Raw genomic sequence first — 288,358 nt, forward strand, 5'->3', positions numbered from 1 at the left:
GTACCTCGGTTTTCTAGGGACGCGTGTGGCGCTGTGGGTTAAACCACAGAGCCTAGCACTTGCCGAACAGAAGATCGGTGATTCGAATCTCGGCAACGGGGTGAGCTCCCGTTGCCGGCCCCTGCTCCTGCCAACCTAGCAGTTCGAAAGCACGTCAAAGTGCAAATAGATAAATAGATACCGCTCCAGCAGGAAGGTAAATGGTGTTTCTGTGTGCTGCTCTGGTTCACCAGAAGCGGCTTAGTCATGCTGGCCACATGACCCAGAAGCTGTATGCCGGCTCCCTCGGCCAATAAAGCGAGATGAGCGCTGCAACCCCAGAGTCGGCCACTACTGGACCTAATGGTCAGGGGTCCCTTTACCTTTACCTCAGTTTTCGAGCATCTAAGAAGCTAGACATTTCGGGTTTTGAACCCCAAAAACCCAGAAGTAATTGCTTCCATTTTAGACTGCTTTTCAGAAGTCGAGCAGCTTCCAGGGAGGTTTTTTCAATTTCATCCATTGACTTTGCACCTCAGTTGTCAAATATTTCAGAAGTCGAATGGTCTTCCGGAACAGATTACGTTCGACAACCGAGGTACCACTGTATTTGATACACATTAACCAGATACGTAGACAGGTAGATGATGATAGAATAGATAGATGATAGATGATAGATAGATAGATGATAGATAGATAGATATAGATAGATAGATAGATGATTAGATAGATAGATGATAGATAGATAGATAGATAGATAGATAGATAGATAGATAGATAGATAGATATAGATGATAGATAGATAGATGATAGATAGATAGATAGATAGATAGATAGATAGATAGATAGATAGATGATAGATGATAGATAGATAGATAGATAGATAGATAGATAGATAGATATAGATGAACCTCCTTGATCACCTTGGCTTTCTGTCAGAAGAAACAGCAAGGCAGTAAAAATGTTCAGTAAACCCCTTTTATTGTTTTAATGGAAACTTTAACAATGAATGAGGAAAGGTCTGGTCTCTATTCAAAAAGCTGATAAGACAAGTGTGAGCACCTCATATCCTCAGAGTAGTGAAGTAATCAAAGTTTCCTAGTACCATGGCAAATATATATAACTTTGTAATAAATATTGCACTTTCTCCACAATGCAGCAGGAATAGAAGGGAAATATGGTATATATTTCCTTCTTCCTCACTGTAGCACAGCTGCAGACTGCAGTAGCTTGTATTGCTTTGTTTGCAAAAGAAAGAAAAAAGGGAAATTTTTGGACTGCAAATAATATATACGAGTAGCATAAATGAAATTATAGCAAAAAGGAAACATGCATCAAAATGTAGATTTGTGTAAGCAGAAATGAATGCACACAAAAATGCATCTCCATATAGAAACTGCACATATTATTGGCAGGCAGTGGCGTCGCAAGAGGGGGTGGAGGGCTGTGCACTCTGGGGGCCATGTCTGGGGGGGGTGACAAGAAGGCACCCCATGGGGTGCTTGCCCCGCCGCCCCCGGGCGAGGCGGTGTGAGCAGCCATTGCACTGCTGCAGCCGCATGTGGAGGATCCTCCATTCACGGCTGCAGCCACGAGCAGTGGATCCCGCCACCATCCATATGCCATTTGAGCGGCACAGGTGGCAAACCACTACGTACAATGCATGCGCGGTGTTGCACGCATGCGCTCTACGTAGCGACGCCACACACACGCTGTACATAGCGGTTTGCCGCCAGCACCGCTCGAGCACTGTATGGATGGAGGTAGGATCCCTCTGCCGCCACTACAGCCGCAAGCAGAGGATCCCACCACCATCCGTACGGCGCTCAGGCAGTGCCAGAGGCAAACCGCTACATACAACACATGTGCAGTGTCACACGCATATGCTGTGCATAGTGACGCCACACATACACCCTATGTAACGGTGCCATGCATGTGTCGTACATAGTGGTGCAACGCGTGTGCAGCTGGCGGTTTGCCCCACCCCAGGTGTTGGTTAGCATCCGTTCGCCCCTGTTGGCAGGGTCCTTATTGCTTTAGCATGTGCCTAGTTGAAAGGTTGAAAGACCTCGGAAGAACCCTGGAAAGCCAATGTCCACCAGAATGGGCAATACTGGCCTACATGGACCAACAAAATGAGTTAATGAGATGCAGCATTTCTTCTGGGTTGGGGAGGCAGAAGGCATGGCAGCCAAATTGCTAAAGCTTGCAAATCCACGGAAGAGCCCTGTTGCATAAGGCCTATTAGCCAATCTAGCCCAGCATTCTGTCCTCATTGCAGCCAACCAGATGCCTGCCAGGAGCGATAGATGGACCTCTCAGTTTTGGTTTCCTCATTTTCCCTATTTTCAATTCAATTCCGCAACAATTTATGATTGAAAAAAATAATAATCCTCAACTATATTCAGCAGCATTTTAGTGTGAATTTCTGGCAATCGGTGCTTTTTGAGGAGGGTACTCAAGGGAACTTTTTTCCAAATGTTAAAAGTTTGGCATTTACTGTAACAGCTATGTACATGGTGAGTACTGGCACCTTTTTTCCTTTCCTTTTTTTTTAAAGCACTGCTCATAACATGGTATGCAGTTTTGACTCATGAACACATTTCTGTGAGCAATTTTTCTTAATATGCATTTTGCCTATTATTTTCATAAATTTACAGTTGTACCTCAGGTTACAGACACTTCAGGTTACAGACGCTTCAGGTTACAGACGCTTCAGGTTACAGACTCCACTAACCCAGAAATAGTACCTCGGATTAAGAACTTTGCTTCAGGATGAGAACAGAAATCGCATGGCAGTGGCGCAGAAGGAGTGGGAGGCCCCATTAGCTAAAGTGGTACGTCAGGTTAAGAACAGTTTCAAGTTAAGAACAGACCTCCAGAATTAAGTTCTTAACCTGAGGTACCACTGTATTAATTTTTATGCACCCTTTCCCTTAATTATGTGCATTTTTGTTATATATGCTTGGTTGGAGAACTGCACTGCAAAATTCAGATAAATGTGAATTTCAAAGGCTGTGTTCTGATTCTCATATTGTTTTGGAAAATGTGAATTGGGTAGGTTTGCCTTTAAATACAACTGGTATTCAAAGACATACTGCCTCCAGTAGCAGAGAGAGTGAACAACCATTATGGCTAGTAGTCTATTTCTCCCCTGGATTTGTCTAATCCTCTTTTAAAGCTATCCAAGGGGTTGTTGTTTTTTGCCATCATTACAGCTTGTGGGAGCAAAATAAGAACATGAAAAATGAGAGTGGACCTCTCTCTCTCTGCTCTCAGAGAGCGAGGCCCCCCAAAATCCTGTGGCCCTTGGGGCACCTTCCCAGTGACCACAGTATTGTGTTCAACGGCAGTTATGTATGACCATGCAGAAAAGCAATGCATCCTTAAATCATGTCCCAAATCCATAAGACCATAAGAGACCCACCGGGTCAGACTAAGAGTCAGGTGCTTCCGAGGAGCCTGCAAGCAGGACATGAGTGCAACAATACTCCAGGCTGAACATCTAATACTTACCGTATATTTCCGTGTATAAGACGCCCCCTATTTTGGGGGACTCAAAATTAAGAAAATGCACTATACGCTATCCATGTATAAGACAACGCCTTATTTTAAACTTCAAAAATTTAGGGGAAAAATATAGTCTTATACACAGAAAAATACGGTATATGGAACTTAAACACCTGCAGCCTCCCCAATTTAGCTTAATGTATTAGTGGAGCAGCATTCCTTGCTGAAGTTTATGTAAAGTTCCTATGGCAGTAGGAGCAATACACACACAGAGGTTCCATAGTCAGAAGGAACCACTAGACTAGGACACGCCAAGGCATGCAATTCGTCAAACACTGTGGCATCAGCATTGCCTGATTGATTTGCACGGTAATTTTGCAACAAAAATCAAAGCAAAAACTTGAAATAGCTATTGTAATGTTTAAATGGTTAATTTTTGTTCTCTTTTAATATATATATCTATATATAAGGCCAGAGCCTTTTAAGCATGACGCACATAATAAAGTTGAAATTTTAACATCACTTAATAAAAAATGTGCTTCTCATAATAAAGCCCACAGTACCCTTGAAAAAGAGTGATCAAAAGCACTAAGTGGTATAATTAATCCAGTGTTAATTGGTAATTGGAATCTTTGCATTATTTATGCAAATGTACTAAAGCAAGTATATTTAAAAAAATAAGAATAATCTGCCCCCAAAGGAGGAAAAGTCTAAAGCTATTTTGAAACCATTTGTATCACAGTTAGAAATGTTGGCCATGGATCTTCTGTAAAAAGTTCCTTGTAAACAAAGTCGTATTTGTTTTAGCCAGAATCATCTTGCAGATGTCCCTGCTGCTGGATGCTTCTTAAAGTGTGTGCAATACTTTCTGTATACAATGGTATAGGTGACTTCTCAATTAAAAATACAAAGGTGGCAATCCAGGGCTCTTTGTGATGCATAGGAAGGTATGTGCTGAAGTTAACGGCACAATTCTTGAAGGCAGAGGAAATCCTACAGGTACTGGAGTGCCCACATGTTTAAGTCTTTATGCGGCACAAGTGATTATTATCATGCTGACACAAAAACCAAAGGTATTCGTTCCAAAGAAAATTGGATGTCAGATCAAATCCTTTATAACTTCCAAAGTCCCTTTTATGGAGTTCAAGAGTTCTTCCATTTTTAATTTACTAAGTGTCTTCGTTATCACGTCTCCAACATTGCATTATTCCAGTTCAATTTCTCCTGCGTACACCGTGATCAGCAGAATCGCAGCAAAGCCTGTGAGCAACCCAGCGTTTTGGATCAGGAAGAAGACTAGATCTGTTTTTCTTCCGGTCACTTTTTCTCTCAGCATGTCATTCATCTCTGGGAACTAGAGGAGGCAGAAGGAAGGAAGTTTTTAGGTAAGTGTTGCCATCTGGTGGAACAACATGCTACATTAGAATTTCGTGGTGTGTTTTTTTAATGCATGCATTGATTTATGTTACATTACTGTATAAGATTGGGTTGGGTTCTTAAGCTGCTGGAGCGGCAACGATCTGGGTGTTGTGTCCAAGTGATTACTTCACCAAGAAAAGAACACTGGAAATTGCTTCCTCCTCAGCTGAGCCTCTCTCTGTAAGTTTCAGGGACGGGCTCACATCCATCTTGTGCAATGCCCATTCACTTAAATGGAGCTTGTGCAGGGAAGCTTCTCAGTAATTTGCAGTTTAAGTCTATGCAATGTACAGGCACCCTTTCATATAGGTGGGCTAAGCAACAGAGAGGTGCAAACCTGATAGCAGCTGTAGTTTCTAAGTAGGAAGCACTGCTGCAGGACAATCAAGCAGCAGATGCAAACAAATGTTTGCTAATTGGCTAGTAGCACTGTCATGGGCTGTTGCTGTGGCTGGAGAAGGCAACTTGCCTGCCCAGTGCTGACCCAGGCATCTCCTGTTTCCCTGACCATTTTCTGCCTGCAACTGCTAGGATACCAGATTATTCCTCTTCAGGGTAGCTGTGTGTTCTACTTTAGAGGGCAGCCTTTTGTTCTGAAGGGGTGTAAGGCCTCCATCTATTTGAAAGGCTGTCTAAAAGTTTGGTTTAAAGCTATGGAAATATTGAAAGTAATGGAGAGGTTGAGGAACCTTGAAGTTCCCAATCAACTGTCAGCACCATCAGATCAGTGGACTGAGCAGACACACAGGTCACCTGGGGTATTCCCCACTACAGTGAAAAATTCATCCCCCTATTGAAGCATAGCAAATACAGCCATACCTTGGATCCCAAACGCCTTGCGAGTCAAACGTTTTGGCTCCCGAACGCCACAAACCCAGAATTGAGTGTTTTGGTATGCGGACGTTCTTTGGAACCCAAAGGTCCAACGTGACTTCTGCAGCTTCCAGTTGGCTGTAGGAGCTTCCTGCAGCCAATTGGAAGCCACGCTTTGGTTTCCGAACATTTTGGTGGTCGAACCAACTTCCGGAATGGATTCTGTTTGACTTCCAAGGTACCACTGTACTAGCTTTCCAATCTCTAGACTGCCCTGTGTGGTGAAGATAGCATGGAATAAATATATATCATAAACTATCACAGTCTCTTGGAAAAGGGGATGAACAACATTTAAATAAAAATAAAAATGTTGTGTTGTCGATGGCTGTGATGTGCCCTGTTTCTAAGGGTGAAGAGTGGATAAAGTCAGTGTGTTGTAAAGGTTAGAGCATTGGGACCCTGGGAGACAAGGGTACAAATCTCCACTCAGCCATGAAAATTGCAGGGCAACCTTGGGCGTGTCACTGTCTCTCAGCCTAAGCTACCTCACAGGTTTGTTGTGAGCATAAAATGGGGGAAAGGAGAAGCATGTACACCGCCTTGAGCCCTTTGGAAGAAAAAGTGGCATATAAATGTAGTGAAGAAATAATAATAAAATCAAATATTATAATAAAGTTCAGTGCTATCCTACTTTTTCTACAAAATCAGGGGAACTGGTTTCTTTCAGAAGAAAAACAGAACTGTGAATTCTAGAACTTTAATGAAACTAAGACATTTTGCACTAGATTCTGTGATCAAGATAAATACAGTTTACCAAGACACATCATCCAGAGATTCAAACAGAAGAAAAAAGAATGCAATGAAAAAGCCCACAGAAGCCACTTCTAACCTGACAGGTAAATGCATCTCTACCACTAACTTGCCAGTTTATCATTGCAGCACACTCTCCTTGGAAATTAATTCAAAGACACTGGAGGTGGGGGGGACCTTCTGCTTCTGCAAAGTGCTGACAAACACAGATCAACAAAATTGCTGTGCTGGCTGCTTATCAAAGATGAGGTAGGATCAAGTTCAAAGTTTTCAAAGCCCTCTGAAACTTAAGTAATACAAAAACTAACTCTCTGAAAACACCTTTCCAGTCCCAACACAATTTAATTTTTTAGGGATGGAACCTCAGAGGGGAGAAGGCAGCCATTAGTGCCATCATTTCCCACTGCAGCTAAAATTTCCTCCACAAAGCTAATAATTAGGATGAACTAAGCCATCTTCATTGTTCAATAACAATATTTTTTAAATCCCTGTTTAGGAGCATGAGAAGAGGCTTGCTGGATCAAAGAAAAGGCCCACTTTGTCCAGCATCCTGTACTCACAGTGGCCAATCATATACAGCCATGTGAAGCTCCCAAGCAGGCCAAGCACTCTTCTCTACTTTTGATTTTGGTACTCAGAGGCATACTGGCTCTACCTTCACAACACAGGGAGTAAAATACAACAACACGGTCCTCCTTGTCAGTAACAGGTCAAAGTAATGGGCAGCTATACCCAGATCTAGCTTGAAGAGACCTTGCAAACCAGGGAAGAGTGGGTGGATTGCTCATCTATTGCCAGAACTATCATGGTCCATCCAGAATATGGAGCTAGGAGACACGAAGTCCCATTTCAGACAGATTCACAGCCATGAATTTATTCAGCAACCTTGGAGCCAAGCTAGATTTTCCCATGAGACAGCTACATATCTTGTTTTTCCTAAAATAATTACAGGCACAAGGACTCCAGTTCTTAATAGGAAGGCAGTGAACAAGAGGGTGGACTTAGTCCTTCTCTTGCATGCCACAGCTGGGAAACGGGGGCAGTCTTCACTGGCAGGCCAAAGGATTAAAAGACCATTAAAAATCAATATGACAGACCATGGACCACCTGAATGAAGCTCACAGACCACCGATGGTCCATGGTCTGCAGTTTGGGAACCCCTACTTTATATGTTTTTAATGTGACATTTGTTTTTCTTACTGGTGACCTTAAATCAGCTGACCATCGTTTTCCCTAAAGACTTGTGGCTAATCTAGACCTTGGTGAAAACAAGGCCTGTTGGTACATGAGTAGCACCTGTCTGCATCACCCACAGTCTCTTCGGGTCTATTCTCAACCCCAAACAGCTTCTTGGAGGGCTTCTGAATACTGTAGCTATGACTCACCCACTTCAGTTGGCTTTAAGGCTCAAAAGCACTCTCAGCTCTGAATGCTGACCCTTCCTAAGAGGGGTCAACAGTTAACGTTCTCTTGGAGATCAATCAAGCACCTCCTTCAGCATCCTTAAGATTCCAAGTCTTTTCTCTCCCACCCCTTTGAGATGCAAAGTCTTGAACAGGCATAGCCACTTTAATCAATCAACACACAATAATCATTGTCCAATGAAGAGATAACTGTAAACAAAGTTCTGTTCTCAGTATGCTACTGCAAATAACCATTTCAGGATTTCCCCATGTTCTGTTAACAGTACAATCCTATGCATGTTTACTCAGAAGCAAGCTCCACTGTATTCAGTGGGGTCAATTCCAGTGTAAGTGTGCATAGGGTTGCAATCTTAAATTGTGTGTTGGTTGGCTTCCTTAGGGAATCTGAGGAAATATGCCCAGTGGACATCCCTTGATGCTTTCACTATACATGACAGAATCATTGTTTTTACTCAGGTTGCAGCTTTTCAGGGCATTTTTCCCTCTGAAGGAAAAGCCAAGATGGTTGGTAACCCCTAGCAGAAGTCAACTGGACCCACAGTGAGTCTTAGGCCCCATCTGCACTACATATTTAAAGCAGTATTTATACCACTTTAAACTGCCGTTGCTTCCCCGATGAATCATGGAAACTGTAGATTGTTAAGGGTGCTGAAAATTGTTAGGAGACCCTGTATTCCCCACACAGAGCCAGAATTCCCAGAGCTCACTGCAAAGGGGAATTGATTTTATGTGACTCTGGGAATTGTAGCTCTGTGAAGGGAATAGGGATCTCCTAACAACTCACAGCACCCTTAACAAACAGGATTGCAGGGAAGGGGAGCCATGGCTGTTTAAAGGGGTGTAATATTGCTTGAATTAGAGAGATATTTAAACATCCCCAGAAACGATAGACATTGCAGATGTTTGTTGAATGTGCTGGACACAGTAGAATATATTATTTTCTACTGTCTATTGTACAACCAGCTACACAAAGGCATGCTATTCCCCCTTTTTGGATAGTCTAACATCACAACACAATGAAAATATCAGATTCTATCTGTCTGACATTAACTGCAAGGGTGGCTGCGTTTCTATCAATAGTATCTTTCAGAGTGGTGAATGGCACTATTTAGCAGGACGAAACTACAATGAAAATCCTCGTTATTACATATTTTTACATGGCTGTTTATTTGTATAAATTTTATTTTTTTACTTATGGGTGTTTTATGTTGGCCTATATTTGTAGCGCCTAATAAAGGTTTGGCAAAGTAAGTAAGAAATATAGAGTGCAGACTGGGCCTTACTTCAATAATGGTGGTGGGAAAGCATGTTGCATTGCTCCTGAAAGTGACATGCTAGCTCAGAGGGCATAGGCCAGGCCATCACCTTACAGGAACAAAATGGCCAGTAGGTTCAAGAGGATTTGAGGGGTGGGATCCTGCCACTCCCCTCCAGCACCTGCTGCCTGAGGCAGTTGACTCCCTCTGCCTAGTGGTAGGGCAAGCCCTGGGTGCCTTCAGGGATGATGGCTGAAGCACTTTGCATTCAGCCCCCGGATGAGTCTTTCTTCAAAGAACCTGCCTACTAGTGTAGGGAAGGAGAGCACCCTTCGCTTGAACACCAATTCCCACTACACGTCGTCAGCTGCAATTGCATGATGGCAGCCACCATGTGAAACAATTCAAACTTAACTTATTTAAGCTGAGTTTAATGCTGTCTTTTTAAATGCCCTGGGACCTCGTGGTGGATAAGAAATCGAATTAATAAGAACAACACGCTTCCACTTGGTACTCTTGACATATCATCTCTGATGTCTAGTCCAGGGTTCTTCAACATTGGGTTCCTAGTTCCCATCATCCCTGATCATAGGCTAATCTGGTTAGGGATTATGGGAGTTGTAGTTGAGCAACAGTGCAACTCAAGGTTGCAGAACACTGACTAGTCCATCCACGCATGATGTAGCTATTAAGGCTGTTGAACTGAGGTGATAAAATGCTAGACTGTACCATTCCAGAATGCAGGTGGGAGGTAATATTATTCAATATAAAAAGCTTCCTACCTACAGAAACACAGGAGAACTCTGCTAAAGTTTTCTCAGAGATGCACTTAACTTACTCTATGTAGAAAGCTTATTTTCCATGGGGGACTATTCAGAAATATGAGTCCTCCTGCTTGCATTCTGAATCCTACCACTTAAAGTACAAACCAGCTTGTAATGAGCAAGTGAGAGATGGAAGAGAGAAACAAGAGTTCTAACAAATCCTACCTGTTTCTAGACAGAGAGGAACAAGGTAGAATTCAGCAGAAAAACAGGAGTCTGTACTGAGCATTCACACACATCATTTACATTTTGTTCAGACACAACATTAACGGTTCCGGTCTAGACACCTACAGGCAGAGAGATTAGAAAGGTAGACAGAGAAACCTATCACCTATTGGCTTTAAAACAGGGGTGTAAACATGGTAATACTGAAAAGAGTCAGAGAGATAGACAGCAATGGTAGTTTCCTAGCTGGCCCTTTGCCCTTAGCAGAGAGAAGAGGTTCCAATCACAGAATCACAGAACTGTAGAGTTGCAAGGGACCCCAATGGTCATCTAGCCCAACCCCTTGCAATGCAGAAATAGAAACCAACAGAGCTATATTCCTCTTTTATGCAGAAAGATGCCTATCCAAAGGAAGGAAGAGCAAACACTGGACTCACTGAATGCACAGTGACCTTTGTACTGCGTTTGTTCATCTGTCTCTATAATTTGGAGGCAAAAACAACTCTCAAAAAATAAGTCCTCTCCATCCTAGTCACTGCTTTCTCCACTCATCCTTTCCCATTACTGATCTTCTGTTTTGTTCTGGCGATGTTGCACATGTGACTCTTGTTGCAACAATAAAGGTCAGGTCTTCTGACTGCCGTTTAGCTATCTGGCTTCTTAGCCGAATATAAGAATTGTGGTTCCATGAGGATAAATGGTCTGATTCATACATGCACGTAGTATTCATACAATATAGTAGGAGCTCACCATATCTGCCAGGGAAATGTATAGGAACATGCCTCCAGCGATTGCAAAGATAATGTTTGGAGCAAAGTTGTTGCCCACTACTATGCCGAAAGCTAGTCCAACATAGCAGGAGCATGCTGATATGAAATTGAAAAACAAGGCCTGCCGAGTGCTCATTCCTGCATTAAGAAGGATGACAAAATCCCCTGGAAAAAGAAAAGCAGGGAAATGGTCAACAAGCAATATTATCATTATTGTTATACATTCCACACAAACACACACCACTCCCAACAAGAGAATTAAAAAGACATGGGTAGTGCGTATGAAAATTATAGTGACACCATCATTTCATTTTTCCATTTCAATGCGGAAGAACACTTGTTGGTTGTCTCTTATTTGATGAGAACTCTCTTAATGCATTCATCTAACAGCTAGCTGAGTTAATGGAAAACATCTTACCCAGTTCGTGAGGAAACTCTTCACATAAGATTGCTATAGATGTGCTAATTCCTTGAAGTAGGGAAAGGGTGAAGGAAGCACCGATGGCTAGTCCATCAATGAAGTTATGCAAAGCATCGCTCAGCGTGATCATCCAGGCAATTGTGCCAATCTCTGACAGTGCAGGTCCCCTGAAACATTTACATGAGTTGCTTTCGGTTTCTTCCTTCTGTAGATGACAAAATTACAGAAAAATAAAACAAGGCCCCAAAGTCCTTTTTCTCCACAGAGAGCAAATATTACATAGGAAGCTGTAGCCCTGTTGAATTACAGTTTTGCCTAAAAGGCCTAAGATTGCAATCCCAACTTCACTTAAAGGTAAAGGTAAAGGGACCCCTGACCATTAGGTCCAGTCGTGACCGACTCTGGGGTTGTGGCGCTCATCTTGCTTTATTGGCCAAGGGAGCCAGCGTACAGGTACCGGGTCATGTGGCCAGCATGACTAAGTCACTTCTTGCGAACCAGAGCAGCGCACGCAAATGCTGTTTACCTTCCCACCTATTTATCTACTTGTACTTTGACGTGCTTTCAAACTGCTAGGTTGTCAGGAGCAGGGACCGAGCAACAGGAGCTCACCCCATCATGGGGATTCGAACTGTCAACTTTTTGATCAGCAAGTCCTAGACTCTGTGGTTTAACCCACAGTGCCACCTGTGTCCCTCAACTTCACTTACCTGGGGTGAAACCCAATTAGAATCAATGGGACTTACTTTCAAGTGGACATGGTTAAGATTGCAACCCAAGTCACTATAAGTCAGATTACGGCTACTTTTTTGTTTTTTGCATTCTCCATACAGTGGCATTCAAATGGAAGTGGTTTGTCCAAAGGAGGTCAACATATGATGGACTCTGATGCTGCCCTCATGTTTCCAAGGATGCAAAAAAATTATTTGCATGATGTGGCTGCTGTAAGAATCCACAACATCTTAGATCCCTTCAGGTGACCTAGTTTCTCATGAATTCTATGGCATGTCTAATTTATTTGCTTATTTTTAAAAATATTTTACCCACCCTCCATTCCAAGTAGCACAAGGGTGGGGTACAAAAACACAGCTTTAAAACCAACAGTAACACCCATTGCCACAATAATACTATAAAATGGGAGCAAATAAAAATCAATAAGTGGCAGCCGGTACAGAGATGTACTATTTCAAGACTAGGTCTGAAAACTCAAACTGAAAACCAATGCCTAAGTGCAAATCCAAACCCCACTTTGAGTAAAAAATGGAGGATGCTTGAATGGGTCTAAAAGAAGATTAAACAAATTCATGGAGGATTAGCTTCAGTCGGAACAGCATGAGTCTCTTAATCTCAAGGTTGTGGGTTCAAGCCCCATGTTGGGCAAAAGATTCCTGCATTGCAGGGGGTTGGACTAGATGACCCGAGTAGTCCCTTCGAAGTCTACAATTCTATTACAGTGGTACCTCTGGTTAAGTACTTAATTTGTTCCAGAGGTCTGATCTTAACCTGAAACTGTTCTTAACCTGAAGCAGCACTTTAGCTAATGGGACCTCCTGCTGCCTCCGTGCCGCCAGAGCGCAATTTCTGTTCTCATCCTGAAGCAAAGTTCTTAACCCGAGGTACTATTTCTGGGTTAGCGGAGTCTGCAACCTGAAGAGTATGTAACCTGAAGCGTATGTAACCTGAGGTACCACTGTATTCTATAAGGCTATCAACAGGAATAACCCTCATGGCTGTGGTCTACCTCCACTGTTGGAGGCAGTATGCTTCTGAATACCACAGGAGCTTAGAGTCCTGTTACATTCAGGTCCTGCTTTGTGGGCTTCTCATCGGCATCTGGTTACCAACTGTGAGAACAGGATGCCAGACAAAAAGATCCACTGCCCAGATCCATTTGGGCTATTATGTTCTTAAAGTCCAGAATAAAATGGGGAAAAGTTAAATCCACCCTGTTAAAGAATGTGGTTTGAGCAGACACATTCTTTTTTTTTCTTCCACACAAATGTAATATTTTCTTCTGATTACAAAGAATACCATCATATTAGACAGGGAAGCAAATCATCATTGGAACATTGCAATGCAATGCAAAGGAACATTGCAGTGGGGAAAATGTCACCAAGTTTACAGCCTCTGTAAATGAGAAAGCAAAATGAATGATAACTTAGCATAGGGAAGTCTCCCAGTTGCCCCATTCTTATCTCCGACATTACAAGTTTGATTACGCAGGGTCTCTCTTCAAAAGCTGAAGTCACAGAATCGTCAGCTAAGTCATCATGGCTCCAGTAAAAAGTGCCTTGGTTGAGCGGTGATACAATGATCATAAAGCACTGTTTGCAGCCGCGGCAGGAATGCCGCGAAAGTGAGAGTGATGCTGATATGAAGCAGTAATAAAAACTGATCGATGCACCACATCAGCTTCCTACACAAACATCACATCCAAATGCGTCAGAGGTAAAGACAGAAACATGCATTTTGCTCGTATTTGAATGATTCCAGAAGCGTTTCTGCAGACTGAATTGTTCTGTTGCACCCTTGAATTAGGAGACAATCCTAAAGGAGAGAGCATAATGCCAACGCCATTGGGGAAAGAATTGCCTTCTATGATCATGTGGAATAAAATGTCATTAAGGCCTGCTTTACTGGTATGAAAGAGAGTAAAGCGTGTTCTCCTTCAGGGAGAGCACGTGTTGCGGTGGGTCTACTGAGCCACCCCTCTGTTACCAGGCAGGGTCTCTAAAGATGGCCTGGGGCAGTGATTGGTTCACTGGGTTGCTGGGGTAAAAGTTATGTTGCAATTTTGGTGGGAGGGGTAAAAGGTTTAAATACTCTGCACGCAGCCTTGTACTTTCTCTTTTGCTGCGTGCAACGGATCACCCGCCCACCCGCCCACCCGCCCTAGAGTAAGGGGTTGTTGCGTTGACCTTGCTATGCCTGTCATGGGGGTAGTCTGCCTTTGAGCAGGGGCCTGGTAGGAATTTTTCCACCTGGCAAATTGGCTGGCTGGGTGGTTTTTGCCTACTGCGTAGCAAATCGTCACAACTTGTAAGGTTGTGGTTAGGCATTGGTTATAAATTGGTGGAGGAGGGGTTAGGATAGGCTGTGCCTGCCCCTCCATGGTTGCTGCGGAAAGGGAATTCCGTTAAAGGAATCCTGGGGCTTGCCATCTTTTCGTCCAATCCCTGGAATGGGACTAGGGCCGGCAAGCCTTCGGGGAGCAGGCAGGTGAGAGTTGAGGGTCTGTGTCTCAGCTCCAATTCCTCCCTGACTTGCTTTCCCCCGCACTGTCTTTCGGTGGTGCCCGGAAGTCAGTTCTGTCCCCAGGCGGGGGGACAGATAGTCTTAACCAATGCCTAAACAACCAGTCACGGTTTGTATTTGAATAAAGTTGTGGCCAAAATCATGCCAAAAATCTTAAACAAAAATTACGTGTCTGTTGTGAGTTATTTGGGGGGTGGATTGGGGACCTCGACACGCAAATAACCTTGCTTTGAAAGCAAGCTTCATGTAGGATAGGGGCGGGGAACCTGTGACCCTCCAGACATTGGACCACAGCCCCTATCATTCCTGAATATTGGCCATGCTGGCCTTGGCTCATGGGAGTTGTAGTCCACAACATCTGGAGAGCCACAAGTCTGCCCCCCAGATCAGGAGGCTGGAGCTTCTGCGCTTTTAGTAACTGTTCCTTTCCTCACTCCCAAGTTACTTTCCAAAGGGATTGCAAAACCACCTGCTTTGCAAAGGCAAGCTGTTTGAATGGCAGTGACATTTCCAGAGAAGCAGGACATCTGACAGCATGAGAGCTCAGTGGGAGGGTAAGGGAGAGCGGCCAATTTTCTCTTCAAAGTGACTTTATAAAACGTCACACACTTGGCGTCCCATTCGTGAGTTACAAAATTCAGTTCCTATCCAGGGCCCTTTTCAACCTCTCTGAACTCTCAAGTAACCACAGCACAGGATTTGATTCCTGTCAGAATGAGCTACAACACAAAGCCTCTTTTCCGGACTAGTAACAGAAAGCTCCTTAACAGTAAAGATTTGAGGGGAGGTGGGTACATCATTGTCCTTTCTTTAACCTCGACCTCTGACTAAATAAGTAAGAACTTCGTGTAAACATTACAGGAGGTTTCAAAGGGTGATGTTAAAACATTGGAGTGAATGTGAGTCTAGTTAAGGCATTAAAAAGGTAAAGGGACCCCTGACCATTAGGTCCAGTCGTGACCGACTCTGTGGTGCGGCGCTCATCTCGCTTTATTGGCCGAGGGAGCCGGCGTACAGCTTCCGGGTCATGTGGCCAGCATGACTAAGCCACTTCTGGCAAACCAGAGCAGCGCACAGAAACGCTGCTTACCTTCCCACCAGAGTGGTACCTATTTATCTACTTGCACTTTGACATGCTTTTGAACTGCAAGGTTGGCAGGAGCTGAGACCGAGCAATGGGAGCTCACCCCGTCGTGAGGATTTGAACCGCCAACCTTTTGATCGGCAAGTCCAAGGCTCTGTAGTTTAACCCACAGCAGCACCCACGTCTGAATTAAGGCATTGCTGGCAATCAAATCAATTAAGATATTGACGGGGATCTGAACAAATAAGGGAGGGAGAAGAGGCACCCACGTTCCCTAAAGATAATAACAAATGTTGAAGTATCAAGATCAGCAAGGAAATCTCAAACTAGGAGCTCTAAAGCCAATGCATTGGTGTCCTTGTAGTAAGCTATTGGAACATAGGAATCCACCTTATACCAATTCAGATTATTGGTCTATCTAGCTCAGTAATGTCTACACTGACTGGCAGCAGCTCTTTGGGTTTCAGACAAGGAGTCTTTCTTAACCCTAACTGGAGATGCAGGGATTGAACCTGGGACCTTCTGCATGCAGAGCAGATGTTTCACCACTGAGCTGTGGGCTTTCCTCAAGAATGATACTGTTCCTCCATGTCCCTGCACAAATGAAGCCACTATGTACTGCATTAACTCCTCCTGTTGTAATCTAGGTCTGGCCTTGCCTATGCATCCCCTTCTCTGTATACATCAGACTATTTTCTTCCTTGCTTGCTTGCCAGCCTCCTTATCCACCTTGGACAGGCCTACACATGCAATAGCGCAAGAGGGGTACACTGGACTGTACCACTTCAGATTGCAAGTGCCAGGTGCTACCGTATTGGCCCGAATATAAGCCACACCCACAAATAAGCCGCACCTTTAAAATTCAGAGGGGGGGGAGACAATACCCGAATATAAGCCACTCCCTTAAAATTGGGTTACAGGCTGAAAATTGCTGCGGTTGGTAGAATTGTAACTCCAAGCCAATTTAAGCCTTTGATCTTGCAAGCCCGCAAAAGTTACCGTACATACAATTGCTAGAATCGCAAATTGCTCTTCAATTGCTACAATTCCGCAGGCACTCAAGCTCGCAAATTGGCAATAAAACATGTTTTTCTCTTCCGTTTTACCGTATGTCTGTTTCAGCAGAAATATCGTAAAAGCCAGCTTTTGTAAGGTGAAGAATATAAGCCACACTTCAACTTTTCATAGTCAGAATTTGGAAAAAATGTGCGGCTTATATTTGGGCCAACATGGTATTTTTTAAAAATGCTCCTTCATATTTTAAAACATCCACACAAGTAAAACACAAACATCAGGAAGAAAGACTCTGTGCTAGTCCACACCTCCAAGTATTCCTATTTTCCAGGGACATCCCTGATTTAGAGAAGCCATCCCAGTTTCTGATTTGATGCCAGAATGTCCCACTTTTACTTAGGATTTCCCTATTTTCATTGGAGAAATGTTGGAGGGTATGTAGTCATCTGACCCCTGAGCCATCTGAAGGCAGTCCTGTATAGGGAAGTTTTTTTAAAAAATGTTCAATGTTTTATTATGTTTTTTTATGTTGGAAGCTGTCCAGAGTGTCTGGGGCAACCCCTATTTCCATCAGAGAAATATTGGAGGATATCCACCTTACTGTGTGACTCTTCCACTTCCAGGGAGTTTTCTTTTTTTATGCAGGGAGTATTCATAAAATGAAAGCACCCACTTGCAGCCTGAAGTTCTCCAGTCCCATTCTGCTGCATGTGTTAGACCAAGCCTTTGTTTCAGCTCCCTTAAGTACTTTGCCTCAGGTCCTCCACATACAAACTGATTTCTTGCAAAACCTCATACCTCTTGGCTGACTCACCGTCTGAGACAGTCCCAGGTTGAACTTACCGTATTTTTCGCCCTATAGGGCACACTTTTCCCCCTCCAAAAATGAAGGGGAAATGTGTGTGCGTCCTATGGGGCAAATGCAGGCTTTCGCTGAAGCCTGGAGAGCGAGAGGGGTCAGTGCGCACTGACCCCTCTCACTCTCCAGGCTTCAGGAAGCTCTGTAAAACCCTCGGGAGACCGGCGCCACTTCGCGCCAGCCTCCCGATGGCTGCGCAGAGCTGCCTGCAGTCCCGGGGGGTGCGCAGCTCTGCGCAGCCATTGAGAGGGGGGCGCGAAGTCACGCCCACCTCGCGATGCCTGCACAGAGCTGCCTGCAGTCCCGGGGCGAGCGCAGCTCTGCGCAGCCATCCGGAACAGGGCGCGAAGTCGCGCCCGCCTCCCGATGGCTGCGCAGAGCTGCCTGCCTTCCAAAGCCTGGGGAGACCAGCACGACTTACCGCTGGCCTCCCTAGGCTTGCGGATAGCAGGCTGTTCTCGTGGCTGGGATTGGGGGAAGCTGGGGCTTCCCCCGCGCCAGCCCCACACCTGGGGGGGGGGAATAATTTTTTTTCTTTATTTCCCCCCCCCAAAAAAAAACAACTAGGTGCGTCCTATGGGGCGAAAAATACGGTAATTGATCAGCAGCATCTAAGTTTCGTGTTACCCTCACCAAAGCCCATTGGCTCAATGCATGCAGCTTTGAGTCCAATTGTAACTTGCCCTGGGACCAGCAATATTTCAGGAAGAGCAGGCAAGAAAGCAAAATAGTAAATAATAATAAAGAAATATAAATAAACAGCTTTCAAGCATGACATTTTTTTTTTCTGCGCAGAGACTCAAATATAGGGAATGCTTCACATGTGACACTTTCTGTATATAGGGGGGGAACTGGGGGGGGCAGTATGTTAAAATGAAGAAAGTGTGTATTTTGCCACAATCACACATGCTGGAAAGTGGCTGTGCACCCACACTCAGGCCCTGCTCCCTTGAAAGCATCTCATTGGCCACATGAGTCCATGCAGCAAACCCGGACGTATTTTACCAGGTTTCGCCCTGCGCGAAGAAGAAGAGTTTGGATTTGATATCCCACTTTATCACTACCCGAAGGAGTCTCAAAGCAGCTAATAGTCTCCTTTCCCTTCCTCCCCCACAACAAACACTCTGTGAAGTGAGTGGGGCTGAGAGACTTCAAAGAAGTGTGACTGGCCCAAGGTTATCCAGCAGCTGCATGTGGAGGAGCAGAGATGAGAACCCGGTTCACCAGATTACGAATCTACCGCTCTTAACCACTACACCACACAGTCCTCAGGTTGTGGAAACCTCAGGATCCGACCAGACCTCTGGAACGGATTCTGTCCACAACCAGAGGTACCACTGTGTGTCGAAAACACACACAAGGATGTTGATACTTAGCCCTTTCATACCTAGCATTGTGTTTAACAGTCCAAAAGGACATAATTTTAGAAATGATGAATCACGGAATTGTAGAGTTGAAAAGGGTTCCAGAAGTCATTTAGTCCAACCCCCTGCAATTGCAGAAGTCACAGCTCAAGAATTCCTGACAGACAGCTATCCAATATCTGCTTAAAAACCTCCAGTGAAGTCTTCCAAGGTTAATAAGACAGCAAATACCAGAGTCTGACAAGGGGTAAATTAAACTTATATGGAAGAGTTTATTTATAAGAATGCGGTTCTGGCTGTTAAGAAATAAGCGACATTCTTATCATGCTAGAGCCCATTCTTACATATGCTGAAGTTGTTTTTAAAATTGGTATCAAAACATAAACGGATCAAGGGTTGAATTCTCACCCCTTCCTTGATATGTTGCCATAAGCTGGCAAGTTGTGTTCATTCATACCTGTCCAGAGATCACAATGTCCTTATCAAAACTCAGAGTTCCATTAGCCTCAGCTATGGCTGGATTTGCGTAGCACATTGCTCCATTAACAGGTTTGAACGATTCAGTAGGAGGAGGAGGGAGACTTCGGGGAGGTTTCAGTTCTTCAGGTTCAAAGTGGCTGTGACTGCTCTAAAAAGAACCAAATAAAACAGGAAAGGTTCAAATGGAGTTCAGAAGCAGAAAAGTTGCTCAAATGCATTATGGCACAACAGGGCAGAAATTTGTCAGCATCTGTGACTGAGATATAAATTTGCAGAGGAGACCAATTTGTCTGCTCTGGCCCTTAGTCTAAACCCAAACTCAGCTTTTTGAACTTCTTATTCTGCCCAATTAAATAGGCATGCTGATCTTTAACACTGAAAAGTGTTTATTTTGTGTCCTGCTACCCACCTGGCTATAAGCCTTCAGTATCATTTTAAGAACTCTTTCCACAAAAAAGAGGATGTAGAATCCGCCAAACACAGCTACCGCTTTTTCAACGTAGTTATCAATTTTGGGGTCGAATCCAAATGCCTAGGAAGAAGATTGAACAGTGAGACCGGGTTAACCCAAAATGCAATGTGCTTCATTTGGAATATATATATATACACACATATTGTAAGAGAATACTCACTACTCACCCTTTAACCAGAAGCAGTGGGCCACTGTTGGCAACCAGCAAGAAGTCAACAACATGGGAGGGCAGCATGGTGCAAACACATCAGGAAGAGCAGCAGATTGGCTCAATCTGTCCATTGCACTGCACCAAACTTCCTGCTGCCTCCCTTCTTCCCCTGTCCTTCTTGGTAAGCAACAGTGCCCCCTCTGCCAGGAAGCTAGCACTGCAGCTCCACCACACCTAGCAAGACTTGTCAACCTGTTCAACTGAGTTCAGTGCCCAAATTTGCCCTGCACTGTCCCCCATCTGAGCACAACCATATGTAAATGGTTAGAAGACTGATTTACTTACAACTAGTGTGCCAATTTATGGACTTAGGGTCTTTGGCTTGTTCATCCTTTAACGACCTGTTAGCTGGGAGAGTAGCAGGTTTCTTAGATGGGAGAATAGCCGGTCAAGGCTGTCTCATTCTCCTGAATGAGGTTCATGGCAGGAGAAAGAACGTACAGCAGCTCAATCTGTTCAAGTATATTTCAGACCTGGTGAGGGGAACACATGCAACAGTATCATGTTCCCAGTTCTACTGCCATCTTCACCCGTTTCATCCTTACCTCTGGAATAAGCTGGAAAATTGCATTGGAAAAGAGGGTTCCAATGGCCAAACCTACAAAGTAGGTTAAAATCTTGGGGAAATAGTCTTTCTTTAAAAGAGGAGTTAAGGCCAATCCAAGGAGTGCAGCAAAGTTGATAATAGTCACAGCAAGGAAACCGAAGCCCCAGACTGTACAAGAGAGAGAAAGAGAGAAAATGCAGTCAAAATATTAGCCATATTAAAAATCATTTGATATCAGATGGATCTGGCAGGGGACAGTTTACTTATCTCATTGCAGAACAGCTGAATTAAGGGCATAATGTTTGGTTAATATTTAAGTCAGGAACCAGGATAAGAGAGGAATGTTTCTGCCAATTATTTTAAAATGTGCTGGTTGTAAAAGAAATAGCCCCTTAGTATAGCTTTCTCACTGCATAATAAACAGAATTGTTAGGGCAGTTCCGCTGAAAATAACGTATTATAAACCAGGGGTAGGGCCACATTTCCTTCTGTGCAACTTTCTGAGGGCCACCTTCCAGTGATGCATGGAGCCAGAGGCAAAGGTGGGCAGAGCAATGAATATACATTTCACCTCTGCTTAGCAGGCTAGTTGCTACACCTACACCTCTCTATCCTTTATCCAGACAAGCAAGAGGCATCATTAGAATTCTAGGTCACATTTCAGCCAGGCAACAACATTTGAGGAGGGGGTGAAGAAGGCCAGTGAGAGGTGTGGCCTGGGGAAGAAGGTGTGGCCTGTGGAGTCTTCCAATGATCATCAGCTAGCGAGACCTGGAGAGTTGCATTCACAGACCTCCAAGTGTCCCTATTTTCTGGGGACGTCTCTGATTTAGAGGAGCTGTCCCAGTTTCTGATTTGATCCTGGAATGTCCCGCTTTTCCTTAGGATGTTCCTATTTTCATTGGAGAAATGTTGGAGAGTATGGAGTTATCCATGGGACATGGGTGGCGCTGTGGGTTAAACCAGAGAGCCTAGGACTTGCTGATCAGAAGGTCGGCAGTTCGAATCCCCGTGACGGGGTGAGCTCCCGGTGCTCGGTCCCTGCTCCTGCCAACCTAGCAGTTCCAAAGCACGTCAAAGTGCAAGTAGATAGATAGGTACCGCTCCAGCGGGAAGGTAAACAGCGTTTCCGTGCGCTGCTCTGGTTCGCCAGAAGCGGCTTAATTATGCTGGCCACATGACCCGGAAGCTGTACGCCAGCTCCCTCGGCCAATAAAGTGAGATGAGCGCCCCAACCCCAGAGTCGGTCATGACTGGACCTAATGGTCAGGGGTCCCTTTACCTTTACCTATGGATTTATCCAACCCCCGAGCCATCTGAAGGCAGTCCTGTATAGGGAAGGGTTTTTTTAATGTTTAATGTCTTATTATGTTTTCATTGTATATTGGAAGCTGCCCAGAGTGGCTGGGGCAACCCAGTCACTGGGGGTATACCCAGTGTGGGGTATAAATAGTAAAAGTATCATTAGGGAATGGGACGTCCTTATTTTCAGCGGAGAAATGTTGGAGGGTATGCATTCAGCCCCAGGCCTGAGGTTCCCCACCCCTGTTGTAAACCACAAGGAAAATATCAGTATAGTTGTTGTCCAGCAAACAAGTTACAAACTACCAAAGGGATGTTATTGAAGTTCTGTGTCATTTGCACATTTGTTGTACATCACCCTGAGCTCCCTTGAAGGAAGAACGATTTATAAATATTCAAAATAAATAAAATATGCATTTGTGACTGAGTATGTGTTTACCCTGAAGCCATAGCACAGCAGGTTCCACCCTGAATTAAAATATAAAACACCATATTTCCATTGCAATCTTGAATTATCACACACTTCCCAACAGTTAACTTTTCTAGAGGCAATCAGAGGCAATATAACTTGAGCAAAACTGGGTGCAAACCAGCAATGGGCAGCAGGGTGGCGCTCTAGTCAGGGTAGATTCCCTCCCCAACCCTTTTGAGGAGGTAGAGCATATGTTCTGCATGCAGAAAATCCCAAATTCAATCCCTGTCATCTCTCAATAAAAGGGATCTGGTTGTGGGTGATGGGAAAGATGTGGAGATGCCCTGGAGCTGCTGCCCACAGAGTAGACAATACTGAGCTAAATGGACAGTCTGACCAGGAATAAGGCAGCTTCCACCCAACAGCAAAAGCCAGTGCAGACCGCCAGCCATATGTCCCGTTAACATGTAGCAACATTGCTCCACAGATTTCTGTAAAATGAATAAATAACAGGGCTAAATTAATCTCACGGTTATACCAGTCACCAGTGACAGGTACCTTCTGTCGGAGATGGCTTGGAATTGCCTTTGGACACGGATTTTTCACAAGGGTGAAAAATCAGCTGCTGTACAACAGCAGGACATATTGTGGAGAAGCTGGACTCGGTGATCTTGCTGCTGTTTGACATTCCGTGCAGAGAAAAGATGTCTTCAGCAGACATGCACTGAAACAAAATGAGAAACTTGGGTTAGCTTGAGAAAGGGAATAGCAGAGATGTTGGGAAAGGAGAGCGACCTGGCTCTGGTGCTTCACAGTTTTAAGGCAAAACTAGGGTGTCGTTGACTGAATAAAGTGAGATTGTCTTCTGGGGCTGAGCTGATCTATGTGGATAGTCCTCCTTCACTTGGGGCAAAAAAAATTAAATAATCGTAGGGGGATTAAACTGACCTGCATAGATGCCACCCCTAGAACAACCTTGCCTCTGAAAGTTAACCTTAAGAACCTTAAGCCTGAGAAATGCTTTGGTCATCATTTTGATTTCAGTGCATCTCTGCTTTGAAAGACACACTTCACCTGATGAAGACCAACACTTTTCCATTTTTAGACATGATTATACACACACACACATACACACACATACATTGTTATTAATTTTTTTAACATATCAGTTCCAACAGTCATACAACATATCTTCACATCTTTACAATATTTTTTACTTCCGTCAACACCTCTGATGATTTTCCGTTCTTTATCACTTATTCTGCATTTCCTAATTTCCTATTACATTTAATTATCCTTAACTAATAATTCTTTTCGTAGTCTTTCTTGCAACATTTCAAATAATCCACCTTACAAAACTTCTTGCAGTCCTACTAGCGTAATCTGTTCATCACAATTACTTTTCAAATAGTTCATATATTTACTCCAGTCTTCTAAGAATCTCTGATCCCGCAGGTTTTGAATCCTTCCTGTTAATTTATCTAATTCTGCATTTTTAGACATGATCTCATTTCCCCATCCCTGCACAGCAGACTTTGGAAAATCCACACCTAGATATGTTGCTGTTATTTACCAGAAATGAGGGCAAAAAGCTGCCGTTGGAATCTGAGCTCTTTATGTCAATAAGCCCTTCGAACATTTCTTATCCTGGTGTCACAGTTTCACTGAAACAATTATGAAGCAATGCATCAGTGCTATTTGCAGGAAGTAAAACAGAATTGTTAATGCTCTTGACAGCTTTTGTTCTGAAGTTTTGCATGAACAGACCAAGACTCTCCCTGTAAAACCAGAATCTTAACAAATTAATTACAACGAAATCCCTAAGCATATTAAGTATATTTTCAAAGCTTCCAAGCTGCAATTATTTAATCTTCAAAACAGGTTTAATGGCTTGGAAAAGTCTAGGGAGGTCATTTCAAGTGCTTCAGTTTCCATGGTTCTAATGTTAAAGGGAACATGAAAGTGCAGTTTCTTATTTTCCAGCAGTGCAATCATATACATGTCTACTCTGTTAGTAAGTCCCACTGAGCTCAGCGTGGCTTGCTCCCATATAAGTATGCATAAGGTTGCAGCCTAATGGAAGATAGTCCTATCAGCAATTTTTAGGGATGTCAAACATCATTCACTCATGCACAAGAAGGCGGTATCAGTAGACTCAAGATAATTCCAGGGTTTGCAAATGGTTAAAAAGGGGGGAGGGCTCAGCCTAGTATACCTGAAGGAGCGTCTCCACCCCCATCGTTCAGCCAGGACACTGAGGTCCAGCTCCATGGGCCTTCTGGAGGTTCCCTCCCTGCGAGAAGTGAGGTTACAGGGCCTTCTCGATAGTGGCGCCCGCCCTGTGGAACACCCTCCAATCAGATGTCAAGGAAATAAACAACTATCTGACTTTTAGAAGACATCTGAAGGCAGCCCTGTTTAGGGAAGTTTTTAATGTTTGATATTTTATTGCTTTACTACTACTAATATTATTATTATTAATATTTTGTTGGGAGCCACCCAGAGTGGCTGGGGAAACCCAGCCAGATGGGCAGGGTATAAATAAAAAAAAATTATTATTATTATTATTGTTATTATTATTATTATTTAGGGGGAAAGTTGTTGGGGCTCTGCAAAAATAACCCTGTAAGAGTGCAATGGCACAGAGTGCTGACAATTAATAGATTGTGGAAGGAGGGGTGGAGTTGCCTGAAAAGGAAGAAGGGAAGAGATGCAGAAATATAAAATGGCGTTGACTTGCCACTCATCTCAAAACTCCTTCCTTCTCTCTCTGTCCTCATTTTCACTGTTCACACGCTCCTCCTCATTCTCTGTCATTTCCCCCTTTCCTTTTTTCCTTTCTGTTGGAAAAAAGTTCCCAAACCGTGGTATTTATGGACTGGGGTGCATCATGGGGTGTGCCTGCTTGTGTAGATAAGAGGGGGGGAATTGAATACAGTGGTACCTCGGGTTACAGATACTTCGGGTTACAGACGCTTCAGGTTACAGACTCCGCTAACCCAGAAAGAATACCTCAGGTTAAGAACTTTGCTTCAGGATAAGAACAGAAATCGTGCAGTGGTGGCGCAGCGGCAGCAGGAGGCCCCATTAGCTAAAGTGATACCTCAGGTTAAGGACAGCTTCAGGTTATGAACGGACCTCCAGAACGAATTAAGTTATTAACCCAAGGTACCACTGTATTGCAGGATAGTGGCATCAAAACTCTGGAATGGCCTCTCTGAGAAAACCCATTTTGCACCCTCTTTTCTATTTTTAGATGAAGAAGAAGAGGAGGAAGAGTTTGGATTTGATATCCCGCCTTTCACTCCCTTTTAAGGAGTCTCAAAGTGGCTAACATTCTCCTTTCCCTTCCTCCCCCACAACAAACACTCTGTGAGGTGAGTGGGGCTGAGAGACTTCAGAGAAGTGTGACTAGCCCAAGGTCACCCAGCAGCTGCATGTGGAGGAGCGGAGACGCGAACCCGGTTCCCCAGAATACGAGACTACCGCTCTTAACCACTACACCACACTGGCTCTCAATGAGATGTTTCATTTCAGAAAGCTTTTAACGTATAATGGTCCACTGATTTAAAACAATAAGCTGTATTCGTTGCTGCTATTTAAGTGTCCTGTTCTATTGTCTTAGCTTTTTATGGCTTTGACCTATAAAGCCAATACGTCAATGGCTGCCTCTCCTCACAAGAACCAACGCAGTCCCTGTGTGCCCCCTCCAAAAGTGGGCCTTTTCAGTAGGGGCTCCCCATTTATGGAAAGCTCTCCCTGGGGAGGCATACCTGACACCATTGCTATCTGTTTTTAGGTTCCAGCAACAACATTCTTATTCACACAGACCTCTGGAATTTAATTCTGAACACATTATTTAGTAGGGTGGGGTTGAGCCGGTTTCTCTCTTTTTCGCATATTATTGTATTTTAGATTGTTTTTCATTCTTGCTTTTATATCTGCTTTTAATCTTTGGGTGTTGTTTTTTTAAAAGTTGCTCTGAGCTCATTTTTTGAAATAAGCAATATATTTAAAACAATATATAAAACAAGAAACTAAAAAGCAACTGAACAATACCGATTCTCTGGTTTCAAATTATTTATTACATGGTTTTAAATTATGTCGCCATAAGCTACCCCGAGCATTGTGCAGAAAGGTGGGGAAGAATATTAAAGAATGAGATAGAAATAAAGAAAATGATTGTAGTGATATATGGTTTTTCTTCTATTAACTACTTTTGGTATGTTTATACAGAAAAGTGGGATAAAAATGAATAGCAATAATAATGTCACCTTGTTGAAAGGGTGGGATGCAAATAAGATTTTTTAATAAAATATGATTAAAAATAACTTTAATTGCATCTATGAAGTATTCCTTTGTTTAGCAAAACTGGGATATTTATATACTTTATGTAGGTTGGCATGAAAGTATCTCTCTCTCTCTCTCTCTCTCTCTCTCTCTCACACACACACACACACACACACACTAGATAGATAGATAGATATATGATAGATATGAGAGAGAGAACTATTATCATGTCCCTGGACTGTGTCAAAGTCTTTGTTCAATGTTTCAGCCCAATTAAAAGTTAAAGGTAAAGGGACCCCTGACCATTAGGTCCAGTCGTGGCCAACTCTGGGGTTGCGGCGCTCATCTCGCTTTATTGGCCGAGGGAGCCGGCGTACAGCTTCCGGGTCATGTGGCCAGCATGACTAAGCTGCTTCTGGCGAACTAGAGCAGCACACGGAAACGCCATTTACCTTCCCGCCGGAGGGGTACCTTTTTATCTACTTGCACTTTGATGTGCTTTCAAACTGCTAGGTGGGCAGGAGCTGGGACCGAGCAATGGGAGCTCACCCCATCGCGGGTATTCAAACCGCTGACCTTCTGATCGGCAAGCCCTAGGCTCTGTGGTTTAGACCACAGTGCCACCCACGTCCCTCTTCAGCCCAATTACACTGCCCTATTACCAATGAGCCAATATCAGATTTGCATACTTTCATTGAGCGTTTATGACATGCATCACAGCGATAAAATTGAGATTTCCACATGTTCCGCTGTCAGCTTTATCTCCCCTTTCAATCTTTCATTTCCCCCCTTTTTTGTATTTTCTTTTTATTGTGATGATTATTATTATTTATTTTCATTTTGGGGACGCGGGTGGCACTGTGGGCAACTTGCCAATTGAAAGGTCGGCAGTTCGAATCCCCGCGGCAGGGTGAGCTCCCGTCGCTCGGTCCCAGCGCCTGCCAACCTAGCAGTTCGAAAGCACCTTCGGGTGCAAGTAGATAAATAGGGACCGCTTACTAGCGGGAAGGTAAACGGCGTTCCGTGTGCTGCGCTGGCTCGCCAGATGCAGCTTGTCACGCTGGCCACGTGACCCGGAAGTGTCTGTGGACAGCGCTGGCTCCCGGCCTATAGAGTGAGATGAGCACACAACCCTAGAGTCTGGCAAGACTGGCCCGAACGGGCAGGGGTACCTTTACCTTTTATTTCCATTTTATTGCGATGAGTAGTGTTATCCTGATAATAATTCTTTCGAAGGATGGCACAGAAGTCAATAAAAAAGTCAGCAAAAAAAAAGCTATCATAAGAGCTGAGGATTCTTTCCCCAGGAGATAGGGTGGCCCATGTCTGCTCCTTAGCAGAAGGCAGCCCTCTATTCAGGTGAAGGAGGCCTCCGTTTGAAAGGCTGTCTGTCCCAAATCTAGTTTAATGCTAGAGAACCAAAAGCAAGGTAAGGCGACTGGTGGCATTCCATGCATAATTTTATTTACTCCTGTCATGTCACCACACTGAGGTCCAGCGCCGAGGGCCTTCTGGAGGTTCCCTCACTGTGTGAAGCCAAGTACAGGGAACCAGGCAGAGGGCCTTCTTGGCAGTGGCGCCCGCCCTGTGGAACGCCCTCCCACCAGATGTCAAAGAACTAAACAACTATCTGACGATTAGAAAACATCTGAAGGCAGCCCTGTTTAGGGAAGTTTTTAATGACTGATGTTTTAATGTAATTTATATCTTTTGTTGGAAGCCGCCCAGAGTGATGGACAGGGTATAAATAATAAATAATAATAATAATAATTATTATTATTATTATTATTATTATTATTATTATTATTATATCTTACTCACATCCCCTCTAAACTAAAAAATCCCAAACGTTGCCACCTTTCCTCACAGGGAAGTCCTCCCACCCCTTTGAACTTTTCTTTTTCTCTTTTCTGTACCTTTTCCAAGCTTGGTCAATACATGCAAGGGAATAAGATGGTAGAATGACTGGACAACATGAGGCTGCAAATAGTGGATTCTACACATTACAAATCATTTCCTACAAATAGGAAACCAGCACAATAAGGAGACAACCTATCTACAGTCTCTCTCTCTCTCTCTCTCTCTCTCTGACAGTTTCACTTGCAAGGAGTTTGCTGTGTGGGCAAGCACTGAAAACTGACAACTCCCCGCTTGCAACCTGCCATTCTAGCACACCCTTCTGCTGCACCAAGCCTATGAAAGTCACTAGTTCACAAAAGGTTGATTGTCCTGCCTGCTCCCAGACATTTGCCTCCTGAAGATCTGGCCTTTTTCCACCTGTTGGCAATTCCTGCTCAACCAGTGACCAGATGGGTGGATGCTTATATGAAGGAACTGGTAACTGGTTCTCAAAGGAATTTTTGCTTACGGATTGCAACACAGCAACATTTCCCAATATGTCTGCTCAGACGTCATCCACCCTTCCCACCTTCTTTCTTTGCTATGCCTGTGTGTGTGTGTGTAACAAGTCTTGTATTTGAAGTGCTATGATCAATCAGCATTCCATAGGGTGCCACAACGTACCATGTCAAGTGTTTTTACATGTGCTGTATAGTCTGATAGAAAAGAAATGGTTTACAATTTAGATTAACAGACTTCCCTGTGAAGAGGACTGTTAATTCCTTTGGGAATTGTAGCTCTGTGAGGGGAATGGGGTTCTCCTCATCAAACTACAGCTCCCAGAATTCTTTGGGTGGTATCGTGCTGCTTTAAATGTGTGCAGAGACTGGCTTTAGTCTGAACCATTTTTCTCTTCCTTCCCTTGCCACCACATCCACAACCAGTTGTAGAATAGCTGTCGCTTCATACTTCAGAATTATAAATCCCCACTTGCATAGTTAGGAAATAATAGCAACATTTATTTGAATATAATACAGTGGTACCTCGGGTTAAGTACTTAATTCGTTCTGGAGGTCCGTTCTTAACCTGAAACTGTGCTTAACCTGAATCACCACTTTAGCTAATGGGGCCTCCTGCTGCCGCCACGCTGCCAGAGCACGATTTCTGTTCTCATCCAACCCGAGGTACTATTTCTGGGTTAGCGGAGTCTGTAACCTGAAGCATATGTAACCTGAAGCATATGTAACCCGAGGTACCACTGTATTTGGATGGGATATTCTCCTTGTCAGGCTGCAAATGTTTCCCACACAGTGGTACGTCGGGTTAAGAACTTAATTCGTCCCGGAGTTCTGTTCTTAACCTGAAACTGTTCTTAACCTGAGGTACCACTTTAGCTAATGGGGCCTCCCACCGCGCGATTTCTGTTCTCATCCTGAAGCAAAGTTCTTAACCTGAGGCACTATTTCTGGCTTAGCAGAGTCTGTAACCTGAAGCGTCTGTAACTTGAGGTACCACTGTATTAACATAGCCATGAACTTGAATTCAGCAGGCTGGTAAAAAGCCTTAAGGCTTACAGACCCAGCATGGCTGTGAGAGTTGTACACATATTCTACCTTGTCAAATGTTTTGAGCAATGGAGTAGGAGAATGCCCAGTCAGCCAAGTATCCATAGTGATATTATTCTTATATATTTATTTATCCTCTTGTCTTTCTGGCTGATGGGACTCAACTCAAGGCAGCTTACAGATAAAAACACAGAAAAATCAATCATTAAATGCACAAGTAGACACGGATAGATTTAAAATTGTATGCATACTGCATCTAAAATCTGTTTTAAAGCAAAAGTAATAATTACAATAAAAACAGCATGGAACTAGCTCTTTCCTTAAAAGCAGCAAATTCCCTGTTGGAACAAGAAAGTCTTCACTCTGCATAAGCCCCTTTCACTTGTCTTTCTTTCTTTCTTTCTTTCTTTCTTTCTTTCTTTCTTTCATTCTGTAATTTGGTTTGAATTAGCAGTTGTAGCACTCAAAATGCAATAAGAATTATCCCAAACTAAACAAGATCTTCAGACTAGGTATGCATTTGGAGGTCCAGTCCATGCTACGCCCTAAGCCATGGGTAGGCAAACTAGGGGCCGGATCCGGCCCAATTACCTTCTAAATCCGGCCCACAGACGGTCCAGGAATCAGTGTGATTTCACATGAGTAGAATGTGTCCTTTTATTTAAAATGCATCTCTGGGTTATTTGTGGGGCATAGGAATTCATTTTTTTTCCTCTCCAAAATATAGTCCAGCCCCCCACAAGGTCTGAGGGGCAGTGGACCGGCCCCCTGCTGAAAAAGTTTGCTGACCCCTGCCCTAAGCACTGGCAACAATCCTTGCTGTGGAAGCATCTGTTGTAGCAACAGTTAAAACCCTTACCGTCTTACACAAAGTTGGACCACTGAGCACAGTATTGTCTACACCAGGGGTGTCAAACTCAAATTCATCGGGGGCTGCAGCGCCACTAGAGGGCAGACGTTCTCTGGCTTGTAGGCTGCCGCGCATGCGCTGAAGAGGCGGCTTTCTTGTGTCAAAAAAAAAAAGCGAGAATAAAAGGTGAAGGCTGGTGGCCAGCGGCGCCTACACGGGCCACATGACGAGGTCTGGCGGGCCGGATTCGGCCTGCGGGCCTTGTGTTTGACACCCGTGGTCTACACCATAGGCAGGCAAACTAAGGCCCGGGGGCTGGATCCGGCCCAACTGCCTTCTAAATCTGGCCCACGGACGGTCCAGGAATCAGCGTGTTTTTACATGAGTAGAATGTGTCTTTTTATTTAAAATGTATCTCTGGGTTATTTGTGGAGCCTGCCTGGTGTTTTTACATGAGTAGAATGTGTGCTTTTATTTAAAATGCATCTTTGGGTTATTTGTGGGGCATAGGAATTCATTCATTTTTTTTCCCCAAAAATATAGTCCGGTCCCCCACAAGGTCTGAGAGGCAATGGACAAGCCCCCTGCTGAAAAAGTTTGCTGACCCCTGGTCTACACTGACTGGCAATGGCTCTCCCATTCACAGCCAGACCTGATGATGTCAGGGGCTGAACATGGGCCCTTCCGCATGCAAGACATGTTCTCCACCACTGAGCTTCAGTGCCTCCTGTCACTCCACATCCCAACCAACAAGTTTAACATTACCCACTAAAAGTCAGCCCCAAGAAGGGACTGTACCGTAACATTCTGTTCCAAGCACAGCACCCAAATGAGATGCACAGAAACTGGCAGTCTTTGTTATTCAAATAAAACTGTGCCCACAAAGAAACAGAACACAGGTCTGAAAGCAAACATCTTTTAGAGTTGAATAAATGCATATTGGGCAGGTCTGCAAGTCACAGTAAGAAAAACTATGGCTTTGCAAAAGCAGGTGGGCTCTCAAGAAGAAGATCATACCCAGTTTGCTCCTCCAAAGCCCTTTTAACTCAGTGCAGCAACTAAGCCAAGGTTTGGCTTGTCCCAACCTGGAATTGTGGTGAAGCTCTCCCCTCATTAATCACAAGCTGCAGCCAAGAACAAACCTTGGCTTTGCTGCTGTGCTGCCCTGAGATAAAGGACCTGGGGAGGAGCAGCTCCAATCTCCTCCTTGAGAGCCCACATGTTTGCATGTGGATGATAAAACCATGGTTTTGCTTAGTACAGGTGTGGGGAACCTTTGACCCTCCAAATATGGTGGAACTACAACTCCCAGCAGCCCTGGCAAGCATGGCCAGAGACAATGAGAGTTGTAGTTTTAGTAACATTTGCAAAGCCAAAGTTTCCCCACCGCATTGTGCAGTACATGTTTGTTTTTAGGATATGTTCCTTCAATGCTCAATTTCACTTTGCAAAGCCATCCAAGTTGGCAGCCATTACTGCCTCTTCTGGGAGTGAATTCTGTAGTTCGGCTACACGATGTGTGAATAAGTACTTTCTTTCCAGCATTCAGCTTCACTGGATGTCGCTGAGTTCCAGGGTTATGAGAGACGGAGAAAATCATTTCTCTGTCCACTTTGTCCATGCCTAATGGTACACACGTCGACCATTTTGCCACTTACTTGCCTTTTCTCTAAACTAAAAAAGTTCCCAATGCTGTCATCTTTCCTCATAGTGGAGTTTCTCCATCCCAGCGATAATTCTGGTTGACCTTTTCTGATTTTTTCCCCCAACTCCACAATATCTTTTTTTTGAGATGAGGTAACCAGAACGTAGGGGTGGCGCTGTGGGTTAAACCACAGAGCCTAGGACTTGCCGATCAGAAGGTCGGTGGTTCGAATCCCCGCGATGGGGTGGGCTCCCGTTGTTCGGTCCCTGCTCCTGCCAACCTAGCAGTTCAAAAGCACATCAAAGTGCAAGTAGATAAATAGGTACCGCTCCAGCGGGAAGGTAAACAACGTTTCCGTGTGCTGCTCTGGTTCGCCAGAAGCGGCTTCGACATGCTGGTCACATGACCCGGAAGCTGTACGCCGGCTCCCTTAGCCAATAAAGTGAGATGAGCGCCGCAACCCCAGAGTCGGTCACGACTGGACCTAATGGTCAGGGGCCCCTTTACCCTTTAACCAGAACGTATTGCAAAAGCGCACGGCTCCCATAACTGTATAACAGCATCATTATATCAGCAGTTTTATCTCCAATTCTTTCCCCAATTATCCCTATCATGGAATTCGCCTTTCTCACACCTGCCACACACTGGGTCCACATCTTTATTGAGCTACCTACTGGCATAGCTTCCCACTATGTTTCCCAGGAACTAGTATTCACAGATAGACTGCCCATGATCCTGGAGGAACTACATCCTTGTCAAGAGTCCTAGCCTTATCCTGAATAAATTTGCCTAATTTCCTTGAAAACTGTTGGAGTTGGACTATAGCACCTTGTCGTACCTTAAAGACATAAAAATCTCTTATGGCTTTTGTAGACTAGAGTCAGACGGCTTGGGTATAAATAATAAAATTATTACTATTCTTTCTTCAGATGCATGAATGTGTGGTGATTTGACAGGTAAATGGTTGTACCTGGGTGAGAGAGCAGAGAGGGCAGAGCGAACCCAAATGAAAACATTATTGGTCATGGCAATTATGCTGTGTGCATCAGAAGTTGCCTTTCACCTACTCAGACTATTACGCCATTAACTCAATACCATCCACACTGACTAAGGGTTTCAGGCAGAGATTTTCCCAACCCTACCTGGCGATGCAGTGAACTGAACTTGGCACTTTCTGCATAGAAACATAAAGTTGGAAGGGACCCCAAGGATCATGTAGTCCAGCCCCCAGCTCTCCCATATAAGGCTCCAACCTGCAGTGGCATAGCGTGTGGGGCGCAGGGGGGGCCAGCCGCACCGGGCGCAACATCTGGGGGTTAGGGTTAGGGGGCGCAAATCCACGGGTTAGGGAGCGCAAATTACTTGCCTTGCCCCGGGTGCTGACAACCCATGCTACGCCACTGCCAACCTGCAACCTTGACGCTATCAGCACCACGCTCAAACCATCGACGGACGAATTTTCAAAAACGCACACAATCAACGAGTTAAAAGGCGATGATCAGAATTATGTGAAAACAACCGCAAGTTGCAGCCCTCCCCCCGCGCCCCGTCCCCGGGCGAGGAGGCTTCAAGTCTCTGCAGAAAGATCCGACCCGGTCCTCCTGTCTCCGCCTCAGTTTCCCCTCTTTAACAACTTGTGGGGAGAATCCAGGAAACGGGGCGGCGAAGGACTTTGCCCGGACAGCACGACCGGGACTGGACTGTACCTGGTTGTAGCGCAGGACGTGCAGGTCCAGCTGTCCGGCCAGCGACTCCTCCAGCCGGTGCGCGGCTCCCATCTTCTGCAGCATTTGCTCGAGCTGCCCGGCCGAGAGGCTCCGGTTGCCCCCGAACAGCGCCAGGACATCCCGGGTGAAGGGCGGCCCCGCCGGCGAGGCTGCTGGCGTCGATCCTTGCGCCCTGGCCGGAGCCAAGCCGGCCAGTGCCAAAGCGAGCGCGGCGGCCAGGAGCGTCCGAGACACGAGAGACATCGCCGACTACGACGCAGCAGCTGCTCTTGGCTCAGTTGCGGCACGGAGGGAGCGCGAAGGGTTAAGGTTTCGCCGACGGCGCGCACGCGCCTTGCCTTGCCTTCCCTTTGCCTGTGGGAGCCAACGAGGAGGTCCAGTCCGCAGCCTCAGCCTCCCTCGGGCGCACTGCGTCCTGCGTGGCTGCTGGTGGCGGGTCTTCCTTCGTCTCTCCCCTCCCCTCCTGGGCAAGGGCAGGGTTTGGGGCGCTCCCTCGGACCTTTCCTAATCCTGGAGAGCCCGCAGGATCGATGGAAGGGGGGCGGGAGGGCAGGAGCCAAGCCAAAAGAGACGGAGAGGGAAGTTTCTTCCCCAGCAGAAGCGGACGGGACAACAGGACGGCAGAGATGCATTCAGCTCCTCCTGCGTGATAGAGGACAGAACATAGGGGCAGGGAAGGTTGAGAAGGCAGCTGAAATCATACAGGACTGGAGTTTCCCAGTTTTTGCTAGGAGTTTTTATATAGACACACAGGCACATACGCGCGCACGTACACACACATGCATTGATCCATTAAGAAATTGCTTCTTTAATCCTTCAGCATTGCATTTTATTATATTAAAATTGAATTCCATGGATTTCAGATTGTAATAGAATGAAATACAATAAAAGAGGCAACAGCAACACATTTAAAAAAATCAATAGGAATAGTTAGTGCAATAGTTGTACCATCTTACTATCTTCAACCACAACCCCTCCCCTCCCCTCTTCTCTCCTTCAGGCTAAACATGCCCATCTCTCTCAACTGTTCCTCATAGGGCTGGGTTTCTTCCAGACCTCCCTCACCATCATGATCTCCCACCTTTGGACCCACTCCCATTTGTCAGTCTTAGTTTTAAAATGTGGGGTCCAGATGTGGCCAGGCCAGTGAAGAATAAAGCAGCACTATTATTTCCTGTGAGTGCTTTCTTTTTTGTCTGTCTTGAATTGTCATGCCAGTCAATTCTGTTTGCCCTTGTTCACAGAGAAGGTGCTCCGGTCCCCCGATCAGTTACTGTTTTATGTTTTGTAAACCACTTTGAAATGCTATTTATTGCAATCAAGCAGTGTATAAATTTAAATAAGTAAAGCATGGGATAGGGCCTGTCATGGATGTGACCAGGGAACAAAGAGTCACATTTGAACCCCAAGTCTGAAGTTCCCCACTTCTGCTTTAAACCATCCCTTTATCTCTTCTCTTTCTCACACAAGCAATTCTAAATTACTGTACTTTCAAGGGGGAGAATTCCAGGCCCGCCACTACCCTTGCTTGCTGAAGCACTAACTGGATGCATAAAAACTTTCCTTTTCAGAAATGTGAAACACACCGAAGAGTTAACAAGGGAGAGGGGGCACAGCATGCGCTTTGCAATTTCAGATGGTAAACAATAGTTTGCTAGGGCTTGGCTGTGGCTCAGAAATGTCAACATCTGAGCATGCAGATATGAGAGATTTGCCCGGGAAAACAGCAGGGTCATTGCTGATCTCGCTGCGGCCGGGTTTATCAACTTTCTAAATAATGTCATTAGGGCATGGATGTGTGGATGTTTTGTTTTGCTTTATTCCAGGTGTGCTGATCCCTACAAATTTCACAGTGGCTGTATGCAGCCTATGTCCCAGTTGTCAACATGAGAGATGCCCCCAATCCGTTATTGTTGCACAGTACACACAGCCCCATCTTGGGTAAAGAGGCTGTGGCAGCATTCAGAAACTCACCCATGTCGTTTCATGTGCCCACCTTTACAAGCATTGTTCTCTGTCATTTTGTTTTAGGGCTAAAGCGAGACACGGTGAGTAAATACGCATAGGATTATGCTGCAGTCATGCTCTCAAACTTATATCATAGAATCAGAAAGTTGGAAGAGACAACAAGGAACATCTGGTTGAAGCCCCCTGCAATGCAAGAATCTTTTGTCCAACATGGGGCTCGAACCCACAACCTTGAGATTAAGAGTCTCGTGCTCTACCAACTAAGCTTCTCGAGACCACCATGGATCACACCCCTTTCCCTGGCAAGGTCTCTGCCTGCCTTTTTAGCAGCTACACAACGGTCAGAAATTCAACAAGGACAGGAGCATTGCCAGCAAAAGTGATGGTGCATCGTCTAGTATTTATTTTTCCTTATCGAGCTGTTCTTCCTACCAATCAGTTGGGGAAATCCCACATGCTCCTATATCTCAGGTTACTCAATAGCTTCTCACCTGGAAGGGTCAAACAGAAGCTTGCCACATGCAAGGTATTTACCAAAGGGAAATCCTGAGAATAGCCTCACACATTTGCACATCCTATTGCTCCATTCCGGTAGCCACTACTCTTTCACAAACTATTTGCCCATGCTTGTCTTGTTTCACACCGCCTTTCACAATACATTCTCCCACTATCTTGTTTTCATATGCTGGGGGTGGGTTGGGGGGGGGGAGCATGCCCTGCTTCTCTGCTTACCTCTTGCTGTCGCTGATTATTTCTGCGGTCCTTCAGAATAGCCAATGCTTCTTGCACAGATAAAGCTTTGAGGAGGTTGCGGTTCAGTCACTGTGCACTGCCAGATAGCCTCGGCCATGTGCAACTGCTCGGGTCAAAAGCCAACCACGGCTGGCCCCTCCCAGCGGTGGTTTTAGCCTTCCTTTCCTCCAAAAGACAGAGCCAAAACGAATTGGGTAGAGAAACAAATTCCTGCCGCCAATTCAGCTGCTCCAGTTCCTCATACTGCAAAGTAAGCAGTACACGTGGATCAGCCTTTCAGCCTCTGTTGGGAAATAGCTAATATTCCTTCTGACTAAGCAGGGATATGGAAAGCATTTCAACACAACACCGGGGACATGCTGTCCTTTATTCCTTGCTTCCCTGAACCTGTCCCTCTATACATAGATAGGTTCCTGTTTTGAGCTGTTCCTGGAGAATGAAGGTGGGGATCAAGGGGTGGAATGGCAGAGCGAGAGGCTTGCCAAAGAACTGCACTACAGAAGTGCTCATTCTTTGAGAGACCAGCTGAGCTGCCAGCAGCTCTGCAAATGCCCTTCTCCCTTGTTTCAATGAGCTGCCCTTAGATCATTCTTGAACCAGTCATTTAAAAGAGAGAATCTGCATGGAGGAAACTGCAGCCACTGTAGTTTTTGTGAAAAATATGTGGGTTTAAGACGTTGGCCAAGAATCAATGGTGCTCCTGCTTCTGGCCTTCCCAGATCCATCTGGCTGATCACTGGTTGGAACCCAGATCCAGCAGGCTCTCCTCATGTCCTTAATCTTTCCCCCCACCTGCCACCCATTGCAAGCCCACTTACTGGTTCCAGACACGGAGCTTCCTTATATGTCTTTTTGTGCAATGTATAATTCCCCATTCAGCTGTTTCCAGGGCCTAGTGAGTTTGCTGCTGGAGGGCAGAGGGACAGCCTGTGGGGAAAACTATGAAAACAGGCAGATCTCTTGCACTGTAGGACTCATAGGAGTCAACTCCTAGGGGCTGAGCTCCCTTCAGTTCCCCTAATAAAATATTTGAGGGCACTGGGCTCCCACAAAGTTGATGAGCATTGCCATTCAAATGGTGTTTGTGTCTTGTGATCAGTGTGGGGACTTACTGTAATGGTTCTAGGGGTTGCTCGTGCGTAAGTTGCCTGGCTAGGATGCATGGTTGAACCCTTTCTGTCAGGACAGCCTCAAGATCCGTGGCTGCCTCAGTCGCTGGCAGAATCCGTCAGTGGGTGTTTCTTAAACCGCTTCCAACGTAGAAGCTGTTTGACGCCCAGTCTCCTCCCCCGTTGCCTGTGCGAAAGTTTCCTGCGCAAGGTGGGTGTGGGCAATGGAGCACTCGTACCCTCTCCGTTGGTCTCCTGTGAAGAGTCCTGGAGCCACCTCTCTGATTCCTCTATCTCCTCCCCTTTCCCACTGGTGTTACGCTGATTGCCTTCCCCAGCGGATGGGCTATCCCTCCTTCTACTAGGGCCCTCTCCACCATCGTCCGGGAGCCTCCTCTCCGCCTCCCACTCCGATGGCAGTTCCCTGACACTTACCTTGCTTCCCCGCAATAGTTTATTCAATTTGGCACCCCTGGTAGGACTGATTTTTCTGGACATTATCTTCACAATTCTTGGAAATGATCTGATATGCTATCAGGGCAGAGCCTACCATTGCATGGCGATTTTCAGCCTCATCTCAATCAAGGAAGGAGCACTTTGTATGACTCCAGCTATTGCAGCTGCAAATGGATTGAGCAAGGTTATGGGTTGAATAGAGCTAGAGAAGTGGTGAAGCAACCTAAGAGACAAATTGGCATGTGCTAAATGCTATACACACCCATTCAGCACAAGGGGTGGATCTGTGACATGCTAGAGACCACACTTTTTGTATTCCTTCCCACTGCCACTCCTGTTGGGGATCATTTCCAGGTGTGCCAAGTAACATGGCATAGGGTCGGCATACACCAGGGATGAGGAACCTGTGGCCTTTCAGATGGAATCCAACTCCCATCAGCCATATCCATCACAGGCAACGATCAGGGATGATGGGAGTTGTGGTCCAACAAAATCCAGAGGCATTGGATTCTTCATTCCTTCCAATGCATGGTACCGAAACGATCCCCTTGCATTGGGGTTGATACTGTTTGTCGCACTTATTCCTGTGCCCTTTAGCAGTAACCAAGCATGCAAAAATATAGCTGACGTTACATGCAAGGAGATAAAAAGACAGGAAAAGCTTCACCTCTTGCATTGCTGCACAAGGTTATCAGGATCAGGTTTCATGGTCGCATTGTGCTCACGTCATGCTGCATTAATGAATCGTTGTTGTAAATGGTTTTTAAAAAACCCTCCTTCTTTGGTTGACTAGGTAAACTGAACTGCAACACTGCTGCATAGTGGGATACTGTTGACACCGCAGGAACACACTGATTCAGTTATAAATATTTTGACATTGTGGGTCCACTTGTCAACGTGTTGGGAGACTGGACTTCGCCACGGTAAGGGAACATGTGAACCCCTCTTATTTTCTGCATATGATTGGGTCATTCAGTAGTCCTTAATAAAAAAACACACACGCTATTATTTCCCTAACAGATAACTTTCACTATCCCACATTTGGTCAGCAACTGACTCTGAAAGCTGTTTTTGAGTTTCATTAAATAAACAAGGCTATTTGCTGTTTTTAGATGTGCGGCCTGTATTTGCATAATGCTGAAACGTTCAATTCTTCGGCAATTCCAGGGGGAATTATTTTCTCTTTCCAATCCGCTGCAGAATGAAAATCCTTCTCCATTTTGGGGGCTAGCCAAAGTTTAACCTCAAGGATGGATGCTCTCTCTCCTCTCTCCCTAATGGTTAAGTTTGTTTTTTATTAAGCTGTAAGTTATTTGAAAAGGAGAGAATGGCAAATAAGATCTAGGGGGGTCATGTAGGTTTAGCCGCCTGTTGCACAAGCAGTTTATATGATCATTCCACTAACCAAAGAGCATTTTAATGATGGCCATGCCCAGCATAAATCATCAGGGGAGTTCCCCTCTTCCCGGTGAAGTCTACAGTGAATGTAAACAATGTTTCTTGGGACAAGTGAGACTGGCATTCCACAAGGCGGATTCACTGCTTTCTTGACCAATGTGAGTTTGCCACCAGCAATGTGAGTTTGGGGATCACCATCAGCATCTGGATACTATGGAATGAGCCACTTTGAGTTCACAAATGCAAGATCTATGCACCATCGAAACTAGGGTCTTCTATGGGGAAACCAGTATTTAACATGTGAAGCCACTCTGTTAGTTGGGGCTACCTAAAAAGGTTAATTATAACTCAGGCTTCAATGCTTTGTGGGCCATCGAGGCAAATATTTCTGAGTCTACTGAGATTTAAACCTGTATCGTTCCATTACAATATACAGGCCTAATGTCAGAGCCAGTATTAGGCTTGCCAGAATATTGTCTGCCAGGACTAGAAACAGGAAAGTCGAGATTTCTATGCAGCAGTCCCATGTGACGAGCATTAAGTATTGCACATTTTAACGTCTTCCCAGCAGTAAATATGCCCATAGCACTCTCAGGCTCTGCAATGGTCCCATCTAATTAAGCTAGCCAATAAACCCACCTCTTGCTTGCTGAAATAGTGTGTGTGTGTGTGTGTGTGTGTGTGTGTGTGTGTGTGTTTGTGTGTAGGACCCTGGTTCTTCTGTGGCTGGAATGTGAGTTTGTACAAAGGTAAAGAGTCACACCCATTACCCTTCCCACTTTTGCCTCTGGCTGCACCTACCAGAAGTATGCAGACCCCAGAAGGTTGCACCTAAGGGACTATGACCCTCAAGATGAAAAAAGGTTCCTTATAACTTCCTGAATTATGTGTCTGCATTTAGGCATAGTTGCAATGAGTAGAGAATATCAGATTGTGGGAGGCCTCTTTGGGGTGGGGGGCTGATGAATAGATAGCCACATTATCAGAGCAGAGCTCCTAGCTCAGGCCCCTTGATTTATTATTTTGACAGTGCTTGTTGTTTTGTAACTGCCAACTCCAGCATGTGTTCATTGCTCCTTCTCCTTTCCTGGCACTGAAAGGCATTTTTGTTTTGCTGGAGTGAGCACTTATTAACCAGAAGCATTTGTGCTAATAGAGGGCTGGATTAGTCTGAAGAATGCTTTGCCACAAGATATTACGGAAAGAAAGGCTTTGAACAGAGGAAAAATACCTGCCAGCTATGTTGCTTCTTGGACTGACACTTGCTCCAACTGAATTGTTCAGAATTTTTTGAGATTTAGAGATGAGTGAGTAAAAATGTTTCAGTGGCCCTGACTTATTTGCTGGCTCTTTTAAAAACAAAAAAAAAAGCAAAAAGCAAATCTCGTGCGAGATGATATGTGGATACTGCCATTATATAGCTTAGTCAATAGATGGCAGTGGACTTACTTACATCTGAGCAGAGTCTGGAGTCCATTCTGGTTTTAAGAGAGACAATAGCATCCTTGTCTATGTTCCTGATTTGGTATGTCCTCTTAGTCTTTCACAAATGGCAGCACTGTTAGCAAAATTTATCCAGTTGCATTAGACAGAACTATGAATTAAACATCCAGTCCAATATTTCTTTTTCAGCTTGATGAAAAGTTTAAGAAACCCTACTGTAGAACTACAAAGCTTTCTGTGTAATGGGATTTTTATTATTTTTTTAATAATACAATAAAATAGTGGCTACAGAAAATACAAATAAGTAGAAAATGGAGTCCTCTCTTAAAAGTAATTCTTAGTCCTCGACAGCCACAGAAGATAGCACCCAGCTCTCACCTGGCACCTTTCCTTTCCCCTTCCAGCCTCTCACCCTGGGAGACCAACATTTCCCTGTCTTTCAACGACGGTCTTCTATCTATCATATACCACCCCCATGAGTATACAATCTCTGGACATTAACAAACGTCCCAGACATAGGACTCCAAAGGAAAAAGAAACAGAGAACTACAAAACTCTCCGGCAGATTTGGGTGTCAGAAGGCTCTGTCCCCAGGGTCTCTTCAACAGCAAGGGTCTACTTGGGAGCAGGGGTGGGAAAGTAGATCCAACCAATAGGCTGGATCCAAAACTCCGCAGCACCAAGTGGTCCCCCACATGTCAATCATCTGGCATCAGATATTCTTGCAAAAGGATGTCTTCCTGATCTGGGGAATGTAATCAGTCTGAGGGGTTCAGGTGCCTACTTGATATCATAGGATAGGTGATTTCACAGGTAGAGCACCACAACCTAAATGATTCTCCCATTGTTCACTGCACAGTGGACATGAACCCCCAAAGTATGTAGTTATTTCAAGAATTCATTCTGATCTGTATCATAAAACTAGCTCTCCAAGCCTTCTGATAGAGAGTCATGTTCCTGGACATGACAATTGCACATTGACTTGGTGTGATAAATTTCAAAGGGACTTAAGGTGGATTGAAAATGAGCAGGTTTGAGCTTTGCCTTCCCCATCACTACCAACACCATCAAAACACATGCTACCACATTCTAATCCCTTCCGTCTCCCTATCAATCATTTACAATAGAAAATGCTTAAAAGGTGCATTCAAAAACACATGAAGTCACGTTTCTGGAGCAGGGTTCATGGAAACTGGTCCAAAATATCTCCAGTAATAAATGAGAATTAATTAATGAGCACGTTCCATCCTCAAGGACATTAGAATAAATTTGTTGGACTCAAACATTGTCATATCAAACATTTATGGAACACTCTGCTCCAACAGGGACATTTGGCTTCCCTTTTGTTCTCTTTTAGGTGGGGCCTGAAGACTTTTCATCATTGGTATTATTTTGGTCTGCTTTTAATTAATTGTTCCTTTACTGTGTGTTGTTTTACATTTTTTAATCAAATTTCTGGCTTAAGAGCAAATGGTTGACCTTCTCTTTATATCCTAGCGTTGTGAATTTTGATAGTTGTTTTAAAATTCTCTAGGTTTATATACGACTAAACAACAACAAGGTTTATATATGTGTACCTCTCTGGAGAAATACTTGTATTTTGAAAAGTGAATAAGAACTTAGAAGTGTCTCCCAATAGATAAAATAAATTTGGGAACCTAATTTATTTCTAACTTCAGTCTCTTTGTCCAGATCCATGGGGATGTGCACTACTAAGGATAGATGATCGCCCAAGCAAGGGAAGGCAAGTAGTTTGCACCAGACAGAGAGGGAGGAAGCTCAAGGTAAGATCAGCACCTTGGAGAGGTACCAAGGTGTGATTTTCAGGACCATAGTTAGTCATCCTGCAGCTGAGGCAAGGCATGAAAGTTGTTTCAGCAGTGTCCTGGAGAATGCAGCAGATCTTTATAGCTGAGGGTGGATATTCATTGACTAGACTGAGGCCCCGCGCACTGAATGCTTGTATCAAAAACCTGGTAAACCTGTGCCTGAATTGTATCACTTTGGAGTGCTCACTTTTGTCTCACCCAACTGAATGCAGAGTCCACCACATCTTTAAAAATATCAATTCATATAGAAAACTAGATTTCAGAGAGAAGATGCTAGCCTAGCTTCCTCCATAATATGTGAGTTTCTATGTTGCCAGAATCTCTATTTCTCCCCGTAGTGAAGCATTCCATCATGTGTAGCCCTACCTTCTGTCTAAAATGGTACAGCCCACACATTGGTATCTCGACTAGACCTTAGGCCAACATCTGAAAGCCAATGCTGGTTTCTAGTGCAATAGGCAGTCAGTTTATAAATCTAGTTGTTGTGCTGAGTTTTCAACTGTGCTCACTATTCCATCCTATTTCTTGAGCAATAACAATGGGGAAAGGGGAGGGGGCGGATATTTCACTTTCCCAAAAGGATATGCTTCAGAAGAACTTGGTTTTGCAATGTCTGTTTATCATCTACAGTTGCCAGTTAGTTAGGACTAAGTCACATGCCCACACTGACTGCATCTTGTTTGTGCCATTGGATTCTGCATTCATTTGTGATCTGCAACAAGCCAAGATGCCCTGCTACAGCTATCTCTTGCAGTGTTTGACCTCTGGACCTTCCTATGTGAAATGGCCTTTTTTCTTTTTCTCTCTCTCTTTCTGTACTCAGGGACCACTTCATGCATCATGAACTCTGACCTATGACAGTTTATCCACAGTAAATGGATTAGTCATCAAGGTGTCACAGGGTTCTGAATTGTTTTTGCTAAAATAGGCAAACACAGCTATCTTTTTGCAATTTTAGAAAAGATGCATGGAGAATGTTCTGCATGTGCATTTTTAAGCAACACTCCTTGTGTCTATCCAATATTCAAAGACTGCTACATTCACACACCCCTGTTCAGAAGAAGAAGAAGAAGAAGAAGAAGAAGAAGAAGAAGAAGAAGAAGAGTTTGAATTTGATATCCCGCTTTATCACTACCCTAAGGAATCTCAAAGTGGCTAACAATCTCCTTCCCTTCCTCCCCCACAACAAACACTCTGTGAGGTGAGTGAGGCTGAGACACTTCAGAGAAGTATGACTAGCCCAAGGTCACCCAGCAGCTGCATGTGGAGGAGCAGGGAATCGAACCCGGTTCACCAGATTACGAGTCCACTGCTCTTAACCACTACTGTCTGTCTGTCTGTCTGTCTGTCTCTCTCTCTCTCTCTCTCTATATATATATATATATATATATCCCACACACATAACTGGCCAGCTATTATTTTTAACTTTACACACACACACACACTTTCACAGCATAAAACAGTGCACTGAAGTCAAAACAGCATTTATGTGAAAATAAAAAGACAGTATCTTTGGGAGAGCTTTACATGTGCAGCATAAATGGAAATCCCATTACACACCTCCCAAAGATTTGTGTATGTCAGCATATTATTGTCTTCATTCTTTATCTGTAGTACACTTTTCTCCCAAAAAGCAAGATCAGCGTAGCTGACATGAGATAAAAACAAGTATGATAACAACAGGCAAGCAATATGAAACCTTATCTGACAACAAAAATGCCGCATTAAATCTACAGATTAACAAACTTTCAATTTTGTATTTAAGGAAATACCAGCTTGGTTAAACATTCCACAATTCTTAAATAGTATTGTGTGCATATTGTAAAGTTTGATCCTTTGGGGTCATCTTGATAGCAGAAATAAAATATATACTCTGAACTGTTTTTGTTTTTTAATTTGGAATGTCTTCTACTAATAAAATAGCATTTTAAAATGGCTGTATTGTAAGCATTGCCTGCCACTGCAAGCATTTAATGGTTTGGTAATAATGATGATGATGATGATGATGATGTACCTGTTCCAGATGAGAGGAAACCTGCACCTGTTGAAATCAAGGCAGAAGATGTGCATTTCTCTAGTCCTGCAGTGTGAGCATTTTGTTGTAATTGTCACACTTATTTTTCAGGAGTAGCATCAAAAGCTCCTGGCCTCTTGATCTGCCTGCCCTGGTATGTATGGCAGAAGGAATGGTTGACAGCAAAGATATTACACCATATGACGCTTGCATGCATGGTTAATGGGCTGGCCAAACCAGAACTACAAGGCATTCATTAATAGCAGCGATTTACTTCTCTGATAAAAAAAGCTAGTTGAACACTAGCACAGGTTGTTGCAGGGTTCTTGCTTTCTCAAACAGAAGAACAGCATGTGCTCCCCTAAAAACCAAGAATGGAGCATCCCTTAAGGATTATGATGTGCTACATACCAAATTCACATAAGCAGACATTTCTGTGTCTCACATAATGATCACACATAGCTTGTGGTTTTACTCGCCAAGTTTCCCACCTCTGATTTCACTAAATGAAGAAACTGCAAGCAAATGCCACTCATTTAACAACAAGGCAAACAGGTTTATTCTCCAACTGCTGGTATGTAGAAGCTACAAAAGCCATGATGACTAATGACGGAGAAGAGTCGCTATGCTGCAGCAGTGAAGAGTGTTGAGTTGGGGCCTGGGAGATCAGGATTCAACTCCACACAGAGCCAAGAAGTTGTAGGTGACCTAGTTGCTGCTTCCCAGCTGAACTTCCCTCACAGAGTTGTTGCAGGGTTAAAATGAAGATAAGGGAGAACCACTTCTGCCCCCTTGAGCAACTTGGAGTTCGAAAGATCTCAGAAGCCTGTTCCACAGTAATTCAGAGCAGGGCTTTGGGTGCAGCTGCCCTGTTCTATGAAATAGCAGTCCTGCTGAGATACCGCAAGTGTCCGCTTATCTGCACTTTCCAGAAAGAGTTGAGGACATTTTTGTTCTGATAAGCTTTCCAAACCAAATAAATGGGTCTTTCACAACTGAATAAAAGGGTTCCCCCCCAACTTGTTAGGATTTTGTTTTAAATGTATTTGCTGCTTTTGTGTTTTTAACTGTTTTTTAATAGATCTCCTCTTTGAATGTCTCAAATCCCAGATAAAGCCATCTGAGCTAATGGTCATCACCAGCTACACAAACAAGAGCAGAGGACTCCCCTACATGAGTGCCTGAGGGCCCTGCTCCTGCCATTCACCACCTGGCCCAGGGCGGGGCCTGACAGGCCTCAAAAGAATCCTGCCTGAAACCCACCAATCAGAGTAGACAATACTGAGCTAGATGGACCAATGGCGCCTTTCCATGTTCCTCTTTTGCTTCCGGCCACCTAGTAGTAAAGCAAATTCCATGTCTTCATTACATGCAGAAAAACTACTTTGCCAGGTTGATTCAAACAGCCAATCGGTTTTGGAGTAAAAGAGTTCCCCATCAGATGCATCTTCATCCAGGTTTGGGGGAAATTAAGAATGATGTCCCTTTGACTGAATCTACAGATGATTCTGCAGTTGCTGCATGAAAGTATCCCCATATGGTGAACTGAAGTTTGGTACTGGTTGGAAGGTAGGGTAGCATAGACTTCCTGTACCTGTCTACTCAGAAATAAGTCCTGTTAAGTATGGCCTGCTCTCCAATAAGTGGGCATGGGGTAGCAGCCAAAACCTACAATTACAGTGGCGGGGAGTCTGGGTGGATGCCAATGGACCATCCCTGACAATTGGGTCGTGCTAACTGGGGCTGATGGCTGGGTCCAGCAAGAGGTTCCTCACACTTGTACTTCAGACTGACCTGGGAGTAAGTCTTATTAAATATAGTACTTCTGGGTAGGCATGCATAGTATTGAACTGTGACTGTGATAAGAGAGGAGCACAATCCTAAGAAACCCTGTGATTCCTTACGGTCACTAAACAATATGTGACAATTTCAGGTAGATTGCTGATCCTTTCCTCATACTGGAGTCCCCCTATGTTTTTGCTTTGTATAGCACGGCCATTTATTTTAAAAAATCGTAACATATTCTTCTGCATTTTAGACTTTTAAATGTGTTTATTATTGTTCCTGCTGAATAACACTTTAGGGTATAACAAGCACTTCACATATGCCTCTCAGAAAGCTTTACAACTACCCTGTACGTTAAGCAGATATTATTATCCCTGTTTTGCAGAAGAAGGGGTGGAGACAGGGAGAGAGACTGAGACTGAGAAATAGTGGCTTGCCTAAGGCCGCCTGGCGAACAGATGATGAAGATTATAGCATTTGAACAAAAGAGTTTGGTCATAGTGACTGCATTATGCAGTGTTCGCCACCCATGTTTAGCCCTTGAATCTCGGGTATGCCATTTAATAAAGTAAACGACCTTGATTATATGTGTCAACGATGATACGAACAAACGGTTTAAAGGGCTGAGTCACGTCCCTCAACATCCCGCATGGGGGAGATGCATTGTGGGAAATAATGTCATAGTAATCAGCCAGCAAGCAGACAATTTTATCCTCTACTTTTGCAGGGTGCTTAGACTGTTAGTGATCCAATGCTGACTTGGCTTAACCTTTGTTAAAATATAATTAGATTTACTAGAAGCTGGGAGTGCCATAGTCATGCTAGGCCATCTCATAGTTCAGTTCGTTTACCTTTCAGTGAAATGATGTTACATCTGGTGAGGGAAAATCCCAAATTCTTCCATCCATATAGAAGAGGGGTTTTTTAAGGGAGGGAACGGGGGAAAGAGAGAGAGAGAGATTGAGAGATCTGGAGCATAGTTTGCTTTTATCCTGCATTAAAGAGTCTTAGGCCATGTATACACCATACATTTGAGAAACATTCCTTCCCTGGTAACTGTAGTCTACACCTCACATAATTACAGTTCCTAGCACCCTTAGTAAATCATAGTAGCCAGGATTCTTGAGGGAGGGGGTATATTTAATATGACTGATATATGCCTAATACGGCTTCATACATTTAAAGCACATTTGTTTCCTCAAAGAATCCTGGGAATTGTAGTTTGTTGAAAGTGCTGGGAATTGTAGCTCTAGGAGGGATAAACTCCTGTTCTTGGAATTCTTTAGGGAAATAATGTGCCTTAAATGTATGCTGTCTATGCAGCCTTCTTACTATGTATATTAGTGGTGTATACTTAGGGGTATTAATATGGAGTCCTCTAGTTGTTGTCGATCTCCAACTATGGGCTTTATTTTTCTGTTCCTACAAAGTAGGGTTTTTTAAATATTGCATCTGAGTGTTTTTATGGCTTGGATTCTTCCATTTTAATCCTTTTATTGTACTTTTGATATTGCATTTTATTCTTTGTTCTGTAAGCTGCCTTGAGGACATGCTGTTGACTGTCGTCTATGCAAGTATGGTAAATAAATGAACTGGGAACAAGAAACTGGGAGCTAGTAACCAGCTTCATCAATACAACAACCCTTTGGGGTAGGTTAGGCTGGGAGAATGTGACTGTCCCAAAGACACAAGTCTTAGTTCAGCACAATAACCCCTTTCCCACAATAGCCCCACGACAACAGAGACATGAGAATATAGTGTTATGAGTTTGTGTGTGTGTGTTAAGCTGGATGCCCAATACCTCTAATCCCTGGATCCAGCAAGTGTTCCAATATAAGACAGGCTAGTTTCCTGATGAGGTGATCACCTGAGCGATGAGCCATTAAGGGGGATTAAGGGGCTCTGTGGGAGATGGCAAATGGGTGGGCAACTCGCAGGTAGTTACAAGGACAAAGCTTGAGTCTAGAATCAAGTTATGTGAGCCAGGAGCTGGAAGAAAAGCTGCAGGGTGAAAAGGCAGAGAAAGAGTGTGAATCCAAGACTGCAGCTATGGGAGAAACAAGACCTTTTCGGGGTGTTAATGCTGTGAGCCCCTTCATCGTAGGCTCAGGTTGTAGATATCTGCAAATAAGCCATATATCATTGTCAGATGGCAAAGGTGGTTGCTCACGAGTAACCAGGCAGGACTCTGACCTGTCTTTTACAGGTTTTATTTAGGTGCAAAACTATTTACAGTGCAGAACCCCAAAGTTCATGTCTGCCTCAATCGCTAGCAGAATCCGGGAGTGCTTGTTTCCTGAACCTCCCCCAGCATAAAAGTCTCATTTCGCCCAGCCTTTTCCTTATCTCTTTGTGCTTTAGACTTCTGCGCAGGGTGGGTGACGGAAGAGGCGTGCTTCCCTCCTGGCCAGCTTTGCCAGAAGTGGTGTTGAGGCTCCTACCAGCATCCTCTGGTCCTTTCACCTCTTCCCCACTGGTGTGATGGCCTGGGATTCGGACTCAGATGCTGAACCTGAGGAATCCCAGCCTGCACAGGATTCCCCGCCTCCAGAACCAGCTGAGCCGGGGCTGGGGCATGAGCCTGAAGGGTCCTCACCTGTGCTGGATCCTCAGGTGCAGGCTCCAGCTGAGTCTGCTCTGGCTCCTGAGATGATGGAGGACCCATGGCCTGCAGGTGCTCCACTCTCAGCCCCGTCGGAGGAAGCTGAGGTTGCCTCTGGGTCCAGTAACCCTCCAGCCTCTCCTGAGCTACGGAGGCTCAGGGCAGAGAGGAGGAGGGAACTAAGTTCCCGCAGGAGGAGTGCTCGCCTCCAGGCCAGGAGAAGTGAGTCACCTTTGGATTGGGGCTGCCCTATGCCTTGGGGCAGATAAAAGCCAGCCAGCCCCAGACCCAAGTAGCAGGAGCAACTTTGTAGGTTGCCGGGTCCTGCCTGAACCCTGTCCTGCTCTCCTGCCAGTGCTCCTGACCTCACCGGACTCCCTGCCCTGCACCCAGCTTCACCTTTTATGGACTGCCTCTATATTGCTCCTTCGACCTTGGACTGGACTTGGACCTCGCCTCTCGGTTGACCCACAACTGGAGGTGGGGTTTCCTCATCACCAGAAGAAGAACTGCTTCGCAAGATTTTCGGAGACTCCCTGTAACACAACTGCCCCTCTGTTTCCCGCCCCTGTTCTGATGGCAGTTCCCTGACAATCATAAAGACACCACTTGCTCTGTTGTGCCTCGTTTCCAAAAGCAAACATAAATCCTGGGTAAGCACCCAGAACCTCTGGAATCTCACACAGCTCAGAGATTGGGGTGGTGGGCAACAATATGTCTTTTCTCCTTCAGCTTTTGTAAATGGAAGCCACAGGGAAGGGGTACAATCAGGAATGGCACTGTTTTCCCAATGAAGATTGCTCCCCTAAGCTGTTGCCCCATTAGGAGAAACATGACGTGAGCATGCATGCTTTTCCTAACAAGTCAAATAGCATATTGGGGGATTTAGAGTGAGAAAACAATGCAAAAGCAAAGGTTACAAACCCTCATCCCACTATGCTATGGTCTTAATTCATATCTCCCCTTCCCTGCAGAAGTGTAAGGAGAATAGAGATGCAGTAAATTGGCTCTATTATGTCTGGTTTGGCCTTTCGTGAGACTCATTACAAATTGTCGGGTCAACAACTTCTCCTGTTCCCAATCTTTGCATGTTCTTAGTTATTGCAAAACAAATGAAAGCATCCCATGTTACAAGCTGGCACAGAGTGCAACAGGTTTTCGGGTAAAGTTTCTTTTAGGTACACAAAACAGTGTAAAGGAATGCCTTTCCAAACACAAGGAGTTTCCTGAATGAAGAAATAACTCTCAATATGCAGCAATTTCTTGCTCAAGAGAGCCAGCTCACACCCAGGTATTTACCTTCGTGGACGATCTCCAATGATTTCCGAGCAGCAGTGATATCACACAGCTCCACAGCGACTGAATTCATCAAAAAAAAAACTTTCCCAAAATGCTTAACTTGCAGTGTTTCATTGGGTCACAGGAGTATTGCCCAGAAGGGCCTTCTATAGCAGAGGTGCTCCCATAGATGCTTTGGTTGAGATTCCTGTATTGCAGGGGATTGGACTAGATGACCACTGGGATCCCTTCCAACTTTACCATTCTATGATTCCTTTTTTTATATATATACACATTTTAATTATTTTTTAACATATTAATTCCAACATTCATACAACATAATTTCTCATCTTATACAATATTTTCAGACTTCTGTCAACACCTCTGATGATTTTCCATTCTTTATCACTTATTATGCATTTCTTAATTTCGTATTACCTTTAATTATCCTTAACTAATAATTCTCCTCATTGACTTTTTTGCAATATTTCAAATAATTCACCTTACAAAACTTCTTGCAAACCTACTAGCATGATCTGTTCATCACAATTGCTTTTCAAATAGTCCGTAAATTTACTCCAGTCTTCTGAGAATCTCTGGTCCCACAGGTTTCGAATCCTCCCTGTTAGTTTATCTAATTCTGCATAGTCCATCAATTTCATCCTCCATTCTTCTTTCATCGGTAGTTCTTCTTGCTTCCATTTTTGTGCCAATAATATTCTTGCTGTCGTCATTGCATATAAAAACAACTTACAATCCTTTCTGTTTATATCATCTCCTACAATGCCAAGTAAAAATGCTTCTGGTTTCTTAATAAATGTATATTTCAACATCTTTTTCATCTCATTATATATCATTTCCCTACAATTTTATGATTCCATGATCTAAGAAGGAAGGGGAGACTGAATCACCACCCATCTCTCAGAAGCCTTGGCACCAGAAGGTCCAGGTCAGTAGTTGTTCCATGAAGGAATGTGCATCTGAGAGCCAGTGGCACTGTGCAAAAAGCAAAGGGCTCTTCGGGAGTAACTCAATAGTAAAGAGTAATTCAATAGTAACTCAATTGAGTTGAGTAACTCAATTGAGTAACTCAATAGTAAAGAGTTCCTAGATAGCAGGCTTAAATAGATTTTGGACAGGGTCTTGGGGGCTGGGCTATATCCCAGCCCCTACGCTTGCCACCTGGCTTTCCTTCTGGCTGATCTTCCTAGTTGCCAACGTCTGCCCAATGACTCTGCTTTTGGTTTCTGTTTGACTCAGGACTGCTCTCTTGTCCTTGACCTCAGATTTACCTGGAAGAGAGGGTGGGAATCTTCTGCAGGCTGCATCCAGGCCATGGTCTGGCAATTCAGCATACCTCCCATGATCCTCGGGGGGGGGAATGTGCATGGTCCCGTTCATATTGTTTCCAAAACATCTGTTCAGGGAGGAACCTGTGGTGGGATTGTAAAAAGGTAAAACCCTACTGGGAAATGATATATAATGAATTGAAGAAAATGTTGAAAATAACTTTTGTAAAAAAAAACCAGAAGCCTTTTTGTTAGGTATTTAGGTCAAGACATAACAAAGGAAATGAGGACTTTATTTATGTATGCCACTACAGCAGCAAGAATGTTGATTGCACAAAATTGGAAGACTGGAGAAATACCAACTAAAGAACAATGGCAAGAGAAGTTGATGAACTATGTGGAACTGGCAAAAATGACAGATAGACTAAGAGAAAAAGATAACAGAGACTTCGAAAAAGATTGGGAACCATTCATATTATATTTACAGAAACAAAGAAAGTCAATAGACTTGATGGCAGGATTTAAATAAACATTCACATTATTAGCATTAGAAAATGTTTAGAAGATAGTGAAATATGAGAGTGTATTTGCTGTTACTTTTATGTTTTTAGGCTTGATGTTATGTTATTAATAACTTTTTCTGTTAAGAGCTAGCAAAGGGGGTGAAAATAGAAACAACAGAAAATAGAAACAAACCAGAAATGGAAGTTGGGGGAAGCCTTGGAGGGGAGGGAGGAATATATAGTAAATGTTAAGAATTTGAGGTGTATGTAATGAATGAAAAGAAAAACAAATTAAAAAAAAATAAGGAAGGAACCTTGCTTTCTTCCTCTCACTCCAAAACAATAATCATGGCAGGTGAGGTATATCAGTGCAGTGGCGTAGCGTGGGTTGTCAGCACCCGGGGCAAGGCAAGTAATTTGCGCCCCCCCCCCCCCAGCTGCACTGTCCCTCCCCCAGGTAGTCCCTCGCTCTCTCTCCACACCGCACCGCACGCCTGGCACCCTCCCCTCCACAGTGGGCGGCGACCCGACGGCTCAGATCGGATTCGCACAGCCCCCACTGCAGTGAGAGAGAGTGAGTGAGCCAAGTAGGGGCAGAGAGTGCGAGCGCGAGCGCGCACCCCCCCCCCCCCCGATGTTGCGCCCGGTGTGGCCGGGCCCCCCTGCACCCCCCACGCTACGCCACTGTATCAGTGGATACTAGCTCTGATGGCTATGTGCTACCTCCATTGTCAAAAGCAATATGCTTCTGAATACCAGTTGCTGGAAATAGTAAGTAGAGAGAGCAATATTGCACTCAGGTTCTGCTTGCAGGCTTCCCATGGGCAGCTGTTTGCCCACTGTGAAATGCTGTACCAGATGGGTTCTTATGTTCCTAATGGTACTGTACATACTGTATAGGGATGTGGGTGGCGTTGTGGTCTGAACCACTGAGCCTCTGGACTTGCCGATCAGAAGGTTGGCAGTTCGAATCCCTGTGACGGGGTGAGCTCCTGTTGCTCTGCCCCAACTCCTGCCAACCTAGCAGTTCAAAAGCACACCAGTGCAAGTAGATAAATAGGTACCACTGTGGCGGGGAAGGTAAATGGCATTTCTGTGTGCTCCGGTTTCTGTCACAGTGTCCTGTTGCACCAGAAGTGGTTTAGTTATGCTGGCCGCATGACCCAGAAAGCTGTCTGTGGACAAACACCATCTCCCTCGGCCTGAAAGCGAGATGAGTGCCACATCCCCTTTGACTGTCCAGGGGTCTTTTACCTTTACCTTACATACTGTATGCAGTTTCTGGATCAGACCCTTTAACCTGGAGAAATGTGTTTTTATTATCTACATCCTTAGTCAGGTATTTCCTCCTATTGGATTGAGTGGGCATGTGTAACTTACCATCCCAACGATGACCAAAATCTATGCATGGTGAGAATCAGGATTACACCATGCCATCCATGTCATTCATGCCCCCTCCTGCCATCATGTGTATGAGTTCATATTTCCATAGGAGCCTACAAGTGTAGAGTCCAACTTCCGTAGACCCTTTTTGTGCTCCCTTTTGGTCCCTATGAAAACATGAACCCCGATGCGCAAATGACAAGCTGAACCAGGTGGGTGTGTCCAAGAAGATGGGGCAACACAAACCCAATTCTCCCATGTTCAAAGCTAAACTAGCAGCACAGATGTAGATGCAAAAAGCAATGGACATCATATATCTTATGGCTTCCTGTATTTACTAAAGCACAACAGGGTTTTATGAGCTTTACAGGGGTGACGAGGCAAAATGCTAAACTGTGATTAAAGATAATCCTCTGGTGATGTTCATCATGATCTTAAATGCCCAGCAATGATGAGACAACACTTTCTTTGCTCCTCAACAAAAAATGTGTAATGGAAACAATGCATAAGGATGACGAGAACAGCGATTTCCTGGCTTACTTACCACATCACTAAAAGTAAAGGTGTAAGAAAGCAGCAGCTTGGAAGCTAGCGGTGCAGAAAAACATGTTTTAAGATAACATGAAAAAGTGCTGAGTGATACCTTACAGACATACTGAGGCTGTTATGAGGATAAGAGACAGGCAGATGGTTGTTAAACCATATAATTTTCTTGCCCCTTTGTCATCGTGCTTGAGAATCCAGAAGTACTTTTTCTTCCCCATTCCATTTGTTGCATGTTATCTCCGTTCTTGGGTCAATATCTTTGCTAGCTAAGCATTTTCCACTTGTCAGTTGGTGTTGACAATACAGTGGTACCTTGGTTCTCAAACTTAATCCATTCCAGGAGTCCGTTTGACTCCCGAAACTGTTCGAAAACCAAGGAGCGGCTTCCAATTGGCTGCAGGAGAATCCTGTACTCAAGCGGAAGCCATGTCGGACATTTGGCTTCCGGAAAAAAAAATCACAAACCAGAACACTTACTTCCAGGTTTGCGGCGTTCAGGAGCCGATTTGTTTGGCAACTAAGCCGTGTGGAAACCAATGTATTACTGTACTGGTCTAGATGGGCCAACGGTCTGGCTCAGTACAAGTCAGCTTGCTCTCCCTGCTTTCTTCATCTTTAAACTAGAGTTGGACCAGACAGCCTTTCAACTAGAGGGCACTTTCAGACAGAGGACTTTATTCTGTAAAGTAGGGCACCTGGCCATCAAACACACAGGGCTTGGAGCTAGTAGATTTGCTGGGAGCCATGTGAAATGGTATATTTCCATCCCACCATTCCACATCCCAAGTCTTCATTGGCCTAGAGTTCTGTGTGGTTGGATAGATCCAAGCAATGTCCCAACACTGGGGTCAATGTAGTTTTAACTGGGTGGGGCTGGGGTGGGGCAGGGCAACAGCAAGGTCGGGGCTGTGCATGTGCACCAACAGCCCCAGCTTCACTGCTGCCTGTCAGGAGGGCAGCTCTGAATTGGCTGAATTGGGGGAAGTGTATTATTTGAAGCGAGATCTCCTCAGTGTTCAGTCCACAAAGAACCACTGGAGTTTCTTGAATGTGCACAGTAATAATTTGGAATCTGGGAGCCCACGTCTCCCAGTTACGATAATCCGCAAGGATTCTGGTATCAGATACCTGGCCTTACCAATTTCCTCCCCATATCATTCAGTCTGTTGCTTCAGAGTGACTGACTGGGATAGTGGAATCCTGTCCTTTACTTGTCCTGAACATCAAAGCAAGCCAATTAGCTAATATGAAACCAAGTGAATATAAACATATAGGAGCTCATTGCTACAACTACCAGTTAATTCTGGGGTTATCTTGACTACCAAGATGGTGTTTGCAGGGCTTCCAGAATGGTTCACCTTTTGTTCACACAGTCCAGAAATGCAGGCATCTTTGATGTTTGTTTGTTTTACAATCTAGCGGTGTATAAATTTTAATAAATAATAACTAAAAAACAAACCCAGCAGTCCTGTTTCCGTTCCGCTGCAGCTAAAACCTACATTATTTGTCTTGCTAGCTGCTGTGGCCAAAACTAACATAATTAATTGTGCAATTAATTATGTAATTAACTTCAGTGCATTTAAATGGAAGGGGAGAATTTAAATGCAGGAAAAAAACTATAATCGCATATGCAAATATTTGCAAACGAAAAACAACAATAGCTTGTATTTGCTTAAGTGGATTTCATTCCTGATCATGGACAAACTTGAAAGTTGTGACAATTTCTGCTCCTGCTTTCATCTCCAACCTCCCTAGCTGCTGATGGCATCACCATATCTCTTCCCCACATCAGTATAAGATGATATAAGAGCATGCTAGCAGTGAATGTGCCATTGCCAGCACACAGTGTGCAACTAACTCATGAAAAACTGGTGCTGTTTCCTTTCCAGAAAAGCCAAAACATGATCCGAACCACCAGAAGCTATTTCATCACATCCTTGTTCACAACATGGCGCCTTCTAATGAGACAATTGTGCAACTGACCGCTAGATGGCAGCTGTATCCCAGAAAAGAGAGAAAGCTGTATTCTCCTTGCATGTATTCACTGGTTAATGTGACCTAGATAGAAATCTCTCAATAGGAGAACATAAAAAGGAGGAAGTGGGTGCTCTTCGTTATAATACCAAAGGTGCTGACAAAGCAGCAAGATGGGAAATAAAGGCATGGCACCGTTTGATCTTGGAATAATTCCCATGGTTCAACAGCCTGAACTGGATTTTCACATGGGAAGAAGAGTATAATGCAGAAAAACAAAGATATGCCAAATATCTAGGTGCAGTTAGGCTGTAGGTCCCTAAATATTGCTGGCAGACTTGTCATATTTAGGCTTATTGCAAAAACAATACTGGATACTTGCTAGCTATCTTTTGACAAGATGCTGGTTTCCTATCAAAAATGTTTTTAATCAGCTCTTCCCCCAAAACAACAACAACAACAACAACCAGGCACATTTTGAAAGAATCTTTAAAGTTGGAGAGAAAATATTTTCTGCAGTTTTAATTTTCAGACAGAAACTCACTTACGCATACAAATATCCACTCTAAACAAAATTCTATTCAGTACCACTCTTTCCTCCTAGCTATGTCTCCTTCTAGATTATGGCACTTCTAAAACAATAGACGATGGCCCAAAGGCAGAACGAGTCTGGAGGAAATAGTCTAGTAATAATGAGCTAATTCACCATGCTGAAAACATGTCAGTGATGACTAGGAGCAAGACCAACAGGGACATGAAGTTGCCAGTGCCTTGAGGTGAAATTCATGAATTATATCGGCAGAGCAGTGGTTCATCAGCTTCTGCCCACAGGGGGAAAAATTCAGGTCCTGCAGGTCCAGAGGTGCTTGGGTCATCTTCATCTGATACAAGAAAAATGTTTCTGAAACCATCCCAGCACTAAAATGGATCAATGGACTTTGCAATCAGTGAAGAGAGCAAAGTTGTATAATGGTGCTGTACAGGGATGGGCAAATTTGGCCATTTCACCTTCTCTCATATACATAGTTTCCTAGCCTTCAGTTCAGTTTGTCCCCATTCCACATCTGTTAATGAACTTTAAAACGAAACAAAAAAAGCACAAAAGCCCATACACATTTTTGCATGCATTTCTCCTAATACATGCTTTTTTGCAAGCAATATTCCATAACATAGTGCTTTTTTTCTACATTAATTTCATTAATATATGCTGTTTTGTACATATTTTTGGGGTTGAGCAACAGCATCGCAAAGTTCAGAGGAATGCAAATTTCAACAGAAAGCTGCGTTTTCACCCACTTAATGGCTCAGGAAGTGCAAATTGGCTGAACGAACATCTCCCCCATCTGTAATTGACAGTGTTCGAGTCCCGGAGTATTTATCTATTCCAATATTTCTATGCCACTTCTTGGGACAAACCCCTCCCAAGGCAGTTCATGTAAATAAACCATAAAACAATTCTTCATTCTCTGGCCCAGAGGGAGGGAATTGGATCTAGTCAGCACGCCAGATTGTTATCTACCCCAACCCAGCGGGTCAAGTTGGACAGATGGCTGGGCCCACTTACCTGGTGTACAGGTAACACCAAGTGTACAGTATTGCAGGGGTGGCAAATGGGGAGGCCAAGTGGGTCTCATTAGTTCCACAAGCCACGGTTTCCCCACCCCTGCTCAATAGTGGGGCAGGGGAGCAGAAAATAATGCCGATATATTTCTTAAATCTGGCAACCAATGCACCCTTTGGGTCTCAGATAGCAGATGGGTAAAGGTAAAGGACCATTAGGTCCAGTTGTGACCAACTCTGGGGTTGCGGCGCTCATCTCACTTTATTGGCTGAGGGAGCTGGTGTACAGTTTCTGGGTCATGTGGCCAGCATAACAAAGCCGCTTCTGGCGAACCAGAGCCGCACACGGAAACACCGTTTACCTTCCCGCCGAAGTGGTACCTATTTATCTACTTGCACTTTGATGTGCTTTCGAACTGCTAGGTTGGCAGGAGCAGGGACCAAGCAATAGGCGCTCACCCCGTTGTGGGGATTCGAACCGCCGACCTTCTGATCAGCAAGTCCTAGGCTCTGTGGTTTAACCCACAGCACCACCCACAGAGCCACATGGGTAGATGAGTCTAAAAAGCCCATTTGCTCTAGGAGGCTTAGTTTGGTCAGAATCAAGTGTTCACTTCCAGACTTAATGCTAAATACATTACTTCTGGCCACTAGGGGGTTGTGAAAATTTGTGTCCTGGGCTTTTTAGACTCGTCTACCCATGTGCTATCTGAAACCAAAGGGGTGCATTGGTTGCCATATGTGATTTTTTTATTTCCAGCTCTCCTACCCCACTACTAGTCCTAAGGTGATAGCATGGATCGTACCTCTTCAGACTGCAGGTTTCAAATGACACATTTGAATGCTCCTCTGTATTAAAAACAAAGGAACTTCCTGCAAGCAGAAAGCCAACACATAAGTGAAAGGGTTGAGTTAGACTCTTTCTCCCTGATCTACTAGTTTTCTACGTGCATTGACATTTATTTTTCTGTGTGGGAGCTTTCAAAGCTGGCATCCCTCCAGCTACAGTCCTTGCCACATTGTTATTTTGAAAAGTGTGTGTGTGTGCGCACGCATGCCTCCCATGGCTTCTTGGGTAAAACACCAGATTTTGACAGCTTTCTTTGGCGCAAGCTATTTGATACAGCTGCACACTGTCTGCTCAATAGCCTCTGGGCAGACACACCGAAAAAATGTGGACTGGCTTTCCCAGGGTTGTCAAGCAGTCGCTTGAGTGCTGTAAAAAAAATGCCAAGAGCTCAGCAAAGTTGGAAGGAGCTCAGTGTCTATCACAGCACCCACTTAAGAGCCTACCTTTTGAAATCAACTCAAGAGAGGGAAGGCAGGTTTGAGAATAGCAGTAAATGTCAGCTTTTAAATGCTGTATAAATCCAGCTGTCTTAGAGCTGGCAGATTCAAGTTTCCTTGGGGCACAACATTGGGAAGGGAGAAAGTTTAAGATTTACAGCCAATGTCAGCTGCAGCAAATATGGGACACAGCTGCTAAATAATAATAATAAGTTTGCCAAGTGAAGGACAAGAGTTTAGACTCAATAGCCTCGCACTGAAATGATAGGCATCCCAGTTTCCATAGGTTTGCCTAGCAGCTGCTGCACAAACAATGGCCTGAGCATCCTAGGATTGGCAAGTTTGTGAACAGGTGAGTAGAACTGAGGTTAGTCTCCTGGTCCCAAAACTGAGGATGGAAGCATATGGCTAACAAGAGGAGGTTGGGTGCCAATGGCTCAGTGGTAAATTTTGAAGTGCAAGAGCTCTTCATGACAGCCTCCATAGCCAGCCCCCACAGAGAATCCATTTCACAAAATGAAATTTTTGTACTTGTTACGGTTTGAAGGAATTCTATAAAGATTGTCTATTGCGTATGTACATGGTCATCGTGTTGCCTAGACATTGCTGACGTTCTCTTTGCAACACAAGGGTTTGTTTGCCCACAGAGAATCCAGATTCATTGATCCATTATCAATGAAGACCACCAAAAACCAGTAGTACACAGCATAAAACATAACTGTGCACAGTTTCTTGGGAGTAAGTGCCTTTGAACTTAGCCGTGGCTACTTCAGATGGCATAGAACGAGTTTGTCAAACACATCTTTAACTTTAACCAAAGGTCCCCCTATTTCCCTCTGAGTTCCCAGAGTTCCCTGGGAAAGAGGGATTGATTGCTAAACCACCTCGAGAACTGTAGCTCTGGGAAGGAAATAGAGGTCTCCTGAGACTTCTCAGGACCTGTAACAAACACCTGGCCCCAGGATCCTTTGGGGGGAAGCCATGAAGTGGTGGAAGAGAGCTCCCTATGTGCAGTGGAGGGGGGGGTCAGTGTATGGAAGTTCCCCTATGTTCCTTTTTAACAGGAGTTCCTGTGCCTATTAAACATAATAAATCATGCTGAACTTAATGTGACATGCAACTGTCTCATAATGACAGCCTCGGATATTGTGGCCCAAATACATAATTCAAGGATTTTATATTTTTGGCAGCATTTCATATGGAGAAATAACATCAGAGAGAGAGTGCCCCCCCCCCCTTTCACTATGCAGTCAAAAGGTTTGAAACACTTCAGGCTTGATACATATTGCAAAGCAGTTCCTGATAGCTTCGAAAATAGTAAGAGCCTGGCAGTGTAAGATCAAGCTGGCATGGGATTGGTGGCAAAGGATAGATAGATAGATGATAGATAGATAGATAGATAGATAGATAGATAGATAGATGATAGATAGATAGATAGATAGATAAATAGATAGATAGATAGATGATAGATAGATGATAGATAGATAGATAGATGATAGATAGATAGATAGATAGATAGATGATAGATAGATAGATAGATAGATAGATAGATGATAGATAGATAGATAGATAGATAGATAGATAGATAGATAGATAGATAGATGATAGATAGATATGAATGAAAACTGTTGTGTTTCCAAGGGGTTGCTCGGGACCAAGCGGGCAAATATCTCCCTACTTGGCTGTGAAGACTTGGCTTTGCTGCCAAAATGGACTTTATCTGTCCGGAGCGCCACTCTCCCGTGACTGACTCAATTGCTGGCAGAATCCATGAGTGGGCGGTTCTTAAACTTTCCCCAGCAAAGCAGCTTCTTGACGCCCAGTCTGCGCCTCCCCTCTCTGCGTGAATGCTTTCTGGGCAAAGAGGGCGTGGGCAGCGGAGGACCCCTTCCCTCCCCGCTTCTCCCAGGCAGGGAATCCTGGGACCGCCTCGCCACTTCCGACTCCTGCACCTCCTCTCCACTGGAGCCGCGTTTACTCTCTTCCCTTGAAGAGGAGCTGCTTCCCACGATCCCTGGAGGCTCTCTATAATCCATTTGGCTTTTGCTCTCTCCCTCCTGCACTGATGGCACTTCCCTGACAAAAACAAAGGCATCTGTGTTCTGTTCTTCAGTCTGCCCCCTACACACACACACACACACAAACACACTTCACCATGGTTTCCGGGGCTGTTCTTCTCATGCTTAGTGTTTCTGTTTCAACATGATTTAGAAGCCGCACATTTCCTTTAAGACACGGAACAGCCAGTTCTGAGGGCTTTCTTCTTTCTTTCCTGCCTCTGAGGTTCTCCTTGTTTCAGCACAGAAGAGCCTAAACAAATTCAAGGGTGAATCATAAGTGAGTGAGTTGTGTGACTCAACCTGGAATCTCAGCTGGTGTCTTGATGCCATTCATGACACCATCTACATAAACCAGCATTTCGCAAGACAGGAAACAGTTTGCAGGCAGAGCAGGTGTTCTACATAGAGACTAATGCAACTTTGGCCTGTGTTGTCTTGTTGAACGTCAATTACTCATTAAGGCCCCACAAGTGTTGGTACCAAAGAGAGGTATATACAGTTCCCTGACAAGGCTCTAAACCAGAGGTAGTTAATCCATTCTCTAGGGCTGGGCGATATATTGATATATCATCCAAAAGTGGTTTGAAATCCACATTGTGGTATCAGTTTCATAGTTTTGACTTGGCCATATATTGTGAATCATGATATGTGTTAGGACTGGGCAATTTATTGTCTAAAACCAGTTTCACTTTCTTTCTTTCTTTCTTTCTTTCTTTCTTTCTTTCTAATCTATCTATCTATCTATATCTATCTATCTATCTATCTATACTTTTCAAGTTTGTAAATTTCACTAATTTTATACATTTCACTCATTCTACAATCAGTTTGACATTTCAAAACTTGACTTCCTTTCCCCCTCTTTCTGCGGTTCCTTAAATTTGTCTTTAATATCTTCTGCGTATCCAAATTAACTTAATTTACTCATTTATTCATCTTCTTTAAATATATACTCTTATAAAACTGCAGGTTGTTACAAAATCCTGCCAATGCTTTTATCTGTTTATAATTTATCTGTAAATGTTCAATAAATCATTTCCATTCTTTTGTAAAAAGATTGTTATCTTGATTTCTTCTTCTTCCAGTAAGTTTCACCTTTTCTGCATATTCCATAAGTTTTTATATCCATTCTTCCTTTGCTGGGACTTCTGCTTCTTTCCATTTTGGGTCAAGTAACATTCTTGCTGCTGTAGCAAGAATGTATAGAAACTGTAGCAAGAATGTATAGAAATGTATAGAAACATTAATAAGTTTCTATACATTTTAGGTAGTTCTGTCAATATATTTCCCAGAAGAAAAGCTTCTGGTTTTTTTTACAAAGGGTACGGTATTTTAAACATCCTTTTCATTTCATTATTTATCATTTCCCAGTAAGCTTTAACCTTACTACAAGACCACCACATATGATAAAAAGAACCTCCTTTCTCTTTACATTCCCAACACTTAGTTGATTTAGATTTATACGTTTTTGCCAACTTACTCAGTGTTAGATACCATCGATAAATCATTTGCATATAATTTTCTCTTAGACCATAACTAAAACCGTTTTCAAGTCCATATCATGATATTGGTTTCATAATTTTTGACCTGGCAATATATCACAATCATGGGGTTGTTTAAAGAGGTTTAAAGACTGTCTAAGAGGTTTAAAAACTGTCTCAAGGCAAATCTTAAAAAATGTAGTATAAACACTGACAACTAGGAAACATTGGCCTGCGAATGCTCCAGTTGGAGAACAGCCTTTACCAAAGGTGTCATGGGCTTTGAAGACACTCAAACTCAGGACGCAAGGGAGAAATGTGCTAAGAGGAAAGTACACTTGGCAAATCCACACCGTGATCAACTCCCGCCCGGAAACCAATGTCCCCACTGTGGAAGGACATGTGGATCCAGAATTGGACTCCACAGTCACTTACGGACTCATTGTTAAAACCGTGTTTATGGAAGACAATCTTACTGGGTACAAGTGATCACCAAAGAAGAAGAAGAAGGGTGAGTGGGTGGGTGGGTGGGTGTGTTATGCAAGAATCCCAATGTGAGGGGAAACTGTGAAGCCAGCCAATTGCCTCTACATAGCTCCATCCTCATTTCAGACATTGTGATATGTCAGTATATCGTGATGTTCAGCTGGTGATAAATTGCGATGTTGGAAATGTTCTCCTGGGGACATTTTTCTTTCCTCACCCAAGGATCCTACTGCCTTTGATGGTGGGAGGAGCAGCAGATTTTCAAGTTTAAGTAGAGACAGCACTGTGATCAAAGATGAGATTTAAACATATCTGCCTAGCCCACTGCTCAGATGGGCATAGGAATTCATTTAAATGTAAAGGTAAAGGACCCCTGGACAGTTAAGTCCAGTCAAAGGCGACTATGGGGTTGTGGTGCTCATCTCAGTTTCAGACCAAGGGAGCTGGCGTTTGTCTACAGACAGTTTTCCGGGTCATGTGGGCAGCATGACTAAACTGCTACTGGCACACGGAGGACAGTGATGAGTGCCATAGGGCATGGAAATTCTGTTTACCTTCCCGCCGCAGCGGTACCTATTTATCTACTTGCACTGGCATGCTTTCAAACTGCTAGGTTGGCAAGAGCTGGGACAGAGCAACAGGAGCTCACCCCGTCGCAGGGATTCGAACTGCCAATCAGCAAGCCCAAGAGACTCAGTAGTTTAGACCACAGCACCTCCTGCGTCCACATAGGAATTCATTTAAAGGTGAATTTACCTAATTTGCACTTTCTGAAACAACACATGGAACTAAACATAGCCATCCTTTGAAATTCACTCTTCTCTGAACTTTACAATGTAGTTCTCCAGTCTAACATTGTGTGCAATGCATATAGTACAGTAGTGTAATGCCTGCGTACAAATGCATATGCTAGTGTAGAATCTGGGCATGGAGCTCTTGCAGGGCTCCCGATCTCTGATGTAGCTCAGGAGCCTCCAGAATTGTTGGACTACAGCTTCCATAATCTCTACTCTTTGGCCCTGCTTATAATAGGATTATGTGTGCCTATAAATGCATATATAAGTGAAAATAATATATAAAATGCATTTGATAGGAAAAATTGCTGCGCAAAAGTGTGTATAGTATACTATGCAAATTTGCATACAAATGTATGTTTATTAGGAGAAAATTGCACTAAAGTGCTGATGAATTCCCATGAGGACTTCATTTTTTAAAAGTAAATTGATGTGGAAATATGGAGAACTAAATTTAAGAACGGTGAAAAAAAGGAAACTGAATGATACTTAAACTGACCGATTGCCCCGTGCAGATATTTATTTATCAACAAGTTTAACGACAGACCCTTGTTGTGGTCTTGTTATACTTCTTGCTTACCAGCAGGTGGAGATGTAAGCACTCCAAAAAGAATATTGAAAGCACAGTTTCCATTCTCATTATTATTTATTTCCTATAGCTTTTTCCATGTTGAAGATTGTCTTTACAAATCGTGGGTTCTGTTCAAATTCCAGGACGAAAAAAATATGAATTTTGTTTCTTTTGGTATCAGGAGAAAAAAAGAGGTCAGTTGGGAGGAAAACATTAATTTAGAGGCTAAGAAACATCCTTATAAATGGTAAGGGGCAGCTATGATCCCATGCTTGAAGAGCAAATGGAGCTGAGATGGTAATCTTACGGATGCAGAAATCTTCAGTCACATCCAATTGTGACAGGGCATTTGATTCCCATTGTTCCAAAAGAGGGGAAACTCCACAAAAAATATGGGAAAATTAATCAACTGTGAAATCACCCCGGTTGGAAGTATTATCCCATGACAAAAATGCAGAGAAAACCAGAGAACGTGCCAACTTCAAAACCAGCCTCCTTCTGTTTCAGCAAGGCTCTGTTCCGCTATTGGATTGAATGACAGCAGAGAAATGCCATTCATCTGCCTGCCCCCCCCCCCAAATCCATGCACTGTTTGGGTTATAACATATTGTGGTGAGTAGTTTTCTAGTTCCAGTTTAAGGCACACAAGAGGTCTCAGTCACTATGTTGTTTTCTCATGGAGTAATCTACATTAGAAACAACCTGAGTGGGACCTGGGGAAAAAACAAAAAACAAGTGGCTGTGTGGAATGCTCTAGTTCAGGATTCCAAACGTTCCACTCCAGCTGTCATGAATTACCTAGTTTAGATTCTGGCATTGCAGGGGGTTGATGATTCTATTTCCCCTGCATCCTACTCTGGAGGGATGCAGAACGGGAGTGCACAAATGCCATGGGAATGTTCTCCACTTGCACCCAAGTGTCACAGTTGAATTTCGGATTAGTTTTAAGAGCTGTGTCAATTAAAGTATTATTTTAAACGAGGCACCCCCAGTCCACCGCCTGTGAGTTTTGAAAATGCTTAATGTTATGTACTGAGTTGAATAGGATCCAAAATGCAGCAGTCTGATTGGTCCTAGAACAATAGGATTCAGAATGCTGCAGTCTGATTGGTCCTAGAACAATAGGATCCAGAATGCAGTAGTCTGATTGGTCCGCAGGAGCCACCCAATCCAACTCTGGGTGGAAGTGAATCCGCAACCTGATTGGCCTACAGGAGAATCCCAGAATTAGCCAGTCACGTGGGGCCCATTGTATAAATAATGTATATAAAGCAGACATTTTGGGGGAACTTCCATTCCTCACTACTCTGAGCTGAATAAAGAGCATGAAATCCACTCTCGACTCTGAGTATATTTCACTTAAGTTATGACTACATTGTTTCTTATCGTCGATCTTAAAATTTTAGAGACTGTATGAAAAAGTTTCAAATCCTATATCCACGTACATGAGAGCAAGTCTCACTTAACTGTGGGAGTCACTTCTGAACAGATGGGCATAGAAGTTGCAAAAGACAGGTCTCTGCCCTGAAATTACAGTTGAATGCAACAAAGAGGACACCAAGGGAAGGAGATTCAACAAGAATTTTGCCTTCAGTCCTGTGCCCATTTATCTGGGAATAAAACCCACTGAACTCAATGGGATTGTTTCACAATGGACATGTGCAGAGTTGCACTGTTGGCCTTAATTCATTCCAACATGAATATTTCAACCTTGGCACGGTCATTATGTCTCAGATGAATTTACCTCAGAGGGTTGTTGCAAGGATAAAATGTGAGCGCTTCCTCTCCCATTCCCTTGCGGTACTGCTGCCCTGAATTCCTTGTGGACAATATGCTTGGCATCCGTCTGTCTTAAGAGACAATGGTGCACCTCTGGGGGTGAAGTCCAACTGCTGTGTTAATGGCACTGAAGTGACCTCCCTGGTGCACAAGCCTGGGCAGTGTGCATGGATGGCCTGGGCTGCCCAGAGGACAATACTCCCCTCTCATCCTTGCTGATGTGGTCCAAAGGAAAGCAGAGCAATACATCTGGTACCAGTTTGGCTGCCAGAGTTGCTAGAAGGAGGTGTACTTTCTTATGGACTCCACTCTGAATTTGAGTAGGGGTTTCTCCTTAGCCTTTTCTGCTCTTGAAGATATCCCACATAGCAGTGGAGGTTTCGGGTCAGAGTTTTCCTTCTCCTAGATGGGCTACCTTTCCCAGGTTGATCATCCCCATCTCCTCCTCATTTCCCTCTATGGCACATGCAGAAACCACCTTCTTGACCATTGCATCCGCTGCTGGTCTCTTTTGCTTGATCTGCCAGAGCCTGTCTTTGCATGTGGAATAATAATAATAATAATAATAATAATAATAATAATAATAATAATTTATTTCTAACCCCTCCCATCTGGCTGGGTTTCCCCAGCCACTCTGGGCGGCTTCCAACAAAAGATTAAAAATACATTAAAAAAACATTTAAAAACTTCCCTAACTCACCAAATACCCCATTTACACACAGCCGGTTTCATCCACACCCTCTCTAAATTCTTCTCTTTCCCTCCCATCCATTCTTAGACATCTAATACTGTCAAAATGACTCGTCTTCACTCACTTTTCTCACCACCACCCCATTGTCACATTATTGTCCCACCCCTGCCTTCAGAAGCTTGGGAAACAATGAAAATAAAGTGATAACACAATTTTGGTTTTTTGTTGTTTTTAAATATTTTTTATTTGATTTTACAACTGTAGAATTATAACAATGCAAAATACATATTCATATTTAGATATTTCTCTGAATCACCTGACTTCCCACCCACCCATCCGTGGGTCTTATTATCAACCTTTTCAACTGCATATTATTTCATAATCCATTACAAGTGTTATTAAAATCCTGCTAATGTTTCCATCTGCTTACAGTGGTCTCCTAGATAAATTATAAATGTTTCCCATAAGCAACCTGGTTAGTTTTGCCATTTCAGCGTACTCCAACACAATTTTGTTTTGATGGTTCTTGGCTGTTTAACTAATGCACCTTGTTTAGCTATATGTATTTAATTATGTGGAATTGAGATTAGTCGTAGTAATAATATTGTTGGGTTCTGGATGTGGAATCTGTATTGTATCTCTTCTCCTGATTCCTTTCTGCTGTGATTTGTAAACCACTTAGATATTTTTGTTGAAACGTATGGTATATAAAGGAAACAAACAAACAAATTCATTACCTTCAGTATGGGAGGCAGTATGGTCACTGAAGGACCATAATTGAGGAGGGTGGTGTTTGTGGGTTTCCACAGGAATCTGGTTGGTCACTGTGAGAACAGATTGCTGGACTAGATGGGTCTTTGCTCTGATTCAGTGGGATCCTTCTTATTGTTACACTCTGTCCAATTCTCCAATTGACAATACCAGAGATGCAGTTATAAGCTCAGTTTCTGATCACTTTAGATCGAGGTCACTGGAGGATGACTTCCATTTTGTGATACCGGGCTTACTTACACATTCATACAAGTTGAACATAGCAGAAGATGCAGCTTAACTCCAGCAGATATCCCAGATTCACTGCTGATTGCAAGGGAGACAAAGCTGCCCAAATCCCAAAGTGCTGTTAGCTTTCAGTCTTTCTTTCGCTCACTGTGTGTCTCTAGAATTTGTTCGCCTGGTGTTCTTTCACCCAGAACACATCAGCGGTACCTTTTCCCACTGGGGAGGGAGAGGAGGAACACCTGCCCACTTTGGCAATACTTCCAGAAATGTCTCCAGGTTGCAGCATTTTGCCCCTAGCTTAAATAATAAATAGGGGAAGGACCATAACTCGGTGGTAGAGAATCTGATTTACATGTGGAAGGTCCCAGGCTCAATTCCTAGCATCTCCAGACTAGGAATTTCCCCATCTTGTAGCTTGGAAATCTATTGCCAGTCAGCAAGAACAGTACTGAGCTACATGGATTAATGGTCTGATCCAGCTTCCTAAGTGTGCCTGTAAAGGGAGTCCTTAGGCACTATTGTCAGGTCTATTTGCTTACCCAAAGAAACTGGTCTAATCATTTCGGCAGTCTGCCTCTTTGCCCGACCTCAGTTCTAGAACTACAGGATCACAGGTCTCAAAGGGACTGTGAGATAACATCTAGCCTGACCCAAAACTTCGCGTTCTTATGTGGGAAAGAGAGAAATCTGTAATATGTTGATAGAAAGGCAATGTCTGGGTCACTGAAATATCTGGTTATTCAGAGTTGTATTCCTGCAGTGCTTAAAAGGTAAAGGGACCCCTGACCATTAGGTCCCGTCGTGACCGACTCTGGGGTTGCGGCGCTCATCTTGCTTTATTGGCCGAGGGAGCCATGTGGCCAGCATGACTAAGCCGCTTCTGGCGAACCAGAGCAGTGCACGGAAATGCCATTTACCTTCCCACCAGAGAGGTACCTATTTATCTACTTGGACTTCGATGTGCTTTCCAACTGCAAGGTTGGCAGGAGCAGGGACCGAGCAATGGGAGCTCACCCCATCGCGGGGATTCAAGCTGCTGACCTTCTGATCGGCAAGTCCTAGGCTCTGTGGTTTGCTGATGTTTCACCCAACTGAAGAGGCAAAGCAGTGCTATGCAGCATCACATGTGCTACTATGGCTGGTTCGGCTGAAACGAATAATTATCAATACATCTGCTTCCTTGGGAATTCAAGTGTTCTCCAACCTGAGCTGTGTACACACTTCATTTCCACAGATCTATGCTGAGTGTGACTTTGGCTGCATACACACAATACCTTTAAAGCACATTTGGAGCACATTATTTCCCTCAAAGAATTCCTAGGTTTAGAAAAGGCATTGGGAATTGTAACTCTCAGGAGTAAACCGCAGAGCCCATAATTCTTTGGGGGGGGGGAACGTGTTTTGAAGGTATAGCTGTGTACACAGTCCTGGTTTATGATGTTGTAATTAATGTACATCTTCTCTGAAAAGGAGACATGCTGATTTAACTGCATTGCATTTCAACCTCGTTGTATTGTGTATTATTGTATTGTGCACGTGGCCAAAATAAAAGCAGCCCACTGTGTGGCATCCTACTGATATATTTCAAAAGTTGCAAATGACTCAGTCGTGACTCACAAACAGAGGGACCTTGGTGGGATAGTAGCAGTGAGGACTTCAGCTTAATGAGGGTGTGTGCATTACATGCTAAACTGCCTAAAACTTCTTCACTGTGGGCATCTAAACTCAGTGACCTGTGTATTTTTATTTTTATTTTTGCATAACTTCTATTGTTTTATATAATCTACATCTTTTGCTATTTTGCATGGCTTATTCTGATTTTATTATAGACATGGGAAAGAGCCAGGACCTTTGCAAAGCAATGAAGGACCACTACCAACCACAGAAATCTTGTAGCACAATATTAATCATGCCTGCTCAGTTGTATGTCCCCTTGATTTCCAAGTAAGTTTATTTAAGATTTCTGTTTTCTTTCTGTAATTGTTGCCTGCATATTTTCAACCACATCTTGACACCCTAGAGCAGTGTTTCCAAAACTTGGGCCTCCGGCTGTTTTTGGACTACAGCTCCCATCATCCCTGACCACTGGTCCTGCTAGCTAGGGATGATGGGAGTTGCAGTTCAAAAACAGCTGGGAGACCCAAGTTTGGGAAACAGTGTCCTAGAGGGTCAGGCTGGATCAGGATGAAGCATGGTAGGAGCCTGAGGAGTTGGAGGTCTGGAGTTCAAGGACCTAGCAGGCTGGGATGGGCCACAGTTGGCTATCAGCAAGGATAAGCATCCTTGGGCAACTGTTGGCCCAGCACCTTGGGCAACTGTTGGCCCGGGACCTTGGGAGATTCCACCATTGACCCCTAACCCAGTTGCTCCTTATCATGCTTGCTTGCCTACCAGGATGTGCAGATGAGGACAATATCCAGGAACAGCAACAGCATCTGTGCCAATGCAACCTGCTCGTGCGCCTCTCTGCCACCCTTGTGCCTAATCCCCACTGCAACCTCAAAACTGGGCAGCAGGCAATGACAGTTATTTCCTTTCCATGAATGTTCACTTGCTGCCTTGCCCTGTCTGCCACCAAATGGTGTCATCAGGTAAGGACTTGGGGACAACAGCCCCCACTCAGCAGAGTGAATAGGAGGGCCTCCTAATTCAGCTGACTTGCTGCATTTTAAAGCAAATGAATGAATGAATGGACATTACCATCTGAGAGCTAGGGTGAGGAACCAGATGTGGCTGCCAAGCTGGATTTCTAAATCCCACCACCACCCCTGCGGGCCAGCTTTGACAGGTGGGTGGCTTTGTAAATCAATACAAGAACCAATAAAATATGGACAGGCAGTGCAAGCTTTTGATCCACAGTGGCAAGGACCAGCAGGTGCTGCCTTTCCTCTTCTTCTGGGTGGTTGGTTGGGTGAGTAATTGGAGCAGTGTTACCCAAACTTTGGTCTCCAGCTGTTTCCAGACTACAATTCCCATCATCCCTGACCACTGGTATTGCTAGCTAGGGATGATGGGAGTTGTAGTCCAAAAACAGCTGGAGAACCAGGTTTTGGAAACACTGAATTGGAGGCATGGGGGAGCGGCGGTGAGGCACTGCAAAATAGGGGCTCAAAGGGGGCCCTTTGCTGAGGGTTCCTCAACAGCTGGAGCCAGCGTAGAAAATCAATGCCAGTAAGTGCAGTCATTATTTTTATTGTCGAGCTGCTTAATACAGGCAAAGGTTTTCATACAGTCAAACTTTTGTACGGGAAGATGCCCTTTGCATTTCCTCTGTTAGGTGTGGGCGTATGAAAAGGCTTCCTTAGGCAGAGGTCTTGTTCAAACGAAGGCCAACATTATGTGCACATTTTCAAGCACTCTAATGATCTCAGGGGCATAATTTCCTTCAGTCCACCCGCTATTTAGTCTGGCAAGATTGAGGAAAAGTTTGCTGATGTCACCACTCGCCAGTTGCTCTTCAGTCCCCCCTGCCCCTTTAATCAAAGCATTCCAATGCTAACGAAGTGTTCCAATGCTAACTGCTTTTAGAAGAACTTGCCAGAGAAGCTGGGGAGGCTCTCTTCCAGACTTCTCAACAGGGTGGTGGTGAAGAAAGTCACCATGACTCACACATTTATAATCATGGAAGAGAAGAAGCAAAGGAATATGGTAAGGTACTCCTGTCGTGCCTATCAATCATGATCAAAGGTCACTGCTAAATCACATCTTTCTTTCATCCTCATTTGTTTGCACAAAGTTTGCAAGGTGGGTAGATCTTTGCTGGGCAGTTAGATGACAGAACTTGCAGCAAGTAATTGCTATTCCACATTTTCCACTCCTAGTCTACACAACTATGAAAGGTACAAGAGTCTTGTCCTCTTTTTCATCTGGTCACCCTAGCTAGGAAGTACACTGGGTGGCTTTGGACCAGTATATTTTCTCCCTGGGAGGATGCTGCTGCTTGGCCCTGGGGAGGTGGGGGGTAGCTCTTAATTTAGCACAGCTGATTTGCTCTTCCTCAGTTTCTTTACCACCTTGATCCATTTCCAGCACTCACACTGCTGCACGTTTACCCCAGAGAGCAAGGGCCACTGATTTAAGCAGGGCTTACTTCTTAGTAAAGTGTGCACTGGAGCACAACCTCCAAGTTAGTGTCTTTTTGCTGGCACCTTGTCAGAGGTAAGGAAAGGCAAGTGAGTCAGAAGTCCCTGCCGTCGCGGTGGCGCTGTGGGTTAAACCACAGAGCCTAGGACTTGCGGATCAGAAGGTCGCGGTTCGAATCCCCGCGATGGGGTGAGCTCCCATTGTTTGGTCCCTGCTCCTGCCAACCTAGCAGTTCGAAAGCACGTCAAAGTGCAAGTAGATAAATAGGTACCGCTTCGGCGGGAAGGTAAACGGCGTTTCCGTGCGCTGCTCTGGTTCTCCAGAAGCGGCTTAGTCATGCTAGCCACATGCTAGCTGTACGCCAGCTCCCTCAGCCAATAAAGCGAGATGAGCACCGCAACCCCAGAGTCGGTCATGACTGGACCTAATGATCAGGGGTCCCTTCACCCGTGTATCCACTTTCCTGGGTGTAAGGCCCATTGAATCTGGAGATGGCGAGCGGGGGTACCAATAATTTCTTTGCCAAGGGTGTAAGGCAGAGGTCCCAACTTGAAAAAATGGGGGGGGGGAGATAAGTCCCACCCTGCATGATTGATCACATGATGTGGAACACATACCCCATTTGAATGACAATGCCCATCAACTTGGGGGGGAGGTGGCCCCTCAAAAAAATTATAGGCATGCTGAAGAACCCCTAGGAGTTGGCTCCTATAGTGCAAGGGAACCTAGGTCCGTCTCTGGTCATGACTGTTAAAGTGGCATGAGAGTGCTTTAAATGTTTGTTGCAAATTTTGCCATATTTAAGCACTTGGGCCATGGGTGTAGCCAATGGGGGCAGGGGGGCAGCTACCCCCTCAAGTCAATAAAATCAATAAAAATATATAACTATCTGAGGCTCTGCCCCCTAACAAAAGCCTGCCCCCACAACAAAAATCCAAACATACACCTGACCAGTGCTTTCTTTTTTCTTCTAAAGAAAAATGTTTAGGGGTATTCTCATTTTCCTACTAATATTGAAATACTGCCCCCTCAATGAGGCCAAACTTAGATCCACAAAATGTTTAGGGGTATGCGTACCCCTGCACCCCCCTAGAAAAAAAGCACTGCATTGACCCTGTCTTATACATTTTTGCTAATTTACTGGGAGCTAAATATGAACGGTGCATCATTTTCATATAATTTTCTTTCAGCGTGTATCATGCTGTGAATTTAAAAGCCCAATTCCAGCATCTGCCACCTGAAGTGGTCATATTTAATCTGCCTAGTGATAAAACTGCCCCTTTCCCAGCAGCTAGGATGACTCTCTGAAAAGAAAACAAGCTAAAGAAGCGTTAATAATAATAATAATAATAATAATAATAATAATAATAATAATAATGGCAGCGGACTGTGCAGTTGCACATCTCAGGCGCCTCCCTGCCCTCAACCCAGCCCTCCGGGTTGCTGCAAGCTCTCCGCTTCTTCCCGCGCGCGCACGCGCGCACACACACACCCCTCCCTCGGGCGCCTGTTTCTTTTTCACCCGCGCTACTCTCACGACGTCGGTGGGAATTTCCAGCTAGGAAGTGAGAGGGAGGCGGAGGTGCGGGCGGGCGGGCGCAGGAAGGGAGGCAGCGAGAAAGACGGGAGTCAAGCCCGGGGGCGCGTGCAAAGTCTTGTCAGCGTGTGCGGGCGGGCGGGAGAGAGGAGAGGGGCGTGCGCGCTGCTGGAAGCCGACGAGAGAAAAAAACACCACATCGCCAAAGGAGGGGAGGGGAAAAGCCTCGACAGTGACAGCAGCAGCAGCAGCAGCAGCGCAGGGCTTCCTTTTTCTCTGCTTTCCCCCTTCTCAGCCTCGCGGGCAGCGAAGTGACTACTTCTTCCTCCTCCTCGTCGACGACAACAACAAGGAACCGCCAGGCTCCTTCGACCCCGCCGCGCTGTGGCGACATGGCGCTCTGGTGAAGCGGGACTCCTCTTGCTCGCCTCGGGTCTCTCTCTCCCTCAGAACTGCCGGCTCCTCCTCGCCTTTCCCCTCGCAGTGTGAGGCGACGTCGGCGTCAGGAATCCCGCTCGAGGTGAGCCCCGAGGGGAGGGGCGGGGAGGCGGGAAGCGGCTGCCGCGTTCCCACGAGACGACACGGCTGCTCGCTCGCTGGCACGCGCGCGCACTCTCTCGCTCTCCCCGTTGCCACGCGGGAATGTTTATGGATGCGGCAACCAGAGGGACGCAGGACGGGGAAGGGGGGGGGTCCATAATGGCTCCTTCCAGGCGGCGGGAGACCCGGGGCCAGATTTGAAAGGAGGAGTCTGCTGCTGGTCGGCAGAGGAGGTTTTCGAGGTGCTTCTGTGTGGACAGAACGGCCTCGGTCCAGTATACCTGAAGGAGCGTCTTCACCCCCATTATTCAGCCTGGACACTGAGGTCCAAGGCTGAGGCCTTCTGGCAGTTCCCTCACTGTGAGAAGTGAGGTTACAGGGAACCAGGCAGAGGGCCTTCTCAGTAGTGGCACCCGCCTTGTGGAACCCCCTCCCACCAGATGTCAAAGAGAACAACAACTACCAGACTTTTAGAAGACATCTGAAGGCAGCCCTGTTTAGGGAAGCTTTTAATGTTTGATGTATTACAGTATTTTAATATTTTTTGGAAGCCGCCCAGAGTGGCTGGGGAAGCCCAGTCAGATGGGTGGGGTATAAATAATAAATAATTATTATTATTATTATTACAGATCAAGTGGCGCTAGCCTGTGGAAACTTGTGCCTCAGTAAACCCGCTTGTCCCTCAGGTGCCATAATAAGACTCTCTGTTTCCCTGCGGAGCGGCAGGGAGAGAGACAGCCTTTTTATTTTTATTCTGATTTCCAACAAATCATCATGTGCAAGTGATTTAAGGGAGGGAGGAGGGGTGAGTCGATTCCAGTTTCCAGGTGTGGACATTTTCAGAGCTGGCCTGAAGCCCTTTGAGTTATGGGTTAGCTGGGGTGGACCTCTCTGGAGAATTACATTTGTAGAGGGGAGTTCTGCATTTTACACTTTTCTTCTTCTTCGTGCTGCTTGTACTCAGCAGCTCTCTCTACTTCCTCATTCTTGGGCAAAGTGAACATAACACGCCGCTCCTCGTGCTCAGGAAAGCGGTGCTGGGACTCTGGGAGAGAGGCGCACATGGCAAGGCCTTCTCCCTACCCAGAGCTCAGAGTTGCCCCTTTTCTTTTTGGGCAAGGCTTTCCTGTGCCTTTGGCACTGGTGTCGAAGGCTGGTGTTCAACCAGGCAAGCCTCTTCCTCCCCCGCCCCTCATCACTTCCTCTTTGTCCCAAGAACAGTCTCACTTGCTAGCTACACAGCACAGCTGTTGCAGACGCAAGAGCTCTGCTGCTGGGTCGGGAGAGAGAGGTGACAGCAGCAAAGCCATCTCTTTTACTGTGGACCTTAGGGGAGGGAACAGAACTGTGGAACATCTTCTTTGCATTTATTAACTTCACAAAAAGGTGCACGCTGCCTGATTGTCTCAAACAAACAGACCTCAAAGCAGGTTGCCAAAAAGATAAAACAAGAAGAAGAACCGCAAAAATAATTTAAGACATTTGAAAAGTTGAAATAGCAAGAGATTGAAATTCGCGCCAGCTTTCTCAGCAGTTGGGTAGGCTAAACAAAGAATGTTTCTTAGCAGAATGTTTTGTGTGCAGAAGGTACCATGTTCAATCGCAAGTGTTCCCAGGTAGGGTTTGGAGAGACCAAGGTCTGAAATCATAGAGAGATGCTGCCAGTCAGTGTGGACAGCACTAATCTAGATGAGCCAATGGTCTGATTCATTAAAAGGCAGTTTCCAATGTTACCGTTGGGGCAGAAAGGAAAAGAAAAGGTGATTTCATACTGAAAAGATGGGAGGGGAGGCAATATACTCACCCCCTGCTGCCATTCTGGAATTTGTACAATATTTCAGTGAGTCTCTTTCATGCTATTGAAAATGTGTTTTTGTGATGAAGCTGGTTTTCCCCACAGTTAAGTTTATAGTCACTCAGCAATGCCAGGGCTCAGCCTTGAATTGAGGTATACTCCTAAAATAAATAGATCTAAAGCATGTGCAGAGTGCATCCCTCCCTCCACTACTAGGTTATCTGTTTCACAGTAATCTGGGATCAGGGGGCAGGATTTTCCTGCTGAAAGTTGTGATTTCCATATTTCCTTTTTTCGTTGTTATTTGTGCTCAGATATTAGGAACCTAAGAGAGCCTGTGCGGTGTAGTGGTTTTGTGTGTTGGCCTGGGGGACCAGGGTTCAAGTTTCCAATTGGCCATGAAGATCATTGGGTGACCTTGAGCCATTCACTGCCTCTTGGGCTAACCTAACAGGGTTGTTGGGATTGAATGAGGGGGAGAAGAACCATGTATCTCACCTTGAGCTCTTGCGAGAAAAAGGTAGGCTAAACATGCAATAAATTAAAACAGCCATAGGAAGGAATACAGGAAGCCACCTTATATTGTGTCAGTCTTTAACACTGTTCATTCCTGCAAGAGTTTCGGGGCAGACACCCTACTTCCATTGCCAATATGTTCATGCCCCATAGCTTTCTGCTGAAATTCTCTTAATCGTTCGTATCACAGATATTTCAGGTGTGCGTTTTTGTCCCGATTTTGTTTTCCCACTTTTGTTGCAAGCAAGAGTGTGCCTCCAGATGGCAAGAATGTAGTGACACTGGAGAAACATTGCAGAACAACTAATACAGTGGAATGATGTGTGGTATAAACCCACCACTGACACACTATTATTGCATCAGTGACACATTGCAGAATGCATCTGCTAAAAATACCATTCTGGAGAGGCCACTGAGTTTGTTACCTTCCCCACTGCATCCTCTGCCATCCTCTATGTATGTTGCTTTTTCTTCACTTGGGTGTGTAATGTTTCTCAATGTTGATATGGTATCTCCCATATGTAAGGCTGAGTTCAGCTGCCCCTGTTTGCCCCCCACTTGCCACCCAGTGATCTGTTCTCAGACATATCTGAACGTGGAGGGGAGAAGGAAGCAGTACCCACCAGGATATGAGCCTAGGATCTCTTTCAGCACCAAAGTTTTGCATTGGAATATGTTAATAAGATTTCTGCATGTGCAGAGTGCAGCTTATTAGGTGGAATGAAGAAGGTATTTCTCTTCCAAGGCTATGATGGACTTGAGTCCCAGCAACTTTCACATTAAGAATTAATCACTCGTGGGTAGGAGTGCTTGCAACGTGTGTTCGTAGAGCCAATGAAGCACCAATGGCTGATGTGTGTGTGATTTTCTGTGAAATGTAAACACAGGGAGTTGTTTGAGATCCTTTTGTTTTCAGTACCTAGACTGTGTGTTGCTTGATTGTTTTGGTTTAATTATTTCAGTTCCAATTTTAACTTGTGCCATTCATGCACAAATTGAAAACCAAGATGATGCAGGTGCAGGGGAAATAGATTTTACTATACACAGATTATTATTAGATTTCTAGACATTTTGTTGCGACTCACCACGGGAATGCTTTTGTCACAGAAAAGAAGAGCTGGACTTTGGGCTAGAGAAAGTGGGTTTTCTAAATGACTCACTTATGAACATGCAGGTTGAACTTCCTCAGAAATAAGATGAATTTCCTCAGAATAAGGCCTTTTTCAAAGGGAGGGGATGTTAGGTTGTGACTCAGTGATTTTCTTAGGAAGAAAGGTGTAATACAGTGTAGCACTTTGCCCATGAAAATTTGTTGCTTCTAATGGCAGGTTTGTTTGTTTTTTCATTATACGCAGACCTTATCAATGTAGCAAATTCTTCACTTTCCTTCCTCTTCAGCTGCTCCCTGCAGAATTGGCAAGATTGAGTTCTAAAGGTGTTTTTAGCTGCCTTTCAGTAAAATCATATAATCATAGAATGCATAGCTGTCAACTTTTCCCTTTTCTTGCGAGGAATCCTATTCGGAATAAGGGAATTTCCCTTTAAAAAAGGGAAACGTTGACAGCTATGATAGAATGGTAGAGTTGGAAAGGACCTTGAGGGTCATCTAGTCCAACCCCTTGCAATTCAGGAATCTCAACTAAAGCATCCATGTATTTTTCCTGAGTAAGGATGCTCAGTAAAAATAAACAACCCTAATTATTAGTGGCAGATTTTGTTAACTTTCACATGAAATGTTATGCAATTGTAGAATTTCCCCATTTCTGTTTGCTCACTATTAGCAGGCAGTATAATTTTGGTTAATAAAAGCCTTCTGTTGATACTTCTTAGATCTCTTCTAGAAGTAAGAAGCAGACTGCAAGGTTCAGTCTAGGGATGAGTGAATCAGTCAGTTTCTGGTTTCTTTCAGTTTCTCATTTTTCCAATGAAAATTCAGTATTTTTGTGTGAATTTATGTTTGTAGTTTTTATCTAATATGCACATTTTTTGCAGTCAATGTCCCATAATTTGTGTATGTTATTTTGATTAATATATGCCTTCATATGAACCCTAGTTTGTGCATTTTTGTACTCATTACTTGGTTTGAGAACAGCACTGCAAAACGTGGAGCTGCATGATTTTCAAAGGATGGTTGTGTTTCAGTTTGCATATTATTTTAGAAAGTGCAGATTAGATAGGGTCACCTTTAAATGCAAAGTGAATTGAATTTCATCCCCATCCTGAGCTTCAGTCATCTACAAGCCAGATAAAAACCGTAGAATAAAGTGTTTGCTAACCTTAGACACAGATTATTGCTTTGCAGTGATGTGGTTTTTTAACAACACCTTTCTGCCCTTCCTAAAAAGAAACCCACAGCCTAATCCTAAAATGGATTTTCTTCTTTTTTAAAGCTGAAGAGTAAAACAAACAGTGTGGAGCTGTTACTGTTATGTGAAGTAAGACTTGTGCCAAGATCTTAACCACTTAACTCATTCTTCTACTTGGCATCTAGAGTATTTTGTTTTACAACCCTAATTTGCAGGAGCATATGGGATGGAGCTGTTTATAAAGGCCTCTTCACTCATTGTAGCGTTCCACTCAGGAAATGGTACATAGTGCCCTGGGTACATTGCACTGCCATGATTTACCTTTACTGCATAAGCACAACGCCAGCTGGAGCATCCTGCCTTAGTTATGTATGAACAGTGAAATAAACAAGGTGCATTAATGGTTTTTTATGGACACATTAGAACAGTGTTGCAAGGCCCAGCATCTTGTTCTTATTTTTTTAAAAAAGCAGCCAGTAAGATACTTCTCTAAGCTCTCACAAGCGAAGTATGAATGTGTGGCCTTCCTTAGTTTCTAGTCCTCAAGGCCTCGCCCTTAAATGTATCCTGCCTCCATACATTACTTATAATGGTTAATAGCCATTGATAGGCCTATCCTCTATGAATCTGTGTCATGCATTTTTAACATGAGGGTGCATTGTACATACTAGGTGGTTTGTGGGGAAATAATGGGGCAACACAGATGCCTTCATGCCCTGTTTGCAGGTTTCCTTGGAACACCTAGCTGGCCACTGCTGATACTGGTATCTAGGTAGAAAATTCTCCTTATACCAAATGCCCTTACGTGCTTCTCAGCACTGTGGCTTCTGCAAGGTTGTATACATATCCAGTTAATATCCAGCTCCTGCAGTCAACATATCCAAGGATCTTTTGCTTCATCATTATGCAGTAACCCACCAAGTATGACGATGTTATACATACACCATGTTGTATCTGAACTTTTGTTTGTGCACATGTGCACTTTTTCTAGTCTAACACTGTGGTAGTAGATTTGACAAACATTTGATAAATTATCCATTTTAAGTGTAGGAGTTTAAGAAGCTAAAAATAGCCTCATATGCAAAATACGATACACGTAATAACTACTAATGGTTAGAAATAGGGCCAGCCTGCCCATGAGGTGGAGTGAAGCAGCCAACTTTGGGCAGTGGAATTCTTTGAGGGTCATGTGGCTGCGGGGGCTGCAGCTGTTTTCAGCAAGATCTCATGGAGCTCGCAAAATATCTTGCGAAATCTCTGCAAGATCTCATGAGATCTTGCCAGAAGCTGCCACCACGCGATCCCAGTAAGCACTGCCTGGGCAGGAGGGACAGCACTTTCCAGTTTTGCCTCAGGCAACGAAACAGGACAGGCCTCCCCCGTTATACGGTACATAGAGCTTTTGCCACTGTAAGCTCTAGGCTTTGCAATACTCTTTTCTCTATGCTCCTTTCAATAAGCCCTGCTTATTGAACATTCACAAAGTTTCCTGGGAGGTTCTATGAAGCCAGCAGTTTATTGAGCATTCATTTGGATCTGCTTGCAGGGAGGTTATATGAAGACATGCTGAGGAATCGCTATTCCACACTTTCCAGCACATTTCCCCATCACTTTCCTTGCTGCAAAAAAGTATTGATTTTCTTTAAGCAGGTTTGTTGTGCAAGAGCCCAAATCCATATTAATTGTGCAAACTGAATTTGCTGTCATGCATTCAATCCCATCTGTAAAAATATCAAGAAGTGCCCTGAGCACAGCATCTGTTGTAGGTGTTCCTTTGCAGAAGGATGGGATGAGCTTCATTGGATAGAGTATAGAATGTAGGTATTATAGTCAGCTCCGAAACATACCTTTGCACTTCCAGTTCTATATTAACAACATGCAGAGAAATAACAGGAGAGAAGCTCAAGAGTGCTTAATGCAACATGGGACTATAGACTTGTCCACATTTGAGCATTTTTTAGCTATTAATCAACCATTTCTCTATTCAAATTAGACTGGAGTAGTCCACACCCACACATACTTGAATTTGGATACTGAAGAGCAAGCTTGGGCTTTCCCATTCATTACAGGCATTTTCTTTTGTGTTTGTTCCTGCCTTCTAATTTGTTGCTTCTGTAATGCCAGTTAAGTACCAGCAGGGATGCATGCAGGTAGCTGTGTGCTCATCTGCAGTGTGGAAAATAATAATACTGATTTGACCTTGTAGTGATTATTGAGGCAAGGATCAGTTTCATGCATAATGCTAAACTATGGTTCATTTTGTTGAAATGTGGCTCCACCTCAGCAGACAAACTATGGCTTATTTCTGGGCAACAAACCACAATATGAAACCATGGTTTCTTCTAGGCTTATGACCCATGGGTTGTTTCAACTGTGGTATGGTGTTGTATCTGAAACCAACAGCCTTGCTTAACCACAGTTTGCTTGACCAACCCACCCCAGATGGTCACTAAGCTACAGAGACATGGGGTAAGAGCAGCTTAAAACAAGCCAGGATTTTGAGAAACAAAAAGTGGCTTGTCAGTTCAATGGTGAGACAGCTCATGTTTTGCTGAACAAATAATCATGGTTGCATTCACAAATAATGTGAAATCACATTTGAAATGTGATATCACAAATGCTTATTATTTGGTTGTATTTGAAGATGCATTAGCACATTTATCCCTGCCATAACTTGTTTTGTTTTATTGACTCATAGATAAGTAACTCCCAGGAAAAAAAAGTATTGAGCTGAAGAACTAGTTATTGTCCCTTGAAAGCATTTTACCCCCTCCGTAGATAATCTTTTGCGGTATGCTTGGCACAATTATGGCTATTTCCCTTTAACCCAGCAAGAGCAACTCTGGGCAGAATTTGTTTAGCTTTAAGTCATTGGATAATCACTTCTATACAGGCTGAGGTTTCTTTCATGGAACTGGGAATAATTCATTTTTCTTTTTGCACGGATTTTAATGTTTTGGCATTCTTTGGCTTAGGGAAGCCCGAGCAACTCTAAAACCACATGATTCCCTTGGGAAGTTTTACAAAACATGAAGTGAATGGTTTTGATTGAGAACTGGGTGCATAAAGTCTTCCCTTCTCTATGTTCTACATGATTTTAGACTGCATTATTTTAATAAGAACATAGGAAGCTGCCTTGATACCAAGTCAGATCACTCAGTACTGTTGACACCAATTGACAGCAGCTCCCAGGGATTTCCTGCTTGAAGGAGTCTCTTCCAAACTTACCTGAAGATGCCAGAGTTTGAACCTGACACCTTTTCCCATGCAAAGTATGTACTGTACCTCTGAGCTATGGCTTTCCCCCAATATTGTATGGGGATTCATTTTTGAAAAGGGAGACTGCCTTCCCAATCTTACAACAGGTAAATTCTCAGGTGAACAAACTCAAGTTTCTCTTTCTATTATGTCCTCTTTGCATATATGCCTCATTTGCAAACAAAACTTCTTAAATGCAATTCCCAATTGCTGCGAGTGTTACACACCTTATGGTTGTTTCTCTTTTAAGGGGGGTGTTGAAATACTTTTGTTAAAGATAATATAAATGTCTTTCAGCTTTCAGTTAGTGTTACATTTTATGACTTCCTTGATATACATTCTAAGCTTTAAAGTTGCACAAAAAAGATACACTGAATCTCTTTTTTTTACTTGCTGTTCATGAGATATTAAGAAGTTGTTTCACCCAGTGTCTGCAACACTGTTTAAACTAGGTTTTGCTAATATCAGCATAGTATCATGCAACATGTATTACAGGCAATTAATATAATTTAGGAAGGATAGTTTCATAGTGATACCTACTCCCATTTCTTTTGCTTGCTCCATTAGATGGTGATATAACTATTATTTACACCCAGAAATTACTATATTAAGCAATTCCTGATTTCTTAATGGTCTTTCCAATTGTTTTTTGTTCCTAATGTTTCAGTGCCAATATGTGTGCAGAAATGCCAACTAGCAAATACTGCATTCCTGAAAGCACATTCTCATAACAACTGTATATTGTTGTTGTTTTCTGCATGCAAACTGAATTACTGGATTTTCCCCACAGTTTTGTGACTGTGCTGTATGTAAGTTTAGACTGTGGTATTGGATGAAAAAGTCACCATCCTAATAGTGGGTAGTTCTAACCACTAAAAGCCTTTGAAGCTGTGCTAGTCATTCAGTGCCTTGTGTAATCTTAGGAGCTGGGAAGTGCAGGTGGCTGGATTTCAGCGTGCAGGATTTCCCCAGAACAAGTCTCTGGTGCTCTGCCTAATTCTCTTCCCAAATGACTAACAGAGCAGGAGGAGAATAAATTATGTAAATAAGCAAATATTTGCACAAAATGCTTTTATTTGCATCATCTGCATGGGTTTTTAAAATGAATACTATATGGGAAGTTTGCCCTTCCTATAACTGGCACTGTCTGATACACAGGCTGAGACAATTCCTGCAATGCTCCAGAACAGGCTTCCTCAACCTCGGCCCTCCAGATGTTTTTGGCCTACAACTCCCATGATTCCTAGCTAGCAGGACCAGTGGTCAGGGATGATGGGATTTGTAGTCTCAAAGCATCTGGAGGGCCGAGGTTGAGGAAGCCTGCTCCAGAATTTGCTTTTTCTGCAACAGAATTGGAGTTACCTCCATTCATAAGTTTTATTTCATTCCTCTCTCATTCTCTAACCCACGCATTCAGCTGCAAAATTCCCCTCCGGGTTGGGGTTGCTATATTTCAAAAGTAACAATACAGACACATAAGATGTGGTTTAAGCTATTTTTAAGAGAAATTGGCAAAAACGACATTGCCAACATGGGTCGTCATACGTCCAGATTTTCCCAGACATTCTGCCAATTTTCTCCCAGAAACTGTTTCTGACTGCAGTATTCCAGATATGTCTGGGAAATTCCTGATGTATGGCAAACCTACCCCAGGTGCACTTTTCATTGTAGGATTTACACAGATGTAGACCTATAATGCAATTCTCATGGAGCATATCTTGTAAACCATGTCCCCAATTTCAACCATTTACAGTTTTCCTTCTTTGCAGAACAAACACCCAAGTATCCCAAGAAAGCCAACTGAATTTTATATGTGGGGTGCTGTTTTGTCCCAGCTAGTGAAATGTGCCAGAGTGTTTCTTTTTAAAAAAACAACAACAACACAAAACTTAGCAATTGACAGAGGTTTAAGTGCCCAGACAGAGTTCATACTAAGATAAATCATAGGTTAATGGAGGCATAGGCAAACTCGGCCCTCCAGGTGTTTTGAGACTACAATTCCCATCATCCCTGACCACTGGTCCTGTTAGCTAAGGATGGTGGGAGCTGTAGTCCCAAAACATCCGGAGGGCCGAGTTTGCCTATGCCTGGGTTGGTGTGACTGTGCTGGATCCTGATGAAAAGCAAAGTTGGTGCAAGTCTTTGCTGGACTCAGCACTTTGTTGCAGGTGAACCAGGCCATTTTATAGCTTGGGGTAAAAAAAAAGATCCACAAACTCTTATACAGGTTTTTTTTACAGATCTTGTCCTGATCCGGTGGCCCAAAGGAGGGCTTGGAGTAGTTGGGTGCAGGTATACCAAAGGATGCCAAACATGCCAAAGCGAACAGTTGCAGTGCTTTATTAAAGAAGGTGTAGACTTACAGCAAATCAGCCTGCCAATTCTCCTAACCTTTGCAGATGCAGGACGGACTCTGCAGCAAGGGGATGGCTTGCCCATGCCCAAGCAAATGTTTATGCGTTCTTTATACAGCAAAGCAGCACATGTCATTTATCTGACTAGATGAGGGCATAGATGACAAATACCCAAACCTTACAGACAGCTCCCCTTTCTGGGCTCAGAACTCAGCACCCCAAGCCCCACAGATAAGGGTAACATCAAAGCAAGTGAGTGTAAGCATATATGAACTTATTACTACAACTACTACCAGTTAATTGTGGGGTTATTTTGACTAGCAAGATGGCATTAGCAAAGTTTCCAGAACAGTTCCTTTGGTTCAGCACAGGTCTGTAATAAATAAAAAGATTGCTCAATAAGAAATAAAACCAGTGTTACTTGTTTTTAGCATTAAAATAGAATATTGAATCTCAGTGAACCACCCATCTTTGTTCCAAATCTCAGCGAACCACCCATCTTTGTTCCAAATCTAGCCCTCTCTGGGCTAGAGGTTACAGTGAATGTCACTTTGGGAATGAATAATACACATAGCACTTAGTGAACATTTGTGCACTTTTGTAATCTCTTAGGCTTTCTGAGCTTTGTCTCACATTTTTATTTGCTGTACTTGAACAAGAAAAGGGGCTAGGTCTAATATGCCAAATGTTGTTTTATAGATCCAGTATGGTCACGATAAAAGTCTGAGCATGATAGACTATCTTTTGCTGGACTTCCGTTTTTTATCAACTCCTTTAATGACCTAGGAACTGAATGTTTGTAAAGGAGCCAAATTACTAGACTTCAGATAGCTTACGTCTTGAGGTTTATGGGGCTGTATGTGAATCAGCGTTGGGGAAATATGTCAGAATAGCCTTGGATCATTGGAGATCATATCCACTGGATAGGGAAACTCAGTATTGCACAGAAACTTGCAGGCCAGAACTTTAGGAGACTGCCTAAAGGTAATCAGCTATATTCAATGTCTTGTTATTCAGGGCTGGAGGAATGAAGAGCACTCAGGATTTCAGTGTATTAACAAAGTTCTGAGAGAATAATAGAATAGTTAGGACCGTGCAGCCACTAGCCTCTCATAGATTATCCATAAAGTCTGGGCCACAGCTGTTCCACAGAGGGCAAGAGGTTTGCATGACGATACCTAAGCACTGGATAAGAAAGAGGCAAGGTACTTCATTCTACATTTGCCTTCTTCTGCTTCAGTCAGTTTCTAGAATAGTGTTGCACCCAAACTTTCTCCTGCTTTCCCCCCTCTGTGAGAAATGGAGAAAATAAAATTTTTTTTTAAGAATTATCAAAAGCAAGAGAAAAATACAATTAAATAATCGTGGGTCAGGTGTAGGGTCATAGATGCGCTCACCTTACTTTTGAGGTGGTCATGGGGGTTTCTGTGAGTGTCCCATTTTTCATTCAACATATCATTTTGCCAGTGATCTGCTGTCTGCAGTCTTCCTGCGTGCTGGCACTTCAAAAAATCCAGGGCAAGGCATCATTTGGTAACTCCCCCTATTGGGCTTTTTCAGTCCAGGAAGAGTGAGCAGCCAGGAAATCTACATTAATCCATGCAAGGATAACTCAAAACCCTGCACTGACCAAAATTCTAAATAAATTCTCAATTACCTTGTGAATTTGGGAAGAACCATGGACGCTTCTTTCATAGATTAATGGTTTTCCCACAAGTAGCTGGAGGGTGGATTGCAGCGCAGTCCTAGTTTAGCACTTCTGAAATGATGAAAACTTGAATCTGAAATGTACAGAAATACATACTCGACAACCTTTTGATAGGTTTGCTTGCTTGCTTGCTTGCACTGTGAAAATATCCTTATTTGAAAATATAAGGCTATTTTAGTCATTTAATCTGGTGCTGTGAATCATCAACAAATGCATGAAACTGCAACTTGCATGCCTTTGTTCTTAGCTGGGGGGATTTTCTTTGCACGTGATGACACTGTGGGAGTCCTGTTGCTTTCCTCCTGGATATGAAGGAATTTTGCATATGCTCTGTGGAATATTAAAATTCCTCCTCAGCATTAGCCACCTAAACTGATTGTGGTAGCCTTAGGTTTGGTTGAGGTAGTGGCCTGTGTTTTATCTTAACTATTGATTCAGGCTTCACACAGGTGTTTGTAATGTAATTGGGTTATAGCACCCACCCACACCTGGCAGGGCTCTAAAAACATGCCTACCTCAGAGTTTTATTGAATGCCAGAGGAGGAAGAAGTTTGATCACTGTCTGCATTTAAGAGTACTGCTCACTGTTAATTCACTGTGCCCTGAGTACAGCCCAGAGATGAAATAAAAGTGAGTGGGTTTGCACAGTTAGTGGTATGCCGGATTGTGGTCTGGGTTTATTTGATAGGCAAAGGTTGTGATACAGTTCGGCAAGGTTTAATCAGTATTATCAGCTCTGGTGGATCGGTGACAGGAAATACGAATCTGTGAGGGCAGATTTATTTGTTTTTTAATGCTGTGTTGATTCTAAAGAATTGAAAATAAAATATTTTAAAAGAACCCTTCCCTTCTAACAAGAAGTGGTAACTTTTGGTAATATAAGTTCACCTTAAACTTTTACTAATGTTTGAGGTCAACCAGACACTATACTTTTAAAGCACATTTAAAGTGCATGGGTTCCCCAGAATGTTTGACATTGTAATTTGCTAAGGTTGCTGGGAATTGTAGCTCTGTGAGGGGTAAACTACACTTCCTTTAAAAGCATGGTGTAGATGTGACCTTTTGCATCATTTTGTTTTGCATCAACCAATATAAATAAAACGATGCACAGGTCAGATATGTATGGTGCAACTTTCAGTTATGTATTTCAGATCACATTTACCATAGCAAGCAAAAGTCTGTTTCTAAGTAGCTGTCATTGGAAAATCCAGTAACAGCCAAACCTTCCTTTTTCTGAGTCACATTTGATACATTCAAAATATAGTTTCCTCATATCATACATGCTTAATAGAAGCTAAAAGGGCTGTGAAATGACCAGAGTTCCTCCAGAAAAATGAATAATGTTGTTGTTGTTCATCGTCGCCATCATCAACATCATCAAAAATGAGGATATATTGATAAAAGCACCATGGGTTCCAGCAGAAAATGCCTGACATGGCCATTAAGAAAGCCCTGAGTAAAGGGAGGGCAAGAGGAAGAGGAAGAGAGAGAGGGAGCTTATTGGTAAATCTGTTTTGCAAAGGAGCTGTGAGCCTTGCTTGACAGGTTTCTCTAGACAATTGACAATATAGTTAAGAGGACGGTCCCCTTAGCTCATAAGTCATACGGGAAAGACGAAGAAAATTTAGCGATGCTTTTGTTATACCTCAGCTAACTAGCTTGCATCGTGCATTCCTGGTCAGCTGTTATTTTGCTAAAAAGGGAATGTTGCTGATATCTAGCAATTAAAGGATTTTGCTAGGGATGTATGAAACCTCTACCTCTCCAGTATTCCAACTACAGTAATGGGTGGGGAAGGGGAGGGTGGGAATAGGAGGAAGAATAAAGCTTCAAAATATGGTGGTCTATTTAAAAGCATTTCTAAACCCCTGGATATTTTAAATCTCTGTACAAAAATAGAAACTTAAACCTAGTAAAAGAACAGTTTAAAAAAAGCACCTCCAGAAATCTAGTAATAACAGGGTCCACTCTTATGGGACGGGGGGGGGGGGACACATGTAAAATGATTTGTCTTTACAAGATGTCTGAACCAACTGGTGAATGATGCTTCACATATGCCTACTAAATTACTGGTATTGGTGATCATACAAAAGACAAAGCTCTTCTTACCCTCACGTTGCCATTTCTGAAGACAAGCAAAAGTATAGCAGCCCACCATTTTTGTTTTCTTAAAAGTTGATCGTACAATGTCTTCAGACCTTTTTTTAAAGCAAAAAAAAAAACCCCATTATATAAATAAATGTATTTTATTTATATAAATAAATGAACATTATATAAATAATATTATAAAACAGTTGAGCAGCATGAGTTCTGCAGGCATTATGAGAATGACACCCCAGTTTCCAGCTTGCCAGATTGGTTGTGTGAATCACTTCTGAGCTGGTTTATTTAGAAACATTTCCAAAAAAAAAATCAATCAACTTCATCCCTGATTATTTTAACAATAAAGGACTGAACTTGATCAAGAGATGTCATCCTTTCTAAAACTTTAAAAATAGTCGCAGCATAAAATAGCATCTGAAACATTTTGTATCTCACATAGTCAGGTTATTTTCCTTAGAGATTTCGGTTTGACTTTATTGGATGACTTTATGGACTCAGTAGCTGTTGTAACTATGCATTGACTTGCAATATATGGTTAATTGTTTCAGTTCTCGGAATGGCAGATGACAATGCGTATCTCTTGGGAGTTACGGACCCTCAGGTGAGCATTTTCTGTACCCTATGATTGTAACATGCTGCTGAAATGTGTGTAAAGCATTATGCAAAGTTGTGTTTCCTAAAGGATGTGTGAGCCTATAAAACAAATGGGGGGGGGAGAACCCCACCTCATATTGAGGACTTCATCCCTGTCAGTTTCTGAATTCAATTCAAGTGGTGATTCTGATCTTTTAAGAGCCCTTCACAGTGCGTAACCATTGTTTCAAAGATTGCCACTTTCCCCAGGTACTGACCTAAACCTTGAGATCATAATCTCTGCACCCGCTACTTTGTAAGGTGAGGTATAGTAGCTACAAGAAAAAAGGCGTCTCCAGTAGTGGTATGGTTACCACCCCGAGACAGGCTCTCCTGGTGCTTCCTGTAAGTTCTTTTTTGGCACCTTAGTTTATTTTCCCAGGCATTTTAAACCATTGTGGATTTAAGATTGTTTTGCTCTTAATGTGTTTATATTCCTCTGCTCTGCTTTAAAGTGGTCTGGTTCTGTGCTTTTATTTCTCTTCTTTCTCTTTTGAATTGACTGTTTTGAATGTATTATTAGGCTCTTTGTTGTCGTCGTCATGTGTTAAGTTTCCAAGAGTACTGTTGTTGTATGTAGGGGAACATATAAAGATTGCAAATAAATAAATAAATATAGATTTGTTGTGCTTAATTCAGCTGGAACTCATCAACCATGAGTGAATTCAAGGTGGGACTGCAAAATGGTATAAGCAGTTGCTATTCAGCTGCTCTTCGTTCTCTCTGTTGATTGAATATGTTATTTGAGGGCAGAGTACTTCTAATATTGCTGTGTTACTTTATTTTTAAGATAACTTTCCCTTGGACGTATTCCTTTATATGAGGTATACGCATATGATCCTGTTCTACAGTTTCTGTTTCAAAGTAATTGCAGATATGTGTAAGAAAGTGCTAGAAATAGGGAAAGGAAACTAGATTTTGGACACAAATAATAATCTATTTTCTGTCCATATTTTTAAGAAAATGCAAAGTAAGCTTTGCGAATGAGAGACCCATTAAAAAAGTCTACTTGCTATTGCATTTTTAGGTTAGTGTATCCTGTATGAGTCATAACTATGGTTTAGTTGTTGCTTCATTTGCTTTTAATGAGTGGGTGTTGCAACTTTTTGACATTCACGAAGGTCTGTGTATTACGCCCATGTTCAAATTAGCAAAAAGTAAAATTTCCAAATATGATCATCCACCCACTGCGAATGGTGAAGCATGAACAACTTTACATTTTTATTTTTAAAAAAAATTATACTGGTCAGGTTGGACTGGCAATTCTACAGATATTAGCACTGTGTGTTCATTAGTCACTTATTAGGTATTACCTGGGTCTTCTGTGAAAACCCTTATACAGTTGAAATAGTTCAGATGTTGGGAACTACAACTCCCATCATCCCTGACTATTGGCCATGCTTGGTTGGGTATGATAAGAGTTTGCTATCTGGAGGGTGCCACATTGGATGCGCCTGAGATATGGTATAGGAACTAGAAGTTTGCCCTAATGTCATCTTTTCAAAAGTGGGCTATGTGATGGTTTTGGAGGAAGAGATCACACACGTGATCTGGGAGACTCCTTCAATGAATGTGTGCAATATTATGTATTATTGCAATTCCATATATCCATGCTTGTGCTTCGCCTATGGACTGCAATCCTCTAGCACGTGCTTAGCACCCTTGAAGTCTATATGTAACAGGATACAGGGCTTCAGCTACTGATTGCAGTCCTGAGCCTTCCAGTATATTTGTGGCTCTCATCATTATATAGATGGAGCTCTTCTTTTCCTTGCATGAGAAGCAGAGAGGAATCTCTGTTGCTGAACAAGGCTGCCTTCCTATGAAGAAACATTAGCCTAACATTTGGGCCTTTTTTTGTTTAGGAAAAAAGTGAGTAAGACGGACTATTAATATGTGTATAAAATTGTACACATGGTGTGGAGAAAGTCAATAGAAAGGTTTAATCCCTCTCTCCAATAAAACTGAATATTGGAAGAATCAGAACAGACGAAAGCACTTATTCACACAGCACATAGAAAACCATGGAATTTGTTCCCACTAGATGTACATGACAGCCACCAACTTGGATGGCTTCATTTATTTACGTACTTATTAAATTTATATCCCACCCTTCCTCCCAAAGGAGCTGTAAGGCAATACAAATTAGAAAGCAAGCAAGTGAAACTCCTCCTTAAGGGCTTTTGGCAAATTCATGGAGGACAAAGCTATCTTTTTCCTCCACTGTGTGGAGGCAGTATGCCTCTGAATACTAGTTCTTGGGAATCACAAGTGAATACCATTGCACTTCACGTAGGTATCTGGTGGCCACTGTCAGACTAGGATGCTGGCCTAGATGAGCCTTTGGCCTGATCTAGCAGGGATCGTGTTGGGTTCTCATCTACCTTGTTAGGGTCACAGACATTGTATGCAATATGGAGAAAGTGGGATACACATTTGCTGGTAGTTCATCAAATAGTATACTAATTCAGCCCAGCTATTGAAAAGCATTCACATACTTATGGTAACTCTGCAGAACAAAATTGGGTGAAGAAGCAAGAGCTGTAAAATGAGTATTTTTGTTAATGGAGCCTGAAATAAGTTACTAGAGCCTGAAATCTATTAAGAAGCACAGATATTCTCAATGCAGGTGTATGGAATGGAACACATCATGGGGATGAATCAGCTGCTCAATAGTACAACCATGATTACGTCTGATCTTCACCTGCACACAGGTAAAAATCATTTATGCTTGACTGAGATGGTTTGTAAAATTGCTTCATATTCAGAAACTTATATTTGTCTAAAACAGTTATAATTTATAGTTACAAAACAAAACAAAAATCCTTCTCTGCCAACTTCTCCCATTATGATATGGTAGTAATGTGAGAATGTGTTTGTGCCCAAATTTTCCATTCTAAATAGCTTTGAAGAGCGCAAGACCCTTGTTCCATATTGAACTGGGAAATGCCAGCTTCAGAGTTTTGACAATCAGATGTTGTGTTTTTACGGAACATGTTAGCATAAAAGGGATTAGTGCAGAACAGTTGATTCTTCTTTTCATTATATGGATGTGAAATGTTTGGAAAGTCTGGGGACTTTCTGTCAATAAATGCCGTTTGTTTCTTGCAACTTTTCAAATATGTAAAGAGTTTTGTTGATACAGTCTTATAAAGGACTTAAGCTGCCTTGTGCTTTTTCCCTCTTACACATCATGGATGATTCATTACAAAGTTTGACATCATAAGTAAGTAGGGAAAGGGGAAGTACAAATGACCTGCTCTCCCTTTTACTGTGCTTCCTAAGCTATGTGCAAAGGAGAGATCTTTTTCTCTGCTATGATGTGTGTGAACTTGGCACGCACCACAACTCCCACTTTAATTGACATGCATTCCCCCTCACTGTTACATTTGAAGCTGCTGCTGAAAGTTGGCTGTTAGTTATTCTGTATATTTACCCTGGTCCAAGGAAGCACAAGTGGGTGCACACATCACTCACATCCCCACACTATATGCAGAGCACATTTAACTTACATTTAAAGCACATGGCTTCCTCCCCAAAGTATCTTGGGAACTGTAGTTTATCCCTCTCAGAGCTACAGTTGGCAGCACCCTTAACAAATGATGGTTCCCAGGATTCTTTGGGGGAAGTCATGTGCTTTAACAGTGCTATAAATTCATGATGTGAATCTGACCATCATTCCCAAGGACTCCTGGGAAGGTTCCTGATTTTCTCTTCTGGTGACAATCGCACTGGAGGGTCTGCCAACATTTTTTGGCCACTTTTCATCATGCACAGGGAGCTAAGGTAGGGAGAGGTGGCTGAAAGACTGAAGTGTACATGTGGAAAACTGCCTAATGACTTTTAGATCCCCCACCCTTATTTTAAAGCTATTTTTCCTTAAAGTTGAGGAAGCAAATTATCAGAAAGCAGTTTGAAATCACTACTACAAACAGTTAATAAAACAGAGTGACTCTTAAAACTGAGCAAGCTTGCCCGATTATTAACCAAAAGACACACATGAACAAAATTGTCTCTCATTATTTGACAAGGGACAACCTTATTATTTATATACTTTGATAATATGCTTTTTATAGTCGGGGAACTCAAGGCTATTCTCAGCTGATCTTGATGCTCCTTGGATCTGTTAAGATTCTTTTTTTGATAGTTGAGCAGGATTAAAGTAATACAATATAAGTATAACCAAAATGGTTTTCAGATCAAAGTCGTACATCAGTCCTCATTTTCTTAAGGCATCATATGCAAAATTGTGGCTTTGCAAATATAACATTTTATTTTTATAAATATAAATATAGAGGCAGTAACAGCTCTATTTTTACTAACCCCTTGTGCTATTTTTGGATATATAGATTATTCAGTCCTAACTTAAACTTTTTCTCAGACCAGAATGTGCCTACCTGATTATACTTGAAGGGGGAAGGGTAAATTCTCCTGGGGGGGGGGAGTGACAAAGGGGAGAAAATGTAAAGTGAACTGTTATCCTAAAAAACCAAAATAGGGAAATCTTAGATATATATATATATTTTAAAAAACCCTATCTTCCTTTCATTTTTTGTAACAAGGTGATGGGCCATACCTTCAAATTGTTGAACAACCTAAGCAGGTAAGAGAAGACTATTGATGTTTTGAAATTACCACAACAATCTCTCAGTTAACTGCTGTAATGCTAGATTTAGAAATGTCAAGCAACATTTTGTACTCTTTTTTTGATGCCTGGAACCTTCTGTATTCAAAGTATGCTTCTTTGCTACTTAGCTCTGGTCCCTCCCAATAATAATGTCTGAACCACTATACTGATGTACAGTGGTGCCCCGCAAGACGAATGCCTCGCAAGACGGAAAACCCGCTAGACGAAAGGGTTTTCCGTTTTGGAGGTGCTTCGCAAAACGAATTTGCTATGGGCTTGCTTCACAAGACGAAAATGTCTTGCGATTCCTGGGGGGTTTTTTTCCCTCCCAGCCTTTTTCCCAAGCCCCTAAGCCGCTTAACAGCTGTTCACTAAGCCGCTTATCAGCTGATCTAAGGTGCTAATAGCCTTTTAGCAGCTAATCCGCTAATCCCTTAAGCCTTTAATAGCCGCTAATAGCCTTTTAGCAGCTAATCCGCTAATCCCTTAAGCCTTTAATAGCCGCTAATAGCCGCTAAACCGCTAATAGCGCTAATCTGCTAATGGGCTTGCTTCGCAAGACGAAAAAAACCGCAAGACGAAGAGACTCGCGGAACAGATTCTTTTCGTCTTGCGAGGCACCACTGTAGGTGGAACATGGACATTTAAAGCACATGGGTTCCTCCAAAGAATCATGGGGACTATAGTTTACTGCTCACAGATACAATTCCCAACAGTCTCCAGTTCCCAGGATTGGGGGGGCGGGGTGAGCTTTTAATGTGACTTAATACAATCATCAGTAGTGCATGAGCCAGCTATAAGTAAGGCAAGCACTGTTTGAGCAAATCCAGCACCGCAAGAATGAATTAAGCTATGCACCATGTAAGCCCTGCATCATAGCCTCAATGCCTCCAATATGAAGCTGTATCTTAAGAATTGCCCCAGTGCTGCTTCTTGCGTGAGCAAAGTATGGTTTCCTCTCCTGAGAATGTTGAAGCATTTGCAGCAAATTTGGAGTGAAAGTCGAACATCCGTTGTAGTGTTAAAATGGAAAAAGATCTGGACAGAATAGCTTTGCGGTTGCTTACTCATTTTGAGAGCTATTGTTTTGAGTAGGATGGCTAGCTGTGGGCTGAAGATGATTAGAATTTGAGACAGCCTCTAAATGTTGGAAACGTGTGGCCTGTTTACTTGTTTGTTTTAGATATCTTGCTTCATCACATCAAGGGCTGTGGGTACGATAAGGTTATGTATCCTTGTATCAGTGTAGCAGTTTGGGGAGGTATGTTACACTGAAAGCAAGTGTCTTACTGAAGGCCGACTTTGCAGTGGTCATATTAGTGTGTTGCAGCAAAAATCATGGTGCTTCCACGATTTGGGCTTGTCTACACTTCCGTGCCAAGAAAGCACTGGTGCAAAAAACACTTTCTATGTGTCCCATTCTTTCTAGGCACAGGTCTGAGCCGTTTCGACTTTGCCTCACCACTTTCCCCAGGAAAACCTGCTCTTTAGTGGTAAATCAGAACAAACAGCAATCCGTAGAAAACCCAATTGCTGTTTTTCTGGATTCAGCACTAAACCATGAGTTTTTCTGGGGGAAAGCGGCAGGGCAAACAGAGCTGTGAACAAGCCCTTTGTTGCCCAATTCTTTATAATGGGCAAAATATCCTGCTGGTTATTCCTATTTAACTTACAGCCTTGAGTGTATTTACCAGTGTAAACTGTTTAGAGGTGTCGCTGCAATCAGGCAGTATGTGAAACAAACAAACAAACAAACAAACAAACCAATAAAATTCCAGAGAGAGAGACACACACACACACACAGAGAGAGAGAGAGAGAGAGAGAGAGAGAGAAAGAAAGAAAGAAAGACGGACGAGTAAAAGGACTGGCTCCAAGTATCTCATTTTCTGAGTTTAACAGGGCTGTGACTCTGTTCGAGATTTCTCACACTGGAAGGGAATGCCGTTCAGGCAGGGTTGCCATCTGCATGAAAGTGATGTTTGAAATATGCTCCTATTATTTTGGGAGCATGTTTCCATGGATTGGACATGCAGTTTTTGTGGAGTGTTCAGGCTTTGGGTATCATGGCAGTCTGTGAGTTTATCTCCCCAATATCCCAAACGTATCTTTAAGTTTGGTTCATGAATTTTATGGATAGTAAAGAAGTAAAGAGTAACACAGTAACAAAATGTATTTTTCCTTGCCATGTATACTGTTAGATAACAGTATAATTTTAAATATTAGTTGTGTTAATGTGACATATGAAGTGTCATGTTACAGTGTAAGGTCAGCTGTAGTTGTATTTTAATGTTTTAGGAAGGAACAAACTGAGTGAATACATCATTATAACTTTAGTCTTGTTCTGTTGTAGTTTTAAAACTTTATTTTTTATATCAAGATCTACAAGTATCAAAAGAAAACACAGATTCATGACACATCAATTACTCTTAAAATACAACAGGCATTATACAATAAATTAGATATGGGTTTCCCAAACCTGGGTCTCCAACTGTTTTGAGCTACAACTCCCATTACCCTTAGTAAGCAGGAAAGTGGTCAGGGATTATGGGAATTGTAGTCCAAGAACAACTGGAAGTTTGGGAAACTCTGAATTAGATTCACTAGCATAAAGCTTTCCATCTGCACAATGCCCTCCCCAATGCCCTCCTCCAGATATTTGAGGGAAGACCCAGAACAGATTTGCAAGGTGCAAGGAGAGGAGAGGAGAGGAGAGGAAAGTTCCATTGCACAGCCAAAAGTCTTTGCGCTAGTGGATCTACTTTGTTGGAAACCACCCAATGTTCATAATAGCTATATTTAAAATGCCACTCATTCTAACAGCTCCTCCCTAACTCATCATGTAATTCCATTTCCTTTTAGTCCTACTTAAGAAATATCTCCTCATTCTCTCTGTTTTATGCTATCCACAATTTATTGCATTTTAAGGAAGTCTTATTGTCATACCTTGGTTCTTGAACGGAATCTGTCCGTTCGACTTCCGAAAATGTTAAAAAACCAAGGTGTTGTTTCCAATTGGCTGCAGGAGCTGCCTGCACCCAATCGAAAGCTGCACAAGCCACGTCTGACGTTCGGCTTCCAAAAAACATTCTCAAACCAGAACACTCATTTCTGGGTTTGCAGAATTCGGGAGCCAAAACGTTCAAGTCGCAAGGCTTTCAGGAACCAAGGTATGATGGTATTGCCTTTCTTTTATTGTGTTACTCGCTCTGGGGTCACTATGTGATGAAGTGTGGCACAGAAATTCAATAAGCAACATAGAATTAGTATGGGGGCAGAGAAAAGTGAAGAAGTAAAAATTAATGCATTCTCTTTACTCACCAGTGCAGTAAAGAAGCTGGCGTTGTGTGAGAAGTTAATTCATTAACCTTTTAAAAACTGATCTCCTCAGAGGGGTTTTCGCTTCCGATACGTTTGTGAAGGACCATCGCATGGTGGACTTCCTGGAGCTTCCAGCGAGAAGAACAAAAAATCATATCCACAAGTTAAAGTAAGTTCATAATTTACTTGCCATTTATTACTTTGATTATGATTATTAAACCATCGATTTGCTTGGCACTTTACAGCAGCCTTCCCCAGCCTGATATTCTCCAGGTATTGTTGGACTGAAACTCCCATCAGCCCCTGTCACCATGGCCAATGGTCAGGAATGGTGTGACCTGTGGTCAAACTATCTAGAGGGCACCAGAGCTAGGATGCTACTCACTTTTTTTTTTTAATTGTATGTACTGCTGCTGCTTGCTTTGGATATACAGTGGTACCTCCGGTTGCACACAGGATCTGTTCCGGAGCTCCGGTCGAATCCCGAGGAATTCGCACCTGGAGGTGCCTGTTCTGCGCATGCGCATGGCACGGTAGAGCGTTTCTGTGCATGCACATGGTAGGTAGAGTGCTTCTGCACATGCATGAGCAGCAAAACCCAGAAAAATACTTCCGGGTTTGCCGCGTTTGCAGCCTGAAGGATACGCAACCAGAGGTGTGCGTATCCAGAGGTACCACTGTAACAGGAATGGTGGTTGCAATAGAAAGAGGAAAGTCTTGCCTAGACACTTCCCAACCAAAGCAGTGTGAGAATGACTGAAACAGTATAATCCGTTACTGGAAGGTTTGGGCAAAGGGATATTTATAAAGTGTCAATTGTACGGTTATACGAGCAGTTTTGTTTCGCTCCACATTGGTTCACAAATTTTACTTTTTGAAAAGAATTGTAGTAGCAGCAGCAGCTCCTCTTCGCTCACTGTCAGCCTTACCTACCTTCTGATGATAAAATGGGGAGGAGGAGAGCCATGTGCACCACATTGAGCTCCTTGGGGGGAAAGGTGGGGTAGAAATGCAGCAAATAAATAAATAACCAAACCATTGGGTGGGGTTCCCTAAGGATTTTGATTAGAAAAATGAAAAGTGTACTATGGTTGTACGTACTTACTTATGTGAAAGGTCTAAAGGGCTAATTCAGTTAGTTTGTTTTTATAAAAAGAGACTATTGTACATGCAAGGCTGCCATTTTTTTATATATATGTGCTGGTCAATGGAGATGGAATGCACAAAGCATTAGTGAATTGCTAATTATTATTTAGCATCAAGCTTGTATTTTGCCAAGTAGAGAGTTGTGGTCGCCTCGTACTCCCCAAGCAATGTTAAGCTCCAGGGTAGAACTACAAAGCAAGTTTCATTTGAAGGCAAGAACTATGAAGGCTTATGGTGTTTGCAGTACCTGTTCATTTTAAAATCTATAGTTTGAACAAGTGCTGAGCAAACTTGCACAAGTAGGCAATGCCGTTTCCAAAGTAATAGTGGTAGCCTGTTCGAAAGCCAGCTCTGAAAACTTAAGACTGCTTTCTTTCTGCATGAATTAAAAAATGCCTCCTAGGAAACTCCTGGCACACATCCTTTTTTCCCAAGAGCAAAGACCAGTCTGGACTTTTTCAGCCCTTCCCCATCCTGCCAATAGACATAATAATCCAAGCAGGCTTTTTAGACAAAGGGCAGCTTTAAAGCTCATGTCCCACTTTGCATGAATAAAGTACATCTGCAACAGTACTCTACAATCTTTATTGTCAACTTCTTTCTAAAACGCATTGTTCCCGTTGCATTTTGATTCTGCAAAGACCAAAGCCCTAGGCTGACTGTTGAGACTATGGCCTCATTTTCACTGAGGTGGCAAACCTATGTCTGGGTTTCACCCCTTCCGACTACATTATTTTATATTGTTCCTAAAATCTTTTATCCATGCAGAAACGTGGCCAGAACCCTTCTCCCTTAAAACTAGTGGTCTTTTATGTGCAGGGATTATTTATTAATTTTTGGTGTGGAGGAACATTTAGTTATCTCAGTCCCTGCTTGCATTCTGAAGTGTTAGAGGCTAGACAAGGGTTTAACATCTCCACTGAGAACTGGGCATGTGACGAGTCTAGATTTGAAGCATGTATTCTGTGGTAGGTCAAAGGTTGATTTGGAGTGCACACCCAGTTTTCTTGTTTCTACATATTTCGGCTGCTATTGGCATGGGAGTGCCATGTTTCATAGTGTCATGTGTCAAAATGAAGAACTGGGCCAGATGCAATTCATTTCCATCTTGTAGAGGACATTCTCCCCTGGAGGACAGAGGAATCTGGGACCTGCCCCCATCCATTTACTTATCATTGCACTCTGTTGCTGCAGAAACATTTCTCTCCAGTCTGGCTCCAGTATGGGAAGTGAACCAGGCTAGAGAGGCAAGTGCCTCAAGTGGAGGGAAGGGACCAGGTCCCAACTTTATATCTGAGCAGAGCTGATGCACAGCAAACGAATGTGATTGTCCATGTCACATCTAGTTTGACTTCTAGAGCTCACCGGCAAAAAAACCCAATATTTATTTAAATGACTTTTGAAAATATGACATCAAAAATGTTCCCATGATGTTTGTGGAAATGGTAAGGTGTGGCGTTTTCCCCCCTTTATTAACATTTCATTTATTTCATATTTTGTCATAGTTTCATTCCTTAAACTGCAATCCTATATTTGCTTACCTGAGAGTCCCATTGAACTTGGTGGGATTTGCTTCTGAGTGGACAGGTGTAGAATTCCACTGCCAGCCTTTCTTTAAGTGTGTTTTTTATTGTCTTAGTGTTTTGCTTTGTATAAATCTTCCTATGGCAACACCTGTTAGGAGAGGCTGGCAGATAAATATAGGGAACTTCCTCAAGGCTACTTACTGGCTTGTTAGTGCCTGTTCATGATTTCAAGTTTAGCCAAAAGGAAAGAGAAATATTTTGCATTCAATTACCCTTCTGTCAGCCTACCCTAGCTCCAGGTGCCTCCTTTTCATGAATGGCAAAATTTTCAGTATGTTTTAACAGATTGTTCTAACAAATGATTTGTCAGAATGGACCTTGTGGCAAAATATATTTCACTCCATGGGTAATTGGAGATTTCCTACACCCCACCCCCCCACCCCATTTATTGTTATATTTCTGAATAGCAGTCCTATTTATCCAGCAGGCTCCCAGAACAGATTTAGATGACATCACTTCAGCTAGTAGCTCAGAGCAGATATATTTTCATTACGGAGTTGAGGGGGAGAGGCAACTTGCCGCCAGCTCCTTCATCTTGTTAGGATTCAGTTTATTGGCCCTTGTCCAGACCATTACTGTCTCAGGCACTGTTTCAGCACCAACACAACTCCACCTTGTTCAGACAGTATGGAGGGATGACTCCAGACTCCAAAGCCCCTGATGAACATAACCAGTGGCTTATATCACATGTTAAATAGCAATGGGGATGGAATAGAACTCTGCAGGACTTCACAGCACAAGTGTCATGCTAAGCAAATGCCACCAATGCTGTTTTTTGGGAATGGCACAGAACAGAACCACTGTGGTCACTTCAGAAGGATACCATGGTTTATGGTATGAAAGGAGATAAAGGAGAGCCACGTGCCTGTCCTCCTCCCAAAGCAAGTCATCAAGCAGACTGACCAAAGCTGGTACTGGTTCTGATTTGGAATTGGTCCAGATAATCAGCTTCATCCAAGCATGTCTAAGCCATACAACCATAAGAACTTGTGGAGTGAAGCCTAAGCCCACCTGTCTCTACGGGGCATGTTTGATGTGTAGCTACCCATGCAATAACTAATCTACATAGTCCAAACACACAGTTGATTCTCTAATATTTTCCAATGGATCATGTGTCGTGTGACACTCATAGGCCAACTTCAGATTTTGGTGTTCTGTGTGATTATCTAGATCTGCCTGATGATCTCACTTGAACTGGCCACACCATCTGCATCTGGCAGGGCCTTGAGCCTTGGCCAGCCAAGCACTCCTTGATCATGTTATGGAACTTAATTGATGGTTATCAATTCCCTGAGGCATCTGAATAGCCTTATTTATAATTTTTGCTTTAGGACTGCTTTGTGTCTATGCTTGAGTGCACTCACAAGGCAATTATAAGAAAAGTCACTGTCTGATGGCTACAACAAGCCCAGAAATACTCAGTTAGGTAGGGAATGGGAATTCGGCATTTGATTTAAGCAGAATGTGAATTTAGTATCCATTCACCGCCATAGGACCCATGTTGGTCAAATTATAAGGCTTTTGGGTTTTGGTAAACAACTTTTACTTTGTGATATGGAATGGCTGAGCTGGCCAATGGCTTAGAATATCTAGTTCTTCAATGAACAAAGCGGTTTTCTCTCAGGGTTCTGTAATGCAAGGGGAACTTGGCAGTTTGGTTACGATTAGAGCCTCACACAGGAAATGTCTGAGGACTGGTAAGAAGCCCCAGAGACTCAGGAATCTTAAAGAACAGGAAGCCTAGTGGCAAGGACCATGCAGAAAAAGTGTAGGGTCAGCAGTTGACCAATAAAGTGGAATCTGAAAGAAGGGTAGGTGGATCATGAAACTGAGGGAATAGTCCAAGAGAAGACCAAATAAAAGGGTAATGTGACTCTGAAGGAACTTCACAGCACTTAAGCTCAAGAGGGGACTTACTATAGGGCAAAGGAGCACCGGTGGGCTGAAGATGGCAAGCAAAGTAGTCAGTGGCCTAAACACTAGGTAGCAGACCCAAGAAGTTGAAGGAAGCAAGTGCCAAGATGAAAGCAGCATTGGACCAAAACTACCCACCATGTTAAGGACAGGAGGGTCTATATTATATGGACATGATATCAGGAGCAATAATAGTAATAATAATTTATTATTTATAGCCCGCCCATCTGGCTGGGTTTCCCAGCCGCTCTGGGTGGCTCCCAACAAAATATTAAACCAAATAAAACATCAAACATTAAAAACTTCCCTAAAGAGGGCTGCCTTCAGATGTCTTCTAAAAGCTAGGTAGTTGTTTATTTCCTTGATATCTGATGGGAGGGCATTCCAAAGGGCAGGTGCCACCACCAAGAAGGCCCTCGGGCTGGTTCCCTCTAGCTTCACTTCTCGCGGTGAGGGAACCGCCAGAAAGCCCTCAGAGCTGGACCTCAGTGTCCAGGCTGAACGTTGGGGATGGAGACGCTCCTTCAGGTATACTGGAAGAAAGCAAGTAAGAGAGAAAGGGTGCATAGAGTAATTATGCAAAAGTTTTGATAGGGAATGACTACCTAAAAGCTGCAGAACCAATCATATGAAACGAAAGAATGGGGAGTGAGAAAGGTGCGAGTGGGGAAAGTTCAAATTAAAATCTAAGCTGGAGAAGAAGTTTTGGATCATAATATTTGAGGCAGACATCACAATCCTTCCGTCTCTTATTTCCTAGCTGGAAAATCCAAGTCTTGGTGACTTCCAAGTAAGCATGCCTGGGCTCAGCCTGTAAAGGAGCAATGCATACGAGGTGAATGCAAAACATTGGGTGAAAAGCTGGCTGAGTTTGTGGAAAGCATGCATGGGCTTCCTATTCCTCTTAACAATAGTGTTTTGCTGCCTGAATGCATGCCCATACCTGCTCATGAGTGGCAGAACAAGGGAAATGGGGCTTTAATTTAATGTCAGAGTGGATTGTGCTCATACTGTGTGCGGTCAGTTTATTTTGTCATCTATTGGCCACTTATTTCCTTTTTCTTCTCTAGGTTTTGATTTTACTATCTGTATGCATAAATGGAGAAACAATGGTGGATTTGAAATGAAGTTGATTGCATGTATTGCAGGCTGCCCAAAATTGAAGGGTGGTTGTTTGTTTGTTTGTTTCGTTTCGCTTTTTAAATCTCAGTATGATTCAAACTTAAGTTACCTCTCTAATTTGTATTACCAAACTTTCTCTCAACTGGGATGGAGTACATAAATGTTAAAGCATGGTTGGAGTAGGGGCTCTGAATACTACTTCAGCTTCTTAGCTGTGTTGTAAAAAAATATGTTACAATGTGATCCTTCCCACCATCCCTTCAAAGGCTGCTTATTTCATTATTCCTTGTATTATTTCCTTGGGATGATTATGTTCCCAAACATATTTGGCCTACCGCCACCTTTTCAGGAAAAAAAATAAAATTACCCAGTGCTCCCCTGGAAATCTACCTTCTTTAAGCGAAGGGGGAGGTCCAGCACCACAGCCTGTATGCCATTGGCCAAATAAGCAGGCAAGCTGAGACCCATTTCCCGGCCCTGGGTGAAGCCAAGAAGGGTCCACCCAAGCTTGGGAAAATCCCTCACCTCCAGCATAACTGCTGGATCCAGGGGGAGGTGTTGTCACCATGCTGCAACAGTGCCTGGCCTGGCGATAAGTGTCATTACAGCTCGGCCATCTTTAGCATATGCGCTGCCAGTGTGCAAAGATCCTACCAGTGCTGCCTCCCCAATTTAGTTTAGCCCCCAAATTAACTTTTATTATGCTTATGTCAGACATCATGCTTACGCCTTCTCTCTTGTTTATGAAAGAAGGAAAAAGAAACAAACTTTTCCATTTGCTCATTTATATGCTTAGCATTCGTCGTAAAATGAAGAAAAATGCAGCTCGTGAAATTCATAGTGTGTGCTCTAGGCGCAATTTTGCGAAAATGGAAAACTAAAATTGCATGCTGAAAAACGTGCAGTAGAGCCCTAAGTACTAAGTAGTTAGTCAAAGAAAATGCCGACAATTAGCAAAATAAACATTATTCCTTTAACAATTTCTCTAAACGAATTTGAACTGCGAGTGATGAAATTAAAACGCAATTTGCAATGTTTCACTCGCAGCACCTTTGACACAACTGTTCTCACAGCACCTGCCTGCGGCTGTTGCGAGATCAGTCGTGTCAAAGGTGCCGCTGACCCTGCTGCTGCATAGCAGCTCAATACAAAACATAATATAATCTTAGGCGGCTTCAGCGGTGAGTGCCTGGTGCCCCCCAGAATTCAGCACCCGGGTGCCCCGCACCCCTTGCACCCCCAGCTAAAGACGACACTGCATTACCAAACAGATGAAAGATGTACGAATGGTTTTTCAAATTTTTCTTTTTTTCTTTCCTTATGTTTCCACTGCCCCCTTATTTTTATTCAATGTCCCCCAATTGCACCTGAGGCTACCCCACCCCCCAAAATCATTCCAGCGCCCCCATCTCCCACATTGGGAAACAGTATAGACGTACATCTGTGTTCAAGAAAATACACAGGCCACAACCCAGCAGATTAGAACAATGGATGTGGACATGCAACTAGGCCTCAGCTTTGGAAAATGAACCTAACGAACAAACTTCTGTGTTCATGGATCACAACACTGGCTGAGTTAGAAGCACCTGTGCAGTGCAGAACTACAAACCTGACACCCACCTCTGCTCAAATGTCACATGAACCCAAAGGGGACTCTTTGCATTAGCAAACAAATATGAGTAAACCCAGAGAGTTCCTGTCCTTGGGCCCATTGAAGATGCAGTAACATCTGGACAGCACCGCTGTCCTCCATGTTTGCTCTTCAAATGTCATTACTTAATCCATAGCCTAGGGTAGGTGGTACCCAAGAGGTGGGGCATTACCAGCTTCCACTATTTTCTGTTCAGGATGGAGAGGAGAAGTTAGCCTGCTATGCCCAGGGGCCTGACACCTGCAGCTTGTTGTCTGGTCTAATGAACAGTTTGTGGACTAGTTAGAAGTTTAGTCACTTGCACAGACCAAGACTTCTTAACCTGCTTTTGTGCTACTTGGGAACAGTTTTCAAGTATAATATTTATTCCATTTTTTCATAAATATTTACAGTCATACAAATTTCCAATTAACATATTTACAATTTTATGGACTTCCCTCGGCTTCTCTGACAATCGTCCGTATTCAAAATTTTGTCTACGCATTCCTCAATTTTGTATCACCTTTAAGTAAGTAAGTAAATAATAAGGTCAATAAGTAAATGAATAAATAAATATCTTAACAAATTTGTTTACATTTTTGCGATATTCCTTATTTTTTTTTTCACAAAGCTTCTTTAAACCCCACTAGCGTTGTTTGCTCCTCACATACACTCTTCAAATACTCCGAAAATTTTTCCCAGTCCTCAATGAATTTGTGATCTTTTTGGTATCTAATTTTCCCTGTTAGCTTGTCCAGTTCTGCGTAATCCGTTAACTTCATTCTCCATTCCTCCAAAGTCGGTAGATCTTCCTGTTTCCATTTTTGGGCTATTAATAATCTCGCTGCTGTTATCGCATACTGAAAAAGTTTACAGTCTTTTTTATTAATTTCATTTCTCGTTATTCCTAGAAGGAAAGTTTCTGGTTTTTTTGCAAAACTGTATTTTAACATCTTCTTTAACTCATTGTATATCAACTCCCAGAACCCCTTCACTTTTTTGCATTCCCACCACATATGAATAAAGGTCCCCTCTTTCTCTTTACATTTCCAACACTTATGGGAACAGTTTTCAATTGGATAATCCAAAACCTGCTCTAGGGCTGAGGAGAGCTGAACAAGCCATTGGTTCTTTTTGTGTTTTTAGTGTGATGCCTGCCATAGTTATGCTCTTTCATTATTTTCAAATTTCAAATTAATACTGTATCTTATTATGTATTTGCACTTTTGAAGACCTAAAATAGCTCCTACAGCCACACTACGGAATGCATTGCAAACAACCTTTGTCGGAGTCACAACAAATGCATCATGGCTCAGTAGTGAGAGTATTTGTTTTGCTTATTACAGATTTGCAATTATGCTGGGCCTGCAAAAGTCATTGTGCAGTTAGTCACAAATGGAAAGCATGCTCACCTGCATGCTCACAGCTTGGTGGGGAAACACTGTGAAAATGGAGTATGCACTGTTAACGCAGGACCAAAAGACATGGTTGTAGGGTAAGTGCATCTGTGTATTTGTAATTGCAACTGAGATTCCCCTTCTCCTACCTTTCCACACTCTGACTAGGGGCAAACCACCTTGTCTTGATGTAGTTTCTCGAAATTGGGTGTAGTGGCAACCTATGGCTTCTTTCAAGAGAGGAAAATTTAGACCATTTCAGAGGAGTGGGAAGAGTGCAAACAGAGGACTCATCCATATAGTGTCAAAGCGTTCTTGAGTGCTAACTCTGAACTGGGGAAGGGGAAGAAGTTCGGTTCATATTTTGGGACACTGCCCTTCCCAAAACAAGATGCCAAGATGCTAAGGGAATTATAGGTCTGTGAGGAGCACCCTCAACCAACTACTGTCCCCAGGATCCTTTGGGAGAAGCGATGACTATTTAAAGTGGTACAAAAGTGCTTTCAGTGTTTTGATGTGGGTGTGAGGTAGCAATGAGAATGCTAAATCCTAGTTAATCTACTTCCTATTTTAAAGAGATTGTTCAGATAAAGTACACATTATATTGTTTGCAGAGTTAGATCCAGTTTCAAAAAACTGCTGGTTTGATGTCTTTAATCTACTTTTAGGAACATATATGCCAGTCTTGAAAGAATTCCAAGACAGGCTGCTTTTAACACTTGAAGGTTTTTAGCTTTTGATGTTGAGACCCAACTTGCCAGCAACTTGAATTCAAAACTTCAGATTTGCTCTGTTGAGATTTTGCTGGGAATCTTGAAAGATTTGTCACGCTACCTGTTATGTATTTTTTTTACCCAAATACTGAAACAATACATTTGCCCCGAGGACTCAAAACTTTTATTTGGAATGTAGGCATATTGCTTGCTTACATTTGTGAGAATGTGTTTTTTTTTAAAAAAAAAAGATCTGGAACTTCCCCTTAAATTCAGGGTATATAATTCTCAGCTATTTCTTCAACAATGCATATTGTTTAATGTCCTATTGCTGTTTAAACTAAAACCTTCATAACCTTTCCCATACAGTATTACAAAAAAAGTATTGAGTGAGTTAATCAGAGCTGTGTTTACCTTTGCAGTTAAATTTTCTCCAAAGAGCATAAGACAGCGTATATGGTTATTCCTTATTGCATTTTATTCACACAGTAGCCCATTGACATTGGCAAAGAGAGAGAGAGAGAGAGGGATCAACGTCACCTTAGATCAGTCATGAAGTAGGCTTCAGGACCAGTTGGGGATTTGAATACAGGTCTCTGTGGTCTTAGACACTCAAACCACTTTAACATGCTAAGTCATGGGTATTCTCAAAAACAAAGAGAGCACAGGCAGTAGAAACGTTTTAATTCCATTGCCTAAGCTGCGTTGACTGGGGCCAAGGGACCAGAAAACATAAGTAGCAATGAAAAATTGTACTGTACTCCCTTTTACGTGAACAAGGTCAAAGACCTACTGCAGATAATTATATTGTGCTTCTGTGTAGATTTCCAAACCTGGGGATACTGCACGTTACAAAGAAGAGAGTCTTAGACACACTGGAAGCACGTATGATTGATTCCTGTAAAAAAGGGTATAACCCAGGACTCCTAGTACATCCTGATCTCAGCTATATACAAGTGGAAGGTGGAGGGGAGAGACAGCTAACAGGTGGGTGATAACTGACTGTGGTTCGGGATCTCTCTTAACACAGGAAATGATTTCTTGCTGTGCCTGTCAACTCTTTATTTTCTATTCCTTAAAATAAGTATCCCCCAAGCAGTGGCGTAGCGTGGGGGGTGCAGGGGGGGCCGGCCGCACTGGGCTCAACATCTGGGGGGGCACACTCGCACTCACAGCTCTCTGCCCCTACCTGGCTCACTCACTCTGTCCCACTGCAGTGCTGGCTGTGCGAATCCGATCCGAGCCGCCGGGTCTCCGCCCACTGTGGAGGGGAGGATGCCAGGCATGCGGTGCGGAGAGAGAGCGAGGGACTATCTGGGGGAGGGACAGTACAGTGGGGGGGGCAAATTACTTGCCTTGCCCCGGGTTAGGGGGCGCAAATTACTTGCCTTGCCCCAGGTGCTGACAACCCACACTACGCCACTGCCCCCAAGTTAAATACAGTTAGTCCTGATCACTTGAATTTCTTAAAGGAGAAGAATGATACCACTTGTGATGTTTTTAGAAGAAATAAAATACAATGGGAAAGGAAAGCAAAAGCTGCTTTGTGCTGCGATGTGTGTTAACAAAAACATCTCTAAAGTTCATTTCTGCATTAATAAGTCCCACACTCTTGAAGGTCATCCATCCATAATTAATTACTAGAAGGTTAACTAATTTCAGCCTAATTTCCATCATCACATGGGAAAACTTAGAGGTAGGGCTTAGCTATATGTTCCGTCCCATAGTCCTTACCCTCCCTCCCAAAGGGAGCTCTCTCATCAAGTGAAGCAGCTGTGGGTGACTTCAAGTTGAGCAGAAGAGCAGCAGAACTTCCCATATCACTTAAGGAGAAAGGCAGTGGGAGGTTTGTGCATGCAGTATTGCATATGCAAAAGGCTTGGCAACCCTTTTTCACCCCGCCACCAGTCATCTTCTCGCCTTAAAGCCACCTACAGCTAAGGGAATATAGGAAAGTAATGCATCAGTCCATCAAGCTCAGTACTGGTTACACTAACTAATGGTAGCTCTCCAGAGTTTTCAAGCAAAGGTCTCTCCCAGCCCTCTGGAGAAATGCCAGAGATTGAACCTAGGACCTTCTCGGTGCAAAGGAGATGCTTTTGCTGCTGACCTACAGTGGGGATGGGGTGGTGAGTGAGAGAATTTTGGAAATGAACTTTTAATATAATTCCACATTTACTTGATAATACCAGTTGGCCCTTTTCTGTGTTGCAGTCATGTTAAAAAGTCTTTGTTCTTAGGCAAGATACATACACAAACAAAAAACAAACCTATACAAATACATTTTATGTGCCTGCTACATTCATATTAGACTGCACAAAGGAAAAACAGTATCTACAAAGTCTGTAAAATGTTCATACTCCATGGAAGTTGCTCTTCCTGTGTCTCTTCTACTGGTATAGTCAATAAAGTTTCACTAGGTTCTAATAAAAGTATATGGTTTACCTTGGCCTCTTAATAGTTTCATTTTGCTTTCATGACCGTTTGATACCAAAATTCCAGTGTAGCAGCACTGAAGTTCTTCTGATGTCTGGCAATAATGTTTGTTGCAAGTCCCCATACATCAAGAATATTGTTTCCCTTAATGGTGATTCCATGAATTGGTTGGCTCCACTTTAAGCCTTCTTGCTAGTAGTTCTCATGCCAAGATAAGTGCAGTTAAGGAGCACCTTTGCTTCATCATTTTTTGCATATGTATATGGCAGTTTCATGATTGGGTTGACTACTTGGCGGCATAGGATGAAGCCTTTATTTTGCCTGCTGAATCTTCTCTTCTCCCACCCTCACTGCCATCCTTTGCCGGTACCACCATTACAGTCATAAGGCTACAATAATTCAGTTCCTTTCTTTCTTGATTGCAGAGAGAGAAAGAGAAATCATTCATCAGTCAGCTCTTCAACAGACAAAAGAAATGGACCTCAGCGTAGTACGGCTCATGTTTACAGCGTTTCTTCCTGACAGCACTGGCAGCTTTACAAGAAGACTCCAACCTGTCTTGTCCGATCCTATATATGATAGCAGTGAGTGTCTTACCTATCTTCATTCATTCTACTATGGCCAAATCCCAGTCCAGTGCTTATTTTGATTTATGATTGTTTGTTCTTGTAGGGTTAGAGAGGCTGATCCCCATCGCTTTTAACATTCACTGAAAGTTTGAGATCTTTTAAAAAATAGAAAAATACCATGTAATGTCTGAGAAACACACTACGACAGTATACACTGTGCATGCAATGCAGTATGACAAAGGAGAACCTAGGACATGTTTGCTTGTGATGCCTAACTAGTGTTCCTTTTAGTGTCTCCCTGGATGCACCCAAAGATGTCAGTCAAGTTCTAAGGTTATGACTTACAGATCTACAAATTAATGACATGCTGTCAACTAAACTGCCTGTAAAATGTCTGTCATCTTGAAGAGCTTTGATCTTCGGCGTTTTCTTTGCCACACAGTTAAAATGCTTGAAGACTAAAGCATAAAGGGCATAATCCAAACAACTCCCAAGGGTTTGTGGATGGCATGTTGCAAAGGCTTGAGAATATGGTTCAGCTAGGACTTGGGTGCTACTTAGCAAACCTTATAGTTGGGTAGTAATTTGGCGGTGGCAAGCAGTGCAGGCCACATCTCAGCTCTGATAGTCCTGAATGCATTGTGGACAAAGCAGGTAATATATTGGAGACTTTGAAGACATCTTGGGTATAAACAGGAAACTAAACTCTCCTCCACCACCATCCCAGACTTTCCAAACCTGCTATGAGCCACAGTCTAGTGAATCCACTTTGTCCTTGAAAACTTCAGCCCCCACCTCTGACTATAAATTGGCTTATTCCCTGTGGTCTGAGACTGGGGGCCTAGCATCCTGCTGTACATCTGAATTTCTGGTCCTCGTGTGTAAGGAATTGTTCTTATATCTGTTTAATTATCAAGCTAAAAAAAAAGTTGTTGGCAATTCTTTTTGTGGGGGTGGGGAGTAAGGCCTGCTAAAGAAAGCCTTCTATGTGGAACCTGCAGCAACGTTCTCCTTTGGAAATGATATGAATCACAATAACGATGGTCTATGTTTTGTGGTTGCATTTCCTTTCACCCCTATCCTTTCTTCAGCGCAGTTCAGTAAACTGTAACCTGCCTTAAGATAGGTTCATTGCCAACTCTTCAATGTATTGTAACTCTTACTATGGCTGTATTATAATATTAAAAGATGGGTCAGATGTTCCTCCACTTACTACCTTTATTGTCGATTCAGTACAGTTATGAATATTGTGTGGATGTATTTCATTTTGACTTTGAAAATAGAGGAGGCTCTTGCAGAAGTAAACTTCATAGACTGTTTTTACCAAACAGAAGCCCCAAATGCATCTAACTTAAAAATTGTACGAATGGATCGGACAGCAGGCTGTGTGACAGGAGGAGAAGAGATTTACCTTCTTTGTGACAAGGTTCAGAAAGGTGAGAACTCAAGATGCTTTATCATATTTGAGCATGATTCTATGATAATCACTAGGACTTCATAACAACCACTGTTCTAAGTATGTCAAACTATGACCATAATAACACTATACATTATTTTTTTTAATGTGTTTATGGGAGGGGGGTTATCGGTTTGTTTCTGTTTTATTCTGTATTTTGTGTTGTTATTTCATGTGTGTATGTTGTGAACTGCCCTGTGAGCTTCATCCTGATATACTGGTATACTGATTAAATAAATTAAATAATAATAATACATTAAAACACTATGATACCACTTTAAACAGTCACAGCTTCACCCAAAGAATTCTGGGTTTTTGAGAGTTGTTAAGAGGCCCTTATTCCCCTTGCAGAGTTACAATTCCCATAATTTTCTGAAAAGAAGGATTGATTTTTTTAAAGCATACTTGAAATGCATGGTGTGGATGTGACATGTAACTGTGGAGACTCAGACCTCATTTCAGCCATGAAATTTATTGAGTGCCTCTAGGTCAGTTACTATTTATCAGCCTGACCTGACCTGGGGGTTTATAACGTGGATAAAATGGGGGGTGGGGGTGGAAGGACTATTCCTAGCACCCTGAGCTTCTTGGAGGGTGGGGGGTGGGATTAAAAAAGGAATAAATAAGTCAAACAGCCTTTGCCAAGACCATAATGTTTTATTTTGTAAGAAAGTGCCACGCTGGGTTGGGGATTTTTTCATACTATTAAATTGCAGTAATAAAGCAATGCCCCATATACTGGGCATATGCAAGGTTGACCTACTGACAATATTTAAACAATCATTGTTTCTGAGATAAAGAAAATGGAAAAATCCTTAGAGCTCAGTGTTTTATACCATGGTTCTGTGGCACTATTCATAGTCAGAGAAGTAGATGGGTGCCTGTGTAACAGAAATGTCAAAACTTCACATGGTTGTTGAGCTTTTACTTGATGTTTCTATATCAGTTTAAAATGGATGCCCTGAAACTGAAATATTTTTACATTTTGACTGGTGTGTTGGTGTGGGATTTTGTTCAGTTTTTAGAATGTCTTCAGTGGTTTGTTTTATTATTACAGAGTTTTCTCAAATTGCAATATGTAATTATGTTATGTTTGTTTTATACTTAATAATAAAGTGTAAATTTGCCTGGAGTGTAATTTGGCAGAAAGATAGCCTAAAAATTCAATATTTTTTTTTTTAAAAAAACACATTCAGGCCTATTTCCTGCTATCCTGCTATTCCAAATCGCAATAAATGTCCACAGGAGGGACCGTTTACTCCCTTGTTTTGACATTTTATGAGTAACTTTTCTGAAGTCTCAGAAAGTCATTTCTAATCCAAGGAAGGGAAGTGAAAAATGTGTGTGTTAAAAGCTGCTTTTGAAAAAAAAAAGTTTGACTAAATGGAAACCCCAAAATGGGGTTTTCCCTGAACATGAACATAGTTTTCCCTTATGACATCATTTGTTGAAATCTCTCAGTCCTTGAGAATTGAAACGTATAAAGAGAAAGTTAGAAGGGTTTTTCACAGTAAAGGCTTCCAGATTAAAGAAGGGGAGATAAACACCCATCTACTGCCCCCTTGATTTAGAAAGGAACAAACCTCTTTGGCCAACACCAAAAGATGGAAAATACAGGCTTTTTTGGGTAAAATTGCAGTCTGGAAATGATACCTCCAGTCCTGTAGGGATTCCAGTGTACTCACTGAGCTCCTCCACAAGTCTGTATTCCAGGGCTTGGGTACCTGTGGCTATCTGGTTGTGATTGGATTACAACTCCCACCATCACTGACTATTAGCTGAGGCTGATGGGAGCTGGAGTCCAAGCAACATTTGGAGAGCCATAGATACCAATGACCTGCTGTATTTCTTCTATGATGTGTAGCACCTACAACTTAGAGATAATAGATTCCAAATGTTGTGCAATTGGAGGGTGCTGAAGTCCTGAAGGCTGTACCTTCAACAAGTGCTGAAGGCTGATGACAACCAAGGAGGAACTTTTCTTCCTATGTCCCATTTCACCCCCTATCCCCCCCCCCCCCCCGGTAGAGAGGACAATCCCAATCTGCAGCCTAGGATGAATTGACCTGAAAGGGTTTCATTTTGTCTTGCATGCCACTCTGGTTTAGCCATACTTGGAAGTGAATTTTAATAAAATGGTGTTCCAGTTAATCCAAATGGTCGAGTTTCATACAGCATAGTAGGAACTAATTTTTTGTTATCTTCAAAGCCCTCTGGAGGAGCAGAGTTTTAACCTGCCACATGAATGCAGGGATCAGGCAAGTTAGTAAAGCACCTCTGCTGAGAAAGTCCTGTCTCATGTTGCCACCAAACCTACCACATATTAGTCGGCTAGATTTGGGATGGCGTTGTAGAGCAAGGCTTCAGGAGATTATCTGAGCCACATAGGCAAGTCTGTATGAGATGAGGTGATCCTTAAATGGCTCTAGACCATTTTAGGATTTAAAGGTAAAAACCAGCACTTTGAACAGGGTGTAGAAACCAAGAAAGGGCTAGTGAAAGTGCATTAGATTGTAGTACAGTGGTACCACGGTTTAAGAACAGCCCTGTTTACGAACTCTGCAAAACCAGAAGTAGTGTTCCGGTTTGCAAACTTTACCTCGTTCTAAGAATGGAAGCCGAATGGTGGAAGGGCACTGGCGGCGGGAGGCCTCATTAGGGAAAGCGCGCCTCAGTTTAAGAACGGACTTCCGGAATGGATTAAGTTCGTAAACTGAGGTACCATTGTAATATGCTCCATGAAGCCTGCCTAAGAAAATCCTTACTGTCCCCATTCTGGACCAGTGCTATATCTTGACCGGTTATTAACTTGTGTCTGCAATACAGATGATATTCAGATCCGTTTTTATGAAGAGGATGAAAATGGTGGTGTCTGGGAAGGGTTTGGAGATTTTTCGCCTACTGATGTGCACAGACAGGTATGCCAACATTGTCAAGATGCATTAGTAGTAACTTTTGTGAACCTGTTTTGTGATCAGATAATCAATTTCACTGTTTTGACTTGAAATGGACTTGGCGAAATGGCTATCCTTAGGCAAGAAGTTTTTTTGGCATCTGCTTTGAGGCTCCCCTCCCTCTCCCTTATGCAGGGATCAGCAAACTTTTTCAGCAGACAGCTGGTCCACTGTCCCTCAGATCTTGTGGGGGCCAGACTAGATTTTGGGGAGGAAGTGAAGGAGTTCCTATGCCCCACAAATAACCCAGAGATGCATTTTAAATAAAAGGACACATTCTACTCATGTAAAAACACACTGACTCCTAGACCGTCCGCAAGCCAGACTTAGAAGGTGATTGGGCCAGATCCGGCTCCGGGCCTTAGTTTGCCTACCCATGCCCTTATGTCTGTGAACAATTTGGGAGCTACCAATCAGAGCTATGGCCACAATAGGAGTAAGGAGGAAGCCTGCAATTGCTCCACAGAAATAATAGATGCTGTGTACACAGACGTTGCTCTTGGAAAAAAGGCCAGGATGACAAATTGTATATACTGCCCCTGACCACCTATTCAATGTTCACTTACAGTTTGCCATAGTATTCAAAACCCCGAAGTACCGAGATGTCAATATCACGAAACCTGCATCTGTTTTTGTCCAGTTACGGCGAAAATCGGATCTAGAGACGAGTGAACCAAAGCCCTTTTTATACTATCCTGAAATCAAAGGTAAATGATTAAGCTTATATGGATTGTTGCTGTCAGAAAGCATCCAGCTTCTTAGAAAGCTTGCCGTTATTGAAATCATTGTATATTTCAAAACACAGTGTGGTGATCATCCTTACCTGTAGTGTTGTGGATTCTAGATGACAATGTTGTCCAGAAATAATGGCTGAATTCGGATAACACCGCACAAAATCAATCCAACCGTCAGTTAGTATGGTCTGACATTAATACTTTCAAGCCCGAATGACCCTCTGTAATGAAAGGAATATTCCTGCATTGTGACCAGTGGATTCTGGGAAGCACAATTTTTCTACTGTGTCAGGGGTGGGTTGTGGGCAGCAGTCTGCGGTGAGATGGAACCAGGTGCCAATGGATGAAGCTTAGTAGCCAGGGACAAAGTATAATTGACCAAACCAGGAAGGGAGGGTCTTGTTACTCAGTCAAAGCTTAATTGCAACAGGAAGCCATCTCATAGTACTTCTTGTCCAAGATGAAACAATGCTTACCCTGGGTAGGCCAGATCAGTCTACAGCAGGGACGGGCAACCATTTTGAGCCTTAGGGTTGTATTCCATTCTGGGTATCCTTCCATTCACTGGCTACCAGTCAGTTAACAGGCACAATTCACAATTCAAAGAGCTGGTTATGACCTGTAGAGAGCCCTAAATGCTTAGGATGAGAACATCTGAAGGACCACCTTCTCCCCTATGAAGCTGCATGGATGTTCTGATCTGCTGCAGCTGCTCTTCTCTTTCCTATGAGCTCTGACACATAGGATGGCTGAAAGGGCCTTTTTAGGGGCTGCAACCAACCTTTTATGGGCAACACTCCCCCAAAAGATACATTTAGGGTCCTCATTGATGGTCTTTCTACCATAAGTTAAAAGGATTTATTCAGGCTTCATTCATGTATTGCAAAGTTGATGCTTTGCTTCTTTTTGTTTAATTGTTCCAATTGGCCGTGGTGGAAGGTTTTTTTTAAATGTCTAAAAAGGAGACTGGTTATTTGCTCCATATAATCTGTTAGATTTTAATTTATGTAAGTTGTTTTTAGTGGTTAATATAAGCTACCTCGAGTACTGTGGTAGAACAGCATCTATAAATTGATTAAATACATAGTTTTAAATTATACATTTTAATGTGTTTCTCATGTCATGCTAGTGGATCCTTCAAGTTGTACTTATGTGCTCCTAGTGCGTAAATGACTATATTAGTCAAATGTACCATTAGATTGGCATTAGAATTGCATTTCCACCTATATGTGATGCCAAAAGCAGAAAACTTCCATCTGGCTTACTTTTAAATGTGTGAAAGAAAGTAGAAGTATTTCCATACCTAAAAATTCAATTAGATCCTCTTCTTTCTAACACTGACATGCCAGGTTGATCTGAGGACAACACCTGTGTTTGAAAATTGTCAAACATGCTATAAGCTTTAAAAGCCTTGAAAACTTTGGCACATGAGAAGCATTTGCATGTAGATGAGGCAGACAGATGAGGGAAGAACAAAGTTCGTAGTTGATGATGTTATCATAACTGGCAGGAAGTGATGTGTTATCAGGTAATTTCCAGGTTTAATTGATGAACTCTGTGCACTTCTTTTTTTGGAGTTTGTGGTGCATGCTTGAACTTTAAAGAAACTTTCAAAAACTCCCTCGACACCTCCAGATCTATCCTGGGACTAGCTGATTCTTTTCAGGGGAAATGCCCAGATGATAATTATCTACTCTAAGGCAGGGCATGTCTTTCCTTCATCCCACTATAAATATCCATGTGGTATTCTTTTAATTTAACGGTTCCATACTATGCTAGTTGGATGTTGTCCAAGGGCAGAAATAAGTATTCATTTTGTGGGATTCTTGCTTCTTGGTATGTGAATATATACTTCAGTGCTTTGTGTATTTGGAGTATATACAAATACTTTGTGTAAACTCAATAGTTGTGGTTTTGTGTGCAAGTCACTGAAAATGCATGGAGATTCCTTTAAGGAAGTAGCACTTTGAGGAAAAGTAGCTGCAAGCAAATAGTTATCACTTCTGCTCTCATACTTTTAGTACAGAAGCCTAGGAATTTGCTGCATACTGTTTGTGTATCTGGCCCCATACTGTTTGCTCTGACTGGCAGTGACGCTTCCCACTTGATTAAGGATCCTTGATTAAGGATGCCAGGAATTAGATCTGGAACATTCTGCGGGAAAAAGCATGTGCTTTCCCATGAACATATTGCCCCTTCCTAAGGGTAGGATAAGAAATAAATAATTGTATATGCAATTTACATTGCAAAATGAGATAAATCCCATTGAAATGAGTGAAAGTTTTTCTCTGTGTGTATTTTTTGCAATGCAAATTGTAGGCATTTGGCGGAGGAGGTAGAGCAGACTGTGTCTGCAATGTGGTTCAAAGAGTGAAAGTGCCTTCCCGTCTTCAGTGGTAGTGTCCTGATCTGGACCCCTCGCTAGCAATTTGTAAGCAGGAAAACTGCACTCCTTGGCAGAACTATGCAGTTGAGAACACATGTAGTTTGGCCCTTAGGTTAAGATTAATGAGTTGTATGCAACATAATGGTAAGTAGCAGCACCTTGTGCTGTGGGGTTTCCCCCTTTCCTTCCCCAACCCTCTGGAGCAGATTTGGGGAGGTGGAGCAAATTAAAGTAGTTTTGCTCACACATTTATTTAGCTGAATACCACCTAGTCATAATTGGTAAAAGCTGCAGGAGGAATGGTACAATAAATTGGATTATACATCACGTTCTGTTTCAGCATTTTACTTGCTTCTAGCTAAAAAAAACCACAGACCTAACGTGGATTACCTAATGCCTTTTAATTAGCTGAGCAACTATATGCATACAGGATTAGCTTTTGGATTTGTCTGAGGTTTGCCTTGGCTGCCAGTGTAGTTCCCTGACTTGATTGCATCCTGGTATGTTCCCAGTTAGGTTAACTGGAGGCAGTGGCGTAGCGTGGGGGGTGCAGGGGGGGCCGGCCACACCGGGCGCAACATCTGGGGGGCGTGCTCACACTCGCAGCTCTCTACCCCTACCTGGCTCGCTCACTCTCTCTCACTGTAGTGCTGGCTGTGCGAATCCGATCCAAGCCGCCGGGTCGCCGCCCACTGTGGAGGGGGTGGGTGCCAGGTGTGCGGTGTGGAGAGAGAGCGAGGGACTATCTGGGGGAGGGACAGTGCAGCGGGGGGCGCAAATTACTTGCCTTGCCCCGGGTTAGGGGGCGCAAATTACTTGCCTTGCCCCGGGTGCTGACAACCCATGCTACGCCACTGACTGGAGGTTCTGCAAGCAGGTGAAAGGCCCCTTGGGGGGGGGGCAGGACTTCTGCATGCACAGTAGAACGTGGTACCTTCACATCAGCCCCAGTCAACATGGTCAGTGGTCAGGGCAGAGGAGAGCTGCAGTACAGCTTGCTGTAGGGTTGCAGGTTCCTCATCCCTGACTCATGGAAGGGTTGCTGTCTCCCACCTAACCAATACCTCCCAGTGCGTTCATTGTTATCCTTCCGACTATGTCCCTGTCAGTATTGCTGTGCAGGTATTTCTTACCTGGCTTTCTTTCCATCCCCATGCATTGCTGCTGGTCATTGAGCAGGGCAAGGCAGCAGAGAGCTTGGCACAGAGGCAAGCAGAGCAGACTCCACTGCTGCACCTACACCTTGCTGAGCTCTCCACTGCAATGCCCATGTTCCTCTCAGTAACCGGCATCAATAGGAAGCATCATTGGGAAGCCAAGGGAGCAGAGGTGCACAGAACAGCCAGCTGGTACTGGTCCCCTGTGCAGCCTTCATTTTATAATTAGGTTTTTCGCACACTTTCATCTAGCAAATAATCCCCTCTGTTTTTCTTTAAGAAATTGAATGTTTTAAACTGTGGGCACCCAATGCCAAATGCAGTAAATGAAAATGAATTTTGTAGATTTCAAGAAAACTTAACTTCACTTGCATATTATTGGGTCCCCACCGCAGGATCACATTCACCCAGTGCTATACCAGCTGCACTGGCTCCCAGTGAAGTACAGGATCAAGTTAAAAGTGCTGGTTTTAATCTTTAAAGCCCTATATGGCCTAGGACCCTCGTACCTAAAGGTCCACCTCTTCTGGTGTGCCCCATGGAGGACCTTATGGTCTGCTAAGAACACCACCTTGAAGATCCCGGGCCCCAGGGAAATTAGACTGGCCTTGACTAGAGCCAGGGCCTTTTCGGCCGTGCCGTGGCCCCAGCCAGCTGGAACGCTCTCCCATAAGAGACCAGGGCCCTGTGGGATTTGACATCTTTCTGCAGGGCCTGCAAGATGGAGCTGTTCCACCAGGCCTTTGGGCAGGATGCAGTTTGACTTACTTTCCTTTGTATAAAACAAGCTCCCAAACTGCTCACAGGTCCTTGTATGATCAGTGGAAACAGTTGGTCCTGGCAAGTATTAGCCACTCACAATTCCAACCTGATAATTGCCACCTGCCCAGATTTAACTTGTCTGAATTAATTCTAAGATGTAGTTTAATTAATTGATGTCTGTTTTTATGCATATTGTGTTGTTTTTATGATGTTAGCTGCTCTGAGCCTGGCCTCGGCCGGGGAGGGCGGGATACAAATAAATTATTGTTAATAATAATAATAATAATAATAATAATGCATTAGGGTTTCTGGTTTGGGCTGTAGTCATCTCAAAGCTTGTGTGTGTGCATGTGCATGGGTGCATTTTCACAGTAGAGCTTCTCTGCCATGGTTCTTTCCCCTGACTTACGCATTCAATCCTTTATGGGTGGCTGTAAGAAGGCGCCAGTCACAGGCAAAGGAAGAGGTGCCATTTCAAACCAAATTATTTTCCTCAAATGGTTATTGTTCACTTGGTATCAAGCCACTGTTCCATCTGCATTACAGCAAGGATGAGGAATCTGTGGCCTTTCAGATGATGCCGGACTATACATCCCATTTTCCCCAACCAATGGCCATACTCACTGGAGCTGATGGGACTTGTAGTCCAACATTATCTGGAAAGCTGCAGGTCCTCCACACCTGTATTATAGGCTGTGCCTGATTTGGGGATGGGGGAGAACTTGGATTCAGCCTGCATTTAAAGATACCCGATTCACACTTTCTGAAACAAGACGCAAACTGAAAGACAACCATCTTTTGAAATTCACACTTCCCCGAATCCTGGAACTCCACTCAGTAGTTTGCAGTAGGAGATTTTGTTCCTCATTTGTTAACCTGTTAGGAGCCTATTGCCTTGAAAACAAAAGCGGGCACACCTTAATTTGTTTGGTTAAATCTCTCTTGCTTAAAAAAAATGCAGATAAAGAAGAAGTCCAAAGAAAACGACAGAAGCTCATGCCTAACTTCTCAGATGGTTATGGCGGAAGTGGTGCAGGTGCAGGAGGTGGTGGAATGTATGGAGGAGGAGGAGGAGGAGGTGTTGGAGGCGGTGCCGGATCAGGTAAAAACAAATGACAACTGAAGTGACCAATGAGATGCACATTTTTGAGAGGTTCTCCTTGACTAGTGAAATGCCCATCATTATGAGTTTTATAGGGACACAGGTGGTGCTGTGGGTTAAACCACAGAGCCTTGGGCTTGCTGATCAGAAGGGTGGTGGCTTGAATCCCCGCAACAGGGTGAGCTCCCGTTGCTCAGTCCCTTCTCCTGCCAACCTAGCTGTTCAAAAGCATTCAGTGCAAGTAGATAAATAGGTACCGCTCCAGTGGGAAAGTAAATGGTGTTTCTGTGTGCTGCTCTGGTTCGCCAGAAGCAGCTTAGTCATGCTGGCCACATGACCCGGAAGCTGTACACCGGCTCCCTCAGGCGGTAAAGTGAGATGAGCACTGCAACCCCAGAATCGTCCGCGACTGGACCTAATGGTCAGGGGTCCTTTTACCTTTACGAGTTGTATAAGGCAGGTGACTTTATATGCTGCAAGGATTCTTGGTGGGTGCTATGCATCTCCTGTGTTTCTGCATACAGAAAACTCTCTCTCCCTTATGTTCCTTGATCCCTGTATGATCCTTTTCTAATCCAGGCCAATATCGGGATTAGGGGAAGAAGAAAAAAAGCTCCTGCTCTCATCACCAGTTTCCCCAAGTGCCAAGCTTTCTCCTTGTAGAGGATGGCTAAGCCCTAAATTGGCTGTGATCCACAGGATAAACCCATGCTTGATACTGGGGGTTCCTGTATTGTCTGCTGCTCCCAGATACAGTGGGGTGGATTCTTTAATATCTTTTGATGGAAGTATATTCCTGACGTGATTGCTGGTATGATCATTTCCTAAGATTGACTCCCATTCTTAAAGTTGCATAACATGTGTTAACTGCCTTGAGAAAAGAGTTGAGAAAAATTTAATGGAGCTGCTCAGTTTGTTTGTTATTTTAAAAAGAGACTGTTATTTATATCCTACTGTTTCATCCATGGAATGGAAAGAGAAGCATGTAAGAAGACTTTCCAAGCTGCCTATTTAAAACTGGGCATTTTATTGGTTGTTGGCTAGTGAATACTTTTTGTGTATTTATCTGGGAAGCTTCAATTAATGTCTGATCTCTCTCTCTCTCTGTGTGTGTGTGTGTGTGTGTGTGTGTGTGTGTGTGTTTTCTTACTGTTTTTAGGGTATGGATACCCATCCTATGGGTTTTCTGGTTATGGGCATTCAATGCACTTCCATTCCAGCACAAACAAGACTGGTGCAGGAATGAAGCATGGTAAGCATCAAATAGTGTTGGGGTTTTTTATTTTTAAAATATGTTGAATTTAATTAATTTAATTTAATGCATGCTTTAATAACAAAATAAGTATCACTGCTATGTAGTATTTAAGCAACATGAACTGGATTTCTCATATGATGATTGGTTTTATATATTTTATTACAACTACTATTTAGTTGCATCCATCTACATTGTCCTTTAGAAAGAACTGGTTTGATAGGTCTCTACCACAAGTGGCTTCAAATCTAAAAATATAGACAAGGGAAACCAAGAAGGGGTGGAATGGAGACAGAAGAGACGGGAAGAGTGTGCAAAGATTGTAACTACATGTGTTAGACTTCATTATACTCATGAGAGTATTAGGGTGGGTGGACACAAAGTGTTTCACAGATTAATAAATTCCCATTGTGTGAATTTCCAAGAGTTGGGAAATATTATCAGATGCCTTTTGCTTGTACATGAGTTTTCTCCCAATTTTAAGCCTGGGCAGGTTGAAGCTGTTTGCAAATACATACTCTGATACTGAATTCTGTTGTTTTATTGTTAATAATAATAAGTTTTTTTTAATTTTGTTTTGCTTTACTTAATTGGTATGGGAGGGGTAAGCTAATACTGATTACTTCTCTTTTAAGGACTGTCAAATGGCATGCCAAAAAATGATGGTGAAATCTGCTGCAACAAAAAACGCAGTGTGAAATTCAAGGAGAAAGTAGAGGGTGATGAGAAAAGCAAAACCAGAACTAGCACAACTCCCAAAGAAGTTGAAGAAGATGCCTTACCATGTTATGATGCAGACATTTGTTTACAAGGTAACTGGCTTGATTTTGTACTAAGCTAGGAAGGAGAAATTTGGGTCAGGCTTGAACTCTTATGTACTTTGAAAGTGGCCATGTCTGATCTGTTTTGGAACTAGAGGGAGAGTAGAGCTACTTCTGAAGCTCCCCATCATTCTTCTCTTGCTCAGATTAAAATCTGAGCTGAAGGAGGATTCCTAGCAGGGAGGGAATCCTGGAATCATGTAGTTCATGCGATAGCTGTAAGGCTCTCTTGGAATTGAATTGCTTGGAATTGAAACTTTTGTGTTCTCTAGCAGCAAAGTTCTGATCAGTGGTTGTGACTGAACTGCGCCTGATTGGTGCCCTGATACATTTTGTGTGTTTTCACCCTCCAATAGATGGTTTGTTTTTGGAGAAGGCCATGGAGTTAGCGAAGCGTCATGCAAATGCCCTTTTTGACTATGCAGTAACTGGAGATGTGAAGATGCTACTGGCTGTTCAGCGCCACCTTACAGCTGCCCAGGATGAAAATGGTGACAAGTAAGTCTGGGACACCAAAGCCCTCTTTAACATGATGGAGGACAATTTTGCATCTGATAAGAAATTCCCTTCAAGTTCCTGAAAGTTTTCTAGGGGGAGGGAAAATCCTCTCTTTAGTCTAGAATTCTGTGCATGCTTAGCTTAGAGTAAATCCTACTGAATTCAATGAGATTTCCAAGTAAACATGTGCACTGCTGTTTTTAACCATTCTTCCTGTGTGATAAATGTCATATTCTACTCATGAGATGATGCAAGAATGGAAAGTAGAAGTTCCAAAATGAGGATGCATTCCAGTGATTCATTGTAGGTGTTTCTCATTTAGAAACAGAAGCAAAATGATTTGACTCCCTTTTGACTTCTGGAGCAGATAAAATCCATCCTGGCCCTTTTCCAGCATTCCTGAAGAATTCAGGCTCTTGGAGTTCTTTCTCTTACAATTGATTCCAGCCAACTTCTCTTGCACAAAAACAGCTGTGCAAGGGGAGTGTTGAGACTTGCTTTTACTATCACCATCCTTTGAAAATTCGGGAGGTTCACTCTTCAGGAGGCCTACCAAGTCCTGTGATGAATAGCTCCAACTTCCCAGGCTACTCCATTAAAGTCATATCAGGATGTGGTCTCAGAAGTAGGATGACTTGCCACAGAGATCCTTGTCTGAACCTCTAGAGCAAGAATGGGGGCCAAATTTGTGGGCCAAATGCGGTCCTCCAGGCCTCTTTACCTGGCCTCCAGGCCACACTCTTCCTGAGCTTACACCCTGTACCAGCCCTGCTTCACACTGACCTCTGGAATGAGTTGAATGCTCTTACTTGACTTCACGTAGGCTAGAAAGGGGTGCATGTGTATAGGAAGTAGCCTACTGTACAAAGATAAAATCCACATTTATTGCGCTGCAAACTTTGACCTCTGGCCCTGGCCGCCAATGACATTTGCCTCCCTAGAGTTAAACAGGTCCCTCACCCCTTCTAATGTATCCCCACTACCCCACCCTCCCCTGTCATAATTTATTCCTTGTACCAGCCTTCTACAATTATGCTTGCCATGGCAAGCATAACAACACCATCCAGTGAGTGTGATGGGCAGCAAACCTTCCTTGCAATTTTTTGAAGCTGCAGGATCTTCACATCAGCTTCCTACCATTCCCCACCCCATTCTTAGCTTCAAGGTTGGCCTGACCCTTGGCCAAGCTTCTTGACTTCTGCTCAATGGCCGTTCTCTTAAGAACTGCTGCCATGTATCTGCTAAAGCCTGCACAGTCCCTGCTGATCTATTTCCTGTGGGAAAGAGAAGCAGGGCAGATTCTCCTTTAGCTGCTGCTCCACAGAGGGACCAGTAGTTCCATGACTGTGCAATGGCTGATGCCTGCACATTCCCCACCGCTTTTCTGTGGGAAGGAGAAGGGGGCAGACTTCTTCAGAAGACAAACTGGATAGCTCAGTTGGTTAGAGCGTGGTGCTGATAATGCCAAGGTTGCAGGTTCAGTCTCCAGACAGCTGCATATTCCTGCATTGCACGCGGTTGGACTAGATGACTAGATGAGTTGCTTCCATCTCTACAATTTTATGAACTCTGAGCCCCTTTCCTGAGCAGCGTCTGAATTCCTCCACTTGGCTTTGCAAGGACTTCCTTTGCTCTTTGTGGGAAGCACTTGCACCCACCAAGAGGAAACTGGCTGTCACAGTTTTTTGCTTGGATAGCAAAGGGCAGCCCCAAATTGCATATCCCTGTTGTTTACTCCATGCTTTGGTCCACCTGATTGCAATGCTCTGGGGAGGCAGTTCCCTCCTCTAAGATCCAATGAGATGTATTCCAGAGGAAGCCAAAAGGCTTAGGTGCAGGGTTTAATTATCTGTTGCAGAGGTTTTCAAACTCCCTTTTTTCATGGATTGCTTTCCACACTGATTCATCTGCTGAGGGACCCCTGTGTGTAGGTAGAGGATGCTGCAGACTGATGAGTGTGCTAGAATGCACACTTAGTTCATGTAGGTTGGGCCTCACTGTTTTACCCCATTTGAACTGAGAGTGCACTCGAGAATATGCTGACCACTTCGGTGTGGCAAGGGGATTGTGGCAAGCTATGCTGTCTGCCATAACTGTGTTCGTTGAGGAAACCCTTGATATACTTCCAAGGAACCTATGGGCTCCCCAGTACATAGTTTCGGGAAATCAGTGGTCTAAACTAGAACTTCACAATAACTCTCCAGTGGGGCCCATGATGTGCATGTAAAAGTCCAGCTCCTGGAATGCCCAGATAGAGGAGATCCTTTTTCTGAGAGACAGCTACTGCTAATTAGAGAAGACAGTAGAGAAGGCAAGCAAGACGTCTCTGACCAGCCCACTTCAAGCTTTGATTCAGAATCTTGCACAATCCTGTGTTGGCTGCTACCCTGGGTTTCTGCTCAAGCCTTATCCCACTGACTTCCCTGGGTCCATCCCTGTAATATCCATCCAACAAACTGCCAGTGAATCTCACCACTTGCAGCGTGGGTTTCTTCCCTGAACACACTCTGGGACAAGGACGGGATGGGAAATTCCCTTCTCTGAGGAAGTATTAGTATTAGTCAGCACATCTCCGCCTAGAGGGATATGTTGCAATACAACTGTGGCTCTGTAGAGCAAGGAGGAAAGCATTTGGTAATAGGTTTCAGCATATCTATTCTCCAAATTAAAATCTAGCACATTGTCCAAGCTCAACCTCTATGTTCCAAGGTTGTATTAAATTTTCAGGGAAGCTGTGTTACATTCCTGAAATTTCCTTTCACCCTGAAAACTCAGCAAAGTATAAACCTACCTAAGCATTTTCCAGAGGTAGTGCAGGACATTTTAAAAAGTTGTCTTGTGTTCTGTGTGTGTGTGTGCTTAAGTTATTACAAGTATTTTAATCAATTTACAAGTCATACAATACTGTTGCTGACAAAATTGATTTTATCACAGCGGTGATCTAAAAATACCAAATAGCTAAAACTTACAAATGGTATCGAACTCTATGCTATTCAGTACTGATTGGGAAATAAAGAAAGCATGCAGGATACAGATGTAGACATGGGCTTACAATGAAAAGCAATGTAAAATAAATGCTGCTGTATTTCATAGTGGGAGCCTTGATTTCTCCTAATGTAATTGCTGACCAAATTAAGACAGCATTCTGCTGGCCAGTCTTTATGATACTCACTGGTGTCCCAAATGGCTGTAAAATAACCTGTTACAGGAAAAGGGTTTTTGCAATTTATAATGCAACTTATATTAGCTGAATGACTTCCACCTAAAAAAATAAGTGAATTGCTTTAAGGTGCCAGATAATTTCTAGCCGTTTCTGAGCAATTGCAGTGCCAATAGAAGACGGGTTCAGCTCTGCCAGCTGTAATATAAGCTGACCCACCCCAATAATTTTAGCAGCATGAGTCCTAGTCACATTGTGGGGATGAAATAGGAAGTTCTTTCAAGGTAGATTTCTCTTGTTGCTGTTCATTCTGCTCATGCAATGCAGAACGAAATGCAAAAGCTCCAAATTAATTGTATCCACGCAGGCCAAATTCATACATTATCCATAAATGCCAGTTGAGCTGTTACAGTTCAGCTAATTTCAGCGCTACTTGGGTACCTTTCTAATAGAAGAGATTGTGTGAGTTGGGCCATCCAGCCTCCATGGCTATTGCCCTTTGTGAACAAATGGAACTTTCATGTTCAAAGGAAGCTTAGCTGAGTATGAGATTGCCAAACAGCAAACAACATGGAATTGTTACCATCTTCATCCCCTGCTTGAAAACTGCCAGGTATCTGCCCGGCTGCTATTGGGGACAGAATGCTAGTGTAGTCATATCTGACTCTGATCCAACAAGACAGCTTTTTACAATTCAATTATTTATTTAATTGCGGCATTTGCATTCGAGTTCTCTGGGTGGCGTGCTTCAAATTGCTAACATTCTGTGTGCAAATACACACACAGAGAAGCGTGCACGCACACAGCACAGATTAAGTGATAAAATTAAACAAAATACAAGTTTAAATCCTTTTAAAAAGCCAAAACTCGACAGTCCAATTAAAAAGCCCTTATGGGGCCCCTAAAAAGCCACAAAGAATGGGTCAAAAAGACTTTGCCAGAAACTGATAAGAATGCAAAGGAGGTGCCAGGTGAGTGTGTCTGAGGAAGGCATCTCACAACTAGGATGCTACCATACCAAAAGGCTTCTCCTGTACCCGCCTGCCAGGTTTCGCTGGCAGGTGAGTCATTGTAAAATGGAGTGAAGCAGCACCAATACCATTCTCCATGCATGCCATAAATACCTCTTTCCCTATCTGTTTTACATTGTGTAGCTTAATATGTATATTTCTTTCCCCATCCCCCTTTGTTCAATATCAGCGTACTTCACTTAGCAATTATTCATCTTCATAAGGAGCTGGTGAGGAACCTCTTAGAAGTGGTAGCAGATTTGAATGCTGATGATGTCCTCAATGTGAGAAATGACCTTTATCAGGTATGGAAACCATGGGGAGGACGATCCTCTGCTTTAGCATCTTTTGCTCTTACTTATGACTCTTCAAGAACCACGCAATGTATTGCAAAATTCAGAGAACGGCAAATTTCAATGGATGCACATGAACCTTGTTTTGGAAAGAGCGAATTAGGTCGATTCGCCTTTAAACACATGCTGAATTCAGTTTCTCCTCCATCCCTACCTGTGGAATGCTTTGACAGACACTGCAGGGAGGCAATGCCATGTCAAATGACATGGGTGCCAAAAAGTCTAATGAAAGATGCCTCAATATTTAATCTCTCTGACTGCTCAACTCATGTGAACCAACCCAAGTTACCTTTTGTACTCATTGTAAAACAGAGATGAGGAAAATGTGTATTTTTGCCCCACCCAACGTGGGTGATGATCGGGGATTATCCTTGTTTTAAGTAAGACAAGGGCGTATTGAACATTGATCAGGTTAATCTAGGGAAATCCTCTTTTTTCCTATTTGTATTGCATTTGTTTGTTACATTTAAACTCAGCCTTTCTATAAAAAGATGCCCAGGGTGGCTTACAAAGTCCAACAAATAACACTACAATAAATAGCAAAAGGGAAGTGTGTAAGAATCGAGTTAGAGCAAAAAAAAAAAAAAATTTAATTAAAATTATCAACTAGTTGGGTGGCACTCAGCTAAGTTCTATTCAGAGTATACCCACTGAAATTAATGTTCATGAGTACGTTAGGTTAATTAATTGCAATAGATCTGCTGAGTAAAACTTACCTGAATACCAGCCAATGAAGTAAAAAATGCAGATTAAAATGCATAGCACATTGTTATGTGGACGTTTTGCTTGGTACTGGGATTTTATTTTTATTTTTTAACAGATTCAGTGCACAAATGGTGTTTATGATTATCACTGCATTTGGGTGATTCCTGTTTTCTTTTCTTTTTGCAGACTCCCTTGCACTTGGCTGTTATCACAAAGCAGGCAGGAGTGGTGAAGGACTTGCTTAGAGCTGGGGCCGATGTGAGCCTCTTGGACCGCTATGGCAACTCGGTCTTGCATCTAGCAGCGAAGCAAGGAGACGAGAAGGTGTTGAGTATGCTGCTTAGCCACAAAGAGACCTCTCTGATGAGAGATCTTCCTAATGGGGAAGGTAGGCAAATGACACAGAGCAATTATGGCTATACGTCTCTCAAACTCTGTAGGATCATACAGAACATAGCATTTTATCAGTCACTTCTTCAGGACAGATGTCTGATTCAATCCCAGTGTTGTCAATCGACAGATGGGCTGTTGCATCAAAACACATGCAGATTTCTTCCAGATGCATGTTTTATATACTGTGCCATCAGCGTACATGGTGATTTTCCGAGTTTTGTACATAAACAGCAGCAGCAAACCAAAACTATAACAGGAAGTCAGGCTTCTGCCCTAAAGCAGCTTGCAACCTAAAGTCAACAGTGGAGAAGAGCAACTGCAGGAAGGGAGTGGCAGAATCTTTGTGTCAATCTCCCACACAAATAACCAGGCAGAAGCTGCAGAAAGCCACGTAACACTGCCTCTCAACTTATCTCCCCTGCCCCTATTACTTTTTGAAAGAGAAAGCATAAGGGTTTTTTCATTTTAAAAATGTTGCATTCATAGTCCTTGCTTCCAAAAAAATGTTTATTTATTAAACTTAGAATTGTATAGTTGGAAGGGACCCCAAGGGACTAGTCCAGCCCCCAGCAATGCAGGAATCTCAGCTAAAGCATCAATGACAGATGGCCATCCAACCTCTGCTTTAAAACCTCCAACGAAGGAGAGACCACAACATCCCGAGGGAGTCTGTTCCACTGTCAAACAGCTGTCAGAAAGTTCTTCCTGATGTTTGGATGGAACTTCCTTTCTTGTAACTTGAAGCTATTGATTCGAGTCCTACCCACCAGAGAAAGAGAGAAGAAGCTTGTTCTTTCTTCCATGTGACAGCTCTTGAGATATTTGAAGATGGCTATCATATCTCCTCTCAGTCTCCTCTTTTCCAGGCTGAACATACCCAACTCCCTCAACCGTTCCTCATAAGGCTTGGTTTCCAGGCCCTTGATCATTGGTTGCCCTAGTCGCTTGTCACTCAAAGGTCTCCAAGCGACTGGGAGAAAAATATGCAATACTTAATACCGTAGGGGGAAAGCGGAGGGGGTGGAATTCTATAATATGTTAATGTTTCATGTAACATCCATGGGGGGGAAACCAAGCTGTATAAATAATAGCGAACAACATTAACAATACTCAAATGATAAAGAAAGCAATACTCTGACCCACTAATTTAGCAAATAAACAAAACCTCCGCTCCCCCCTAGTCCATAAAACATGCCCAAAGCAGTTATATCTGCAATAGAAAGCACAAAATAAGCAACAGAACCATATAAAAATTAACTAAGATCCATAAAAAGTAAAAATACAAGGCAGTTTGAAACATAATTTATATTAAATGTGCAGATTGCAACACAGAGCACCAGATAAATATGGTTCAAAAAGGTTTGCCTCTCCACCCCACCAAGTACCATGCTGCCTGATATTGGGAGGGTGCTATTTGAGTCACTGTTACCTACCATTCCCATTTACAGGTGTCATGGCGTTTCAGCTGAAACTTCAGTGTTTTTCAGTTTCTCACTAAGAATGTTCTTTTTATGGGTGTTTGGGGACATGGAAGCACTTGCAAACGGAGCTTAGCTCCAGCCACTTCCCCCAATGACACATGTAGTTTTTAAAACTTAATACCTACCTACATGAGGGACGCGGGTGGCGCTGTGGGTTAAACCACAGAGCCTAGGACTTGCCGATCAGAAGGTTGGTGGTTCAAATCCCCATGACGGGGTGAGCTCCCATTGCTCGGTCCCTGCTCCTGCCAACCTAGCAGTTTGAAATCATGTCAAAGTGCAAGTAGATAAATAGGTACCGCTCCAGCGGGAAGGTAAACGGCGTTTCCATGCGCTGCTCTGGTTTGCCAGAAGCGGCTTCATCATGCTGGCCACCTGACCCGGAAGCTGTACACCGGCTCCCTCGACCAGTAAAGCGAGATGAGCTCTGCAACCCCAGAGTCGGCCATGACTGGACCTAATGGTCAGGGGGTCCCTTTACCTTTACGTTACCTACCTACATGCTAATGAACTTAAACATGGAGGAGGGGGCTATCGAGGTGCTACTAGCCATGATGGCTATGCTCAGCCTCCACAGCAACACCAGTTGCTGGAAATCACAGGAGGGGAGAATGCAAGAGTTCAAATCCTGCTCTCGGGTTTCTTACAGGCATCTGTCTGGCCACTGTGAGAATAGGAGGCTGGACTAGATGGACCATTGACCATGGATCACCAGTAGGCTCTTCTTAGGTTCTTAATATTCACTTATTTTTGCTGTCACTGTACAAAACAAGTTTTAAAAGAAAATGAAACCAGCTGCTATGGTAATCTCTCTTACCCCTACTTTTCTGACATGCATCCCAAAACTGTAGGCCTTCTCCTTTCATGAATTACCACTCCCAAATCATGAGAAGCTGAAACCCAGCCTCCCTTTATTGCCCAGGTTTAGCTTTTCTGCAGCTACTTTTCAGAGCCTGAGATCTCGTCGCACTATTCAGTTGCTGTACTGTTCTTCTTTATTGCAGGGCTGGCTGTTATTCACCTAGCCGTGATGGCAAATAGCGTGTCTTGTCTCCGGCTGCTCATAGCTGCTGGTGCTGATGTCAACGCCCAAGAACAGAAATCTGGCAGAACTGCCTTGCACCTGGCTGTCGAACAAGGAAATATATCCTTGGCAGGTTGCCTTCTGCTTGAGGTGAGCTTCGTGGGGGCCAGAACCACTTTGTTTTCCTGGCCAATTTTCCTTGCTTCCTAGGTCAACGTTGGCAACGTGCAGCCCACAGGTCATGCATGGGAATAATGTCACAGAAGCATTCTCTGTCATCCCAAATGTTCACTGATGACTGCTCTCCCACCCCTGCACATTGAGCAATAAAAAAAACCAACGAGATAACTCTGCTTTTTCGAATGAGATGAATGTAGTATAAATGCATAATTATTTTTAATTCAACAAAAAGTCTCTCTGACTTGTCTTTAAGCTCAAGGTTTGTAGACACAACCCACTAAAAGTTTTCCTTCCTCTGATCTTGGATACTTGCAGTGAAATCCTACATATAGCTACTCAGAAGTCCCATTGAGTTCATCGGTACTTACCCCCTGGTAACTGGGAATAGGATTGCAGCTTTAAATGGATTTGACTGATGCATTCTAAAGCTATTATTAAGAGCCTGTGGCAGGGCTAAGAAGCCGAACCTTTAGAATACAATAAAGTTCTACAATCTAAAAATTGAGTTTTAGATTCTGTGGTGACCTTTCATTTGTTTACTTATTTTGTTAGCAGTTACTGACATTCACTTTCATCTAGTAACACATGGAGAGCAATGTATATTCTGATGGGCCTGGGTATTTTGGAAATGAATATCAATTTATATTTATACTGGCCTTTTACCAGTTAAAAACAGTAAAACCTGCATAAATGTGTGGTCACATTTCACCAATAATTTAGTGTTGCATTAGATCTGGAATGGGTGTGTGCATATGTATATTTTTTTTATTATTATTATTTGCAAAGCATTTGTTTTTGCAGCTTACCATCCAAGGTATTTTTTTTTTTTACCATTCTGTTAAATATTTTTCTCCACATTATTTATCTTTCCTGCTCAATGTACATTTGTTTAAATAAATGTGAGTAAACACTTAACTCAGTATTTAATTACCAGAATTCATCCAATACTCTTTTTGTTCACTTATTCATTTACATATGGCTTCATTTCGACTCTAAATTCAGCACTCTTACGTATCATTCTCACACAAGTCCATATACAAAAGTAAATGTTCATCCCAGGTCATGAGGCCTTGGAAGCTCTTTCTTTGAAGCTGGCCCAAAATTGTGTAGAGGCATCAAAGTATGGTCCCAGTGTGCATGTAAGTAGCTAAACCAGCATTTATTTGTTTCTCTTTTTTTAAAGGGTGATGCATTTGTCGACAGCACTACATATGATGGAACGACTCCCCTTCACATAGCAGCTGGAAGGGGGTCTACAAAAATGACAGCTCTTCTCAAAGCAGCAGGTAAGAAAATAACATTAAACTCTTCCTGATGCTTTAGTGCTGTGAAATAATTTTCCCCCACACTCTCCTTGATTATTGCCTTTTTTTCTTAATTTCCCAGCGGTATTCGCAAGTTACATTCAGTGAGTGTACTGTCTTTGTAAACAAATAGTAAAGCTATACAGTTGCTGACATGCAGTGTAGAGTTTGTGTGCCTGTGTGCACAGTGGTTGAACTATACAAATGACCAAGTCACACTGTTTCACACAAACTTGCGTAGACAACATGTTCTTGTGTTCAGTGTACTATTAGGTACTGTGGTCTAAACCACCGAGCCTCTTGGGCTTGCCAATCAGAAGTTCGGAGGTTCGCGATGGGATGAGCTTCCGTTGCTCTGTCCCAGCTCCTGCCAACCTAGCAGTTCGAAAGCACGCCAGTGCAAGTAGATAAATAGGGAAGATAAATGGCATTTCCGTGCACTCTGGCACTTGTCATGGTGTCCCGTTGTGCCAGAACCAGTTTAGTCATGCTGGCCACACGAACCGGAAAGCTGTCTGTGGACAAACGCCGGCTCCCTCAGCCTGAAATCGAGATGGGCACCGCAACCCCAGTTGCCTTTGACTGCACTTAACCATCCAGAGGTCCTTTACCTTTCCTAATAATAATAATATTATAATAATAATAATAACTTCTATACTGCCTTCACCCAAAGATTACAGGGCAGTTTACAATACTGTATGCACAATGCATACAATAACAACAGACAAAAGCAATACCAACACAATCTATAAGACCATAGATTGTTTAATTAGCCAAAGGCCTGGGAGAAGAGGAATGTTTTTGCCTGGTGCCTAAATATATGTGACAAAGGTGCCAGGTGAGTGTCACTGGGGAGAGCTGCCCACAGGTGGGGAGCCACCGCAGAAAAAGCCCATTCTCGTGTTGCCACCCTCTGGACTTCTCGTATAATGTGTGAGGAAGACTCCTGTCCCCTATGCTGTTTTTCCATCACCAGTGTTGAAAGTAAGATTTAATGACTAGCTTTTGCATGTGGAATGTGGTGGGAGTTGCCTCAGGTAGCAAAATGACCCCAACCAAATCAGTAATTTTCCCTTCCCTCCCAGAAGTTGGACTGCAAACCGTTTTGTTCTCTGAGCAACTCCAAGCCATTGCACTGTAGCAAAGAGGCATCTCATCACCACAAGCATAATACAATATTAATAACTGGTGGATATAAATAAATGGATTTAGAAACTGTCATGAAGCACTTGAGCTCCCCCTTCTGGAAAAACATTTGTAGCAGCATTGAATAAGTTGCAGGAAAAGGCCCTAAGACATTGTTCTAATCGTGTAACACTAAATTCTTAAAGAATGAGAAGTTTTTAAACAAGAGAGGGAAACGGTGAAGAAGAAAAATAAGAATCCTAAACAAAACAAAGACTTCTGTCCAAAAGCATGCATCTTTTTGATAGGCGTGAACCATGCAAAACGAACAAAAAGATTCATTTTTTACCCAGTCTAGCATTTTAAATCTATCGTTCTTGGATAAAGGTAAAGTAGGCTTTATATATGGCAACCTTTGGTGAGCGACAGATCTTTCCCATTCTGCATATAGAAGCCAAACAGAGTGGGAGTAGAGTCTTACTCGGTGATGCTTAGGCAGGTCAGATTAGGGGGCCTAGGGCAGGCAGTGTGGGGGCAGAGAGGATGAGGATGAACAACCAGAGGTTGCTACTGCCACCCACCACCCCACATCAAGCCGCCCAAGGTGGTTGCCTCATAATGTTAGGGCTGGCCCTACACACCGGAATTCCTTTTGCGTATTTACTTGACTGAATGTTAGAGCAGAAGGGTTTACTGATGCGAAGGTGTTACGCTCTTTCACCGTGGTGCTTTGCTTCATCTCGCAGGCGCAGATCCCCACATTGAGAACTTTGAACCATTGTTTGAACAAGATGATGTGAAAGACAGAGATGGTGAAGATGAAGGGGTCATACCTGGAACAACACCTCTGGACATGGCAACTAGCTGGGAGGTAAATGGTTAGGCTGAAGGCCTCTCAACAGCCAGTACATCTTTCATTTAAGGCCTGTTTGAGAATATGGACCAGGCCCTTTTTCCCAATCTGTGTACGAGAATGTGGGGAGAACTAGTCTTTAGTATTAAACACTACAATATATACCCATATATATATATATTGCAGTTTGGGGTGACAATCAAAGATGCAGAGGTTGACTTGGTTGCAGCTGCAACTTATTTACATTTAAAAAATCTCTTTTCTTTAATGTATGGCTGCGCAGAAGCAGAAGGGCTTTTTTGTGACAGTACTCACCTGTACAGAGTACTGGCACCTCTTTACTTTAAAAATGGAAGCAGTCACTTCCATTTTTTTCTTTGCAGTTATGCTGGAGGAGGCGGGGAAAGTGTGGGGGCCCAAGGCTCACCTTCCTCCAGCACTTAAATACAGATATGCTACCAGCTGACCACTGAAGACTATAAATGCCAGACTTGAAACTTAAATGTACAGGATGCAGCTGGATGCTTTCGCTTTGCGTTTGCACTAATTAGCTAACTGTTCTTCCTAACAGGTGTATGATATCTTGAATGGTAAACCCTCCAAATCAAAAGTAGCTTCCGAAGATCTATTGACACAAGGTAAGTGTGTGTATAAGCAGGGCAGGGGGACGGGACTGGCTGAGATTTCTTTCTTCTCCAGCTTAGCTTGATTGCTCAGTATTATTTTGCAGCAGGTTTGCTGTAGGGCACTTATTGTTCTTTGCTAAAAGCACACTTGAGATCTGAATTGTACAGTCTGACCTAGGAGGCAGCACTTTTTGCCTTCAGCCATCTCAAGGTTCCTTAAACAACACTATCTATTCTCCCTGGAAACCTCTCTCAGAACAGCCATGTGATGCCACCTTTCTCTCATCCATCAAATCCTTATAAAAACCCTTTCCTGTGCAGCCTTTCTCTTAGGCTGCAATTCTAAACGCACTTACCTGGGAGTAAGCTTTGTTGACCTCTTCAGGGCATGTACAGTATTTCACACTTCACCTCCTAGATTTTATTTCCCAGCTGAAACAAAGACTTACCCAAGCATCCTGACTTAAATTACCCCTAATCCATACTCTGTTTTGAAGGAAGCCTGATACACATACACACACTCTATTACCCATGAAGCTTGGTTCCCCCTCCCCAACTCCTTGTCAGAATTTTAGTCAGTAAGCTCTTCAGGTCAGAGATGTTTCTCTTTTGCTATCACTCTGTAAAGTTCCATATTTGATAGTGGATGTGCAATGCTTAACCGATAATCAGAGTAATCCATTTTAATAGACTAAAAAAGGTGATTCAATTAATTAGGCAGTGTTTTCAAAAACATTTATTAATAATACAAATACATATTTAAGAAGTGCATGTCATCTAAAAACAAAGCATTGTTTCTGTTTCAGGACTAATTTTGACCCACTTGAAAACTTTTATAATCTACAGTTGCTCAACTCATTGCAATTCTATGCATGTTTACTTTAGAAGTAACTCATGCCAAGTGCGCTTAGGATTGCAACCTAACATTTCTTTTGTCATGTGATAGTCCTAGTTATATTGATGAAAGCATCTTTTTATAGCTCCTTTCCTGGTGAAAAAATGGTTTCATTTCAGCAGCTAAGAGATTTTGTACATCCAAACTCAGCTCCTTAGCTTTTGTCCCATCCAGTCCCTGGCAAGAGAAAGAGCTCCTTGGCAGCAACCTGGGCAAATTAATTTTCTCCCCATATCTAGGCCAGGTAGTGGACAAAGGGCACTAGGATCACTGTGAACAGATGATGAATTTTAACACACCTTGAAACTTTAAAAAAGCATTGTCCTATTGATGTGTTATACTTGTGCTGTCTCTTAAAAAAGATGGGCTATGACCAGCATTTAGTTCATGGGTAGGCAAACTAAAGCCTGGGGGGCTGAGTCCGGTCCAATCACCTTCTAAATCCGGCCCGCAGACGGTCTGGGAATCACCATGTTTTTACATGAGTAGAATGTGTCCTTTTGTTTAAAATGCATCTCTGGGTTATTTGTGGGGCATAGGAATTCATTTTTTCCCTTCAAAATATAGTCCAGCCCCCCACAAGGTCTGAGGGAGAGTGTACCAGCCCCCTGCTGAAAAGGTTTGCTGACCCCTGGTTTAGTTGAAACAGACCAGCATGCCTGGAAGGAATAAGGAGGCTCACATCCGGCATTGAAATTTGCACTGGAGACTTCGGGATGGTCAAGTTCATGCTCAGTTCTGGCTGTAGTCAACAGTGTGTTTTTACACACTGCTGTATTTAAAACGAGCATTTGCTTCCACTTGAGAAGCAAGGGTTAAAGTATAGCTAGTGGCGAGTAAATTCACATTCGGTTTTATTTTTCACTTTCTTCCAGGAAACATGAAAGAGCTGAAGGAGGATGTCAAGTTACAGCTTTACAAGTTACTTGAAGTGCCTGATCTGAACAAAAACTGGTCCATGCTGGCGCAGAAGCTTGGCCTAGGGATACTTAACAATGCCTTCCGGTTGAGCCCCTCTCCATCAAAAACCCTGCTTGATAATTATGAGGTAACTCGAATAACGTGCCTAATGGGCCAGCCCAATGGCCCATTTAGCCTTGCATCCTGTCTTTAATGTCTATAAGCACCTGCCTAGTAAGATCCCTCAATAATTCCTTGTCACAACGGCCCTGAGGGTGCCTGTGCCTATGACAATGTTTCTATTGATTATAGAACAGGAGACGACCTATCATTTGCACATGGCGAGTTAGTCACTCCAGTTCTGTGCACTTATCAGTGTGCATATTGGGCTTGAACTGGGGAATTTGGGACCTTTAGGCCCTGTTGATCATTTCCAACCCTATGATGTTAAGAATACCCCTTTACAGGAGGATGTATGAAGGATCCAACCCCTTTTTAGGCTGCTGCAGTATTTAGAAACTCACTGTAAGGTGAGAGATTCCCTCAGTGTTAATCTCAGAAAAAGTTTGTGTAGTCATGCCATGCACATGGCAAGACGCAATCATATAGGTCTTTCATTTGTAAATTAAACAATGCTCTCCAACTATTACATATTTTATTCTGCCATGTGGCTGCATGTTTATAAGAATTCTAGGGATATCTCATGTTTGTTTCTGGGCCCAATTGAAGAGGTTCACGTTAAAGAGTTTACTACAGGCTCCCTTGGGTCAGACTGGCAGAAAAAAGCCCCATGTTAGTTCCAGCACCCTCAGAAGCTGCGGGGTGGCAGCTCCTAAAGCTAGGCTGTGGAATGTTACTGGCACCATCATTGTAGTTTTGTCACATGCTAATGATTCACCTTGACTTTGACACCTGAAATATATCTACCGTATTTTTCGTCCCATAGGACGCTCCATCCCATAGGACGCACTTAGTTTTTTAGAGGGGAAATAAAGGGGAAATTTTTTTCCTTTATTTCCCCCCCAAAAGCAGGTCGGGGAAACCGAACCAGGTCGAGGAACAGCGGGGTGGCGGCACTGCACCTCCCTGCTGTCCCCCAAGCTTGTGGGGCTGGCCGATGTCTCCCCGGCGCGAGGGGCGCTCTGCTTCAGGGCGCCCCGCCTGCCGGGCAGCAGGCTGCTATCCGCAACGTGGGGAGCCCTGCTGGGAACTCCTGGAGGGCTCCCCACACTGCGGATGTCTGCCCGGCGCCAGGGGCGCTGTGCTTCAGGGCGCCCTGCCCGCCGGGCAGCAGGCTGCTATCCGCAGCGTGGGGAGCGCTGCGGGGAACTCCTGGAGGGCTCCTGACGCTGCGGATGTCTGCCCGGCGCAAGGGGCACTCTGCTTCAGGGCGTCCCTCGCGCCAGGCAGCAGGCTGCTATCCGCAGCGTGGGGAGCCCTGCGGGGAACTCCTGGAGGGCTCCCGACGCTGCGGATGTCTGTCCGGCGCGAGGGGCACTCTGCTTCAGGGCGCCCCTCGCGCCAGGCGGCAGGCTGCTATCCGCAGCGTGGGGAGCCCTGCGTGCCTAGGCTGCGGATGTATTCCCGAAGCGTCGGGCGCTCTGCTTTCAGGGTGCCTGACGCTCCAGGAAGCAGGCTGCTATCTGCAGCCTGGACATCCCTGCGGGACCTCCCGCAGGGCTGCCTAGGCTGCAGATGTGTTCCCGAAGCGCCGGGCGCTCTGCTTTCAGGGCGCCCGATGCTCTGGGAAGCAGGCTGCTATCCGCAGCCTGGACATCCCTGCGGGACCTCCCGCAGGGCTGCCTAGGCTGCAGATGTCTTCCTGAAGCCTGGAGAGCGAGAGGGGTCGGTGCGCACCAACCCCTCTCGCTCTCCACGCTTCAGCGAAAGCCTGCATTCGCCACATAGGACACACACACATTTCCCCTTCATTTTTGGAGGGGGAAAAGTGCGTCCTATAGGGCGAAAAATACGATATTTTAGGACCCACCCTATTCTTTTGATGGTGAATTGTTTTAACTGATTTTAATATCTTTTTACATTGTTGTAACCTACCCCAGGACCTTATTATTACCACCTGCCTAATAATAATGATAATAATAATAATAATAATAATATACTCACCTTCACTCAATAAGTGTTGATCTTTCTGTTCTTTGAAGGAAAATCAAAGCCAATTGTCAAGTTACCTACCGTGAAGTTTTTTTTAGATCTGCACTTGCAGAGAAAGCTAATGATCCTCTTTTAATTAGGTGGAAAGCCTGCCTCAGTTTGTTTACCTTTATTTTAATATCTATGCAGGTTTCTGGTGGCACTGTAAAGGAGCTGGTTGATGCCTTGATAGAAATGGATTGTACAGAGGCTGCAGAAATAATTCACAACTCATTATCCATCTCATCGAGCCAGTCCAGCAAAGAGCAGGCAAAGGATGCAAGACCTCCATTATGCGAATCGCCTTCCCCTCCCATGATAGCACAAACAGGTAAACTGCTCTATGCCAATCAATGCTCCTGCAATAAAAAAAACATTTTGCAGCTCCACCCCACCCCCGTGGCAGAGATGGTAATACGGACAGAACAATGAGGTGTCTAGATTGTTTGATTTAAATGTGACAAACCTAGATTCAAATCCTTTCGCAGCTGCAGAACCTACTGGATGAGGTTAGGAATTCCCTAACTCTTGTAGGGTTCTTCTTAGCCTAAAACATTGCTGTGAAGTTCCTGGAGAAAAGGGCAAGACACACATATCCATTCAACTGCAGAACTAGTCAGCTCCTGAGTTGATGCGTCTCAAAGAGTATTCAGACTAGGTGTCCTTGACAAATTCCCATAAATTTCAGTGCAAAGTTACTCGATGCACACTTCCAGACTAACGTTGTCGATCAGAACATATATTTATCCCTTTATGTTTCACACTACTCTGAGCCCACAACTGTATTGCAAAATTTAAAGAAACCTACCAAAATGTGTTTTTAAAGCTGTTGGTTTGAAATAAAACACATTTTGAATTGTATGCATGGAAATCAAATACATATTTGAATAGATATAACCTATGAGAATTAGGAATGAAAACATGCAGGACTGACATGGATGAGGAATGGATTGATTTCAGTCCTCCGCATTTAAAGCTTTTGGAAGGGAAGTGCCATGAATTAAGACTGAATTTAAAATAGTGCTGGAACCTTAGAAAACACAGGTCACCTTCCCAATGTTCTAGCAGCTGGTGCAGCCTTGGCATTTAGTAACATGGTAGGAAAAACAAGCTTAGCACAAGGACAACCCAAGGCTTCAGGACATGTGAAGCTGCCTTATCATATAATACCGCTTGGCCATCTATCCCAGCATTTTCTGGATTGTCCATGTTCTTAGGCAGAAATCCTTCCTAGCTTTGCCAACAAAGCTCTTTTAATTAGAAGTGCCAAGGATTCAGCCAGAGACATTGAGTGTGCAAAACATGTTGCCTGGAAACACTAATATTCGTAAAGCTCCTGCCCTGGACTCCTTCTGCAGCTGCTAGTAATTTTTGTTTTATTTTCACCATTGTCTGGGGAGCAAAGAGGCCTTTCCATTGCTCTTTTGATTTATTTGCTGAACTGCATATATTGCAATTGTATTAGCATTTTCTTAAAACCCTATGAATTATGCAACATGTTCCTTTTCCCCTCTGCCAGGTGATCTCAAATTCCAGGATGCTGAAAGTATTTGTGACAGCGGTGTAGAGATTTCCCTCCGCAAACTCAGCTTCACATATTCAGAGTCTTTCACCAGCAAGTCACCGGTAACACTTAAGAAACTAACCACAGGCTATGGCCAGGACAACTTGCCACAAGGCAAAATTGAAGCCACTTAGAGGTGTGGAATGGTTTTGTAAAGTTTCCTGCAGAGGGAGGAAGTTGCTAACAATTCAAAGTGCACTGGAAGAAAAAGCTCTTTTAAATGTACATCGATGGGACTGTTCAAGAAACGGGAATCTGGTCCCGGTAAAGTGGGAAGCTCAGGACCAGCAGCATGAAGATGGAGTGGCCTTCTTTCTTCCTAAGATCTTCACCTATAGAAGAAATGGACTACCACCATGATGTATGGTAAAAGTTACAAGAGAGACATTGGCTATGGAGCGCGGAACAGGGTCGTAAGCAGTGATCAGGATAGATACTTAAGTCAAAAGAATATCATGTATATTTCAGTAAGTATATTTAAATCTGGTGTCTATAAAAATCATCCAAGCTTCAGACTGTTTTCCCCATACTGTTTTACCAGCTTTCTGCTGTAAATATTCTTGTTTAGATGAAATTTCTCAAGGAAAATAATGTGCTTTTTAAATGCTTGGTTTTTTTATTTTACTTTTATAATAAAAGACAAAATTCACATTTTCTATATTTTTGTGCTGAAGCACACATGGAAAAGCAGCTAAGGTCCTGGAGGCAAACTGCTCCCATTAGCTTGATGACAAAGCACTCATAACTTAAATCAGAAGGTGAATCAATAGGGTGAGGCATTTTTCCCTTATGAGATCACCTGAGTAAGGCCTAAGATCCTGCTAAAAAAATTCAGTAGCTTCTCTCAAGGGCGGCTTAACTCCTTAAGAGGTAAAGAAGGTGAGAACACAGAAGGCCACTGTATGTGTCCATAGAAACCCCCCTTAAACTCTCTTGAACTATAGGAAGAAACTACCGTATTTTTCGTTCCATAGGACGCTCCGTCCCATAGGACGCACCTACTTTTTTGGGGGGGAAATAAAGGAAAAAAAATTTCCCTTTTTCCCCCCAAAACCAGGGCGGGGAACAGTGGGATGGTGGCGCTGCACCTCCCCGCTGTCCCCCGAGCTTGTGGGGCTGGCCGATGTCTGCCCGCGCCAGGCGGCAGGCTGTGGACACCAGCGCGAAGCACGGGGCGTCCTCCGGAGGGCACCCCGTGCTCCGCGCTGCAGGCTGCCGCCCGCAAGCCTTGCGCTCCCGGGGGGAGTTCCTCCCCCCCGTGCGCAAGGCTTGCCGACACCTGCGCGAAGCACGGGGCGTCCTCCGAAGGGCGCCCCGTGCTCCGCGCTGCAGGCTGCCGCCCGCAAGCCTTGCGCACCCAGGGGAACTCCCCCCGGGTGTGCAAGGCTTGCGGATAGCTTCCTGGAGCCTGGAGAGGAAGAGGTGTCGGTGCACACCAACGCCTCTCGCTCTCCAGGCTTCCGCGAAAGCCTGCATTCGCCCCATAGGACGCACACACATTTCCCCTTCATTTTTGGAGGGGAAAAAGTGCATCCTATAGGGCGAAAAATACGATATTTGCACCTTTTTCCACTTGTGTGTCAGATAGCTGTGAGCTGGACACTAAACAGGCAAGGGTGCTGAAAAAACATACTGGAAGTGGGAAAGACAGGTGAACCAAGATCAACAGGTCCTTGTGGCAACTTTAACATTGACATTATGACATAAGCATTCATGGACTAGGGCCCACTTCATCGAAAGAATAGAGTGTGATCCTCGGTCAACCATTATGTGGGTTTGAAGGGGGATGTACAGTCGTACCTTAGTTGACGAACGCCTTGCGACTCAAACGTTTTGGCTCCCGAACACTGCAAACCCAGAAGTGAGTGTTCTGGTTTGCGAACGTTCTTTGGAACCCGAACATCCAACGCGGTTTCCAACTGAGTGTAGGAAGCTCCGGCAGCCAATCGGAAGCCGCACCTTGGTTTTCAAACGTCAGATGGACTTCCGGAACGGATTCCGTTCGTCAACCAAGGCACGACTGTAGAAGTTGATTGGCAATGGTACAGCCTGTGACAAGATTCAGAGTTTACATGTATAAAAATGACCACCCTTCACAGCCACAGATGATAAAGAGAACCAACTGTTAGGTCTTTTTAAGATGACACAATACTTAGCTGTCACTCTGTTGCAGCAAAAACCACCAGCAGCCCTCTGAACACAGTGTGGACCAGTGAAAGAAGGAATCCTTAGCTGAGAAGTGCCACAGTTCAAGCCAACCAAAAAAATAACAGCCAGTGATTTTAAAGACCTCCTTCCAATGAGTAGCTGCTGACTGAGAATATGCAGTGGTAAAGGAAAAAATACTCTGCTTATGCCTGCAGCCACTCCTATTATCTTTTTTCCTCCCATCTTTAGCAGCATATCAGGCCTACTTTGCAAGTGGTTCCTGGACTTTTGCACCTAGCACCTATAAGTGAGATCTGTGTGCAGCCTCTCCACCTTGCAACTTTAAGCCTGCCTTGGGGCACTGTTCTAACTATCTGGGTAGTGAGACCCTTAGGGAAGTCCCACATTGACTAGCCCCAATAACTAAGACTTCCATTACCACCTGTCAGGGGTTCAGGAGCAGAGTCACAGGAGAGGGAAGAAACGGAGAGCGAGGGGGAGGAGTCGGAAGGAAATGTCAGCGGCGACAGTAGTCCGAGGTCTCTGAGTCTCTCCAGTGACTCGGATGATTCACAGAAAGGGGCCCCCATGGTCAGGGCAAGGGGGACACCTCGGGAAGAAGGGGCCAGAGGGGACTCAGAGAGTAACAGCTGGAAATCCGGACCAGCTTCCCCCCCAGAGTGCAGTAGGGGGGAGGAGTCCAAGGCATCGGGATCAGGGAGCGCGCAGGCAGAGGGAGAGCGTGAAGCAGGAGTGGCCACACCCTCGTCAGGGAGCGAGGAAACGGTCATCAGGAAAGTTAAACGCGCGCGCGCGCCAAGTTCAAATGTACAGGAGGGCGGCAAGGTGGGCAGCCCGGGTAGGGAGCCAGGTCCTAAAGCCCGCCGAAGAGAGGGGGAGGAGTCAGAGGGGTCCAGCTCTGCGTCAGAAGAGTCCAGGAGGGAAGAGACCCCGGGGGGTAGTAAGACCCAGAGGAAGAGAGAGAGAAGGAGGAGGTGGAGTAAGATTAGAGTTTTAAGCTGGTGCACAGGGGGCGGAGATCCAGATAGAGCTTCGCCGGTCTAAAGCTCAGACGTAGAGCTGGGACGCTGAGATTTGTAAATGGAGACTATTCTTCAATAAAGACTTTGATACTGTACTACCGGCTAGCGTTGGTCCTTGGTGAGCTGGGACCCGGAGCCAGCTCTGACAGTAAGCTCTATCTCCATTCTTAAAGTTTTGGCACCAAGAACCTCGCCACGTGAGTTGACGCAGCGAGGGCAGAGGAGGGGTGCTTCAAGAGCTCACAGAACTCAGGCAAGATGACGACGGAAGAGCAGATATCCGCCCTGCAAGAAGCTGTGACACGACTCAGCACGGAGGTAATTGCATCCAGAAAAAGAGAGGAGGAAATGAGTAGCGCCTACCGGGATCTCCAAGTAAGATTGGACGTGATTTCCAAACAGGGGCCACCTGGATCCAAAGCAGAGGGCATTGGATTGGGAAAGAGGGGAGGCAGCCTTGTATCCCATTTTGACGGGAGTTTACAGCAGTACCCCAACTTTAGAGCAGACCTGTTGTTTGCGCTGGATCTGCTTGACAAAGACTTTAGAGATGAAAGAGAGAAAGTGGGGTTTATCCTATCCCATTTGCATGGTGAAGCCAAAACGTGGCTGAGAAATTTATGGAGGGACAATGATCCGGCGCTCCAAGACGCGAAGGCTTTCATTAAAGCTATGGACTCGTGTTTTTTATCAAAGATAGACGTTGATATTGCCAGGAGAGACATACATGGACTTAAGCAAGGCAAAGCCAGCGTGCGTCAGTACCATACGCGTTTCTTCGCACTGGTTCATGCACTGGGATGGGACAAAGCTTCTGCGCCAGTGAGAGATCTCTTTTGGGAGGGCTTGAATACAGAAGTAAAAGCCGAGATTGGAAGGGGGGAGAGGCCAAGGAGCACCCAGGAAGTGGTCCAGAGGGCTCTGGAGATCGGGGTGCATCTGGAGGAACGTCCTTGCAACAGAGAAGAAGGACGTTGGGGAAGGGCACCAGCCAGAGCACCTCCCTTCTATCCCAAAGAAGCAGCGCGTGCGCAGTCCACGCCCTCGCAGGGAGGGGGAGAGGAACCGATGGAGCTCGGAGGTGCCAGGGCTCAGTCAGCTACCAGAGCCCTGACGCCGGGAGCAGTCAAGACGAAGCCTCCTAGAGGGAACAGGAAGTGCTACATCTGCGACAGTGCTCAACACATGGCGAAAGAGTGTCCCCAGAGGCTCCACAAGCACACTGCAGCATCAGCAACAGTGACAGAAGCAACGCAGCAGGGAAACGACAGAGTCTGGCTGGAGGAAGAGGTACTGGGGTCCAGCCAGACAAATCAATGAAACAATCCCCAGGGATTTTGCAGCCCACAGACCCCCTCCCACCCAAACCAGTGGTGCAGCTTACAGCGTCTCTCCAACTGCCCAACGGAAGCACTCTGGAAGTGCCCATCACCATTGACTCCGGCAGCAACGCCGACTTTATAGGACTGGATTTTATTCAGCAGCACAATATACCACTGCTGCCAGCCACACTGCCCCTGAAGGTTGTCACAGTGGATGGCAGGGACTTGCTAGGGGGGCAAGTGGTGCAACAAACGCAACCAATGGTGATGCGGATTGGAAATCACCAAGAGGTCATCAGCTTCAACGTCACCAAACTGTCAGGCACGCCGGTAGTCTTGGGCATGAGTTGGCTGCACAGGCACAGTCCAGCATTGGCGTGGTACCAACGCCAATTGACCTTCGGTTCCTCCTATTGCGCGGAACATTGCATTCTTCGTAGCCAAGAAGAAGGAGGGGAAGACACGCAGCTACAATTGAGCACGCTGCAAGCAGTGCCACGCAAGTACGCAGCGTTTTTGGAGGTTTTCTGCGAGAAGGAAGCAGACAAGCTGCCTCCCCACAGGCCCTATGACTGCCAGATTGACCTCCTGCCAGGGGCGACGCTGCCAGCCGGGAAACTGTATTCCATGTCTGAAGACGAGCTGCAGGAGCTCAAGGAGTTCATAGACCTCAACTTAAAGCGCGGTTTCATCCGGGAGTCGAAAGCAGCGGGGGGCAGTCCTGTATTCTTTGTGAAGAAAAAGGACACGCCCCAAAAAAGACTTGTAGTGGATTTCAGGCTCTTAAATTCAAAGACCAAGCCCACAGCCTTTCCAATGCCCAAAATAGATGACCTGCTTGCAACGGTGAGGAAAGGACGCGTTTTTACAAAGTTGGATCTGAGAGGGGCGTACAACCTGATCCGCATACGGGAGGGGGACGAGTGGAAGACTGCCATGTTCACGCCCCTGGGCACATATGAATATAGAGTTATGCCCTTCGGTTTACAAAATGGCGCCCACTGTTTTCAAGCGTTCATGCATCACGTCCTGGCGGGTCTTCTCTACAAGAAATGCGTCTGCTTCTTGGACGACATCCTGATATTCTCAGAATCTGAGGAGACCCACGAGGGGGACGTCAAGGAGGTTCTGCAGCGACTGCAGGAGCATCGGCTGTACGCAAAGCTGGAGAAGTGCCAGTTCGACAGGAAGGAGGTGGATTTCCTGGGCTACAAGCTGTCGGACAAGGGGCTCGCCATGGACAGCGCCAAGGTTCGCGCGGTGTTGGATTGGAAGAGCCCGCGCAATCGGAAGGAGGTCCAGCGGTTTGTGGGGTTCGCCAACTTTTACCGCAAATTCATCAAGGGGTTCGCGATGCAGACAGCGGCCATTACCGACACGCTCAGCTCCAAGAAGAAGAAGTTCATCTGGACGGAGCAAGCGGAGCAGTCCTTCCAGAACCTCAAGCGTCTCTTCTCGTCCGAAGGGCAGCTACTGCATGTGAATCCCAGCAAACCGCTGAGGGTTGAGACGGACGCCTCAGACAGAGCCGTGGGCGCCGTACTGTTGCAGGAGGACCCGCATGGGGACTGGAGACCGTGTGCCTTCTACTCTAGGAAGCTCAGCAAGTCAGAGCAGAACTACACCATCTGGGACAGGGAGTTGCTGGCCATTCATGCAGCATTCAAGGCGTGGCGGCACTTCCTCATCGGGGCCAAACACACTGTGCAGGTTCGCACGGATCATAAGAACTTGGAGTACTGGCGCACGGCAAGGTTCCTGAACCAGCGGCACATCAGATGGGCGGAGTTCTTTGCGGATTTCGACTTCAGGATAGAATACATCCCAGGCGACAACAACATCATGGCAGATGCACTGTCCAGAAAGCCGCAATACCTCGAAGAAGCGGCGCCAGCAGCGGCCAAGCACATTTTCGCCCAGAAAGCGTGGGCGTGCGCTTCCGCAACCGTGGACCTGGAAGCGGTCCGTCGAGCACTGCAGGAGGACTCCTTCGCTCTAGCCAAGATGGAGGAGGTGCGCAAGGGCACGGTGAAAAACGACGAGTTCCAAATAAGGGACGGATTGCTCATCCGCAGAGGAGCACTCTATGTACCGGGAGATGAGCTCCGCGCGAAAGTACTGCAGCAGTTGCACGACGCGCCAACCGCCGGGCACTTCGGCAAGGAGAAGACGGCGGAACTCGTTGCCAGAGATTTCTGGTGGCCCAAGATGAGGGGGGAAGTCGCGGAGTACGTCTCGAGGTGCGACACTTGCCAAAGGGCCAAGTCAGTGCACAAACCTCCGGCAGGACTGCTCGAACCGCTGCAGACCCCGAGCGAACCGTGGGAGAGGGTGGCACTGGACTTTGTCACGGATTTACCCAGCTCGAGGGGTAAAACGGCAGTGCTAGTGGTGGTGGACATGTTCACTAAAATGGCCCACTTCATTCCGTGCGCGAAGGTGGCCACGGCAGAACAGACCGCCAAACTGTTCATAGACCACGTCTTCAGGGTGCACGGACTGCCACGGTCTATCTTGTCCGACAGGGGGCGCCAGTTCATTTCGAGCTTCTGGCAGAAGCTGATGGGTTTCCTGAACGTCAAGATCAACCTAGCGTCGGCGAGACACCCGCAGACCAACGGACAAGCGGAGCGCGTCAACGCCATCATGCAGCAGTACCTGAGATGCTATGCAAATCAACAGCCGACGACATGGGTGGACTACCTGCCACTCGCTGAGTTCGCTTACAACAACACGAAGCACGTGTCCACAGGGGTGACGCCGTTCTTCGCCAACAACGGGAGGCATCCCAGAACCTTCCCGGGATTAGAGAAACTGGGGGAGGGGGAGCCACAGGCAGCGGAAGTCTTGGCGGCGGAATTGCAGGAAGTCCACGATCAGCTTAGGAGGCAATTAGAGCTTGCAAAGCACGCATACAAACTGCAGGCTGACAAGCACAGGAGGGTTGGTGAAGACATACAGGTGGGAGACTGGGTGTGGTTAGCGGCCCACGCAGTGCCGACCAGATCTTTAGCTAAGAAGAAACTCGGACATAAGCAACTAGGACCTTACCGAGTTGAAGCACAGATCAATCCGGTGGCCTTCCGGTTGACACTTCCGGAAGGATCCAGAATGCACCCAGTATTCCATAGGTCGGTGCTCACGCCCTACAAAGCACCTCACCGATTTCAGGCGCAGGGCACGGCACCAGACCCGTATAGGGAGGCCCCCCCAAGGAGGGAGTCGCCAAGAAGAGAACCCATCAACCAGGTCACAGAGATTTTGGACTCGAGATGGGGGGAGGAGGGAGTAGAATATTTTCTCGCAAGGGAAGGTACCCCGGCCAGCGCCAACAGTTGGGTGCCGGACTATGCCCTGGACGAGCCTCTCCTCAAAGAGGAGTTTCATGCCTTGTTCCCACACAGGCCCATGCCAGCCGAGTATTTCGACGACTGGCTTTTCACACCCACGCTTTCTACCAGCACGTTCCAGGGATTCACATCGGACGAAGAACCAGCATTAGAAACACGTTCACCGGAGGGCTCGCCCTCGGGGTTTGCCTCAGACCGCTCGTTTTGGTGGGACAATCGAGGAGAGGAGAGGTGGCTGAGGGGCCCTTGGCAGGGAACGGACCCAGAGGGGAACGAGGGTGAGAGGGACATGGACGTGATGGGGGAGGACGTTGGGTTCGAGCATGGCGGCACGGAGATGGAAGCAGAGGAGAACGAGGTCGGCGAAGACATGGAGGACGAGCCGGATTTCTCTAACTGGATGCACGCCACGGGGGACGAACTGTATCCACCATTCACCCCCACAACGACGGAGCACCCAGCACCCCCGCCGGAGGAAGGGGAGGGGGGAAGGGGGGGCTTCGAGGGGGGGATGGATGTCAGGGGTTCAGGAGCAGAGTCACAGGAGAGGGAAGAAACGGAGAGCGAGGGGGAGGAGTCGGAAGGAAATGTCAGCGGCGACAGTAGTCCGAGGTCTCTGAGTCTCTCCAGTGACTCGGATGATTCACAGAAAGGGGCCCCCATGGTCAGGGCAAGGGGGACACCTCGGGAAGAAGGGGCCAGAGGGGACTCAGAGAGTAACAGCTGGAAATCCGGACCAGCTTCCCCCCCAGAGTGCAGTAGGGGGGAGGAGTCCAAGGCATCGGGATCAGGGAGCGCGCAGGCAGAGGGAGAGCGTGAAGCAGGAGTGGCCACACCCTCGTCAGGGAGCGAGGAAACGGTCATCAGGAAAGTTAAACGCGCGCGCGCGCCAAGTTCAAATGTACAGGAGGGCGGCAAGGTGGGCAGCCCGGGTAGGGAGCCAGGTCCTAAAGCCCGCCGAAGAGAGGGGGAGGAGTCAGAGGGGTCCAGCTCTGCGTCAGAAGAGTCCAGGAGGGAAGAGACCCCGGGGGGTAGTAAGACCCAGAGGAAGAGAGAGAGAAGGAGGAGGTGGAGTAAGATTAGAGTTTTAAGCTGGTGCACAGGGGGCGGAGATCCAGATAGAGCTTCGCCGGTCTAAAGCTCAGACGTAGAGCTGGGACGCTGAGATTTGTAAATGGAGACTATTCTTCAATAAAGACTTTGATACTGTACTACCGGCTAGCGTTGGTCCTTGGTGAGCTGGGACCCGGAGCCAGCTCTGACACCACCCATTTTCCCTATTATCTGAGACGTGCATTAGTTTGGCTCCTTAGTCTAATACTGGTGCACCACATCCTTCCATCTTAAATAAAAAGCCCTGATGCCAGAATACAGAGGAAAGTAAATGAGGGCACTAAAGAATCATTCTATGCACTTCATTTCACTGTTTTCATTAAGCTCTCTTAGCATACATGGTCACCTTGTTCTGTAGCTGTGCTGATTTGCTCTGGGCTCCAGTCCGCTGAACAAAAGGGTCCCAAGTGTGGAAGATGCTGGCACAAGAGTGATGTTTAATGGTCCTACTTTGCGCCTCTCTTGCTGCGGCGTTTCATTCCCATTTCCATTCAGCTTCCTCTCCCTCCTTCAGGCCTTTCCTCAGGAAATGTCTGTCAATGATGTTAAGCTGAGCGACTTCTCCAGTACTTTGGCGCTAGTGGTTTCCCAAGGGTAGAACAGTATGACTCTTCGTTTCTCAGTGAGAAGGAAACCATTGTCACTGAATCTTCCTGAGATGTTTCCAGCATCCAACCAAACATAAGGAGCGATGGCTGTGGCTTCCAGGATAATCTGAAACTGATCTCCTTCTTGGGAAACAGAAGCCTGAAGGGGAGGGGGCAAAGGATTATTATCTGTGCAGTTTGCCTAGTAGAAATTCCCTATTATAAGCAATGTGCTTTAATAATTTATTCCTCCTCACAACAAGCTTATCTGCAGAAAAGGAAATAATGGCATATGGAACCGCTTGTTACTTGAAACCTGAATTATAAACATTATTTTTATACCGGTTTAATACTACGGCAAGGATCGCTAGCGTAACTCCAGATGTACAACTCCCATCAGTCCCAGCCGGTATGAACAATGGTCAGGGTTAATGGGAGTTGTAGTCTCCAAACACCTGGAGGGATCCTACATTGGGTTTCCTCTTCAGCAATTCCAGGAGATGGAGGAAATTACTCTTCCCCAGAACTGCGCCAGTTAAGTCTTGGTTTGCCAAGATGACACACCAGTGTGCCCACCATTACTTCTTATGGAACCCACAAAAGGTCTCAGGAAATACTGCCTCATAAATCCATACTGCAGAAGGACTGACTGCTCTTCTTGTTCACAGTTCCTATTTGCGCTGGCTCAGCCTGATTTTGCAGACATGCTGAAGACATGGAGCCTTGGCAAGACCTGCAATCAGCATTAAGCAGGAATGCCATTTTATTTAGACATGAAGCACTTTCTGTGTTCCAAAGTAACTGCTCCATTTTAAGGCAAAAACACCAAGAAACGGCAATAAAAGTTCAATTCCATGACATCTATAAACGATGGGAATTAGACAGTTTTGCATATGGCATCTGAGGCTCCGTCCTTACCTTTTGTAAGGATCAGCACATAATGCTTCCATAAGAGTGAAATCACAGGTCCTTTGGTACTATGCACAGAGTTCAGTATCCTGACTTCATGCACAGCTTCTGAGTATTACTCAGGGCCAAGACATCTCACCGCAGTTATTCTATACCCTCTGTGGTTCTATGAACTGCTACTTGTGTGCCAAGGAACGAATGTTATTAGAATCATAGAATCATAGAGTTGGAAGAGACCACAAGGGCCATCGAGTCCAACCCCCTGCCAAGCAGAAAACACCATCAGAGCACTCCTGACATATGGTTGTCAAGCCTCTGCTTAAAGACCTCCAAAGAAGGAGACTCCACCACACTCCTTGGCAGCAAATTCCACTGTTGAACAGCTCTTACTGTCAGGAAGTTCTTCCTAATGTTTAGGTGGAATCTTCTTTCTTGTAGTTTGGATCCATTGCTCCGTGTCCGCTTCTCTGGAGCAGCAGAAAACAACCTTTCTCCCTCCTCTATGTGACATCCTTTTATATATTTGAACATGGCTATCATATCACCCCTTAACCTCCTCTTCTCCAGGCTAAACATGCCCAGCTCCCTTAGCCGTTCCTCATAAGGCATCGTTTCCAGGCCTTTGACCGTTTTGGTTGCCCTCCTCTGGACACGTTCCAGTTTGTCAGTGTCCTTCTTGGACTGTGGTGCCCAGAACTGGACGCAGTACTCCAGGTGAGGTCTGACCAGAGCAGAATACAATGGCACTATTACTTCCCTTGATCTAGATGCTATACTCCTGTTATATTACTTGAACAAAATAATTTTGTTGCTTACAAGAAGTTGTGGATTCTTTAATCCCACTGCATCCTTCAATGAGGACAGGAAGTGGTAATTGCTTGGGCTGGAGAGCTCCTCTTCACCCTCAAGGGAAAAGGTGACAACACAGCTTTGCCTGGTACAATTTCCACATTGTTTCAGAAGGTCACTGATGGGCTCCTTGTAGATGGGGACAGCTGCTCCTCCCTTGATGAGCACACCCTCTTTTGCCAAGGTACACACTGGGTCCGTCAAACCCCAATCATGCAGACTGACCTGCAAGGCAGGTTAAGAGTTCAAGACAATAAAGGCACATTATGAATGCTTCCTTGCCATTAATAAAACACAAATAACTCAACCTAGATTGAGCACACGTTTACATTTCTCTTATTAAAATTAATAGCCTTCAAAAGATCTTAACTTTGACAGGAGGATGCCTTTATTCAGGCAATAATCCTACAACATTAGCTTGCAAAATTCAAATATTTACACCTCACTTAAAAACTCAAAACGCAGCATTATTTCGTAGCTGGGAGTATTTCTTTAGAGCTAGTCTCCTTAAGGTTTTGCTTTTAGTTGAATAAAAGGGTTGGGAGAAAGCCCTCACCGCCCAACCCCAAAATTCTTTCCAGACCCAGCTTCAGAGACTGGGCAAAGTGGAACTTACTCTGAGTGTCAGCTCATAATCTGTGTGAAGATCTGAGATTCCATATATGTAGAGAACATCTTTATCTTCATATGCCACGGGCAATAAAGGAGCGAAAAAGCGCTGTGCAAAATAATGGAGCATCTTCCACTTGCCACCATATTCTGAGAAGGTTCCAAAGGAGAAAATATATTAACCATACCCTGAAATGACCTGCAGCTTACCTTACTATGCAAGCATTCAGATTAAGAGGCCTTTTTTTTATTTTCTCGAGTCGGAGGAAGGCTGGTTCATAAATGACTTGCGGGGAATGAGTGGGTATCACTTACATATATTTATTTATTGCTTCACCCCTGGAGCTAACTCTTTCTCCTTATTAATATTTGTGCTTGTATCAAAGCAGCCCATACACTAATGTTAAAAAACCTTCTACTGTCTCTATTGCTGCTGTTCAAAATGGAAGCCATATCAGGCATGCAGTGGGGTTGTTGCAGGACGACCACAGTGAATGTGATGGCGCATGCTACATAGGGCATATACAGATATGTATATGCACTCAACAAATGTGACATCTTATCTGAAAAGCAGGTGATGGGGCCACTGGAATTCAAGCAATTAATGTGCTGTATTTCAAGCAACTGCACTGCAGAGACAGAGGTGGCTGAAACCACCAGATGCAGAGGAAATAGCAGACCGTCTGTTGTGCTTACATCCAGCTTCATTAATTGCTACCAGCGAAACTTTGTAACTAGAAATGCGGCCTTGATTTTCCTTCTCCCTCCCAGTTCCTTTTCCTTTTGTGTTGTGTCCTTTAAGATTTATCAGCCTGAAGGCAGGGACTGTCTTCTCATTTTTGTACACTGCTCTGGCAGCCTTTTTATTCTGAAGGGTATATAGTAGAAATGCTTTAACAAATCAACAAATAATAAGGGTGACATGGGATAGAGACACAGAATAAAGGAGGGTGTCAGCAGTAGGTTCCTGGTTTTTAAGTTTTCCCTGAAGTTCTTCTCACCAACAGTCAGAGTAGGCAGCCTGCTCCTCTCTGGGACCAGTGCGAAATTAATCAACTGCAAACCCCCAAGGCATCATTTCCTTGGTCTGTACCATAATCATGCATCCAAAAGCTATTATTCTGTCTAATAGCTGCTGGTTTCAGCTCACTGGATGATGTAAGTGCTAGATGTGATGAGACTAAAACTGAGTCATCCCTTCCAAGTAAAATGTGTGATTTGAATCAGGTATGTCAAGGTGACATTACACAAGACCTGAGGCTCAGCAAACAGTGGTTGCAATTTGCTTTCCTCCCCTAAAGATGAAACTTCACACCGTGGCTACAGCTGTCCCATGTGGATGACTAAGGCCCTAACTGCACTATACATTTAAAACAGCATCGTGCCACTTTAAATCATCATTAACCTAAATCTTTCTTTTTCTCCCTTGTAGTTTGAACCCTATTCAATGAAAATTTGCTCCTGCCCCCTTTATACCCATATATCTGACCACTGATGCATATTTCAGCTTCCTAAGCCAAGACATGGTTGTGGGAACTGACCACAGTTACCACCCAAATCCACTACGATGGAATTGGGGGAGCCAAGAGCTCAGAAATATACGTCTTGCTATTCATACTACAAAACCCTGACAGTCTGTTAATAGTCTCTGAGAGAGTCAAGTGCTAATTTAAACAGATGTCTCTTTAATTTTTCAACAACGATTGAAACATGCCCAGAAAGGAAGAGGCTGTTCAGACCAAATCATGACATCCTGTATAGCAGCAAAGGCTAATCCTACGACATAATTAAAGGCTCTAGTTTTAATATCTCCTAACTTCTTTCCTCTGCAAATCAAAGTTATCTACCAGAGCGACATGCAGATTATATTCGCTCTTCCTGGGACACACCCCAGGTAAAACTGGGGATGGGAACACATGCACACACCCCCTCGGGAACTGCTGACATTGTAGGAACCAGACTTTAATGTCAAGCCTTATCCCAAAGGTAGCCAGTGCTATGTTCCTCCGATGTTTTGCACTCTGACTCCTCTCAGCCAGTGACGAGGGGAGTTGTGGTCCACAACACCTGGAGGGAACCACATTGGTTATCACTGCATGCCTGAAATGGCTAAAAAGCTTGGTGCTTTTTAAGGCATTTGACAAAATGCTGCAATTTAATTTGTGGTACCCTGGACAGTACCCAACAAAGTACTGTATTTTTTGCTCTATAACTCACTTTTTTCCCTCCTAAAAAGTAAGGGGAAATGTGTGTGCGTCTTATGGAGCGAATGCAGGCTGCGCAGCTATCCCAGAAGCCAGAACAACAAGAGGGATCGCTGCTTTTGCTGCACAGCGATCCTGCTTGCTGTTCTGGCTTCTGGGATTCAGAATAATTTTTTTCTTGTATTCCTCCTCCAAAAACTAGGTGTGTCTTATGGTCTGGTGCGTCTTATAGAGCGAAAAATACAGTAGTTCTTGCCAGCACAAGAACATCCAGCTGTGCAACAGAACTTACCCTCCCTCTCCCCTTCCTGTGTCCCTCCTAAATCTGTGTTCTGGGTTTCCCCCTCCAGGACAGATCTGGAGATGGTGCAGCCCAAGGAGAGGGTGGGGAAGTTCAATCGCAGAAATGGAAATCCTTGCACGATCAGAACTATTTTGTCCAAGTTCCCACTCGGCCATGAAGCTCACTAGGTGACCTTGGGCCAGGGACTTTCTCCCAGCCTATACAACCTCTCAGGGATGGTGCGAAGATGCAATTGAGGGGGAGAATCACATTCACCACCTTAAGCTCCTCACAGCAAAGGTGAAATACAAATAAACAAAATAGGCGTGCAAAGACAGTAAGAAAGCATGCACATTAAAGCGGCCCAATTCCTAATTTTGCTTTGGCTGGAGAAGACTTACCCAGAGAAGCCCAGGAAGGAGCCTGCCAGATATCATTGAGTTGCCAATATAGTGCCCCCATGGTGTGCCCCTCCCCATTGATTATCTCGCTTTGGCTGCGACGATAGAACTCCGTTTGGGACTTTATGCACTGGGCCTGCATAATCTAAGTCAACGAAAGCCAAAACAAAAAGAAAAAATATAATTACTAAGTGCTTGTGTAATGATAGAACTGCGAAAGATACTGACAGTAATGCAGATCCCTGAGACTGGACCACAGAGAACAGCAGATCGCATAGTAAAACCCTTTCTGGACTGTACCACTTTGATTTGTAAGCAGTATTTATTTATTTACTGAATTTATATACTGTCCTGTACTCGCAGGTAGGTTGTGTATTTCAAACAATGCTCCAAAAAATTCCTAAAATATACATTCAAACCTCACAAAAGTCCCCCGTTGTGTTTTATCGTTTTCTAAACTACAGTGGTGCCTCGCAAGACGAAAAGAATCCGTTCCGCGAGTCTCTTCGTCTTGCGGTTTTTTCGTCTTGCGAAGCAAGCCCATTAGCGGATTAGCGCTATTAGCAGTTTAAGGGCTATTAACGGCTATTAAAGGCTATTAGGCTATTATTAAAGGGATTAGCAGATTAGCTGCTAAAAGGCTATTAGCAGCTTAGCGCTTTAGAAAAAGGGGTTGGGGAGCGGAAAAAAACCTCAAGAATCGCAAGACATTTTCGTCTTGCGAAGCAAGCCCATAGAGAAATTCGTCCTGCGAAGCACCTCTGAAAACGGAAAACCCTTTCGTCTTGTGGGTTTTCCGTCTTGCAAGGCATTTGTCTTGCGGGGCACCACTGTATATGCAAAATTAATAAAGAGCATTTAAAAAACAAACCTCAAAAGAGTGCTGTGGCACCTTAAAGGCTTAACAAATGCTCTCCTGGCACAAACTTTCGCGCATTAGAGCCTACTTCATGAGATTTGTGGAGTGTGACCCTCGATCTACCAGGCATGTTTTTCAACGGTGTATAAGCACATAAAAGGGAGCAGGGAATGTAAGTGTTGCAGCCAAAAGGCGGCAGCATGCAAAATTACAGCCTGTGACAAATCAACAATAGCTCGAATGTATGCAAAATTACCTTTCACAGCAAAATGTATGAATACATTTTAGTCTCTAATTCTATTATCACCTTACTCAGCAATGCTATAGTGACTGTGTAATCGCCAGCCAATGTTGCTGTAAAACGTCATTTTGCATCCACAATCCTTTTGCATCCCATTTCCCCCCTTCCCTTGCTCCCTTTATATCTGACAACTGAGACTCAGACCCCTTGCATCTGACATAGTGGGCTCCAGCCCAGATAAGTTTATGCCATAACATAAACAATGCTGGCCTTTTATGTGCCAAAAGGCTTTTGGTTGTTTTTGCTGCAGCAGACTAATGCGGCTACCCTTGCAGATATTGAAAACTGCCCATCAGAGTCTTCCCGGGACTCTTACGAGGTCGTCAGTTGTTGCAGATAAGCACAAGTTTCCAAAGAACAACTTCATACCCCATGTTTTCAGTGCACCGTCATAATCCCTGGATAGGAAAAGACAAATCTAACATTGTGCCTACAGGGCTGAGTTAATGTTTCACCATACAGAGAAACGCAGACCTGACAACCAGTATATACACAGCCTGTAATCACAAAGCAAACAGCCGTGCGACACTTTATACACAACGGTACATGTGTATTTCTCTGTACGGTGTGTGGGGAGAAGCCCATCGATAATTTAAAACGATGTCGCTGGACCCAAGATTTCGCCCACTGTGTAATTCAAACACTTGACACAATTATCATAATTTTGTACCAGGTTCTCTGCAATACATGTTGCATTATGCAACCACGATTATGGCTTCTTTAACAAACAAGAAACCTCTTAAGATTTTGACAAATACTCACCTGAGTGAGGTAGATGGATTGCTTAAAGTTCTTGAGGAGGTCTCCTTCCTGCGGCAGCTTAAAATGGAGGCCTGCCTGCTGAAGCATTTGGTCATTGCCATTAGCGTGGTGTTGCCGATGCAAGGAGAAATTGCTCGCGTAAGACCAGTCCTCCTCAGATGACACCTGAGGTTTAAAATTAAAATAAGATTTATACACATTCGCAGTCACTCACTCGCATATATTTACTTTTTTATTAAAAATAGTCATCTCAAAAATTCAAACATAGCATAAGGTGTCCCCCAGCAAACTGGGCCCCCATGTTCTACAATGGCATTCTGTCTAATCCGTTGGGCTGCTAAAGCAAAAAGAGGAACCTTATGTGTGACGCGTTTATTCCCCAATCCCTGAGCAAATAACAAATTTTCTCCCTAATATTCAAGGAGGAAATTGTCTGAAGAATCCTTTTGAGAAATATGTCCCTCAGAGAATTATGCAGATTGCAATACAGTATGCAGTGAGCAATGTTCTCCACCACTCTCTGGCTACAAATACATGCATGATTTACACATACTCTAGCATATATTTCATCTAAGTATGCTCTGTGCAAAGTTTGTACAGTGGTACCTTGGTTTTCGAACAGAATGCGTTCTGAGACTCCCAGAACCATTCGAAAACCAAAGTGTGGCTTCCAGTTGGCTGCAGGAGTATCCTGCAGCCAATCAGAAGCCATGCCGGACGTTTGACTTCCGAAAATCGTTCAAAAACCAAACACTCACTTCTGGGTTTTGATCGTTCGGGAGCTGATCTGTTTGGGAGCTAAGTTGTTCAGCTTCCAAGGTACGACTGTAATCTTAAAGCTGTAACTACCTCCGTACAGAAAATGTATACATGTACAGATCAGAAAAGAACATGGGAAAAAGCAGTGTTTACACAATGGGTGGGGGATCATAGGACTAGGGGCCAAATACCTCTCTGCCTGCCCCCCAGAAATCTCCCCAGGCTACACTGTGCCCCAAATGCTTTTGCCTGGCTGCATTGTCCTTGAACCCTGATAAGGTAAAACCTTTTATCCTCGTGAGGATAAAATGGGAGGGGAGACTCATGTACACTGCCTTAAGCTCCTTGGCAGAATATCAGGATAAAACAACAGCAATGTAACAAATACAGGAAATTGCAGGTGGTGCAACTTCCCAAGGCCTGTAGAAAAGAATTTTGGGCAGGCCTTTATGCATCTATCCAAGGCAAAACCATAAAAATAAGTGAAAGGCAGAAGTAACTGGTGACGAGAGACACAATCCCCCCAAAAGCGGTGCTTAACTTCTTAAGTGCTTTGCTAAAGGTTTGTGTCTTGTTTCTTTCAGTGAAATAAAAGTGCTCCCATTGTTCTCTGCATTGTGCCCAGAGCCAAGAATAGGAATTCTTGTCGTCTGATCAAACATGTTCTTTCGTCAACTAATTGAGCTCCCATTGTTTAGCACACTTAAATGATACTTTTCCTTCCAGGAAGGGAAATTCCCCAAATTGACCCTGGCTTTAAATGCCTTAATACACATGGGGAACGTGATTCGCAAGCTGGCTTGTAAAAAGAACTGTACACAATTACAAACCCACACACCTCATTTCAAACTGGGACAGTCTGCCAGCATTTGAACTCTTCTAAGTCTCGTTGATGTCGACAGGAGAAAGTTACGCCTTGTTCAGGCTTGTCAACAGCCATGTGCTCGCTAAGAACTACCTCCAGGCAACCAGAGAGGAAAGCTTTGGAGAATTCATTTATGACATTGATCGTTTTGCCTTTCAGGCCACACACGGCACACACAGTTATGCCTGGGCAAGCAAAAAGATGACTACACACTTTTTTGCAGGGCGGTATCTTCTGTGGCCTTGCCAGCAGTGCTGAGCACGTGCATCATTCTCCCACTGGAATCAACATTTAGGGAAATCTTTGCACACAGGCCCACTCCAAACATCCTTTTTATTGCACATTCGTGATTATTTGTGCTCATGATGCTATCGGGGCAATCCTACACAATCCTACTTTCAGTACCATTTGTGAATGCAAAAGGTCATACTGCTTCACTTACAGCTAGTAGTAGTAGCAGTACTCCTAGTAACAACAACAATAACAATAATTTGTACCCCGCCCATGTGGCTGGGTTTCCCCAGCCAGTCTGGGCGGCTCCCAACAGAATATTGAACAGAATAAAACATCAAACATTAAAAACTTCCCTAAGCAGGTCTAGTGCACGTCTTGTAACTTTTCATACCACAAATGTCCTGTGTTGTTGTTGTTGTTGTTTGGGGGGTGTTGTCCCACTTTTGTTGCACTATAACCCTTCCGGACAGCAATAATGTAGCACTGAGGAATCATCACAGAACAACAAACAAAGCAAAATAAATTGATCACTATTTTTGTGCCAAGGACATGTTACAAAATATACCCACAATAAAATACCAGTTTGGAATTCAGAACAGACATGCTGTGGCTCTTGTAAAAGTGCAATTAAATAGGCACATAGGGAGCGAGATTATTTCTTTAAGTAAGCTGGTTCCAAGAGCTAACATTTGCATTGGGAGGAAATCATCAGCTGGCTTTTCTTCTGCTCGCAGAGTTTGCAAGAGAGGGAAAGGCTCGAAAGACTTACCTGTGCCAGGGAAATGAAGGAAGGCCAGGACTGAAAGCCATACTCCGAGGCAAATCGTGTTCTGGGGAAGGTGGTCCAATCCCAGCAGTCACTCACATAGTTGTAGTAATGATTATCTCCGAAATGAGTGTCGTAAGGAGCATGGGCTAGCCAGCCTTCCTTGGCCGACTCCAGACCGTTGGTAGGGCTGGAGGTAATGAAAGGACGAGTCTCGTCTTCCTGGGTTTAACAAAACACAACGCAAGACAATAAATGGAGCTAAGGGCTAATAAAGCATTTCTTTCTTCTTCAAACTAGCTAAACATCTACGATTTCAAAAGCAAAAAAAAAAAAGCCAGATTCTGAATTGGTGAATGAGTCATGGCTTCATTTCTCACTAGGCTGGATGAGTTCTGCTCTGCTTATCACACAAATGAATATCTGCTTCCTGGAGTCAGATGCTCGGCTGCAAAGAAACAAATTCAGCATTCAAAGGAAAGCAATCTGCTCTGAAAAATATTGCCTTCAGACTGCGAGACAAATACTAAGGAAAGCATTGTGTGCGGTCCATTTATTTTCGTATGAGGAAAAACGTGCACATTTTAGGGGAAAAATTGTATAGTCAGCTTCCATCTGAAGGCAAAACTGATTCTTTGGACAAATGTTCAAGGTCTTTACAGGCAATGGGCACACAACTGTTTCCCATCTGTTAGGGAGAGTCTAGAGGCCCTTCCTCCAGGTTACGTGTATGTCCTCTGAATGACTTTTAAAAAATCAATAAATCAATATAGAGAACAAAACAAAAGCACAAATAGTACAAAGAACTAGAAGATTTTTAAGGCTGAAAATATTTTAGAATTAAAGGAACTGGGAAAATAAAAAGTTCTTCAACTGATACAAAACATTTTTAAAAATCAAAATCCATAAAATAGGATTACAGATTGCCCACCTACTGAGAGACCCATGGCTCAATGTGCTTCCACATGTGCACATTCACCCACACTCATCAGCCCTCAACAGAATGGCCAATGGTCAGGGGTGAGGGGAGCGGCAACATCTGGATCTCCAACATCTGGAGGCCACAGGCTTCCCATACCATATGTGGCAATTTCCAGTCTTAACACGGAGCCCCTGAAATGTTCCACTTGAATGTTGATCGCTTCCCCACTGCAGATACCTTGTGCTCACTTTGGAAAGCCAGTCTTCTGCCTAGGGCCTACACGGTTCTGTGCTGGAGCAGTTATGCTGAACTGGTCTGCAGAGACTCTCCTGGGTTTTAGGCAGGCCTATCTAGAGATGCCTGGGATTGAATCTGGGACCTTTTGAATGCAAAGGAGGTGCTCTACAGCCCTTTCCCAAAAAAGAAGTTTGTAAGGAAAGAGGGCATGTGAATATGCACTTCTTATTTGATAGTGGGAGCATCAGGCTTCAGCCAGAGAGCAGTACTTAAGTGGATACACTATCTGCTGACTATAAATGCTGCATAAACAGAATGAGAGAGAGAGAGAGAGAGATTTGACTTCTCAGTTCTCTACATTTCAGTCTGCCCATTAAGGGTAGTTAATATTTACCTTGCAGGAATGCTTGCAATTTACAAAACTGGTATGCACAGAGCTAAACGCTGCAAAGTGTGATGGGGGAGACCCGCATCTTCAGCAGTCAAAGATACAGGCCAGAGTTACAGGTACACAAGCCAGAGTTACAGGCCAGTTGAGGCTTCCTGGCACATTATCCCTGCCCTTTATTAACTGCAGCGTTTAGCACAGCAAACACCAGTGGACACATGACAAGCTTGGTCCTTACTTATCACTCTCATTTTCCCCAAAGCAAGTACTTTTTATCTGTAAATAAATAACCAGGCACTTAAAAAAAAAAGAGTATGTTAATACACATTGCAGAGGTATCACAAACGCGGGTGAAATACAGAAGACAAAATGGTTGTTAGGGCTGATTTGAGCCCATCAATGGATATACAGAGAAAACAGATGTTTCCAGATGTTTCCAGATTGTGCCTGATGCATCTTTAATGATAAAGATTTGCCTGCAATGTATGCAGACTACAGACACGGTTGCAAACAAGAAGAGTAAAATCAGCAATTCAGCAGAACTTTCAAAGCCTGCTATCAAAGCTCAACCCTTCATAGCCTTCTGCAAAACAGTACTTACAGCAAGAACGATCTCTCGGATATTCTTTACATAAAGCGTGACATAATCGTCGGCATAAACGCTCTTCTTTGCGCTTGGAATAGAGAACCAGTTATATGCAATTGCTGCTTCATTTTCATTGTTCCCGCTCCATAAAATGATAGACGGGTGAGATTTTAACCGCTTTACCTGAAACGAAAAGCAGAGCTTTTAACATGTAAGTGCTAAAAAAAAAAAAAAGGAGTAAAGTCAGAAGTGTTAATGATTAAAGTCCGGGGTATAAAAGGGACATGGTTTCACCAAACGTCTTAATGATTCTGCAAATCAGACACAACTTAAAATAACGTCAGCTTCAGGTGTGGTTTCAACTTTCCAAAGGATTCAAGGTTAGATTTACATGACGTGGCTCTAGAGCTGGTTAAAAATGGCTTTCCTAGCTCTATATTTGCAAGGGGAAAAACAGAAGAGGGCGCTCTCACTGCACCAGTCAAAAATTAGTGTTTACGCAAGGAAGAGGCAAAGGGGGACTTCAAACCTCCTTCTGATAAGCCTAACTTGAAATTCTTGAATTACTTCCAAGTTAGGCTTATCAGACACAAATATGAGCTCCTTCTTGTTCTGAAGGAATTCCTTCAGGACACAACACTTGAGCGTGAGGGTATTTTATGGTCCGATTCTATGAGTCTAACCTAAGTGTGTTCCTGTCCCAGAGCCTGCCTATGCTGGATGGGATTTCCATCCATGTTGCACTTGGACCCAGCACAACAGCAGAGGAAGGGTGGGGTGGGAACTTTCCTCTCCACAACGCATTTAAAGTGCCCTGGCAGCCAGTCGTCCCATTGGGTTGCATACTCATCGCTTGTCAAGCTGTGCAAACCAGAAGGGAAGATGGAGAGAGTTGAAAAAGGAAGGAAGTGAACAGCAATGGCACTGGCCCTATTCCAGGGATGGTTCTGAATTATACTGGCATACTTTTGACAGCCAAACTGTTCAATGTTCAATCATACAAATTAATCAGCAAGCATTCTTCTATTGTGCATGTGCACCTGTATTATTATTATTATTATTATTATTATTATTATTATTATTATTATTATATTTTTATTTATACCTTGCCTTTTCCCCTGACAGGGACTCAATAACTCAATAACAGCTAGAAACATAGAAAAAAACCATTTAAAAACAATTCAACATTGATATAATCCATTAAAACCATGCCAATAATTACAACGAAAATAGTGCTGCACCAGCCCTTTTATTAAAGGCAGTCAGTTCCCAACAGCCTGTTGGAAGAAGAAAGTCTTCACCTGCCAGTGGAAGGGCAACAGGGAGGGAGCCAGTCGAGCCTCTCTAGGGAAGTAATTCCAAAATCAAGGAGCAGCCACCAAAAAGGTCCTCTCTTGCTTCCTTACTTAAGCATGCCTGTGAGGGTGGCACAGTTTGGTGCATCCTGTTTGCATCCCACCAGCACCCTGCCACTTCTGTTTGATTGGATGCACTTAGGAGAAGGTCACCACTCACACAAGCGTGACACAACAGAAAGCCAGCAGAAAATCGGTGCAATTATTAGTCATGACTAGGCTTGTATACAGTTTAGGAGCTTGGCCCTCCTGGACTGAATACCATACCTGATGAGTAATTTCGGCTCTTACTGAATCTAGGAAGCTGTGGTCAGTTGGGTAAAGAGCAACAGCAAACATAAAGTCCTGCCAAATCTAGAGAATTAAGAGAAAAATGAAAGAACTCAACAAGTAGCCAGTTGACAAACAGTCATGTAAACAGAGTGCATATTTTCTAGCTTGCATCACTTAAAAGATTGTGGAGTACTCATTAATACCACAAACCTATGCACATTTACCTGGGAGTAAACTCCACTGAACACATGTGAGCTGAGTGAACAACTGCAGGATTGCACCACACCTAACCAGATTATTATTTTTTAAAAAGCAACACTCATAATTCATAGAAATTAGGACTTATTTACACAAGCAGTGGCATCGAAAAATGTTGTTAATATAGTTGCTATCTCAAATTGATAGTCGCTGTCCAGGTTTGTTAAAGTGCTGCAAATGACCTCATCTAACTATTTCAAACATGGGAAGCTTTTAGCCTCAAACAGCATTGAGGAAAGGGGTTTTCACACATTACATCTTCCTACCAACCACTCACAGGACTCCTGTGCCTTTTGACAGTTAAATGGCAGGCAGAAAATCAGCTCCTCCCAGCATGGAGATTCAGTAAGTAGGGAGAGAAGCTTCCCCTTCTAAATTTCCACCCGCCCTGCAGTTGCTAAAGGCACAGCAGACTTGTCTCTCCCTAGAAAGGTATCAGAAAAGGATCATATTTTTTTTTTTATTCCAGCAAAGTTCTGTTTCCAGAGGGGTTTTGCTATATGGAAGGGTGGCTATGTCTTTGAAAGAACAAGCCAAATCATTGGACTTGGATGAGATCCAACAGCAAAAAAATCAAGCTTTACTTGTTTACATCTTTAATCAGAACTTAGGAAGGTGAGCTTATAGGCTTTATATATCTCAAGGTTATGTAGGAATTATTGCTCTGCAGTTTAAAGCAGGTGTCCCCCTTCTAGCCATGTACACAACCTCCTAAAAATGTTCCTCTGGGCCTGAAACTTTCTGTGGTTGGTCTCAAGCCAAAACTGATTTTTAAGTGTTACCTGCCTTCCTAAAGAAAGAATGGTTTTAGAATTATATTAAAGTATCATTGGCCTCTGGCACCTGGACTCCTTTTTTAAAGTGTCTGAAGCTGTAACAGCTAAAGGGTAGGAAGGAACAACTGCATTTACCATTTGTGAACTACATTGGTTCTAATAAAATATGTAAAAAGCAAAGACATCACCTTGCCAACAAAGGTCCGTATAGTAAAAGCTATGGTTTTCCCAGTAGTGATGTATGGAAGTAAGAGCTGGACCATAAAGAAGGCTGATCACCAAAGAATTGATGCTTTTGAATTATGGTGCTGGAGGAGACTCTTGAGAGTCCCATGGACTGCAAGAAGATCAAACCTCTCCATTCTTAAGGAAATCAGCCCTGAGTGCTCACTGGAAGGACAGATCGTGAAGCTGAGGCTCCAATACTTTGGCCCCCTCATGAGAAGAGCAGACTCCCTGGAAAAGACCCTGATGTTGGGAAAGATGGAGGGCACAAGGAGAAGGGGACGACAGAGGATGAGATGGTTGGACAGTGTTCTCGAAGCTACCAGCATGAGTTTGACCAAACTGCGGGAGGCAGTAGAAGACAGGAGTGCCTGGCATGCTCTGGTCCATGGGGGCATGAAGAGTCGGACACGACTAAACGATTAAACAACAACAATGTTCTTTAGACCAGCCTTCATCATTGTGGCATTCCAAAATATCCAGAGGCCAAAACTCCCAACAGCCCCCAGCTACCAAGGCAGTGCTGACCGGGACGATAGTGGTAGCCCAAAACATTTGGAGAGCACCTGGTTGATGAAGGGGGCTTCGGACACAAATATGGCATGAGAGGTGAGTCGCTGGGTGGGGCTGAGCTAGTATCCCAGTAGGGAGGGAGGGGGGGTCACTGCTGTCACCCTACCCAGGGAGTTGCTTCTGCGTGACAAGGGACAAACAGGAAGCAAAAATGCCTCACGCTTTTTGTTCCTCCACTTTCCTTTCCTTTCCTCTTTGGGCAAAATTAGTGGGGCAGGGATTACATCTCCCATTACAGGAGGATGTACAAGCTGCTATGTGAGACAGTTCTCTATGTTGCACAATTCTGTGTCCAGGGCAGCTATCTATCAGCTCCATCTGGTACGCAGGCTGAGGCCCTACCTGCCCGCAGACTGTCTCGCCAGAGTGGTGCATGCTCTAGTTATCTCCCGCTTGGACTACTGCAATGCGCTCTACGTGGGGCTACCTTTGAAGGTGACCAGGAAACTACAACTAATCCAAAATGAGGCAGCTAGACTGGTGACTGGGAGTGGCTGCCAAGCCTATAAAACACTGGTCCTGAAAGACCAGTGTGTTTCCGGGCACAATTCAAAGTGTTGGTGCTGACCTTTAAAACCCTAAATGGCCTCAGCCTAGTATACCTGAAGGAGCGTCTCTACACCCATCGTTCAGCCCGGACACGGAGGGCCTTCTGGCGGATCCCTCACTGTGAGAAGTACAGGGAACCAGGCAGTGGCGCCCACCCTGTGGAACGCCCTCACATCAGATGCCAAGGAAATAAACAACTACCGTTAATTTTTCTCTATAAGACTCATTTTTTCCCTCCTAAAAAGTAAGGGGAAATGTGTGTGCATCTTATGGAGCGAATGCAGGCTGCGCAGCTATCCCAGAAGCCAGAACAGCAAGAGGGATTGCTTCTTTCTCTGCACAGCGATCCCTCTTGTTGTTCTGGCTTCTGAGATTCAGAATATTTTTTTCTTCTTGTTTTCCTCCTCCAAAAAGTATGTGCGTCTTGTGGTCTGGTGCGTCTTATAGAGCGAAAAATACGGTATCTGACTTCAGAAGACATCTGAAGGCAGCCCTGCTTAAGAAAGTTTTTAATGTTTGATGTTTTATCGCTTTATTATTATTTTCTGTTGGGAGCCACTCAGAGTGGCTGGGGAAACCCAGCCAGATGGGTGGGGTATAAATAAATTATTATTACTACTACTACTACTACTACTACTACTACTACTACAACAGTGTGGAGGTGTGCAGTCTTTCTTGCATGAGTATCTACAGCAGAAGAAGCACACTTGTGTTTCCCACTTCCTTGGCCTTGTCACAACATCAAAAGCCGCTCTAACATACTCTCCCATTGTCCCTGTTTTCCAGGGAGAGTCCCAGATTTAAAGAAGCCTTCCTTCCTGGTTTCCGATTTGATCCTGGAATGCCCCCTTTTTCCTCAGGATGCCCCTATTTTCATTACAAAAGAAATGTTATGCAACCCCTGAACCAAGGAGATAACATCTGAAGGCAGTCCTGAACAGGGAGGTTTTCCCATGCTCCATTTTTTATTATGTTTTTATCTATGTTGGAAAGCATCCAGAGTGGTTGGGGCAGCTCAGTCAGCTGGGCAGGATAGAAATAATAAAATTAATATTATCACGGAATAGAACATCCCTATTTTCATCGGAGAAATGTTGGAAGGCATGCTGGAAGTTAACAAGGTGTCACTGGACACACATGGAAGAAAGAATCACGAGTCCTCCCTTTCCCCTAGGCTTACCTAGAGGAAGAAATCAAGACTGGAAATTGTATCTGTATGGAGGGATACCTGCTCTCAGCATCTGGGAAGGTTCCATAACCTTTTGACAAGGCCCATTTTGGGCAAAGCAGTTGAGTTGATTTCATTTCACTTTATTTCCTGTTTACTGCTAGGAGTTGCTAGTTCTGCCTAGACTGGAACAAAAAGAAAGCATGCCTTGGTCCTAATCAAGTTTTCAACCCCGTTCTACAGTTGTCAAACGACTGCAGTATCTAACCCTCCATTTGCTATATATTGAGCACTTCCATTATCCTCACCTTTCTAAAAACAGAATGTTGCTACAACCTAAAGCCTGGGAACCTAATTTTACAGTCTGGCAGGATGCCCAAATAGATGGGCCTTAAGTCTGATCCAGCACATGTTTTCAAGGTTACAGGTTAATGGGGAAGGGGAAATAAAAAGCTATTTTCAGATTTATTTCGTATGTCAGCTTTAAATATTAGGAGTTGCAGAGTATTGCTTTTTCTTTTCTTTTCTTTTTTCTTTACCATGATTCCGAGTTCATTGCACATTTCGTAGAACTCATCTTGCTCATATATGCCTCCTCCCCAAACGCGGAGCATATTCATGTTGGCATCAGCCGCCGACTGCAAGAGGATCCTTAACCTGTCAAAACACAAGTGGAACTAAAAGTTAAGCAGATCTGCAGTAGGAGAGAAACTGAATTAGTCGCAGAGAGGGTTTAAGGAAACCTAGCCGGACTTCACTTGAAAGAGTGCAATGCTGTAGCTTAAACGGTGTGCTCAGGATTAGCCAAAGCAAAATAAAGGGAGCCGTTCAGCAGAAGCGGAGTGTGAACATAGCTATATTTTAATTGTGATGTGACCTAGAAAGAATCACAGAATTGTAGAGTGGAAGGGACCAGGAGGGCCATGTATTCCAGCCCCCTGCAATGAAGGAATCTTTTGCTCAATGTGGGGCTCAAACTCATGATTAAGTGAATCATGCTCTACCAACAGAGCTACCCCACTGAGGGGTAAACCGTCACAAGGGCAAGACAGAGAGACTTGGAGGGCCATATTTGGGAGCGTCTGTGGGTCTCGACTTTCCTATTCATTCTCAGTGCTCCTGACTTATCGACTCTAACCTTCTCCTCATGGGTTAAGCGAATGTGGAGCTCCACACTCTCAAGCAGGGAAGCTCCATAAGTGTATCAGAACATCCATGTCACCGCAGCTGGATGGGGAAATGGGTGTCAAGGGTAGGTTGCAGGAAAGAAGAGAGTTTTTTGGATTTGATATCCTGCTTTATCACTACCCTAAGGAGTCTCAAAGCGGCTAACAATCTCCTTTTCCCTTCCTCCCCCACAACAAACACTCTGTGAGGTGAGCGAGGCTGAGAGACTTCAGAGAAGTGTGACTAGCCTAAGCTCACCCAGCAGCTGCATGTGGAGGAGCCAGGAATCGAACCCGGTTCACCAGATTACGAGTCCACTGCTCTTAACCACTACACCACACAACGGCATTAGAGGTTTTCAGCCAGCCAGCCCTACCCCACCTTAATGTGACAAAAAACCTTCCAGCTTTTAGAGCCTGTTTAGACATAACAACAATATCAAACATTAAAGCTTTTCCAGGACTTTAGCATTTCCAACAGCAGTTTTGGGGCTGCCTTTTGAATGTTTCCCCATTTAAAAAAAATCCCCTATACTTTTTTTTTAAAAAAGCATCCTGGAGAAGGCTAAGGTGAACATTTTTGCTTGTTTTCTATGTGAAAGGATTTTTCTTAATGAATGGTAGAGTATTCAACATGCAACCTCTATACCTGCAGCTTATATAGTCCCCAGAAGGTTGCGCCATAAACTTTACCATTTGATTCTGCTGACTGTATAAAATGGCCATAAAAGTTTACTGAAACTCACAGGAAGGCATGTGGTATAGTCCTCTAACAAGCCTATTCCACATGCCACAGAGGGTTGGGGAGAATCCCTTCTTTGAAAGTAGGTCCATGTTTAGATTTGCCTGCATGTGGAAAACTAATATTCGAGGCAGATGGATAAGCTAAGGGCCTTCTTCCTGGCATGCTAACTGTTCATCTGCAAGGAGCTTCTGACATGGGATCTCTTCTAAAGAAGCAATCTCCACATCAATTCTCAAATGATATAGTCATGTAAAAGAGCTGTCCTCTCATGGCCAAAATCAGTTCTGGTAAGCCCTACTCAGTATTGGTAGGCAAAAATAAATCCTTTGCACCCATGGGAATGTTTGAAACCCAGCCACCCAAACTCACCTTTTAGAGGTCACTCTGTCTTGAAAAGAATCAGCTGGAATCCAGTTGGAACCCTTCATAAAAATAGGGAGTCCATTGATTCTGAAATAAAAACTCAAACCAGGTGAGCCAGGAATGGGCTCTTCTACAAGTTCTACTGTTCGGAAATAAACCTGAGGAGAAATTAAAATGTGAATAGTTTTACAGCAGTCATTAAATAAACCTTTCCATCAGGATCAGTCAGGAAACCCATATTTCCCTGCATATTTTTGCCTTTTTTCGTATATAAAATATGGGGTGGGAAATGTAACCTGTTTGCAAGATTTATGAAAGTGTTTCTTGTGTATAGAGCGAATTTATTTTAATTTGAGGAAGAGATTGCTGGAAGATTTCAGTGCCTCTTCTCCAAACAGCCCCTCCCCTCCAACAGACAGCATGTATTAGTGCTGCAAACACCCACACAGTTTGCTTTTGATTACTGAGAGAGAAATTTAATGAAACGACGAGGCTAAACGCTGATTGTAATCAAACTCCATTTACAGAAAGAGGCTACACGCACCCAAGGCCAGATTAAAAAGGGGCCCAAGTCTCTTCACTAATTCTGCTTCTGATAGAGATCTGCTTCACTAATTCTGCTGCTGCTTACAGAGGAGCAGACAGAAAAACAGCTATAACTATTGTCCTGCTTGTGAGCATCCCTTAAACATCTGGCTTCCCCCTGTAAAAAGAGGATGCAGGAGAAGACAGGCCTTTCATCTGATCAAGCAGGGCTCTTCTTAAATTCTTATAACAAAGCAGTTAAAACAAGCTAACTCACAGCAGAACGGAACCCTTTAATTTGGGAACTTTCAAGGAGCAGATGAATCAGTAAGACATGCTTTCATTTCAGTAAGGGAGCTTGTATTAGGACAAGGGGTGCCTTATAAGCTTGGACTACAATTCCCATCATCCCCGGCCACTGGTCCTGCTAGCTAGGGATGATGGAAGTTGTAGTCCAACAACAGCTGGAGACCCAAGTTTAGGAAGCCCTGTTCTACACCATCATCATCATTTTTAATTTGGACACCGTCTTTCTATCTTACAATACTCAAGGCGGTTTACAAGCTGAAGAAACAAAAAATGCACATCTTATAACAATCTAATGCAACACAAAAACGTGATAAAACATAACTTTAAAATAGGCAGCCTACATCAAAAAAGTAACATTCAACAATCAATTAGAATAGTATAAAATAATAATATCAACATATAAAAGTTAAACAGAAATCCACTCAGCAGTTACAATAATATCTAAATTATAATCAATAAAACAACGGCAAGCCACAGTACATAAAATAATACAATACACATCGAGAAGCAGAGACTAGAGGGTAGAGCAAGGCAGGTGGAACACTGATGGAGTCTCTCCCCTCACAGTTCTTCCTCCAGGCACAGCTTCCTTATGAGGAGACCCAAGGCCAGGGGGTGGGGCAAAGCAGGTGGAAGGTGGCCTTGCCTGATGGAGTCTCTCCCCTCACAGTTCTTCCTCCAGGAACAGCAAGGATGAGCAGCCTGTGGCTCTCCAGATGTTTGCTCTTGCACTCCAACTCTCATTATTCTGGGCCATTCATGTTGGCCTGGAGCTGATGGGAGCTGAAGTCCAACAATATCTGAAAGACCACAGGTTCTCCATCCCTCCTCTAGGCAAAGGAAGAGCAAAGTCATTCCTCAAGCATTCCAGAAAATGCTCACAGTTTTTGTGAGCCATAAAAAACGGGTCTCAGGGATGCAGCACTCAAGACCGTATCTTGTTAAGGCTAAATAGGCACAGTCTGCTCAAATTAATTCCTTTCACACTTGATCTCTGTGAAAGCAACGCGGTATTAAATTGGGGGCAAGGTGCCCCAATGAACTGTTGTGGGTCTCTTTTAAAGGGCAACACTGACCAGCTTGCTGCGATGTGCCCTTTTCAAAGTGTTTTCTTTGCCTGCCGTGGAAATAGGCTGTCAGGAGGCAACTCTCGATAACTAGGCATGCAGCTAAAGCCGGCTCGTGTGCAGAGCTTGAGCTAAAAGCCACGCTGCAACCTCAAAAGCTTTGGTTTCTGACAAGGTGGCTGTGGAGTCCAGAAAGATATGCAGTAATGTAGGGCTTATCTCCAGTTTACACCGTCTACAATCCATCGAGCGAAAGGCAGCCTACCAATAACTCAGTAACTTTCAGTTTTTGCTGCCTGCCTAGAACTGCAAAAAGGAGACGGACTGTCAGGCATCTGGGAAACAGTGGTACAATACTGGCAAGTGCTATGTTTGTTATGCACTTCAGAGAGCCAGTGTAGTGTAGTGGTTAAGAGTGGTGGACTCGGAATCTGGTGAACCGGGTTCGCGTCTCCACTCCTCCACATGCAGCTGCTGGGTAACCTTGGGCTAGTCACACTTCTCTGAAGTCTCTCAGGCCCACTCACCTCACAGAGTGTTTGTTGTGGGGGAAGAAGGGAAAGGAGAATGTTAGCCGCTTTGAGACTCCTTCAGGTAGTGATAAAGCGGATATCAAATCCATTATTTATTTATTTTCAGAAGTTCTTCCCTGGTTCATCTTGCCTTGGGGGCTACTTAATGAAGAAAAAATAAAAATAGGAAGCAAGACAAAGGTGTGCAAAATTGTGCAAGTTGTGAAGAAATTGGATAGAGGAACATTTTTCTCCCTCTCTCTGGGCCGGTGGCAACCAGCGAAGCTGAACATTGGGAGAATTTAGGACAGACAAAAGTTAGGACTGGACATAATGTGCTGGAGAGCCAGTGTGGTGTAGTGGTTAAGAGCGATGGACTCGTTATCTGGGGAACCGGGTTCGCGTCTCCGCTCCTCCACATGCAGCTGCTGGGTGACCTTGGGCCAGTCACACTTATTTGAAGTCTCTCAGCCCCACTCACCTCACAGAATATTTGTTGTGGGGGAGGAAGGGAAAGGAGAATGTTAGCCACTTTGAGACTCCTTCAGGTAGTGATAAAGCGGGATGTCAAATCCAAACTCCTCTTCTTCTACAGAATTCGCTACCATAAGATAGTCACCAACATGGATCACTTTAAAAGGTGATTAGATAAATGAATGGCTACTAGTCAAGATGAGTATAATAGCAACTCCAGTTTCAAAGGCAGTCTATCTGAATACCAGTCACTGGGGAACGATGACCAGAGAGGGCTATTCTCATCATGTCCTGTGGGCTTCCCATGGGCTTCTTGTTGGCCAATATGGGAAAAAGGATGGTGGAACTCGATAGGCCTTTGGTCTGGTCCAGCAGCACACAGATTATGATCCTAAACGGGAATACTCCAGTTTTCCTGCTTGAGTTTCCTTTCAAACTTACAACTTCCCCTCTTTTTAAGTCATTCGCTTTTCTTATCAGCACAAGGTCTTTGGGCATGAAGCCAAGCAGTCTCTTTCAGGAGTTGCTAAAAATTTCCTAGAATCCCAAGGTAAAAACTTTTTGTTCAATTGAAATGTGTTTTATTTCAAAAGGAAAAGGATTCATAAAATGATCCGTACTTTTTTAAAAGGAAACAATAAGTAGTGCTTTCCATATAGTTAAATACTGACCTGTTCAGATAGGTTTCCAATCAATGAAAATACTTTTATTTTATTTGGACATATATTATTCCCCAAATAGAAAAAAACAAATTTTATAGTCCTTTCTGTTTTTTAAACAACAACTGCATTCAGAGGTCTTTGGCACTTGGAAGGGAGATACAACTAATACACAAAGTTGCTATTTTTAACAGCAGATGGGAACTGTTTTTTTTCCTTGTAACTCCACGACAAAGAAAGTGTATTGTTCAGGAAATCATTAACCTCCAGCTTTGTTGTATAGTGAAAAAAAATGTGTATCTTATCAACTATGCCTACAGTAAGGAGAGCACAGCATTTCCTGGAACTAAAGCAAAAAACAAGAGTAAAATACAACAGACTGTTCCACTTTCCTCCCTAAATGAAATAATATACTTATTAATTCTCTCCACTACCAGAGATGAACTATGCTCATGAATAGAGATTTAAGTTACCCTGTCACTTGCCATTCCCATGCACCAAAAGGACTCCTGTGTTCTGCAAAATTACTAACTAGGGTGCTTTAAGTCAGAAAACTATTATTGTTAAAGAATACTAAAGTTGACAAGAGGAGTCTCAAATTTCCTAAATCTAAAGTTTCAGTGCATCACAGCTAAACACTGATGTGAATTTCCACTGCACAATTTCATATCAAAATCACTGCATTTCTGTTTGCAGATCCGTATTGCAGATACCAGCTGCTAAGAGTCCAGAAATGACACGAGCTTGAGAATTTGGAAAACCCAGCCGTAAAGGTTTTCCTCTTGAATTTTGAAGTTGTTGTTAATTTGTCTTCAAGTCTGACTGGCAGCGCAGGTGCTACACAGAGAGGACAGCTAACCAGTAGAATAGTTTGGGCCATCTTCTGATAATTTAAGATCGGGGCTAATCAGAGTGGGGTGGGCAGGAGGGCTGTTTGACCTGAGCCTCAAGCTCAAAGGGGGCCTCAGATTTAGACACTTATGGGCGCGTTTTTTGACATTTCATACGTTTTGCAACCTGCTTTTATGCACAACCTGCTTTTATGTGACACACTCTTAAGAACATACAAAGAGCCTGCTCAATCACGCCAATAGCCCAACTAATCAGGTGTCCTGTTCTCACAGTGGCCCAACAAGATGCCTGCAGGAAATCCACAAGCAGGGCCCCTCTTGTGATTTCCAGCAACTGCTATTCAGAAGCACTACTGCCTCCAACTGAGAAGTCAGAGCACAGCCATCATGGCTAGCAGCTTAGAGCTGCAAATTTAAGCAAATGAGAGGTGATATTTAGTAACAGATTGCATCATCTTAAACAGTCCGCAATATTGCACAAAAGATAGATTCTTTTCCTTAATAACCAGAGCATTTGCACAGGGGAAAAAATGCTAGAAAAGAAAAAAATACTAACATTAAGTCCCACGCTTTTTTTAATGTCTTGTTTTGTTTCCACGTGTCATCATTTTTTATATATATATTATGGCTAGTGGGCTCAAAAGCTGGAAGCAGCCCTGGATTCTCCTGCTCTCTTCTTTTAAAAAAATATTTTATGGATGCATGGCAACACAGCAAAACAAATAAAATTATTGCCATGTCAGTTTACCCTCATAGTTCTTTTACTCCCTCTTTTTTTAACCTGGGATCCTCTGGGCATCTGGAAGGGCCTGTTTCGGACTTAATACAAGCATTACAGCCTTCAAGACTGCTGAAAACCACTTCCAGGTGGAGGAGCTCCATGTGAGGGCTATAGTGTTTGCTTATCACATTAACTGGCCTGATCACCCAGAGCAGGGGTCAGCAACCTTTCTCAGCCATGAGCTGGTCCACCATCCCTCAGACCATGTGGTGGGCTGGACTATATATTTTTTTTGCGGGGGGGGGTGGGGAATGAACGAATTCCTATGCCCCACAAATAACCAAGAGGTGATTTTTAAATAAAAGCACACATTCTACTCATGTAAAAACACACTGATTCCCAGACCATCCTCAGGTCAGATTTAGAAGGCGACGGGGCCGCATCCGTCCCACGGGCCTTAGGTTGCCTACCCCTGACCTAGAGAGTTTCCACCCCAGCGGGTGCTAGGAATGTGCCTTGGTGGCCACTTGGAGCGTCCGTAGAGCTGCTGCCAGTCGTGTCTAGTGTGCTACACAGAGCAATGGTCAGACTCAGCATAAGCGAGCTTCCTGTGTTCCAGACTTGACATACCTTAGAATGCTTCTCAATCTTGCAACCTCCCTCTGCAATGAATGTAGTTGTCATGTTGTACCCAGTCTGGTTCCCATGTCCTCTTGGCCACCAAGTCTCCAGTGCTGCAGCCTTTTGAAAAGAAAAGAAAAGAAAAGAAAAGAAAAGAAAAGAAAAGAAAAGAAAAGAAAAGAAGCAAATAAAATTAAAATTTAAAGAGTCCAGAAAAGATTATGTTGATAGCACAAAGCGCTTAAGTAAGTTTCCTTCAAATAGCAAGCCAAGAGCCATCAATGGGAGGCAAGAGCTTATCTGGAGCAGACAGAAATTCGCACCCACAGCCCTGCCCTTGCTGCCAACCTACACCACCCCAGCCTTCTCCAGGTAAGCTGCAATGATACCAGTGTCCAGAGAGGGGGCTCTGTCCAATGCATAGTAGTCTGCACAATGGAGTTATAAAAGATGTTCTCCTTACATTATTCTTCCCAGCACCCACCCAAGCCATGTAAAGCAATTCAATGCTCAGATTCAAGGCAAGCAGCTAGCTCTGACCTTGAGCCCTTTAGCATGTTAGAGAAAGAGTTCTAGGCTGGGGGAAGATGTGTGCTCTTCAAGCACCAAACAATGTAGGGAGCATGGAGCATGGAACAGGAGCAATTCTATGTGAGGCTGAAGATACACTGCAACACATTATTGTTGGTTCCCACTTCTGTCAGCAATCATTTACGGAGCATTTTTAGCATGAAAATTGCACTTTGTTTTGCAGGTCACTGTTCCAGGCATGCTGCGCAAAAGGTATTTACTTGCAAAGCTCCCATTCATTCCAGTGGGTCATTTTCAATGGGGCTTGAACAGATGTTCCCAGGAGATTCTCCTCAGTGCACCCAGAAGCAATATGCTGTATCTGAACCTTTCACAAGGGAATCAGCCCCACCCTGTTTTATTAGCATACTACACGACTCTATAAAAATGACTGTTGAGTTTTCACAATTGGGTTGTCTTTGTGATGCTCCATTTCTACATAAAATAAGCTGCTTATTTGTAGACAGCAGCGATAGCTCACTGTTCGCGTAAAACAAATGCTGGTGCACAATTTTTGTCAATTACTGGGCACAGCAAAATGTCTAAAAGGTAATAAGGGTGCGCAAACATCAAAACAGATGGATCAGTGTTGGACACGCTAATGCATCAAGTGAGCATTTCACAAAGAGAAAGCAAGTACAGAGGAAACAATTTAACAATATGATTTGTCATGCCTGTTACCAAGGCATGATTACATAGCTGAGCCCCTAATGTTCCACCTTTCATTCTCTGGAATTACTTCCAAAGGCAGCATGCAAAATGCCCATGAATTCCTAGCGCAGGGAACGAAGCATTATTAATATGCATCTTCCACCGTGGTCTGTGAAATGCAGAATAGCTTGAGAAGCAAAGGCACTGCGGGAGGGTATTCATTGGCTAGTAGTGATGTCATATCCCCACTCACCCATTTGCTATTTCTTAGCTGGAAAACACTATGTGCACTCAATTTTGGTGGGGGGTGGGGTGGGAATTACACATTTTTAAGAAGGCTGCAGTCAGCTCTCACAGCTTCAGCTTTGAAACACTGCCCAGAGATGACTTTTGCAGCTTCAATGGTACGTTTCCTATTGTTTTAATACACAGAACGCAATCCAGCAAAACATAAATTAGGGACTCGAGGCTGCCTTCAGTCCACAAACACACACACAACTCTTGATTGCTTTCTAATCAGAATGCAAGATCATGGGGTCAGGATAGATAATCTGTCGTGGGGCAGGCAAGCTGAAAAATACACACGGTGTTACTAGGACGCTACAACCCATCCAATAACCATGGGCAGGCGGTTCTGAGTTCTTGGGTGGGAGATCAGGGTTCAGGGCTCATGGCTTTGTGAAGGTGTAAGGAACCTGTGGCCCTCATTGGACTCCAACTCCCATCAGCCAATGGGCAAGGATAAAATATCGGGAGCACGGGAATAGGTTCTCCCAGCTTATTGAGTTAACTGGCTTCTCCTCTTACCCTTGCATTTGTGTCTTCAAAATTATTATTTAGAAATTAGCAATAATCACAAGCTTTTGTTTCGGCTGGGGGTTTTTTTACTCATCACCTGTGGCCAGCTCTGAAGCCATGTGTAGAGGCAGCTGCAGAAAGAACGACGTTTGAAGTCCTCCTTTCACTTCAGAGCAAGTCCAGTGCTTAATAAAAGGTTGCACTGGCTTAATTCTCCCACTGAAAACCACAGTAAATTCCCTTGCGTGAATTGTGCGCACAGACTTCCCATATATGGGTGTGCAAAACAGCAGGACTTTTTTGTGGTTGAGTAACATCTATGGCCTTATTAGTGCAGACCCATACACAGCATTGATTTTCACACCGGAGGAAAAAGTTTTGCATTCAGCAGGACTGGCCCTCACCTTACTTATGTTTACGAGCAGCACGGTGCTGCCTTCACCAGGACGAAGCTCCACTGTGAATGTCTGCTGCGTCTGCAGCTCAGGAATGCTCACAGTCGCAAGAGCAGCAACTGGCTTTGAGCTGATGACATCAAAATCCAGCTCTATTTTGAGACTCCACTGCTGAGTGTTTTGCACTGAACGAAACAAAAACAAAGAAGGTTGTTGAGAGCAGACAGATTGGATGCATACCGTTAGTCACCTGTGATCCAGGAGGTTATGTCTGTCTTCACACTTAGGGAGATCTGGGTTCAAATCCCCAGACAACAGTGTGACACCAACAGGGAGCCAAAGGGAAGACACATCTTGCTATCCACATCACACGGGGTTGTTTTCATGAGGATATAATTGTGATGATAAAGAGGGTGATATGCATCCCACCCAGAGCTCCCTGAAGGAAGGTCAAGACATAAATTTAGTAGATCAGGGGTGGTGAACCTGTGTCTCTCTAGATCAGTGTTCCCCAAACTTGGGCCTCCAGCTATTTTTTTGGACTACAACTCCCATCATCCCTAGCTTGCAGCACCAGTGATCAGGAATGATGGGAGTTGTAGTCCAAAGACAGCTGGAGACCCAATTTTGGGAAACACAGGTCTAGATGCATCTGGATTACAACCTGCATCATCTCTGACCATTGGTCAAGCTAGCTGGAGCTGATGGGTGTTGGATTCCAACATCTGAAGGACACCAGCCAGTTGGATGTTATATGCAACCAGAAGCTAGTCACGGAAATTTACTCAACTGCTACTACCACAGAAGCTCCTACAGATGGACCCATGTGGTAGCCGGCTCATACTAACATTTTCCTATGCCAGCTGTATTTTGAAGATGGTTCAGATTTCTCAAAGGGATGGTGATTATAGAACAAACTAGGCATGATATTCAATGTCTAGCTTTTTTCTTCTTCTAAGTAACAGCCCGAAGAGGGATTAGGTCCTTGATGCACAGAGAAGAGAGTGAATACCATGATCTCGGCGAGATCTTTCTCCAAGCTGCTGCTAAGACCAAGAAGAGAGTGAACAGGAGCTTGGAGGAGGAGGCTATTTTCATTGGGTCTTGCATGTCATGGTTTCAGTCCCAATCGCACACCACTTATAGCTGTTCTTTAGCAGAAAAACACTAGACATGTTAAATGCAGTCACCCTTGTCTGGTTTGGACCTGTGCAAACCAGGAATTGTTCTCGACAGCTTGAACATAAAAAGTATTATCGTCATTGTGAATGTTGCTTGAAGATGCGGACAACAAAACTAAGGAAGGGTCTGAGCTGGGACAACATCAGAAACCGGTGTTCGTGGCCAGATGCTGAGCCCTCATATCTCCAGGAGGGATCCCTAATCAGCCACCACTGAACAAAGATGAAAAAGGAACCCCACCCCACCTCAGGCACAAGTAAAATATCTGGAATCACCTCCAGTCCCAAACCACATTGCACAAGATCAAATCAATCTATGGAGAGGTCACTCTAGGTCAGGCTTCCTCAATCCCGGCCCTCCAGATGTTTTGAGACTACAAATCCCATCATCCCTGACCACTGGTCCTACTAGCTAGGGATCATGGGAGTTGTAGGCCAAAAACATCTGGAGGGCCAAGGTTGAGGAAGCCTGCTCTAGGTAAAGGATGTGGATGCTGTCACCCACCAGAGGTTGCTGGACCACAAATCCCATCATCCCTGACCATGTAAACTGGGGCTGATTGGACTCAAGAGCCCAGGAACATCTGCAGGGGTGCTACTTTTCTGACCCTGTTTTCTATATGAACACAAAGCTGAATTGGTCCAACACCCACCCCACCTACCCCCCATCCATCACAGACAATGTGAAGTAACTAGGCCAGTGTTGCTGGAGCAATACTAGGTAGGCTTCAAATTCATAAGTTAATGAAGGCACCAGATTCACAGCTCTCCTAAATCTTTTTTAGGAGATTATACACACACACACATTGGGGAATGGCATAATTTGGACTTTTTGTTTCAGGGCTTGAAAATGTCACCAGGCTGGGCACAGGACCTCTCTTAATGAAGCAACTGAACAGAAAACGTGATGATGAGGTGTGGTAGCCTTCCTACCTGCTAGCCAACATTTACACAGAGGGAGTGGTCAGGCAGGTACTCCAGCTCCTCTAGCAACTGGCTTTAACTCAATAAAGAGGCCTGCCTCACTCTTCAAAAACTGCTGCACAAAACTAGCCATACTTTCACAGGTGGCCTCAAGTCTAGAACATCTGTAAACACACATCAAGATGTTCAAACACAAAATTCTACAGTGGTGGTAGTTTAATGTATATAGAGAATAAGGTTTGTTTGTTTTTTGAAGTTCCGCTTATATAGCACCACAGACACAAAGTTAACCCTGGTAAAACAGGTTGGGGATACTTATTTTCCCACGAGCTGCAAGAAAGTAAAATAGCCATTTTGTAACAACAAGGACTCTGGAGAAACTAGAGTGTCACGGTCGTTTACCAAGGGCTTTCCCCATCTGTTACATTTTGCTTTTATTCGATCTACATTCGAACACAGCTGTTTTGGGGAAAGATCACCATTTCTGGATAGAATAACCATTTCTGCATGTTGAACAAATGCTTCATTCAGAGAAAATGCATGGAATTCTTCTCTGCTGTAGGCCTACAAAGCAAGTGGAATTGAGACCTGGGGAATGAATTGAACCCATTGTGTCTGGATTTGGTAGGGTCTACAGTTGTTTCTCTTTGGCCACTCAAGTGTGCTCGCCACATCAGCCTGCCTGGTAAGAGGAGGTCTCCTGCAGGATCACAGAGCATTTGCCAGCTCAAAGAATCATGACTCACTCAAAGAGTATTCCTAGAAAGTGCTCCTTCAACCTTCCTAAAAGGTAAAGATAAAGGGACCCCTGACCATTAGGTCCAGTCGTGACCGACTCTGGGGTTGCGGCGCTCATCTCGCTTTATTGGCCGAGGGAGCTGGCATACAGCTTCCAGGTCATGAGGCCAGCATGACTAAGCCGCTTCTGGAGTAAATGCAGGAAGTTAGATGCCATTTTTGTTGCCTGAATGGCTGAACTGGTATAAGAAATACAGCAGCAGAAATACTATACTCTTTCCCCACAGCAAATGCAACAAAGACATCTATGTCTCCTTGAGTTTGTCTTACATTTGAAGCCACAGATCATGTCCCAGAAATGGTTCCCACATTCAACTCACCCAAGGAAATTAAGGAATATGGCTAAGTTAGATAAATTAATTTCAGCAGGTCTACTCTTGAGTACAATTTAGATGCCTTGTCTTAACATGCAGTAGATTGAGGCAATAGATGGGATGGTGGACCACTTCATGCTGCAGGTACAGAAACACCTATTTGGGTGAGCTCCCGTTGCTCAGTCCCTGCTCTTGCCAACCTAGCAGTTCAAAAGCACATCAAAGTGCAAGTAGATAAATAGGTACCACTCCGGCGGGAAGGTAAACGGCGTTTCCGTGTGCTGCTCTGGTTCGCCAGAAGCGGCTTAGTCACGTTGGCCACATGACCCGGAAACTGTATGCCGGGTCCCTCGGCCAGTAAAGCAAGATGAGCACTGCAACACCAGAGTTGTCCGTGATTGGACCTAACGGTCAGGGGTTCCTTTACCTTTATGTTTAAAATCTTGCAAAGATAAAACCAGAACAGCTGGGCTTCTCCCTGATCTGCTAGTTTTCTGTCTGCAGGGTTCTGCTTTTCGTTATCAGGAGTAGTATTCAAAATAGGAATCCTTCCCCTCCTATAGGCTGAAATTCATTCTACCACTGAGACCTGAGTTTCCTAAGGGAATCCTAGTGGGGAATGTATAGGCTCCCAGGGAAGGTCACCGTTAACTTTTCTCACTGCTTGCCAAGCCAAGGTTGCTGCTCCAGCTTCTTAGCCCTCCTCGCAACTCCCCTTTGTGTTGTGCTACAGGGCTGCAGCACTCATCACCCCTGACCATTGGCCAAACTGGCCGGGGCTGATGGGAGTCAGAACCCAATGACAAATGGTCAGGGATGGTGGGAGTTTGTAGTCCAACCCCATCTGGAGGATACCAGGTTGGGAAAGACTCTGCTATGCTTTTGTCAGGGAACTGCCATTGGAGCCAGAAGGAGAGGGAGGGCTCCAGAGGGATTCTAGAGAGCGTCCCGGGAGGGAGAGAGGCAGCACATCTTCTGGGGAAGGAAATCAGCGTAGCACCAGTGGAGAAGGGGGGCAGATGGGGGAATCGGCGAGGTGGCTCCAAGACTCTTCACTGGGAACCAGCAGGGAGAGCACGGGTCCTCTGATGCCCACACCCTCCCTGCGCAGAAGGCTTCCGCGCAGAGAGAGTAGGCGGCGACTAGGCGTCGAAGAACTTTTATGCTGGAAGAAGTTCAAGAAACGCCCACTGACGGATTCTGCCAGCGATTGAGACAGCCACGGGTGAGTGGCTGTCCAAACAGGAAAGGTTCACTCAGGCAACCCAGCCAGGTGTTGGCACCGATTTACGCACGAACAACCCCTAGAACTATTACAGCTTTAAATTGAGAGAGCTGGGAAATAATGGTCAGGGAAGTGCAAAGACCCCTTCAAGCATTCCCCTTAATGCAATTAACAATTGTGGGGTAGGGCTGTGCCTACTGACCTTCACACATGTCAAGAGGCAAGTCCGCAAAGAAGGAACCTGCCAAACACATATCTGTTATTCCTGTGACCCAGAATAATCCGTGTTCCAGTTCCAAATGGCAGGGGAAATTTATGCGTATTCAGTAAGCTTCCCCACTGCAGCATTTATCCAATGGATGGAGAGGAAATGGGGAGGGAGTTGTGGGAATGAGACTAGTCCTCATGGTCCTGCTTTCCCTCCACCCACGATTGTTAAATCACATGAAGGAGAATACCTGAAGGAGGCTTCACATACGGCTTGATCATATTTTCTTCTTAAAAGAAATATCAACAAGCTGTAGGAATCATTCCATTAGGTACTAATTATGCAAAATGTGATGTATGGACAGTAGTGATGTATGGAAGTGAGAGCTGGACCATAAAGAAGGCTGATCGCCAAAGAATGGATGCTTTTGAATTATGGTACTGGAGGAGACTCTTGAGAGTCCCATGGACTGCAAGAAGATCAAACCGATCCATTCTTAAGGAAATCAGCCCTGAGTGCTCACTGGAAGGACAGATCATGAAGCTGAGGCTCCGATACTTTGGCCACCTCATGAGAAGAGAAGACTCCCTGGAAAAGACCCTGATGTTGGGAAAGATTGAGGGCACAAGGAGAAGGGGACGACAGAGGACGAGATGGTTGGACAGTGTTCTCGAAGCCACCAGCATGAGTTTGACCAAACTGCGGGAAGCAGTGAAAGACAGGAGTGCCTGGTGTGCTCTGGTCCTTGGGGTCACAAAGAGTTGGACACGACTAAAAGATGTATTAGACCACCTGGGTAAATAAATAAAAACTCTGAACCACTTTAAATGGCATTCACATGACAGATTTAAAGATTAATAGGTTCATTATTCCAAGTCAGATTTTTTCTTCTTCTGGATAAGCACAGCCTCGAGGCTGAGATCCAAAAAAACACCCCCGGCTGACTAAAGGGAAACTGTATCTGGCTGCATACCTGGTTCTCAACAGGTGGAGCTGGAAGACTACATACTAAGCAACTCCTGATGCTGTCTTGGCATTCCATGGAAATTCCAGCTGTGTTGATTTCTGCAAAGGGCTGGAGCCATTTCCAGAAGCTTCAAAGACTCCCTTCTTCCCAGTATCATCCAGAGGCAAAGTGGCTGGTTTAGTAATAACAAGGGCACACTCCACACCAAGTTTTGAACATTTAGGTCCAGTTGACTTCAATGGGAGAGCAAGAGCTTTACTTTCCCAATTAAAGTTACTGGGACTTAGGAGCACTTACGGAGGCTGCAATACACTGTTACATTTCCTGGCTTACATTTCCTGTTACATTTCCTGGCATTTCCTGGTGACACCTGGCTTGAGAGCAGTACATGTGAAAAGAATCTAGGAGTCTTGGTTGACCACAAACTTGACATAAGCCAACAGTGTGACGCGGCAGCTAAAAAAGCCAATGCAATTCTGGGCTGCATCAATAGGAGTATAGCATCTAGATCAAGGGAAGTAATAGTGCCACTGTATTCTGCTCTGGTCAGACCTCACCTGGAGTACTGTGTCCAGTTCTGGGCACCACAGTTCAAGAAGGACACTGACAAACTGGAACGTGTCCAGAGGAGGGCAACCAAAATGGTCAAAGGCCTGGAAACAATGCCTTATGAGGAACGGCTAAGGGAGCTGGGCATGTTTAGCCTGGAGAAGAGGAGGTTAGGGGGTGATATGATAGCCATGTTCAAATATATAAAAGGATGTCACATAGAGGAGGGAGAAAGGTTGTTTTCTGCTGCTCCAGAGAAGCGGACACGGAGCAATGGATCCAAACTACAAGAAAGAAGATTCCACCTAAACATTAGGAAGAACTTCCTGACAGTAAGAGCTGTTCGACAGTGGAATTTGCTGCCAAGGAGTGTGGTGGAGTCTCCTTCTTTGGAGGTCTTTAAGCAGAGGCTTGACACCCATATGTCAGGAGTGCTCTGATGGTGTTTCCTGCTTGGCAGGGGGTTGGACTCGATGGCCCTTGTGGTCTCTTCCAACTCTATGATTCTATGATTCCCTATGAGTGCTTTGGAACTTCCAGCACATCTGCTCTGTAATGTTTTCATTATTAAAACTCCACATAAAAAATGGGGGGCCAGCAAGGGGCTGTAATTTGGTCGTAAACGTTTGTTTCTTGGCATGCAAAAGTTGCCATATATGTATCAACCAATCATTTATGTGCACACCGCCTTTCCAAAAGTTCAAACCGTGTGCAAGGCAGCTTACAACATATGAAAAATTGCATAACGACAAACAAGGCAAAACTAGTCAGAAACAATCAAGAAAACGTCACAGAGTACACAACCAGATTGAAAAACTTTCATCGTATAAAAAAACGGCGACGGTTTTTCAATCTGGTTGTGTACTTTGTGATGTTTTGTTTATTGTTTGTGACTAGTTTTGTCTTGTTTTTTATATCTTTATATTTGGATTGTATGATTTAGCAGCAAAACTGCAACAATGCCCACCTACACCCCCCCCCAAAAAAACCCTAAATGACACTCCATCCAGGAAACAAGAAGCCTTAGTTCAAGGAGATATTCCTGTCAAGCAAAGGAACTCAAGAAGTGTATGGAGCTGGGCTGATGGGGTGGGACTAGAGAGGGAGGTGGCCTGAGGGCCCGAGAGAGAGATCTAGAGGGCCACATTTGCCCCCCAAATTTAAGGTATAGACAATAATACAACAGTAAGACAGCTTCCCATGTTCCTATTCAGATAGATTAGCTTCTGAAAGTCCACACAGTGAGTTTGGACTGAGATTAACTTTGAATGAGGAACTTCCCAAGTTCATACCTAGCTCTCTTAAAGCAACGGAACACCCCTCAACTTTCTGAATTGATTGTGTGTGACGTGTTGGGACAATGCCCATTATGAAAAGCAACTTGTCCTTTTGAGCCAGTCAACCCCAGTGCAAGCTGGACGACAAACAAGTGATTACCAGCAACAGGAACCGGTTAGGTGGCTTCAGTTCAGGACAAGCACACTCCTCTCAAGTTACAGCCATCGTCATGCAGCTGCTTTTGCCCCAAACCCTTAAATCTCAACACTGGGAGAAATCCAGTGATATGGAGAGCCCTTTCAGCCCTAGCAACATCCATTTCAGTAACGAAGTGACAGACAGAATGTCACAGATGTCGAGGACAAGGGGGCAGAAGGGCAGGCAGCAAAACGTCTCTGGTTCACCCTTCCTCCGGCAGGAAAGAAATAAGAAAAGAGGGTCTTAGACCACATCCTGTTCAGGGCTGCATACATTTAAAGGTGAACCTTGATTCACGCATTCCAAAACAACATGAGAACCAAAACAAAGCCATCCTTCAAAATTCACACTTCTCTGAGTTTTGCAGTGTAATTCTCCAGCATACACCAATGTAAAATGCCTATATTAATGAAAATAACATACCCGAATGCCTTATGTTAGGGAAAATATAAACATTGCAAGAAATATGCTTTTAAAAAATGCCTATGTTTGGGTAAATGACATACAAAAATAAGTATATTTGGATTAACTTGAACTAAAATACTGTACTGATACATTTTCAGGAGGACTTTTTTTAAAAAAAAAATTGCAACCTGATGAATAAATGTGGGGAAGTGAATTTGGGATTGGGCAAACAAGCAGCAAAGAAACTGAAATTCATACCTACTCATGACACACCACAGCAAAGGCTCTACCACCACTCACCTTAAGAAGCAGTCTTACACAGAGTTAGGTCCATCTAGCTGCAGAATGGAGGAACAATGGCCCTCCAAATGCTGTTGACTACAACAACTATCAGCCTTAGTTGGCAAGACCAATGATCAGAATTTTTTACTTTATATGCTGCTTAGTTACAACTGACTCCAAGCGGAACGATGGGAGCTGTTCTTCAGAAAATCCAGAGGGTGACAGGTTCCTCATCCAGATTGTTAGTGTCCACACGACTGGCAGCACCTCTCTAGGGTTTTAAACAGAGGTGTTCCCCAGCCCTATCTGGAGATGCCAGGTGTTTCGTCTGACTTTCTGCATGCAAAAACATGTGCTCTACCCCAAGCTTTGGCCCTTTAGCAGCTGTAGCAAGGGAAGCCCAGTTTTGATTCCTGGAATCCAATGGGTGACTACACGAGAGAATGCTTCAGACTGGTTCTATACTTCCTGGTTCTATGCAGCCCCTGCATTTACAGGGGCCTTTGTTTCTTCAAAAGACTGCCATAGGATAGCCAATCTTATCTGTAGTTTGCTACGAGCACAGATCAGAAAAGCCTTCACCAAACTATTGGACCCCTGGGGAAAGGGACCCTTCAAGATAGGGGAGAGGATCTGATAAACAAGAGAAAAAGAATCTGTTCCAGACTTGAGGAGCCAGATGAGAGAAGGTGCACAAAGAATAGAAGATGGAGACAAAGTGCAGAGATGGTTCCCCGTTTCTATGTAACAGAGGTGAGAGGGAGAAGTGTTAATTGGAAATGAGCAGAAAAAATCTCAGCCCGAGAGCCCTGAAAGAGCAATATTTCTCAACCTAAGTGGATGTGGACACAAACAATCCCCTGGATAGAAAGGGACCCATGTTAACAGCAGGATAGAATGTATTTAAATTAAAAATAAATAAATTGGGAGGACAGATGTGTTCAGGAGCTTCAAAATAAATAAGACTGGAAATTCACGCCCTTCATGGCACAGAGATGCAATTGTAGGGAATGCAAGGAAGAGCGTGATGCAGTGAGAAAGAATAATGTGTCTTGCAGAGGATTTCTGGACTAGGAAAGAACAGATGATGCCCCTGTGTCATATGCTGAAATTACTCCAGTGTGTTATTGATCTATGCTTTTGTATCTTTTGTGGGGGGGAGAACCTAGTGCAAACCTTTCAACCATTGTTTATTACGTGGAAGGATTCCATCCTCTGGGATCAATTTTCTTCTGATTCATTCTACAGTTAAAGGACAACAAGACTTACCATACTGAGGAGTCACCGAGAAATAAAGCAGGCGGCAAAGATTATATGCTTCAATCCTGACATCCTTCCAAATGCCCTGAGTAGGGAAAGAGGGGCCCCAGTCCCAGCTAAATGAGCACTGCTCCTGGAATTAAACACAAAGGCAGGTTGCTTCACGGAAGGGTTGCTTTCCTATGCAGAGGAAACAAGATTCTAAAGCAGCTTTCCCCAACCTGACCCTGCCTAGATATTCCTAAAATGTTTGTAAAATGGAGTGGCTGCAATCCCGAGCAGAAAGCTCCAACGTTCAGATGAAGGTTCTACTTGTTCCAGAGGTAAGGGCCTCCTAGATGCTATTCCCTGGCCTCATCCCATATCATTGCAATAAGGCTCAGATGTCAAAACTGCATAAGAACAGCAAACAGTCTGTTTCATACCACTGGATCAACACCATGCTGGAAGCTAGGAGAACGGCCAGGTAGAAAAGGCCCACATCTTTGACCCACACCCATGTGGTTGCGGCTCCTCAACTTCGAGAAGAGAGGCTGTGTTTGCCACAAGGTGAATTGCTGTTTCCACCTGCCTTGCCCTACCCTCCAACCCTAGAAGACTCCACAGGTGAGCTACTCCCAGAGGAAGAACTGTAAGGAGACTTTCCAGCCTTTTAGGTTGACATGTAAAAGACTAGGAGGGGGAGAATGTTCAATACTGATGCTATCTGCTTTGGGGCTATTTTTTGACTCGACGTTACTGGGTACTTTTACTTGTTGGTTAAATGAACACTTGCGGGGTTTTTAGCAATACATTGCAGCAATATTATATTTTTATATGTAACAGTATTGTATATGCATCATTACTGTGTTTAGATTTTTTTGAGAGCTGTGTTCAAATCCTCACTGTCACGAAGCTCACTGTGTGTCCTTTGGCCAGTCACTGTCTCTCAGCCTGGCCTATTTTACAGGGTCATTGTGAGGACAAAATGAGCAGGGGGAGAAGAATCATGTATGCTATCTTGAGCTCCTTGGAGGAAAAGTGATAAGCACATAAAAATAATATGAATATGAATATGAATAACAACAAATAAAAATAAATAGATGCAGTATGTAAATAAATTGAGCATGACTGTGACAGAATGAGCTGAAGCCATGGAAAGCATTTCTGTATGGCTGGGTAATGCATCAGGTTATCAGAGTCAGTCCCACATACACCAGCAGCTTTGAGTAAAATGATATGCAAGCTATGTGGAAAGCATACAACTGAGCTATGAAAGTTAGCTTCGGTTCATGTTAAGATTTCCAGGGTGGTGTCTAGGGCAAAACAAGTTGTTGACCACAGCTTGAAGACATGTCTTGACTTGACCTCAGAACTCCCCACCCTGGAGATGTACATACAATAGATCTCGTTAAAGTTTTGCATAGTGACCTACAGATCTAAATTTGTAATCCTAATAACTGGCAGCTGAGCCTTACTAATTTTGGCAACCCACACTGCACTCGCCTAGCTCCTTCTCCGTATCCCAGGGAATCGGCTTGCCTGCCAACGTATCAAGTTACAAGGAGTGTAAACCAGGCAATGCACCTATTTCTAGGTTATTAACACTAGCGACATTCATTTCTTAGAAAACAGCCCTCTCAAAATGGAAAGATCTGTTTACTTCACCACTAACACTGATGGGCGGCCATTCTTCAGGTCCGAACAAGCTATTGTTAAAGATGAGACAAGGGCAATCTCAGACCTAATTTACAGGTTTCAGGGTAACTTAAGTTCATGAATTTAAATGGCTCTGCTCTGAGAAAAATTTAGCTGAATACAACCCAGAGACTTAAGACACCTTAAAGACTAACTAGGTGATAAAGTCATCGTGTGCAGACTTTACAATTTCAGAAATAAAAAGTGTGAAGCAAGCTTTCAAGTGCCATTAAGAAAAAGTTTCCAGAATAATATATATCTATATCCATCAGATTCCCATGAAGGGCAAGTCCTCCAGTTTTCCTCTGACACTCACCAGCTTCTGATGGATATATGCCATGCATTTGGGGGAACACTAACACAGACTCCCCCAGAAATCTCATTGATAGGGCAGTAACCACCCTGGAATCTTTTTGGTGAAGAGCAGTTAAAAATATTTTTTAAATAAAAGTAAAATAAATAGAGGTGGTAATTTGTGAATGGGAGGGAGATAACATGGCTCACAGCTCTTTTTTGTCGTTGAAATACACAGGAGACCAAGAGATGTGAGGATAGACTGCTCTGCCTCCTTTCTTTTAGCAAATGTTTTGTGCCACTGGGGAAGTGGTAATTCTGTATTGATTTGTTTTGGATGTTGTATGTGATGCCAATAAAAGGTTCTATGAGGCTCACAGCTCAATCCCACAACTGAACAGGCCAGGACTGAATCATGTGCCAGTATCAGGGGAAAGGGTCACCCAACTTAGTCCAATGATGTCATAGCAGGATGCTATTGGACACTGCCTCCCCAAAAGCACTCAGCTGAAATACTGACACAGTGCAGCCACAACACGCCTCCTTTCTTTTTCAGCTTTGCTCCCCTACTCTGGGGTTCAACCATAGCCAAGTGATGGAGCATCTCCTTTGCACAGCAGCAGGTTCCAGGTTCAATCCCCAACATCTCCAGATGGGGCTGGATATGCCCCATCTGAAACCTTGGGAGAGACGCTGCCAGTCCGTGCAGACAACACTGATCTATATGGACCCATGGACTCACTTGGGATGAGGCAGCTTCCTATGTTGCTATGCCCTCTTTCAATTCTATGTACAGAAGCTGACCAGAATAGCGCTGGAATATTGTTTTAATACTGGCAGCAGGGCAGCATCCTGCACTGCATCCGAAGAGCACAGGCTATCCTAGGGGCTGCTAGAGGAGGCCACGTGGCACATATGTTCTCCCACATCTTGCCACCACTGCTGCTCACCCCCTGGTATCTGCTGTCTGAGGTAGTCATCTCACTCTACCTAATGGCAAAACTGGTCCTGATGCTACCACCGAGCTATGGCCACTCTTGCATGTGTGTTGACCCACGTTCCTTGCAAAAGGCACGTGTAGTTGCTGTTGTCCTCCTGTGCCATTTGTGGGCTTCCCATGGGCATCTGGTTGGCCACTGGGAGGCTAGATGGGCCACTGGCCTGATTCAGCAGACTCTTCTTACGTTCTTATGATAAAAGTGTGATATGGGACCACGAAGAAGAAACCTCCCAGAGGAAACATCTCAATCCATATTCCAGCATGACAGCAAATTTCCTTCAAGGATCCAACTCCCTTTTTTTAAAAGAAGTTCTTGTCATAAACATGTGCACAGCCCAGCACTATGCCAAAGCCACTCTCGCAGCATCTTCTGCTCTAAAAATAGGACTACAGCTGTTGCAAGTTGTTTTTCAGCTCCGCACCAATTTCTAACCAACCCAAGAGAGATACAACATTCTAGATTAGAGCAGAACGATGACCCCCCGCCATGTTTTAACTAACTGCTGTTACAGAAACAGCTCCTTTTTCGCAGCCTACTTAAAAATCCAATTTGGGCGTGGGCAACCTTTTCTTGTGGTTGTTGAGGGCTGAATTATTCTGCCACATCCCTTCTCCCATTTCCCCCTCATGAGATGAGGCCAAGGGCTGCCAGTTGCCCACCTCTGATCTAATTTAATAGCAGCATTTATCTTGTATGGGGAACCTTTGCCCCTGCTGATGTTGCTGAACTACAACTCCCATGGGCCATGTTTGCTGGGGCTGATGGGGGTTGTAGTTCAGCAACATCTGGAAGACCACAGGTTCCCCACACCTGATTTATATAATAAGGTTACATTCACAACCAAGTTTCTTTCTGTCTTATTTGTAATTACAATGTTCCCTTCCCCTGACTAACAGGGTTCATCATTGCCAAGAGAGAAGATACCATATAAGGGATGTTATATCTCAACTGTAACAGCTTAAATAACATCACAGTCAAAATAGCAGATGTTCCTTCTTAACGCAAAAGCTGTGGCCCTAAAACACATTTGCTACTGGACTTAAACATGCATAGGATTGCTCTGTCCAATCACCTCAGAGCGGAAAACACAACAGTAATTTGTATTAAATTCCTGGCTCCCATTATTACGGTGCTTAAAAGCTTTCTGCTGATGTATCCAAACAGACCCAGCTCCCCTTCACAACAGCTTAATGAGATGCGGCTTCTTATTAGCTAATGCTTCCCAGAGCTGTCAGAGCTGCACAATGTAAGTAGCTCAGCACATGAGAAACAGCAAACGCGCAGAAAGCTGCTTGGCTAAGATGCCTCATAACCCTGCCAGCATATTCTGGCGCTTCTCAGAGCTAACTCTGGTCTCTCCCGCTTTGCTAAATTCCCTGGATGGATGCAGCCACAGGGAACAATTGTAGCCAGAACTTCTCCTGTGAAGCTGCCAACATGGTGCCAGGTCCAGCATGGTCCAGGGGTTACTAGATTCCTGCCCCCTTCAGCCCAGTCATTACGGCCAATGGTCAGGGATGAGGGAACCTGTCAACCAGCGACATCTGTCATCCAGCAACCATGCTGGCTGCTCCTGCACCTAGATCCTTCTTGCTCAGAAACATCTATTCCAAGGAGTATTGCCTGGGACAAGTTTCCAAAGGGTGGGGTCTCACCTATTTATAACAATTTACTTGTTCTCTAGCTATTAGTCTGTTTGCTACCACACTTGCATAAAAACAGCTTTTAAAAGTTTATACATACAGTTGTAGATTGGATCCTGAACGCCTTGGTACTCAGAAGTTTTGGCTCCCGAATGGCGCAAACCCAGAAATGAGTGTTCCAGTTTGCAACTGTTCTTTGGAACCTGAGCGTCCGACGGGGCTTCCGCAGATTCCGATTGGCTGCAGGAGCAGCGCTTTAGTTTCCAAATGTCTTGGAAGTCAAACGGACTTCCGGAATGGATTCCATTCAACTTCCAAGGTACGACTGTATATATATTTCTCAATAAAATTAACCAGGCTGCTTCCTGTTTTATATTGGTATCAATACATTACATTGCATTTTAAAATATTACAAGATTCCTCTCCTCAGCAATGTGATTGTATACACACAGAAATATACATACACACACCCCGTAAGTGAGAAATATATATTTTTAAAGGGGGTGGTCTAATTACCTAACAAGGCCCATGTTTCAAGATTCCCTTGATTATATCACCGTAATTTCTAACTGGATAATTTCTAACATAATTTCATGCACATAACTATTTACCTTTCTGATGAAGTTAACGTGGCATTGTCCTTTCTGTACAGGTGGAGGGCATTCCGGAGGCACCTTGTATGCTTGGTGATTTTTACTCTGCTCTGCAGCATACCAAACAGCCGAGACAAAATTAACATGAATTGCATTGACCTCCTTGATCACATCGGTAATATCAAAGCTCTGAAGCAGGGAAAGATGGGGAAAGTATGCATTATAGACTCTGTATATTTAAGAATCTGAAACGCAGCATCCTTGAGGCATTGATTCAGTCACCCTGGGCTCTGGCTCAAACATTGCTTTCTTCACTTACAGGAGCAGTCTACCTGAGTGAGCAATGTAATAAATTTATGAAGTGAGTCCTCAGGAATCACCACTATGGTCATTTCTGCAAAACTTTAAAGCTCTAAATTGTACTTCAGAGACTGTGGAAGTTCCAACAGCTGCGGAGATCCCTGAGACTGCAGGTCATGGGGAGTTGCTCACACAACTACAGTAGTCCTCTGAACAAAGAAAGCAAGTGAAGGTATGATCAGAGTCAACCTTACCCTACCATACATTTACAACTTGGAGCCAACCACCAAGCCAACCTCAGCCCCACCAGCCACGCATGAAGGCTTGTTCAGAAACTGATATACCACCTGAAACTGCAAGAACAGACCAGTTGCCTGGAAGCCACAACACAAGGCTGATGTGCTGCATTGAGCTGTTGGGTCTCAAGTTGTGTTGACCTGGTTTTACTTAGCAGCGCATTGTGCAATGACACACAATGGCTTTGTACACTATGACCTTGTAAGCCAAACTATAACTTACCATGACTTGCACGAACATGCTGGCTCCAAGAGAAGACCTTGCACCCAATTTGCTCTTTCCTGGTCCTGTTAGAACAATGTGGCACAGAAGCTAAGCTAAGCCAAGCCAAAGTTTGGCTCAGCGTGTCATCTGACTCCTCCTTAACCACAATCTGCAACTCTGGCTTAGCTGTCGCACTATGTTAAAAGGACAAGGGAGGAGCAAAATGGGTATGAGCTCCTCTCCAAGTCTCAGCAAAGTTTGGCCACTGTGAGACCTGGTTATCCTCACCAGACACACTCAAAAGAGCATGGATGTCTTGCTATGCATTTTGATTACTTATGTACATTTTTAATGACGTATGTAATTATGCTCTTTCTATGTCAAGTATTCATGTATGTTCTGCCTTCATCAAAAGCCTTAAATGCTTCCAAGTACAGTGGTACCTCAGGTTAAGTACTTAATTCGTTCCGGAGGTCCGTACTTAACCTGAAACTGTTCTTAACCTGAAGAACCACTTTAGCTAATGGGGCCCCCTGCTGCTGCCACGCTGCCGGAGCACGATTTCTGTTCTCATCCTGAAGCAAAGTTCTTAACCTGAAGTACTATTTTTGGGTTAGCGGAGTCTGTAACCTGAAGCGTATGTAACCTGAAGCGTATGTAACCTGAGGTACCACTGTATAACCTCTATTCCTTTTCTTCATATGCTGCCTCTGCACTTCTACAATACTGTCCTCAAATGTATACTAGTCATGAATGTCCTCAAAGTAGTATGATCAGTCGTGAACAATGTGAATGAGGGATGATTGTTCAGTTTAGAAAAGAACACTCTGCTACTATTTTATATATATATGCTGGAAGGCACCCAGAGTGGCTGGGGCAACCCAGTCAGATGGGTGGAGTACAAATAATAAATTATTATTGTAACAGGCAATGTTGGCTGCAACAGTATTTCAACAGTGGGAAACAAGCCTAGCCGAACGCTATGTGAGTGGAGTTTTACTTGCACAATGGGATTTCTCCTTCCTCCCATGAAACCCCTTCCTCCCATGAAACCCCAAAATCTCCTTTGGAGAGCAACCAAACCCTCTGGGGCAGATGTTCAGGGTGTACAGAAGGCTTGGGATAAGGGAGAGAAGAAGAGGAAAGGGAAATCCCATTGCACAAATCCAACAGCAGCACCAGATACAGCCCATACTTTTTTAAAAAGAAAAAAGGTACTACGAGATTTCAGGTGACTATGCAGGATTGCCTAGATGCTGCCAAGGCTTAAAGACAGTTGAAACTGGGAGAAATCAAATCACGTTTCCCAAACATGTAATATACAAATTTAAGAATACTCACGTATCTGTTGAACATGTTGTCCGTCCTCCCAACAGTGACATTATTGACCACAATCTGTGCTACTGTATCCACCCCATCAAAAACCAAACTCACTTTTTGCCACATCCTACAAAAAGAGAACAGAATACATATTAGGGAACCCACTGCCTTAATGATCTGGTGCAGATGAAACATGGCTGAAAAATCCAAAGTCATCATTAGGAACATGCATGTCCTGCCTCACTCCCACAAATTCCGTCTAGCCTTCCCTTATCTTTCCTTCAGCGCTGACTTGTTAACCATGATTGATACAGTGGTACCTTGGGTTACATGCATTTCAGGTTTAGACTCTTCAGGTTACAGACTCTGTTAACCCAGAAATAGTACCTCAGGTTAAGAACTTTACCTCAGGATGAGAACAGAAATCATGCGCCAGCCGCACGGTGGCAGCAGGAGGCCCCATTAGCTAAAGTGGCACCTCAGGTTAAGAACAGTTTCAGGTTAAGAACGGACCTCCGGAATGAATTAAGTTCTTAACCCGAGGTACCACTGTGCTCAACAAAATTTCCAGCTAGATCACAAGTTGGACACTTAGATTGAAATGAGTTTGCAAATGACGAGAACCCTGTGGTTAGTATAAAGTGTGGCAAACCTACAGCTAAACCTTGGATGTGTCAAGGAAAAGGATCACACTAGAAAAAGGAGAGCAACTGAGAAGGGACCCAGCCTAACATGCACACAGACCTAGACCTACAAAACCCACATTGAGAAATGATTTGAGCAACATCCATTTCTAGTCTGCTCCAGGGACTAACTCCCAGGTAAGTGTGCTTAGGAGTACAGCCTAAATCTTTGTATCATAACTTATGCCATTTTCATACCTGATATCAAAGGGAGCTTTGAAATCTCTGCTGTATGTCCAGTTATCCAAGGATATCCATGCGTAGGCCAGGTCATTAAATCTGTGATAAGGATCCTATTGATGGACCACACAAAATAATTTTTAAAAAGCTGATTGTTAAAAGGCACCATTGCAATATATATATGGAAACACTACTATTAAGGGTATTAGGGTTTGAAACATGCAGGGAGGGGACCCTGAACCTCTTTGCTGAGCATCTACGTGAAGCAACTAGATGCTCAAGCCAGAATGGTCTTTTCCTGCTTTTCCAACAGGGAATCCTCTGCTGTTCAGCAATACCAAACTTTGCAATGAACCTAACATCTATAATGGAGGCAGATTATTACCTATAAACTTTATCAGGCTTCTACATAGCTTGTTGATTCATTCCCATGAAATGGTCCTGGACATTTGCAGAATGTCTACCATTCATTCATATTTCTCCCCCCCCCCCTCTCTTTTCATTTTTCCACTCCAACCTCACCACAGTATTCTCTCCATCTAAGCCAACTCACAAAAGCAAGTATTAAATAAAGAAGAGTTCATCTCCCTTATCAAAGCTGAAAGGCGGGCCATGAATAAGGAAAGAGTTGGGAAATACACACTCGGTGAATCCAAATTTTTTAATCCTCATTATGCCAGCATTTGAACTCTGGAGCCTTTTGAAGGCAAACAAGTACAATTTTTGCCTGAAAACAATTAATGAAGATAGCCTGAGTTTTGAAAAAAGGGGGAGGGGAAGGAAACCTTTAGCCAACCCACGTATGTGAGAGAGTGATGCATATTTTAGTGAGCCTGTGCTAAATATAACCTCTTTACTGGAATATTTAGCACTACTGTAGGAACTAAGGAGGCAGAAATCATTCGCTTCAGTATGTGTGTTTGTGTACGGGTGTGTATTAGGGATATTTTCAGAATGACTCCACTGTCGTCTGCATAGCAGGTTAATATTTAATTGTATCTACAGCTACTTAATTCCTCCCAGACAATTCACAGGGGAATGAGGATTATATATACTAATCTTTGGCTTTGTTTTTTTGAAGGCTAAAAGGCAGAGAAAGCTTTTAGAGCGTTCATTCCCCAAACCTTTTGCCAACCAGAGAGGATCACTAGTGTGCTATAAGAAGCAAATTAAAATACCCACTTTGAAGACAACCGCTGAAAAGCAGGCTGTAGTTTTGCCAAAGGGGGAAATATATGAAAGGCTCTTATGAAATTTGGGGCCTGCCTCTTTCAAAACAGCCTGTAGTAAGGCAGATAAATCCTTCTGTCTGTATCAGGAGTGATTGTGTCATCCTGCCTTCATCTCTGCAAGAGCAACTGGCTGCTCTGGGTATGCATCTTCCTACTATTTCCCTCATATTTAATTCAGAAAAGCAGTACCTCACATATGCACAATGCCATTTTAAAATCACAGAGCTGAGAAGCTGGTAGGAACAGAATGGGCTCAATAGTCTAAAGCTCAAATCACAAAGCAGAGCAAAAACCCAGCCAGTCCCAGATCAGTGTGGATGGTGCAAGCAGAGATCAGGTATACCACACTAATAATAATGTGGGCTGGATCCTTCCTCCCCACCCCCAACCCCAATGGGCCAACTTTGATGGGTAGGCCAGGCTGCTCACCTGTCGGCTGCCTGATGTCATCACATGCGGTCCTTTGAAAAGGCAGCTCGAGAGCTATCCCCCTCTTTTAATACAGTGGTACTTCTGGATGCAAACAGGATCCGTTCCGGAGCCCCGTTCGTATCCTGAAGCAAACGCAACCCGCGTCTGCAGGTCGTGATTCACCGCTTCCGCGCATGCGTGTGACGTCATTTTGAGCGCCTGCGCATGTGCGAGCGTCGAATCCCGGAAGTAACGCGCTCCATTACTTCTGGGTTGCCGCGGAGCGTAACCTGAAAACGCTCGACCTGAAGCACATTTAACCCGAGGTATGACTGTATCTGAAGGACTATTGCATTTTTATATTTTGTTGGAAGCCACCCAGAGTGGCTGGGGAAACCCAGCCAGATGGGCAGGGTATAAATAAGTTGTTGTTGTTGTTGTTGTTTGCTTGCAACCAGCCCTCAGAGTAATGGCTCTCAGCACCCCTTAGGTGCACTAGGGAGTTCCTGATGGGGCAACCGATCCCAATGGGGCTCCCTGTCTGCTCTGATCAGCTGAATGGCACTGAGGTGGAGCTCCATTTGCCAAGGAATAATCAAGAGTGCACTCCTTTGAAGCCATGTCTCTACCCAACATCCCATATTGACGTCAGGGATGGGGAAGGTGGGCACAGACTGGGGGAAATGGCCTCATGGGCCAAATTAGGACTCTTGCTGGGCCTAGTTAGGCCTGTGAGCCAAAGGCTGCTCACTGATGGGTTAAGGAACCACATTAAGACTGCTTACTACCACATTCATAAGTACCTATCTCTTTGTCTCGCCAGCACATTACTGTGCTGCATCAAGTAAAAGAACCGAGTGTCTGTCTTGAGATCAGTGCCAACAGGGATACCACTGAGCTCAGAGCAATTATCATGTTACCACATACCGTCAGTTGCTGTGAGGTAAAATTTGTTGTGCTCTGGTTTGATGCCAGTTCCCCCAGAGAAAGAGCTAAGGCTGGAGCCTCATGGATAGATCCAAGTGACCAACTTGTTCCAGCAGAGGACTGAGATCTTTTAGGACATAGGTATATTTCCCAGAGCCTCTGGGACCAATATCAAATGTTTACCTTTAACATATCTACACTGTCAAAATGTAACAGGAAAAACAGTGCTGGGGTTAGGGCTGTTACACAGCAAATGAATGTTAGTTGATTAATCAATTAGAAGGACATAAATTTGCAAATGAACTGAAAAACCACAATGGGTTGTACTCAATGAAGTCTACTACCACTGGAATGAATGAATATAAGTTAGTCATCATGTCAATTAATTCCCATGGGTATACTCTGAGCAGGACTAGTGTTGAATGCTACCCATAGGTTCTGAAGCAAAAAGCACATTGTCATTGCTTTCGGGTGATGCAAACGTTTCTTTCAGAAAGTACCATCTTACAATACAGAGGACAGACTGCCTCTTTGAATGACAGGTGCCGGCCATGGTTTTTGTAAGAAATATTTTTTGTTAAATTATTTTCCTGATAATGAAACTTTAGTGTTAAGGTAATCCAGTCCATGTTATGTGTTCCAGAGAGGACTTTGGATTTTCTCATGCCTGAAAAGGGTGCCTCTCATATAGTTTTATTTTAGGTGTTTATATTGAATTCTCAGCATTCCTGCTTTTATTTATTTTTAATATTCCTTTATATTCCTCTTTTTCTGTTGAATTGTTATTTTACTTAATATTGTTTACTGATTTATGCTATAGGACACTTAAAGAGATTTTCAAATATTAAGCAGCCTATAAATGCTTTCAATTACAGTGGTACCTTGGGTTAAGTACTTAATTTGTTCCAGAGGTCTGTTCTTAACCTGAAACTGAGAACAGAAATCGTGCTCCGGCGGCGCGGCAACAGCAGGAGGCCCCATTAGCTGAAGTGGTGCTTCAGGTTAAGAACCGTTTCAGGTTAAGTACGGACCTCCGGAACAAATTAAGTACTTAACTCAAGGTACCACTGTACTGAGCTAGCAGAACTAATTGTCTGACTCAGAATCAGGCAGTTTCCTGCAGAGGAAGTTTAGTGTTTCGACTACGGTATTTCATGAGAGCCATCACTCACCGGAAGAACGCAAAGCATCATCTTTGCTTTCTCCCTAACAAACCACAACATACCAGAAGTGACAAAGCAGTTGCAGCAGCACACTGCTCCTTCACAACAAACCTTCATGAGTTAGATATTTTAGCTGTAATTGTGGTGTTTAGCTTATTTTTTTAGTTGCTGGGTTTTTTGTTTGTTTGGTTTTAGTTGCTGTTTTGTTAATAGTGTTTCATAGATTGCAAAAGTTTTACTGATGATTTTTTAATTACTTTATATGATCCATGCTGTATCTGCAATGTTCTGTTCTATCATGTTATTGTTCTTTATTGTTTGTAAGCTGCTTCGAGATTCATTTAAACGAAAAGCGGCACAGAAAAACAGTAGAGCAAAATCAATTCAAAATCAAAGCCTGGTTTATTGTTAAGTACCAACACAGGAAGCCTGCCTTATATTGAATCAGACAAAGAGTCCATAGAGCTCAGTATTCTGTATGGTGACTTGGCCATGACTCTCAAAGATTTTGGACAGGATCTCTCCCAACCCTACCTGGAGGTGGCAGGAATCGAACCTGGAACCTCCTGCATACAAAGCAGATGTTCTGCCACTGAGCTACTACCCCCTCCCTGACCAGTGAGGTAACAGTTGTGTAGTAAGATTTCAAGTTACCACATCCTGAAAGAAAGCTAGAAAACAACACAGTTCAAAAAGGCATTTTAATGCTCTATTATCTTTAAGGTTTTGTCCGAACGAATCCTTCTGCTTTCTGAACTGTCAGCTTCCAGCTCAAGAGAACAAACTTGGCTGCCTTTATATCCAAGTGTATACAGAGTGAGAAAAAAATTAACCAACAGAAGTAACTGGAAAATGGCTTTCATATATCATAGCATGCGAGAAATGAGGGGGGGAGATTCAATTGGGGGGGGGGGATTCCAGTTCAGTCACTAGTCTGGAAAACTTTACATGTGCAGAAAATTTGAGGAATATTGCTCTCATTAATTTTTTTTTAGTGGAAATGATTGCAGAGTAATTAGCACACGATCTGTGACTTGTGCTGCTTCCTGTTATTGTGTTGCTTCTTAGTAAACCTACAGCAGGGCTGGGAAATCTCTGGCCCTCCAGATGTCGTTTTGCTCCACTTTCCACCATTCCCAGCCAACATGACCAATGGTCAAGGGCTGGTTGGAGCTGCAAACGAGCAACGTCCGGAGGGCCACAGGTTCCCCACCTATAGCATGATAAGATGATGAGGAGCTGGGAGAACACAGGGAATTGATTGCACTATACGAAAGTCAAGGAAAATTTGCCAAGTGTCAGATCTAAGTTGTAACAGTTTGTTTTTCATTATAAAACATATCTTTTTCCCAAATATGTATTTGTTCTGTTAATGTAAAGGAGGAACTGATGTTTTGTTTAGATCACTTTTTGAGCTACTGTTTTTGTTAACTCAAAACTGACAGTGTCCCCACACTGATATGTATCAGGACTGAGCCATGGGTAGCACTTAAGTGGGGAGCCAGGGTGTCAGGAACAAGGGATTCATAGAATAATAGAATTTTAGAGTTGACAGGGACCCTGAGGATCATCTATTCCAACCCCCTTACAATCTTTCACCCAATGTGGGGCTCAGAAACTCTATCCAAGAGTCAACCTGCCTCAGGGCCCGGACAAACTATCCTTCACTGGGAAAAGTCTGAGTCTATATGGTCTATACAGGAAGGCCTGGAAACGATGCCTTATGAGGAACGGCTAAGGGAGCTGGGCATGTTTAGCCTGGAGAAGAGGAGGTTAAGGGGTGATATGATAGCCATGTTCAAATATATAAAAGGATGTCACATAGAGGAGGGAGAAAGGTTGTTTTCTGCTGCTCCAGAGAAGCGGACACGGAGCAATGGATCCAAACTACAAGAAAGAAGATTCCACCTAAACATTAGGAAGAACTTCCTGACAGTAAGAGCTGTTCGACAGTGGAATTTGCTGCCAAGGAGTGTGGTGGAGTCTCCTTCTTTGGAGGTCTTTAAGCAGAGGCTTGACAACCATATGTCAGGAGTACTCTGATGGTGTTTCCTGCTTAGCAGGGGGTTGGACTCGATGGCCCTTGTGGTCTCTTCCAACTCTATGATTCTATGACTTTATAGTCTTAAGACAGGTGGTCATTATAATACATCCCTGGCCATTGAACATGCTGTTGGGGGATGATGTGTGTTGGGAGTTCAGCATCTAGAAGGCCACAGCTTCACCATCCCTCTGCGGAGTGCCAAAGGTCTTGCTGCCCAAAAAGATGTTTCAAGTTGTAATCTTGGCGTCTCACCATGTCAGACAGCAGTTTTAGCAACACCAGCTCCTGGCACCATGCGCCCCAAAACCATTGCTGCCAAGTGCACACCGAGCTCAGAAGAAATTTGTGACTTGTGCTCACAGCTTTTAAATTAAGTCTCGGAAGCCAAAAGGAAGTGCAGAAGAATTTCCCATGGAAATACAGGTTTACTGTGCTCTAGAGAAAGTATGTATATTCATGTTCCATGGCAAGATGTTTGTTTAATGCTTTTGTTACTTTTGATATACCCTATTTACTCGAATGTAATACGCCATCAAATGTGCACCTCCATTTTCAAAACCCTGAAACCAAAAAAGGATTTGCTGGTGAATGTAAATGTGCCATCAAATCTAATGTGCACCCTCATTTCTGCAATGTAATTTGGCCCCCAAAAAGTGCTCATTACATTCGAGTAAATACAGTGGTACCTTGGTGCTCGAACGGCTTGGCTCCCAAACAAATAGGCTCCCAAATGCCACCAACCCAGAAGTGAGTGCTCCAGTTTGCAAACGTTTTTCAGAAGCCCAACGCCCGACGCGGCTTCCGATTGAGAGCAGGAAGCTCCCGCAGCCAATCGGTGGCTGTGCCTTAGTTTTCAAACCATTTCAGGAGTCAAACGGACTCCTGGAACAGATTAAGTTTGAAAACCAAGGTGCCACTGTATGGTATTTCATAAGGCTGCTTGCATGGGGAAAACAAGTGCAACCAGATGGGCGGTTTTGACAGTTCCAGGAAGGGAATCGGAAGGACAGGGAGAGCAGAAAGGCTTGATACAAGTTTCTGAAATGCACCCAATGAAAGGAGACTGCCATGAGGTTCTGGAAGTGGCTGTGGTGGGCAGAGACAGAACCAAACAGCAGGGAGGGACAGAATGGTTGTTAGGTGCAGCTGGAACTGGCAACCTGAAACATCAAAGACAACAATGTTGGCATTTTCCTATCATAAATAGCAGCAGGGTCTTTTAAAATTTGTTTTTCTGGTGACTTCTGTTTCAGTGTATCTGAAGAAGTGTGCATGCACACAAAAGTTCATACTGATAACAAACTTAGTTGGTCTCTAAGGTGCTACTGGAAGGAATTTTTTTATTTTGTTTCGACTATGGCAGACCAACACGGCTACCTACCTGTAACTTGTTTTTTTATTTCACAGTATATATAGGCAGCTCGGCATAGGGAAGTTTTTTTTAATGTTTTGTTGTGTTTTTATACTTTGCTGGAAGCTGCCCAGAATGGCTGGGGCAACAATAAAGTTATTGTTGTTATTATGATGTAGGTCAACTATGTTGTTGCTGTTGTTTTTCCTGGCACAGAGTCTAATGTGTTTAGAGTTACAGTACTCTCTACCAGGCCTGAGGTGGCAAGGGGGCCTGAATTTGGTCCTCTGAGCCTCACTATCCAGCCCAGGCCAAGTCCTCCTTCCCAGGCCACACTCTTCACTTGCTCCACCCCAAGCCCTCCTTGAGTACTTCTGCCTGGCTGCAATGTGTCCTTGAACTGTGACATGGTCTCCAGCTTGCTGGATGGAGAGGTTTGTTTCTTTGGGCAGATGCACACACCATGCTTTTAAAGCATATCCAACACACATTTAACACACATGTATTTGTTTGCAAGTTAAGTGCTGAATTGTGAGTCATGCATGAGAGTGCTGGAGGTGAAATAGTTAAATAGGTTACCCAATCAGAACCCAGGGGGGTGGAGTCAGAGGGTCTATAAAACCAGCTCTTGGAGGGGCAAAAGAGGGGAGTTCATTGGGAGTTGGTTGGAGTGGGAGTGAATTGGGATAGAGTCTGTGGGGAGGTTGAGTTAATGTAGTGAAATAAGCTGAGTCAGGAACAGTTAGGAGCTAGGAAGACAAGTAAATATCTGAGAGGAGGTTTAGTCAGTGAGGGCAGGTAGCGGAAGTTATAGGTCTGGATAGACATCCCATGATTGTAATTGACCAATACCGTTTATGAAACCACACGCTTGTTAAACTGCAATAAATAAACAGAAGTTTGTGTTCCAATTTAACCCTGACTGGACTCAGTATTGTACCAGGTAGGGCCTGGGTGGTGGCAGTGAGAAATAAAGTGGTGGCACAGGGATCAATAGAAGGTGAAACTTCCGGGGACACTGTGTGATCTCCACAATGCCTTCCATTAACCTTGAACAACACCTGCAAAAATACACTTGCATGCACTTTACATTTCTAAAAATGACCTACTGGGAAATTTAGGCAAACTAAGCCTTTGTGCTATTTCTAAGTTGTACAATGTTTCCTTTAATTGTTCTTAAAGTGTTTCTTCAAAATGGAGTATTAATGCTTGATTTGTATTTTTATATGATGTATAAATACTTCCATTTTTTAAAAAACAACAACCTTATTCCTCTATACATCTGATTATATTACATGTTTAATACTATATATGCATTTTGATCCTATTTCCTGCTACTGTGCATTAATTAATTTGATTAGCACTTAACACAAAGAGTGATAACTAGAATGAAGGTTTTTACAGAAAACAACTACTTTTCTATGTGATGGAAATTTATATGTAGATATACGGAATAGCATTCAAAAATTGTGGGCCATCACCTAAAGTCTGAACTGGCAGAGTCCAGTCACAGGTTGATCACCTCTATAGGAAACGACAAGCATTGTAGGCCTACTTCAGGGACACCTGTTTTCCCCTTTGCCATTTAATGTACATGCAGAGAGAGAAAGGGATAAATAAAATGTGGTAATAGCAAATGATTCAAAAATAATCAAACAGGGTTAAGCCATCTTTTTTTCTTTCAAGGGTGAGATTCCTTTTGGGGTAATCTGTCCAGAGCCACAACCATGGGTAGGGCCAGAGACAAAAGTGGACAGGCTTGGAGGCAATACCAACCCCTTTCCTCCCAATTTCCCCTCCTAGTTGCCCAGATAAAATAAAGCTATGGGCTGCAAGAAATTGGTGCAAGGATCACATGCAGCCCCAGGGTTTGCTCAGCTCTGCACTTAGCTATCTGAAAATATTATCCTCATAAATGGCCATAATGGAATGAATGAAAAAGGCTGAAGTGGGAAACGGAGAACATAATGATTTGACCAACCCGTTTTGCTTCACACTCAGGTCTAGTGTATCACCATGCTACAGACCTATATATCCAATTGTTTTTGAGCTAGTTTTCGCCATTCTTAAATATATTCATTGTCTTGGTTGTTGCTTCCTGCTGACCTCTGCTTGCAACACACACACACCTCTATTCTCCTGGGCAGGACCCATTGAAACTAATGGGAAGTGTGCAAAAACATGGTAGTGATTTTGCTCAGCTGAGCTGCTCCTGCTCTTTTCAATAAGGCTAAGACAGGCTTTGGATAGATACTTTTGGATACTTTTTGGATACAGATACTTTGGATACTTTGAATACAGACTGTGGATACAGACTTTGGAAACAGATCAGGTGGGCCTTTGGTCTATGTCAGGCATAGGAAACTCAGCCCTCCAGATGTTTTGACACTACAATTCCCATCATCCCTGACCACTGGTCTGTTAGCTAGGGATGATGGGAGTTGTAGTCCCAAAACATCTGGAGGGCCTAGTTTACCTATGCCTGGTCTACATAACCAGCAGGGCTCCTCCTATGCTCCAGTAAAGAAGAGCACTGCACACTGCAACTTCTGGATTCATGTTCCACTCGACCTCCAATAAGTGTAGTTTGCATGTCTGAATCTCATTCCTGTCGCTCGCTTCACATCACGTTTAAAGCACAATGCTTTCCAAGGGCAGTCGACCGAGAGCCTTGAGGAATCAAGTGAGGGGCATATGCATGTGTGAACCAGTCTAAGAGGGTTGTTGCGGATCATAGACACATGCCCTTCCCCTTGAAAACAGTGTTGCAAACCGCCGTGATATTTCTTTTCTTAAAAATATAAAGCGGTCTAGAAACGAAATAACAACGATAGCCAAATAAACATGGTAACCAACCACCACCCCTCGCTCCACTTTCGCTGTAGCGTCCAGCAGCCGCCACTCTCCCTTTCGAACCAGCGCCGTCGAAGCTGATTGGCCGGCTGATAGCGCCAGCGAGATCGTACCTGGATGAGACCGTGTCGGAGCAACGCGGTGTGCACGCACCCGGGCACATCTCCTCCCAGCACCAGCGAGCCGTTCCCGTTGCTCAACCGCCAGCTCCCCTGCAGGCTGTGCACCTCCGTCGACCCGACCCACCACGAAGCAACCAGGAGGAGCAGGACCGAAAGCGCGCAACCAGAAGCAGGAACAAAAGCGTGCATCTTGGGCAAAAAGCAGGTGGGAGCCACGTGGGATCAAAGCCCACCGGTGCGGAGCCGGAGAAACACAAAAGCTCTGCAAGCAGTTGGATGATTCGGTCCGGGGAGCTAGGCACGACTTGCCGGACTTTTCCCCTCCCTGAAAAGCGCGGCTGCAAGTAGTTAGCCTTGATCAGCTGAGAGGTTCTCGGAGGTGGAGACTCTCGTGCGCCCTGCAGCCTTTGCGCAGAGGGAGAAGCGCGCCTGCGTGCTGCCTTCCTCTCGATGTGTACATAAGATTGCGGAAGTCATCTTCCGTCGCAGCGCGTGACCGCAGTCGATCAAGAAAAGGTGGCTGTGTGATCCCATCCATTCGTTTCCCTAACTAAAGCAAGAGGGTTGATCTGGGCATGTTCCCGAATCGAGGAACACAGCAACCGTTTCCGTGCGCTCCAAGGCTCTCCTTCCCAATCCGAGTTCCTTCTGGCTGCTCCCTACTTTGCCCAATCCCCTTTCCTGGCCCAAATCGGTTTCCTGCATGGTTTTTCGCCCCCGCCCCATGACTCAGGCCCTCGCCCCTCCGGTGCGCACGGCTGCCCTCTACTCCACCTCTTCCATTGCTTACTGCAATTGGTCAGTTCCTGGATTCACATTCTTCTCTTGCAGAGCTTGGGTCAACAGTGATGCGGTTTGCGCGAAGTGGTGTTTACGAGGAGTAGGTAATCACGCAGCTGCGATAATGTATTCCGTTTCGTGAGTGCCATCTAAGAACTGGCTTGCAATCTCCCGCTATGGACCTCCATTTTATGACACATGGGACTAGTATTTATTAAAGGAGATTTTAATCCTCTGCCTTCAGTTTCCAATTTATTGGTTGCTGCGCAAGTTATCTTTTCTCCTGTTCACTGCCTTAAAGTGATTTGTGATTCAATGATAGTGTAGTGCCTTAGTTCGTTATTGCCTTATACAGTAATTTTGTTTGTTTTTTAACCCTTGTAATTTTGACTATAGATAGTAGTTAAATTGCAAAAATAAATGAAACGTGGTTTCAGGTTTGACCTCTCCTTCAAATTCTTTTTGTCCTTCACAGCTCCTTGAGGTTTTGCACCCCATAGACACTCCTGCAAATATTTTCAGTTATTAACCAGCAAATACATTTCTATAAGATCATGAGTTAGTGAGAGTTCAGTAAAAGTTCCACAGAGATGTTCTCAATGCTAGCTCTGTTCTTTTACCAGCTCTTTAAATATGAGAATAGCTGGAAATTAGACAGCTAACTGAGGAAAGTTTTAAAAGCGAGAATAGGTCCCCAATCCTTTTCAAACAAATTTGATTCTATTCATTTAGAACTTAAGTGAGAAAAGGATCTTCTCTCCCATTACAGGTGTTAATGTAGTAAAGCAAAAGCTGTCATCAATGGTTACTGTGCTGCTTATCTTTAAATACACTGCATTGCAGATTTGTTATGCGCATGGGCTGCGTCTCTTGCATTTCATGGGCTTTGGACTCGACCTGTTTCCTAAAAAACACTTTGGGAAGGTACATATAACAAAAGTTTGTGTTCAGGCCTTGTATATTGTTTGTGGGGCAGTTTCCAGAAGTGTAAATCCCCGTCCAAGAGAAGGAAAACTCTGAACCTAACCTCCATTGCCTTGCAGCTATCCTCATTCATGAGAAAGACTTTGGGAGTAAACCCTGATAAATAATCCATACCCACTGCCTTGTGCGACATCTTTGGGAGAAAAGGCTATGGAGTAAGCCAGAGGTCGACAAAGGCTTACTGGGCATGGGCCGGATCACTCCCGCGGAGATCCTCCGTGGGCTGGGCCAGCACAGCACGATGCCAGAAATCGCTTCCACGCATGTGCAGAAAATCGTGCATGTGCAGAAGCGATTTTCAGCGCTGCGGATGTGCACAGGTGCGATTTCTGGCATCTGGACATGCACTGAAGCTATTTCCGGAGCGGTGAAAGAGCTCCCGTGCTGTGCTGGTTTAGCGCAGTGCACAGGGACTTGCCGAGCGGGCAGCTCAGTTCGTGGGCGGCTCAAACGGCCTCAGTGGGCCACTTCCAGCCCATGAGCCTTAGGTTGCCTACCCCTGGAGTAAGCCCTACCCAAATCCAGAGTGGAGTCCCTACGATGGTTGAATGCCGCCTTGTACACCTCTTTCCGGCAACTCCTGCAGCCAAGCCGGTGCCAAACGTAATGCTCTGCTTTCCTTTGGACCACATCAGCGAGACCAAGAGAGGAATCTTGCCGTCTAGGTGGCCCAGGACCTCCATACACACTGCCCATGCTTGCACTCTGGGGAGGTCAGTTCGGTGCTGCTAATGCAGCGGTTTGATGTCACCCCTGGAGGAACACTGCATTGCCTCTCGAGACAGAAAGATGCCAACAAACCCCCATCTGTGGTCCAGTGGTACAACACTTGCTGTATATGGCAGTAGCGAGGAACCTCCAGCCTTACTGGGCCACCCCTTATGGGGGGTGCTAAGCCACCCAGTTCAGCCTGCTAGGCAGTTTTGAGTAGCCACATGACATCAGACATGGCAACCACAGTTGTCACAGAACATACAGCTTAGTGTGTAGATGCCCAATTGTTCCTTTACTGGTGGGCTTGCTGTTTAAATCTGGCACCGAACACAAACCCCACTGCTTTCAGCAAGAATTGGATGCATCTGAAGTCATATGATGAAGTCAGGTGGTTGTGTCCACTCAGATGGAAGCTTCGCAAGTTTTTGATCCAGCCTGGTGGTTGAAAGTGGTTCTCCACCCTGCCATGCCCATGTCCTAGGATGGATTAGAGCTAAAATGCTGATAAACACACAAACTGGTGCAAAGCAATATAAATAGGGAAGTATTTAATAATCGATACAGGTCACAGCATTATAATAGTCAAAATGTGTCAAGCAGAAAATGTGCTGCTTTCTAAGTGATTAGGAAGGGGAATCTCCCAACTTTAAAGCTTCCTAGAGCTGTAAGGTATCTAGAATGGAACTACAGACATAAAAGGCCCATTGTGAAAGAATGAAGTGACTGGGTAAATATAAGAAAGGTCAACACCATACTGTTTCATATAAATTTCAGTTTCCCTCTACAGGGATAGGGCCGCCTGTACAGTTACACTTCCCTAATTCTATTTGCTAAGCTGTAAAGGAGGAGGAATGTGCCATTGCTTTTTAAAAAAATTATCCCAGCACAACCTTATCAGAAAATCCCATCTACTGTAAATTCCGACAGTATATAGCAAGTGCTTTTTGACAGCTTACATCCAAGCAACTTTATAAATGTTAAATAGTATTAAAATCAACCCAACCCATTTCAAAGTGAACAAATACAGTGGGAAAAGCTTCAAAGCTGACATTTTCCATTGCCAGCACTTTCATCCATCGTCAGCCCAGATTCCTGTAGCCTTTGAATTTTTTAAAAAATGAACCATTTCCAGGAGAAAAGAATCATCTAGCATTTCTGCTCGGCTGTGAGCAAACCCCCAAATGGGCTGAATTTCCATTTTTACAGTACATCGTATTTACTGAGAAGGCTTCATTTAGAGGGGCTGCTCAGAATAAAATAAAAAGCATCAATACAGCCAAAAACCGTACCTATTTTTTTGGCTAACTTTGGATGGGTGTTAGATACGCACCACATTGCTGCTCTGCTTCTGTGGGAATTTGCCAGTGTAAGCACAGTTCATTCAGACAAGTCAAACACAAAAACACAGCATGGGTGAAAATTTAAAAAGTCCCAACTTCCTGTTGTGTGAATTGGCCAAGAGAATGTTAGGATGCTCACGGGAAAACAAAGTAGAAACTTTTTGCCCATGGCTTCCTACCAGCATGTGATTGCTGCAGAATTTTTCAGCTGATCAGCAGCAATTTGGTATTAGATTACTACCAGAAAAGCCAGCACAACTTTCCCAGGCGAAGCTTGAAAGGGATGGTGCAAGTGGTTTGAGACAACTGCTACTGCCCTGCTGGACAGAAATAAATACTTTTACTCAGTAGAAACAAATCTATTACTATCATTTCTCCCTCAGTATGGAAGACACACATAAAAAAGCCAACAGCACCAATTTAATGCCCACTGACATATATTTTGTGGACAGAATGATAGCTCTGCTCCTGAACTAATGTGCATTTTTACACATGTAGGGAGAGATCTGGTACTGAATGTCACATCCGTAGGGCTGTGCCTGATTTCACAATTTTATTAAAGGTAAAGGTAAAGGGACCCCTGACCATTAGGTCCAGTCGTGGCCGACTCGGGTTGCGGTGCTCATCTCGCTTTGTTGGCCAAGGGAGCCAGCGTACAGCTTCCAGGTCATGTGGCCAGCATGACTAAGCCACTTCTGATGAACCAGAGCAGCGCACGGAAATGTCGTTTACCTTCCCGCCAGAGCGGTACCTATTTATCTACTTGCACTTTGACGTGCTTCTGAACTGCTAGGTTGGCAGGAGCAGGGACCGAGCAACGGGAGCTCACCCCGTCGCGGGGATTCGAACCGTCAACTTTCTTATCAGCAAGCCCTAAGCTCTGTGGTTTAACCCACAGCGCCACATGTAGAGACAGATCTGGTGGTGAACGTCACATCCATAGGGCTGTGCCTGATTTCACAATTTCATTACTACCACGCCAAAGTACAGCAAGAAGAGGAGTTTGGATTTGGTATCCTGCTTTATAACTACCCTAAGGAGTCTCAAAGTGGCTAACAATCTCCTTTCCCTTCCTCCCCCACAACAAACACTCTGTGAAGTGAGTGAGACTGAGAGACTTCAGAGAAGTGTGACTAGCCCAAGGTCACCCAGCAGCTGCATGTGGAGGAGCGGGGAATCAAACTGCTCTTAACCACTACACCACACTACACACAATTGGTTTGGGTTGGTGAGACTTTAGGTTCCCGAGACTCTCAGCTTTAAAAATAAAGGTGATAGAGACAGTGGAGGGAAAGAGCTTACGGTCAGTTTCTCAGCCACAGGGAGAGTTCAGTTTTGCAACCAGAAAGATAGCAACCAGACTCTGTCCCCCACCCCAGCTTCTCTGAGGTCCGATGGAAGAGAGGGACATTTCTACGGTGGCAGCAGTTATGGAATGTCATCCGCAGAAAAGTTCACTTGGTGTCCTTTTGACAAAGACCTTTTTAGCTTCCCAGATATTTTCAATTCATTTGTTACACTGTTTGGTGGCGATGGTTTTACCTTTTAAAATTGTGATCGTATATTTGCTAGTTTGTAATTATGCATAGAAATTGTACAGTTCGCCACCCAGAGACCGTTCACATACTTGGTAGTTCACAAATGCTGTAAAATTATAAAGCTTTTAAGCCACACATGTATCCCTTCAGTCATAAACCTATCTAAAAGGGGGATTTAGAGTAATAAGAAAAAATCCAGGAAATTAGGAAAAGGTATATTGGTGGTATCAACAGTGTGGCTGATCAGCATGATACACAGCAAAAAAGATCTGGATTTTGTGCAGCTTAACCCTGGAGATTGGCTGAAGTTATTTAAAACAGTAACTTCTGTCTTCATCGTAGCTTTCTAGCCACTGTAGTTACAATACTAAGCTTCAATAGATGAAGAAAATGTTTGATGAAGTCACAGAAAGAAGATTGATAAGATTTTCATTAGCCAGAGAGAACGGGCTTTCCCCCTGCATTGCTCTTTGTCATTTCCTGCTTAGATTATTATGCGTATCATGGTATTCACTTTCTTGCTGGAGGATTTTTATTTCCCCAATAATCCATGTCTGGGCACAGTGCTATTCCACTTTGTAGGGCTGATTATCCAGATCCGTTTCAGTTGGGCATTAGACTCCATTTGATTACTTATTGCCTTGGGCTGTCCAGTGGATATCCAACGATTATAGGAGAACATTGGAACTGCAGCCCTGCTAATTCTTGGGGACTTTTCAGTGATTTTGATACCATTGACCAGAGGTGGTTAAGGTGGTGCCCTTACAATTTTGAAGGCTAGACTACAATTCCCATCAACTTGAGATGGTCAAGGATGATGGAAGTTGTAGTCCAACATTGGCTACTCTTGCCATTGACAATAGTAAACTTCAAAATAAGTTGTCTGGGTTGGAAGCTAGGCGCATGATCTTACTGTTGGGATTGTTACGTGTCACATGTCTGTTTACATACCAGCACAGTTTGCTGGGAACATCCGTTATGTATAGCTGTTGTTTCTGACTCTCTCTTTGAGGAGAAGAAAGAGAGACATGTTTTCTTTGTCCTGATTTATGCTTAATAAATCTGTAGCTTGTTAGTATGCTTCCACAAGCCTCACGCCACTTCTGTTTGCGCAGTATGCTCTGCTGATACAGTGTGCTCAGGCTTTGAGTTGCTGATTTACGTTGCACCAGAGATCAGGGGATCATCACAGCTGGAAGTGCATGATCCAGCTGGGGGCTAGCCAACTTGGTTCCTGACCCCCGAAAGATGCCAACACTTACCATGGCTCTGTTCCTACTTGGACAGCCAATTTAGAAAGTGGTATCTGGGGGCTACGGCTCAGTTCTTCAGCATTTACACTAAGGAGCTGTCACAGGATTCCTTCATGTAGCCTATGGTTTTTAACATCTACACAAAAACTGTGTAGATTTGGAGTGAAGCATCATCAATATAGAGGCATTCCTCGTTTTCATCCAATTCAAGTGTTGAACTGGTTTAAGAGTTCAGTAAGACTGGCTGAGAGCTAATAAACTGTATCCTAACAAATTGAGAGATGCCATTAGCATCAGATTTACAATTGTGTAGTACTCCTGGTTTGAACTTTCTCACTTCATTGGCCTCTATGGCTCAGAGTAGCTTTCTCCAACTTCAGCCAATGCACAAACTGTAATATCTTCTGTAGCCACAGCCATGCCATGATGTTGTGGATCATCAATTTCACTGAGTAAAATGTTTTGTGTGGGACTGCCTTTTAGTACAATCTGGAAACTGCACAAAGCAGCCAACTGGAGCCAAGCATTGGGAGGGAGGAATGGAAGGGAAGAAAGAGAAAGCGAGGGGAAGGCTGAGACTCCATGCAATCTATCCTGCACAGCTTGAAGCAGCGCTGGCTGGTGTTCAACCAGGACTAGTACAGCAGAAGGCAGGAGGGCCAACAGCAAGGAGATGGAGCCAATAGCCACTACAGCTTTCCTGCTGAGTTCTACAAGGGAAATATGGAAACTAAGGAGGAGGAAGCTGACAGCTGTAAGAAGGCAGACAAGTGAGGGCCAGCTGGGAGCAGACTGAGGTTAGTGGGACAGCACCCCATTCACCCTAATGGACCGCTTCAAGGTACCACTGCCTTGAAGGAACAGAAGGTCTGGTTAATAGAGTTCCATTATGTTATTGAAAAGCACATGTCTGAAAAATCTAGACATCGCAGTCATCTGTTTAGATGTTGTGGAGTTCTTGGTTACCTTCCAATGACACCAAGTTGGCCTAGGGGAACTTCTGGAGAGAAGAGAGCAGAGAAAGAGAAACTGGCATTGCTTATCACCTGTTCACAACAGGCAAGCTGCAAGTACGATCAAGTTTTCTTCCTTGTGTGCTTTCCCATAAAGCAGTAGATAAAAGAATTTAGCTTGCCTAAATTTAACTGTGTAAATTTCTGGGAATGGGCAGGTAGGCAATACTGCCATTAGATATAAACTGTTAATTCAGTGTTCAAAATTATCCAGCCCCTTCCTTAATTAATTTCTACAATGACCCTGTGGGGTGGGGGGGCCTTAGGAGGCCAAGAGTGGTCCAAGGTCTCTCAGTGAGCTTCATGACTGAGTGGGGATTTGAACCCTGAGCTTTCAGGTCCTAGTCCAACACTCTAACCACTACACCACACTGCCTTCCTAGAGTAATTCTGCTATGAGGCAGCTATATTAATTAAGTAGATAAATAAATACAGGGAAAGCAAAATGTTGCTTAGAGAAGGATCTGAAGTATTTCCCTTGAAGCTTGAATTTGTTTTATTCTGGGTAGTTTTAATTTATGTTTTAATGTGTGGTAAACTGCTTTTAGTTTTTTTTTCTTTAAAATATAAAGCAGAATAGAGATGAAATAAATAATAAACCTCACTGCAAAAAAGGCACCTAGACATTCTGTTGTGGCGACCGCAAGCTAGGTTTAAGGCACCATCTGGTGATTGGCTTATATATGAGATTTTCTAGCACTGTGTTAATTGCAAGAGGGGTTACTGTTGCAGGAAAAACAAAAAAGTCTTGTGGAACTAGAGCACATTTGTTGTGGCATAAGCTTTTGTGAACTAGTGTCCACTAAGATTTTTCAAAGTTGGCAGGTAATATATTCACACACATGGGTGTTTGGGGGAGCAACAGGGAAGGCAAAACAGATTCAGAAGGCAACTGCAAACAAACCCCACTGACAGTGCCTGAACCTTAAGTATTGTGCAAAATGTACAGTGAATATTCCCAAAGCAATGTGGATAAAAACACAAACACTCGAACATGGAAGTTAATAAACACCTGTCATACCTATCTTGTGGGGAACATATTCTGCCCACCACCACCACCCCATTTTAATTTACATAGGAGACATGGTGGCAAGAGGATGTCAGTGCAATGCATAAACAAGATCTCTTGCCAACAAAAAATTGGTTATAGGCTTATGTTTGGGCTGCGGCTGGAGACAACAGCAGCTTGGGGAAATCCTGTGGCAGAATCAGAGTTCGGTGGCAAGCACGTATTGACCCGCAAGTTCAATCCCCAACATCTCCATTATGAAAAAAAGGATCAGGTAGCAGGGGGTGGAAAGATCTGCACCTGAAGCCTTAGAGAGCAAGTGCCAGGCCAGATTTTAAAAAATCACTTGACTTGGTATATAAGGTAGCTTCTTTACACTTCATTCATGTGAAGTCCTACTCTTTCGCTGAAATGTTTCTCACAAGCAGTAATGTGGAACCAGTAGGCAGCAATAGTTCTTTGCATGGTTTTGGAGCTCTTGAAAAACGCATTATGAAGGTGTGGGAATTCTAGCAAACAATCCCCCCCCCCCTATATCCAGCACTGGTATTATAAACATGTTTGATCCTTGCAACACATCCTGCTAGATCTGTAGGGACAGAGCCCACACTTGCATGAAATTGTACCAACAGAAATATCTACTTCCTTACGTTTAAATCCTGCTTTCCTTCTGTCATGTAATCCAAAGCGGCAGACTTGTGGTTCCCAGGCAGCTGTCCAACCAAGAAGCACAGAGCAGACCAGACCCAGACCCACTTAGCTTCAGCAAAGTGCTGGCCTCATGTGCCTTCAGATCAGGGTTCTCAAGTGGGAGTTCCTCTCGGCAGTTATATCTGCAGTTCTAAGAGTCTGCTTTGATGCAATCTTCTGTTAAGCTGGAAGTATTATTACTACCCACTCTTCACCACGAGGTCCCAGAACCAGTCACAACAACGCGGAAGACAACATGGAAATAGTTCAAAACAAATTACACTCTAGAGTAGGCCCTAAAAACGTATTCTCAAAAATGTCAAAGGTCAGGTGCACCTTCGGCAAACAAAAGCTGCCTAATGAAGGTGCCAGACACAACTCTGAGGGGAGGGAATACCACAATTTTGGGGTTGCCATAAAGAAAACTCTCTCCCGGACCACGACCACCCTTTGAGCTTCTGACCCTCATGACCAAGAGGGCTCCCTCTGCTGATAAGGAAGGTGGTCTTTCAGGTATTTGGGGCCTAAGTCATTTAGGGCTTTAAACACTAGTGTTTGTGTTTATGTTCATGTTGTGAACTGCCCTGAAGGGCAGTATACTACTAATAATTCTAATAATAATAGTGTGGGTTTCTTGAATTGAGTCCAGAAATGAATTGGCAACCACTGCAGATGTTTCAAAACAGGGGTTATGTGAGTTTTAAATGGAAGCCCAGCCAATATGGCCATTGCATTTTGGACCAATTGAAGTTTCTGAGTCATCTTCAAGGGTAGCCCCACAAAGAGCGCATTGCAATAATCCAATGGGAAAGCTACCACAGCGTGGAGTACAATGGCGAAGTCTTCAGTCCAAAATGAGTTGTAGTTGGAAAAACCAGACATAGCTATAAAAGGGAACTTCTAGCCTCAGAGGCCACCTGATCTGGAAGCCGCCGCCACCACCCACCCACCCAAAGCTACAAACCTGCTCCTTCCAGGAGAGTTCAATCCCATCCAAGACAGCCTCCTCACCTCCAGGACTTGAGAACTTGGAAAAGATAACACCTCCATCTTTTCAGGATTCAGCTTCAGTTTATTGGCTCACAGCCAGCCCATTGCCACATCTAAGTACCCACCTAACACCCCAATCGCCTCTCCCAATTCAAATGGTAGAGAGAGACAGAGCTGGGTGTCTTCCACATATTAGTGACACATCACTCCAAACACCTAGACAAAAGCCCTCAGTAGCTTCCCAACTGATTTGAAATAGTTTGGGAGACAAGTTCCAACTCTGCAAGACACCACAGGACAACTCCCATGGACCAACAGTAGCCTCTCATAGCTATTTTCTGGAAAATGCCCTGGAGAGCCACTGAAACACAACCCCCACCTCCCTGAGATGTTCCAGAAAGATACCATGATAAAGCAGAATGACCTTTGATGTTCATTTGCATGCTATGACCCAGAATCCATTTCTAAGTCACAGCTACTTCAGTGCTTAAAGGTAAAGGGACCCCTGATTATTAAGTCCAGTTGCGAACGACTCTGGGGTTGCGGCGCTCATCTCGCTTTACTGGCCGAGGGAGCCAGCGTTTGTCCGCAGACAGCATCCAGGTCATGTGGCCAGCATGACTAAGCCGCTTCTGGAGAACCAGAGCAGCGCACGGAAACTCCAATTACCTTCCCGCCAGAGCGATACCTATTTATCTACTTGCACTTTGACGTGCTTTTGAACTGCTAGGTTGGCAGGAGCTGGGACTGAGCAATGGGAACTCACCCTGTCGCGGGGATTTGAACCGCCAACCTTTTGATCAGCAAGCCCCAGGCTCTGTGGCTTAGACCCGCGTCCCTCAGTGCTTACACTAAAATACTGCCCCTTCCCTACTGCTCAGTCAGTAATAAATGAGAATGTCTTTGCTTCTTTCCCGTTTTAATGACCACAATCCAGGAGCAAACGGAATTAAAGAGCATGATATCCAGTTCACAGTCCCATCCTTGTGCTGTTCAATGCAAAATGAAACTAATGGAATGTAACTGTTTACTTAAAAAGGTTTGCCTTGTTTGATTTTGAAACCAAAGAATCTCACACAGGAAGTGGTTTGCTCAGTTTCCCAAAAGAGCATTTCACAACAATCAAAAGGTAGCCGAGGGAGAGAGTTAAGAGCTGCAAGCTGATGCAGTGGAAACTTCTCATCCAATTCAGTATCATGACAGGATTCTCTCCCTGTCAAGGTCTTTTCACACATTACACAACAGAGTTGGCTACCAAGTGTACGTACAATCGGAAACCACATGCAACCTGTGTAATACCTATGTTGCCAAACTCCTGGCATCATATTCACATTTCATAGATTTTGGGTTGTACCAAGGATGCGCTACTGAAAGTAATGAACCCAAGTTAGTTCCGTCTGTTAACTTCAATGGGTTTACTCTGAGTAGGGCTAGCATTGACTACAACCCTTTAAAGTTTTCACTTAAATATTTCGTTTCTTTTAAAAAAAATGCAATGTGTAAAAAGGCCCCAAAGCATACATTTGAACCTAGGACTGCATAGCAGACTCCTATTCAGGCCTTCCAAATATGACACACAAGAAGGGGAGGGTGTGCCCCAGCACACAAACTCCTCCCGTTGCCTCACCCCCCCCCCCCATATTCGAGGGCAACTTTCTGCAACGGGGAAGCCTCCTCTGTTCATTCAAGCTGTCACACATTTTGGAATCCTGTAAAATCGGACAGGGAGCCTTCAAATGTACAAGTGGGTTCTCTTGTGGAAACAGATACCCTTGAAAACATGGAGGCCGATGAGGATGGAGGGGGACTCAGCACATTCAAGCACATGCTCCTCTCCTCGTGTGTTTAAGCCACCTTCTGAATACTGGGATATGGCTATAGTCAGCCAGTAAAACTTTGCTTTTCTGGCAGAGGAACTATGGGTGTTATCCAAAGCATCTGTTTGCACAACAATCTGCACAACCCTCTGGATCAAGATTTGGGGAGGCTGCAGGATGCACACAGGGAAAGGAGGAGTTTCGTGGCAATTCCTTGTGCTAGCAGAACAAATGATTTGAATATCACTCTAGATTTCTTTTATCTCTCTCTCTTCTCATATCCTGCCAGGAGCTTCTCCTCCTACTCTGCACACTGAACCAGCTACAGATTACCTTGATCTCCTTGACTACAGTGGGACAGAGTGACCAGGATGACTAAATAAGGCATCCCATGCCAGAACAGTTGAATAACATAATCCAGGTACTTTATGCAAGTGAGCTAAACAACATACCATAGGAAAAAGAAAGCTAGCAAAGGAACCACCCTAAGAATGAGTCACTCACAGTGACTGAAGGGAAAACTCCTTCCTGTCCCTAAATATGAATAAAGATCCATTCACAGGCTGCTTATTAAACTTTGGATAGGCCTCAGTCTGAACTCAATTTACTCACAAGCTTTTTATGGTGTACAGAAGAAAGGATAAGCCAAACTTTCAGAGCTGCTTCAGTTGTTACAGAGATTCTAACAGCGGGAGACTGATGTATCCTTGCTCTTGTATTTCCATAGAACTTCCAAAACAGAAACCAAAGTCTACCTACAATGGGATGTGTGAGTTATACATTCCTCTAGAACTTGCAAATTTCACCAGGCTTTCCCCACTTCAGATACAATGGCACCCAAAGCATTCATCATCCACTGAATCATCATTTCCATTGCTGTGTAATGTTCAAAACCACTCTTCTCAAGCGAAGGCAATAAAACTTTATAACTCTATGGCAGAACCAAATTTACCCAAGCTGAACTCCCCAACTATTTTGGGAGGAAATTCAAAACATCTATGTTAATGGGGGGGGGGGGGCTGGTGGCACACTAAATAACAATCAAATTCCATCTATTATAGAACAAGCAATAAGTTGCTTAATTATAGCCAGCCACATGGGCATGGTATAAATATATTATTATTATTATTATTATTATTATTATTATTATTATTATTGCCTTTTGGTGCAACTTCAGAAAGCTACAAAGATTGCTTGCAACTTTCATCTGAGATCTATAGAATCATTTCACTCAATTGCTCCTTTACTCACAGGCCACAATTTAACCCCAGCAAAGGAAATTTAATTCTTACTGATTTTAAAATAGTTGACATTACTGGGATTTAATTGGACTTAAGTTTGGCTGGATCTTGCCCCTAGTCATCTAAATAGCTTCCTTCTCTCCGATTTACAGAGTGCAATCATTTCTATGTCTCACTCTCCATTTTATGAAGCCAGAGGTTCAAGTCTTCTAAAGTAGCAGGTGGTGTGGTTTTTTAAAAAAGACAAATGCAAATTACAGATACAAGCTATTTTCAGAGTAAGTCATTAGTGTTCACTCTGTATTCTACAAGTAAAAAATGAACAGAGCCAATAGTTCCTGCGCTGCTCATTTCACCAGTGCTTTTGTTCCCCGATAAAACACGTTGTCCTTAAACAGTGGTATTCCATAGCACCCACCAAACATTTCCTTTAACCATTTGCCATTTCCAAGCAATGTGAATAAAGACACAGAGGTGAGCTGGAAGTAGTTCACATACCAAATATTCAGTGCTTAAATTTGGATCGAAGGTTACCAGGTTTCTGCTGGAAAACCTGAACTGGATTTTAATGGCTAGCCTCAGTAACAGAGCATGTTAAATAGTAATAGAATGCCTCTGAAGATGTGCAAAAGTTCTTTATAATCCCACCCAGTGGATAGCTGAGTTCACAACACTTTAGAATGAAGGACTAGGGCTCCCCAGCCATGCAGTGTCTCTTCAGAATTCAAATGCTATCTTGTAGGAGGAAGCAATAAACTAAAGTGTACAGATAGTTTGTTTGTTTTTAAACTCACTTTCTAAACAGAATTTGTTTATGCCACTAATTCAAGATTGCAATGCAACTTCAGATATGCATATGAAGGAGGTTCTTCCTTGCTATGGGATGTGTTCCCCAAGATCTCAGAAGGCCATTTCCCCTTAAATCAGTTCTGGCGTGCAATTTTCTTTCCAGTGGACATTTTAAACGTTGCAGGTTTTCAGGTCCATCTTTACTCGCCCCCCCCCAACACACACAGAGGAAGGGCACGATCTGATTAGATTATGAAGATCAAAGACAGAAATTGGAATGTGCTTGAATAAAAATATGTAGAGGTGGGTTTGCATTTTGGTGTTTAATTCACACAAAAGTAGTCACTTCATAATTCAAGTAGAAAATAGAAAATGCTGGCGTGTCAAATAATCCCTTCATTGTCCTTTCCTAAAAACAGTCAATGCTATAGTAGGAGTAAAAGAAAAACCAGACAGACACTGTCATATATATTAGCGCTAATCCCTGATCAGTAGAAATCAAGACTATAGAGCTCATTTCAGGGCACCACACTAGATATCACACACCCTTAATAATTATCAGTGCTCTAAGCAAACTCATGCCAATATGAAATGCTTAAAACCCAGGCAGCAGTTAGCTTTTAAGGCTAAGATCAATCAAATTAATTAGTAGCTAGAGGATCATGGCGTGCCTTTTCTTTTCTTTGCAGGTAAAAGGATATGAAAGGATAAAAGGATAGCGCACTCGTGTAAGTTAAATGGTTTTGGTAATTTAGGCATATGTAGAAAAAGGCTGTTGGACTCTGCCAAGTTACTTCTAGGAGACAGATCAATTCACAGGATGAACCAAAACCTATGGAAATAGCTAACAATCTATTTGGTCAATTTTAAATATGAGACTGCCATCGTAGGCAAGAGAAATTCCTGCTGCCAAGATGGTAACCCGAAGGGCACCCAAACTGATGTGACCTGCCTAAGTTCAAAGAGTCAGTATGTTGCAGTGAAGCCTTCTAAATTCATCCCCACCCTATCCCTATGAGATTGCTCAGATGACCTTTGGAAAGCCAGTGATACTATGCAACTCCCCGTATATATGACCCTGAAATCATTAGAGTGAGAGTGCCACAAAGAGTTTCACAACCGCTGCCTACCTATTGCTTTTAGTATTTTTGTTCATTGATCAGAGGCCTTACACATTCAGGTAATAGTAACGATGCAACAGGCACAGAATACCATTTTTAATATACTGTCCCTATGTAAAGGCTTGCCTGCAAAGACTAGAACTTGGGTTCTAAACCAGCTAGCTCCCTTCATGCCAACTTTCCATTTCTAGAGGTGGCTGAAAACATAATTATTAGGGGAGCAATAAAAAATGCTATGACCACCTGAAGTGAAGCAATTGTCCATCCTACCTTAGTCTCTTCAATGCAGACCAGGAGAAAATGGTGCCTACATAACTTAAGCCCATAATACTAACAGAAATCTGAACCACCATTCCTAGGAGCTACAACAGAACAGCTACTTGGTACTGCTAATGGAAGCTGAGGAATGATCTTGGTATAGATTCTGTGTTCTGCTACAATTAAGGCAGTTGTCAAGTGCAAAACACGTGACAGAAGCAGTTGCTAGCTGCCAAACATGCAAATCAGACTTGGAACATCAAAAGTTCATCTAGTTCAACCCTTTGCCAAAGCAAGAAATCCACTGCTGTTGTATACCTGCTAATCAACAGTCAGCCTGTGTTTCGAATTGACTGGTACTATTTCCACTTCAAGAATGTCATATTACGGTGTTAGCTATATTTACCTTGGAGTAAGTTCCAAGTAGCAATAGCGTTCTTGGAATGCAGGTTAAGAACTCCACATATATAAATTCTCTGAAGACATTAGTTGGTTGGCAGAAAGACATGGCGATAGGAAGTATCAATTAGGCACATTAATGAGCCGGTTTCCTCCTGAGTGGCAAGTGGCTGTTTCCCAGGGTGTGGCCACTGTCGCATGCTGACAGCTTGTAGAAGCCACAGGTGAGAGCTGAGTCCAGGGTACGGACCAAAGGTGGACAAACTACCCCATAAGGAGCACAATGTGCCTCTGGCCATAGGTACTACCCCACCCCATTTGGTCTCAAACCCTTGGTGAGTTAGAAACGTGCCCTACAGGTGAAGACAGGGTCTGGCGATCAGCGGATGAGACCAATAGGGGGTCCAGTGGTTAAGAGGACGGCTTCTGCACTTGCTGTGGAAGGAAATGTGGAGCAGATGGAGCTCGTCAACTTGGGAAGGTAGTCTATCTAGAAGGAAAACTCTGATCCTAAACCTCCAATGCCTTGCAGCTATATTCATTCGTGAAAGACTTCAGGAGTAAACTCAGGTGAACAATCCATTCCTTGCGGGACATCTTTAGGAGAAGAAAAGGCTAAGGAGTACACCCTATACAAAATCTGGGAGTTGAGTCCCTAAGGCGGTTGGACGACGTCTTGTACGCCTCCTTCCGGCAACTCCTGCAGCCAAGCTGATGCTGAACATATTGCTCTGATTTCCTTTCGACCACATCTGCAAGGATGAGAGGGGGTCCTGTCTTTGGGCAGCTGAGACATATACACTGCCCAGGGTTGCACCCTAGAGAGTTCACTACACAGGTTGACTTCATCTCCAGAGGTGCACTCCATTCCCTCTTGAGACAGATGGGTGCCAACAACAGGGTGGCAGGAGTGCAGCCAACCACTTGAAAGTTGAACCAATAAATAGTTCCAAGTGCAATGTGATCATATGAAGCTGAAACAGAGTCAGGAAACACCTAATATTCACCAGTAAATTCAAGTCTGCATATTGTAGACATTTCTTAGCTTAGTTAGCTCAGTGCTATTTTGGAGAAAAACACCCGTGCTCAACTTGGTCCCCTCTTTCTATTCTTGCCCTCGCCAACGTGTGCATACCACAAGCTTCAAAAGGGAAAACCACACTTTCGAAATAGACATTAAAATGCACTGCTTTGCTATGTGAACTGTGTGTGCACGTGCATATACACGCTGCCTGTATCTTAAGAAAAGCTCTCAGCTTCAATCAACGCACATTTCAAGCTTTTGGAGCTGCAAAAGGCAAAGAAATAGAATTTAAAAGGCTCTAGGTAGGAATTTCTGAACAATATGAATTCATAGAATCAGAGTTGTAGAGTTGGAAGGGATCACAAGGATAATCTAGTCTAACTCTCTACAACGCAGGAATCTTCCACTTAACATGGGGCTCAAACCCCATGACCCAGAGATGTAAGAGTATCATGCTCTACCAAATGAGCTATCCCTCAGGTGATGGGCGCTGTATGACTATAGTTCTCCCAGGTTCCTCAATTCTAAGAACACTCAATTATGCAAACAGGTTTCTGTAAAGTTCCCCAATTTTGCTACGTTCAAGATACAAGTTTGAACTTTGCCTGCTCAATGAAGCAGTAAATACCACAACCTGCCACAATGAAAGAAAAACTAGAACACCACCAAGCTATGACATTTGTCTACATGACTAACTTTGCCTCAGATTTATGCAGATTGTACAATTATACAAATTTCAAGTAGTTTAGAAACCAGTCTCTTGTATATTAGCAATGTAGAATTTTAATAGCAGTAAAAAAATAGCCATGGAAAATGTGTATTGAATAAGAAGTTAGTCACACATAGCTTTATACACAACTATATAATCCAGAACATGGTGTCCTCTCAACTTTACACCTCAAACCTAAATTTCATATGAAAGCTACTTGCTATGGACTTCACCTCCAGATGTGTTTAGAACCTCAGTCGCGCACAATGCGCCCATGCACAATCCAACTACATTTATGCACCTCTTCATAACGCCTGTTTATATCAATAGAATTAACCAAAAACTTCTTAGTGGATACCAGGGAAACTGTATGTTTAGCTTTAGCCGGATCATTCCGTTTTTTAAAAAAAAGTATTTTGGCTAGCAGTCTGGGTTACAGAAACTGTTTAATGTAAAATTATCAGAGAAGCATCCTCCAAGTACCTAGTCCTGACTGGCAAGTGAACACTCATTTGCCCTCCAAGGTGACTTTTATTACTAGCGATGGAAGCTGCTTGAAGAAGGCACAGCAATGAAGAGCTTGTCTTGAATAAGCAACCGAATGTGTAGGTTTTCATCATGTTTAAAAGTTGAAACAAACCATGGCCAAACTACATATTCCACTTTTATAAAAGTTAGTTTAACATTTATTTTACATCTAGGTTTCCACAGTTATGTGGAGACAAGGAATTAGGATGCACAGAACTATAAGCAGTGCCAGAAGTGGATCTAGAAGTCACAGAAGCACAAACTGATCATACAAGGCTAGAAAATGCTGAGCTATAGACAGGGATGGAGACAAAATCATGAGTGTAGGAAGAGAAAGGGGGAAAGATACCTTATTACCAACAAGATCAAGAATGAGTGGCACAAGACAGTGCTTCTCAAAACAAAACAAAAAACCCAGTAGCAATGACTTTATTCACTCATTTTAGCCACCAGAAATGAAAAGTGACCACTGCAACAAAAATGTTCATTAATGTTATGTGGCAGCATGGTAGTCCTTTGATGGATAGCAAACATCCCACATAGAAAAGTCACTTCAACACAACCTCATGACAATTCCCACATCAAAACAGTACTTTATTTTGCAATTTTTGCCTCATTACTCCCACATAAAGATCTTTCAGCTGTCAAGTGTACACGGTGAAGAAATGCTTCTCAGTCAACAAGCTGGGTGCATCTGGACGTGTCTCTGATACACCAGTACATATATCAGCTGGGCCCCAAGTCCATATTTGAACTCTTGGCTCCCAGTACCTTGTGTAGCACACTAAAGTCTACACTACTAGATTAGCTTATTAGTTCTGCTTACTCCAGGGCTGATCAATGTGTCAACCTGAAAACAGACCAAGTATTATAACTGAACATGGCAAAAAGGTTCACTCTAACTTCACATCATTATTTGATGTCAAACAATGAGGCAAATCCCAAAAAGTATATACAAAAACCACCTTTGCTTTTACAAAAGATTTTGTTTCCCATATTGATTAATCCAGGCAGCTAACTCATTGGTTTATGTAACTTTATTGAAGAAAATAAAATCAATTACTAGGAGAGCTATTAGTTGATCATTCATCCATTGACAACTTGCATCATTTATTCAGTGCTATATTAAACTGTTGTGGAAGATAGATTAACTAATAGCTCCAAGCATCCTAACAAAATTTAAATGAGAGTTACAAAAATGTTCTGAGACCCTATTTTGGAATACAAGAGATGTTGGACTTCCAATTTCCATTCTCTGTAGAACAAGAACTGGTCATTCCTTTATTGACATGCATAAGATACATCACGTGTTCTGTTCTGCTGATGCTACAGGTTCTGTACCAATTCTCCAGCCATACCAGTTATGAGCACAAGTATGTCATGAAACCTCAGTCTCTAACACTGGAAGGATTTAAAACAAGATGGATGATGCTACAGCAATGTTATTTCCTGTGATGTGAGCAAACTGAACATCCATCTCCCTCCCTTTGGGCGATATCTTCAGTAGAACTGTTAGAGCAGTGAGGAATGATTTCAATCTCATAACCAAGTTAGAGTGAAGACATTGGCCACAACACACATGCTCCATTTAAAGAATTCTGAATCTTGGGCAATTGTTCTTGTATAACTACTTTACAGATTCTAAAAAGCAGTTATTGTCCAAAGCTGGAAGAGCTAAAGTCTTCTCAGATGAGCATGTGCATGAATGGATAGAGGTAAATAAAAAAAAAAAAAAAGATGAGGTCTGATAGGGGAGCAGCCGGATAAGAAAATCAAAAAGGAACAGTAATTTAAAGTTTATTCCAGCTATAATGCAGGTTATTCTGATTTAAGGTAGCATCACATGGCATACTTCTGAGTCCATTCCCGAGATATTCTGTTGTACCTGTAAGAGGAAAACATGTTAAGAAAAATCAGCCAAACTACAATCAGCAATAAAATATTCCACACATTAACGTCTCCTTCAGCTTCCCAGGAACATGATAATTTATACTACTTTTCGCAAAAAAACAAAAACCCAACAACTATGTCATCCTATGAAACCTAGAAAGTCAAGCTTTTGATCCAACAGGCAGAAGACTCAAAATATAGTGAAGTAGTTGCTAACTTAATATGAAGAAACTACTTGACATTACTGATACAACACAGCAGCTCCGCCTAGTTCAACTTGTGTAGAAATTCTTGATCTTTTATCTCTAAACAAAGCAGCCAACTTTATCCAGAAATGAAAATAGGAGAAATTGGAATTCTAAACATACAAAAACCCTATCTATGCTTCCATTTTCCTTAACCGTCCCAAACAAACCACTCCAAATAGCACAAACAAGAAGTAAAACTAGCATGAACGCCAGACAGACTGCCTTAAAATATCCCCATCCAGACGCACTACTACTTTTGGTGTTGTTCTTGATCACTAACCTAAATTTGTAAGAGACACTGGGCAAAGCACACATGCCATTTTTTTATCTCATGTGTAAAACATATTACTACATGTTAGAAAATCACATCTTAATGTGCAAGTACAGGTGGATGTTCGGTTGTGTTATGACAAGTAATGCAAAATTCCAAACTCTGACAAACAGCACAATCAAGTCATGAAGTCCTTTAGCCAGCCTCCCTCGCAAAAAGCAGGGGTGTTGAGAGAACTGTGCAGGAGCTCTACTGTGATTGAACCAGTTCTATATTTACATGCTCAGTTATTATGTTAGTGCCTACTTATACATGCCTAGTAACTTTTTCTACTTCATGAGCTCTGAATTTCACTTACTTAACAGTTTATATTAGATGACCAAAGCCATCTTCTTTGAAGTAGTGCCAAAAATACCTACCAGACAAAGCAGCAGTTGCAGAACCAAGAAAAACAACAACTAGAAAACCTTGTTTTATGTTTGGCTCTACTTGTTTAGCCATGCAGAAATAGGTCTCTCACACTGAATACCGATCGAGCTGTTAAGCTTTGTATTTCAGTAACTGGTACAATCTTTTATTTGTTAGTTAAATCCAGTGCCTTAAGCATGCTGCACTCAAGTGCTGAATTCCCAACATCATTAATGCACCATGAAGTGCAGATAGTCTTACCCTACAGCATAGCGTATTTCTCTGTCCACTCTCTTGCTAACCTATTGTACCTAATTGGATAAGTATATTTAGTAAGAAAGACGAGCGAATAGATCCTTTAAGTCTACCTGGAAGCAGTTCTAGAACTAATGGGAAATTTGAGGCAACCACAGTTAAATCCAGAACAGAAGGCAATAGTTAAGAGCCATGGAAGTATCAGATAAGTTTGCACTCCCTCCGCCCTCCCTCAAACTCAAAACCTTGTGTGCTGTTTTTAAACTGTTCCATAACAATCAAACAACAGAAATAAGTATTTTGGTCAGGATTAGGGTCTAACTTCAGTTTTAGCACTGTCCTGGAGCCTTCTGTATTTAAAAAAAAACAACAACAGAGCATTTTAACCCAAGTCAATTTGGGTCTTTTCAACTCCAATTTGAAAAGAGCAAAAGAAACTCAATAATTTTCTAACCACATCTCTTCACTTAGGCAATCTTTCCAAGGGAGCTATACTTACTTGTCTCTGTCTGTTTTATAGATACGTGCAATCTCTGGCACTAGGGGATCATCTGGATTTGGGTCACATAGCAGTGAACAAATGGATAACAGTACTGCAACAAAAGAGTAGCATTTATGGTGAAAATCCGAAAAGGACTATGAAATACTTCATCGAAAGACCAGCTAATTATCTCCCACTGCATGTGCATGTATCATCAGGCTCATATACTTTATTAAAAAGGTTGCCTAAAGGTGTGACCATGTTCATTACAATCAGGAATGCTGAGATGGGGTACTACTATACAAGGCCTGGACCCCGTTTTCTTTTCTTTCCGTAGAAATCTTCATCCCATGTAGAATGAATGTTAAACAAAACATTCAGGTAACATGTGAAGCAATCTCAAAGATAAAATTCGGATACCCCCTTTCAGTGTTTTACAGTCAAAGTGTCAAGCCAGACCCATGATTGTACATGCTCAAGAATATCCTAACATTGTTTTTAAATGACCCAGGAAGTCCCTTCTCCAGACTTTTTGAAACCTTTTGGTGGAGTCTTCAACAGTGTGGATCACTCAATTTTTCTCTAGATACAGAAAATGGAGGTTCATTTGGGAATTTAAGCCCTCCATCTCACCCCGAAGAGGCAATACAAATTGTCATGTGACACTAAGCACCTGAAAAACTTAAGCAAATTTGTGTCCTCCTTTACAAGTGGGGCAGAGGGCCCAATAAAATCCTGCTGGCACCCTTGGTTGAAATGACAACTGAATGCTCATTTAAAAGCTTTATACACATGAATGCTGCAAATTGCAGAACACAAACTTCATCCTAGATTTTAATAGCTTGAGCCATATTGTCTACATTCCTCTCTGCCTATGGACAACACTGTATAAACACATAGACATGGCATGTATTAATCCAAGTTCAGGTGTAACGCTTACTGCTCCTTAGCCAAAATCACAATTCTCTACAGAAGTGCTCCTATAACCAAATCACTCTGATGACTTTCTAGGAAGTCTCGCTTATCAGTACAAGGAGACATATCAAAGAAGAAAGCAATCATATATGTGATGGTAACTGCCTGAATATTTTGACTGTAAATACATGAAAGTGTCATTCAACTCCAGCATCAACTACATCAAAATCTTACATTTTAATATGCTGCAAAGTTGGCATATTATTTAGGCTAGATTTTTTCTCTTGCCAGTTCTAAATCAGTATTTTAAATAGCACCTAAGTTTTACATATACTGCAAATTTTAATAGTCATGGTCAGAACAATGAAGTCAAAATAACACTCAAATATCAACCAATGATACACTGGGAGAGGTAGAAGCCATACATTCAGATATGCCACAATGGGAGTAAAAAAAAATACAAGCTGTTTCATTAACCCAATGACAACATTTTTGTGAAATACTTCCCTTACCTTTAGAAATAGTTAAAGCAGGAGACCACTGTGACCTTAGAATGTCGAGACAAATGCTGCCATTACTGTTAATATTTGGATGATAAATTCTTGTTGTAAATGCAACCTAGAAGAAATGTATATCAATCTGCAGTTAGCACACATGTCCTTTTGTTCTGGTTAAAAGATGCTGGTTGTCAGACTATTTAGAGTGCACACTATTTATTTAAACACACCATTGAGGGAATTGCTCACATTTTAGGTACTCTTTCCCCACTCAAGTATTTTATTGTTTTCACTTATACAAGATCAATTTTTTTAAAAACCTACATAAGCACTAAATGTGATGTGACCTGTGGTACCTAGCCTAAAAACACCAAAGCTCAAATTATGTGGTGTTTATGTGTGCATTATTGTAAATATTCAGAGTTTATGCATGTGAGGGGGCACATTTACAGCAAGCTATTAGTGAAATAAATGCCATTTTATACATTCACATCTAAAGTATTCTAATCAGCTACTTCCATATTTTATCTTGCCAACTTCTTAGGAAATACGGTGAATGTATGCCCACTATGATAAAAAGATTAGGACATTTCCCAATTTTTAATCTGGAGCATTTTTTGTGAATTAAAGTAAAGCAAAATGAGTTTCTGCTTGTATAATGGAACTTCACCTTCCTCTCCTCCCCACCTCAGACAAATTTAGTTGTATGGTTCATGATTTGGTTTTACAAAGATTATCACCAGTCAACATTATGGAACTAGACTGAAGGCACTTTCAATAATTCCTGACAAAACACTTTATATAATCACTTGAATCCAACTTAGATTCATACATATAACCAGTGCTTTTTTTCTTTAAAAAAGGTTTAGGGGTACTCTCGCTTTCCTACTCATATTGAAATACTGCCCCCTCAATGAGGTCAAACTTAGATTCACAAAATGTTTAGGGGTATGCGTACCCCTGCATCCCTCCAGAAAAAATCATGACACCGACAGTTATAGAACTGAATCAGAAATTATTTGATTTCTGGAATCTTTTGAACACAATTCATCTATTAGCTGCAATTCAATCCAAACCTGAGCAAGATTAGCATGCAAACCAGTTATTTAATGGAGTAAACTAGCTGCCAAGGCTTTTCTATTAGAGATCACACAAGCACTGTAAGCAAATATAGCCACAAAAATACTTGTTTCTTAGACAGTGGCCTATAATTCACAAGCCCAGAGAGGTTCAATATTTTAGAAGCAAAAGACTATTCCACATTTATGCTTACCTTGGGTGGTTTGAAAGGGTAGTCTGTAGGAAAGTGAATTGTCAGGAAGAAAACACCACCTTGATATGGACTGTCATTCTGTCAGAAGGAAATTCAGAGCCAAGTTATAATTTTTAGCAGGACCCATAGAGAGTTCAGAATAGCAAAGCACAGTATCAGTAAGCTGTGCTCAAAGTTTAAATATTAGCTTAACTATAAGCAAAACCATCTGCAACAAGATGTTTACCAGATTTCTACCAGAGCTCAGTTTAACCAAGCACTGCATATGGCAATACAGTCTTATAAAAAGAGAAGATATGGAAATCCCCATGAATATTCTTCCATGTCTATTTGCAATACAGGAAAGCAATACTCTACATCTATTAACACGTAACTAGAGAAACAGTTTTTTGCATTACAACACTCCTTTCAGTCACTAAATGAAACCTTTTTTATTCTTAAACTTTACGTTTAGGCAATTTAAATCTTGCTGACAGTCCTGTTTTATCTGCTTGCTTATTATGCAGTTTTGATGTTAAAATATTGTTATTGGTATTTTGAGTTGTATAAAACACTGGTCTTTAACTGATCTGAGATGGGTTGGAACAAATACACTACCACCACGCAAGTAAAAGTTTAAGAAAACAAATGCATGTTTATATTAGAAATGGGCTCTGGGTCTGAAAAGGTTGAAGATACAGTGTAAACTATTCAGACACTGATCTGGTAGAAGTGTATAGAAATATTTTGATAAAACAAATCTCTATTGTGTACAATTTGAGAAAGAGGTCTACAAATATTCTCTACTTTCAGGACAAATACTGGTAGCCTCCTTAGCCTCCCAAGAGAAGCGGAAAAATATCTGTACTGAGATAAATTACCGTATTTTTCGCCCCATAGGGCACACCGGCCCATAGGGCGCACCTAGTTTTTTTGGGGGGAAATAAAGGGGGGGAAATTATTCCCCCCCAGGAGCGGGGCTGGGGCGGGGGAAGCCCGAGCTTCCCCTGACCCCTGACCCCAGCCCCCAGAACAGGCTGCTCTGCGCAAGCCGTGGGAGGGCTCCCGCGGCTTGCACAGAGCTACCTGAAGCCCGGGCGCGACTGCTCAGCGCACCCAGGCTTCGGGGTGCAGGCAGCTCTCCGCAAGCTGTGTCAGCCTGGCGGGAACTCCCGCGAGCTCCCAAGGTTTGCGGATAGCTTCCGGAAGCCTGGAGAGCGAGAGGGGTCGGTGCACACCGACCCCTCTCGCTCTCCAGGCTTCAGCGAAAGCCTGCATTCGCCCCATAGGACACACACACATTTCCCCTTCATTTTTGGAGGGGGAAAAGTGCGTCCTATACGGCGAAAAATACGGTAGTTGGCCCAATAAAAGGTACTATAACCTCCCTACTAATACACCTTCAAAATATGGGAGTTTCAAACACTTCTATTTTAAATCATCGTTCAGAAAGTTGAAATACTTACAGGGCCCATAATTGTGGCTTGCCAATGAAACACTGAGAAGAGGGAGGGAAAAAAGAAAAATTCAGTATTTCTTTAGGGAAAAGCGCATATAGACAGACATAGAGCAAGTCACATTGGTTTATTAGGTTTAAGCTTAGTTTGTCAGTTACTTACTGTCATCTCCAACAGGGCCTGCAGAACACTGAGCTGGTGGGTCACGAGCCAAGTCACTAAGTTCCTACAAAAAGAAATATTACCTTTAGAGCACATCCTATATAGAGGTCATTTCTGCCCCTCCCGAAAGGTCACAGAAAGAGGATCTTATATTCTGTCCATTTCAAATTTAATTCCATACCAAATTACTGTTACGGAGTGACACAAAACAGGTACCATGTTCTCGTAAAGAATTAATGGAGGCAGGGTTCAGAGGTTGTGAACATTTACAGCTAACTTGTTTGGTACTCATGAGTCAAGGGAAGCAAGACAAAAAAGCTCATTCCTTACTAAGAATAGCTTGTTAGTGTACTTTCATGCAAGCAAGCCATAAAGAATGGGATGCGGAAGCATCCCTTGACATGTAGCTGCACTCGATACATTCACAGTGTAAAGCAAAGGTAGTATTAATACGCTGCAGGTAGGCATTGCTACCAACCGTCATCAGTTAAGAATGTGATGAACAAAGTCAAGATTTTCCGCAATGTTGTTACAACCTCCTGACACCTAGCCAAGTTTCCCTTTTACCCATGCATTCATCCAATCTATACTAAACTTCAGAAACAGTTGAGCCTCTATTTGGAAGCATTTTAAGCAATCTTAGTTCATGACTGTACTGCAAGAATACAGCGTGGTTCACTAACTGCAACATGAACTTTCAGAAGTTACTCCTAGCTTAGAAGGAGGAGGAGGAGGAAGAAGAATTTGGAATTGATATCCCACTTAATCACTATCCTAAGGAGTCTCAAAGAGGCTAACAATCTCCTTTCCCTTCCTCCCCCACAACAAACACTCTGTGAGGTGAGTGGGGCTGAGACACTTCAAAGAAGTGTGACTAGCCCAAGGTCACCCAGCAGCTGCATGTGGAGGAGCGGAAACGCGAACCCGTTTCCCCAGATTACAATACTACTGCTCTTAACCACTACACCACATTGGCTCTCCTAGCTTACGTTTTTCCAATGAACACTAGCAAGTTAGCATGGCACTTTCAAGTATTTACGTTCATTTTTATGTATATAGCTACAATCCTTTAGTGTTCACTGTATTTGTGCACTATAATTGTTGCCACAGAAAGTAATATGTTATATTAATGGAGCAAGTCACTAACACTTTGTTGTAGAAAGACACGATCAACTTCTATCATACACAGGCACTTCAACCTCTACAATGGTGCTTCAGGTTACAGACTCCACTAACCCAGAAATAGTACCTCGGGTTAAGAACTTTGCTTCAGGATGAGAACAGAAATTGTGCTCTGGTGGTGCGGCGGCAGCAGGAGGCCCCATTAGCTAAAGTGGTGCTTCAGGTTAAGAACAGTTTCAGGTTAAGAACGGACCTCTGGAACGAATTAAGTACTTAACCCGAGGTACCACTGTATTTGAAATGATGATAATAAGTCCCTGCCTTAATATTCTCCATTTTGCTATATTTTCAGAGGTTTGTACGTTTTCAGAGTAAAGCAAGCATTTACTGTGCGGAAGCATCCCATGACCTGCAATATAATTTAGCTTCCTTCTCATAAGGAAACATAGCATATCCTCTCAAAGAAATGGCATACAGCAGAATCAAAGTCTGACCACAGATAACGACTTCACAACACAGTACAGTGGTACCTTGGTTTGCATATGTTTTGGATTACAAACACGTCAAACCTGGAAGTGCGTGTCCCGGTTTGCAACCTTTTTTTTTAATTACAAACTTTTTTTTTGGATCACAGAAAAAAAATTTTTTTGAGGCCCCATTGGTGAAATCGTGCCTTGGATTGCAACCTGTTTTGGTTTACAAATGGACCTCTGGAATGGATTATGGTTGTAAACCAAGGTACCACTGTAATTGCAGGTTGCAATTAAGTCCACTTGAAGGTGCAGGTTCCAAATCTGGGGCTGCTTCTGGATCCAGCTTTGTAACTGAAGGCACTTCCAGCCATTGAAACTACTATGGCAACTATGGCCATTCCTGGACTGGGAAAGCCTGGCCACAGTAGTTCATGCACTGGTTTCTTCAAGACTGGATTATCACAATGCACTCTTTGTGGCGCTTCCCTTGCACTTGATACAGAAGCTGCAATTAGTGCATAATGCTGCAGCACAACTGCTAACAAGAGTTAGACGCTGCCAGAGACCTGCACTGGTTGCAGATTTGCTACCAGGCCAAGTTCATGGTGTGACATTATTATATAAAGGCCTTAACACCTTGGGACCAGTTTATCTGCAAGATCACCTTACCTCATTTATGCTCACTTAACAGCTTCGATCTGTAGAACTGGTAAAGTTATCGTTGCCACATAATACTCATTCCACATTTGTGAGAAATCAGTCTTTTAGTGTGGCAGAAGTGGAACTCCCTGCCTAATGACATCAGTCAAGAGCCTTCACAGTAGTCTTTTTGGCACCTGCTAAAAACATGTTTAGACAAGCCTACCCAGAGATGTAGAATGTTTACATGTGTTTTAATCTGCTTTTACCTTACCACTGTTTTTGATTATTGTTTGAACGCTTTAAATAGCTGTTTTTCCCATTTTATTCTTCCCCCCCTAGACTGCTTTGAGGATGCATTTTTTCTTACACTCAAGAGGTATATTAAAAGTGCATGAAATAAAGTAAGAACTAGCACACTTTGAGGGATGTGTGTTACAAATTAACCTACCTACACCTTTATGAGTCATCTCCAACACTGCACAAGCAGAAGGCAGTTCATGCAACCAACCTATCCCTTCACCTACTCCTCCCTACAGTCCCCTATGCTCCCAAATAGTGTTCTCAAATAAAAGTTGATTTGCTCTGCCCATTTTGCACAACTTCCCTCTCCTATCGCAGGTCTACACAACAGGGCACAACATGTTCATTAGTTCTCTGCCAACCTTCTGGAGAGCTTGTTTTGGGATGGGAGGATATAGGGATAGGGAATGTCCATTGTGTGGAGCTGTCTTTCGCTGTCTGGCTCCCATCTGCATGCCATGCTAAGCCAACCCATGACCTAGTGTGCAAGCAAATACATACATACATACATACATACATACATACAGGAAACTACGATGCTTAATTGTGCCCTTCAGCAATGCCCTTGGGGCTGCTTGTAATAAAACAGAGGCACCTTTTTAAAAATTACATTTTCTGCCTGTTAACAAAATGACAGAGTGGTCACTAGGCAAGCCTCGCTGGAAAGAATAGCTTCAAAGGGGACATCCACAACCAAAAGGCCCTCACCCCAGTCACCACCTGCCTCACTTCACAAGGACCTTATGCCACAGAACTCAATTCACATCCAGTTACATTTGGGAGCAAGCAAAGATAGACCCAAGTTAGTCACATTCATAAACCTCTTTGAGACTATGTCTGGATGCTTTACCTGAGATTCCTGTATTGAAGGGGGTTGGACTAGATGACCCTTGGTTCCCTTCCAACTCGAAGATTCTATGATTCTAAGTACCCAAACTCCAGGCCATAAACTGCTTTTCATAAAGGTAAACAACAGCACTTTGAATTGAGACTGTAAATGGGTTACAAGCCAACATAGCTATTTTGGAATGTACATGGCATGTTCCCTAGGATGAGACCTAGTTAGAAGTCTAGCAGCTACATTTTGAGCCACTGAAATCTCCAAAGCTTTCAAAAGAAATCTCATGTATAGTGCAAAGCAATAGGCTATCAGAGCATGAATTACCAAGGCAAGGCCAAATCTGCCCAGGATTTAGCTGGCGCACCAGCCCACAATGTAGATAGGTGCTACAAACCACAGAGGCAAGCCCCCAGTGACAAAGCTGGAACAGTTAACACGCCTGAATTGTAAATTTGGTCCTTCAGAGAAAATGCAACTGTGTCCAAGTTGTTTGTGCCTAGGCAGAAAAAACACCTATTAACAGCACCACCATCTTGTTAGGATTGATCTCTGGGTGGATGGCCCTCATCCATCACCAGACAGTGGATTCAATACTTCCACCACCTCACATCAAAGTACACCTTCAGGAATTAAATTACACCCTTCAGGAATTAACCGTGCAATTAGGAGAGGAACTACAACAACGTGCCGTCTCTGAAGCCAGGTAACAGGTATTGTTTTGGAAAGGCTGATGGTGATGGCATCAGAGGCCAACATGCAGTTCAGGAAAATTATCAGGGTTTCACTCCAACTCTCATTATCCCAACACAGTTATCCATCAGGGCAACTAAGTGTGTCAGAACCAGACTGAAAGGGATCCAGATCATTCTCATTCAGAAGAGTCATCGCCAGCTTGAGGACCTTGCTCAAGAAAAGGATATTTGCAATATGCTAATCACATGCATATGATGAAATACAACTTTGGTAAAGTTTCCGAGAGAAACAATTTCCCAATCGTAGATGAGATTTACACTCATCTTATACCAATCTTACTCTCCATAACTCTTTACCAATGAAAGTCAAAATGGTTTGCACTACTTTAATGTCCACTGGTTTCATACACCAGAGGAAAATCCCAATTGGCATAACGTCTCAATAATTAATAAATAATAATAATAATAATATTAATATTTCTATACCACCCTTCAACCATAGATCTCACAACGTAAGATAAAAACACAATATACATTAGAAAAACAAGAACAAACAAACAAAAACCCAAACAAATAAATACCCTCCCCCCATTTAACGTAATGAATGCAGCAGCCAAACCTCCCTGGGGAGAGCATTCCACAAACAGGTAGCCACTGCAGAAATGGCCCATTCTTGTGTTGTCACCCTCCTGACCTTTTGGGGGGAGGCACACAAAGAAGGGCCTCATATGATGATCGCAGGGTCCAGGTAGGTTCATATAAAGAGATGCAGTCCTTGAGGTATTGAGGTCCTGAGCCGTTTATGGGTTTATAGGTCAAATCCAGCACTTTGAAGTGGGCTTGGAAACTAATCTGCAGCCAGTGCAGTAGGGCAAGGATCGGTGAATAATGCTCAAACTGTCTTGCTCCAGTGAGCAATCTGGCTACTGAATTCTGCACCAAAATATGCTTTGAAGAAAGCTCTATTATCGCTTTATATTACCAATGTACTTGTTGATAGAGTTGAGGGAAGCTAATCTAACCAGGAAAGAAACATGCTCCTAATCTAGACTAGTTAACCCAGTGGTTCTCAACCTATGGGTCCCCAATGTTGTTGGACTACAACTCCCATCATCCCTGAGCTCTGCTCTTGCTAGCTAGGGGTGATGGGAGTTGTAGTTCAACAACATCTGGGGACCCACAGGTTGAGAAAGGCTGAGTTAGCCCATTTCTGGATGCCCCTACAACAAATTATTTAATGACAAATACCCCATTAAGTGACAATTCAAAGCATAAAGGGAACACAATGTTGATAACAAAAACCAGCCTTTAATTTAGCACTTGCCTAACGTGTAACAGCAATACATTCAAGTAAAGACACATGTGTGTATACCCTCCATGGCACAGCCTTAAACCCCATGTTTCACCCCTAGATAAGCACCCACTTCCAAGGGCACATGTACACAGGAGCTAAAAAAGCAACCAGGTGGCGATGAAGTGCTGTAGGCAAGCAAATTAGAGAATAAGCGACCTGTTATTAGCAATTACTGTGCTGCATTAATAGCATGGCTTTTTAAGATGCCCCCCTCCCATTCCTAGCTTTACTATTTCACATCACTGTTTGGCATTTTGAAGAGGCTCACTTTGCTATTAGGTAGTAGCAGTGGTCAACACCAAAAACTGTCTGTAGAAAAAGAAACACACTACTTTGATTGGCAGGAGTTAAGAATCCCTGCTTCCAGTCTTGCTTGTGAACAACTGACTCAATTCTGCCTTCAGTAACATGAAGAACATAAGGCAGGTGTCCTACTGCTACAACCTCTGCCCTAGACACAGGCTCCTCCATGAGAACACCACTAGCATCATAGTACTGAGATTTCTAATAATGTTTTGAACCAGAATGTCAGCCCTGGCAAAGACATTTGAACTATATATGTCAACATGCTCCTTCCATTAAATCCTATTCAAGCCTCTGTGAATCACGTTCCCTTATGAAAATATCATGCCAGAAAGCATGTGCTTGCATTATGGAGGGCTAGAATATGGGTAGGCAAACTAAGTGACCCACTCTTCCAAACCCAAATTGTTTGTTCCACAGGGGGGCAGATAGACAAATAACCTGTGTCCATATAAACTACCGCTACCTGCAACATCTTTGGACTGAGATACTAAGCCTAGCACTAGCATTAGGAGGAAAAAAAAAACTGACCCCAGCCCACCATCTCTGCTCTAGAAACTATGTACAGGCAAAACAGAACGATTCATTGGCTTTCCTTTGAAGAGTGGAGCAATGAGGGTTCAGTCACTCCACAGAATCCAATGTGGTCCAGTGAAGGTCCTCTGCCAGCGGGCCTTAAATCCATCCAAACCTGAGCTAGCAGAGGAGACACTGACCACCTTCATAAATATCTTATTCTTTCCAGAAACTATGTGATGCATTCCTGGCTTAGAGACTGGTACATACAGTTTGAGAACCAGTGCTGCAGGTATTTCAGTCCTCCTACCTTGTTTTCTATAATACAAAAATGGTACAACCACCTTTACAACCAACTGTACTTACGCTTTACAGTTGTAAAGACTGGATCATAGGCTACAGAAGTTGCAACAGCAATAATGATAGCAGAACGCTGGCGATCAGCAGTTCTCTTTACCTTGAATAATTACAACCTAAGATAATATCAACTGTAATTACCTCTAGATGACACTATTCCACTAAGTGAACTCACAACTTTGGTGCATGGCTTGCACATGAACTGAGCTTCCGATTGCTTATGTTTAGTTCATTTCCCATAATGATTTTGTTCAAGTGACAGAGAAAGAAAGGGGAAATGGTGCTCTTGCTATGTCTAGATTGAAAGAAACAAGTGGTAACTAAATCTACTGCTGCTTGCATTACAAAACAACTTAGGAGCAGGAAAAACTAGACTTGGATGAGTCTGCATGAACTAAACCTCCAAGTAGCAATTAGCAACAGGGAAGTCCAGAATATATATAAAACTATCTTATATGAAATCCAGCCATCTAGGCCTGGTAGTGGAATTCCTAGCCCTGCTATCAGTGATCCTTTTAATGGAAATACTGAACCTAGTACCTGTGTGCACTCTGCCTCAGCGTTTTTTTGAGTAGTGAACAGCAAAACTAGAGCACTGTATTTCACCCACACATACCAAATACCAGGATCACTTCCAAAGCACATACATAGGTTTTTAAGAAAATGTGAAAAACATGGAACTTCTTGCAAAGACATGGTACTGAGCTGCTATATAATACACTGGCCAGAGTTTCTAAATTTGCTTTGTAAGATTGCGCCTCAGGAGAGAAAAGGTGGTTTTGTTTGTTGAAAGAAAGTTGTACTTATTTAGGACTGTTGGCTCTCAATTTGGTTTTAAGGATATTGGTTAATACAAATATGGCTTAGAAGTTATGTATATTCTGCCATCCATCCAAGCAACTGTAAGTACTCTTTCAGATACTCCAGGTGACTTGTTTGGAAACACTAGGAGGTATTGGTCAAGTATTATTGATAATCAAAAATTATTTGATCATTACAGCTTTGTTACAAGCCAGACTAGTGTGTTTTTAGAACTTTTACTATTAGGTTAGGTAACTGGTGAACTGGTGAATACTGACAACAGTATAAATAACTCCATTAGTTACTCTTTACTAGTTTCACTGGAGGCCACATTACTGCTCTCCCAAAGCATTTACTCATTCAATTATCCTTAAGAGCCACTAGGATTGTTGCCTCTTTAGATGACTCTGGATTAGTTTATTCCACCCCGTAATTCTGTGGTTCTCAAATTGTAGGACAGCTCTTCATGGTGGGGCACACCACACCTGGAGGGATAGAATCATGAAGCTGGCTATGACCTAGGTGGCAGGAATGTCCTGCTGTTGAGGAGTCACACTGTATTGGTGGAGGAGTCACTGCTTGTTTCCAGCATACGATCAGAACGATTCTGTCCTCTTTTGTAAAGGGTATGTTGGGGCACCGGTCCAACATCTTTCCTTGCAGCAGGTGGTGTACTGTGTGTGATTTGTATAAAAAGATCTCTACACGCTTATAGACTAGAGGAGGGGATATCAAGTTGAACGTTTTGGAAATGTTTCTGGCCTCAAACCGAGAACTTTCACAATAGGATTTTACCCACTTAAAGGAAATAAGGAATTAGTTTCTTCTAGGCAGCTTAGTTGAAAGGAACTTATAGGAAACAATACCAAATGTAAAGTAGGAAGTTTTGCCAATTAATGGAGAAAAATTCACTCATTTATAAAATAAGATTTAATGGAGTGTGTTGAAGTCATACTACTGAATGTTCTTTTGAAGCCTTGCAAAAGTTACTTGAGAAAGCAAAGCATTTAAGGCATGTATGTCTACATGATTATCTGAAATTAGAACCCATAGTCAAAAGCAGCTTGAAGTGCTCCAACCACATTTCCTTGTTCAGCAATCTAGATCAGGAACACACTTTATTCTACATAGGCTGCTCTCTTTGAGTAAAGAGCTTTTACTCAATGTTACAGATTTGTTACTTATGCATACAAGGCCCTCCAACCCAAACACTGCACAAAATTAACCTTGTACGAGTTTAGCTATAGTTTGAAGCTGGTATAGTAGATAACACCAACATTTTAGGTTCTGTATCATTTCATAGCAAGGAGAAAATTTAACTATTAGCACTAAACCTGTTCCATGATCTCCTGGCAAGAGTCACACATTTCTGTGCTATATTCAAAATTCCTTTAGGGACTATGATTATCACAGCCATCCTCCCAACTGGGAGGAATTGGGGGCTAATTTATGTCATTCTCTACTTTAGGGAACAAGTACTCAGAGGTATAGCATGACCCTGATGAGCTCCAGCTCTCCCCGCCCCACCCCCTAAGCAACCCTAGAGCTAAACATGACCAAACCATTCATAAAAGGAGCAGATTCCTGGCAGCTAACTCAAATTTGTGGCACCCAAGGTCAAACTAAATTTGTCAGCTCCTTATCAGGTTTAAATTCCAGTGAAAAAACTGGGAGGAATTGGGGGCTAATTTATGTCATTCTCTACTTTAGGGAACAAGTACTCAGAGGTATAGCATGACCCTGATGAGCTCCAGCTCTCCCCGCCCCACCCCCTAAGCAACCCTAGAGCTAAACATGACCAAACCATTCATAAAAGGAGCAGATTCCTGGCAGCTAACTCAAATTTGTGGCACCCAAGGTCAAACTAAATTTGTCAGCTCCTTATCAGGTTTAAATTCCAGTGAAAAAAGAAATACAAACCTATTTTTTTAACAGTACTGGGGAAGAAGCAGAAGCAGAAAACTTGGGAAGCTTTTAGAAACGAGCGTAGGCAAGCAGATAGCAAAATCCTAAAGAAGCCTTCCCTGATATAGTGCCCTCCTGAAGTTTCAGGCTGTAACTGCCACCAGCCCTCATCATTTGTGATGCTGGCTAGAGCTGATGGATATCACCTAGAGGGCATTTTGTTGGGAAAGGCTACTCTAGAGAGCCACCGTCTTTACCGAGCTAGATGGATCAATGGTCTGACTTAACCCAAGGAAGCTTTCCTACGTTCATATAGTTGTGGTGGTCCGTATCCCCACTGCACCACCCCCGAGAACATTTTGCAACGCTTAGTTCTAAACTATGGATCTATGAAGCATATTGAGAGAATTAAAATGGCTATAAAGCACACCTATCAGTATTGTGCACAGGTTTAAACTATAATGTATTACACAGCCAAGACCAGGTCCTTTTTTGGACTCTTGAAGGGCCCAGGGACTGAACAGTTTTTGTGTGGTCCCCTCCATAAGAATGCTTACTGGAAGAACTGAATAAACATGTAATCCTTTCCAAAATCATCCATATTTGATACCAGAGGTGCCTGATCATATTTGATTTTAATCCGATTTTAAACTGTATTTCAGTCAATTGCTGAATTTTATGTATTAATGTGTTTATATTTTGATGTTAGCCTCCCTGAGCCCAGTTATGGCTGGGGAGGATGGGATATAAATAAAATTAATTTTGTGTGTGTGTGTGTGTGTGTAGATAGATAGATATGATGATGATGATGTTAAGATTCTTTCTCCCTGTGTGTGTGTGATTCACTTTCTATGCATGGCATTCCTTAAGTCTATGGAATGACCTGAGGAGATACAGAGCCCATGAGTGTGCTTTCTGAGACAAGGGGAACTGGTAAATATCATATGTTTCGCTCTATAAGATGCACCTAATTTTTAAGAGGAGAAAAAAGGGGGGGGGGGACTGGATGTATGATTTTTGTGGTTCCTGCTGTGGCTACAGACATGTGATTTGACGGTGAGTTTGGGGTAGCCCAATGCAAAAATCCTGAGAATCCATGTGGATCTGGGCTTTGTAACCATGTTTTTGCGCCATTGCGGCCCCAGGCAACAGTGGGTGCGTGATTTTTTTGGTGCAAGCTGTAGCCATGGAAATGCTATGTGATCTGATGGTGAATTTGGAATGACCCAATGCAAAAATCCTGAGGATGCATGGGCTTTTACCTCCCCCACTCCCAGGCAGCCTCCTTTATCGCTAGCATCCATTATCTCCCTCCCCGATCAGCTGCTTCCTTTCAACACTCCCTTCCCTGTTTACCTTAGTGTCTTTTCCTTAGCTGGAGCAGTTTTTTGCTCCTCCTTTTCTTCTAATTTCTCTCCTTATTGCTTTAGTCTCCCTGTCTCCTCTCCTTGCAAGTTTGCTGTCTTTACCTCCCCCCTCCCTGGCAGCCTCCTTTAATGCTAGCCTCCCTTATCTCCTTCCCAATCACTTGCCGATCAGTAGTTTTGTTTCAACACCCACTTCCCTCTTTCAAAAAAGAAAAAGAGCATGATCTGCTTTTTGCCCCTGGGCAATTCGGCTCCAGGGACCACGCATTCACTCCATAAGACGCACAGACATTTCCCCTTACTTTTTAGGAAGAAAAAAGTGCGTCTTATGGAGTGAAAAATACTGTATTTTTCTTCACAGCTTCTTCTTGAAATCTTGGCTTTCTTTTGGCAACCACACTTTTAGAGTGCTGTAAATACACTGTGGACTCACTTTGGTACCTGCCAATGATAGTATCTAAAGTGTAATGTCTACAAAACAAGGCAGGGTCAATGTAAAAATAACTGAAGCACTATAAGGCCTATTCAGGAAGATAATCAAACTCCCTTTGCCATTACTCTTCTATATCCTAATCTGGATGTAGGGCAGCTCAGTTGTTTGTCTTCAGACACTCAGGTCTGAAGAAGCAGCTGCTGCTGGTCAAGAAGAACCCAAGCAGAATAGGTGTCAGAAGGAATTGACGCCAGAATTGATTTGGAATATTCTTTCTCCAATCAGGCCTAAGCATTTGACTTCTTCCAGAAAAGACAGAAAAAAATGAACAGGGGAACAACTGCTATCATCATTAATAGTAGACTCGTTCACATGTTGCATTAAACCAGAGTTAAATTCATTCCTCCAGCTGCACCACCAAACGGAAATAAGCCAAAGTGCAGCTTGTAATGAACCTAGGCTTATGACAATTTCTCTCTAAATAATGAGCAGTATATAGTACATTTGGAGAAACAAACAACAAGCACAGAATATGGCTTGTTTCCCAGTGATGCAGCAGGATTAAACCAACAATTTTGTGTGTTCAGATTAAATTATACTTTAACTATGGCTTAGGGTGTTGTGCAAACTCACCCAAATATGTGAGATAACCTTTTCCACTTCTAAAACAATAAGTAATTGCAGAGTCTCCTACTAAATGGGTTTCTAATGAGTGATTAATTTAGTTAACTCATGCCAAAAGGTCATTACAGCCCTACAGTAGAGGTTGTTTGGGGCTTTTCTCATATTTATGGAGCTCAATTGCTCCATAAAAATTGGCAGCAATTATTATCAATGTTTATGTGCTCCCACCTCAAGGGCATGTAATCCCCCCACCCCGCCACAGGATATGACTAAGGCAGCAATAAGCTGCAGTAAGACCTTGCTAAGTTTTGCGGGCATTCAGACATCGAAGCAAAACTAAGACATGAAATTTAAGAATTAAAAAGATATACCTGTTAAAGGTATAAAGGGTAAAGGGACCCCTGACCATTAGGTCCAGTCGTGACCGACTCTGGGGTTGCGGCGCTCCTCTCACTTTATTGGCCGAGGGAGCCGGCGTACAGCTTCCAGGTCATGTGGCCAGCATGACTAAGCCGCTTCTGGCAAACCAGAGCAACGCACGGAAACGCCATTTACCTTCCCACCACAGCGGTACCTATTTATCTACTTGCACTTTAACGTGCTTTCGAACTGCTAGGTTGGCAGGAGCAGGGACTGAGCAACGGGAGCTCACCCTGTCGCGGGGTTCGAACCGCCAACCTTCTGATCGGCAAGTCCTAGGCTCTGTGGTTTAACCCACAGCACCACCCACGTCCCTTTTGTTAAAGGTATAAACGCATGCAAATTAACTTGTGCCATCCCACACTGCAGGTGAAGGACTGCATGTCTGATTAGGCAGTATTCACAGGGGCGTCACCAAACAAGAGAATACTCCAAGAAATGTAGGCTAAAAGACTTTTCCCAATACCATCAGCAGAGTGATTTGATGTAAGGCATGCATTCAAACATGGAATAACCAATTGAAGACTGATTTGATAAACTGCCAGGCATTTTGTACCATTTGTGTAGGCAACCCCTAAGTCTAACATCACTGGAAATTAGTATCATGCAAGATAGAAGAAATAAGGCAGTTAAACAATTGCCAAAATAGCCCAGAGTATGTTTTTGTGACATTTTTGGGTGGCTGCACCTGAAGACAAAGGAAAACAAAGTAAACCTAGCATCATGCAATGTTGACAGAAAAGCAGATGGTAGAGTAAGACAAAGAATGAAGACATTCTGAATGCAGCGTAACAATTGCCAGTTAAGCACACCCTGATCTTAAAACTTATTTATTAGAGAGCAAAAATTCAGATGGTCTCAAATGACTAATAGTGGCCTTAAAGGAACAACATTCTACCAAATAATTGCCACCTTTTGCTTTTCAATTCCATTGTAAAAAAAACACATGAGTATGATAAATATATGAATGCTACTAAGCTTCAAATTTAGTTTTTCCCCTCCATGATTTAACCAATTTATAGGAAGAATAGTCAGAACAGGATCTAGACTTCATCCCACCACTTATAACACACACTTAAATGTAGACTAACCCCCTCCCCCATAACCTGCATATGCTATTCAGAAACGACATTTATCTGAACAAAATATTAATAATGTCAGTCCATACCATCTTGCTCACCCAAGCTGAATATCCATGGCTACTAAAGTTTCAGACCTTGGGATATTTTAAAAACAGATATCCCACAGGAACAAAAACAAAAATCTCACTGGGATATACATTTTAAGTGTCTCCAACTACAAAAACAAGAAAAAGCATTTCTGCATCAGTCATTAAGGGGATGAAAATGTGACTGATCTACACATGTAAAAGTCCTGCAACTGATAAATTACAGAATTCAAATTCAAGAGAATAATGGAAGCAAATAAAGGGTGGTAATGGGAAAAATAAATAGTAAGAAATGTTTAATTATCAAGAACAGACAGAATTGGCTAAACATTGCATGGTGTAGCAACTAGACCATTGGTGTATAACTGGGGAAACCAGGTTATTATTAATCAATTAAATTTGTATACTGCGCTCCATCCATAGAGGTACAAATCTCCACTCATACATAGAAGTTTACTGAATGACCTTGGGCAGTCACTCCCTCTCAATAATAATAATTTTTATTATTTAAATGCCGCTCATCTGACTGGATTGCCCCAGCCACTCTGGACGGCTTCCAACAAAATATTAAAAGACAAAAAACCCCTCAAACATTAAAAACCTACCTGTACAGGACTGCTTTCAGGTGTCTCCTAAAAGTCAGATATGTTTATTTCCTTGACTAATTTTGGTAACCTAAACTACAAAAAGGAGCTGCTGGGAGGATGGGGAACAGAAGAGAAAGAACCACCTACACTACCTTGAGCTCCTCTGAAGGAGGGTTACACAAAATGGAATTGTCAAGGAACTTTTAGCAATGTTAAAGGTAAGTGGGAATAGGAGGCACGGTGGTCAGCTGGTAATTTAAGAACCAATTAACGACAGACATTTATCACGAATGTGCGGAAGCTACGGCCCACCATGTTAGAATCCAAATACCATCAACCCCAACCAGTATAGCCAATGGTGAGGGATTATGCAAGTTGAAATCCATCAAATGTTAGAAGTCCACTGAATCCTCCCTGCATCCTGCGCACCACCACCACCACTAGGTTTAAGATATTGGCTAGTTCTGTTTTATACACAAAAGGCCTCAATGGTTTTCATTCCACAGGGCTGATTACTTTTTTGAGGGGTCAAATAACACAAGGGGGAAAATCTAGTGCTTAAAAAAGCTCCCCTAATAGTGCCAAACTCAAGTCCTTAAACTGGGTTAAGAAGAACATAAGCAAATTCCCAAATGTACTTCATGAACATTGCTTTAAAAAAATCGAATCTCTTTCCACACTGAAGCTTCAATATTTATAGTTGCATTAATTGAAACAGAAACATGAGTTGTTTTAAGGATTCTCTTAAAGATGTAGATTTACATTTAGTAAATTTTATAAAGCCTTAGCCTACCAATGTGTAGGTTGCCTCTAGAATTGCATCAATTTAATAAACATATAAAGCTAGCAACGAATGAGTAAACAAGCATCTTGGCAAAAGATATTGAAGATATGCCAATTAAATGTAAGTCTACATGAATTCATGGCTCTTTAGGCAAATATGAAAGCTGTCCTACAATACTTTCATTGCATATTATGGCTGCACCAGAACAGTTAAGGAAAACAGCAGAAAATGTGTACTTCAAATTGTAGGACTAGTAAGGGGCCTTTAGGTAGATTAAAATTGAAAATGTTATGCAAAGTTACTACTTGAAGCTAGAACAGACCTGTAAGTTCACAGTGGTCACTGCCTAGTTTAAGGTCTCCTTTAAGATCATTAACATTTTGATTTTTTGCTTGGCCTACAATACTTATCTTGAGCTTGTGTTTTGTCTAGGTAATTTTGGGTAGTTACATGACATGATAAACATGATGTTATGTCAATTAATCAAAATGCATATTTATTCAATCACACTCTAGGAGGACTAGCTGAAAAAGAGACATCAATTTTCATGAGTGATTCATAAGGAGTTCTAGAACAGTACATGTGCATTGATTTCAGCCAACATTGGGCAAGGTTAAATTATCAGTGTTATTTCTATTGAAGTGCTCAGTGTCCCAACTCTAGAGTATAGACTTTGGCTCCTGGGAGCATTCTTATCCAGAGAACCTGAATTTCAAAAGCTAACCTGCCACTCAATGTGATACTTTAACAAGCCTTCAGTAAAACAGGTAAGAGAATACCATAGATTTAATATCCATTTTCCAATGGACTTTCTAGTGAGTCCACTTCCTGTTTAATTCTTTGGATTCTAAGGCATTTACACACACATTACTAATAAGCACTTGAGAGTCGGGCTGCTAAACGTTTTGCCTCTATATGTTGTTGACAAAACTAATTAAAGCTGGGCGACTCCCTTAAGAGTTGTTATTCTCTACTGCAGGGGAAACAAGTTCGAGAGCAAGCTTACCAGAAGCTGTTATTAAGATTTTATTTAATACTAATTCTGTCCAAACACACCAGTGAGCGCAGAGGGCAAGATGTGGGGCTGTGCTTTTGTGTAGCAGCGACGACGTCAGAACCTCAGCAAATATACTGCTGGCAAAAAGGAGCCTCACACTGTTAATATAAATGGCTCAGCTTCTTAATTCATAACCAACCGGGGGGGGGGATCGAAAACCTCTCCCAACGCGATCCCAAGACCCAAGGAGTTTGTAGGACTGCCTTCACAGCGGACCCCCCGTCGGTTGGCAAAGAGAGAGAAAAGAAACCCAAAAACGTCATCAGTGAAACCAGGCGGGTGACGACGTTACCTAAGCCGCACCCTCTGCTGCTGCTGCCGCTGCCACCAGCGAACCTTCTTCCCCTCGGAATACAGGCTGACTTCCTCCACCACGACACTCGTTTCAAATTAGCTGGTTACTCCACCCTCCTTCTAGATTGTGCAAGAACGAAATTCTCGATGCATCACACAGCCGCCGCCACATACTTCCGCCCCTTGTCAAGAGCGCAGGCAAAAGCCGTGTATTCCGCATTTAACACCCAACCCCCTTCCCCCCCACAGAAAAGAGAAAGGGAAAAATTCGAAGAAAAAAGGGAGGGGGCGGGCAGACGGGGACTCCGAAGAGGACACGCTCGGTCGGCAGCTGCAGCGGCCGAGAATGTGGATGTGCGTGTGTCAGTCATGTTATTGCCGAAAGCTGGCGAGAGAGAGAGAAAGAGATCCCAGGGAAGCGCCTGAACTAGGCAAACCCGCCGCCGCCGCCATCTTACAATGCGGGAAAGAAGTTCCCGGCCAGAACAGAGGAGCTGGCTGACGGGGAGGCGGATTTCACACAGATGTAGACACACACACACACACACAAATACACACACACGGCGGTGGTGGTGCTGAGGGGGAATCGTTTCTGCCCCCCTTTCTTTTCTCCGCCCGAAGCCGGATGGGCAAATTGGGCTTTGTCATGACAATGCCTCCCCGGTCCGGAGCTTCCAGGCAGCGAGGGGCCGAAGCTGAGCGGAGCGAGCGGGGTCGAGCCCCTCGCGGACCCCCGAAGGCCTCGGGGAAGAGCCAGGGCCCGGCGGGGAAGGGAGCGGCGGGGACGGGAGACCCGTTTCCCACCACCCGCAGCCTGTCCCACCCGTCCCCGCCGCTGAGGGCTTTCTGGAGGCCGGCCGCGGCAGACCCCGCCTGGGCGCCCCCCGCTCACCTTGTTGATGCGTTTCAGCGCCATCCTTTCTCCTGCGCTGTGGGGGCGAGTGTCGCTGTGGTGGTGGGTGGTGGTGGTGGTGGCCGCCGCGGCCGGGGGTTGCTCTAGCTGCTCCTCCTCCTCCTACGCCGCCGCCGCCTCGTCGTCGTCGTCGTCGCCGGGCCCTGTCTGCGCCGCCGCTGCCGCACTCCCTCCCTGCGGGTGGGGGATGGAGCCTCTCGCTCACTCGCTGCCTGCGCTTCTCCTTCCTCCGGAAACAGCCGGGGGCGCCCGCCCGCACCGAACACCAGCCGCGACGTCACCGGCCGAGCCGCCTCCTCTCGCTGCGGCGGATTCCCCGTCAGGCAAGAAGGAAACCGAAGGTGCTGCGAGCGACCTGGCCGAGAGGAGAGTGGGAAGGAGAGCGACAGTGGAGCTCAGGCGCCACCGCCGCCGATGGCGAGGCCAAGGAAAGGGGCGGGACTAGATATAGGCCCCGCCTCCTCCCCCTCTTTCGCTGCCGCCGCCGCCGCCCTCCCTCCTGGGGGCGAAGGCGGGCTCACGGCGAAAAGCCGCGTGAGGCCACGCCCCCTAGGGCGATCCCGATTGGATGACGCCGGCAACGCTTAACTGCCGCCGTAGGGAGGGTGGCAGCGCGCGCATTCGGGGAGGAAAATGGCAGGCGTTGCGAGGGGTGGGGGAGGAGAAGAGGAAAGGGAGAGCGAAAGCCGTGAGGCTCGGCGCATGCGCGCTGCCGGGTGTTTGTTTCTCCGTCCCCTCCTCCACAGTTAAGCGAGAAGGGCAAAAACGAAATGTCGCGAGTCGACGTCTCGCGAGATGAGAAGCGCGTGTCCGGGGCCCTCAATAATAATATAAAAAATTCGCGTTCGGCTCCTGTCAGGAGGCGATGAAAAGCGCGCGCGCGCGCGCTGGAATCCTAGTCTCTTTCTTATTTATTTTTTTAAAAAATATTTTTGTGAAATACCCTCCCACGGCGCAACAAGAAGGGTCGATAGCAAGATAGGCCCTTACAGTACAGCGCTTGACTGTGCCGCAGTTCGAATCCCGGATATAGCGCGAGCCATAAATATTTATTTATTTATTTCTCTAGCTATCTCTTTATTTATTTATATCCACTTTAGGGATCGCGCATTCGCCAAATGGCCGTCGCGACCGGATCTTTTTTTTTATCAAGAGAGCGAGGCCCCCGCGTATCCCTCCGCACAGCTGGCAGGGAGGGAAGGAGAAGGAGGTTGTGGTATCTCGCCTTCTCTTTCTTGCTCGCCCCCCCCCCCCAACCACCACCAAAAATAAATAAACCCACAACGGTTATCCAGTATGGGCAATATGAGGGGCAGATTTCCACGAGAGTCTTAGGGCGAAGGGCGGGTAATAATAAATGGTGAGGAACCGTCAAGCACGTTTACTTGGGAGAAAACCCCACCGGGACGCGTGGGGTTTTCCTTGTGTGTTCAGGATACGAAGCCTGGCCAGGATCAAGGCGGCCTTCTAAAAACAGGAAATGGTTTCTGTAGCCCTGACCTAAGCACATGAACTTGGGCCTGAGTCCCACTATACTTAGCCAGTTTCATTTTCCTCGTTTGGAGAAAAAAAGCAAAGAACTCACAAGTTCAGGACGGTAACCTTTTAAGCACATTTAAAGCCCAGTTCTGCACCTTTTGTTACTCGCAAGTCAGTCCCGCAGTTTCTGGGACATAACTTCATGAACTTCATTTGTCCAAAATGAAGGACAAGTGCAGGATCCAAAAACTAAGGAGTGGAAAACTAGACCCGGTGTAGTTCAGTTGTTTGCTCAAATGGTTTTAAACCTGACCCTGACTTTACCACATTTGCATTTCCTCAGGGCCTGCCCAAGACACTTAGCTGCCTTAGGTGATGGCACAATATGCTTCTTCACAACCACCATTTAATGTATTGAAACCAATTGGTCCAGTGAAACACCCTCCCATGAGATGTCAAGGAGATAAAGAACTACAAACTGTTAGAAGACATCTGAAGGCAGCCCTGTATCGGGAAGTTTTTAATGCTTTAATGTATCTTTTAGTGTATATATACTGTAAACTGCCCAGAGTGGCTAGGAAAACCCAGCCAGATGGGCAGGGTATAAAAAAATAAAATTATTATTATTATTATTTGATCTTCCTTAAGCACTGGTGACAGAACAGCATCTATCACTCCTGACAGCAGTAAGTTGTGCAACAGCTGGCCGCATCCCATCCTAGCATCTTCCACCTGAGGCTGCTGCCTCACTCTGTCTAATGGTAGTGCTGGCCCTGGAGTTCCTCCATCAAACCAAAAGGCCATTTCCAACTCTATGATTCTATTGTTTTTGATGTTCAGTTACAAGAAGAGGAAGCGACCTGTGATTTCTGTTACATGCATGTCTTTTGTAATGCCTGCAGAGGAACTAAATGAATTTCCCACCATGCTGAGATGTGCAATTTCCATGTGTAGAGAAACACACATTTTGCTTTGGTTATTGTCTAGTACGTGTGGGAAGATACAAGTATGAGTCATTTCCTCTCTTCACACATCCATAACAGCCAGCATACCTGTTTTCTGGGAACAAAAGGCTAACTATACTGGACAATAAAGGACAGTGGAAAAGCATCAGGATCCACATTGATGTACTAATATCATTTCCATTATCTTATTTTAAGATTATTATTTTTAAGCCATTGTTTACCACTTCAGGCAGTGTCAGTGAGAAGGGTTGAAACACATAGAGGGGGAAAACAACACTTGCCCAGATTGGAATTAGTGAGATGTAACAGATTCCAAAGCAAATATTCAGGCTTAAGTGGTTTGCATGTCTCATTTAAAGAGGCTAATCATGAGACTAGATTAACACTTCTGTCTCATTTCTAAGACTCATGTTCAGATGATACACTTTACTGTTAATTTCAGGTCACATTTAACAGTATGGCTTACTCAGTAGAAATGTGTTTTGTAGAACACATAATTTGGTGAAAAGGACAAATGCCGCCAACCAGCACTGCATTTTTAGCATCTGTTGCAAACATGCAAAACTGTTTTCATCTGAGCTCAGTGCTGTGGATAAATGTGCATGTTTGAACAAAAGGTGGGAAATCTGTTTTCACGGCAGCTCCATCACTCTGTACTCCCCCTGTCAGTGGCAAAAAGCATTATAACAATACATTACAGTTCAGAAAAGTTACAGTATTCACATGCGGGAAAAGGGGTAGGATGAAGGAAGGCATGGGAGACAGACATTATTGTTAGTAGTACTTAACTTACCCTTACTTGCCTGTATGGTGTGCTTTGTCCTGGCACTCCTAGCTGTGGAAGTAGTATGGTGGTTGCTGTTGGCTGTGTCTGGCGTCCCCGTATGATAGGGTTATAGGCAGAGAAGTGTCAGCAATGTCTACAGGATCTCACTGCTGTTTGTGCAGAAGATCCCTCACAAGCTCTAAGGGTGCAGTTGTAACCCTGGTAACTGCCCAGCAGGGCATAACAAGAGTGGTGGGGGCACTGTTGCATCCACAGCCTGCTGTGCACACCAGCTTGGGAGAGGGACGTGGGCAGGGAGATACCTGTGTCAGCCTGGATTGAGTGACAGCATCAGGGCATCTCAGGATCCACCCTTGGGCTAGCTCCCCAGGCCTGGAGTAGCCTGGTGGGCAGAAGAGGCAGGTCCACAGCAGTGCAGTCACTCTGCGGGCAGGTGCATATCTGAACCATTTTCACCTGGTTCAACTCCCCCAGGAAACAGGTCTTGAATTTCACCGAGTGGGTACCACCCGAGGCCAGATAAACATAGCCCCATGTCACATGCCTTTCTCACTTAAGTTATGATTTCCCTGTGGGGTTGTAAACAGGTGGTGGCTTGCTGTGATTGGGTGCTGAGCTGCATTACATCCTATGAGTTGTCCTGTTGATGTGTCTATTTTTAATATACACCCCCCCACACTTGAAATCAAGGGAGGAAATTCCTTACACGGGGTCCAGGGCTGCTGTGAACTTGCACCATTGCTGAGAATATGGTTGTGGTATGGATATGGTATCATATTGTATGGAATATATCGCATAAGCAGGACCGGCCCACCCATGAGGCAAGGTGAGGCGAGGCAGCAGGATCCACAGAGGCAGCAGATCACAATGTAGATCTTAGTCCGTCACCCCACCCCTATTCCTGATGTAGATTTTCACTCTCCCCTTCTTCCCTAGTGGAGAGGGGGGATGCCATTTTGTAATTCACCTCAGGTGCCAAAATGTCTTGGGCCTGTCCTGGGTGTGCTTCCACCACCCTCCTCCCAGTATTGTCCCACCACCCTGCTGTCTTATCTTCATGGTGGAATGGTTGCATTGACAGAACGTTGTCCCAGCATATGTCTTGGTGGTGTCATATATGGTATCCCATTACTGTAGCAGAGCTATTTCCTCTCTGTCACCATAACCTGAGTATAAGATCCCTCTGTGACTGTTTTATAACATCAGAAACCTACATGTGCTATGTCCAGTTGAAATGTGTTTTGGTTCTACTGCAAATTATACAAATTCAGATCAGAGTTGTGTGGAGTGGAAGAGGGATTCAGGTACAGTGGTACCTTGGGTTACATATGCTTCAGGTTACATACGTTTCAGGTTACAGACTCCGCTAACCCAGAAATAGTGCTTCAGGTTAAGAACTTTGCTTCAGGATAAGAACAGAAATCATGCTCTGGCGGTGCAGCGGCAGCAGGAGGCCCCTTTAGCTAAAGTGGTGCTTCAGGTTAAGAACAGTTTCAGGTTAAGGACAGACCTCCAGAACGAATTAAGTACTTAACCCAGGGTACCACAGTACTAGGATTGACTTACATTCATTAGCATTTATTTGCAGGAAATAGGCACATATCTGTTTGAAAAGTGAGACGGCATATTCACAATGGCAAACATCTCAGAATAAATATCCGAGACCACTTGGCCATAGTATTTTTTGAAGCACTGGAATTTTCTAGCCCACATGAAGATAGGTTGGGGGGAAATACCGCACTTAATATTGCGATGCCACAATAAAACAATCTTCCTATACTGAGTAATCTCCACCCAATGGCTAATATGAGTGTTTAATAAATACTTTACCATCCTGTAATCAAGAATCTCGCTGCTAGCAGCCAAGAACATCCACTGAAGCTGGCAATCTAAATGCTAGCTGCTAACTATTCAAACACTGTGCTATGTTGTGCTGCATAGAATGAGCGACTGCAGATGACAGGATACACCCAAAGACTATAATTTTAATCATAATTCAGCAGTGTCATAGCAGATGATTGCAAGTCAATAGCGACAGTTGTGTTGGCAGTCTAATATCACTCTGCATCTGGCATGATTAATGCACATCAGCTATCACCACATGATGCACAAGGCCTGGACATGCCCTGGACATGCCCACCACATGAATCAAGTAGTCACATTCATTCATGAAGTACTTGAGGGAGCTCTTCTTCTCTTGTGATTTGTGATGATGTAGAACCTCATTTTTTCACATGTCACCTTCTAGGAATGTGGTTCATTTTCTTTAGTGCTTGACTACCACCTACCAACATTGCATAGAAGTTTGGTTAATACTGTAATCACAAGGGATACTCTGAAGATAGAAAACAAACCTCTGGTACATTTTTGGTAAAATGGGTCTAATGAATCTCCTGGCAACAAATTTGCCACTTTGGTTATCTCACGTCTTAATAATTACCCTATGTGTTAGGTTTAGGAATCTGGACCAATTAGTCACTGTTTCATAATCTGACTCCCCCCCCCCCAACTCTGAACGTTTTCGTACACTTGAATTTTAACTTTTGTTGATTGAATTTGAAGTCAATTGTGTACATACATCATTGTTAAACTTGGTGGCAGTGGAGATTTATTAATTTTTTAATTTTTTGAGAAAAATGTCCTAAATTTAGTAAAGATACATATCAATATATAGTGATGTGCTGCATCTTTGATGCACCAGAATTTCTTTTTCTTGCGTATTTCCCTACATCATCACCAAAATTAGTTACATCATTAACTGATGAAACTAGATCGTTCAGGCTGCTCAGACAGTATCCTTGCTGTTTAGTGTTCTTTCGGCAGCAGAATCCCCATGATGCCACCTTTACTCTGTTCTTCTGATAAAACTATCATTCTTCAACACTTCTATTTTTCATCAATTGTGCCTGTTTTAGTTCTATGCCCAGCTTACAGCAGTAGAGAACAGAATGTACCTGCTATCTGAGAAGAAAGGGAGGGTCAAAAGCCTGGGAAGATGACAATTCTAAAAGAACAGCCAGTATTCCAAAATGAGCAACCTGCAGCTCCTCAAAGGAGAATGTGCCTTACTTTCTCCAGCTGTGTCAGGCATTTTACTTATGATCTATTTATGCAATCCACTCTAATACTAGTGTACAGCAGAGTTATTCCAAGTGATGTGAGGTTTACTAACATCTAGCCCAATGAACGGGATTCTTATAGCCCTCGGAAGCTGACAGATTTGCTAGGCAGTTGGAGGATAAACTCCCGCCACCTCTGCAACAACTGAGATGCCATAGTTGTGAAAAGTCCTGATGATGCATCTGATGAACTGTCTAGTCTTGCTTTCTGGGATCTGTTTCAGCTTACGAGCCCCGAGGGTGCAGACAAGGCGCTTGTAGCAGTTGTGCTGACCGCATGCCCTCCTAATCTTTGCCAGCTGAGGTCAATTCAGGCTAGCTGCAATCAGGCGGGTCTAGGGTGTGATGAATGCATCACTGCATGAGGAGGTGGAACTTTTCATCTCAAAAGAGGTGGGGGGGGGATCGTCTTGGGCCCAGATATATATATCACCTAGTGTTTGAGGGGGTTGAGAGTGGCTCAACTGCAAGCACACTTGGAGCAAACAAATTATTTGGCCCCTTCTACACTGGGTTCAGGCATTGGTTGGGGGCTGACTCAGCCTTGGTTATTCTAATGAGTGGACTTTATTGAGAGAAGGATTGTGGCCCTGCCACTTGACTTCCGCTTGGCGGCGTTTGATACCATTAACCAGCCCTGCGAGGCAGAGCCAGTGGTTCTGCTCCTATCTACAGGCCCAGTTTCAGAGATTGTGACTACATGGCTATATGTTGGTTCCCTGAGAGTTGTGGTCTAAGCTGCCGCTATAGGAAACCACCTGAAGCAGGAATTAGGGGATTTAGAGCACTGTGTCATCACTATGCTGATGATACAGAGTTTTATTTCTCTTACATCAGGAATCAAGTGTGGCTGCACAAACCCTAATACACTGTCGCCATGCAGTGATAGGATAGATGAGGGCCAATATGCTGAAGCCAAATCCTGCCAAGACATAAGTCCTATGTGTGGGCAGTTCCTGTGGGATAACCAGCCTTATATAACCATTGTGCTTAAGTCTAATTGATGCACGAAGGGTTAAAACCACAGAGTAACCTGCCTGACAGGCTTAGCTCACATTGATAGGGACTAGGTCAGTGGTGGCCAAACTCAGCCCTCCACCTGTTTTGGGACTACAACTCCCATCATCCCTAGCTAACAGGACCAGTTGTCAGGGATGATGGGAAATGTAGTCCCAAAACAGCTGGAGGGCCAAGTTTGGCCACCACTGGACTAGGTAATCAAGCATTTGTTCCCCTTCAGTATACCCCAGAAGCTGAGCATGTGAAGAGGCTAAGCTGGTTGTTCCAGCTTAGCTGCATGGCTCTCACAAGCCACTCTTTAGTTCCTATACCAATAATTTAGGAACTCTCACCACTGTAACTAAGCCAGCTTTTACTGCCTATGCAACTTTTCCCTCAATGCTGTATGCAAAAGCACATGAATCAGACCTTTGAAAAGCATGTCAGTAAACCATTTTTTAATTTGCGAAATGTGCGGCCTTTTCCTATGCTGGGGGAAGAGGGAAGATTTGGAACTCACAAGGTCATATTTTAAAGGCTTAATAGCGTATGTTTACATGCTTCACTTTGCTGCATATTTTGTGATTTTAAATCTAACCATAGAGTACTTGCCCCAAACTTGGACCTTGGCATCCAGGAAGGCTCCTTTTTATACCTCCTTTGTTACTTGCTCTGACATTTCCCAGGCCCAGAAACTGAGAAATTTGCCTGTTCTGTAGAAGGCTGCACTTCCCACAAATGAGCAGGTGTGAAATCAACACTTCTTGTTTCCCACTGAGCTACCAGCCGCATAATAGGATTGTCCGTTGCGCCTTTACTTTTGCAGCATCCCTGGTACCCTGTCCATGAATTCTCGGGTCTCACAAGCTCCAATACAAGCAGTGCAGTTTGATGATCAAACTCACATCCTGGGGAAGCCTGTTACCAGGAGGCTCTACATTCAAGCCAATGAGCTGCGGATGTCTGTAATAGTAAATATGCTTTGGGATGCTCCTGACAGCCCGCTTGTGAATTGCATCTGGGGGAGGATTTGGGCAGGTTTGCATGATGTGTCACATCACAATCTTTCCGCCTTTGTCACATAATGATTGGCGCCTTCCAGGCATGGCTGATATGTGGGAGAGTGACATTGTGATTGGTGACTGGTAGTATAGTTGCCAGGGACTCTGTGGGTGTTGTTGCTATGTTTGGTCTTCTTTGTTTTCTCCCTTACTGCTACTGAGCTTTGACTTTGCTCCTTGCAGAACGTAAGATTATGGTTAAATCCTGGCCCAACATCAGCTCTTACACCTTGACCATAAGATTAGTCTCTACAGCTGGGGTTCTTTTTTTATATACAGTGGTACCTCAGGTTAAGAACTTAATTCGTTCTGGAGGTCTGTTCTTAACCTGAAACTGCTCTTAACCTGAAGCACCACTTTAGCTAATGGGGCCTCCTGCTGCCACCACCGCACAATTTCTGTTCTCATCCTGAAGCAAAGTTCTTAACCTGAGGTACTATTTCTGGGTTAGCGGAGTCTGTAACCTGAAGTGTCTGTAACCCGAAGCGTCTGTAACCTGAGGTACTACTGTATAAATCTCTAAATAATAAAAAATAAGAACTATCTTTGGTTTCCTGATACCGAGTTCAGGACTTCAAGATTTATCTGGGGTTGAGAATTCAGGGCACAATTTTTATTATGTTTTTATATTCTGCTGGAAGCTGCCCAGAGTGGCTGGGAAAACCCAGCCAGATGGGTGGGGTATTATTATTATTAATTGCCTCACATACTGAAGCCATCGAAGTTGCTGTAAAACAAGATAAAAAATACAAGTTCTAAAAATAATAAAATCCATTCCTACAAACTCTAGAAACAATAAAACAACTTAAACAGGTGAACAATTCATCTTTGATATAATAGGGAACAAACATAATAAAGATGACTTGCCAGTGTTAATTACCTTTTAAACTAAATCACAAGTTATATTTCCTTGAATATCTTTTTTTTAAAAAAGACAACTGTACGGGTGTTTTTGTAAAATCTATACACGAATGACTAACTTTTTTAGGGCTGAATGTTGGGTTGTCTCTTGGACACCCCTCCAGGGAGGGGGCACATATTAAAGAAGGTGTGACCAAAGTGTGAAAGTGGACATAGCTAGTTTTGTTTTGTTTTAATTAAAAGACGGTGGGGGTGTCACAAAAATCCTTTGAAATCATACCAAGGGACACATAAGGTGGTCAGATAGATACATGATAATATTTTCAAGGGACACATTTAGGGGCCTTGACAGCTACAGCAATCTGTATAGGCATGCATGGGAACAGTGAGTAATAATAATAATAATAATAATAATAATAATAATAATAATAATAATAAATTTTATTTATATCCCGCCCTCCCCAGCCGAAGCCGGGCTCAGGGCGGCTAACAACAATAAAACAGTACAAACAACACTCTAAAATCATTCATTATAAAATTAATGAAGGAAAATGAATGGAAAAAAGGGAAATGGCTTTATGGCATCATGACAGGGTATCAATAGGAGCAGTACACACACACACATATATATAAACTTATTACTATTTTTTAAATCAAATGCTCAGTTCTTAAGAGCCACAAAAACCCTCTTGGAGGAAGCAGATGTGGGCTACAGATCAGCCACCCCTCCTCTAAAACATTTGGGGCATAATGCACCACATTCCACAGAAGAACATTGATTTTATACATATAAAACAAATTTAAAACTGTTTTTATTACTCTGTAAATTTGAGATGCCTCATGGGAAGCAATTCATAACAACCCGTTGGATTGGGCCCTTGATTTCCAAGCTTAAGGTTGCAGCCCCTTAGCAGCAAATAAAACCAATGAGACATATTTCCAGGTAAGTGTTGTTTAGGAACGAGGCGAAAAAGGATATAAGAGTTGGATGAAAATGCTGAAAAGGGCAAAACCTGGTGGTTGTTGTTTGTATTTGTTTGTGATTTAAATCTACATTCTTTGAAAGTTCTCCAAACATGCCTTCATGTTTTCAAATTATATCCTTAATTTAGCATTACAGTTGATTGAAGGTTACTTTTCATGGTGGTGGATTTAAAAGGAAGCCGTGATAAGCATCATTACATCTGGTGGGGAGCAAGTTATATCTCTAATCGCACCACCTGCTGGCAGTTCTTTACTAACACGTTGTTAACAAATTTGGCATGAGCATCCAAACAACAGGTAAAAACACTTTCCTAGTTGAGTGAAAAAGGCCTTGAGTAATGGGAGTTAGTTCAGGAACTGTTGCAGAGTTCCTGGTAGTCATCAGAGACTTAGCTGGATGGACCAGCCCAAGATATTTTGCTGCTAGAGATCAATGACATGAGAAGAGCCTGAGGAATCAGGTCAATGGCACATCAAGTCCCCTCAAGAGGATGCACACATAGACACATGCTGTTGTCTGTCTTCGGCTTGGACCTGGACTATTTGACACCAGTGGTCTCAAGGGCTGGGGTGGTGGCCTCTCTGCCCCATTCTCCTCTGACATATCCAAGGGCTCTTCATCCAGAGGGTTCCTCAATGGGATCTTCAGGACTCATTCTATGGGACTCCTCTTCTGAGCTCCTCCAGCTGTGGGGTGTCTGGTTCATCCTCCAAGGACTTTGGGTCAGGGCTTGCTGGCTTGGCATGATACCAAGTTTGTAATACATAAGGACAGCAGTAAGGATTGGCTTAAAGTAACTCAGAAGTCTCAGAAGGGTCATGGTGACCCAACAGGAATATAGCATCTCTCCTCAATATCTCAGCCCCCTGCACTTTGGGTTTCATTTTAAAAAATTCTGCTCTAACCAACCATTCACTTTCTTCCGTTTCCTTTCTTCAGCAATCCCTTTTGTTCAATAAAGGCCAGGATTTCATCACTGGCATCTAATGATGTTGATGTAGCGAATGGGAAAGCAATAAAAAGTCTTCTGCTCTGCTCAGCAGGTTCTGTGCATCTGTCGCTGTGCAGAAAAGCAGCCCAGATCAAAGGCGGCTTAGCAAGATTCGGAAGCTTCAGAGATACATTTCCAGGGCTTTCAGTCATGGGCAGAATTAAGAAGAGGCAAGAAACAAGGGAAAATGGAAAGCATGGACACAGGATAGCATTGATGTGAATGGGAGCCTCACTTTCTGTTCCTAAACTGCACCATTCATATCTGTTACACAAACCTGGAAGCTCTTTTCTGCTTGCTCTGTGTATCATTCATTTACTCTGCAATACACTGTCCTTGCCTGAAGAAGCTGGAGGCAAAAATCCAGAGACACTGTGGAAAAAATAGACTTATCTTTCGAAATGTATCCGATGCGTTTGGAGCTGCTGATCTTTCTGAAAGGTATTCTGCCCAATATGTTTTGTACTGTAACAGTCAATGGTGAATGGAATGTGTTATCATGTAACAATGGATCTGCTTGAACTACTGGAGGATAGCATTCCAGGTTGAAACTCAAAACACGTTAAGCAGGAATCTGGGCCGGCCCTAACATGAGTTAGATAGTGAGGCAGAGTTAGATAGTGAGGCAGGTGCCTCAGGTGGCAAATATTGAAGGACAGCAAGTGGGGGAAGCTTCTTGTGTGTGTTTCATTTCATTTTTTTTTCCATTTCACTTTTGATTTGTTTACCACCTTTCTATATTGCTACAGCAACGAAATATACAGCATAGAACACACACCTAATAATAATCTGATCCAACACAGAAAGACATAATAAAACATAACTTTAAAATGGAACAACTTATATCAAATCAAGTCATATTCAATAATCTATTAGAATATAATCGTACACAATAAAATTAACTCTCAGAACATCAGCAAATAATAATTAAACAGAAATTCACTCTTAACAATTACAATAAATATTAAAAAACTATGATCAATAAAAATAACTGCAAGTCACAATGCATAAAATATCACAATACATACAAAACTATGTGAAGGGATCAAATTGAGAAACAAAGACACACAACTTATAAAACTATTCTTAATAGTTTGCTATGCAACCTGCATTGGAACTGGTGAAGTGGAAGGCAGGTCGTCTAATGTGGAGCCAGAGCCACTAACAGAACTGTGGGAGGAAAATCAGATCCATGACCCATATGTGGGTAATTAAGAAAATAATTGGTTGCATACTTGGGGAGCGCCCAACAAAGTTCTAAATAGTCACTGAGTTAAGCAGAGGTATAGCGTGGGAATATAGGTTGTTAGACCCCTTTCCGTATCCCATTTAGTATGCTTACAGCTCTTACCCCTCTTTCTACCCCTACGGCAATGAACATACCACACACCATTAACCAAGTTTAAAATGCATTACTTATAAAATCCAAGGTCTGATTCATGCGTTATTCCATGCAGCAGCAAGGAGAACACAGGTAGAATACCCTTGGGTACAAAATACAGAAATATAGTTTCAAACATCCTACCTGGTTGGTTACATAGAGTGAAGAGGGAGTGAGGAAAGGAAGAGAAGAAGCTTCACTTTCTCCCGCACTGGAGGTGAGGGGCCATGACCTAACTGACTCTAGGAACAGAGTTCTTGGGTCATGCACTAACTAGCATCTTTGGCTGCAATATCCCACAAGAATGACACACACAGCCAACAAATTCCAGTTTTGTCTTCCTCCTCTTCCCTGCTGAGTTCTACAAAGGCAACACTGAAAAAGAAGAGGAGGAAGCTGACAGGCAGTGCAGCCGCCACGAAGACTGCTTGTAAGAACAAAGGCAGGCTGGTGTGGGCTGGATAGCTGAAGGCAGAATGAGGTTAAGAACACAAGAAGAGCCTGCTGGATCAGGCCAGCGGTCCATGTAGTTCAGCAACCTGTGCACACAGCGGCTGAACGGTTCCCTGTAAGACACCAGCAAGCAGGATTCGAACACAAGAGCACTCTTTCCTCCTGTGGTTTCCAGCAACTGGTATCTAGTGGCATGTCTGCCTCCAACTGTAGGAGGTAGAGCATAACTGATATAATAATAATAATAATAATAATAATAATAATAATAATAATATATTTATACCCTGCCCATCTGGCTGAGCCACTCTGGGCGGCTTCCAATTGAGTGTTAATAACAATAACAATAATAATTTATTATTTGTACCCCGCCCATTTGGCTGAGTTTCCCCAGCCACTCTGGGCGGCTTCCAATCAAGTGTTAAAAACAACACAGCATTAAATATTAAAAACTTCCCTAATCAGGGCTGCCTTCAGATGTCTTTTAAAGAGAAGATAGCTGCTTATTTCCTTCACATCTGAAGGGCGGGCGCCACTACCGAGAAGGCCCTCTGTCTGGTTCTCTGTAACCTCACTTCTCGCAATGAGGGAACCGCCAAAAGGCCCTCGGTGCTGGATCTCAGTGACGGGGCTGAACAATGGGGGTGGAGACGCTCCTTCAGCAATACAATACAGCAATATATCATCATCATCACATACCACCTTTACCTTCCAAGAATCTCAAGCTGAAGGACATGGCTCGCCTCTTCCCTATTTCATCCACACAACAACCCTGTGAGGTAGGCTAGTTGGAGAGATTCTGACTTACCCAAGGTCACTCTGTGACCTTCGCTGTTGGCTGAGTGGGGTTTCAAACCCTGCCCTCCCAGGTCCTAGTCCAACACTTTGCCCCCAATGGACCAGCTTCCACGGATTGTCACACTGGCAACACCATTTATTTTGTCCCTTCCAACTCCACGGCGCTATGATTCTGTTTAAACGGGGGCTAAAACTATTTGAAACGCGGGCATAGCCAGGATTTTTGTTGGGGGGGGGTGCAGGCCTTTTGTTACGGGGGGGAAGCGAACCTCAATTTGGTATGTATTTTTATTGATTGGGGGGGGGCAGCTGCCCCTCCCTGCCCCCCTTTGGCTACGCCCATGTGTCGTGGGGAGGGTCGCCTGGTGTTGAAAAGCTACAGCTTGTATTCCCAGGTCACCGATTTGCAGTTTCGAAGTTCTGGACACCCGGTGGGAGAGTCTAATCATGCGTCCGCCCGCGCACCAGCAACGTCGGACAAGGGCGTCCCTAACCTCTTCAGATCCGGGCGGGGCTTTTTCCTTCAACGCCCCAACCCCTTGCATAACAAATATTGAATCCCCCTCCGCCTCCGGGATTCAGGGCTTGCATCGTATTGCAAGGCGGTGCCGGAGAGGGAGCCCCGTCTGCTCCGCCCTGGCTCCGCGCGCCTGCCCAGCGCACCGCCCCCTCGAGGGCAGCGAGGCCGCCGGAGAGACACGGCTCAAGCCAACCCCCTCCATCTCCCCCTCCTTCTCCCCGCTCCCTCTTTTTCCGGTCCGCGCTGGGTTGGTCGCCGGCACGGCCGCGTGCGCGCATGCTCCGTCGGCGAGAAGGGGGCCACTTGCGACGGCAGCAGCCGGAGGAGGAGGAGCAGCGGGAGGGCAAAGTCGAGGCGGGCATGCAAAGTTAACCGCGGGAGCGGCAGGTAGCCCAGCAGCGGCCCCAGCGCAGCCCGCCTCTCCTTCGCTCGCTCGCCCTCGACGGCGCACCGCGCCAGCCCTGCAGCGCCATGGTGTTGGACAGCTTGGCTCGCATCATTAAAGTGCAGCTGCCCGCCTACCTGAAGCGCCTCCCGCTGCCCGAGAGCGTCGGCGGCTTCCTCAGGCTGACAGGTTCGGGGGGCAGGGATCTTGGGTAGGATAGGGGGGCGGCGGTGGGGAGAGCCGGAGGGTCGGGATCTGCGCCTTCTGCCCGTCGAACTTCCGTGCGAGTCTTTGCTCATCTTCCTTGGAAGCGGGCGGTGGAGGCGTAGGAACGAAACACTCGAGTTGACTTCAACACTTTCCCCTGGAAGGTGGAAAGGGAAAGGCTAGGAACTGAGCCCCGGGACTTACTTCTGAGTAGACGCGTTCTGGATCGCGATGCAAAACTCGTTATTCCGTCCCCCCTACCCGCGCGCGCTTTGGTTTCAACTTTCTCCCAACTGCAGATCTCAATGCTTCAGAATAAGCCTTTCTTTTAAAGCGCAGTCCCTTGCAGGCTTACCTGGGAGTAAGCCCCACTGAGCATAATGGAGCTTACTTCCGCGTTAAGTTCGGTAGGACTACGTTGTTAACTGCACGTGCGCGTTTCCCCCCATTCATCCTTCCCCTCTGATCGTCCTGCCTCAAATGCGCCCTAGTCCCTTATAGGCTCTTCAGTTCCCTTTTTTCAAATCGTGCTTTCCAGGACCGGCCCTTTCGTGAGGCAAGTGCAAGGCTTGCCTACCCATGCCATGTTGAGATTCTTGCATTGCAGGGGGTTGGACTAGATGACCCTCGGGGTCCCTTCCAGCTCTACGATTCTGTAGTTCTGAGGCCAGGGACAGCAGATTCCAATGTTAATCTTCCTCCCCCGCTTGCTCCTGGTGTAGCTCTTCCTTCTCTTGCACCATTTTGGGGTTCACCTCAGGTGCCAAAATGCCTTGGGCTGGCCCTGAGCTAGAGTGATATTATTTGCCTCAGACAGCAAGTGCTTTTGAGGAAATTGGTGGTTGTGGTGGTGAGGGGTTGCAGGATAGAGGAGTTTGCTGGCTGCTCCAATGCAGAGAATGTTGAAGATTCTGCTTCCATTCTGGTGGGCTTTTGTGCATCAAATGGCACAGCCATCTTTCGTTCCCCTCAGGCAGCAAAATGTCTTGGGCTGGTCCTATAGTCCCTTTTGCTCTCCTTTAGGACTTCAGAGGCTTTTTGACTTAAGGGGTGGGTTCTTTCACTCTCTGCTGTTTGTATGCATGTTTGAATGATGGTCACGAGGAATAGAAAACTCCCCGAAGAGGAGACCCGTCTCTAATTCATGTTAATTTACCATATTTTTTGCACCATAACACTCACTTTTTTCCTCCTAAAAAGTAATGGGAAATGTCTGTGCATGTTATGGAGTGCCTACGGGTGGCATGCCTACAGATTTTCCTCCTCTAAAAACAACGTGCGTGTTATGGTCGGGTGCGTGTTATAGAGCGAAAAATACGGTACTTAATATAGTGATGCGGGGTATGCACACACACAGAGGGAGAGAGAGAGAGAGAGAGAGAGGTCTGTTTACATAAAAGTTCTGGCCAATGGAACTTGCTCTGAAGTAAGGCTGCAATCCTGTGCAAAGTTAGGCACACCAAGGCCAAATTATTTCGGTGGGCCTAGGCTCACTTAACTCCGTATAGAACTGTGCAGTACATACGCGTCACATTATATTCTGTATGAAAATGCCCTTACTGTGTACATACAATATTGTTTAATTCAAAACAGTAACCCCTTGAAACTCATTATCCTTTTGTGTTCCTAGTCATGGTGGTAAAAAAATAAGTGGTTGTTTTTTAAAAAACTTTTTCCAACATGTGTGTCTTAACGCAACAAATCTGAGTAGCTGAAAACATGAAAGCAGTTATGTATGCATGCAGGAATATTTCTAAATTAATATGCAATACAGTTGCTTCACATGATTATTTAGAGTGTTAGTACCCTGTTCTTCAGCCAAAACAAGACAATCCCTACCTGCAGACTTACAATCTGAAAACAACAACACACAAGGGAAGAGGAAAATAGAAAAACTCAGGCACCAATTTCTAAACAGTTGTCCTCTTAATGTCCAGGGGCAATAGGTGCCTGATAAAGCTGGGGCTCCAGCAAAGCTGATGAAATGAGCTCTGCTTCCTATCTCTCCTACTGAGGAAATCTAATGGCTGCGCCCCAGATGACATTTGAGGGCAGAGGAGGCCTGATGGAGCTGGCTTCTAACAGCAGAGCCAACACCTTAATGCCTGACAAGTTCATTGTGGCATAAGTTTTATTGGATGAAGTGGCCTATAATTTGCAAGGAGTATTAGTGTGGCAGCACCTGTGCTCTGGAACTCCCTGCTTAGTGCTATTAGAAGGCAGGCACCTTCACTGTACAGTTTTGAACACATACTGAAAACTTCTGTTTTGGCAAGCCTAATCCAGACACATGATTTAGTTACATTTGTTTCTAGCATTTTATTAAGTTTATATTTGGTGTGTTTTTAAAAGGATGTTTAAAAATTATATTTGTTTTTAACATGGTTTGTGTATTTTACTCATGTTTTATTATTGGACTTCTACACCACTTGGATAATTTTATTTTTGAACAAGCGGTTTATAAATTGTCTAGATAAATAACACAATAGTCCGTGAAAACTTATGCCACAATAAATCTGCTGGTGTGCTACAGGACTCTTTGTCGTTCTCACTACAAAAGCTTAACATGACTGCTCCTCTGGAAGAGGATAAAATGTAAGGGTCTGTAAGGGTCATCACTTAGTGGTAGAGATAACTTAGCAGTAGAGTGTAAGCTTCGTGTATGAGTTCTCTAGTGAAGGATTTCAGAAAGCAGACTTGGGAAAGACCTCATCAGCTTTGGAGCACTGCTACCAGCCAGATTGTGGAGCTGGAATATCCAGCTGCGGAACCAAGAGATCAATGGTCTGTTTAGAATAGTAGAATTTTGGAGTTGGAATGGGCCCATGGGCGTCATCTAGTCCCTCTCCCTGCAATGCAGTGTCTGACAGATGGCCATCCCAACTCTGTTTAAATACCCCCAATGAGAGAGAGAGTTCACCACCTTCCGAGGTAGTCTGTTCCACTGTTAAAGAGCTCTTGACGTCAGAAAGTTATTCCTCATGTTTAGTCGGAATTGCCTTTCTTTTAGCTTGAATCCACTGGTTCGGGTCCTACCCTCAGAAGCAGCAGAAACAAGTCTTGCGCGTGACAGCCTTTCCTTCAAATGTTTGGAGATGGCTATTATATCTCCTCCCCGTCTCCTCTTCTCCAGGCTAAACATGCCCAGCTTCCTCAACGGTTCCTCCTAAGTCTGGGTTTCCAGACCCTTAATCATCTTAGTCACCCTCCTCTGCACATGGTTCAGTATAGGGCAAGCTTTCAGTGTCATGTGACAGCGCTTTCTCTCTTGTCTCTCACCTTCAGAGGCACTTCAGAGTGCTTTGAGAAGAGGAGATGGAGTATGCTTCTGAACAGTATAGTATATACACAAAGTATCAAATGTGGTGAATATAATAATAATGCAACAAAACAGCACCACCACAAACTGGCTTATAAGTATAAAACCAAATTTACTAGAATAATAGCTAGAATAGAGATAGACTTGTAACCATTCAAACAACAAACATACTAAGGTGTCATGTGCAAGACAAAGCCTGGAGATACTGTAAACATGGAGGAGATAAATCTACAACTGTATCTTAACAAGTTACATGTGCAGTAAACGTTATACAGACTGGATAAATGAACCGTTCAACAAGTAGCGTAAGTCCAATCACAGAACGGCAACCCCGTGCCGCCACAATGGCAAGGGTAGCACACTGGAGAATATGAAAATGTTTTTCAAAGATTGAACTGGATGAGATGTTCTTCGATGGGTCTTGAGTTGGAAACACAAAGCCGTATGGATAGATCAATCACGGGAAGGCAAATCAAAGCCACCACCCTGGTGAGAATAACGCAAGTGGGCAAAAGGAGACCTGTTCTCCGGATATATTACAGGTTTCGCTACATGCTTTATTAGTCCGAAAAGCCAGTCATACAAAACGGTTTGCTCAGGATAAAGAAAGTATGCTATCCTTGTCGTTGTGGCGACACGGGGTTGCCGTTCTCTGATTGGACTTACACCACTTGTTGAATGGTTCATTTATCCAGTCTGTGGGTTAAACCACAGAGCCTAGGACTTGCCGATCAGAAGGTCGGAGGTTCGAATCCCCGCGATGAGGTGAGCTCTCGTTGCTCGGTCCCTGCTCCTGCCAACCTAGCAGTTCGAAAGCACGTCAAAGTGCAAGTAGATAAATAGGTACCACTCTAGCGGGAAGGTAAACGGCATTTCCATGTGCTGCTCTGGTTCGCCAGAAGCGGCTTAGTCATGCTGGCCACATGACTCGGAAGCTGTAGGCCGGCTCCCTCGGCCAATAAAGCGAGATGAGTGCCGCAACCCCAGAGTCGGTCATGACTGGACCTAATGTTCAGGGGTCCCTTTACCTTTACTATAACGTTTACTGCACATGTAACTTGTTAAGATACAGTTGTACATTTATCCACTCCATGTTTACAGTATCTCCAGGCTTTGTCTTGCACATGGCACCTTAGTATGTCTGTTGTTTGAATGGTGTACAAGTCTATCTCTATTCTAGCTATTATTCTAGTAAATTTGGTTTTATACTTATAAGCCAGTTTGTGGTGGTGTTGTTTTGTTGTATGCCTCTGAACGCCAGTTTCTGGGAATCAGAAGTGGGGAGAGTGCTGTTGCGCTCAGGTCCTTCCTGCAACCTTCCCACAGACATCTGTTTGGCCACTGTGAGAACAGGATACTGGACTAGATGGGCCATTGGCCTGATCCAGCAGGTGCTTAGAGCTTGCAACAATTTCAGACAATCACCCCAGTGAAAGTTGTTACTGTATTTCTCCTTTTGGAGAGGAGAGCAAATGTCTTATCCTCTCTCTGTTGCTACATCTGCTCCTTGTCACCAGAGAAGCTAATCCCTACACCTGGCTCCCCAAGCCTATTTTACAGATGCAACCACAGAAATGTGAATTTGGCCACCTAAAATTGCGTGATATATATTTTTTAATCCTCTTATTTTGCTCACTAAAACCTCCCCACAAAGTTGGAGCCTTTGTAAGTCAGAGGATTTTTTTTCTAAGTCGACGTACAGCAGTTTCCCTGTTATCTTCGATGTTTTTACATCTCCCCTCCGGCTATGAACAATTTGCAGGTTGAACTAGCTAATAAATCTAAAGGTTCTGGAAAATAAATAGGCTTCAGGTTGCATGAATAGAGCAGCTGTGAAGGCTGTACATGGCTAATGGGGTTAAAACCAGTTCATCGGGCTGGGCACAACTCGAAGGCTGCAGGGTGGGCGGAAGGCCTTGAGTAAACAGGGAATGTTGTTTTGCATGCCCATCCTGACTTGAGCTACAGAGTCAGTCCTGTAATATAATTCGTCAGTTTGGAACGCTTGAGGGACTTTTACATTGCCTCTTCTTCGTAAAACACCATGTACTTGTTGTGTGTGGACATTTTGACTGCCCTTTTTTTTTTACTTTTGTCATTTTAGAACCATTATTATATCTTCCGTTTTCAATATTTTGTTGTAAGCTGTCCAGTATCGTATGAATGAATTTGCAAATTCAGTGGAGCATCGTCAGAGCCATCATTTTTTTCTGTATTGCCCCATTTGTTCCCCTCTATCTACTACAACTGCTACTAATTGCAGTCATACCTTGGGTTACAGCCACTCCAGGTTGTGTTTTTTTGGGTTATGCACCCGCCGAAACCCGGAAGTACCGGAACGGGTTACTTCTGGGTTTCGGCGATCGCGCACATGCAGAATCGCAACCCACGTGTGTGCAGACGCGCTGCTGCAGGTTGAGAATACGCATCCTGCACGGATCACGTTCGCAACTCGTGCATCCACTGTATTGTTATTGCTACTACTACGTTTCTACCCCAACTTTCATGGTGTCATATACATGGTTTTCCTCCTCCTCTCCATTTTATCCTCATTACAGCCCTGTGAGGTAGGTTAGCTTGAGAGGTTGTGACTGGTCAAAAGTCACCCAGTAAGCTTCATGACCAAATGAGGATGTGAACCCTGGTCTCCCAGGTCCTAGTCCAGCACACTAGCCACTACACTGGTACCTCGAGTTACAAACACCTCAGGTTACAAACTCCGCTAACCTGGAAGAGTTACCTCGAGTTGAGAACTTTGCCCCAGGATGAGAACGGAAATTGTGTGCCAGGAGCACAGCGGCAGCAAGATGCCCCCTTAGCGAATGCACGCTCTAGTTAACAACAGTTTCAGGTTAAGAACGGACCTCTGGAACAAATTACGTTCGTAACTAGAGGTACCACTGTACACCAGTATGGCTGTTTCTGAGCACCATTCAGTTCTTGGCTGGCCTCCCTGGATATCTGCCGAAGCTCAGCTACAAGCAACGAGGCCTGTCACTGACTGGGATGCCTGGTCTGCTGAAGAGCCAACCCAGCTAGAGTGCTTGCAGCTAGGGTGCCAGCATAGTGAGGTGACCCTGTTGGCTATGGGAACACGGACGGTAGCAATGATAAACTGCAGGTAAGTGCTCTTAGATAACAACAACAAGGCAGCCACAGAGAGCTAATTTAAGACATGTCTGCCTCCATCCCATGCAGTGTGTGTGTGTGTGTGTGAGAGTAAGGAACAGGAAACAAGCCCCGCTTCCTCTTTGTAGAAGAGCAGATGTGACATCACTGAGCCCACTCTACTAATTTAGAACTCAGTGGTCCTTAACCCCTTCAAATACTAACTAGCATTGTTAGGTTTTACTGCAAATCTCCCACAGAGAAGACCCTCTTCCTTGTAGACTCTCCCTTCACTTCAGTTTGCAGGAACGCATGGGACAGAATCTCATAAGTTTTGGGCAGGTCAGCTCTTTCAGGCAAAACTTGTAAGGCAGGGGTGGCCAACTCCCAAGAGATTGCGATCTACTCACAGAGTTAAAAATGCAGTGATCTACCTCCTTTTGGGGGGTTCAGGTCAAAGCTGTTGAGCTTCTTTTTTGGAGGAGGAAAGCCACATTTTGGGGGTTGAGCTTTTTTAGGGGAACCAAAGTTGTTGAGCTTCTTCGGGGGGAGCCAGGGATCTACCACAGACAGCCAGTGATCTACCGGTAGATCACAATCTACCTGTTCGATATGCCTGCTTTAAGGGATTTAAAGGTCAAGATGACCACTTTAAATTGGGCCCACATGCAGACTGGCAGCCATTGCAGCTAATGGCGTAATACGATCAAAATGCCTAGTCTCAGTTAACTATATTGAGGTGTCTCTAATCACACTTCTCAGAACTCATTATTGCCAGTGCCCCTGTGGTCAGCGTAACTATGTGCTTTGGCTCCAAATTATTCCAGTTTCACTCTCTTTTCCAAGAGCAATAGCTCGATAGCTGTCCCTCAATCCTCGTCTCAGTAGAGCAAGACAGTGAATAGTAACTCCATGCTTTGTCCAGAGATGTCCCTGCCTTAAGCATAACATGGTGATGTGGAGACTGACTGGAGCAGAAGTACAGTAGTTTGAAAATACAGGACTGCCCTACCATGACCATAGCTTGATTTAAAGATGATGTGAGCTGCAGGAAAAGCAATTTCCAAGGCGGTACCCACATGAGTCCCTTGCAGCAGAATCCATCAAAGAATCTTGTGGCACCTTTAAAGAACAACACGTTTATCATGGCATAAGCTTTTGTGGGCAGCGATCCAACTAGATGCACTTACAGGTAAATGTAAGAGTTCTGTGTGGCTTACATCTCCTTTTAAATATGCCTATTATATGTGCTGGTCATATTCAAGCGGCATTTCGTTTCTGCATTTCATTAGATACGCCATTGGCATACTAACGTTGCACGAGTGTAGCCCTCCATATAGGAAAAGCATGTTTAAACAGGACAGCAGGCACACGGTGCCCTTTCACAGGTGAGTGCTTTCCCCGTGGCTCACATCACGTCTCATGAGGCTTACACAGCAACGTATCAGAGAAATTATGCGGCACAAACTTGGGTTCTCTTTGCATGAGAAACTCAGTTTTAATCATGATCTGGTTCCATAGTACATTTTTTTCTTTTTTAACCCTTGGAAATTGGTGCTCGGTTTCAACAGAAGGAACTTTCGGACATCCCCAAGAGATAACAATTTCCCCTAAATATTTCACAAAATTGGTGAAGCAGCACTAAGTGAAGAATTTGCCAGTAATTCAGCATTGCATTGCATTCCAGTTGAGATGTCTTCCTTCTTTCAGTTCCTGTTGTTATCCCCAGTAATTCTGCTGTAACATACACTTCAGCCTCATGATGACTGTGCTTTTTAAGGCCGGTATAATTGATTAAACTGGTGGCATTACAGCTAGAGAGTTTATCTGTTCTCTGCAGTGTGTCTGCGACTGGAGTCAGGAAAACTTAGATCTGACTCCCTGTGAAGATGTTGTGCAAAGTTCTGACACTTTGCAGTCAGAGCATTAAAACCACAGTCCTTCCACTTGTCTGTATTTGCCTTAAGGTGCTAATTGACTTGCTAGGCCAGGCATAAGGTTCATGGTCCAACTTTTCATACCAAGTGGGCTGCAAGAGTACTTTGACATGGAACCTGTGAGCTGCACACTGCCTTGTCTTGGGGGAGAGAGCCAGGCCAGAGCAAGATAAGCAAGTTGCTGGGGTTTGGGAAGGAGGTGGGAGGCTCTGGTCAGGGTCCTAGAGACCTATTTTCTTCCCATAGCTGGAAAAGCGCTAACTAGGCTTTGGGAAAGAGGATAGAGGACTCTAGGGCCCTGTCAGAGCCCTCACGCTTCCTTCCCAAAGCCCAGCACCTCGCTAACTAGGCTTTGGGAAGACAGGGTAAGGGCTGAAGGGGCCAGAGTGTCAAATGTTGCCAAGGGTCACCAAAAAAGGCCTTGAGGGCCACATGCAGCCCTCAGGATGGATGTTGAACCACCCTGGCTGAGGCTATAATCCTATATTGCACTTACTATAGCCTATATGGGACTTATCTTTGACCAAATAGAGAGATGTAGGATTGCACTGCTAATTCAATATTCCATCTCTGATTCCAATGCTAGCCAGCTAAGCAAAACCTGGTAACGAAATTATGTAACGGGGGTCCACTGGTGATCCCCAAAAACATAGTCAGGAACTTGGTAGGGTGCCATCATTGCAGTTTCCATAGGCCTATTAAAAGCGTGTGGTATATATATGTAAGATCCTCTTAATTTTTTTCTTGGCATGCACACGAAAGCTCATACTAATAACTAACTTAGTTGGTCTCTAAGGTACTACTGGAAGGAATTTTTATTTTATTTTATTTTATTCGACTATGGCAGATCAACACGGCTACCTACCTGTAGCTGAAAGATAATGTTTCATCATTCCCTGCCATCCTATTTTGGGAGGTTGCAAAGTGCACATCACTTCGTAGCAACGTCACCAGGCCCATCGGACTGTTGCAATGAAGTGCTTTGTAAGACAGTATAGTCATACCTCAGGATGAATACGCTTTGGGTTAGGCAAATTCGTGTTGCACTCTGCGGTGACCCAGAAGTAACGGAGTGTGTTACTTCTGGGTTTCGCCCTGTGTGCATGCGCAAACCGTCAAAATGACGTCACGCGCGTGTGCAGAAGTGCCAAAATGCGGCATGCGCAGACGCACCGTCGCATCTTGCGTTCCATTCGGGATGCGAACAGGGCCCAGGAACATTTGCATCCCAAGGTACCACTGTACTCGGCACCAGCCTCAGAGTTCAGGCAGTAGCTTTTGAATCTGCATAAAACCTGGACGTGCATATTGGATTGCTTTCTAAGCCTGTCATAGGCACATAATGCTCATTTGCTTCTGTGAACCTAGCCAGAAAGTACTAGTCTGCAACTATACAGTTGCTAGATAATGGTGCCCTTTGTTTGCTGTATTCTCCCCATTTTATTAATGTGCTCTTAACTTGGAAGTTTCCACGTTAACCATTGTTCGACAGTCTTCCCACTTAAATGCCTTGTGGCTCAGTTCTGATCTTTCCTTGGAGTCCGTCTTTGTCTGATTGCCTCCGTTATCATGCTGTGCAGGTGTTGTCGACATGAAATTATGATCACTTAACTAGTTTCCAATTGTCCTGTTTTGTTTTTGGGGGGGCGCGGGGGGGGGGTGTTATATGATGCTGTGCAAGGATGGGAATGGAATGCTCTCATCTGCCCAGTTACCGTATTTTTTGCTCTATAAGACTCACTTTTTCCCTCCTAAAAAGTAAGGGGAAATGTGTGTGTGTCTTATGGAGCGAATGCAGGCTGCGCAGCTATCCCAGAAGCCAGAACAGCAAGAGGGATTGCTGCTTTCACTGCGCAGCGATCCCTCTTGCTGTTCTGGCTTCTGAGATTCAGAATATTTTTTTTCTTGTTTTCCTCCTCCAAAAACTAGGTGCGTCTTGTGGTCTGGTGCGTCTTATAGAGCGAAAAATACGGTAATGGCTGTGCTCTAGATGCCAATTTTTTATTTCACTTTTTTCTTCAAAAAAGCAGTTTTCAGAGATACCTATTTCTTTACCTTTTTCGCTCAGCTTTGTTCATGTTCCAAGAGCCTGCTTATTACCACAAAGCAATCAGGGTGGTTAATGTTTGCAGTGGCCCAAGGTAAAAATCTGAATCCCTTGTTAACCCAGAGCCTGAGCTAACAATGCAGCCTGGCTAGGATCAAAGGGGGTCTCCCCAGTCCAGCTGCCTGCTTTATCTAGCCTCTCTTAGGCTATTTAACCAAGGAGGAGAAAATTACATAGGACATGATATGTTCAGGGCAACTAAGTTATTCCCTGTTCTGCAGTTTTTAGGGTCGAACAGGGCATGTGATTTGATGCAGGTATTGCCCTGCTCAGTGCCTGGCTGGGAGATGCCATAGGAACTCCCAAGCTAGCAGGCCCAGTGGTCAGGAATGATGGAAACTGTAGTCCAAAAACAGCTAGAGACTGTTCAGAAACCCTGGTCTAGGGACTCCAGTGACAGGTTTGAATCCAGAACATCCCAAGACTACAAACCTGTTCCAGGAAGCGCAGCTCGGCCCAGAACACAGCACTCATCTCATTCTTAGAATGTACAGGTGTATCTTGGAACATTTTGGCTCCCGAATGCTGTAAACCCAGAAGTGAGTGTCCCAGTTTGTGGACGTTCTTTTGGAACCCAAATGTCTGATGGGGTTCTACAGCTTCTGATTGGCTGCAGGAGCTTCCTGCAGCCAATCAGAAGCTGCAATTTGGTTTTCGAACGTTCTGGAATGTTTCGGATTCTGTTCGACTTCCAAGGTACGGATGTATTACAAGTGGGGTCCACAATGGACTCCCAAAATGTCTGGCATAGTGTTGCTGACCATAAACTGCTACATCTTCCTGTGAGGAAACTCAGGGTTTTTGTTTTCTCCTTGCTACAGGAGTATTGGAAGGGAAACATTTAAGGCAGAGAAGAGAAAGCTGTGTCTCCTCCCCATCTACCCTCATGTTGCTGGAGTAGAATTGCAATCTTCTTTGGCCCTTGGAAATACTGGCTGGATCTCCATGACATCTGGAGGCCATCAGATTCCCCCACACTCATCATTTTATTTGGGGAGGGGGACTTAGCTGGACTTGCCCTAGTATTCTTTTAAAATTTATTTTTGTTATATTACAAGGCAGAATGCATTGAGGCAAGTCTTTCAATACAGAGGCCAATAAAAGAGTAGCAAGCAAATAAATCTGTCATTAGGCAAAACTTTCGTGATGATTTATGCTCTCGCGCCACATTTCAAGAGCAAGTTGTATGTTATAAAGTGAAGTTGAAAAAAGTTTGTCTCCATGTGTGACTCTGCTGTTCAGCTATCCAGGATTTTTATTTTTATTTTTTTAAATACAACACCAAACCCTACCATTTCCTTTCTGCTATAACACATTACCCTTTCTGTTTTTGTCTTTCACTATAAAACAAAGCAAGATCCTTTTATTTTTTTCCTCCCCCATTTTGGTCTAAAGGCAGTTTAAAGGGGGATTTTGTTGAAAGGCAAAGTAAGATGAAATGGGTCAATATGTATCTTTGTACCAGGCAAATACATACTAAGTTTGAGCTTTGTAGTCATCTTATGCACCCTACAGTGCAGTCGTATGCATGCTTACTCTGAAGTAAGCCTCATTTAGTTCAATTGCACCTTTTCAGGTATGTGTGTCCAGGATTGCTGCCTGAGCGAATTTGCTCATGTAAAAATTGTCACCTGTGTTTTCTTTTATATGGGTATATCGGTGCAAATGCTATCTTTCAAAAAAGGTGTATAAACAGGAAACATGGGTGTGAAAGATAAAGTTTCATAGTATAAATAGCCATGCAGAATTAACTTTAGCTGCTTACTATTCTGCATTCTCAACGCTCAATACATCAGAAGTGCTTCTAATATCTGTGCACATATGAGATGCTGTGGGTCAGCGAATGTGTGTGCTTTTGCAAGTCCTTCCCATGGCTGAAATAAAAATTAGGAAAGCATGAAGCAGAGCTAGCCCAAGACATTTTGCTGCCTGGAGCAAATGACAAATCTCTCTCGCCGTCTACAAATTTCCAGTTACCATTTTACAGTCATACCTCAGGTTGAAGTTGCTTCAGGTTGAGCGCTTTTGGGTTGTGCTCCGCGGTGACACAGAAGTAATGGAACGCGTTATTTTCGGGTTTTGCCGCTCGTGCATGCGCAGATGCTCAAAATGACATCACGCGCATGTGCGGAAGCGGCGAATCGCGACCCGTGCACACGCAGACGCAGGTTGTGTTTGCTTCAGGATGCGAACGGGGCTCCAGAACGGATCCCGTTCGCATCCAAGGGTACCACTGTACTTCACCGCTGGTGACAGGACAACGTTCTCCGCCATACTAGAGTTGCTCAGGGACTGCAGGGCAAGCTGTGTAGCACACACTACTCTGTTTTCTTGCACTTCACCCCTGCTGCCCTCTCCCTGTAATCTGCCACCTGAGGCAAATGCTAGGGCCGGCTGCCGCATGCAAAGTTCAGTATGAAAAGCCTGGTGGTTTTCTGGTCTGTGTAGCATCTTCATAAGCTCTTGGGAAGCATGCTTGGTGCAGGTAGCCTGTTCAAAGAACGTAACATTCAGAGGCCCTGGTGCACTTGACAGTTGTTTTCTATGGCTTCTCTCCAGTTTGTCAGAAGCATTGCTTAGTCAGGAAAGCAGCTGTTTGGAACCCCTTGAGCTGGCAGGGGAGTCTTCCTTTCTCTCCTAGGCAGGTGAACAATCAGATCAACGTAGGGTTTGCAAATTGGGCTGTTTTGCTCCCTGGGAGCAGCTGGATAATCTCTCTCTCTGTCTGTGTGTGTTAAAAAGGCAAGGGGCCAGATCCAGTTCACCAGTTTGGTTGAATTAATTGAACTAAATCGTTTTGATTGGGTTTTGCCATTAATTATTAGCGTTCTGACTTTTTTATATTCCATGGTGGGCCATGCAATCCACTATTCTGAACAATGCTTTTTATCGGGGAGGGGGAAGTGGGCATGGTTTTACGGAACCGGGGGTGGGGTGGGGGCTGTGGCCTTAAAAAGCTTGGGATCTACCGACATAGGGACAACTGAGATTAAATGCTGTATAAATGGCCTAAAGAAATTGGGTATTGGGTAGGCGGAGGCCTACCTGGGTCAAAGCGGGCTTGCCCCCACTCATAGGCAGTGCTTCGTGGCTCAGTGTAACTCTGATTTGCCTGTATTTGAATACGCTTCTATGGGAACCGCAGGTTGTCTCTGTCCTTGTTCAGGTCAGCTTGACTTGCCATTTGGACTGCCTGTTGTTACCTTGCATAGTGCTAAGAGCTTTGCATTTGTGTCTTGCCTTTCTTATTAAAGATTTAGTTAGGTAAGGAATCCCGTTCCACCCACCCAGGAAGTGAATATTTCATACCTTCAAGTAGGCTCCCATCTGCACTATGTATTTAAAGCAGCACAGAGTGCCCTGTGAAAATGGATTTATTGTTAAACCACTCTGGAAAATTGTGGCACTAGCAGGGGACTGGCATCTCCTATGAGCTCCCAGCATCCTTAGCAAACTGCATTTCCCACAATTCTTCTGGGGGAAGCCATGACTATAATAGTTTATTATTTATACCCCGCCCATCTGGCTGAGTTTCCCCAGCCACTCTGGGCGGCTCCCAATCGAGTGTTAAAAACAACACAGCATTAAATATTAAAAACTTCCCTAAACAGGGCTGCCTTCAGATGTCTTTTAAAGATAAGATAGCTGCTTATTTCTTTCATATCTGAAGGGAGGGCATTCCACAGGGCGGGTGCCACTACTGAGAAGGCCCTCTGTCTGTTTTAAAGGAGCATGATAGCGCTTTAAATGTATAACGCAAGAAAATTTGCAGAGCTGAAAATCCTTGGGGAGCTCGATTCGGCAGGATAACACAACCTTTTGCAAATATATCCACCCTAAGGGACATAATTTGGTGGGCCATAGCTGAGTGACGGAGCACATGTTTGGATTGGAGAATGCCCCAGGTTAAATTCCCAGCACCTCCAGGTATGCCTGGGATAATTTCCTGTATTGAAACACTGGAGAATTTGGAGTCAGTGTCAACAGTACTGAGTTCGGTTGACCAAAGGTCTGACTTTGTGTAAGGCAGCTTCTTATAAAGAAGTACAATAGTAATATTATTGCTGTCTAGGTAAAAATACGCATAAGCCCCAATACTTTATCAGCATCTTTTGCCTAAATCCTGCTGAGCCTCTTCCATTTATTTCAGTGAAGCTGGGGAATTGTGTCCTATGTTTTTAATTGTACACTGACTCATTTATATCTGCCTCGATTTAATCCCCTTTTTTGTGCATGGGGACAAGAGTGTGCTCCTGTGAGCCTAATTTTTTTTAAAGTGCCTTTGAATTATTTCACTAATTCTGCTGTATAGTAGTCAGAAGTAAATGGGCAAGGAAAGCTGGCCATGAGATGGATAATTAATCCAAAGCAAACTTTAACTACCTCATAATTTCATCTGCTCTTCCCTGTGTTGATGTTATGGATATTCCTCATTGTGAGGACAGGCAATATTGTCTAATATGATTTGGTGGGATTGCAGTTATTATTATTATTATTATTATTACCCTGCCCATCTGGCTGGATTTCCCCAGCCACTCTGGGTGGCTCCCAATAGAATATCAAAAACACGATCAAGCATTAAAAACTTCCCTAAACAGGGCTGCTTTCAGATGTTTTCTAAAAGTCCTGTAGTTGTTTATTTCCTTGACATCTGATGGGAGGGCGTTCCACAGGGCGGGCACCACTACTGAAAAGGCCTTCTGCCTGGTTCCCTGTAACCTCACCTCTTGCAGTGAGGGAACCGTCAGAAGGCCCTCAAAGCTGGGCCTCAGTGTCCGAGCTGAACGAGGGGGGTAGAGACACTCCTTCAGGTATACTGGGCTGAGGCCGTTTAGGGCTTTAAAGGTCAGCACCAACACTTTGAATTGTACTCAGAAACATAAAGACAGAAAGTATAACATATCAACCATCAGTTTTGGGAAGTCAGGCAAGGACAGTCACATACTGTCACTGCTGGCGGCGTAGAATGTTGCCAGCATTGAAATGAAGGGAGTGAGAACACGTTGACTAATGTCACACAGAGGTGCCTCAGAATAATTATCTACCCTCACCATGGCCTTATGACATGCCAGTGTCCTAGCACATGGCATGGAGAGTTGCTATTATCGCTTTCCATAGGCATGTGGCTGACCACTGTGAGAACAGGATGCTAGATTAGATGGGTTATTTATCTGATGCAGCAGGATCTTCTTACATTCTTAAGAGTTTTCATGCTACTGCTGTTGCCCTTGCAACCAGAATGCAGCAATGTCTTACACTACGTGTTGTGGCTGCCATGGGGTCAAGTCAAAATGCAGAGGCCGCTTCCAGCAGTTTCTGCATGATATTTGTAAGTTTTTGAATGTAAGCACTCTATAATAAAGCACTGCGTTGGTAGCAGTTGATGCTGGAACTTGTTCATGGTGGTGAGCAGCCTTCTATAACATTCATGTGTGTGGTATGTGCTTAGTTTCAGAATGGCTGCGGTTATTGCCTTTCCTGGGTGTCCTTGCTCTGCTTGGATACCTTGCTATTCGTCCATTCCTCCCCAAGAAGAAGCAGCAGAAGGATAGCTTGATCAATCTCAAGATCCAGAAGGAGAACCCCAAAGTAGTGAACGAAATCAACATTGAGGACCTTTGTCTCACAAAGGCAGTGTATTGCAGGTGCTGGCGCTCAAAAACGGTGAGTCATTTTAATGCTTTGAGATGTGGCTTCAAGGTTACTGTGATTTCCAGTATACCTGAAGGAGCTAGTAGATACTATATGAAAAGATCCTTTAAGGAAGACTGTATACTGGTGGAGTCACAAAATTCAGACAACTGAATAGCAACAGACTCTAGGGAGACTTGACACTGGCAGCTTTTAAGCTTCAACAAACCCACCTCAGTCTCTGTAAAGTGCCAAAGGATCCAGGAGTTCCAAGTTTGTATGAGCTTGAGTTACAAGTGGCTGGAGTAGGCTGCGTTTTGCCCTCCCATCAGCATCAGGCAGTGTGGCCAGAGATGATGGGAGGTGTAGCCTGCAGCAACTGGCTGGCTATACCAATATTAGATGGTTCATAACCAGTGTCATAGGGACACGGGTGGTGCTGTGGGTTAAACCACAGAGCCTAGGACTTGCCGATCAGAAGGCCAGCGGTTCGAATCCCTGTGACGGGGTGAGCTCCCGTTGCTCGGTCCCTGCCCCTGCCAGCCTAGCAGTTTGAAAGCATGAACTGCAAGTAGATTAATAGGTATCACTCCGGTGGGAAGGTAAATGGCGTTTCCGTGAGCTGCTCTGGTTTGCCAGAAGTGGCTTAGTCATGCTGGCCACATGACCCAGAAGCTGTATGCCGGCTCCCTTGGCCAATAAAGCAAGATGAGCGCCGCAACCCCAGAGTCGGCCACGACTGGACCTAATGGTCAGGGGTCCCTTTACCTTTACCCAGTGTCATGGATGGAGCAAGTACAGAGACCATTTTAAGGCATGCATTGTTTCATTTTGGGGTATTGGGCCTAGACTACTGTCCCTCAGCCTGGATCTTTTTCTGTCCCTGTACTTACGTAAGCTTGTGGGTTGCCATCCCATTCTATCTATGCTGAATGTACTCTGTTCTAGTTTCTCTGAATCATAATTACCACCCTACAATCAGTGCAGATATTCAGCTGCTTCTCTCTTGCCTTCTTTTCAGTTCCCTGTCTGTGATGGCTCCCACAAGAAGCACAACGAGTCGACAGGAGATAATGTGGGCCCATTAATACTCAAGAAGAAAGAAGTCTAGCAAGCCGCCATGACTGACGGGAAGTCCACTTGATACCCACGTGGTAGTGCTTTCAGTCTAATAGTTACTGTAGACTTGAGCTTTGATATCTCTTTAGGTTACCTTAGTTTTATAGACTGTGATAGACATGTGATGATATTTTTGTATGGTCTCAAAAGCCATGTCCAACTTAACAAAGAATGGTCCCTTTGTACATGCGTTTTTACTCCCGTAACAAAATGATCGCTCCCAGAGTTTCAATTTAACCAGTAATAAAATGTTAAGGTGATTCGTAAAGAGCCATATATGTACCCTTTCTCTGCTTAAAATAAGCACATCTACACTACAGATTTAAATGTGTCTGAAACTAGCCTAACTGTTGTGACTTCCACAATAGAATTCTGGGAACGGAAGTTTTATCTTGATCCTGTTGACATTTTGTATTTGTTTCAGCGTCGGTTTTTTTACCACTGTGGCCCTCCGCAAGTGAAGACAGCCTTGCCTATGCATACCTGGTTTGAGGAGTATGGCAATGGTTAATAAGCCCAGTTGAAAATAATTACAGTGGTGCCCCGCAAGACGAATGCCTCGGAAGACGAAAAACTCGCTAGACGAAAGGGTTTTTCGTTTTCTGAGTGCTTCGCAAGACGGATTTTCCTAAGGGCTTGCTTCGCTAGACGAAACGGCCCTGCCTCTCGTGTCATGGCGACAGTCACTGTACGCACGCACGCTCGCTTCCCCGCTCCTCCGGCTCCCTCCCACCTTCCCGCTGACAGCTCTTCTGGCTCCCTCCCACCTTCCGGCTGACGGTTAGTGCCTTGCGCCGCTGCCCACCCCCCTCGCGCACTCCCCTCAGAGAGCCGTTGCTGCCAGCAGCCAGCGTTGCAGCCGGAGTCGTGCTCCTAAGCCCCGCCGCCCTCCAGCAGCTGTGTCGCACGGTGGCCACATGGCGCGGGTGAGTCTGAGGTACTGGCTGCGGCAGCTGTCCTGCTTCTCCCCGCCCCTCCCGCCGTGGTTAGTGTTTAAATGCAGTGGTGCTTCGCAAGACGAAAAAACTCGCACAATGAAAAAACTCACGGAACGAATTAATTTCATCTTGCGAGGCACCACTGTAAATCTAAGAACAATGTAATTGCTGTCACAGTCCATTTTACGGCTGATATTGGATGAAAGGTGGCATTTTTTCCTATATAAGGAACGACGACTAAGGCTTCTGCTCACAACAAACAAACAAAACCCAATTTGTCTGAAACAAGAGGAGTGCCTTATACTCTTATTTAAGTTTGAATAGTCCCATCTATGCCACACTCAAGAATCATTTTCCCAAAGAGACTCGTTGTTCTGATCTCCCTGTACATCTCAACACACACTTCATTCCTAATTCCATGCACAACCATATAATATAGACAGTCATGATATGAATTCCAAACAATATTAGGTTTTATGCTCTGTTTATGCTGTGGAAAACATCTACTGCCCCAATGCCAAAGCAGTATTAGCAATTAGTAGTGGCTTTCTCGACCTAGTTAGATACAAACTATTTATGACAATAAGGCTGTGATAGGATCATCCTTGGCTAACATATGAGAAAATAAATGGCAAAGTAAATTCACCTCTGCCACCAACTTGCTGCCAGGTATTCCCACTGTGGACAGAAAGTAGATTTCTATTGAACCCCTCTGTTCTGCTTGTTACTTACCTAGTACATAGGTTGGTTTGTGAAACTGACTGTGCCTTTTATATCTGGTGCCCTAGTCCTCCCATTAGTGCCAAAAGCCCTCCCATATTTTCTTCTGCATTACTCTGAATTATTCCAAGACAACCGCTTTTGGAAATGTACCATGGTTTGTCAGCTTCCTTTCAGAAGAAAACAAACAAATTGCTAGTTGTTGTTTTTAAAAACAACAACACAGTGGTATATTCTTCATTGTGACCAACCTGGTTTTAGGTAAGTAATTTATGGATTTTTCCATATTACTTTCAGTCATGGAGGCCAAAGTTCTTTCTAGTGATGTACATGCATGCATACACGAGGAAGGTGCGCACACAGACCCACACTTTCTCCACGGCGGGGAGAAACTTTGGCCAGATGATTATGCAAACGAGTCCTTAATTACAGCTAATGTTTGTTGGATTGGGGGAAAGGGGGGAGTCCCTGCCCACCACACTTCCCACTACAGATAACACAGGTCAGGCTCACATTATGCAGACGAGGAAATAGCTATTGCATTTCTCAACTTCTGGTTTCAGTTTGTTTTCTTCCCCTTTTCAGCAGAAAACAACTCTGCCAGAGCCAGGCAGCGCATGGGTGTGGGAAGAGGCTCAGGGACCAGCTTGCAGCACCTTCAGATCTAGCACTAGGGGATTACTTGTCCTCTTATGCTTGGACTGGACCCCTGTGCCTGATCTGGAAGTAGGATGCCAATTCGTGCCTGCATCCCAATATACATATCTGACTGGTGGAGCTCCATAGAACTAAATTTGCTACAGAGCAGTCTTCTTCCTAAGATTGAACTCAGGTTGGGGCGCAGCCTCTGAATGTCTGGGGAGAGAAGCTAGCTGTGCCCTGTGCCAATTAGCTGGGTTTCTATTATTATTTTATTATTACATGTGGAGTCCCCATTTTCTCTTAAGGAATTCAAGGTGGCATACACGAATTCCTCATTTTACCCTCGCAGCAACCCTGTGAAGTAGTTTAGACTGAGAGACAATAACCGGCCCAATGAGCTCCCTGGCTCAGTGGGGATTTGAACACCTATCTCCCAGGTCTTAATCCTAACACATTAACCACTATGCCACCCTGGCTCTTGACAAGATGCCACGAACTCACTTCTCTCGGAGCTGTTCTACTGTGTGCTAAAACTGAGGGTGTTCCATGAAAAACAAGCAAAAAAATAAGGTGCCAAATAGATTGAATGGGGTAAACTTGTAAGCAGCACTGCCACTCCCCTCCCCACCCCCCCAAAAAAGTGTTTGGGTGGTGGGGAGGAGCGAGACGGACAATAAGCAATTTTCTTTTAAATACAGTGGTACCTCTGGTTATGAACTTAATAGGTTCCGGAGGTCCGTTCTAAACCCGAAACCTTTCTTAACCTGAGGTGCGCTTTGGCTAATGGGACCCCCCGCTGCCACTGCACGATTTCCATTTGCATCCTGGGGCAAAGTTCTCAACCCGAGGTACTACTTGTGGGTTAGTGGAGTTTGTAACCCGAAGCGTTTGTAACCAGTGGCGTAGCGTGGGGGGTGCAGGGGGGGCCCGGCCGCACCGGGCGCAACATCTGGGGGCGCAAATCCATGGGTTAGGGGGCGCAAATCCATGGGTTAGGGGGCGCAAATTACTTGCCTTGCCCCGGGTGCTGACAACCCACGCTACGCCACTGTTTGTAACCCGAGGTACCACTGTATATCTGCCAAGAGAATTGTAAAAACAAGGAAAGCCAGACTGCCTACATAGGAACAAAAAGCACCGTGACCCCCCCCCCCCCTTAAGTGAATCTCTGCATGCATCCTCCTAAGATGGGGCTCTGGATTCACTTTCACCTGCTGTTATTTATTGTTTGATGTGATAAATCATGGGATTTGAACCATGATGTAGTTGAGATAGCTCAGTTAGTAGAGCACCGGACTCCCGACCTCAGGGTCATGGGTTTGAACCCCATGTTGGGCAGAAGATTCCTGCATTGCATTGAGTTGGACTAGATGATCCTCAGGATCCTATCCAATTCTACAATTCTGTGATTCTCTGAACCTTCCGTAAGCAAACAGGGAGATAAAATAGATGCCCACCACACTTGGAACATGAAGATAATTTTCCTCACAACACCAGAATGAAGCAGCTCAGTGCTAACTTGTGTTGTTTTTGAAATCTGAACTGGAGAAAACTAGAACAGGCCTCTCCTTTCCTGTGGATGAAACGCTGCTAGCCTGAGGTGCAGGCTCCGATTTCAGTTTAAGATTTCTTGTGAAGTGCCTAGCATCTCACCTACATACCTTGCCTGATCCTTTTGATATATATTTCAGGCAGCTTGCCGATTTGGAATTGTGTCTAAACTTTTGTTGGGTTGGGTTTTAATTTCACGGTAATTGCTACAGACAATTCAAAGGATGTTATGGTGCACAACCAACATTGTGTGTGTGTGTGTGCAAGAGACAGACCTGGAAAGTTACACCATGGAGGAAGTTACATATGTAATTCTGTTACTACCAATAAAATATTCATTCTACATCGCACCTTTGTGAATTTTGCATGTCTCCCGCTTGATACACCATGGCTCACAATTAGGGCATAGCCTGAATGAAGGAAATCATAGCAATAATGTTTGGTTACATGTTTAAAGAGAAAGGGGGAGAATGGGCAGGGGGATGTTCCTAGGTGCTAGTGGATCCAATTGTGGATACTAGGCTAAAAGGCGACAAAGATCAGGTTAGACAATTCCATCTTGAACATTTCAAAATATCCTCATTCATTATTGTAGACATCCGCCTATAATAGACAGTTCGCTTTTAAAACTGCAGTTCTGTTATAGCGTTGCACCATTACGCCTACAAGAATATCCTATGCTTGGCAAATTTGTAAAGTATAAGGGGAAGGATTATTTCTGTGAATTCTTCCATCCCCAGCTCCCAACCCAGCCCCCTGGCCATGCTATATCTTGCACCACGCCATGAACATATATTCTCTTCCACTCACACAGTAAATTAGGATCCAAGCCAATGGTTCTGAAGCCTCTGGACAGAAAGCTTGAAAGAGCAAGAAAAAAACCCAGTCTTTTCACCCTGTGCCTTACATTGCTCTTCCCTGAACCATGCACTGCTCAGCTTCAAGGTCTGGAAAATGGTTCCTTGCATATGCTTAGGATATTAATTACAGCTTTTGTTTCTGGGCCTTTGGATCTACTTAAATCTTTTGTTTTAGGATCATGTGCAATAGCTGACAGCAGGGAGCCTTTGCAAAACAAACATGGCCCATTGTATCTTCCCTCTCCTCAAGCATCCTCTTGTGAAAGTTTGCATGTAACATTGAGGACAAAAGTTAGCCTGGCTAATGGTGCTACTGCCAAATATTAGGTGTACAGTTATACAGATCTAGCTGATTCCAGGATTTCTGTTAAGCTGCACTATACATGAGTTGTTCCTGGTCTCACCCCAATGTGTCCCCCTCCTTTCCTTTTCTCTACCAAGCAACAGCTGCACAGGGTATCATCTTACTACACATCTGGCTATTTGCTTTTACTTGCAGAGCAGAACCATATATCTGCATGCCACCCCAATCACCAAGCAGTGCAAGGTTCCAGACACTTACCCAGGGCTCGTGTTTCCTTTTGGGAATGCGGCACAGCAGAAACCATGGTGTCTGTATGATATATGGCTTATTTACACATATATATATTCTGAGCCTATGATAGAGGGGTTCACAGCTTTTCCCATAGCCTTGCATACTAGCAGAAATCAGCCATGGCACACTCTCTCTGTGTGTTCCTTTCCAAGCCTGCAACCTCATCCCTCTAGGTCACATCACAGCCCCAAAACTCTACTTCAAACTTTGTCTTCTCTGGCACAGAGCCCCCTCTCCTTGCTTTCTTAATGGCTCATCATCCCAAGCAATTACCCCATCAGGACCCTAGCCTGGATTCTATTTTAACACTTACTGAATCCAGGGGTTCAGTGTCTGGCACCCAGTTTAACACTCCAAGCCTTGATTAAATTCTAACACTTACTGGCACCCTCAAACTCAAAATATAGATCTATGCGCGCCACTTCCGGAATATTTTGTGTTGGGTGAGGGATTTCAATTGCATACTGGCAAACTCAAGTTCTGCAATTAAAGTGGGTTTTGCATTCTTGCACAAATATATCCCTCCTTGAGATTTTTTTTTAGTAAAGAAGGTGATGGGGAAATGTCCTGGAAAGTGCAATTGTTCGATGCAACGTCATACTGCCTCCTCACAAACAAATCAAAATGAATGCTCTATAAATAGCACACCTCCCCATAAACTTTCTGCAAGCAACGAAGGGTGAATGCTCTATAAAGAGATCTGGAAGTGATCACGCGTGATGCAAGCATATATGTAATTAGTAAAAAGGGTTACCTAAGCAATAGACCCTTGACTTTAAAAGAAACAAGAACACTACTCTATAAAGTCATTGACATTTATTTCTCTTTTCTCTTTTACATTTCCCAGTATCAAAGTGGTCATGCACTAGAAAGAAAGCAAATCCAGTTGTAACTGCTGCTACTGTTGAGCAAAGGGTGCAAATTTGCTATTTCAGGAATTCGCACCTGGAAGGCACTTCAAGTAAGAGACTTGAGGTCAGCTTGCTGTAGAGACATGGTGCCTTCTGTACGACTGACAGCAGAACCTCAGCCAGATGCAGCAATCTGATCCACAGTACTTTTCACACCTTGCCAGAGTTAAAGGTTGCCAGATGGTGGCTTTCGGCTTTAGAAAATGACTACTGGACGTTTGTCTTTGTTGTAAAAAACAACTCTTATGTCTACCCAAGGAACATTAAAAGACTTATTGTAGAAATCAGATCTGAGTGTGCAGGGAAGACTCAGACTCTGACTCTTCAATCTTCCAAGACCAAAATGGAGGAAAACAATGCATGTCTGAGCCTTTTGCTCCCTCTGGTGAAACATTGCAGTAAAGCTATAAAGTGCATATTTTTTTTTAGCATTCTGTTTCTCTTTCCCAACAGATGGCAGCTCTCAGTACACTATGCCAATATTATTACCCTTGAGTATTTGTAGTGGAAATCAAAGCTAGGGATAAGGGAAAGTTCCATTTTAAAACTTTCCCCTTAAAATAATATGATTAGCAATGTGATGCAGGGGGGTCTCTTATGCTATTTGACACTCCTGTACTCCTCCATACAACAGTTTTAAAAGCACTGCTTTTGCCACAAGCAATAAAAATGCAGATAATACAGCTTTCCACACTCACCTGATCCACATTAAAGATCCTCTGGTGTTTTGTTTTTACAAAGCAGTCAGCAAAAAAACTGCGAGCATTACAAACCAGCACCCATTTTTTTAAACAAAGAAACAAACAAACTGGGTGTACTGGAGGAATTGTGAGCAGTTTTGTTTAGGTAGTACAATGCCCTCAATAGTTTTCAAAGGAATTGCAGCATCTTATGAAGCAGTGACTTCATCACCACTGGGTCTCAAGGCTTGGGGAAAACCCCAATTTCTTTCTAACCCATGCCCAACATTGCTCTTTTAAAAAACACAAAAATACCCCCATGCAATATTCATGGGTATGGAGAAAGAGTATGGAAAAAAAGGTTTTCCTAAATGACATATGTGTGGATCTGCAAAATCTTTACAGTAATACACTCCCCATACTTGTTAAATTGGAGACAGCATTCTAAGGTTCATGTGCAGCTCTTGACTCAAGTTTTGCTAGTATCTAGTTTTTTGAGTCCTAAAACTCATGTATCCTCTGAAACTTCAGCAACCCTTTCGTTTTACAGAACACACATATATGTGTGATTGCCAGCAACTGTAAAAGCTGTAAAAAAAATAATCTGTATTCATCCCAGCAGGATCACACATCCTTCATCCAATAGCAGTCATTTCCTGCTGCCCTCCTCATTCTTCTCTCCTCTGCAAGTATATTCTTAAGAAGCCAAAAAGACTCCAACAGTTCTTCCTGGATCCAGTTCAACCCATTAGGTCAAAGAGGCCGATGTATTGCTGCAGGCTGCTCTGAAGCTACTACTTT

At 43.8% G+C, this 288,358-nt stretch overlaps 6 protein-coding genes and 1 long non-coding RNA gene across 18 annotated transcripts in view; 3 read left to right on the top strand and 4 right to left on the bottom strand.

Annotated features, from left to right (window-relative positions):
• Positions 1–3,901: 3,901 nt before the first annotated feature.
• On the bottom strand, positions 3,902–45,451 carry SLC39A8 (solute carrier family 39 member 8). Of its 4 annotated transcripts, XR_014515103.1 has the most exons (10): positions 45,278–45,451; positions 34,287–34,949; positions 22,950–23,115; positions 20,676–20,845; positions 19,857–19,979; positions 19,425–19,595; positions 11,389–11,596; positions 10,951–11,135; positions 10,201–10,322; positions 4,776–4,843 (listed from the first exon to the last, which is right to left on the bottom strand). XR_014515103.1 is itself a non-coding variant. In XM_083456797.1 (9 exons), the coding sequence occupies exons 2-9, from the start codon at positions 34,548–34,550 to the stop codon at positions 4,694–4,696; spliced, it is 1,437 nt and encodes a 478-aa protein (XP_083312923.1). In that variant the 5' UTR covers positions 34,551–34,949; positions 45,278–45,449; the 3' UTR covers positions 3,902–4,693. The 4 variants fall into 4 exon arrangements, 3 of the variants coding, with proteins under 3 accessions (XP_083312923.1, XP_083312924.1, XP_083312925.1); XM_083456797.1 differs by lacking the exon at positions 10,201–10,322 and having other exon boundaries at positions 3,902–4,843; positions 45,278–45,449; XM_083456798.1 differs by lacking the exons at positions 10,201–10,322; positions 45,278–45,451 and adding an exon at positions 37,008–37,293 and having other exon boundaries at positions 3,902–4,843.
• A 28,453-nt stretch (positions 45,452–73,904) lies between these two features.
• Positions 73,905–141,129, top strand: NFKB1 (nuclear factor kappa B subunit 1). Its single transcript, XM_083456760.1, has 24 exons — positions 73,905–74,482; positions 89,091–89,143; positions 91,805–91,889; positions 93,738–93,778; positions 97,192–97,290; positions 105,866–106,014; positions 107,453–107,616; positions 109,491–109,649; positions 110,966–111,070; positions 113,917–114,008; positions 114,613–114,751; positions 120,045–120,185; positions 121,345–121,437; positions 122,073–122,249; positions 122,615–122,756; positions 127,117–127,231; positions 128,171–128,372; positions 130,863–131,032; positions 132,246–132,348; positions 134,238–134,362; positions 134,916–134,982; positions 136,741–136,913; positions 139,067–139,247; positions 140,436–141,129. The coding sequence occupies exons 2-24, from the start codon at positions 89,099–89,101 to the stop codon at positions 140,612–140,614; spliced, it is 2,946 nt and encodes a 981-aa protein (XP_083312886.1). The 5' UTR covers positions 73,905–74,482; positions 89,091–89,098; the 3' UTR covers positions 140,615–141,129.
• Positions 141,074–206,594, bottom strand: MANBA (mannosidase beta). Its single transcript, XM_083456769.1, has 19 exons — positions 205,457–206,594; positions 195,381–195,475; positions 194,521–194,626; positions 192,397–192,567; positions 187,180–187,303; positions 177,591–177,766; positions 175,177–175,287; positions 169,435–169,586; positions 167,694–167,811; positions 163,600–163,686; positions 161,993–162,160; positions 159,848–160,066; positions 157,221–157,385; positions 155,299–155,443; positions 152,418–152,560; positions 151,769–152,026; positions 149,612–150,203; positions 142,033–143,070; positions 141,074–141,431 (listed from the first exon to the last, which is right to left on the bottom strand). Exons 1-17 carry the CDS (start codon positions 205,652–205,654, stop codon positions 149,979–149,981), a joined length of 2,661 nt encoding a protein of 886 aa, XP_083312895.1. The 5' UTR covers positions 205,655–206,594; the 3' UTR covers positions 141,074–141,431; positions 142,033–143,070; positions 149,612–149,978.
• Positions 206,595–224,075: 17,481 nt separating this feature from the next.
• UBE2D3 (ubiquitin conjugating enzyme E2 D3) lies at positions 224,076–250,179 on the bottom strand. 3 transcript variants are annotated; one of them, XM_083456867.1, is made up of 8 exons: positions 248,431–249,081; positions 231,499–231,562; positions 231,346–231,377; positions 229,901–229,978; positions 228,643–228,748; positions 227,234–227,327; positions 226,741–226,790; positions 224,076–225,547 (listed from the first exon to the last, which is right to left on the bottom strand). In XM_083456867.1, the coding sequence occupies exons 1-7, from the start codon at positions 248,452–248,454 to the stop codon at positions 226,742–226,744; spliced, it is 447 nt and encodes a 148-aa protein (XP_083312993.1). In that variant the 5' UTR covers positions 248,455–249,081; the 3' UTR covers positions 224,076–225,547; position 226,741. The 3 variants fall into 3 exon arrangements, with proteins under 3 accessions (XP_083312993.1, XP_083312994.1, XP_083312995.1); XM_083456868.1 differs by having other exon boundaries at positions 226,719–226,790; positions 248,431–248,889; XM_083456869.1 differs by lacking the exon at positions 226,741–226,790 and having other exon boundaries at positions 248,431–250,179.
• Positions 231,570–288,358, top strand: part of LOC310685201 — a 606,217-nt gene continuing 549,428 nt past the window's right edge. Inside the window, exon 1 of the long non-coding RNA XR_014515114.1 lies at positions 231,570–232,707. This is a non-coding gene — a long non-coding RNA (uncharacterized lncRNA). The remainder of the gene's footprint in view (positions 232,708–288,358) is intronic.
• Positions 262,760–280,928, top strand: CISD2 (CDGSH iron sulfur domain 2). 2 transcript variants are annotated; one of them, XM_083456846.1, is made up of 3 exons: positions 262,760–263,234; positions 279,360–279,574; positions 280,563–280,928. In XM_083456846.1, the coding sequence occupies exons 1-3, from the start codon at positions 262,775–262,777 to the stop codon at positions 280,650–280,652; spliced, it is 765 nt and encodes a 254-aa protein (XP_083312972.1). In that variant the 5' UTR covers positions 262,760–262,774; the 3' UTR covers positions 280,653–280,928. The 2 variants fall into 2 exon arrangements, with proteins under 2 accessions (XP_083312972.1, XP_083312973.1); XM_083456847.1 differs by having other exon boundaries at positions 262,901–263,421.
• Positions 286,768–288,358, bottom strand: part of LOC310685166 (sodium/hydrogen exchanger 9B2-like) — a 24,324-nt gene continuing 22,733 nt past the window's right edge. For all 6 annotated transcript variants that reach the window (XM_083456791.1, XM_083456792.1, XM_083456790.1 and 3 more), the window contains exon 12: positions 286,768–288,358. This exon is cut by the window's right edge and continues 890 nt beyond it. The gene's annotated coding sequence lies outside the window, so the exon portion shown is untranslated.

Source organism: Podarcis tiliguerta, assembly GCF_965153285.1.
Source record: "Podarcis tiliguerta genome assembly, chromosome: 9".
NCBI classification, from domain to species: Eukaryota; Metazoa; Chordata; class Lepidosauria; order Squamata; family Lacertidae; genus Podarcis; species Podarcis tiliguerta.

Excerpts from the sequence above, each read along its gene's own strand:
- SLC39A8 (XM_083456797.1), bottom strand. The coding sequence starts at position 34,550 with ATGTCTCTCGTGTCTCGGACGCTCCTGGCCGCCGCGCTCGCTTTGGCA. Across the intron at positions 23,116-34,286 it reads ACGTCCTGCGCTACAACCAG|TGCATGTCTGCTGAAGACAT; the intron begins GTACAGTCCAGT and ends ATTTTGTTTCAG. Across the intron at positions 19,596-19,856 it reads TACTGAAGGCTTATAGCCAG|AGCAGTCACAGCCACTTTGA; the intron begins GTGGGTAGCAGG and ends GGTTCTTTTTAG.
- NFKB1 (XM_083456760.1), top strand. The coding sequence starts at position 89,099 with ATGGCAGATGACAATGCGTATCTCTTGGGAGTTACGGACCCTCAG. Across the intron at positions 107,617-109,490 it reads AGGGGAGAGACAGCTAACAG|AGAGAGAAAGAGAAATCATT; the intron begins GTGGGTGATAAC and ends TCTTGATTGCAG. Across the intron at positions 134,983-136,740 it reads CGAAGATCTATTGACACAAG|GAAACATGAAAGAGCTGAAG; the intron begins GTAAGTGTGTGT and ends ACTTTCTTCCAG.
- MANBA (XM_083456769.1), bottom strand. The coding sequence starts at position 205,654 with ATGCACGCTTTTGTTCCTGCTTCTGGTTGCGCGCTTTCGGTCCTGCTC. Across the intron at positions 175,288-177,590 it reads TGCTCGTAAACATAAGTAAG|GCTGCAGCACTGGAGACTTG; the intron begins GTGAGGGCCAGT and ends TCTTTTCAAAAG. Across the intron at positions 169,587-175,176 it reads AGATTGAGAAGCATTCTAAG|GTTTATTTCCGAACAGTAGA; the intron begins GTATGTCAAGTC and ends ATTTCTCCTCAG.
- UBE2D3 (XM_083456867.1), bottom strand. The coding sequence starts at position 248,454 with ATGGCGCTGAAACGCATCAACAAG. Across the intron at positions 231,563-248,430 it reads CGCTGAAACGCATCAACAAG|GAACTTAGTGACTTGGCTCG; the intron begins GTGAGCGGGGGG and ends TTCTTTTTGTAG. Across the intron at positions 229,979-231,345 it reads AAGCCACAATTATGGGCCCT|AATGACAGTCCATATCAAGG; the intron begins GTAAGTATTTCA and ends TCCTTCTGACAG.
- CISD2 (XM_083456846.1), top strand. The coding sequence starts at position 262,775 with ATGCGTCCGCCCGCGCACCAGCAACGTCGGACAAGGGCGTCCCTAACC. Across the intron at positions 263,235-279,359 it reads GTTAACCGCGGGAGCGGCAG|TTTCAGAATGGCTGCGGTTA; the intron begins GTAGCCCAGCAG and ends GTATGTGCTTAG. Across the intron at positions 279,575-280,562 it reads GGTGCTGGCGCTCAAAAACG|TTCCCTGTCTGTGATGGCTC; the intron begins GTGAGTCATTTT and ends CCTTCTTTTCAG.